This window comes from Elephas maximus, chromosome 10, assembly GCF_024166365.1.
Source record: "Elephas maximus indicus isolate mEleMax1 chromosome 10, mEleMax1 primary haplotype, whole genome shotgun sequence".
NCBI classification, from domain to species: domain Eukaryota; kingdom Metazoa; phylum Chordata; class Mammalia; order Proboscidea; family Elephantidae; genus Elephas; species Elephas maximus.
Genome location: NC_064828.1, coordinates 107,695,472 through 107,983,829, shown reverse-complemented (window position 1 = coordinate 107,983,829; position 288,358 = coordinate 107,695,472). Strand labels below are relative to the sequence as shown.

The 288,358-nt window shown below is 42.7% G+C and overlaps 5 protein-coding genes across 12 annotated transcripts in view; 4 read left to right on the top strand and 1 right to left on the bottom strand.

Annotated features, from left to right (window-relative positions):
• The first annotated feature begins 25,783 nt into the window (after window positions 1-25,783).
• Window positions 25,784-43,101, top strand: SERPINA1 (serpin family A member 1). Of its 2 annotated transcripts, none has more exons than XM_049898034.1 (5): window positions 25,784-26,120; window positions 37,438-38,090; window positions 39,646-39,916; window positions 41,165-41,312; window positions 42,836-43,101. In XM_049898034.1, exons 1-5 carry the CDS (start codon window positions 25,936-25,938, stop codon window positions 43,025-43,027), a joined length of 1,449 nt encoding a protein of 482 aa, XP_049753991.1. In that variant the 5' UTR covers window positions 25,784-25,935; the 3' UTR covers window positions 43,028-43,101. The 2 variants fall into 2 exon arrangements, with proteins under 2 accessions (XP_049753991.1, XP_049753992.1); XM_049898035.1 differs by lacking the exon at window positions 25,784-26,120 and adding an exon at window positions 29,112-29,135.
• Window positions 43,102-84,999: 41,898 nt separating this feature from the next.
• On the top strand, window positions 85,000-93,244 carry SERPINA6 (serpin family A member 6). The gene is made up of 4 exons (XM_049898186.1): window positions 85,000-85,609; window positions 87,541-87,811; window positions 90,589-90,736; window positions 93,050-93,244. The coding sequence occupies exons 1-4, from the start codon at window positions 85,000-85,002 to the stop codon at window positions 93,242-93,244; spliced, it is 1,224 nt and encodes a 407-aa protein (XP_049754143.1).
• Window positions 93,245-102,605: 9,361 nt separating this feature from the next.
• Window positions 102,606-109,265, top strand: SERPINA10 (serpin family A member 10). Its single transcript, XM_049899242.1, has 4 exons — window positions 102,606-103,293; window positions 104,857-105,130; window positions 106,626-106,776; window positions 109,074-109,265. The coding sequence occupies exons 1-4, from the start codon at window positions 102,606-102,608 to the stop codon at window positions 109,263-109,265; spliced, it is 1,305 nt and encodes a 434-aa protein (XP_049755199.1).
• Window positions 109,266-113,793: 4,528 nt separating this feature from the next.
• Window positions 113,794-245,520, bottom strand: PPP4R4 (protein phosphatase 4 regulatory subunit 4). Of its 6 annotated transcripts, XM_049897779.1 has the most exons (25): window positions 245,281-245,520; window positions 243,827-243,900; window positions 205,103-205,205; window positions 186,109-186,256; window positions 185,528-185,601; window positions 183,560-183,666; window positions 182,654-182,761; window positions 177,739-177,860; window positions 175,065-175,187; window positions 171,049-171,218; window positions 170,592-170,711; window positions 166,929-167,006; window positions 165,980-166,063; window positions 165,182-165,364; window positions 159,516-159,621; window positions 157,867-158,014; window positions 140,917-141,061; window positions 138,766-138,807; window positions 138,593-138,667; window positions 123,473-123,542; window positions 122,272-122,355; window positions 121,889-121,982; window positions 120,526-120,596; window positions 117,100-117,247; window positions 113,794-114,726 (listed from the first exon to the last, which is right to left on the bottom strand). In XM_049897779.1, exons 1-25 carry the CDS (start codon window positions 245,395-245,397, stop codon window positions 114,702-114,704), a joined length of 2,619 nt encoding a protein of 872 aa, XP_049753736.1. In that variant the 5' UTR covers window positions 245,398-245,520; the 3' UTR covers window positions 113,794-114,701. The 6 variants fall into 6 exon arrangements, 5 of the variants coding, with proteins under 5 accessions (XP_049753736.1, XP_049753737.1, XP_049753738.1 ...); XM_049897780.1 differs by lacking the exon at window positions 166,929-167,006; XM_049897781.1 differs by lacking the exons at window positions 205,103-205,205; window positions 243,827-243,900; window positions 245,281-245,520 and adding an exon at window positions 189,559-189,648.
• Window positions 245,521-287,063: 41,543 nt separating this feature from the next.
• The window catches only part of LOC126084146 (interferon alpha-inducible protein 27-like protein 2), a 1,941-nt gene continuing 646 nt past the window's right edge, over window positions 287,064-288,358 (top strand). Inside the window, exons 1-3 of one of the 2 annotated variants that reach the window (XM_049898418.1) lie at window positions 287,064-287,252; window positions 287,387-287,416; window positions 288,012-288,173. In XM_049898418.1, the coding sequence (XP_049754375.1) occupies window positions 287,246-287,252; window positions 287,387-287,416; window positions 288,012-288,173 (199 nt within the window). In that variant the 5' untranslated portion in view covers window positions 287,064-287,245. The remainder of the gene's footprint in view (window positions 287,253-287,386; window positions 287,417-288,011; window positions 288,174-288,358) is intronic. The other variant, XM_049898417.1, reaches the window with a different exon arrangement.

The window sequence follows — 288,358 nt, the reverse complement described above, 5'->3', positions numbered from 1 at the left end:
TGGGGTGAGATGGTATCTCATTGTAGTTTTGATTTGCGTTTCCCTAAAAAAAAAAAAAAAATGGCTAATGATCGAGAGCATTTCCTCATGTATCCGTTAGCTGCCTGAATGTCTTCTTTGGTGAAGCCTGTTCATATCCTTTGCCCATTTTTTAATTGGGTTATTTGTCATTTTGTTGTTGCTACAAAAATAAAGAATACACACACACGTAAATGTCCCGTTTACCAAAACGGGATCTTATCATGCATACTTTTAAACTTTTAAACTTTTTGGATACAATAACGTTATTTTCATGGCTGTATAATATTACATTTTGAGGCATGCCATAATTTATTAGTTTAAAATTCTCTTTTAACGGGCTTTTCAGTTGTTTCCAACTTTAAAAAACAACATTAAAATGCATATCCTTTAGATATCTTGGTAGAATTAAAGTTGCTCACCCAAAGGCTATGCAGCTTATAGGATATTGATGCATTTTTCTTTCACATTGTCTTCCCAAAACTTCACATCTGTATACATCCCCTCGACTATGGCTAACCAGTTGGTTTGAATTGTGTCCTTTTGTAAATTAAATTTTGAGGGTTTGGTTTTGGTAAACTGAAATTGTTTTTGCACTAGATCTATTTCTTGCTTCTCTCTTAGCTAGTGCAAACCGTGTTTTTGTACCTTGGTACCTTACTGCGTGTTAGCTAACCAAAAAAAACCAATCCAGTTGCCATCGAGTTGATTCCGACTCACAGCAATACTATAGTTTTATCACATAGAACAAGCCCTCCATATTATTCTTATTTTTTTAAAGACTTCCTAGGAATTTTTTTGAATAAAGTAATTCTTTTAGACGAATTTTAGAATTCTTTTATGAATCCAAGGAGAGTTCTTCAGGGATGTTGACAGGGATTGCCCCGAATGTATGAATCCATTTAGATAAAATGTGTACCTTTACAGTGTTGAGTCTTCCTGAGATAGGGAAGAAACAGGGACTGAGCCCCTAGGCAAGGAGCCCTGCAACACCTGCAACTTACTTACAATACTACAGGCTTGGCTAATGCAAAACCCCCATCCTGGAATGTGCGATAATAATAAAGTACTCCCTTGTAAGATGTTTTTTCAGAAGGACCAACACTATCTGGTCCCTGGAGCATGCGCAGACATCCAGAAGGTGACCACAGATGACTTCTGCCTGATGCGAGTACCCGCAACAGGAAGCGGACCAGCGCCACAGGGGGATTGCACAGGCGCGACACCCCATAGTAAGTCCTGCCACCCAGTCCCAGGAGCCTTTGCTACAGGTTCCATCTTGGATTACAGATGCGCACACAGCCTAATTTAGTATGCACCGCCATTCTGAGAAGTACCCGCCCCTTGAAAGAAACCTACTAAGTATTCATTATTATCCTCACCAAACCCATATGAGCTCCAGAGAAATCTTTGCTCGTGGGAACAGAGGCTAGGGTCGCTTGGTCCTTCTCTGTTCCCTGCTTGCGAGCCTTTACTCTCTGTCACTAATAAACCTTTGTTGGCGTGGAACCTCTGAGCCTCTCCTGGTCATTCTTTGGTCAGTAGAAGGCCAGAACCTAGGCAGGGCTTAGCCCCACGCTGGGAATACTTGACCAGCAGCATTCTGACTAATAACAAGGGGAGTCTCTTCCGTTACTCTTAACCTGTTTGTTGCCCTAACCTGGTTTTCTTTCTCTTTCTTTCTTATAGCTCCTGTACACTTTTTGTTAATAGCATTCCTGGGTTTTTGTTGCTCTGGCGAGTAAGATCTTGTCTGCCATTTGCTGGCTGTCTTTTATACTATATATAGAAAAACTATTTGTGCATTGACTTCTTGACTGATCATCTTCCTGATTTTGAAATATTTTTACTGCGTCTAAATAATTTGTTTGGTTTTCTCTTGGCTTTTCCAGGGATATAACACAGCTCATCAGCATATAACAATCATTTTGTTTTCTCAAAATGGCTTATTCCACACATGGACCGAGATGAAGGGGGAAATTCTTGAAATTTAGATTTACAAGCAGGGTAAGAGTGGAGCTTTAGCAATTATTCTCAGTGAAACATAGCCCGTGGTGGAAAGCCTTAATATTGCATTTTTACTCTCACGGTCCCAAAGCCTCCAAGCCCCCAGCGGTAGAAGCCATTATTCATGTACATCCATAGAGGTACCTGACCTTGTGCACAAAAGAAATTTTCCTTAGAAGTTCTTTTTTAAACCCCATCATAGAGCTCTGTATCCTGGGTGCCACTTCCCACACCACCCTCCACCTCCCTTCCTCTCCTGCCCCCATCTTGACTGGGCCTGAAACATCTCTCCTTTCTCCAGAGTGTGTTTTGGAGCATTTAATTATGCTTCCCTGGAGACAGTGGTGATTCAGTGATAGAATTCTCCCCTTCCATGGAGGATACCCGGGTTCGATTCCTGGCCCATGCACCTCATAGACAGCCACCACCTGTCTGTCAGTGGAGGTTTGCATGTTGCTGTGATGCCGAACAGGTTTTGGCAGAGCTTCCAGACTAAGAGGAACTAGGAAGAAAGGCCTGGAGATCTATTTCTGAGAACTCCGTGGATCTCTGTGGTCTAATTCACAACCGCTCATGGAGATGGTGCAGGACTAGGCAAGCTCTGTTCTGTTATGCATGGGGTCACCATGAGTTGGAGCCAACTCAAGGACAGCTAACAACAATTGTGTTTCCACCAATGTGCTGGTCATTGTGAAGCTTTGCTACTTTCAAGTGGTCTGTGAGACCCCTGACCAAAGAGGCAGAGAGAAGAGACCCTGAGGATTTCACTGATTCCTCTTGGATCTTGCTGTGCTCCGAGACAAATGGTGGGATTTCAGCTCACAATAAGTGCTCAGGGACAATAATGCCAGAGGGTGGAACCACTCTTTGTGGCTCACTGATATTTTAAATCCTACTGTTTTCCCCTCCAGCTGTTTCCTGTGGGCTCCTAATTCTATAGCAAGAACTTCTTATTCATTTTGCTTTCATTTTATGTTCCTTTTTTGTTCAACTGGAGGTACTTAGGAGACTCCTTTACAAAGGGAATTATCATTTCCATGATCCTGGAGTGGGAATAAGAAAAAAAAACACCTGTGGATTTTACAAATTGTGTAAAGAGCTAAAACTTTAATGGCTGTTTCCTCCAGTTCTAAGAATCTAGCAAATAGTTAAAAAAATAACTGAAGACCAGTACAATTTCTTGGAAGTACCTTGAACTTCAACTTCTCAGTGTCTGCAATGCAAATGGCACTCCCAAACAATGGTTTGGGGGTTTTCTTTCACAGGGTGCTTTATTGTTCTTTGGTTTGATTTCCAAAGAGCCTTTGTTACAGATCCATTGCCTGGGAACTCTTCACACACATTTTTCATAAGTTTCAAAGATCAACTTTGTCATGCCCTTGCCAACTTTCTCCACAAACTTCTAATCAAAACTTGTATGAAAACTTGTACCAATTAGATCCAAAGAACAAGAAGCAACATGAAAAACATGAAGGAGTAGAAAAATACATACTCACAAGCTTGAAGCCCAGCTTCACGATTCATTATGTGACTTTGGACAGTTACTTAAATGTCCTGAGCCTCAGTTTCCTCATGTGTAAATGGGGATAATAATGCCCACATTTTGTTAATGATCTTAACAATGAATTTTTTTTTTTTTTAGTTAAAAAAAATTTATTGTGGTAAAATATATATAACCAAAAATTGTCACCATAACCATTTTTATTTTTTTAATTTACTTTAGGTGAAGGCTTACAGAGCAAATTAGTTTCTCTTTAGACAATTAATACACATATTATTTTGTGACCCTGGTTGTCAACCCCACATGTCAGCACTCTCCCCTTCTCAACCTTGGGTTCCTCATTTCCAGCTCTCCTGTCCCCTCCTGCCTTCTCATCCTCGGCCCAGGGCTGGTGTGCCCATTTAGTCTCATTTTGTTTTATGGGCCTGTCTAATCTTTGGCTGAAGGGTGAGCCTCAGGAGTGACTTCAGTACTGAGTTAAAAGCGTGTCCGGGGGCCATATTCTTGGGGTTTCTCCAGTCTCTCTCAGATCAGTAAGTCTGGTCTTCTTGTATGTGTGTGTGAGAGTTAGAATTTTGTTCTACAGTTTTCTCCAGTTCTTTCTGGGACCCTCTATTGTGATCCCTGTGAGAGCAGTCAGTGGTGGTAGCCAGCACCATCTAGTTGTCCTGGACTGAGTCTGGTGGAGTCCGTGGTAGTTGTGGTCTGTTAGTTCCTTGGACTAATCTTTCTTTTGTGCCTTTGGTTTTCTTCATTCTCCCTTGCTCCAGATGGGGTGAGACCAGTGGAGTATCTTAGATGGCCAGTTACAAACTTTTAAACTCTGGATGCTACTTACCAAAGTATGATGTAGAACATTTTCCTTATAAACTATGTTATGCCGACTGAGCTAGATGTTTCCCAAGACCATGGTCCCCAGCCCTCAGCCCTGTAATTCGGTCCTCCAGGGAGTTTGGATGTGTCTATGGAGTTTCCATAACCTTCTTTGGTCAAGTTATACTGCTTACCTTCACTTTAACATTTTTAAATGTACAATTCAGTGACACTAGTTATATTTACCATGAACAATAAGCTCCTTTGAGCACTCCCTTCTCTGTGATTTGGAATGTATGCTCGCTTTCCCGGCAAGTTTGCTTTGAGGTTGCTTTCAGTAAGAAAACAAATACAGAATAGGGCAAAACTTGAAATTGAATGGGAAATTGGGTGGAAAAAACCAGACATTGCTAGACACAAAGGAAAACTTAGATCTTATTAAGTGCACAGGATGTCGGTTGAATTTTAATCTATTAAAAGCCTGGGAGAATTCTCAATACCAGTCAAAGGGCTTGTGCTTGGGAGTACGCTTTCAGTTTTGCCTCTGTCATTTTCACAGGAAGATCAAAAACTAGAGTGGTGTTTGGTCAACACCTACCATTGAATCTCATGAGCAGTTGGGAGTGAGACCGTTGTGATCCATAGGGATTTCTTTGGCTGACTTTCAGAAGTAGACCGCCAGGCTTTTCTTCCTAGACCGTATTAGTCTGGAAGCTCCGCTGAAACCTGTTCAGCACCGTAATAGCACGCAAGCCTCCGCAGATGGGTGGTGGCTGCACATTAAGTGCTTTGACCAGGAATCTAACCCTGGACTCCCTTATGGAGGGTGAGAATTCTACCACTGAACCACTCTGACTCTCAAAGCTTTGGATTTCTCCCATGGTGAAGCGGTTAGAGTGCCCTCATGTGTCCCAACAACATCACGTCATTTTAGGTCTTTCCAGAGGCATCCAAATTCCTTCAGTTGCTGGCGAGGATGAGATTTGAGCCAGAACTGAAGACCTGGATGATGTATTGAGGAAGGAGAGCAAGAATGGGGCTCCTGTGACAGAGAAGGCAGAGTCACAGTCCCTGGTAGCAAGATAAAATGGCAGAGTGTCATCTCAGTGGTGATGGAGGGAGAGGGTAGACAAAAAGGATAGGAAGCCAGCAGATGAAGAGACCACATTTTGAGCAATAGTGATATGTCCAACACTGTTCCAGTTCTTTGCATATATTTTCTCTTTATTTTTTGGAACTACATGTATTTCCTAAATAAAATAATACACAAGTGGTGTATTAAAAAAAAAAGCAAAAATTTCCCCAGAAATTCCACCATCCAGTAACAACCAGTGCTAACATTTTGGTTAAAAACAAATGAACAAGCAAAAAATAAACAAGTAAATCTTCTTCCATTTGCATTAATGACATAGGTTGAAATGGGTTCCTTTGTGTGGCTTTTTGCCTTGGTTCTTTGGAAAAACATCTTGGGAGATTTTCCCCCTAAACCTTGAGGTGTTACATTTGTCCTTGTTTTCTCTCCCAGAGGGTTTGTTACTTTTGTCCAGGTTGATTGATATATTTCCTGGGTAGGCTGTAAAAGACTTGTTTTTGATAGTTTTTGTCTGGTCCTGGGCTACAGCCTGTCCTGTGATTTCATGTGCTTTGCAGGGATTGGTCAATAGAATATGCAAATGTAGTATCTATAGCCTAATATGCAAATGAAGTGTCTGTAGCCTACCAAGAGGGGATTGGTCAGTTCATGGCCCTGATGGGAAGGCCATGCCTTGAAACTGATGAAGAGTTTGTATATATGAGCCAACCTCACAGAGGTTTTTCAGACAGAAATAAGCAGAAAGAGAAGCAAAAGGAAGAGAGAAGCAGAGAAAGGAGGCAAGGAACCTTCTAAAAGAGCTGTGACATGGGTCAAGGGCTAGCACTGAAGACAACGAGAGGCCCAGAAGGGGCCCTGTGGTAGAGTAGGTGGTGACAGATGGCACAGCCAAGAGGATCCTGCCCTCGGGGGGTTGAGAGGAGCCCTGCACAGCCGAGAGAAGCTGAGAGAGCTGTCCTGCACTGAAGGAGGGAGACTTTGCCTACATGCTTTCAGATCCTGATCCTGGGTTGTAGCCTCTTGCTTCTTTACTAAACCACCTAACTGTCAGTATGGTCTGTGAGTTGCGTGTGGCCATTGCAACAGATTGTTGAACCCAGAAGAGAAGTAGAGAGTGCCATGGGAGGGGTGGCTGGTGTTAGAATTGGCAAAAAGTTTGGAGAGTGGAGGTGTGCCTGACCTCCACCTCATGGGAATCAGCTTTGGGCTGATTCTGATCATTATCCCTCTTGAGGTTAGACAGGTTCTAACACTACTACTCCCACCATTTTACAGACAGAACAAATACTTTAAACCAGCCTTCTCACTGAAGAAAATAAAATAGACCTGGATTCAATTACTTTTCAAAAATCGTCTTTAAAGCACCAAAAAGCTAACAGGAGAGTGAGGCATTACTGAGTCAAGTTCAAGGAAAAGATGAAAATCCAGAAAAGTAAGCCCAGCATACAGGGCCACCATTGTTAAATGCATGTTTGCTGACCTGGAAGAGGCTGCTGAAAGACTGAGGAGTGTTTTGGATAAACTCAGTAGGCTACACAAATCCAAGGTGAGTCCATGCCCTGCTAAGGGTAGGGAGCCTGGTAAATCAGGACGCCTGTTGTGGGATCACAAAGGACTGTACCCTGGGAATTTGGGTGACTCAGATGTAATTTCAAGATCTAAAGTTGCGTTAATGTGATCTTAGATTGCTAGTACTCCTAGACACCTGGTAGAAACAAACAAATTCTATCTGGAGGATATCATCATCCTAGACCTCAAATTAATTGTACATATAATTTTTCAAATACAATGTCTAGCACACAAAGATAATCTGGAATACAAAGAGACAAGACAACATGAATATAAGCACAAATAACAGACAATAACAACAACAACAAAAAACTCATCTCTTATTACCAGACAAAAACTGTAGACCAGCCATGTTTATGAAGATAAACATAGACCTTTACAACTTCAGCAAGAAACTAGAAAATATTAAAAAACGGCATTGCGAATTTGGAATAAAACAAAACAGATTATAGAAATGAAACTAAAAGTAAGAAGCCAACAGGCGAGTTTAACAGCAGAAGAGTGCTTGTCACATAGTAGGTCAACAAATGTGATTTACTAGGCTCAAATACTTTTAAACACCTAATATGTTCCAGGCACTGTTATAGACACTGGGGAGAAATCAATGAACAAAATAAAGCCCCTTTCCTTGTGGAGCTTATAGCACAGTGGGAGAGAGAGATAACGAACAGGAAAAGTGGCCTTGAAGGATATTTATACTCCCCATTACTACTACCTGAAAGATTGTGTAGTTCTGCTGTGGCACTGAGGGTCTTTAGCATAAAGCTGGTTCAGGTTTTTCTTCGAGAAAACGATTGGGCTGCTACGAATGCCGTTTCAGAAGACAGCTGTGGATTATATATATTGTGACTGTTCACCGCACCAGTGTGGGACCATGGAACTGTGGAAAGTTATCCAGGACACAGTCTGACTAAAATAAGCTTATGAAAATCATGGATAAAAGAGAAAAATCCAGATAGCAAAATATATAGCAATATTCAGGAGTTGGAAACTTGGGCTAAAACACAGAAAACTCACTTCTTTATTTAACGTTAGAACCTGGGTACTGGAGATCATCATACATAAAATCGTCCTGTAAAAGCAGATTTTAAAGGGACCATAAAGGAATACCATGATGGTGGTCTTACATTGATAATTAGATATCAGATTAAGTGGACAAATTCCTAGGAAGACAAGCTACACAAACTAGCTCAAGAAGAAATAGAAGAAACTGAATTAGTTAAAAAAATAAAGAAAGAAAAGAAACTTTCCACAATGGAAACCTAGGATAGAATGGCTTCACTGATAAATTTTACGAAGCATTTAAAAAAGAATTAACACTGATCATTCACAAACTGAAAACATAGAAAAAGAGGGAAAACTTTCTAACTCATGAGACCAGTATAACTCTGATAACAAAACCAGACAAAGACATCACAAGAAAATATAACTATGACCAATATTCTTCATGAATATACATGCAAAAAAAAAAAATCATCAAATAATAAGCTGAGTCCAGCAACATATAAAAAGGATTATACACCATGACTGAGGAATTCATCCCAGGAATGCAAGGTTGGTTCAACATAAAAAAAATCAATCAGTGTAATACACAGCATTAATAGATAAAGGACAAAAGCCAAATGATCATATCAATAGATGCAGCAAAGGCATTTGACAAAATTCAGACTTGTTTTTTATTTAAAAAAAAAAAAAAAAAAAACACTCAACAAACTGGGAATAGAAGGAAACTTCCGCAGCCTGATAAAGGACATCTATGAAAACCCATAGCTAACATCATATTTAATGGTGGAAAAAATAAAAAATCCCCCCTTAAGATCATAAACAATTCGTTTCAACATTGTACTGCACAGTCTACCCAGAATAATTAAGTAAAAAAAAAAAAAGAAAGAAAGAAAAGGCATCCAAATTGGAAAGAAGTAAAATATCTCTATTTCCAGACAATGTGATCTTATATAGAGAAAATTGTAAGGAATACACAACTGTCAAGGACTCATTTAGCTATTAGAGCTAATAAATTAGTTTGGAGACATTGCAGCATATAAGATCCTTCACATAAAAATTAATTGTATTTCTACAAATAGCAATAAACAATCCAAAACTGAAATTAAAAAACAAGTCCATTTATAATAACGTCTAAAATAATAAAATATGAGTAAATTTAACAAAAGGAGTGCAAGACTTGTATCCTGAGAGCTTCAAAACATAATTGAAATAAGTTAAAGACCTAAATAAATGCAAAGATATCCTGTGTTCATGGACTGGGAGACTTCACGGATTGACTCAATATGGAAGACAATGTTAAAATGACAGTAAACCCCAAACTTATCTAAAGATTCAACACAATTCCTGTCAAAGTCCTAGGTGCCATTTTGCAGAAACTGAGTAGCTGGTTCTACCAGAATAGACAAAATAAATCTCAAAAAAGAAAAATGTTGGAGGGCTCAAATTTTCCAATTTTAAAACTTATACAAAGCTACAGTAATAAAGATTGTGTGATACGACTTTAAAGATAGACATATAGATCAATGGAATATAACAAAGACTCCAGAAATAAATTCATACATTTATGGTAAATTGGTTTTCAACAATGGTGCCAAGAGAATTCAATGAAAATAGAATAATATTTTCAATAAATGGTGCTGGGACAACTGCATATCCATATGCAAAAAGAATGAAATTGAAACTCAGTCTCACACCACACAAAAATTAACTGACCATGGGCCAAAGCTCTAAATGTAAGATCTGTAAAACTCTTAGGAGACACATAGGTGTAAATCTTTGTGACCCTAGATTAGGCAATGGTTTCTCAGATATGACACCAGTGACAGCTTGTATCTTGTCTGTGTGCTTTTCCTGTGTTGATCAGCATCTCCCGTCATTTTCAAACTTGCTATTATGTCTCACTTAATTGTGCTCACGTGGAACTTGTACATAGACCAAGAAGCAGTTGTCCAAATAGAACAAGGAGATACTGCGTGTTTTAAAATTAGGAAAGATGTGTGTCAGGGTTACATTCTTTCACCACACTTATTCAATCTGTAAGCTGAGTGAATAGTCCAAGAAGCTGGACAATATGAAGAAGAACAGAGCATCAAGATTGGGGGAAGACTCGTTATTAACAACCTGAGATATGAAAATGACACAACCTTGCTTGCTGAAAGTGAAGAGGACTTGAAGCACTTACTGATAAAGATCAAAGATTACATCTCAACATAAAGAAAACAAAAATTCTCACAATTGGACCGATAAGTAACATCATGATAAATGAAGAAAAGATTGAAGTTGTCAAGGATTTCATTTTTCTTGGATCCACAATCAATGCCCATGGAAGCAGCAGTCAAGAAATCAAATGACACACTGCATTGGGCAAGTCTGCTGCAAAAAAGACCTCTTTAAAGTGTTAAAAAGCAAAGATGTCACTTAAAGGACTAAAGTGCGCTTGACCCAAGCCCTGGCGTTCTCAATTGTCTCATATGCTTGCGAAAGCTGGGCAATGAATAAGGAAGACCAAAGAAGAATAACACCTTTGAATTAAGGTGTTGGCAAAGAACGTTGAATACACCATGAATTGCCAAAAGAATGAACAAATCTGTCTTGGAAGAAGCACAGCCTGAATGCTTTTTGGAAGGGAGGATAAGGAGACTTGGTCTCACGCACTTTGGTCATGTTATCAGGAAGGACCAGTCCCTGGAGAAGGATATTATGCTTGGTAAAATACAGGGCCAGCAAAAAAGAGGAAGACCCTCAACAAGATGGATTGACACAGTGGGTGCAACAGTGAGCTGAAACATAGCAACGATTATGAGGATGGTGCCGGACCGGGCATTGTTTTGTTCTGTTGTTCATAGGGTAGCTATGGGTGGGAACCAACTCGACAGCACCTAATAACAACAACACTATTATGTCTCAGCCACACTAGTCTTCCTGCAGATCTAGCTGGATCTAGTTCTTTCCTGCCTCAAGGTCTTTGCACTTACTATTGAGTCCTCTACTGGCCTGTGTTCACCCTCACTCTTTATCTTGTAGATATCAAATCTAGGTCCCCTCTTCACAGATGATTTTCCTGACTTCCTAAAGTGGGTTCATACATGCACCCTTATATTCTATCTCAGCCAGCCCCTCGTTAGTTTCCTTCATAACTTATGAATATCTTATTTATCTTTCTTGAAGACTTTTAGTCACTGGCTTATTGTCACTCTCTGCAACACTCCTCTCTTCTTAATTCTTGGCAATTTCTGCAGCCACTTAAATAGAGCGTTAGGATGCTCTCCTCCAATGGTGCTGCCTCCAGTCCACACAAGACACTCACGTGGTTACACCCTTGATTTTGTAGTTACCAGTGACCATGTAATCCATTGTTAAAATCACTCAATTAACATGCACCTTTCTCCTTTTGCCATGCTGGCAAAACCAAATCCTGATTAAATCCTACTCTCCATCTACTCCGTGTGTGCACCAGTACAGGTGAAAGAGATAGTAGAGAAACACAGGGCGGTAATGATTGGTTGTACTTGAATTTTTTTTACAATCACAGGCAAACACTGAATGCTACCCAGTAGTCATACTCTATTTCCCTAATCCATTTTCTCCCATTCTCCTAGATGACTATTTCATACGTCACCCTCTCCCCTCAGACTTCCAGCATGTCCTCCCCCATTCTTATGCTTAGATGGTGACGATTTCTTGCTGCACTGAGAAAACTGCAGCAATTAGAAAAGAAGTTCACAGAGTTTCAGTTCAACATTTTCTACTTTCCAGCGAATATGCCCTTACACTCTGCTTTCTCTTCTGTACTGTCATAAAGTAGCCACGCTCCCAGCCAAGGCCAACCCCAACACTTGTGTACCAGATTCGCCTTCCTTACCAAACCAAGACAATGTTCCGGTAAGTCTCTCCTTTCTCTCTTGCACCACCTCCTTTTCCTTGTCTACGTGATCATTCCCCTCTGCTAACAAACAGTTCATTCCTGCCAGACCCTGTGTCAGGTGCTCTGGGATGTACAAAGGTGAATGAACAGGAGTTATGTTTTGTGATATAAGCCAAAGGGGCTTTCTGTGCTCTCTGTGCTGTGATGGGAGGTGGAGTATGGGAGCCCAAGGCAGAGCCACAAGTTGGAACACAGAAGACAGATGAAAAGTCTTATGCAAGTTTGATCTTTGGCCTCTCTTGACCATTGTTCCCTCAGAAACTGGAAGTCCCCCATAGGGAAAGTGAGTCTACTCAGCTAAAAGAGGACCAATCTTATCCCATGGGGTCAGGGCAACATCCAAGGACTCCTGAACACACACTCAGATAACAGAAGCCCAAGAGCACCTGGGGTAGGAGCCCTGGTTAAGCATACAGCTGCTAACCAGTTGCTCCTTGGAAACCATATGGGGCAGTTCTACTCTGTCCTGTAGGGTCTCTATGAGTCCGAATCGACTCAACAGCAATGGGTAACGTTGGGAATGGAGCCCTAGTGGTGCAGTGGTTAAAAGCTTGGCCACTAACCAAAAGGTCAGCAGCTTGGATCCACCAGCTTGCTCCTTGGAAATCCTACAGGGCAGTTCTACTCTGTGCTATAGGGTCGCTATGAGTTGGAATCAGCTCAAGGGCAACAGGTAATGCTGGGAATATGCCAGGGGTTTAATACACATCTTGTCCTTGAACTCAGGTTACATATAAAACAACATGGCACAAGGTTACTGGGATTTCAGAGACTGGCAGAATCATTTCTGGGTGAGAGATCACAGGAGACTTGGCATTAGATCTGGACTGAGAGACTACCAAAGAGCATCTGTTATGGGTAAGAGCAGAGAAGTCAGGCATTGATGCTGCACTGGGGGATTAACGATTTCCGAGACAAAGTGCCAATCACCTAGAACACTGCCAGGGGAAGACAGGAGAGGAGGCCAGCCAGATTCTTGGGATCCTTGGGGTTACAGCCATCTCTCAGGGCAGGGCCATAGTCAAACACTATTTATGTTTGTTAAGAGCTCTGCTGCTAATCAAAAGGTCAGCAATTCGAATCCACCAGCCACTTCTTGGAAACCCAATGGGGCAGTTCTACTCTGTCTAGGAGTGGCCCAGTAGTTAAGTACTTGATTGCTTCCTGAAAGGTTGGCAGTTCGAAACCCATCAGCCACTGCGCAGAGGAAGATGTGGCAGGCTGCTTCCATAAAGATCTACAGCCTCAGAAATCCTATGGTGCAGCTCTACCGTGACTACCCCATCTACCGATAGGGTCACTGAGAGTCGGAATCAACTCGAGGGCAATGGGTATCACGTGAGACAGCTCGAGTCTCTCAGACCCTGGGGATGACAAGGTCTTTAATCTGAGGAAGCTGCTGAGTAAATACCTTCAATCCACAACCAAAAAATTGCCATATTTTGCTCCACCTTCTTTCCTCTTTCCCTTAAATTTTAAGTTATTAAAGGTCTTAGCAATCTTGCTTGCCGAAAGCAAAGAGGACTTGAAGCACTTACTGATGAAGATCAAAGACCACAGCCTTCAGTACGGATTGCACCTCAGCATAAAGAAAACAAAAATCCTTACAACTGGACTAGTGAGCAACGTTGTGATAAATGGAGAAAAGGCTGAAGTTGTCAAGGTTTTCATTTTACTTGGATTTACAATCAATGCCCACGGAAGCAGCAGTGAAGAAATCAAATGACGTATTGCAAAAGACCTCTTTAGAGTATTAGAAAGCAAAGATGTCACTTTGAGGCTAAGGTGGACCTGACCCAAGCCGTGATATTTTCAGTTGGCTCATATGCCTGCGAAAGCTCTGGACAATGAATAAAGAAGACCAAAGAAAATTGATGTCTTTGAATTATGGCATTGGTGAAAAATGTTGAATATACCATGGACTGCCAGAGGAACAAACAAATCTGTCTCAGAAGCACAGCCAGAGTGCTCTTGGGAAGTGAGAACGACAAGACTTCATCTCACATACTTTGGACACGTTATCAGGAGGGACCAGTCCCTGGAGAAAGACATCATGCTTGGTAAGTTAGAGGGTCAGTGAAAAAGACGAAGACCTTCAATGAGATGGGTTGACCCAGTGGCTGCAACAATGGACTCAAAAATAGCACTGATTGTGAGGATGGTGCGGGACCAGGCAGCGTTTCGTTCTGTTGTAATAGGATCGTTATGAGTTGTGACCAACTCGGCGGCACCTAAAAACAACAAAGGTGTTAGCAGGAAGCCAGTTGATAATCTTGATCGTTTGTCTATCGCAGCGTGCCATAAATCTGGTTAGTAAATCTCTCAGCATATCCTCCTTGATGAATTTTGCCAAGGCCAGGCACATACCACTTTGATCTTACATGCTCTTGCAAATTTACCACCTTGATTTAAAACTGGGCTTCCCAGGACAAAACTGGGCAAGACCACTTAAATTTTCCGAGTTTTGGCTGCTCATCTACAGATCAAGATGGTCATAGGTGGCACCAGCTGCACAAGGTTGTCGTGAGAGCCGCTGAACTCAAAATCCACAGGGCTGTGGTTTAACCCCCCGTGGGGGCTACCACTCAAGGGGAGGAAAACTGCCATTCATTAAGGAGCTTCTAGATGCCTGGACTGGAGTCCCTGGGTGGCACAAATGATTAAGCTCTGGACTACTAACCCAATGGTTGGCAGTTCGAATCCACCTAGAGGTGTCTCAGAAGAAAAGCCTGGTGGTCTGCTTCTGAAAGGTCACAGCCACAAAAACCCTATGGAGCGGTTTTACTCTGTAACACTTGGAGTCACCATGAGTCAGAATTGACTTGACAGCAAAGGGCTTGGTTTTGGGTTTATCTGCTTGGATCATCCATCATTATCTCGTTCTGCCCTCCCCTGAAGTGCTCTGGAGTAGATACAATCCCTATTTTACTGGTGGGCTCATGGAATGAGTAAATAATTTTCCTAAGGTCCCACAGGTAATAAACCACTGAGCCAGGACTGAAACTCTGTGTTCTGACTTCCACACGGAAGCTGTTTCCACTCCACTGGGCTGCTTTCCAGGGATTGGGGTGTTTGGAGGGAAGTCAAAGAGTGACAGAGAAATCCAGAAAAGCCACCTTTTTAAGACTCTGAAAGAAGCTGTCACATATTTAAATACAGGGCCCTTCTGTTTGGTTAAGTTAAAATAATTTAAAGCTGTGCTTTCGGATAAAAGCAACTCAGCCCTGTTGTGGAAGCAGAGACAACACACACGAGTATAAAGAAGGAAGTAGAGTTGCTCCAGCTGGTAACTCTGCATTCCAGCGTAATCACTGGGTTGTCTTCTTCCAGAGCCTTCTATGCGTACGTTTTAGTGTCTCCATAAAGGCTCTTACCATATACAGTATATTGGGAAGCCTTTGTTCTCTTCCTTTTTTTTTTTTTTTTAATAATTGTGCATAAGATGAAAGTTTACAAGCAAAGTAATTCTTAGGTTGCTGTGAGTTGAAATCTACTCGATGGCAATGGGTTTGTTTTTTGTTTTGTTTTAATGTTCAAGCCAATCCAAAAAATCAAGAGAGAAGGGGAAAGAGGCAGAGAAGGGGATCCAGTGGCTACTGAGCGTCCACTGTGTGCAAGTCCTTTACACATATTCGTTTATCTTATCTTAACAACAACCCTGAAGCCTTGGAAGTATAATCTCATTTATAGATACCAGTCTCCATCGAGCCAACTCCGACTCATGACAACATCGTATGTGTCAGAGTAGAACTGTCTTCATAAAGTTTTCAGTGGCTGATATTTTTTGAAAGCAGATCACCAGGCCATTCTTCTGAGGCACCTCTGGGTGGACTTGAAACGCCAACCTTTCGGTTAGCAGCCAGAGCGTTAACCATTTATGAACAAGGACATTGAAACTGTGAGGGGTTAAGTAACTTGTCCACAGTGAACTGAGCCCAGCTCAGACTATCCCCAAATCCTATGATCTTGCATAGTCCATCTGAACCAGGCAATGTCAGAACCATCGTTATGTCCAGAGCTCTTTACAAAAAGAAGACGACCCCCTTATACAATGAAGGTGACCCCCTTACACAATGAAGGTGAACGCCAAATGCCTCATGTGGGAGGGCTAACATGCATATGTGTGTGTGAACTTTTGTCTTCAACCCTCTGAATGGTTGCACCCTCCCTGGTGAACTTGAATGGCCCCAGCCACGGAAGGAGGGTACTTTTCCAGGAGGCAACCTTGACCCCCTAATCCCATCTACACACCTTCCAGTACTTGGGCCTGAGTCATTTCAAAGAACCCAAGTCGCTGGGTGGCACAATCAAGTTGTGCCCAACTACTAACCTAAAGGTTGGTGGTTCAAACCCACCCAGTGGCACCACCTAAAAAAGGCCTGGCGATCTGCTTCCCTAACGATTACCACCAAGAAAACCCTATGGAGCAGTTCTTCCCTGTAATACACGGGGTTGCCATGATTTGGAATTAACTTGTTGGCAAAGGGTTTGGTTTTTGGGTTTTTCCTGGCTGACTTGGGTTTTGGGTTTGTCCTGCCTACTTCCCATTTCACCCCAGGGGAGGACAGAGTTAGCGGGAAGGGGGCAGAGGAAGCCCCAGAAAGTACATGTCCTCACTGTTTGTTCTGCCCAGACCTTCGCCGCAGAAGGCGGTATTGACCTAGCTGATGTTTGCTCTGCTTTCCCAACACCCTGCAAGGTGGAGCAATGACTAAGAGGCACTGCAAACCCATTTAAGTAGAATGGAAATCGTTGATCTCTGACTAAATTCTAGAGCAATCTTGTTTTTTGTCCCTAACCATTTCACTGAATTATTTAATTTCTACTTGCCTGCCTTAAAAATAAACAGCCACACGATCCCAGGAGTGAAAGAAAAGGGAAATAATATTTATTGAGCCCAGTATTTCACGAGTGATATCTCCTGTTATCTTCACTGGAACCCCATGATCTCAGAACTACCAACCCATTCCACAGAGAGAGTACCGTAAGTCACTAGCTCCAAGTTCTCAGCAGGTAATGGCAGATCGGGGGTTTGAACTATGTGTTTCTGACAGCATCTCCACTCTATTCCGCAAAACCTCCATAGTCAGCAGGGGAAGGTGGAGAGGAGAGAGCGAAGTTTCTTGAAAGTTTAGCACTCACCTCTCCTCTACCTAGTCATTCCACTCAGGACAAATGCAAACACACCCACACTAAGGGTGATACATTAATGCTCATGGAAGCTTTAGTCAGAATTAAAATAGGAAAGAACCCAGATGTCCATCAGCAGATAAATAGACTAAATGTAGGTTCCTACCATGGAATAGCTTTCAGCTATAAGCAGGAACCGATTGCTGAGGTATACAACAATGTGGCTGAATCCCAAAAACACAGTGTTGAAAGAATCTAGATACATATCTAGACACAAAAAGTACCCAGCATATGATTATATTTACCTGATGTTCTAAAAGAGGTACAACTAGTCTCTGGGGCCAGAAGCCAGAATGGAAGTTACCTTCGGGGTGACTTGACTAGAAAAGGCACAGGGGAATTTCCTAGCTTGATGGCCAAGCTTTCTAGCTTGATTGGGGTGGTGGTCGCACAAACGTACACAAAGGTGAAAACGTCTTATGGTATGTAAATAATACCTCTGTAAAAAGAAACACAAAACGGAGGCAGGGAAAGAGATGACGACTGGTAGCCAGGCCAGTGGTGGTGCGGAGAGGCAGGAGGATTCGAGAAAGGTTTATAGAAAGAGTCATCTTATGTTTTTCCTCTGACCCTCGCCTGCAAAATGGAAATAATAAAGCCTGTCTTGCAGAGTTGTTCGGAAGATTCCAGTTTCTGTATATAGAGCGCCTGGCCCCCAGGAGCCCATCAGAAAATTGGATGGGTTTTGCTGGAATTGTGTAGTGAGCAGTGGGACGTTGGGAAGCGGTCTCTGTGTCACGTCCTGGCTGGGGGGCCTTGCCGAGAGGCGCCTGCACTCCCAGACAGAGCCCCAGAGGTGGCCGCGGGAGGGTGGAAGGAGGGAGCAGGGGAGCTGATGCAATCCCTGTCCTTGGGTGGGAGGGATGAATTTCATCACCACCGGCAGCTCCAGCCCCCACCCTGCAGTCCTCCAGTGATGCATTCCTCTTGTCTCCTCGGGACGGGGTGAGGGGGCTGGATTTTGAGTGGTGGTGGGAGCCCGGGGTGGGCTTGCCTGCGGTTTGTCAGCCTCTGGGTGAGGTGTGTGGAGACACAGTCGGGATGAGCCTGAGGGGGGCCACAGAAAACTTTCAGTGTCAGGCTAAGCAGCTGAGACTTCAGTCTGAGAGCGACAGAAAGCCAGTGAGGAGGCTCAAGCTGGCTTTCTCCAGTAGCGCTCCTCCCGTGCCAGGGAAAACAAAAAAAAACAAACCCGTTGCCGCCGAGCAGATTTCAACTCATAGCTACCTATAGTACAGAGTAGAACCGCCCGTAGAGTTTCCAAGGAGTGCCTGGTGGACTTGAACTGCCAGCCTTTTGGTTAGCAGCCATAGCTCTTAACTACTACACCACCAGGGTTTCATCTGTGCCAGCGAAGGTGGGTGTCAAAATGGTGTGGCAGAGCCCAGACAGGAAACACAACAGAGTCCCTGATGGAGCAGGAGAAAAGTGAGGTGCAGAACTCAAATTCTAGTAAAAAGACCAGACTTAATGGTCTGACTGAGACTGGAGGAACCCCGGAAGACATGGCCTCTGGACTCCCTGTTAGCCCAAAGCTGAAGCCATTCTCGAAGTCAACTCTTCAGACAAAGATTAGACTGGACTGTAAGACATAAAATGATGCTTGTGAAGAGAGTGCTTCTTAGCTCAAGTAGATACATGAGACTAAATGGGCAGCTCCTGTCTGGAGATGAGATGAGAACCCAAAACAGGGACAGGAGCTAGTTGAAAGCACATGGGAAATCTGGGGTGAAAAGGAGGAAGGTGCTGTCACATTATAGGGAGAGCAACTAGGGTCACATAATATCAATGTACAAATTTTTGTATGAGAAACTGAACTGTAAACTTTCACTTAATGCACAATAAAAAAAAAAAAAATTGCGTGGAGAGGCCTCTGACCTCCTCTCCGTTCACAAGGGGGAAGGAGAATCAAGATCAACAGCCCAAGGCAGATTCCTATGAGGCGGAAGTCAGACGCGCCTCCTCTCTCTGCCATCTTTACCAATTCTGACACCAACCGTCCCTCCCACGGCACTCTCTGCTTCTCTGCTGGGTTCGATAATTCATTGCAATGGCCACACAGAACTCACAGACAATACTCAACATTATGAGGTTTATTAGGGAAGTAACAGGTCATAATTCAGGTTCAGGAACACTCAGGATACAGTCTTCCATCAGGACGGCCTCTTCTCAGCCATGCCCGCAGGCACGCCTCTCTGACCCTAGGCCTCTGCCTTGCTCGGCCAAGTGTTACAAAGCTCTTTTAGCTCTGCCACTCAGTGCCCAGAGGCATCCCACCCTGCCAGGAACCCTCAGCCAGAAGGTACCCAGCTCTAGCTCCATGGGTAGGCAAACCTAGCTCCACCAAGTGCCTGGAGACGCCCTACTCTGCCAGCAAGGCTTCTGCCTGAAGGCACTCAGCCTTCTTGCTCCATGGGCCAGGAAGCCCAATGCTCTGTCTGCTGCCAGTTACTGCCCATCTCCTGCCTCACCACCATTTCTCTGCTGCTGCTTCTCACTGCCTTTGGCGTTACAGCTCTCCCTGTCTTGGTCTCCTGGTTCCAGGAGCTTCTCAGCACAGGGATCCTGGATCCTTTGGGACATGCTCCACTCCTAGCTTTTCTTTCTTGGTGGTAGTGAGATCCACTCCTCCTGCCTCTGCGATGGCTCATTGTAAGCCTAGTGGGATGGGTAAACTGACCAATCCCTTTGTCAGGGTTCCATACACCTTATTTGCATAGTCCCATTCAATCACTGTGTGTAAGTCACAAAGACTATGGCTAAAAGGGCCATATTAAGCAATTCATTGCACTGCAGCAGGGCATGGAGAGTGGTTAGGCCGGCCTAAGTTAGAGTTTTGCTGGGTGGGCACAAAGGAAAAACGAAAGCGAGTCAAGGATTGTATTAGTTTCCTCTTGCTACTGTAACAAGCACCACAAAATTAGTTGCTTAAAACAACACAAGTTTATTCTCTTACAGTCCTGAGGGTCAGAAATCTGAACTCAAAGTGTTGGAAAGACTCATTCTTTCTGAAGGCTTTAGGTGCGAGTCAATGTCCTTCATTCTTCCAGCTTCCAGAGGCCATCTGTGTTCCTTGGCTCATGACCCCTTCCTGAATGACTCTGATGCCTGCGTCTGTCCTTGCATTTCTTCTCTGACTCTGGCCCTTCCGTCTCCTGTATAAGCAGCCTTGTGATTACATTGGACACGCCTGGATAATCCAGGCTAGTCTCCCCATTTCAAGATCCTAAAAGTTATCACATCTACAAAGCCCATCTTGCCATGTAAGGTAAGACATTCACAGGTCCCAGGAATTAGTATGTGAACATCTTCATATAATGGGGACATTATTGTGGCTACCAAAAAGGTATTGCCAGGAGAGTGGCCGAAGGGATGGACCATGAGATTTAAGCTGGTCACTCCACACCATTTCCATCTGTCTACTACGGCCCCAGAAGGGCCAAGGGCACGTGGGAGGGAGCAACCAAGATGTGATTTTAGATAAAGAGTTGATATTAGAGGTCTCAGATTGAAGGCCAAGGTGCAGCCATGACCGTCTGTGGTGGGGAAGAGTAAGAAACAAATCTTGGAAATGAGATGGACAGAAGGCAAGAGGCCAGGGGCTTAGAGGGGCACCCATGAGGACACTGAGTGATGCCAGAGAAGACCAGGCCGGGCCCAGGTGCCCATGTCCAGTGATGCTGGGGGTGATCCCACCACCTGTCTGTCAGTTTGTCCCACTGTGGTGGTTTGTGTGTTGCTGTGATGCTGAAAGCCATGCCCAGGTATTTCAAATACCAGCCAAGTTACCATGATGGACATGTTTCAATGGAACTTCCAGACTAAGACAGACTAGGAAGTAAGGCCTCGCAACCTGCTTCGAAAAATCAGCCCATGAGAACCCTTCAGATCACAATAGAACATTGTCTGATGGAGTGCTGGAAAATGAGACCCTCAGGACTGAGCAACATTTTGTTCTGCTGTACATGAGGTCACCAACAACCACAGGGTGTGATGCACAGGCCTGTGGATGTCAGGGGTGAGGTTGGGAGAGCATGGGGCCATCCAGGGAGGCTGTGTAACTGCAGGAAGAGGAGAGGTTGGGAGAGCATGGGGCCATCCAGGGAGGCTGTGTAACTGCAGGAAGAGGAGAGGTTGGGAGCCAGCAGGGAGGCCGGGAGAATCAGACCTGCTCTTGCACCCAGGGAATGGTGCCATTTGCTTGTTCCTGGCATGGGGACATGTGAAGAGAGTCCCTATCCAACGGAGCAGGGAGGGTTGGCAGAAAGAGATCTCAACAGTAAATGAGTCCAGGGAATGTTGGAGAGCAAACAACCCCCACTGGAGAGGACTCGAGGAGAAGCAAGCTTCTCTGGGGGAGTCGGGGCTCACTATCTGTGAGTACACAGGAGGAGGAACAAGGGGTGACAGGGGCCTGAGCCCCAGAACAGAGAGGGGCGACAAGGAGCAGCAACAGGAAAGATGTTATGCAACCCCCCATCCGGCATTTCATCATCTCAGATGCTGCCAGCCAGCTGTGGACCTGCCTTCAGAGAGTTTATTCCTTCCTGGCATAGGGGGTGGTGAGGGGTTGGAAAGAGATCCTATCCAAGGAGGTGGGAAGGATGGACAGAAAGAGACCTGAACAGGGAGTTCAGAGATCTGATTCCAGCCCCAACACCTTCCTGGCTCTCACCCCATATGTCAGCCCTCCGACCTGTCATCCATCTTTCTGCCCCTGCCTCCTGTTCATCTCTCATATCCACGTCTCCTCCCTCCCCGGATTTCTGGAAGAGCCTCCATGTTCCCCGGCTTGGCCCTCACCAGAGCGTGAGTTCCAGACAGTGGGGACCATGTCTTCTCACCTTTGCAAACCCAGAGCCTAGTGCAGTTGCTGGCACCCAACAGGAGAGCAACACATGATATTTAGAGAGTGAATGAATAAATGAGCAGGTACACTAATAGATGGGTGAATGTAAGGAAGACAGCCCTATGAGCTGATTATAGATGTAGGAAGGAAGGACATGTAGGAAGGAAGGGAAGGCAGGAGGGAGGCAGGTTGGCTGCATTTTCAGCACTGTGGTAGCGGTCTGTGCCTCAGTTTCCCCATCCACACTAAGGGGAGAATAATGGCGCCCACCGCAGGGGATTGCACGTGAATACACATAAAGCATCTAGAACAGAGCCCAGCAGGTAATAAGCACCTGAGAAGCATCAGCTGTGATGCAGGTGATGATAGACCGCACACGGGAACACTTTGGGGATTTGTATTATAAAATGTGAGCAAACAGAAATGCTTAAAGTCAACATGAAGGGAAGTCAACAACGGGGACTGAACCGCTTCAACCCAAGGTCGTGAGGCAAGTTCTAGACGCCCTATCGCTCCCTGTTATCTGAGCCGCCCACACAGGACATGTGCCTCTGAAAAACAAGTCTCAATGTCCTGCTGGGTCTCCATGTTCCCCTCGGGGGTGAGTCCTGTCACCCAGCCCTGCCTGTGCCACCCCTCCCTCTTCCCTTCCAACAGGGTGCCCCAGAGAGGGTCAAGGACAACACTCAATGTCCAGGGGCCGGGAACGGTGAGGATGGGCTGGGACATGGTGCCCTGACTACAAAGCCCGCATGTATGCTCCAGAACGTCGTACAAAGAGCCTGCTGAAAGGAGAACAGAGAAAAATTAAAGGGGCTCCTACTGGCCGAAATATGAAACGGGGAACACCAGAAGGGAAATGATCATGACAGTTAAACAGGACAGGTTGAGTCTCCTAAAAGCTGCGAGTCCATAATGGCACTCAAAGGGTAAAATTACAGTGTTTTATTGTACTTAGGTGCACTGAGTCAGTTCCAACTCATAGCGACCCTGTGTACAACAGAACCAAACACTGCCTGGTCCTGTGCCATCTTCCTGATCATTGTTATGCTCGAGCCCATTGTTGAATCCACTGTGTCAATCCATCTGGTTGAGGGTCTTCCTATTTTTCACTGACCCTCTACTTTATCAAGCATACTGTCCTTCTCCAGGGACTGATCCCTCCTGATAACGTGTTCAAAGTATGTAAGACAGTCTCGCCATCCTTGTTTCTAAGGAGCATTCTGGTTGTACTTCTTCCAAGACAGATTTGTTTATTCTTCTGGCAGTCCATGGTATATTCAGTATTCTTCACCATCACCACAATTCAAAGGCGTCAACTCTTCTTTGGTCTTCCTTATTCATTCTCCTGCTTTCCAAATTACAGTGCAGGAAAGGTTAGTTATAATAGAATGCTTATTTTATTTATTTTACTGAGTGGGGGATGAAACTATAAATGTACGTTTTATTCCTTCTATTAACTATATTGTCCCTTACAACGCACCGATATCTTTATTTTTCTCTATCTGCGTAGGCTGAGGAATGAAAACAAGGAACTCTGAATTTGTCGGATAGTTTCAGAAAGTTCAGAAATTGTACCAAGTATAGGAAGCAGCGCTGGAGGTTGAACACAGGAAGGACCAGGGTCCGCCTGGATGTTGCAAGTTGGCAGGTTCACAAGAGTGCCAGGAGGAGGCGAACCAAGTGTGCAAACGCTCTCCATCCCTGGTAATAGCCCTAGTAATTAAAGTGCGTTCTGAGAAGGCAGCCACGTGTCAACCATGCCGGCACAATTGTTAAATACACACAGGCAGCACCTTAAAGCCACCTGTGAGAAAGAGACTCTTATTGTCCCCATCTTACAGATGAGGATGCTGGGGCTCAGCAAGGCGAAGCAAAGCCCTTCCCCCAGTGAGTCCCAGGCTGCCCGGCTTCCGCTGCCCCAGGCCCACCTGGCTACATTGCACCTCACAGGTGCTCAGGTAGACGCTAGTTGCATCTCCAGGAAGCAACATGAACACAGGCCCCTGGAGAAAGGATGGGTGGCCTTCTCAGATAAGTGGAAGCCTGAATCTGAGGAGGCATCCCTGGTCTAAGAGAGATGCTCCCAAATGGGGACCAAAGGCAGGGGTCTTTCTCCCACTCTCAGGCCTCTGGGATCCACCTGAAATCTTTTCCAGACCAGGGTACATTCCCATAGACCATAACAGCAGTTGGCATTAACTTGGGGCCATGTGCCAAGACTGCCCTAAGGGCTTACATGTTATATAACCCTCGTGGAAGTGAGTGACAGTTCATATGCCCATTTTACAGATGAGGAAACTGAGGCACAGAGAGATTACAAGGCTTGTCTAAGATCATGCAAAAAGAAAGGGGTGGAGTTAAGGCTTGATAGCTTAGCCCCTGAGTCTGTGCTTAACAGACCCTGGAAACGGGAAGGAAATCTGAGAGGGAGGGCATGTGGTGTGTGTGTGTGTGTTGGGTGGGGGGGCAGTACAGGCTGGTTTCCACACTTTCCTGCAAATGGGTTCAGCTCCCCTGAAATCCAGGGGACTCCTGAGCAATCGACGATCCTTGGTCCTTGGTCTACTTGGCCCAGGACCCTTCTTCAGCACACTCCACTCCTCACTTTCCTCCTTGTTGGAGACTCGGCATCTCAGCTCTCAGGCCTCTCCCTATCCTACACAGTGGGGCTCCCATTCCTTTGCAGGGCCCTACTGGAGACCCTGCTTGGTGTAAATAGTAAAGCGCTCAACTATAAACTGAAAGGTTAGTGTTTGAATCTATCCAGAGGTGCCTAGGAAGAACGGCCTGGTGATATAAAAAAAGGTGATATACTTCTGGAAAATCAGCCATTGAAAACCCCTAAGGAGCGCACCTCTGCTCTGACATGCGTGGGGTCGCCGTGAGTCATTGAAAACCCCACGGAGCGCACGTCTGCTCTGACCTCTGCTCTGACATGCGTGGGGCTGCCCCGAGTCACTGACAACCCCACGGAGCGCACGTCTGCTCTGACCTCTGCTCTGACGTGCGTGGGGCCGTCGTGAGTCACTGAAAACCCCACGGAGCGCACGTCTGCTCTGACCTCTGCTCTGATGTGCGTGGGGCCGCCCGGAGTCACTGACAACCCCACGGAGCGCACGTCTGCTCTGACCTCTGCTCTGACGTGCGTGGGGTCGCCGCAAGTCAGAACAGACTCGACAGCAACTGGTTTTGTTTTGCTTTTTATGTTTTTACGGAGGGGCAGAGTCTCCCCAAATATCCGTCTCCAACCTATCCACACGATTTCCCGTGGTGCGGTCGTGCCCGGGGAACCCACCCAGGCGATGCCACAGGCAATTCCAGAAGGGACCCAGAGAACAAGATTCTCTCCCCCACCCCCTGCCCCATGGCCTCTGGGTCACGGGGTACAGTGTCCTTCGGTATTGGCCACTAACGCCTCCGTGTACTCTGTCCTTGTTCATTTTCCCAAATCACCCCACTCCTTCTTCTCAGGATGGGTACCCAGAGTCACTTCTGCAGCATAAAACACTAGGGGGAGAGTGGGAGTGAGGATGGGGAGATGAGGAAGCGCTGGGGATACAGCCCGGGACCCCTCACTCTCCCCTGCTCTTTCCTCATTCCTTCTGTAAATGTCCCCCCATCTGCCATCTCTCCTGCTCCTGCCAGGCTCTGTGATACACTCCTCTCCCCTGCCACACACCCATCACAGCCTCCAGGGGGCTCCCATGAGCATTTCAGGGGTGCCTCCGCCCTCTTCCCTCTGCAGCTGACCCAGGCACCTGCCAGATACCCTGTTCTAGGCCCTGAGCCAGGAGGGTGATGCCTGTCATCTCCATTAATCCCGAGCGGGTGTGGTCAGCCCTCTTACAGAGGCCCAGACCAGCCGGTAAGTCTTCCTGGGCCACAATGCTGGACCAACAGGGCAGCTGATAACGCGCAGGCCTGCCCAGGCTGAGAAGGGTGGGTCTGGCATCCACCTGGCAATGACAGCTTTGTGCAAGGCAGCATCCTGCCCCTGTGCCTCCACCCTCCCAGACCCGTGGCCTCCACTGCCACCGCAGCCTCCTTCCTCCTGGCCAGCAGACACTCACGACTTCCCCACACCAGCTGTGGAGGAAGAGGGATTGGACCACTGCAGGAGGCGCGTCATGCCCGCCAGGAATTCAAGGTACAGGGGGTGGTACCCTCTAGCCAGTCCCCAGGCCCCCTGGGGAAGGGCGCGGGGGGGGGTGCCTGCCAAGAGACCATTGCCCATCCAATACAAGAGTTGGGAGGGGCAGCTGGGCTTCGAGGTTGTACAGATGGGGAAACTGAGGCCCACAGAGGGGCAGAAGCTTACCAAGAAGGTATTGAAGGCACATCTCTCCAAGATGTGACGGGATATAAAATCCTGGGGGGATGCCCACTTGGCTAGATCAGGGGACAGCAGAAACACTGAAGCCAGGTGACAAAGCTGGGGGGTCCTTGCCTCTCTGAACCTCAGTTTCCCACTTCTGTAAAGGCAGGGGTACACACCACCTCCAGGGGTACTGTGAGTACTGAATGAGAGAATGCCTGGCATGGGGTCCAGCTTCCTGGAAGAAAGTTCTTAGAATGTCCCCCACCTCTAGTCAACCCCAAGACTCTCCACCCCACGACCACCTCGAGACGTCCCACCCCACCAGTCACCCCAATGCCCCCCATCCCACCAACCACCCCGATGTCCCCCACCCCACCAGTCACCCTGAGGCCCCTCACCCCACCAGTCGTCCTGAGGCTCCCGACTTCACCAGCTACTCTGAGGGCCCCACCCTATAAGCCACTCCGATGCCCCCACCCCACCGGTCACCTTGAGGCCTTCCCTGAGCACCAGCAGCAGGGTTTGTGGGTAAGGCAGCAGGGAGACCCTCCACACTGGGCAAGGATTAAGTGGGAGCCCTGGTCAGCATCAGAGAAGGCCTATTGTGCACATGTGACACTTGGCCCCGGGCTCAGCTTGAATGGCTACATTTAATCCTCACACTGCCCAGTCAGGTAGACACTGTCCTGGTTCCCATTCTACAGATGGGGAAACTGAGGCATGGGAAGGTTAAACAATGTACTTCAGGTCTCACAACCAGCGGAACCATATCCCCATTTTACAGATGAGGAAACAAGCACAGAGAGGCCCAGCGGCTTATCTGTGACCACTCAAAAAGGGAGGGGTGGAGTTAAGGCTTCAACCCACATAGCTTAGCCCCCAGGGGCTCAGCATTCAAACCCTGCCAACCTGGCTCTGACTCCCTGGTCTGAATGTTTTTGCTAGAGACAGAACCCCAAGGGGAAGGCAAAGTGGAGACTGAGGGAAGGAGAGAAGGAACAATGACACAGTCATCCATTAGCTCAGCAAATGTCTGCTTAGTGTGCTTAGTGCCACGGTGCCAGACTCAGGTGCACACGGACAGAGCAGAGCAGCTCCCGCGCGGAGCGTGTGTACAGAGATCAGCCACGAGTGTCGAGGGGTCCTCAAGTGTCTCCACGGTGCAAGCGCAAAGGGAGGGGGGCAGAGTGGGGGTGTGGGGTGATGGGTGCTGGCTTATTCAAAGGGAAAAACCTTTGTGACCGGGGGAGGTTTGAGTGCAGGTTTGAGCAGAGGCCTGAAAGAAGTGGGGGAAAAGTGTGCAGGCAAGGGGAACAGCCAGTGAAAATGCTCTGAGGCTGGAGCAGGCCTGAGAGGCTCCAGGGACAGCAAGGAGGCTGGCATGGCTGGAGCAGAGTGAGCATGGGAGAGGGTGCCAGGAGGTGAGTCGGAGAGGAAGGGGGCTCCTGGAGGTGTGGGCCACTGGGAAGGACTTGGGCTTTTTTCTCTGTGCAAGACAGGAGCCATGAAGCGTTTGCACAAGGTGCGATGTGATCTGACTTAGGTTTTTCAAGGGATTACAAGCAAGTGGAGCTGAGACTGGGGCTGGGGTCCTTCCGGTCTTACCCCCTAACACTCTCCCAACCACCATAGGGCACCCAAGGGCCTGCAATAGCCCCAGGGCTGAGCCACATTCCCAAGGAAATGGGAGCAGTCTCTGGGTGGCACAAACAGTTAAGAGCTTGACTATTAACCAAAAAATTGATGGTTCCAACCCACCTAGAGGGGCCTTGGAAGACAGCCCTGGTGATCTGCTTCTAAAAGGTCACATTTTTCAAAACCCTATGGACCAGTTCTACTCTGCAAGCACGGGGTCGCCATGAGTCGGAATCAACTCGACGGCAACCGGGTATTTTTCGTCTGTGGGTCACGTTGGTCTGCCTTGAATTGGGCCTCCTTCTGCTCAGAGCAGCCTGGAGATAAAGAGCCTACTGTGTGTCAGGGACTTTATATAAGCTGCTTTGTGTGGTCCTGGCAACAACGCTAGGAGGTGGGAGTGCCAACCAGGAGGCAGATAATGCATGAGGCAGATGAAAACACCCCCAGGATCAGAGAGGTGAAGCAGCTTGCCTGAGGCCACACAGCTCTTCGGTGGCAAATCCAGGCAAGAGTTGACCAGGATCAGCCTCACCCCAAAGCCAGGCTATCTTTGCAGATACACTCTGAGACCCCTGGCTGTGCCCACGGGTACCCCACGTCAGACTGATGTGGCCCTGTCAGCCCTGTCCTGCAGACCTGCCCCACCCTCTCCTCAGGGAAATCGCGAGCCTCTTTGTATCTGACGCTGGCTTGGTGACTTTGGATGAGTGGCCTCTCCTCTCTGGGTCTCAGTTTCCCCATCTGTCAAATGGGCTAATAACATGCTCTGACACCCAGGGCAGCAGTGAATCTTCAGCCCCAGGCGTTTGGAGGTGGCTGGCTAAATGGCAGCTCCTGCTCTCCGAGGACAGGGCAGCCACCAGGATTCAGAGCGGGGGCGTGGGGCTGGCAGAGCGGTGCTGTCCCAGGAGTCCCTGACTCATCCCACCCCACCTCAGACACAGCTGGTTTATGAGCTGAGAACAATGATCCTCTGTGGTGTGTGAAGTGGAGGGCTGTGCACTGCCCAGGTTGAGCCCATGTGCCTCGGTGCCTGGCCAACGGACTTTGTCCCTGTTTGCTCCTCTGATAACTGTGGTGACCTTGGTTAATAATCACTAGCAGCCTCCCCCCACTTGCCCCTCAGCGCCCACTGCTTAAATACAGACGAGCACAGGGCTCTGTCTCCTCAGCCTTGGTCAACACCTGGCCCTGGGACAGTGAGTCGTGAGTATGCCTTCTAATGGGGAGAGCCTCCAGGCGGGTGAGGGGATAGCCAGAGGCCCCAGGAGGATGGAGCTGGCTGGGTCTAGGCCCCCTGTCGCCATAGCAATAGCAGCCCTGGGGGGGCTCCCCCATACCTACCAGTGAATGAGCAGGCAGATGTGGAAGTGGGTGCTGGCTCCGCTGTCTGGGGACCCCAGGAAGGGCGAGGGCCAAGCTACAGCGGCAATGACAGTGAGAGCAGGCGTTTGTCTGCACAGCTCCGGCGCCTTTCAGGGTTACCTCCTTTTAGCCTCTCAGCCTCCCAGTGCTTGGCCACCATCCTCCTCCTCTTCTACAGATGAGGCGCTAAGGTGCAGAGAGGGGCAGTGCTGAGCCCAGGTCACTAGGGACCTGGGCCAGGAGCCTACCTGTCATCCAGGTCTCCATCATCTCCAGACATGCCTGAGAAACAGTACTGCGCTAGCCTGGGCCTGCAGGCATCGGTATGGGTCTCCCCCAGGCACGGGGGCCGCTGGGCACCCCTCAGGCACGGGAACATTGGCACGGGATGCCATCGTCAGGACTCCAGCTAACCTTTCTGAGTGCTTATTCTGGGTCTGGCAGCTGCTGAGCTCGGTGCAAAAATTAGCCAATTTTATCCTCACAACAACCCTCTGAAGTGGCTACTGTGATTATTCCCACTTTATGGATGAGGAAATTGAGGACAGGGAGGTTAAGAACTTGCCTCAAATCACACCCTGTTTGGGATTCAAACTCAGGCCGCCTAGCTCCTGACCCGGCCGCACTGCCAGCATGCTTCTCAGGCACAAGCTGGGGAACCAGAGCCTCGTCTATCCCTGGGGCCTCTCCAATGCTCAGTGACCTTTGACAGTTGCTCAACCGCCCTGTCCTCTTGTACAAAACGTAGATAACCTTTGCCCTCCCTCCCCTACACCTCTGCCCTCACTTGGCCCTGATCTCTGAGTGTTGAAAGGATTTGATTTTTCTGCCGTTGGTTTTTGGAGTTGGGCTACAAAGATGACCAAGGCCAGGCAGGCCAGGCTCCCCTATAACGCCTGGGAAAGGTCCACGGCAACACCCAAGGCTTCTTGAGGGCCTCCTGAGTGCCTGGCACTTCTCAGCTCTCAGTGCGTATTTAAACTGCACAACCAGCCTGTGAGGGGGGCGTACTCTTACCGTCTCCGCTTCACAGACCAGGAAGCGGAGGTTCAGAGAGGTTGAGGGACTTGTCCAAGGTCACATAGCTAATAGCCAGTTGAACTCAGGCAATCCACTGTCAGAGCCTCTGATCTCAGCCACTAAGCAATGCTGCCTCCCTTCATTTAGAGGGACCACCTCGGAGGTTTTCCTGTTTCAAGGCCCTTTGCTTCAGCTTTGCACATAAAGATTTCCGGTTGCTGTGGGGTGGATTCCAACTCATGGCAACCCCAAGTGTGTCGGAGTAGAACTGTGTGCCATAGAGTTTTCAATGGCTAGCTTTTTGGAGTTAGATCTCCAGGTCTTTCCTCCGAGGCACCTCTAAGAGAGTGTACTTGAACCTCCAACCTTTCAGTTAGCATCCCAGAACTTTAACTGTTTGTACTATACAGGGACTCCAACTTTGTACACAGAACCCAGTGCAGTCAAGTCAATTCTGACTGCACAGAGAAGGGTTAAAAGTAGCTAAATAAGGTTCGGGAACCCAAATGCCTAGGTTAAATCCCGGTTCCGTAAACTCCTAGCTCAGTGGTTTTCAGTCAGCTCTTTTGACCTCTTTATGCCTCAATTTCTCCATCTATAAAACGGGGCTAATAATAATCCCCACTTCACAGAGTAAGCTTTGAGGGGAGATTGAAGGAATCAATGAGCATAAGACAACAGTCTTAGTTATCTGTTGTAGTTGTTAGGTGCCGTCATGTTGGTTCCGACTCATAGTGACCCTGTGTACAACAGAACAATACACTGCCCAGTCCTGAGCCATCCTCACAATCGTTGCTATGCTTGAGCCCATTGTTGCAGCCACTGTTATCAATCCATCTCGTTGAGGGTCTTCCTCTTTTTCTCTGACCTTCTACCTTACCAAGCATGATGTTCTTCTCCAGGGGCTGGTCCCGCCTGATAACAAGTTCAAAGTATGTAATACAGAGTCTCGCCAGCCTCACATTCTGGCTGTACTTATTCTAAGGCAGATTTGTTCATTCTTCTGGCAGTCCATGGTATATTCAGTATTCTTTGCCAACACCATAAATCAAAGGCATCAATTCTTCTTCAGTCTTTTATTCATTGTCCAGCTTTCACATGTGTATGAGGCTATTGAAAACACCATGGTTTAGGTCAGGCGTGCCGTAGTCCTTAAAGTGCCATCTTGGCTTTTTTTAAAACTTTAAAGAGGTCTTTTGCAGCAGATTTGCCCAATGCAATGCATCGTTTGATTTCTTGGCTGCTGCTTCCATGGGCATTGATTGTGGATCCAAATAAAATGAAGTCCTTTAGTTATCTACTACTGCTACAACAGAAAGTTGTCTAGTGGTGCTGTAACACCAGCAGATGGCTTTAACAGACTGAAGGTTATTCTCTGACAGTCTAGGAAGCTATGAGTCTGAATTCAGGGCACCAGCTTCAGGGGAAGGCTTTCTTTCTCTGTCAGCTGTAGGGGAAGGTACTTGTCATCAATCTTCCCCTGGTCTAGGAGCTTCTCAGCACAGGAACCCAGGTCCAAAGGATGTGCTGTGCTCCTGGTTCATCTTTCTTGGTGGCAGGAAGCCTCTCTCCTCTCTGCTCACCCCTCTCTTTTTATATCTCAGAAGAGATTGACTCAAGATGCAAGCTAATCTTGCAGATTGAGTCCTGCCTCATTAACATAACTGCCTCTAATCCAGCCTCATTAACATCATAGAAGCGGGATTTACAACACATAGGAAAATCACAGAAGATGACAAAATGGTGGACGACCACATAATACTGGGAATCATGGCCTCGCCAAGCTGAGACGCATTTTGGGGGGCACAATTCAATCCATGACAGCATCTCATGTTTAAGAAGTACAGTCATGTTGATGGCAATTCTGAGGTTTGCTTAGTGTAGGGTTAGATAACTAATAAACAAATACTTGGAGAAATAAATATAAAGTTTTCCAAACAGAGACACAGTTCATTGCTGAGTAGGGGCCCCCTCTCTGAAACTGGCCAGGGAGAAGTCTGCCAGTTATCCAGGGGACAGGAAACCAGGCTCAGAGAGGTGAAATCACTTGCTCAAGGTCACATAACCAATAAGTACAGGGCTGGGCCATACCCAGGCTTATCAATGCCAAGGGCCTTGGTCTCCTAGGGCTGCCGTGTAACAAAATACCACAAGGTGGGGGGCTTTAAGGAACAGAGATTTACTTTCTCATAGTTCTGGAGGCCAGAAGTCCAAATCAGGGTCTGAGCTGTGTCGGCTCCTTCTGTGAGCCTCTTTCCAGTTTTCTGGTGGCTGCTGGCAATCCTTGGTGTTCCTTTGTGGCTCACAGAGACATGGTGTCTATCTCTCCCTACGTGTCACTCCCTTTTTATAAGACACCTCTCAAAAAGAATTAGACTAGGACCCACCCTCCTCTGCAGTGACCTCCTTTGACTCACAGATAACAAAGGAAAGGCCCTGTTTCAAACCAGGGCACAATCACAGTGTTAAGACTTCAGCGTATCTTTCTGGGACACATATGAACCTAAACCACCAGGTTTCAGCAGGTTTGGACCTTCTGCCTCAGTCGTGTCCCTGGACCCTGCCTCATCTCTCTTGGTCACTCAAGTCATGCTCCTGGGTGGAAGTAGTGTGAAATTGGGCAAAGGTGTCACACTCTTCACTCTCCCCTGTCCCCTCTGGCTTGGATACCAGCAAGCTCACTGTCAGACCCCATTCTCTTGGTTGGATGTCTGGCCCAGTGTCGGCACATCTCTGGGTGCTTCACCAACAACTCTCTCACCTCTGCTGGCCTCTCCAGTCCCAGGGTTTGGGGCCCTCCACTGGGGCTGCTTGTTCTGATGGCTGGGCGTGGAGGCAGCAGAAGCCTTGGGCCCCGGCGGTTGTAAAGAACAGACTGAGAGGCCCAACAAACCTGCAGCAGAAGGTCTAGTTAACATGGGGCCCAGCTGTGACTTGGGCAGAATCAGAGACTGAGCCATGGCCATCTCCCTCTGCAGCCAGAGCAGTGGGGAAACCAGGGCTCCTTCCAGTTTCTTCACGGATGCATTCTCCCTGGGCCTCAGCCCCTGCCTTTCCCTGGGCCTCAGCCCCTGCCTTTCTCTGGGCCTCAGCCCCTGCCCCCATCTGAGTCTCAGCCCCTGCCCCTCCTTGGGCCTCAGTCCCCACCCCTCCCTGGGCCTCAGCCCCTGTCCCTCCCTGGGCCTCAGCCCCTGCCCCCCTCTGAGTCTCAGCCCCTGCCCCTCCCTGGGCCTCAGTCCCCACCCCTCCCTGGGCCTCAGCCCCTGCCCCTCCCTGGGCCTCAGCCCCTGCCCCTCCCTGGGCCTCAGCCCCTGCCCCTCCCTGGGCCTCAGCCCCTTCATCACAAAAGGAGGACCTAGAGCCCATATAAGTGGGTGAGGGCGCCTGTGTTCACTGGTTGCACCCACCCCACCCCATCTCACCTTCTAGAGGTCAGCAGGGATACCTCCCTTGTCCATCCCCATGGAAATTTCCAGTCTCAGCTTTGCTCCGCCAAGCCCAGAAGGTACCTCTGAGAATCCAAGGTTAGCACCACTGAGGGGGCCCCCTTTGTATAGTCAAGGGCAGTGAGGCCTCAGAACAAAAGGATGCTTGTCCAGGGCCAGTGGACAGTAGTGGCCCTGTTAGGGCTGGAGGAGCCAGCCTCTGGCCCCGAGCCCCTTCAATGTACTTAGTGTCCCCACCCTGCCTAGGCCCAAGCCACTTCCGATCTCAGAGCCTTGAAAATTTCCATAAACTCTGAAGGACTGGACCCAAATCCAGCTGGGAAGTAAGAGAGAACACTGAGGGAGGTAGAAATATACAGAATTAATTTTAGCACCATCTCCAGCTCTGAAGTTTAAGAAAATATAAACAGGTATTATGTAAGGTTTGGTCTGCTCCATTTGGATTATTTAGAGGCATGAAGGCCAGAGAAAAGGTGGTGGAGGGAAGCCAGCTTTGGGCTTTATTTTGTTGTTATATTGGGAAGAAACTGTTGAAAGTTTGCAGAGGGGGGTGAGACCCAAGTTTTGTATTTCCCAGCTTTTTCCTTTCCAGTTTTCATATCCCAAATTCAAGGACTCCTTTCTCTTTGTATTTTATTACGATGTTGATTTTAGTTATGCAAGGTCTGTTCTCTTCTATTTTGACCTCAGTTTCCCCATCTGAGAAGAGAGCAGGCTGTATTTGGAGGGCTGCAGACCGGTGGCCGAGCCCCGGGCGAGTCGGGAGCAGAGGGAGCTGAGCGGGGCAGGTCAGGGCTCTGTGTTGCTGGGCATGACATTGACTTTGTCCTTCTCTAGGCCAAGTGTGGTCTCACTGCTTTAGCCACAGGCCTTGCCACTCCCTATCTCATCCTGTCTTGGTTATCTAGTGCCGCTTTAACAGAAATACCACAAGTGGATGGCTTTAACAAAGAGAAATTTATTCTCTAACAGTCTAGTAGGCTGCAAGTCCAAATTCAGGGCTCTGGCTCCAGGAGAAAGTTTTCTCCCTCTGTCAGCTCTGGAGGAAGGTCCTTCTCATCAGTCCTCCCCTGGACTAGGAGCTTCTCTGTGCAGGAACCCCAGGTCCAAAGGACACACTTGGCTCCCGGTGCTTCTTTCTTGGTGGTAAGGGGTTCCCCCTCTCTGCTTGCTCCTCTTTCCTTTTACCTCTTGTAAAATAAAAGGTAGTGCAGGCCATACCCCGCAGGGAAACTCTCTTTACTTTGGATCAGTGATATGACCTGAGCAAGGGTGTTACAATCCCACCCTAATCCTCTTTAACATAAAATCACAATCACAAAATAGAGGACAACCACATAATACTGGGAATCATGGCCTAATCAAGTTGACACATTTTGGGGGGACACGATTCAATCCATGACACACCCCCAGCCTTGAAACACACTTACCTTACCTGAGTGGCCCTGAAGGCTTTGAGCTTGTAACCCCTGCCATTCTTTCCCCAAAAAGAGCTACTCTATCAGGTCCCTCTGGCTGTAAAGTTTGGCATCTAGACTTACTTAATTGTCCCGACAATCCCATTTTACAGATGAGACAAAATGAGGCTCAGAAAGATTAAATGGCTTGTTCTAGGTCACACCACTTGTAAATGACAGAGTTCGGATTATAGCCCAGGTCTGTCTGAAGCTAAAAGCAATGCTGTTTCTAACCACCGCCCCCCCCCACAGCCCCACCACACACACGTGCGCAAACACACACACACCCCCTTGCACACACACGCATGTGTGTCACTCCCTGGCAAGCAGGCATCTCCAATGCCCTGTCCATGCTAGGACACAGTGCTCAGAATAGGCAGGTGAGCTGACTGCAGGGACCTCAGCCTGTTCATGCAGCTAGACGACAGGCTCATTGTGGGACCAGCCCCCTTTCTCAGGAAAGGCTTCTCAGGGTTGGGGGTCTGTTTAGTGTTTAGCGGACACTGTCCCCCGGCCACACGGGGAAGATTGTCATGAAATTCCAGGTAGCGGGAGGAGATTTCCTGGAGTCTCCTGAAAGCCTGGCAGAACATGCCCAGGCAGAATCCCAGGGACCCTAGCCAGGACCTTCCACCCCAGGAGAGAATGGACGTCCCTCTCTGACAAATTCAGTTGGGTCTTTTTTGACTCTAGCCCACTCTGAAATGAGACAAGCTTCCCTCCTGGCAGGGGAGAAGGTGGATCCCAAGGGGGCAGTGTGCTGAGCACCTCCTGCAAGGGGCACCCTAGGGGAGCAATTTTACAGTGCTTGGAGATTGGCAGCTCGAGTCCACCCAGAGGCACCTCGGAAGAAAGTCTTGGCGACCCACTTGCAAAAGGTCATAGCCATTGAAAACCCTACAGGACACAGTTCTACTCTGACACACGTGGGATCACCAGGAGTCAGAATCAACTTGACGGCAACTGGTGTTTGTAGGCATTTTGGATTATCACATCCGGAGGGGGCGTACTACTGACATCTAGTGGGTGGAGGCCAGTAGCACTGCTAAACACACTACAATACACAGGACAGTCCCCACAACAAAGAATTCCTTGCCGCAAATGTCCACAGTGCCCAAGCCAAAAGCCCTGCCCTATCTGCCCAACCCTTAGAAGAAGGCCCTGGTCCCACCTTCAGTGACTTCTGTTCTACACGAGGAGGCAGCTGATACACGCAGACACCTTAGCTGTCAACAGAGCACTAGACCAAAAGCACAGAGCTGGCCCCAGCTCTGCTTGACTGGCTGTTGGCCTTGACTGAGTTACCTGACTTCACTGAGCTTCACTTTTCACATCCTGTAAAACGGGGATGACAAGACATACCTCAGATCCCAAACCCAAGGATGGGCACTGTCTCTTGTCCTATTTCGGCCTAAATTCCCCAGGCCCGAAGCATTGTAGGACTCAGAGAACAACCCAACGCCAGATCAAGTGGCCCTTAAAGTCAGGGATGTAGCTCTTCTGTGAAACGTGTGGAGTTAGAGCCAGGAACCCCAGGTTTTCATCACAGCTCCGTCATGTTCCAGCTGTGTGTCCTCAGGCAAAATCCTTCCCACCTTGGGCAGAGGCTTCACCATCCATTAAAGGATGGGGTTGGATGGAAGATCTCCAAGGGCTGTCCCAGCTCAAAGTCATCTTAGATCCTGGCCTGACCCGCTTCCTGGGTATTCAAGGGCCAGTTCCATCTGCTTCCTGAGCCTCCTTCCCTCCTCTATAAGATGGGGGCTTACAGCTCAGGGTCACTGCAAGATGTCAGCGGAGGAGTCAAGAACATGGGCTCTGGACCTAGATTGCTTGGGTTGTGGTCCTGCTACTTTACTTGCTCTGTGACCCTGGACAGGCAGCTTCATCTGTCTGAGCCTCGGTTTCTTCATCTATAAATTGGTGATGGTAATATTACCTCCCTCATAGAATTGTTGGAAGGCTTAGATGAGTGAATACATATAAAGTGCTCAGAACAGAGCTTGGCATATGGTAAGCCCTGTGTCCCTTTTTGCTGTTTGTCTTGTTCTTTTTCAATGATGATGATGTAGGAAAATGCTCAGCACAGCCTGGCACACAGTTGGCATTTAGTAAACTGTGCTCAACAGTGCCTCACTAGTACATGGCATTGGTCAGTGGGTGGTGGGAGCCATTGTGTGGCCTGACTCCGGTCTCGGTGCCTCCTCCTCTCTCTTGCAGGACAATGCCATCCTCCATCTCTTGGGGCCTCCTCCTGCTGGCAGGCCTGTGCTGCCTGGTCCCTGGCTCCCTGGCCAGGAGCCCTGAGGGAGATCCTGCCCAAGAAACGGGATCATCTAAGTGTGATCATGACCAGCACCAAGCCCGCCTTGATATCTCCCCGAGTCTGGTCAACTTCGCCTTCAGCCTGTACCGCGAGGTGGCCCGTGAGTCCAACACCACCAACATCTTCTTCTCCCCAGTGAGCATCGCTGTGGCCTTTGCACTGCTTTCCTTGGGGGCCAAGTCTGACACCCACACCCAGATCCTGGAGGGCCTGAAGTTCAACCTCACCAAGACTCCAGAGGCCGAGATCCATGAAGGCTTCCAACACCTCCTCCAGACCCTCAACCAGCCAGACAGCCAGCTCCAGCTGACCACTGGCAACGGGCTGTTCATCAATGAGAGTCTGAAGCTAGTGGATAAGTTTTTGGAGGATGCCAAGAAGCTGTATCACTCAGAAGCCTTCTCTATCAACTTCAGGGACAACGAAGCAGCCAAGAAACAGATCAATGATTACGTGGAGAAAGGAACCCAAGGAAAAATTGTGGATGTGGTCAAATACCTTGATGACAACACAGTTCTTGCTCTGGTGAATTACATTTTCTTTAAAGGTGAGTTGCACAACCAGCCTGAACTGGTTCTCATGGAAGCGTCCAAAAATATTCTCCCACACTCGGTTCTTAGACTCCCCTTGGTGATGCAGTATGGGGCATGTCAGTATATCTCAGCACGTGTCCTTACATTTTCCACATGCAACCAGCAAGAATCCTTCCGTAGTCAAATAAGTTTGGAGAATGCTGGGTTAAACAGAGCCAAATCATCTTCATCTCTGCAGGACTTTTCAGAGCCTTGATGTCCTGATGAATCTCTACCAGGGAGTGGGGAGAACGTGTAATATTCCTCAAAATACATTGTCAGAAAAAACTTTTAGAAGAATATCTGAAGGGAATAGTATTTCATGGAATATACTCTGGAGACCTCTGGTGTAATGGAAAGAGTGTCAGCTTTGAAGTCAGAAAGACCTGGGTTCGAATCCTGGTTCCACCACTTATGAGCTGTGTGATCACGGACAAGTCACTTTACCTCTGAGGTTCTAGTTTCCCACCTATGATATGGCAATAATAAAACTCTTGCTGTCAAGTGGTTGTAAGGGCTAAACAAGTTAGAGAGTCCCTGGGTGGGGTCACCATGAGTTGGAATTGACTCAACAGTAACTACTTTTTGGTTTAAAAAGGTTAATAAGCACACAGGACTGTGCCCAGCACATAGTAGGTGCTCAACTAGTATCTGCACCTGCCTTCCTGCCTCTGAGCGTTTAAAATGCTGGGAACTTCTAGGCTTCAGAGAACATTCCAAGCCAGTGTTTAAATTGTCCCATGGCAATTGGCTGGGGCGTCCCATGGAAATCAACTGAATTCCAGGCAAGGGGATGCTTGCTTCACTCGGTCAGCTTCCTTCTTCTGGAGGCAGAGTGGTGCGATGCAGAGCTGAGGCCAAGGCCAGCACAACTGAGGTCCCAGCTCTGCAGTGTGACAGGCAGGCCTCATCCCCTCTCTGGCCTCATTCTCCTCCCCTCATCCAGTGAGGAAGGTGGGCTCAGTGGTCGCCAGAGAAGTACATCCCCACGCTGACTTGCCATGGTGGCGATGCTGGCCTGGTCTAGGAACGGAGGAGCAGCCCAGGTAACTGCATTTCCTGTGATGGTCCAGGAAGAGGCCTTTTGAATAGTTACAAGAACATTTACCTTGAGTGCTCACTGAACCGGGCATTTACAAGGCAAAGTGGTGCCGAGCTATGGCTCATGGAGCTTCAGGCCTCTCCCAATAATTTTCTCCCCCCCCAAAAAAAATTTTCTCCCAAGCCACCCTCAAATAAACACAAAGTTCAAGTCAAAATGCTTACTCTGCACAGCCACTTGCAACATAAAGCCATAGACCCTGTCCACCCAGGTTGGGATCCCTCTCTAACCTCAGACTATCCTCACAGAAGCCCCTTTAGTAGCCTGGATGGATTTCGTTTGGGCCCCATTTTTACAGATGAAGACACTGAGTGTCAGAAAGAGGTGTCTTACAAGGCAGCTCAGAGTTTACCTTGAGCCTTGAGTCCACGGCCCTGATGTAAACCTTGGCCTTGGCCCTGGCTGATGTTCACTTCCTCTGTCTCCAGGCAAATGGAAGAAGCCCTTCGAGGAGGAGAAAACCCAGGATGGGGACTTCCACGTGGATGAAGCAACCACGGTCACCGTGCCCATGATGAATCGCCTGGGCATGTTTGACCTCCACTACCACGAGGAGCTGTCCAGTTGGGTGCTGCTCATGGACTATGTGGGCAATGCCACAGCTATCTTCATCCTGCCCAAGCCAGGGGAGCTGCAGCAGCTGGAGGACACACTCACCAAGGAGCTCCTCGCTCAGTGGCTGACAGACAGACAAAGGCGGTAAGTTCCCACCCAGGGGCTGAGCCACCTCAGGACCAGCCGAAGGGTTGGGCAGAGTGGACCCCAGGTCCCTGGGGCCACAACTGCTGTGGATGTCCTTCTGCCTACAGACAGAGTCCTGAGCTCAGTTCTGTCAGCACCGTCTGGGCACTGTGAAAGGGACCAAGGTCCTGTCCTCAAGGACATCCCCCTTAGCATGGACGCTGACCCCTCCTGACATCCGACCCCCTAGTGCAAGGACAGAGACACCACCCAGTGCTATGGGAGAACCAAGACCACAGAGGGCCTTCCTGGCCACGGTGGCAATGGAGTTTGGAGTTAAAGGATAGAACGTCAATGGGTGGAAAGGGGAAGAGCCTGCTTGGAGAAGGCATGGCAAAAGCAAAGGCCCAGAAGTCACGGAGTTCAGGGCACGTCTGCGGAACATTGTATGCTCCTTCTGTTGATAGATCAGAGTGGTTTGATGGGCATCGCGGTAGGAAAAATATACTTGAGCATGTGCCCCCAGTAAGTGTATATTTACTTAATAGACCCACGTTCCACTGAACTATTTTATTATTTACATTATGGAACAAAGGGAATATCAGCTTAAAATGTGAATAGAAGTTTTAAGCCTTTAAGTGTGTTGATCCCCACCACACCCCCACTCTGGTCCCTGCACCCCAAGAGAATGCAGAGCACTTTGAGTCTGGAACAGGTCAGAGAGCCTTGAGGGGCAGTCTGCTTGCTCATATCAGACCCCTTCTCCGGCCTCGCTCTTTCCCCGTGGAAAAGGAGCACTGAGCAATCAAGCAATCCAACCTCATACAATCACTCATCACTCGTTCCCTGGACAAATGTCACTCAGCTCCTGCCACCACATGTCCCAAGCGGCACACTGGGGACTGAGGCCCCAGAGGAGCTCCATCTGGTGGGGGAACCAGGTCACTGTGACTCAGAATAAGACACACTTCGCAAAGGACACACTGATTTTGCCTGGAGGGGCTTCTAAGAGGAGGTGGCACTTGAGAGAGATTTGTCAGGACAAGACAACCCCTTGGAATGCTAGCATTCTCTGATCCCATGTGTAGAGGAAGCTAAAAAGCAGAATAAACCAAGGCCTGCTCCGCACCCTTGGAGTGGGCAGGAGGACAGGGTGCCAAGCAAGGGAAACAACAGTAAAACACTCTTACACTGTGGTGGACCTGAGCCGAGCCTGGGCCTTAGATAAGCTCTGAACCACCTCCATTTTCTTTCCCTTTATGGCAGGTCCGCCATTTTGTCTTTTCCCAAACTGTCCATTTCTGGAACCTACGATCTGAAAAACCTCCTGGGCAAACTGGGCATTACCCACGTCTTCAGTGATGGGGCTGACCTCTCTGGGATCTCTGAGAGCGAAGGCCTGAAGCTGTCCAAGGTGAGATCACCCCATGGGATGACGGTGCCCCCTTCATCCATTGGTTAAAATGCTTATGGGGGCCATAGCACAGGCTAGAGGCTGTGGGAAGGGTGGAAGGGGCACAAAAAAGGTCATCTGAGGAATTCAAACGGATTCGTGGTCAAGTGCTCCTGGCATTTCAGTGAACTTGGCTGAGGTTGTCACTGATCCTGTCTTACCTTTCCTTCTTTGTGACTCATCTTACCCACATTAACAAAGAGAGGCTTAGGCTCTGTGATTTCAAAGGACTTTCCAGCCCCAGTGTCCTGTGACATTTGGAGCTATTTGGCAAATCACCAAGACAGAGTTAGCAGATAGTTTCAGCTAAAAAAGGCAGTTTATTCAGGCAGATAAAAAGTCATCAAAGAAACAACTGCAGTTCAATTACTGACTGTGCACTGAATGTCGGGCTTTGTACGAGGCACTTTGAAGGTCACCATCAAAGTACATGCAAGGTAGACAGACAGTGCCAGGTAAGCTTCCACAGCCTGAAGTTGGGGGTTGTGTCCCACAAGGTTGAGAGATGCAGCTCAGGAAGGGAAGAGGTGAGCGTGATAGGTAGAATCAGGGACAGGCCCTGAGAAGTGAGAGGAAGGCCTGTATGAACGTGGAACAGAGCGGAGAACTGGAAAGAGAAGAGGTGGTCCAGGTGGAGGGAGGCCCGAGGGGCAGGGAAGGAACCAGTCCTGGGGAGGGGAGAGGATGGGGAGGTAGTGGAGTGGGGCCCTGTACATATGCTGTGACCAACTGATGGAGTCCCACAGTTGCCAGACTAAAGATTTAAAATTTTGCCCCTCATTCACACACACACACACACACGCACACACACACGCATACATGCACACACACATTTGTGCATATACACACATACATGCAGATACACACAGGTATACACGCGTGCATGCACACACACAAATACACACAGGCACACACATAAATGCACACATAGACACGGTCACATGCATGCACACATATGTACACACATATACATGCAGACTTACACTGACACACATGCACACATACACAGGCACACACAGACTCGTGCATACAGTCACATACACACACTTACTGTGTTAGGCTCTCTACATGAATCATCACAGTGGCCCCATTTAGAACTCAGGCATCAAGAAGCTAAGCAATCTCCCTGCGGTGATACGACTAGTGCAAAGTGGGATTTGAACCCAGAGTCTTAGGATGGGAAACTGTACTCTTCCACCACACCATGCTGATCCGGTTGTGAATGTGCAATTAGTTCTTTGATGAAAATGCTCCCATACAGACACCCAGCCTGGATTCTGTTGGTTTGTTTGTTGTCATTGTTGTTTCCCATTGAGGAAACGTTGGTAAGACCAAGCTCCTTGACAGTCTCTGTGGCAAGAGCCTGCCTGTGTGCCCCCAGGAGCTGTCCCTCCACAGGTGGCCCTGCTCCGGGGCTGGGCAGAGTGGCGCAGCCTGCTCTGCCTCCCCACTCAGAGCAGGTCTCTGTGCTTTCTCCCCTCCAGGCGGTGCATAAGGCCGTGCTGACTATCGATGAGAAAGGGACAGAAGCCTCTGGGGCCACCATTTTGGAAGCCATCCCCATGTCTATGCCCCCCACTGTCAAATTCAACAGCCCCTTCCTCGCCATCATCTATGATGAGAACACCAAGAGCCCCCTCTTCGTGGGAAAGGTGGTGAACCCCTTAAAAAATTAACTGCCTCTCCGGCTCAGCCGCCCACCTCCCAGGCCAGCTCTCCTACCTTGGTGAGCAATAAAGCATGCGCTGACCTGGCCAAGTTTGAGTGTGGACTTGCCAATCTCCTCATTCCATTCTCTGAGTTTTCCTTTACACCCTAAGGGTATGCGTGGAATCAAGGTCACAGGGTTCTTTCATGTATTCATTTAATTAATATATATTATTTCGGCCAGGCACTGCACTAGGCCGAAATCCACATTTTATAGGCTCTCGCCTTGGCCTGCTTATGCAGAAGCTCCAGGCTTTCCAGTTACGTCTGGGACTCCCTCAGGGTGACTTTGAGCAAGTCTTCAGAGACCACACACTGTCCCCAGGCTCCACCAAGCACCCACCATGTTCTTCCTTTATTTAGCCTCCCTCCCAACGCTCACTGCTCCACCATGTGAGAGCCCTCAGCCTGCCAAGGCTGCCAGTGCCAACCACAAGGCTGCCCACCTCCTGCCGTTGCTTCTAGAGCCGTCAGCCCACATGGGTGCATTGAGCTGTTACATCTCCAGTAACAGTAGGGAGAAGGTCATGTCTCCAATCTCATCCTGCTTTGTCACCCCTGAGCCATGCTTGGGCCCCTGCATCTCACAGGGTCTTTCCTGCAGATGGCGCCTGAGGATTTTTCCTGTAGATCTTTCTCCACGGGGCTGGATAGGGTACACATGCCATCTTCCCTGTCATTCCCATCTCCACCCCAAATCAAAAACCCAAAACAGTTGCTGTTGAGTAGATTCCAACTCATGGTGACCCTATGTGTGTTGAAGTAGAACTGTGCTCCACAGGGTTTTCAATGGCTGTGACCTTTTGAAAGTAGACCAACAGGCCTTTCTTCCAAGGCCTCTGGGTGGATTTGAACCGCCAACCTTTCGGTTAGCAGCCAAGCACTACCCATGGACTCCTCTCTCCACCCTAGGAATTCCCAAATACATCTCCTCTTAGCAGGTCCTTTCTCCCCAGGTAAAGAGAAGGTTCCCTGAGTCTTGGATTTTATCACCTCATCAAGCTCACCTGGACCACCAGCACCTCCCAAGACTGCCACCGTGCTTTCCCTGTCTTCTCCTCCCCAGCCATGTGCCCAAGATGCCTCAGATGGTTCTGGAGAGTCATTGCCCATGCCCTCCCCTGTTACTGGGCAGGAAAGCATGGCAGCCTGGCTGACTCCCCTTACCTGTTCCCTGCCCTCCCTCTAGCTAAGCTCTGACAGGGCCACATTGCAACCCGTGCCATGTTCTTGCTCCATGCATATCACCATGGTCTTGAGAGGCAACCACAGTTTGGGTACCAACACTGGAGGCTGTCCAGGGGCGGCCCTTTCCAATGAGGGCCACCTGCTCCTTCTCACCCCCCAAGGCCCTACTAAATAGTCACAGAACTAGGAGCCTTGCAGGGTGCCCCGTCTGGAGGAGTCTACTCTGTGCTGGACTCACAGAAGTGTGCTTGTCCTATGGAACTTACTGTCCATCCCATGCAAATCCAGTAATCTCCCTTCCAGACCAGGCTTTGGGGATGAAGGTCCACCTCAAGTATTAGGTTAAGTCATATGGAATTGTCACTACTCAGCTAAAAAATGGTCAAAGAGAAATAATTTCATATGATTCAGTCTAAAAGAGAAAGGTTTCAACTGTTCCCCAAACAAATCTCACGTTGTCTTATGTTTCCTCAGCTCAGACACCCCTGAGTTCCACAAATTCCCTTAATGATATGAGCATTGTATCCACCTAGGATGATGGCAAGGCAAGAGTGTCAGACTTGAAGGTCAGAGGATCTGGATTTAAGGTCAGGTTCTGCCACTTACCAGCTGTGTGACCTTGGAGAGTCACCAAACCTCTCTGAACCTCAGTTGCCTCATCATGGATAATAAAACTTACTCATTGATTGGGTATGAGGTTCCAGTGAGATGAAGAAACAGCTTTTACAAAGAGGCCAGAATAGGGAGTGAACCTAAGGGACTATGTTTCTCATAAGGAGCCCTGGTGGCACAATGTTTAAATGCTCGGCTGCTAACTGAAAGGTGGTGGCTCGAACCCAGCAGCTGTGCCTCAGAGGAAAGGCCTGGTGATCTGCTCCTGTAAATATTACAGCCTAGAAAACCCTATGCGGCAGTTCTACTCTGTCACATGGAGGCTCCAGGAGTCAGAATTGACCTGATGGCACACAACAACCTGTTTCTCATGGGTGGTACCCTGGGCGGTACGAACAGTTAATGTGCTTGGCTGCTAACCAAAAGGCTGGAGGTTCGAGTCCACCCAGAGATGCCTCAGATGAGAGGTCTGATGATCTGCTTCTGAAAAGCCAGCCACTGAAAAACCTACGGAGCCCAGTTCTCCTCGGACATACATAGGGTCGCCGTGAGTCCGAGTCGACGTGACAGCAATTGGTGATGTGTCTTGTGCTCATGAGCTCCTTTTATGAGCCTTCTCTGCCTGGGCAGTGCTTTCCAAATACCAAATACTCATTTAACCCTCATTAGCAGCGCTGTAATGCCTACAGAGTGTAACTGCTATGCCCATATGTGCCCATTGTACAGACAAGGAAACTGAGGCTCAGACAGGTTACTTGACTTGCTCAAGGTCACACAGGAGCAAGTAGTAAACTGCCTTCAGTTGTTCTGCCAAAGCTCACCACCTAGCTCCACACCCTCCCAGAGGGCCACTCTGGACTTTGCAGAGCTAAATTCCTTGAAGCGTGAGGACCGCTGGCTACCTACAGCGCACCCCTAGGAGGCTTTGGTGCCACCAACTCAAACCAAAAACCAGAATGCTCTTTAGAAGTGAGGATGGTGAGACTTCATCTCACCTATTTAGGACATGTTGTCAGAAGGAATCAGTCCCTGGAAAAGGACATCATGCTTGATAAAGCAGAAAACCGAACTGGGTGCCATCGAGTCGATTCCGACTCATAGCGATAAAACAGAGGGTCAGCCAAAAAGAGGAAGACCCTAACAAGATGGACTGACACAGTGCCTGCAACAATGGGCTTGAATATACCAACGATTGTGAGGATGGCGCAGGACCAGGCAGTGTTTCGTTCTGTTGTACATAGGGTTGCTATGAGTTGGAACCGACTCGACGGCACCTAACAACAATAACAATAGGAACCAACTGGGCTGGTCAAGGGTGGGCAGAACATCAGGGCACCTGAGTCCAAGGAGGACAAATGTGTGCCAGATATCCTCAGCTTCGCGTTGTCCTTTGGAGTTTTCAAAAATGTAGTCACCATCTAAACCTCAAAGCCTGTCCTTGAAGAACACAGGCTAGGAATTGTTATCCCCAGTGTACAGATGGGGAAGTTGAGGTCCAGCACAGTTAAACGACCTGTCCAGTGCAGACCCAGAAGGTGAGTCCTCTCCTCAGGGCCTGTGCTGCCCCACCGCATAGGCTTCTCTGGCTGACGTGGATCACAGTGGACAACCCCAGCCCGTGCCTCCTCATCCACGCTGCCCCCACCTGGCAGGTCCAATGCCGGCTAAAAGCATTGCCGCTGAGAGTTCATTTTCGGTTGAATCAACTTCACATCGAAGCGCTTCCAGGGCAGCCTCCATCTCCAGACAGGGACCCAGCTCCCCTCCAAAGACCAACGAGAGGGCAACGCACAAAGCAGCGTCCAGGGCTCACCCAGGGACAACAGCACTGACCCTTCTTCACGTCAGTCCATAGTTCACAATGGAAAGAGCACAGAATTTGGACTCTAAGCAAAAATAAATAAAACTTTGGTTTTAAGTCCCACCTCTGCCCCGACTGGTGGTGCCATCTTGGGTCCATCCCTAAGCCACATTTGTAAAATGGGGACAACAGTCAGGGTGCTTCCGGCTTTCTCAGATGTGTACAGCTTCAGAAATGGGGAACACGGATTTACCTATGGACTCCCCTCACCTCAGCTCCCTGGATCCTCTCAGAGGTCCGGGGGATGGGTGTCTGTTCAACAACGAACAAGCAAGCATTTGCTGTATACATGCTAAAAATCCGTTACTGTCGACGTGATTTCAACTCATGGCGACCTCGTGTGTCAGAGTAGAACTGCGCTCCATACGGTTTTCAATGCTTCATTTCTAGAAGTAGATCTTCAGGCCTTTTTCCAAGGCACCTCTGAGTGGACGAGAGCCTCCCCCTTTCGGTTAGCAGCTGAGCACATTAACCGTTTGTACCTCCCGAGGGACTCTGGGCACCTCCTACATCCTGGGGATTAGAGGGGAATGAAACCCAGGTCCTTATATCAAAGACTGCAGGCTGCTGGGGCGGACAATGGGTGCATAAATGAGGGCCCTGCAGTGGGGTGGGTGTGTGGCTGCAGACCCTTTGCAGAGCCAGTGGGAAGTGATTAGTAGACCACCACCAGCAGCCTGAGAGCTCCTCTACAAGGTGTCCTTTGTTGAGCATTCACAACTGTGGGACGAGCAAAGCAGGCAGAGGGGTTGTTCACAGGACCTGTCAGGGACAGCTTATGAAATCTGAGCCAGCTCTTGGAGGACAACTGGAATTCTCGCGGGCAGAGAGATCAGAGAAAGACAGTCACCTAGGCATGAACCATCTCAAGACCCTTGACTTAACCACATCTGCAAAGATTCTTTTCCCATATAAGGTCACATTCACAGGTTCTGGGAATCAGGGTATGGACATGTCTTTGGAGGCCATTATTACACCACTGCAGGCCCTAACTTCCCAGCGAGGGGACAATGCTGAGAGAGGGAGTGAGGAAGTGAAATGACTGGATGGTGCAAAGAAAGGCTGCCACCAAGGAGCATCATGGAACCAAGGCTGGAAACCAGGAAGGATTGCAGGTGGACTGGGATGGAAAAGGAAGGGAAGGTGCTCTAGGTGGTGGGCAGTAGAGGGCGCAAGAGCACAAAAGGCCCATTCGAGGACCTGGAGAGAAGGCCATATGGCTAAGCCCTGAGGAGCGCAGTCTGCCAGCCCACCAAGGTGGGAGCTGCCTGGAGACAAGTGTGAGCAGTGTGGACAGGCCTCAACGAACACATTCTACAGCAAGAACGATTTCAGGAGTGGCCTGTGTGGGGGTGGCCTCTGGAATTGGCTTTAGTCACTGTCATGGATTGAATTGTGTCCTCCAAAAATATGTGTATCAACTTGGCTAGGCCATGATTCCCAGTATTGTGTGATTGTCTACCATTTTGTCATCTGAATCTGATGTGATTTTCCTATATGTTGTAAATCCTACTTCTATGATGTTTATGAGGTGGGATAGGAGGCAGTTATGTTAATGACGCAGGCTCAGTCTATAAGATTGGATTGTGTCTTGAGCCAATCTCTTTAGAGATATAAAAGAGAGAAGTGAGCAGAGAGACAGGGGGACCTCATACCACCAAGGAAGCAGGGCTGGGAACAGAGCGTGTCCTTCGGACCCGGGGTTCCTGTGTAGAGAAGCTCCTAGTCCAGGGGAAGACTGATGACAAGGACCTTCCCCCAGAGCTGAATGAGACAGAAAACCTCCCCCTGGAGCCAATGCCCTGAATTTGGACTTGTAGCCTACTAGACTGTGACAGAATAAATTTCTTGTTTGTTAAAGCCATCCACTTGTGGTATTTCTGTTACAGCAGCACTAGATAACTAGGACAGTCACCCTCGTAGACACTTTGTCCTGGTCCTATATGTCACCTGTTCCAGGCAGAGCCAGGCCTTGGTCCCCAGAAGAAGGGAAGAGAGGGAGGAGGAGGAGGAGGCCAGGCTCCTCATAGCCTTAGAGCCAGCGGCTTTTCCCCACTCTTGGCTGCCCAGGATCCTACCCTCTGCCTTGCCTGCTTGGGGTGGGTAGGGCTCTTTCAGAGCCCACAGAAAGGAGTAAATAAAACTGTTCACACTCAACTGAGTGTGACTGTCTGAGCTTAATCCGTGATTCCTCTCATAGGGTCAATGTAGGATCGCTATGAGTCGGAATCAACTTGTCAGCAACGAGTTTCGTGTTTTTTCTTTTGTTTGTTTCCCATAGGTAGAGAAAGCGGAAGTGGGACGTCTTAATTTTCAACATCATCATGTGGCCTGAGGGCTTTTGTGATGCCTTACCCTTTACTACATACTTTCACATAAGCGATTTCCTCATGGCAGAGGCAGCGCAGGGAGGCATTAGTAATTTCTCTCACAGGTGGGAAACTGAGGCTCAGGGAGAGAAGGCAAAGGATTTATAAGAAGGCAGGGTGCTGCTAAAAGGGACAGCCCTAGGTCTGTGGTCCAGGGAGGGCCCAGGTCTGAAGCCATGTCACCGTGTGATGTCAGATAAACCTCTCTCTGAGCCTCGGGGTTCTCACTGCCAATTTGGGGAGAACGCCATCTTCACCACGAAAGCCAAGCACACCTGGTCCAGTGTGGACCTGTAGCGTTATGTGAGTACCGTCCCCTCCCCTTCCCTTCCCAGTCCTGGTTCTCTGAGGGAATCAGATGCGGGTCCTTTTGTGGTTTTGTGTGGCCTAAGACTAAAGAGGGCTTCATTGTGTGTGAGAGTGAGTGTGTGTATGTGTGAGCATGTGTATTGTGTATGTGTGTGGTGTGTGTATTGTGTGCTGTATGTGTGTATATGTGAGTGTGTGTGTGTTGTATGTATATGTGGTAGTGTGTATAATATGTATATGTATTGCATATCTATACACGTGTGTGCATGCACATGTGTGAATGTGTATTGTGTATGTGTGATAAGTGAGCATGTGTGTGTTGTGTGTATACTTTAGTGTATAGTATGTATGTGTCTATTGTACATGTACATGTATGTGAGAATGTGTATTGTACATGTTTGTGTGTGTGCATGCATGTGTGAATGTGTATGTGCATGTATGTGTTTTGTGTGTGTGATAAGTGAGCATGTGTGTGTGTGTTGTACGTATGTGTGTATATTTTAGTGTATAGTGTGTGTGTGTATTGTGTGTATGTGTGGCTGTGTGTATGTGATAAGTGAGCATGTGTGGGTGTTGTATGTATGTGTGTATATTTTAGTGTATAGTGTGTGTGTATTATGTGTATGTGTGGCTGTGTGTGTGTATGTATGTGATGAGTTAGCATGTGTATGTTATATGTATGAGTGTGTGTATGTCCAATGCGTGTCTGTGTGACGAGCAACAGATGCAGATTTAGTTAAGTATGAAGGGCCCTAACTCTCCCCATCCTCAAAGCAAGGAACCCCCCCACAGGAGTGGACTGTTGTTCCTTCTCCCTGTCACACTCAAGGACACCTTTATGTTCCACTTGGAAGTTGGCTGCTATCACCCCTCTGTGCCTGGACAAATGGGCTGTGGAGCCTGAAGGACGATGAGTCCAACTCCAAATGTAAGGTCTTCCAGGTCTGTGACCCTAGTAGTCACAACCCTATGATTGCAGGCAGCTGACATTTATCGAGTGTCAACCACGTACCAGGCACAGTTCTAGGCCCCTGACGTGTGTTAATTCACTTGCTCTTCTCAACAACTCCATGAGGCAGGTATCAAGGAGAGACACACGGCTGGTCTTGGATAGGCCCTGGGGCTCCCTTCCATCCCCCTCTCTTCTCCCCTATGGCCATGGAGCCTGCCTGTTCCAGTGGACAAAGCCAGTTCGGGGAAGAACAGCAAGGCCCTCAGATAAGATCAGCCACGTTGGAGGAAAACGTCTTAGCTGAGCTCCAGGGGCTGCCCTGTGGATCAGAGGTCCCTTGGTCCATGGAAAACTGAGCGCTTCCCAACCCCTGAGACTAGCCTAGAAGTCCACGAAGCGGGTGAGCGTGGGGTCTCCTTTTCCGGAACACTCTCAGCGGCGGGCCCTCTCCGTGGAATAAGTTCTGCCGAGTGAGAGGTTGTCCACGCTTGTTCTTAGGAGGTAACGCCGCGTGCCTGAGTGTGGTGAGTCACCATGCCTGCTTTATCATCTCCACCTTACAGAGGTGGCGTGGGTGCTGTTTGGGGCGTTATTCCTTCACCTCTGCCCACCATCCTCAGGCTTGGACGGGACTTGTGAGCCTCGTCTTTCCCTGTGTCTCTCTCCTACCAGCAGGGGGCAGGACTCAGTCAGCCCAGGAGAAGGTCCTGCCCCTTGTTCTCTAATGCTCTCTGTGTTCGGCTTCCTTCCTTCTTACCCCGTTCCTATCAGCCACCAGCCTGGAGCCAGAGGCAGTGACCAGAGCTTGCCCTGTTGCCTAACCTGGTGCAGAAAGTAGATGCCCTTTCGGCTTTCACAATGGCGGCTCGTTACCCAGAATTCTAGAGGACCGCCCAGGGTCCTCTCCCCTCTGCTCTCTGGGCCTTGACCCTCCCCCACAGGGGACCCCTGGCCTTGATCTCTTGGTTAAAACTCCTGGTCTGAAAGATTTGAGGTGTATTCATTAACTCCTCAGATAACCCTGCTATCTTTTCTGTCATCTCCTCCCTCTTTCTTATCTAGGTTCATGGCCCCCTCTTCCATCTCTTGGCCCCTTGCTGATCCTCTGGCCCCTCTCTCCAGCTCAGCAGCCTCCCTGGCATAAAGAGCTGTTATTTCCAAAGTTATTTGTGCCCTTGATGCCTGCCTCATAGAGTCCTTGAGAGGAGCAAATGAATTAATACACATCAAGGTATGGAGAGCTGGCAGTGGTAAGACAGGGACCTTTCTGGAGGTGGGTGGAAACACCTGAATTGAGTGACAGGAGTGTTTAGAGATGTGTAGATGGGAGGCAGGCAAAGAAGACAGGGTTGAGACCAGGCTAAGCCAGGCAGACCAAACAGTGGGCGAGACCTAAAAGGTCTGCACAAATCTGGGGAACCAGACCCAGTGCAGGATTGTTGAAGCCTCAAGTCCAATATAGATAAATGGTGTAGAGACTTCTAGGTAGATCAAAGATTAAAACACTTTTTTAAAAGAAAAAGCAATCATAAATGTTCTAGAAGAAAGCATGGGTTAATTTATTTCTTGATCTTGTGGTGGATAAGACCTTCTTAAACCAGACAGAAAACTCAGAAGTCATAAAAGCAAAGACTGATGAATTTGACTTCATAAAATTTGACATATTTTTGTCAAAAAATGCCAGCCACAAATGCCATAAACAAAGGACAAGCTGAGAAATTTTATAACAGAGGTGACAAAGTGATAATTACTTTAATTTTAAAGAATTCATTCAAATCTATAAGGAAAAGTTAAGTAACCCAGTCAAAAACTGGGCAAAGGATTTAAACAGGCAGAAGGCGGAAAAATAAACACAAACGGCTGAGGCGGGCAGCCGCCGGAGGGCGGATGGGAGGGGCGAAGCCGCCATTTTCCCTCCACCGCGGCCCCAGTGCTCCTGAGCCGAGTTAGTGATGTTGGCTTCGTCCCCTGAGCTGTCCGCCAATCCTGATGGGCCACGGCCCTGAACATGCCCCGAAGAAGACCCCACCTCTCCTCTGTTTCCTCAGTCTGTAAAGCCCTGTGCTTGCCAACGGAGGAGCCGCCTTGGAGATGCAGGTCCTGGTGTGCTCCTTTGCTTGGCCAACCAAATGAAGTTTCCTTCCTTCTCTTTCACCCGACTCGTGTCTCAGTGTGGTGCCGAGGGAGACCTGGAGCACCGGTAACACGGCCAATAGGACTATGCAAAGATTCAACCCATACATAATTACAGAAATACAATTCAAGTTAACAGAGATGTGTTTCCACCTATCAGATTGGCAAAAAATGTGCGAGGTTAATTATACCCAGAGCTGGTAAGTCTGCGAGAAAACAGACATTCTCATCCATTATGTGAGGAACCATAACGTATGCAACCTCTTTGGAAGACAAGTTGGCAACAGTGATCAAAGTTAAACGAAAAAATGTACCTACCTTGTGACTCAGCAATTCCACTGCTGGAAATATGCTTCATGGAGATACTTACAAACACCAAATGCAAAAAAAAGAAAAATTTTTAATTGCAACATTGTTGGAAGAGCAAACTCCTAAACGTCCCTCCCTCCACAGGGCATGAGTATCTAAATCTAGGTACATCCCTAGATGAAATGCCTTGCAGCCTTTAAAAGCACGGGCCTAGATCTCTCTGGGGGCAGTGGTGGTTCGGTGGTAGAATTCTCACCTTCCGTGCAGAAGACTTGGGTTCAGTTCCTGCCCAATACAGTCCATGCACAGCCACCGCTCATCTGTCAGTGGAGGCTTGCCTGCTGCCATGACACTGAACAGGTTTCAGCAGAGCTTGCAGACTAAGACAGACTAGGAAGAAAGGCCTGGCTGTGTACTGCCAAAAATCATCCAGTGAAAACCCTATGGATCACAATCATCTGATCTGTAACCGAGCATGGGGGTGGTACAGGAATGGGTAGTGTTTCTGTTGTGCGTGGGGTCTCCATGAGTCAGGGACCTACTCGCTGGCAGCTGACAACAGATCTGTTTAGGCTGATAGGGACAGATCTCTAAAAGCAAAAACATATATATAGTAAAAAGCAAAAGAACAGTGTTCATCGTATGATCTCTCTTCCGTGAGCACACAAAATCACTTATTTAGCAAATATTTCTATGTGCCAGGCACTGGCTATGCTGTGATAAGCAAAACAGATAAAAATCCCTCCTGCAAGGAGCTCAGAGGGTGGCAGAGGCAATCAGCATGGTAAGTCAGTTCAGTGCATAGACTAGGGGAAGATGACGAGTCCTATGGGGAAGAATGACACAGGGACGGGATGGGAAGTGCTGGGGGTTGGGGGACGCTCAGATAGAGTAGCCAGGGAACACCTCACTGAGAAGGTGGCATCTGACCTTCCAGGCAGATAAGGGAGCGAGCCTGTGCATATCTGGGAGAAAAGCATCCAGGCAGAGCAAATAGCCAGTGCAAAGCTCCTGGGGTAGAGATATGTCTGGCATGGTGAAAGGAAGCAAGGAGCTGGAGGGCATGAGAGACAGAAAAGTAGAAGCAGCCAGAGGTGGCATGGTGCCCAGCTTGGGTGGGGCTCATACACTGTACAATTGTGAGGACTTGGGTTCTTGCTCTGAGTTACGTGAAACTCACGGAGGGTTTTAAGCAGAGGCACAAAATGATCTACATTTTCACAGAATCACATAAACATCTTTGTTTTTTTTTTAAGTGGAGATTTGCTGAGTGGTGGAATCATAGACCACTATGCTCTCTTCTTCATATTTTTCTATTAAAAAAATTAATTTAAGAACTAATTGGTAGAGGTTGCTGGGGGAGAAACTGGGGCCTGTCCTGAAGAAGGGCATTCCTCAGGGCATTTCCCTGGGTGTTAGTGGGTATTGGGGGAAAAAAGTTCTCTTGGTCAAATTGTTTTGGAAAACTCTGGAGAAGACTTTACAGTGCAAGACTTCTCAATTCCTTTGAAATATCACAGTGTTTCCCAAACTCATTTGACCATGGAGCCCATTTTTTCATGAATCATCTCAAAATAAAACCATTGCCGTCAAGTCAATTCTGACTCATGGCAACCGTACAGAACAGAGTAGAACTGCCCAGTAGTGTTTCTAAGATTGTAGTCTTTATGGAACTGAACTGCCACATCTTTCTCCTGTGGACTGGCTGGTGGGTTCATACTGCTGACCTTTCACTTAGCAGCCAAGGGCTTAACCACTGTGCCACCAGGGCTCCATGAACCATCTCTACACCTTGCAAAATGCTGCTATGGGTAGAGAGGCTCTGAGGTGGGGGGTGTCAAGGCCAGGTATGGATTCAGGCAACTCACTCTGGCAGTGGCAAGGGGGATGGGTGGGAAGGAGACCAAGTTTGTTTTCCCATCATGCACATCCATTGCCCCTCGTGAACTGACATGCCTGTGTGCCCAGAGACAGTGGTTTGAATGTCTTCAGATGAACTCCCAAGACAGAGAGCGTCGTCCTCTGAAAGGGTGTTGATAAGGCCAGGTGATGTTTGACCTTCTTAGCTCTTGGGGGCGTCACCAACTGCTTCTACCCAGAATCCCAGTCCACCTCCCTTCTTTCTGAGAATTAACTGGAGGGCAGATGAGGTGCAAGAGGTGGGTTGAACCAGCAGGCTTGCCAGCCTGGGAGGATGTGGCCAGAGCCCATGATTGCATAAACCCACATCACCTTGGACCTGTTAATATTAACTCAATCTCCAGCCTAGGGGAGCATCAGCAGCCCCCAAAGTCACTGCCCTGTTAAAAACTGTTTTGCTCATCTTGTTAGCTAGGTCTTCAATGACTCTTACTTGGCCTTAAGTTGTGATACCGCTAAGGCCCTTATAAATACGTAGATTTAAACCCTTACGGCTATATATTAGGGAAAGTTCCTCCCACAGTACTGGGTAGAACCTGGTAGGTCACTGAGTATGAGCAGAAACCCAGCAGAAGCAACATGAATTGTCAACCAAAGGGCTTCTGGGCCATGTTGAGTCATTTCAACTATTGTGCCACTAAAGCTACTTCAAATAAAAATAACATTTCTTCCCAGTGGGCATTCCCTTGTGTTCGGTGTCTAGAAATTTTTTGATTGCTAGTCATTGTTCACATAGACTAGACTTCTAAAGAAATAGTTTGTTAATTCATATTGGTTAATCAATCATTCGTTCATTCAGCCATCTTGTACTGAGTGCCATCCACATGCCAGTCCTGTGCTATGCACTGTGCTATATGTGAGTTTTGTGTAAAGCAAGGGCTTTGTAGATACTCTATTGCCCTAATGCTTCTTTGGAGAATTGTCCTCAGGGTCAATGTGGATGGTCGTACAGGCTGTGCACTGCACATGGGTGCCTGGTAGAGGGAGTACGGGGCCTGAAATCCAGCCCATGCTCCACTCGCCAAGGGTGTTCCCTGTGGCGACATGAATCTGAAAAAACAGTTGTTTGTTTTGTTTTGGTTTTGTTTGCACAAAGATGCCATCACTCTGGAAAGTATGTGATAAAACAGGTATAGTAAAATGTTACTGGCAGTATCTAGGTGGTAGGTTTAGGGTGTCCACTGTAAAAAGTCTTTCAACTTTGTTATTGTTATTGTTGAGTTGTGGTTGAGTCAGCTCCGACTCACAGAGATCTCATGTACAACAGAATGAAATGTTGCCGGGTCCCACATCATCTTCATGATCATTGGTCTGCTCAAGTCTGTTGTGTCCACCGTCTATTTTGAGTGCCTTCCAACCTAGGGCAGTCATCTTCCAGCACTATATTGGACAATGTTTTGTTGTGATCCATAAGATTTTCATTGGGTAATTTTCAAAAGCAGACCACCAGGCCTTTCTTCCTAGTCTTAGTCTGGAAGCTCTGCTGAAACCTCTCCACCATGGGTGGTGACCCTGCTGGTATTTGAAATACTGGTAGCATAGCTTTTAGTGGAATAGCAACATGCAAGTCACCACAGTACAACAAACTGACAAGTGGTGGTCAATTTTGCTACATGTTTGAAAATTATTATAATAAAATGTTGGGGGAGGGGTATGGAATGCCTTTCTTCATCAAGTTAGGCACAGGCTGGAGAGATACCTCTTTCTAATCCGCCCAGAGAAAAGTGCCATGAAGGCTAGGGGTAACTTGATCACCTCCGTGACCTTCCAGGGTCGATACAATTGTAAGGAGGGATTTGTTGGTGTCTTAGTAGAGAGAGTTCCTACTGCATGGTTTGGGTAGCTGCGGACTGACCATGGGCTGACATCTGCCTTAAGAAGAAGTGAGTGAAAATGAAAGGAAGTCACAGCCCACTGGGACCGAAAAGCCAGCTAACGCCCAATAATGGGGCTCCAAAAAAGATTTTGCCACTATTGAGTTTTGACACCCAAGGTCATTCTACAAATAAAGACATCAGGCAAGGCTGTTTAAAAACCCACAGGAATCCAAGCAACCTGATACGGCGAAAGAGTGGCCAGAGCTTGGGTTCAGTTCCTGACGCTAACCATTCATGATCTATGTCATCTTGGATAAGCCACTTGAACTCAATGTTCTCATTCATAAAGACTTGGGCAGTCATATCTTCCTTCTAGGGTTGTAAGGAGGATTAAACAAGATATTGCACGTAAAGCTTCAAGCACATACTAGGTACTCAAGAAATGGGGGCTAAAATCCAGACACTGGATTGAGATAATCCTCATGAGGACTAATAAACAGGCTCAAAGGCTTGTTTGTTCAATAAACAAGTAGTTTCAGGTCAGCAGAACAGTAGCTGACAGAATCAATACTTAGCTGATATCAAGTGTTTATCTCTGATAAAAACCAAAACCAAACCCGTTGCCGTGGAGTCGAGTCTGACTCATAGCAACCCTCTAGGACAGAGTAGAACTGCCCCATAGATTTCCAAAAAGCAGCTGGTGGATTCAAACTGCCGACCTTTTGGTTAGCAGCCGTAGCTCACTGTAGCTCTTAACCACTGCACCTGACATACACTTTGAAAACTGGCTGGGTTCTTGCAAATCCTGAGCAGAAAGAATACTTGTTCAGGAGGCAGGAGACAAGATCCTAACTCTCAATTTGCCTCCAACTGTGTGACTCTTGGTAAGTCCCTGTCACCTCTCCCAGCCTCTATTTCCTTGTCTATAAAATAAGAGCACCGGACTGGACTAAAAATAGCAAACTTGTGACTCATATGCTACACCTTCCGTTCTCACGCCCATTGACCATGACCCTTTTCTCATCTTCATTCAGACATAGTCTCAGAATCTTTCTCAAGATAGTACTCCAAGAGCCACTAAAACAGATCCAAGATGGCAGCTTGGATGGAAACCATTTACCGTCCCATCCTAGATAATCTCTAAAATGCCTTCCAGTTCCTGCACATTCTGAGTCTGATTCCCTTCATAGCTAGAAATGATTTCATTTTGCCTCTTCCAAGCCTTTCATGTTGTAATTATTTGGGGTTTTTCACCACCTGGAAGGAGCCTGGCTGGCACATGCAGCTTGTGATTGGCTGCTAACATAAAGAGTGGTGGTTTGAACTCCACAGAAGAAAGACTTGGTGAACTGCTTCCATAAGGATTACAGCCAAGAAAACCCGACGGAGCTCAGTTCTACGGTGAAACATGTGGGGTCATCATGAGCTGGGGGAGACGACGGCAGTTGACAACAACAATCACTGGGGTCTTACATCTGGAGTTGTCCTGCTGCTCCATATTCCCTCCTCCCAGACCAGGTGTCCAACTTTCACTCCAGGGTCCTAAATTTTGGTAACTTCATTATTTTAAGTAACCTAGTATCTTTTTTTTTTTTAGTATCTTAGTCATCTAGTGCTGCTATAACAGAAATACCACAAGTGGATGGCTTTAACAAACAAAAAGTTATTCTCTCACAGTCTAGGAGGCTAGAAGTTCAAATTCGGGGCTCAGCTCCAGGGGAAGGCTTTGTCTCTTTGTCGGCTCTGGAAGAAGGTCCTTGTCATCAATCTTCCCCTGGACTAGGAGCTTCTCAGCACAGGAACCTCAAGTCCAAATGGCATGCTCTGCTCCCAGGGTTGCTTTCTTGGTGGTATGAGGTCCCCATGTCCCTGCGCTCACTTCTCTTTTATATCTCAAAAGAGACTGGCTTAAGACACAATCTAATCTTTAAAAAAAAAAAAAAAAAATTTTTTTTTTTTTTTTTTTACATCTCATCAATCTAACTGCCGCTAATCCAATTCATTAACATCATAGTGATGGGATTTATAACACAAAGGAAAATCACATCAGATGACAAAATGGTAGACAATCACACAGTACTGGGAATCATGGCCCAGCCAAATTGATACACATATTTTTGGGGGACACAATTCAATCCATGGCATCCAGCTCTTCATAACCACTCTCTCTTTGCTTTTCAGAACTCCTGGCACCTCGGAGCAGAATTAACACACACCACAGCATTTATTTCACCACTTCCTCTGCTCATGCCCAAGACAGCTCTGGTTCACAGATTAAGGCCCTCTCCCACAGAACCCAGATGGAGTCTCAAATGCCTACTCAACCCAGCCCCCCAGGCATCCCCTACCAATTGCTTGAATCTCATGAATCAACTCAAACTATCAGCCATTTCATCCCAAGAAAGTGTGTCCAAAGAAACTCTGTTGTTGTGTGCCACTGAGTCCATTCTGACTCACAGCAACCCTATAGGACAGAGAAGAACTGCCCCACAGGTTTCCCAGGCTGTAATCTTTACAGGAGCAGATCACCACTGGTGGGTTTGAACTGCCAGTCTCAGTTAACAGCCGAGTACTTAACCATTTTGCCACCAGGGCTCCTTAAAGGAACTCTAGGGCAAGTTATTATACTATGAAACCACTTCTCTGTGTTTGTATTTATAGATAACAGCTTCAAACCAGTGTCATATGAATTTCTCTTCAGTATTCAGTAACCTGACTAACCCTTCAAAGCACCCTTCCTTTTCTCCGGTTACCTCAGCAGTAAGCTTGAACCTGCCTATTTCCAAGAGGTCACCTGTTATAGTTGAAAGAATGCAAATCTGGGCATCACATAGCTCTACATGCTAAGCTTGCCTCAATCTCTCAAAAGCTATTTACTTTTGAGCAAGTTACTCAGCTTTTCCCGGCTCATCTGCAAAATAGGATTAATGCCTCCCCATGGGGTCATTTTAGCAAATAGCACACACTCTATCACCTAGAAGCACTCAAAAAATAAGTAAGAATACCTGCTATCATTGCATATATTATCATTATTATTAGTAGTAGTGTTTCTATTGATCTGTCAGTCCTTGGGCTAGGTTAGTCGGATGTTTGCACAGAGAAATAAAATACTATTCATGCCCTGGAGAAGTGCGCAGAGCAAAAGGAAGCAAAGATGGACGAGTAAACTGGAGGAACACAAGTGTAACCATGACAAACACTGAGTCGTGCAGGGGCACCACTCAGTAGCTGCTTAACCAGCGTCTCCTCTTCCCCTCTGGCCTACGACCCAAATCCTGCCCATCTCGCGGGACCAATCTCGAGTCCACATCCTTACAAAGGCTTCCACTGAGTACTCAAGCCTCTACTTGGTGAAGGAAGCTTAAACTTGGTCAACTCTAGTTGAATTCTGTCAGTTCAACATAAACTTTGTCAACCCAGGGTTCTTTCAGGCAGTTCATATCCTCTCCAGTCAGTTCAGACTTTTCCCAGTCAATTCTGGATTTCTCCTACACCTCAAGCCCCATTCCTGAGCTATTTGAGCATGAAGACAGTAGTATTCATTGCCTTAAGGAAGACATGCTTCTTAAAGGCAGGGCTACTCTTTCTTAACCGCCCCCCCCCCCCCCCACCGCCATGCCCATCTAGAGTTAGGCATATAGCAAGTGCTTCAAAAGTGGATGGATGGATAATGGATGGGCGAATGAATAGATGGACAGGTGGATGGATGGACAGCTAAGTGGATGGATGATGGATGGGTAGATGGTGGGTGGATATGTGGATGGGTGGGTGGATAGGTAGATGGGTGGGTGAGTATGTGGATGGGTAAATGGATGGGTGGAGGGATGGATGGGTAGATGAATGGATGATGGGTGGGTGGATGGTGGGTGGATAGGTGAGTGGGTGGATAGATGGATGGGAACACACTTCATCCAGAGGTGGCCTCCATCCCTCATTCTCAGCTTACATGGAAATGCTAATGCCACCCTCCTTGGCAGCACCAGCTCAGCAGTTCTGGTTCCCCAGTTCCCCCATGCACCAGTGAGCATGCGCAAAAGACATAGATGCCATGGGTTGAGGGCTGGAACTTTTACCTGAGGAAAGGTACAAGCTGAACTTCCTTGTGTGTCTCCATATCTCTGAATGGGCAGCTAATGTTTGCTAGCCTCTCAACTCCTCAGCCCAGAACAGCTACCCACAGGGGTCAGCCTTGAAGGTACTATGGACACATTAACTCCTAGTACATGGTTTGTAGACCCATATTTATGCCTATTCCCAAGAAAAGCGATTCCACCAAATGCGGAAATTATTGAACAATATCATTAATATCACACACAAGTAAAATTTTGCGGAAGATCATTCAACAGCTGCTGTAGTAGTATATCGACAGGGAGCTGCCAGAAATTCAAGCTGGATTCAGAAGAGGACACGAAACCAGGGATATCATTGCTGATATCAGATGGATGCTGGCTGAAAGCAGAGAATACCAGAAAGATGTTTACCTGTGTTTTATTGACTCTGCAAAGGCATTCGACTATGTGGATCATAACAAATTATGGATTACATTTCAAAGAATGGGAATTCCAGAACACTTAATTGTGCTCATGAGGAACCCGTACATAGATCAAGAGGCAGTCATTCGAACAGAACGAGGGAATACTGTGTGGTTTAAAGTCAGGAAGGTTGTGCATCAGGGTTGTATCCTTTCACCATACCTATTCAATCTGTATGCTGAGCAAATAATCCGAGAAGCTGGACTATATGAAGAAACACGGGGCATCAGGATTGAAGGAAGAGTCGTTAACAACCTGCGTTATGCAGATGACACAGCCTTGCTTGCTGAAAGTGAAGAGTATCCCATTGTTCTCTTTGAATGGCTGCTTCTTGGTCTATGTACAGGTTCTGCATGAGCACAACTAAGTGTTCTGGAATTTCCATTCTTAGCAATGTAATACATAATTTGCTATGATCCACACAGTCAAATACCTTTGCATAGTCAATAGAACACAGGTAAACATCTTTCTGGTATTCTCTGCTTTCACCCAGGATCCATCCGACATCAGCTATAATATCTCTTATTCCATGTCCTCTTCTGGATCCAGCTTGAACTTCTGGCAGTTCCCTGTCAATGTATTGCTATAACTGCTTTTGAATGATTTTCAGCCAAATTTTATTTATGTGTGGTATTAATGATATTGTGCAATAATTTTTGTATTCTTTTGGATCACCTTTCTTTGGAATGGGCACAAATATGGATCTCTTCCGGTCGATTGACCAAGAAGCTATCTTCCAAATTTCTTGACACAGACAAGTGGGCACCTCCAGCCCTGCATCCGTTTGTGAAAACATCTCAATTGGTATTCCATCAAATCCTGGAGCCTTGTTTTTTCCCATTGCCATCAGCACAGCTTGGATTTCTTCCTTCAGTGCCATCAGTTCTTGATCTTATATTACCCCCTGAGATTATTGAATTGAACAATTCTTTTTGGTACAGTGACTCTGTGTATTCCTTCCATCTATAGCAGCAGTGTAGATAGCACTAGTATCTCCATATCTCAGATGATGTAACTGAGACACCAAGAGCTTGTGTAACTTGCCTAAGTTCTCACAGCTAAATGCAAGGACTGGATTCAAACCCAGAGTCCATGCTCTTGACTGCTATAGTCTCTTGGATGAGAATGATACCTACCCCATGGGGTTGTTGTGAGGATCAATACACACAAAACACCAGAGCTGGTACCTAGGGAAGGCTCAGCAAATGCCAGCTGCTTCCATCACTAGGCACCAGGCACAGGCTCAGGGCTTTCCACACCCCTATGGGGTTAGAATGGCGCCCTGGTGGCACAGTGGTTAAGAGCTTGGCTGCTAACCAAAAGGTCAGCAGTTCAAATCTACCAGGCGCTCCTTGGAAACCCTATGGGGTATTTCTACTCTGCCCTGTAGGGTTGTTATGAGTCAAAATCGACTCCACAGCAACAGGTTGGTTTTTGGATGAGATTAGGATGGAACAGGAATTAGCAAGTGGGAAGTGAGAAGGAAGATAAAAAGGGTGACACGGCCAATGCAGACCGTTTTTCAGTGAAGCGGTAGCCAAAGGGACCTAAGGCCAAAGTAAGGCTGTTTTCCTGCCTGCCTGGGAGGGGAAGGGTTGACAGGGGCTAGGCTCCTGCTTGGCCCAGAGATTGCCAAAGGCTGAGCCTGCAGGTGGCCCAGGGGTGCAGGCCTGCTGGGCCAGGCGACTCCCCTGACCCACAAGAGAAAGGCGAGTCAGAATTGCCTTGATGGCACACAACAGCAACAGTGCCAGGGAGCCAGCCCAGATCTACCTCAGAAGCCCAAGGAGTGAAAGGGTCCTTGGAGGCCCTTTGGAGTACCCACAGTCTAACCGTGCCACCCCCATGCTGGCCAGAGTGTCTGGCTGGCAGCCTGCTTTGCCAACATAACTCATGGTTCCTTGGGTAAATAGCTGCACAGCACTCAGCAAAGGCCAGCAAAGATTCCTCCTCAGTGATTCTGACCTCAGGTTATGGAAGGTCTCTGACTTGACATGACCCTGTCCCATGCCAGGCAAGGCCTGGGCCCTGTGTTCCTGGAGACGGGATTCCAGCGTGTGCTGCCTTATCTACGGAGCTGGAAAAGCTAGGAAGCCCTGAGCCACACCCTCCAGGGCCCAGCTTTCATGACTGGCAGAGCTGGAAAACAGGAAGCCAGAGAAATGCCTCTTAATGGCGTGATTTCAGAGGAGGAGGTCGTCCTTGGAGGACTTTGGCAAGAAGCTCCTCCCAAAATTTGGGATGACCTCAAAGAGTTCACTCAAGGTGGTTCCCTGAAGATCAGTAATCATTCTCAAATGAGTTCAGATGCAGCAGTAACTGGTTCGAGGCCAGGGAAGGCTGCCTGGGTGGATTCCTGCCTCAGAGGGAACAACTGTCGCGCCCCCGCCCCCAGCCCGGGCAAGCAGGGAGCAGGTCCATTCACCTGAGAGCCGCTAGCTGGGCCTGATGGGCACAGACTCTTGGTTCAGGGAACACTCGATAAATGGATGGATGTCTGACTCAAAGGTACTTATGAAAAATGTTCTTTAAAAAAATTTCTATTTTAAGGAGTATGAGGCTGCTAATCAAAGGAAGAATCTTGTTGTGTCTGGTACAGTCCAAGCAGGGTACAGTCCCTGCTGCACACCAGTCACTGAAGAGATAAAACAATGATTTTAGCAATGAGTCTCTTGATTGGGCTGCTACGACATGCCTGCCACTGTGCTAGGCACACCATCTCATCCAGTCCCCACAGCAGCCCTCGAGGTGGGAACTATCCATAGGTCCACCAGAGATGAGTGGTCACCTCAGAGAAGAAAATTAATGAGCCCAGAAGCTGGGACTGGCAGAGCCAGGGACAGACCAAGTTTTGTTTGAGTTTGCTTCACTTTTTATTTGGAAATAATTCCTAGCTTAAGGAAAGTTGCAAGATTAAGAATAGTATCAAGAACCGCTATATACCTTTTACCCAGATGCACCTATTATTAACATTTTCCCTCATTGGCTTTATTCTCTGTCTCTCTTCCTCCTTCTCTCTCAGAATCATTTGAGAGTAAGTTTTATAAGGTATCCCTAAATAATACCTCAGTGTATATTTCCTAAGAATTGAGATATTATCTTTTAGTAAAGCTATCAACTTCTGGAAATTTAACACTGATACAATACTTTCACCTAATGCAGTGTCCATATTCCAATCTTGTGAATTGTCCCAATAATGCCCCTTGTTGTCATTGTTGTTGTTACCTGCTGTTGAGTCTATTCCAACTCATGACAACCCCATGTGTTACATAGTAGAACTGCCCCATAGGGTTTTCTTGGCGGTAATCTTTGCAGAAGCAGATCGCCAGGCCTTTTCTTCCATGGTACCTCTGGGTGAGTTTGAAACACCAACCTTTAGGCTAGCAATTGAGCACAAACTGTTTTTGCTACCTAGGGGCCTCTAATGCCTTTTATAGCACTATTTTTCCTCTAGTAAAGGATACAGGTACTGCATTTAGCTGTCGTGCCTCTTTAGTCTTCTTTAAGAGGAAACATTTTGTCTTTTATGACATTGATTTTTTTTTAAGAATTCAGTCCTTGTTTTCACTAATAGTGTACAACTATGTGGAAAAAATTAATTTGACTTCTACCTCACACCGTACACAAAAACCAGATGCAGATGAATGGAGATCTAAATGTGGGGGAAAAAAATAAGGATTTTAAAAGAAAATATAATATGTTTCACGATACCAGGGAAGGCAACAATTTCTTAAAAGTGATATAAGCAGCACTAACTGTAAAAGAACAAATGGAGAAGCTGGAGCTCATTGAAATTATGAACTAATGTTCATCAAAAGATACTATTAAGAGAGTGAAAAGGCAAGGCAGGGCCAAGACGGTGGAGTAGTCAGACACATATGGTGGTCCCTCTTACAACAAAGACATGAAAAAAAAAAAAAGTGAATCAATTATATGTATGACAAGCTAGGAGGCCTAAACAACAAAGACAAAGTTAAGAAATCAGACGGAGTGGCAGGGGGAGGGAGAGACGGTTCAGAAACAGCGAAGAGCTGCCAGACCTGACTCAGCAGGAACCGGTGCCCCTCAGCCCCAATCCCCTGGCGTGACCGCCATGGGGCTGGTGGTAGCATTCTGGACACGGTTTTCTCAGCCATAGAGAACAAGCAGCTGAGTCTACTCATGCCTCCAGAATCAGCAAAGAATAGCACTCTCAGCAAAAGTTAAGTGCTTGTGTCCAATTTACTGAGAGGATCTAAAAGCAACCATTTCAAAAGAACTCTCTCCCGTTTATCTGATCCCTCCTCCCTCTGCCCCAGGCCCCACACCAGCTTCAGTGGCAGTTGATTTCCCTGGGCTTGAGATAGGTCCTTCTGCATTCCCTGAGCCATTCTCCCAGCCTCGGAGAAGGAACAAATTAACAAATGGGGAAAAAATAACCTGCCAGCTCCTGTAAGCTAAGAACTCAGGGCACAAGCAGTTCCTGTTCAGGCACAAGCAGTCCATGGACTTTGAATGCCTTTCACCCCTGCATGGACCTGTGTGGGGCATGTCAGCAGTTAGGCCCTTGTTAGCACGGTCCAAGGGTGTATGCGACTGAGGTCTGATTTTAACTGTTTCAGCTGTGGGGTGGAGAGGTGGCTTTTGATGTTTGACACCACTCTGCCAATTAAGCAGTGTCCTCACTTACCCACGTCAGTGGCCTGAGGACTGGTGGCTCCATCCACGACACCTAGCCACCCACGACAGGGGTCCAAGGATAAGTGGTGCCTGCCAGTGCTTACAGCTAAAAGCATTGGGTGCCCGTGGCCCGGCTGCAGAGCCCACCCACCTGTGCACTCTAGGAAACAGGGACGCACGTTACTCACAGATACTTGGGGGTTAGTTGCCAGCCCCCTGTCTCGCTGTGAGTGTGACCCCTGCTGCAACCAGATACCTGTGCATACACCAATCACCACTGTTCCTCTAAGACCATAGTTGAGAGACTGCACCACACACGTGGTGACCAACTACATGGACACCTGAACTGAATCCATACAAGAAAAATGAATGGAATCCTAGGTGCATATAACTGGTAACAGTTCTAGCCGTCTGGTGACAGGACATTAGAGCTTCAAATGCACTAATAATCAAGCTAGCTCACTCAAGCAGCCTATTTGGGTATATCAAAACAAAACAAAGCAAGAAACTAGGACACAGTAAGCAAACTGTAAAATAAATTAATGCAATAACTTACAGATGACTGGGAGACAACCGTCAATATCAAATCACATAAAGAAGCAGACCATGATCACTTCAACAAGCTCCCAAAACAAAGAATCAAGGAATCTTCTGGATGAAGATATACTCCTGGAATTACCAGAGGTAGAATACAAAAGATTAATATACAGAACTCTTCAAGGGATCAGGAAGGAGATCAGGCAAAATGCAGAACAAGCTGAGGAACACACAGATAAAACGGTCAAGGAAATTAAAGGTTATTCTTGAGCATAATGAAAAATTTAATAGGCTGCAAGAATCTACAGAGAGGCAGTAATCAGAAATTCAGAAAATAACAATAAAATTTCAGAATTAGACAACTCAATAGAAATTCACAGGGGCAGAATTGAGGCAACAGAAGTCAGAATTAGTGAGATAAAAGATAAAACACTTGGCACTGATATATTTGAAGAAAAATCAGATAAAAGAAGTTTTAAAAAGGAAGAAACCCTAAGAATCATGTGGGACTCTTCAAGGGAAATAATCTATGAGTGACTGGTGTACCAGAACAGGGAGGGAAAAGAGAAAATACAGAGAATTGTTGAAGACTTGTTGGCAGAAATTTCCCTGATATCATGAAAGACAAGAAGATATTTATCCAAGATGCTCATCGAACCCCACACAAGGTAGGTCCCCCAAAAAAGTTACCAAGACATATTATCATCAAACTTTCTGAAAACAAAGATAGAGAATTTTAAGAGCAGCTAGGGGCAAATGAAAAGTCACCTACAAAGGAGAGTAAATAAGAATATGCTCAGACCACTCAGCAGAAACCAAAAGGAAACCGAAACAGAAGGCAAAGGGATGACATACATAAAGCCCGGAAGGAAGAAAATCCCAGCCAAGAATCGTATACCCAGCAAACTGCCTCTTAAATGTGAAGGTAAAATGAGGACATTTCCAGAGAAAGAGAAGTTTAGGGAATTTGCAAAAACCAAACCAAAACTACAAGAAAGACTAAAGGGAGTCCTCTGGTTAGAAAATCAACATCAAATATCAACTCAAGACCAGAACACAGGACAGAGCAACCAGATATCAACCCAAATAGGGAAATCACAAAAATAAATCAAGATTGGAAAAAAAAAAAGCTCAAAACAAGGAAACAGCAATATCATTATGTAAAAGATGACAAAATTAAATCAATAAACCCATTGCCATTGAGTCCATTCTGACTCATAGTGACCCTATAGGACAGAGTAGAACTGCCCCATCAAGCTTCCAAGGAGCACCTGGTGAATTTGAACTGCAGACCTTTTGGCTAGCAGCCGTAGCACTTAACCACTATGCCAACAGGGTTTCCAAAGAGGGACTAAAAAATGCAGTCATAGATCTTTCATATGGAGAGGAAGTCAAGGCAATACACACAGATAAAAGCTTGGTTTAAACTTAGAAAAATAGGGGTAAATGATAAGGTAACCACAAAGGACACTAACAATCCTACACATCAAAATAAAATACAAGAAAAACATAAAGACTCAGCAAAAATAAAATCAACAACAATGAAAAAGAGGTAAAGACAATATATAAAGAAAAACTACTCAGCACAAAAAATTAAGTGGAAAAAAGAAACTGTCAACGGTACACAAAAAAGACATCAAAATGACAGCACTAAACTCATACCTATTCATATTTATGCTGAATGTAAATGGACAAAATGCACCAAAAAAGAGACAGAGAGTGGCCGAATGGATTAAAAAAAAAAAAAAAAAGATCCATCTATACGCTGCCTACAAGAGACACACCTTAGACTTAAAGATGTAAACAAACTAAAACTCAAAGGATGGAAAAAAATATATCAGGCAAACAAGAATCAAAAAAGAGCAGGAGTGGCAATATTAATTTCTGACTAAATAGACTTTAAAGTTAAATCCACCACAAAGGATAAGGAAGGATACTATATAATGATTAAAGGGACAATATACGAGGAGGATATAACCATATTAAATATTTACACAGCCAACAACAGGGCTTCAAAATACATAAAACAAATCTAACAGCATTGAAAAGTGAGATAGACAGCTCTGCAATAACAGTAGGAAGCTTCAACACATCACTTTTGGTGAAGGACAGAACATCCAGTAAGAACCTCAAGAAAGACACGGAAGATCTAAATGCCACAATCAACCAACTTGACCTCATAGACATATACAGAATACTCCAACCAACAGCAGCCAAGTATACTTGCTTTTCTAGCACACACGGAACATTCTCTAGACTAGACCACATATTAAGTCATAAAGCAAGCCTTAGCAGAATCCAAAACACTGAAATATTACAAAGCATCTTCTCTGACCATAAGGCCATAAAAGTAGAAATCAATAACAGAAAAGCAGGGAAAAGAAATCAAACACTTGGAAACTGAACAACACCTTGCTCAAAAGCGACTGGGTTATAGAAGAAGTTAAGGATGGAATAAAGAAATTCATAGAATCCAGTGAGAATGAAAACATTTCCTGTCGGAACCTTCAGGACACAGCTAAAGCAGTGCTCAGAAGTCAATTTATAGAAATAAATGCACACAACCAAAAAGAAGAAAGGGCCCAAATCAAAGAATCATCCCTACAACTTGAACAAATAGAAAGAGAACAACAAAGGAAACTCTCAGGCAGCAGAAGAAAGCAAGTAATAAAAATTAGAGCAGAATTAAATGAAATAAAGGACAAAGAAACAATTGAATGAGTTAACAAGACCAAAAGCTGGTTCTTTGAAAAGATTGACAAAATCCATAAACCAATGGCCAGCCTGACAAAAGAAAAACAAGAGAGGAAGCAAATAACCCAAATAAGAAATGAGATGAGCAACATCAGAACAGATCCAACTGAAATTAAAAGAATCATATCAGATTACTACCAAAAATTATACTCTAACAAATTTGAAAACCTTCGAGAAATGGACAAATTTCTAGGAACACACTACCTACCTAAACTAACACAGAGGTGGAACAACTGAAAAACCCATAAAAAAAAAAAAAAAGAAGAGATTGAAAGAGTAATTAAAAAACTCCCCCCCCACCCAACCCCGCTGAAAAAGCCCTGGCCCTGACAGCTTCATTGCAGAATTCTACCAAACTTTCAGAGAAGAGTTAACACCACTACTACTAAAGGTATTTCAGAGCATAGAAAAGGATGGAATACTCCCAAACTCATTTTATGAAGCCAGCATTTTCCTGATACCAAAACCAGCTAAAGACACCACACACAAAAAAAGAAAATTATAGACCTATATCCCTCATGAACACAGATGCAAAAATTCTCAACAAAATTCTAGCCAGTAGAATTCAACAACATATCAAAAAAAATAACTCACCATGACCAAGTGGGATTTATACCAGGTATGCAGGGATGGTTCAACATTAGAAAAACAAATAATGTAATCCATCATATAAATAAAACAAAAGGCAAAAAGCACATGATCTCATCAATTGATGCAAAAAAGGCATTTGACAAAGCCCAACACCCATTCATGATAAAAACTCTCAGCAAAATAGGAATAGAAGGAAAATTCCTCAACATAATAAAGGGCATTTATACAAAGCCAACAACAGCCAACATCATCCTAAATGGAGAGAGTCTGAAAGCATTCCCCTTGAGAACAGGAACCAAACTATGATGCCTTTTATCACCACTCTTATTCAACATTGTGTTGGAAGTCCTAGCCAGAGCAATTAGGCTAGATAAAGAAATAAAGGGCATCCAAATGGGCAAAGAAGAAGTAAAAGTTTCTCTATTTGCAGATGACATGGTCTTACACACAGAAAACCCTAAAGAATCCTCAAGAAAGCTACTGAAACTAATAGAAGAGTTCAGCAGAGTATCAGGATACAAGATAAACATACAAAAATCAGTAAGATTCTTCTACACCAACAAAGGAAACATCGAAGAGGAAATCACCAAATCAATACCTTTTACAATAGCCCCAAGAAGATAAAATACCTAGAAATAAATTTAAACAGAGATGTAAAAGGCCTATACAAAGAAAACTACAAGACACTACTGCAAGAAACCAGAAGAGACCTACATAAGTGGAAAAACATGCCTTGCTTATGGATAGGAAGACTCAACATTGTAAAAATGTCTATTCTACCAAAAGCGATCTATAGATACAAGGCAATCCCAATGCAAATATCAATTACATTTTTTAATGAGATGGAGAAACAAATCACCAGCTTCATAAGGAAGGGAAGGAGGCCCCGGACAAGTAAAGCATTACTGAAAAAGAACAAAGTGGGAGGCCTCACTCTACCTGATTTTAGAATCTATTATACCACCACAGTAGTCAAAACAGCCTGATACTGGTACAACAACAGATGCTTAGACCAATGGAACAGACTTGAGAATCCAGACATAAATTCATCCACCTATAAGCAGCTGATATTTGACAAAGGCCCAAAGTCCATTAAATGGGGAAAAGACAGTCTCTTTAACAAATGGTACTGGCATAACTGGATATCCATCTGCAAAAAAAATGAAATGAGACCCATACCTCACACCATGCCCAAAAGCTAACTCAAAATGGATCAAAGACTTAAATATAAAATCTAAAATGCCAAAGATCACGGAAGAAAAATAGGGACAACGCTAGGAGCCCTAATACATGGCATAAACTGTATACAAAATATTACTAACAATACACAAATGCCAGAAGAGAAACTAGATATCTGGGAGCTCCTAAAAATCAATCACTTATGCTCACCAAAATACTTCACCAAAAGAGTAAGAAGACAACCAAACAGACTGGGAAAAAATTTTTGGCTGTGACAAATCCGATCAGCATCTAATTTCTACAAGATACTGCAAAATCTCAACAACAAAAAGACAAATAACCCAATAAAAAAATGGGCAAAGGATATGAACAGGCACTTCACCAAAGAAGACATTCAGGCGGCTAACAGATACATGGGGAAATGCTCAGGATCATTAGCCATTAGAGAAATGCAAAACAAAACTACAGTGAGATACCATCTCACCCCAACAAGGCTGGCATTAATCCAAAAAACACAAAATAATAAATGTTGGAGAGGTTGTGGAGAGACTAGAACACTTATACACTGCTGGTAGGAATGTAAAATTGTACAACCACTTTGGAAATCGATTTGGCGCTCCCTTAAAAAGCTGGAAATAGAACTACCATACCACCCAGCAATTCCACTCCTTGGAATATATCCTAGAGAAATAAGAGCCTTCACACAAACAGATGTATGTACACCCATGTTCACTGTAGCACTGTTTACAATAGCAAAAAGATGGAAGCAACCAAGGTGCCCATCAATGGATGAATGGATAAATTATGGTATAGTCACATAATGGAATACTACACAAGGATTAGGAACAATGAGAATCCGTGAAACATCTCAACATGGAGGAATCTGGAAGGCATTATGCTGAGTGAAATTAGTCAGTTGCAAAAGGACAAATATTGTATGAGACCAATATTATAAGAACTCAAGAAAAAGTTTAAACATAGAGGAAAATATTCTTTGATGGTTAGGAGGGTGGTGAGGGAGGGAGAGGGGTATTCACTAATTAGATAGTAGATAAGAACTATTTTAGGTGAAGGGAAAAACAACGCAAGATACAGGAGAGGTCAGCGCAACTGGACTAAACCAAAAACAAAGAAGTTTCCTGAATCCAACTGAATGCTTTGATGGCTAGAGTCCAGGGATAGGGATCTAGGGACCATGGTTTCAGGGGACATCTAGGTCAACTAGCATAACAAAATGTATTAAGAAAACATAGTGCATCCCACTTTGGTGAGTGGCGCTGGGGTCTTCAGCACTAGCAAGTGGCCATGTAAGATTCATCATTTGTCTCAACTCACCTGGCGCAAAGGAGAATGAAGAACACCAAAAACATGAGGTAAAGATAACCCCAAGAGACTGAAAAAAAAAAAAACCCAGTGCCGTCGAGTCGATTCTGACTCATAGCAACCCTATAGGAGACTGAAAGGCCACATAAACCGCAGACTACATCAGACTAGACTGGAAGAACTAGATGGTGCCTGGCTACCACAGATGACTGCCCTGAAAGGGAACACAACAGTGAATCCCTGATGCAGCAGGAGAACAGCGGGATGAAGATCTCAAATTCTCATAAAAAGACCAGACTTAATGGTCTGAATGAGACTGAAGGGACCCTGGAGGTCATGGTCCCCAGACCCTCATGTTAGACCAAGACTAGAACCATTCCCAATGCCAACTCTTCAGACAGGGATTGGACTGGACTATAAGACAGAAAATGATACTTGTGAGGAGTGAGCTTCTTGGCTCAGTAGACACATGAGACTATGTGGGGAGCTCCTGTCTGGAGGTGAGATGAGAAGCCAGAGGGGGCCAGGAGCTCCTTGAATGGACACCAAGAATACAAGGTGGAGAGGAGGAGTGTGCTGTCTCATTAGGGGGAGGGCAGCTAGGAGAACACAACAAGGTGTGTATAAGTTTTTATATGAGAGACTGACTTGATTTGTAAACTTTCACTTTAAGCACAGCAAATTAAAAAAAAAAAAAGAGAGAGTGAAAAGGTAAGCCACAAACTTGGAAAACTGTTTTGTAATACATATACCTATTATCTTACAAAGGAGCATTAAAGAACTCCTACCAATCAATAAGAAAAAGACCACCTAACTGTAATGGGTATTTCTGAACAATCTAACTTAAACAGTCACATCTCAAAAGATGCTACTCATTTGGGAAAAAAAAAATTTAAAGTTTATCAACTTCGTTAGTCATCAGAGAAATGCAATATAGAACTATCACGTGATACTACTTGTGGGGTTTACAATTACCATAACCTAAAGAATTTGGTATTGGTCCCTGGTTCCTGAGAGATAATCTCTAAACCCTTGGAATGTCCCCAGTGACTGGAGTCTTCGTTATCCATGAGGCCTCCAGACCATATAGTGGGTTTATGCTAATAAGGAAACTCTTGTTTAATGGCGTCTGGCCATGCCAGAAAGACCTACCACGTGCTATCAGCCTATCTCAGGGGAGGGAGGGTTTGCAGCTTGAGTTCAACTACGTGGGCAATGATTCACTCAATTATGCATACACATTGAGACCTGAAAAACAGCTCTGGACACAGAAGTTCCAGGGTTTCCAGACTGGTGATAGGCATCGATGTGCACAGGAGGGTAACTCATCCTTTGGAACATGGAACTCCTTGTTGGGAACCCTTCCAGACCTCGCCCTATGCATCCCTTCATTCGTATCCATTTTGCTATAATAAAACTGTAATCATAAGCATAATGGTTTCTTGACTTTTGTGAATCATTCTAGCAAATTATCAAACCTAAGGAAGTAGTGGGAGCCAGGAGATCAGAAGTGAGGGAGGCCTGGGGATCTCCAAGGTTAAAGCTGACATCTTGAGGGGTAGAGGGAAGCCCCAAGTTTTTATCCAATAGATCATAAGTGAGAGAGATCTGGGGGCCTCCAAGATTTCTGTAGGGATTTAAAGTCTTGGGCAGACTTGGCAGTCTGGAGGACTGGGTCCTTTCCCTTGTGAGCTCTGACCTAGTTCTGGTGGTTCGGGTCAGAGGAAGAAGCACTGCATTTGCAGTTGGCATCAGAGAGAAATATTGAGAGTTAGAATTATTGGCGTGTGTCAGAGAAGGCTCAGACAGAGAGACATCCGATATACCCTATGCGCCCACCAGAACAGCTTTCCCAGTCCCACCTTGGGTTTGGTCTTAATTTCTTATTTTGAAAATCTTGGAGAGGCTGGAAAAGAGAAACCATACTATTTTTGAACCCAGCAAGTTCTGGCTTCTTTATATTTAACAATGTTATATTAGCTTATCTATCTCCTCTCACATTTTACAGTAAGTATCTTCAACAGTCTTACTGAAAATCTCATCGGTTAGATCACCAGTTCATTTATTACATTTTCTATTTTCACATTACTACAGGTTAAAGTGTTGCTAAACTTTCTGCCATTACATAACAAGAATTCCCTTTCCTTCAGCTTTCAGTAGGATTTTCCTCAATTTCCTTTAAGACCTCAACAACAGCCTCCTCAGGGGTCATTGTTGCTATTGTTGTTGGTTGCATTCAAGTCAGAACCTTGTGTATACCAGAATGAAACGTTGCCTGGTCTTCATGATCATTGGTATGTGTGAGTCCATTGTTGTGACTGTTAGGGTCTTTAGCTTCCACTAATAGTCCCTTCAAGGTTTTTCCAACTCCCACCAAAACCACTGCCACAATTGTAGGCCTTTGTTATGCAGCACCCTGCTTCCTGGTGCCAAAATATGTTCTAGTCACTATGGCTGCCTAATGAGTTTATCCCAAAACTTAGCAGCTTAAAGCAGTCATTCATTATGCTCCTTATTCTGTGGGACAGGAATTTAGAAAGGCACAACGGGAATGGCTTGTCTCTGTTCTAAGATGTCCAGGACCTCTGCTGGAAGACTCAAAGGCTGAGGACTGAAATCACCTGAGGGCTCATTTACTCATATTATTGGCAGTTGATAGTCTGTCAGCTGGGTCTCAGTTCCTCTCCATGTAGGTTAAATTGGTTTCCCTCACAGCATTGTAGCTGGGGTCTAAGGGTGGACATCCTGAGGGAGGCAGCGAGAAAGTCAGGTGCAACAGGAGGTGAAATAAACTCCACTTCTTGATGAAAAAAAAAAAAAAAATTTTTTTTTTTTTTTTCTTGATGAGGAGTGTTAAGTTTCTGGCAGATCATGTGAGATCAGAAAAAAAAAATGCTGTGGCCATTTTTGGAAAATGTAATCCACTAGGGTATTACATTTTAATAAAAGATTTCTCTAAAAGAGAAGCACACACAAAAATTAATTGGAATATGCATTTATCTCATATAATAATTATATTTCTTAGTAAAATAAAAAATAATTATTCAGATACCTTATCTGACACAAAGAAAAATAATATAGTAAATGGCAAACATTAAATGAAATGGTGGAAATAAATCCTAATCTAACAATAATTTTAATAAACATATGTTAATTTTTCCAATTAAAAACAAAGATTCTCATGTTGGAATAATACGAATAAATCCCCCAAAATGCTGTATACACAAGACACTTTTCTATTTTTATTTTTTCATGCAACAGGGTAAAGGATATTGTTTTGGGGGTAGGGGATATTGAAACCTGCAGTGAAAGTAAAATGAAAAACCAAAATCTCAGCTGGAGCTGTGGATAAAAACCAGAAAATGAAAAAAGAAAGCGAAATTGACCAGTCTTATTTAGCTCCACAAGGAGAGGAGTGCTGCAGTAAGCCCTGTTACCTCCTTTGCCATTAATCAGAACTCTCTGTTAGTGACACTCTCCCAGACAAAGACCGTTGATGTTCAAAATGGCGGCCAGAGGCCCTGCAGGATCCCTGCAGGATACCAAAGTCCTTCTGCATCAACAAAGACCAATGAAATTATACTCATTATTGGAATTCAAAAGGTCAAAACAAGAAAGGGCCTTAGAAGTCTTCTGGTCCAACCCCCTTATTTTGCAGTTCAGGATGCTGAGGCCTAGACGTCATGAGGCCAGTTGATGTAGAACTGAGAACAAGATGACAAACCTCTGGACTCCAATTCCTTTTTAATATCATACCCCACTGACAACTTGGACTCTATGGTGTTATCAAAACCCTGGTAGCATAGTGGTTAAGTGCTATAGCTGCTAACAAAAAGGTTAGCAGTTTGAATCCACCAGGCACTCCTTGGAAACTCTATGGGGGGCAGTTCTACTCTGTCCTGTAGGGTCGCTATGAGTTGGAATTGACCCGACGGCAACAGACTTGGTTTGTTTTTTGGTTATGGTGTTAAAATTATTTTATTTTTTTAGTTCTTCATTCAAAAATTTATACACAAATTGTTTTGTGACATTGGTTGCAATCCCTGCAATGTGTCAGCACTCTTCCCCTTTCCCTTTCCATCCTGGGTTCTCTGTGTCCATTCGTCCAGTTTTTCCTGTCCCTTCCTGCCTTAGAGTCTTTGTTCTTGGTCAGGTGTTGCCCATATACTTGATTGAACTAAGAAAACGTTCCTCACGTGTATTGTTTGTTTTATAGGCCTGTCTAATCTTTGGCTGAAAGATGGACTTTGAAAGTAGCTTCACTTCTGAGTTAGCAGGGTGTCAGGAGTCATAGTCTAAGGGGTTCTTTCAGTCTCTGTCAGACCATTAAGTCTGGTCTTTTTTCTGTGACTTTGAATTTTGTTCTACATTTTTGTCCCACTCTGTCTGGGACTCTCTCTTATCACACTGTCAGAGTGGTCAGTGGTGGTAGCCAGGCACCATCTATTTCTTCTAGGATCAGGCTGGTGGAGGCTGTGGTTCATATGGTCCATTAGTCCTTTGAACTAATATTTTCCATGTGTCTTTGGTTTTCTTCATTCTTCTTTGCTCCAAATGTGATGGGACCTGTAGATGTATCTTAGATGGCAGCTCACAAGCTTTTAAGATTCCAGGCTCACTACTCACCAAAGTAGGATGTAGAACATTTACTTTATGAACTGTGTTATACCAATTGACCTAGATGTCCCCATGCTCCCCAGCCCTCAGCCCTAGTAACTCAGTCCTTCAAGGTGTTTGGATGTGTCTTGGAAGCTTCTGTGACCTTCCTTGGTCAAGTCGTGCTGCCTTCCCCTATATTGTGTGTTGTCTTTCCCTTCACCAAAGTTAACTTGTCTACTATCTAGTTAGTGATTTCCCCTCTGCACCCCTCCCCTCCCTTATAACCATCAAAGATTTTTTTTGTTTTTCTATGTGTAAACCTTTCCTTGGAGCTCAGTGGCAAATGGTTAAGAGCTCAGGCTGTTAACCAGAAGGTCGGCAGTTAGATCAGCCGCTCCTTGGAAACCCTGTGGGGCAGTTCTCTGTCCTAAAGGGTCTCTCTGAGTCAGAATCAAGTAGTCGGCACACAACAACAACAAACCTTTCCTCAGGTCTTTATAATAGTGGTCTCATACAACATTTGTTCTTTTGTAATTGACTTATTTCACTCAGGATAATGTCCTCTAGATTCATCCATGTTGTGAGATGTTTCACGGATTCATTGTTGTTCTTTATCATTGTGTAGTATTCCATTGTGTGTATGTACCATAATTTGTTTATTCATTCATCTGTTGATGGACACTTAGGTTGTTTCTATCTTTTTGCTACTGAGAATAATGGTGCAATGAACATAGGTATGCATATGTCTAATCATGTGACAGCTTTTATTTCTCTAGGATATATTCCTAGGAGTGGTATTGCTGGATCATATGGTATTTCTATTTCTAGCTTTTTAAGGAAGTGCCATATCATTTTCCGTAGTGGTTGTACCATTCACATTCCCATCAACAGTGCATAAGAGTTCTAATCTCCCCAAAACCTCGCCAATATTTGTTATTTTCTTTCTTTTTTTTTTTTAAATTAGTGCCAGTAATGGTGGGGTGAGGCGATATCTTATGGTAGTTTTGATTTGCATTTCTCTGCTGGCTAATGACAGAGCCATTAGCTCGATCTGTTAACCACCTGAATGTCTTCTTTGGTGAAATGTCTGTTCATATTCTTTGCCCATTTTTAACTGGATTATTTGTCTTTTTGTTGTTAAGGCATTGAAGTATTCTATAGATTTTAGAGATTAGATCCTTGTTGGATGTGACATAGCCAAAAATTTTTTCCCAGTCTGTAGGTTCTCTTTTTACTCTTTTGGTGAAGTCTTTTGATGAGCATAATTTTTTAATTTTTAGGAGCCCCCAGTTATCTAGTTTATCTTCTGGTGTTTGTGCATTGTTAGTTATTTTCTTCATACCATGTATTAGGGCCCCTAGCGTTGTCCCTATTTTTTCTTCCATGATCTTTATCATTTTAGGTTTTATATTCAGGTCTTTGATCCATTTTAAGTTAGTTTTTGTGTTATGGTGTGAGGTATGGGTCCTGCTTCCATTTTCACAGATGGATATCCAGTTTTGCCAGCACTATTTGTTTAAAAGACTGACTTTTCCCCATGTAATGGACTTTGGGCCTTTGTCAAAGATCAGCTGACCGTAGGTGGATGAATTTACATCTGGGTTTTGGATTCTGTTCCATTGGTCTATGTGTCTGTTGTTGTACCAGTACCAGGCTGTTCTGACTACTGCGGCTGTATAGTAGGTTCCGAGATCAGGTAGTATGAGGCCTCTTTGTTTGTTTTTTTTCTTCAATAATGCTTTACTTATTTGGGGCCACTTTCCTTTACTTATAAAGTCAGTGATTACTTTTTCCATCTCAGTAAAGAGCGCTGTTAGTATCTGGATCGGGATTGTGTTCTGTCTGTAGGTCACTTTGGGTAGGATTGACATTTCCACAGTGTTGAGTCTAGCTATCCTGAAGCGTGGTATGTTATTCCATTTATGTAGGCTTCTTTTAGTTTCTGGCAATAGTGTTTTGTAGTTTTCTTTGTATAGGTCTTTTACGTCCCTGGTTAGATTTATTCCTAACTATTTTATCTTTTTAGTGGCTATTGTAAGTGGTACTGTTTTCCTGATTTCCCTTTCGAAGTTCTCTTTATTGGTGTATAGGAATTCACCTGATTTTTGCGTGTTGATCTTGGATCCTGCTACTCAGCTGAATCTTTCTATTAGTTCCAGTAGTTTTCTTGTGGAATCTTTGCAGCTCTCTATGTGTAGGATCGTATCATCTGTGAGTAGGGATAGTTTTACTTCTTCCTTTCCAATTTGGATGCCCTTTACACAAGACGTGTTTAAAACTAAAAAGCACAGACAGGTTGGAGATAAAACGATGAAACATGATACATCAGGCAAATGTGCACCAGAATAAAGTTTAAAATACAATCTTTATATCAGAAAAAATAGAATTTGACACAAAAATGTATCAAATGGGATAAAGATACAAGAAAAAATGAATAATAGAATAAGCAACCCTATAGGACAGAGTAGAACTGACCCATAGGGTTTCCAAGGAGCAACTGGTGGATTTGAACTGCTGACCTTTTGGTTGGCAGCCAAGCTCTTAACCACTGTACCACCAGGGATCCAAGAGGATATACTTATCAAAAACATATATGCTTTTAACATACAGTCTCAAAATGTATCAAGCAACCATTGATAAAGAGATAAATAAAACATAATTGTGGCTGGAGATTTCAGTGTACCCCACTAAGAAATTAAAAGCTCAAGTAAATAATCAACATAGATATTAAAGAGCTGAATAAAATAATAAGCTCAAGCTATTACATAAAAAAAAAAAATTTGCACGTATACACACAGACAAAATTACCCATTATTTTTTAAAAAAACAGGGAACATTTACAGAAGTAGACCCTATATGATATAAAGAAAGCCTCAATAAATTCCAAGTGATCAATATAACATGGATGATATTCTTTGTCCATAATGAAATAAAAAGCTAACAAAAGTGTAACCTAAAATTTTAAATATATTTAGGAACTCAGTGACATATTACTAAATTACCCATGGGTTAAAAAGGGAAACACAAAGACAATGAAGAAATACTTAGGGAAAAAAATGGCAATGAAAATAGTGAATATCAAAAAATTTGGGGACATAGCATATTTGGTATTCAGATGAAAATTTTTAACTTTGAATACATTTATATGGAGATTGAAAGTGTTAAAAAAAAGGAGGGGAGGGAGTAAAACATTTAACTGAAGACAATAGAAAAGAGCAACAGAACAAAATGAAAGAATTAAAAAGGATGGTTAAAAAAATTAAGATAAGGGCAGAAATCAATAAAATATAGATAAAAAATAATAAAGATTAATAAAACCAAAAGTTGGTTCTTTGAAAAAGATTAATTAACTAGACAGATTTCCCAGCAAGACTTATCTAGGGGAAGAAAAGAGAGAAAATACGTACATAAATAATACAGAACCCCCCAAATTGGAAAATAATTACTGCTACAACAGAGATTTTAAAATAATAATGAAGGGATATTATGAATAACTTGAAAACCTAAATGAAAATTAAAAAAAAATTCTAGATATGAATTCCAAAATTGGCTTAAGGAATAAAAAAAAAGAGAAGACTAATGTATTTACAAACTAAAATGTCCCCAAAACTCCAGACCCAGCTGTGAGCCCTACATCATTTCCTCATGGCAACAGCTCCCCCTTCCTCTGCGTGGAAGTTATGGGGCTGTCAATCCAGCGGAGGGCAGAGGACCCTGGCTGGACATTCCCAATGCTCCATCGTTCGGGATGGGCAATCATGCCCAGAGTCCTTTGAGGAACCGATATGGACACTGAGGAAAGAGAGTGTCTCTCCTAATATTATGCGTCAAAAAAAAAAAAAAAAAAAACCCAAACCCATTGCCATCAAGCTGATTCCAACTCATAGCAAGCTGTTAGAACCAAATAGCCTGGAGCTGCAGTGACCACTTTTGTCCCCACTCTAGACAGACTTTTGAGAATAAAGCAGGAAAGCAGAACTGAGAGAGACAGGAGAGAGGGAAAGAGGGATCTGATAACCAACTTGGTGCTGCTAAATACAGCCATGCCTGAAACCCTCTTCACCTTTTAGAACTCCCATTCATCAGACCCAATAAATATTATTTTTTTGCTTAAGCCAGCTTGAATTTGATCCCTGTCGCTTGCAACCAAAAGAGAGCTAAAGAATGAAAATATAGGAAAGAAGAAAGGTCCTAGACTTTAGGGTCAGATGGTCTTGGTTTGAATCTCATGGGAAGCTCACTTAACCTCCATGTTCTTCAGTTTCCTCGTCTAAAGAGGGGTGATAGTAACACTATCCACTCCACAGAGTCACTGTGAGATTAAATCAGACAACCCATGGAGGCACTTAACCAAAACCAAACCCACTGCCACTGAGTTGATTCTGACTCATAGTAACCCTATAGGACAGAGTAGAACTGCCCCACAGGGTTTCCAAGGAGCAGCTGGTGGGTTCAATCTGCTGATCTTTTGATTAGCAGCCAAGCTCTTAACCACTACACCACCAGGGCTCCTTAGCTGATGTAATTCCACATCTGTCTCTTCCACCAGACCAAGGCTCCCTTGAAGAAAGCCCCTTGCCTGGCTCGTCCCAGCCTGAGCTAAATACCTGGTTCATCCAAGGCGTCAACATAATAAAGGGCACCTGTGGCTTCTCTAGGAGCCCTGGTGGTACAGAGGTTAAAGTGCTCAGCTGCAAACTGAAAGGTCAGTGGTTGAACCCACCAGATGCTCCGTGGGAGAAAGATGTGGCAGTCTGCTTCTGTAAAGATTACAGCCTTGGAAGCCCTATGGGGCAGTTCTACTCTGCATGTGGACTCGCTCTAGGTCAAATCGACTTGATGGCAACGGGTTTGGTTTGGTGGTTTCTCTGCCAGCTGCCACAGGGCAACCACAAACATTGATGCAACTCCAGCTACGTTCTGATATTAAAACATAAAATGTCAGGGAATTCAATGCAGAGGAAAGTTAATTTGCAGCATTGCTGTTTACTCAGATGTCTTAGAAAAGCCTCCCATTGGTTAGTGGTGAAGACAGTTGACCCCCCTCTAACCATTAACCAGCAGGAAAGCTGGAAAACAAGATTTATTGGCAGCTGCATCCTGCCTGCTTACTGTACACCTGGGAGAACCCAGGACAGTAGGGTCCAGGACAGTAGGATCCAGCCAGTAGGAGCAGCTGCAGCCCACAGCCAACCGTGAGTAACACCTGGGAACCACTGTCCCTTCTGTTCTTGGCAGGCCCCTAAACAAAACAGCACCATCAGCTTGCTTGTTTCACATATAGAGAGATGGAGATACATAAAGTAATATATGCATATATATATATATATATTTTTTTTTAATGGGCATTGAGCAGTAGGGCAGACAGCAGTGGTGTCAGAAACCAAGTGGAGGATTTCGCTGTCTGTGGCTCATCCACAGAGGTTTAGATTTCCCCTGGGCTCCTGTCTCACAGAGGCGACACTGAGGGCTGTCACTAAGAGCCATTCATTCCCATCCCTTGCCATGACTGAGGCTCCTAAGCCCATCGGGACAATGACAGTCACAAAGCAGGAGTCTGAGAGCACGCACAAGGACTGGCACCCAGCAGTGCCCCTGCTGGAGGACTCCAGCCCCAAGCACAGAGCAGAGGGCCCTCTGCAGAGCTGCACGCGCCCTCCTGGCCCATAGCTCCTCACTCATGACCTGGACAAGGATGATGCCGATAGGACAGGATTATTGCATAAGAACACATGGTTAGGAAATCTAAATACGGGAGGCCTGGCCCATAGTAGCATTTGTGAAAATGGAAAACAGTGGGTTTTTTACCTCAGAAAGAGGGAACAAGAAGCACATGCTTAAAATACAATTCATGAATAATATCGCTACTCTGCATTTTGGCATCGCTGGGTCCTTTCCAAAGAGTTTCTTCATTCATTGTCTTGCTTTCTGGAGAGAAAGGCAGCACCGCAGGCCACAAGCCCTGAAGCCAGACGCCAGGGTTGGATCTCTGCCTCATTTTCCTCCTCTGTAAAATGGGCCCAGGATGACCCATTAAATGAGGACACTTAGGTAACAGCTATCACCACCAATCTGGTGAGGGGGTAGAGCTTTAATTCAGATCTTGGAGGATTAACACCAAAAGGAACGAGGTACAAAATCTGCCCGAGGCCGTGGGAAGGGGGAAGGAAAGACCGGGAGGGGAGGAGAAAGGAAGGGAGACAGGGGAAGGGGAAGGGGCCATGTTTGAGGCCTGCCCACCTGGCTCTAGGCTGCCAGCTGCACATGGTCCTTGCAGGGACAGTTGTGGAAGTGATGGTGCTAAAGCAGAGAGTCCACTGCAGAGTGACAAGGGCAGTGACAGAAGACAGGGGAAGGGACTTCCAGGACAAGACCTAGGACCTGAGTCCCAAAGGACAAGAGGGAGTAAGCCAGGCAAGGGAGGGAAGGGATGCTTCTACCCAGGGTTGGCCCAGCCTGCCACATGGGGCAGTGCTGGAACCAGGCCATCTTGTCCTCAGCTCCCCAGCCTGGCTCCACCCCACCCCCACAGAGAGATGAAAGTCTGGAGGGGGGGCCCAGACCACAGCCTGGGTGTGGCTGAAGCTTCCATGGGCCAGATATGAGGCTGGTGTCAGATTTGGGTGTGGCTGTTACCGGGGACTGGGTCAGGAGGACTCCCTGGGCCATGTTATCAAGCTTCAGCCTCGGCTGTGGACAGTGGGAAGTCATTGAAAGTTCTTCAGCAGGAGAAAGCCCAATCAGCCTGAAATCTAGAAAGATCTTGTAGGTTCTTGGCCCAAACATGCCACAGGCTGCAGAGGGGAGAAGGGCTGAGGGACCGTGGCAGGAGGCAGGGAGCCAAGGCAGGGGCCCTACTCAGTCCTGGAAGCCATGTGCACGGGAACTGGAGAGGAGGAGACCGACATAAAAAAAAAAAAAAAGATAAAATGGGCAGTGTGGGTACTATTAGCTCTCTTATACTGAGGAAAATGAGGTAGAGAGATTAAATAGCCCGTCCCATGTCGCTGGGATCCTAATCCAGTTTAGTCGCAATGAAACCCAGGGAAATGAAAGAATTGTCCCGAGGACGCAGGGAGACGCAGCAATCTCAGCCTGACCCCAGACTTGGGGTTCCAGGGGAGCAAACATCTGGCGGGGGCCGCGTGGTGGCCAGCTGTGCTCCTTTCCCCAAGTCAAGAAATGCGGAGCTCAGAGCGGCCGGCAGGGGGCGTTTCCCACGTGTGATTGAAGACACGCCTGTTGGGAGAGGGCTGAGGGGGTCCGTGGGGTGTTTTCTGTTGTCTCTCCTGAGGGTTCCGTTCTGGAACTTACCAGGAAACGGATCTTGGAGTGTTCTGGAGCGGGCCAGTGGTTCCCATGCTTTGGGGTGCACGACAGTCTTCCGACGCTTTTTTAAAAGTGGATTGCCAGTCCCTCCCAGGAGCGGTGGTTTCCGCAGGTGGCAGGTGCCAGGACACCGTATTTAAGGTGATACAGGTGGTATCATAGAGCACAGTGCTCTGGAGCCCCGGCCTTGCAGACAGAGCGTCCACTCACTGATGCTGACCTTGGGTCGATATTCAGCCTAAGCCCCAGCCTCCACCTGTATAACATCAGGCTAGTATCTCACAGGTCGGTGTTTTGATGAGGGCTACATGGGAGAATGTAGGCACATAACATCTAGATCAGGGCGGGGCACCTGGATAAAAGCCAAAACCAAAGCCATGAATTTGATTCCAACTCACGGCGACTCCATGTGTTAAAGAGTAGAGCTGCCCCTTCGGGTTTTCTGGGCTGTTATCTTTACAGAAGCAGATCGCCAGGCCTTTCTTCTGTAGGGCAGCTGGATGGATTCAAATTACCAACCTTTACGTTAGTAGTTGAGCACAAACCACTTGCGCCACCCAGGGACCTGGGCACCTGGATAAACTCGAAAACCTGTTGCCATCCAGTCGATTCTGCCTCACGGCAACCCTATAAGATGAAGTAGAAATTCCCTATAGGGTTTCCAAGGAGCAGCTGGTGGATTTGAACGTTTTGGTTTGCTCTTAACCACTGCGCCACCAGGGTTCTGGCACCTGGATGGCACTTGGTAAATTGTAGCTGGTGGGATTCACACCTTTACATGGGGAAACTGAGGCCCAGAGCCCTTCCCTGACTTTCCCCAGGTCACACAGCCATTGTGGCAGAAGGAACAGGGCTCCAGCTGGGTCTCCTGCCCCCAACCCCCACCCCAGTCCACCTGCCCCACTAGCTGGGTGGCCACGCCCTCTAACCAGCACTCCTGACTTGGCAGGGCCTGATCTTCCAGGGCAATGCTGCTTATCCGGTACACCTGCCTCCTTTGGCTGTACACCAGTGGTTTCTGGGGCACCCGGGCAGAGGACCCCAGCCTTGACGTAGATGTGAGAAGCCCTCACCGTGGCCTGGCCCCAGCCAATGTCGACTTTGCCTTTAGCCTGTATAAGCACCTGGTGGCCTCAGCTCCTGGCAGGAATGTCTTCATCTCTCCCGTGAGCATCTCCATGGCCTTGGCCATGATGTCCCTGGGCGCCAGTGGCTTCACACGGACCCAGCTCCTCCAGGGCCTAGGCTTCAACCTCACTGAGACGCCTGAGGCCGAGATCCACCGGGGCTTCCAGCACCTCCACCGTCTCCTAAGAGAGTCAGACACCAGCTTGGAAATGACTCTGGGCAATGCCTTGTTCCTCGACCACCGCCTGGAGCTGCTGGAGTCCTTCTCAGCAGACATCAAGCACTACTATGGGTCAGAGGCCTTGGCCACAGATTTCCAGGACTGGGTTCGAGCTAGCAGACAGATGAATGAGTACGTCAAGAATAAGACGCAGGGGAAGGTTGTGGATTTATTTCCGGAGCTGGACAGCCCAGTCTCCCTCATCCTGGTCAACTACATCTTCTTGAAAGGTACACCCTACCTACCCCATTCAGACAAAGGCCCATCCATCATTTCTAAGAATAGTAACAGCAGGGTAATCACCATTTGCTTCTAGCCACAAGGCAACCCTTCCAGCTCTCAAATCCCAGACTTCCTTAGAAGGATGGTTTGAGAGCCCTTCAATTATCCTACTTGCTGTGAGACAGATGGACTATGAGTTGACGCTCAGGTGGTATCCCTTGTCAGAGAGGTCATAACAATGGACCAGGCACCAGCTCCCAGGTGCCCAGGCTCCACGTCCACTGCTCTCTCCTTGTCCTCCAGCATCTCCCCGTTGTCTCCATTAGTAGCCATTACAGGGGGTCTGAGGCTGGCTCAGAACTCAGGGTTTTGGCCACACAGTGCATAGGTCCTGAGGCACAGGCGGTGGGATGGAGAAGGGTCTGCCTGGAGCTATGCTCTGGCCACCTCTAGGTAGCCTCAGCTGGGAAATGGTGGCCTCCCAAAGGCTCAGGACTTGAGGTCAAGAGCAGCCAGGACACCTGGGACCTGCTGGGCTCAGGGTCCTAAGTCATCTCTAGAGCTGAGGAGCCTTTACCTAGAGCAGAGGAGGCCCTGGCAGGCCTCAACCTGTGTCTCTAAATTTAGGAGAGCCTAGGCACTGGTGGTTCAGTGGTGAATTTTCCCTTCCACGTGAGAGCCCCAGGTTCGATTCCCGGCCAATGCACCTCACACGCAGCCACCACCCGTCTACCACTGGAAGCTTGTGTTGCTTTGATGCTGAAGAGGTTTCGGTGGAGGCTCCAGATTAAGATGAAGTAGGAAGAAAGGCCTGGTGATCTACTTCTGAAAATCAGCCAGTGCAAACCCTCTGGATCAAACAGTCCTATCCTGTTGCACACAGGGTTGCCATGAGTTGGGGGCTGACTTGACAGCAGCTAACAACGCAGTTTGTTTGGAATAACGTCAGATGGGCTAGTGCGTGAACATTACCACCAGGCAGGCTTGGCTCAGTCTAAGGAAAAATTACATTCCCACTAGAGCTGCCCAGTAATGGGGTGTCCCCTTTGTGAGGGTAGTGAGTTCCTCATCATGAGATGACCAAATGGGCTGGCTGACAACATAGTGGAACATGGTAGAGGGGATTTGAGGCCAGTAGGGGTTGGAGTAGGTGACCTTGAAGGGGCCTTCTCACCCTGACTTGGCCACGCAGGAAATGTGATTTTGTACCCAAGGGGCAAAGCTGTGTAGTCAGGACCCTCCAGGGGGCCACGGGAGCAATTTTCCCTAAGTACAATCGACTGGGCCTGCCAGGCTGCCTGTCTGGGCCTCTGTGACCAGGATGCCAAGAGGTGGGTATAGAATGGATGGCCTGTCCCCTCAAACCCTCCTGGAGAGCTTAGGCTCACAGCCTGAATCCAGCACTGCCTCCGAAAGAACCCGAGCCAGCTGCTGCTGAGCCAGCTCCAACCACGGAGACCCCGTGTGTTACAGGGTAGAACTGCTCCACAGGGTTTTCTTGACTAATCTTTACGGGAGCAGATCACCAGTCCTTTCTTCCAGGTGCCTCTGGGTGGGTTTGAATCACCAACCTTTCTGTTAGTAGCCCGGCATTTAACCATTTGCACCACCAGGTTTGCTAGTGCCACCTCCTGCATCCTCAAACACGGGACCCCCTCCAGGCCAGGGGGAGAATGAGGCAAAGTCTGGTTTCTGTGAATCCTAGAAGTCAGTCTCAGGAGCAGAGCTAATTCTCCCAACCATTTCGGGGAGGTGGAAGACAGACCGCCTTACACCTCCAAGAATGTTTGATTTTACCAGGAAACACAGCTCTCACGGGGCATTCCAGTGTGAGGGAGGGCTGCTGCCTCATTGTCTGACCTGCGGTTCCCTCCCTGGGTGTGAGCCCTGCTCCACATGCCACTGCTTCCTGCTTTCCAAACCCTCCTTCCTCCCCCAGGCACATGGGTTCAACCCTTCGACCCGGAGAGCACCTCAGAGGAGGACTTCCATGTGAGCGAGACAGCCACAGTGAAGGTGCCAATGATGTTCCAGTGGGACACCATCAAGTACCTTAATGACTCAGTGCTTCCCTGCCAGCTAGTTCAGCTGGACTACACAGGCAACGGGACCGTCTTCTTCATTCTTCCGGATGAGGGGGAGATGGACACAGTCATCTCTGCACTGAGCCGGCACACGATTCAGAGGTGGTCCGACTCCCTGAGCTTGGGGTAAGCCCTGGGCCAGTCGTGCAATGTCTACAGTAAATGTGGTCCCAGGAAGTGGGCTGGTGGAAACAGGAGTGCCTGGGTGCCCCTCTGCCCACAGACTCACCCTCCATGCTGCTAGGTCCCCAAAAGCCATGCCTGGGATTCTCCCATCTAGAGGCCATACTTATTTATCGATCCGTCGCACAGAGCTACTCTGGAGTATCCCATAAAGTGCGGTCGTTCCCCCTAACCTGTAAGGTTAACAGTCACCCTCTGTGTTATCACACGTTTGCATCATTTTCTTAAACCTAGCTCACCCAGCCCCCCACTTGTCAATTTCATTATCTTGCTTACCTGAAACCAAGCACTGCTAAAGATTCAGGACCTCCATAAAAATATAATGAAAATGGCCTCCAAATGGTTCTAAAGTCAGGCAGGGTCTAAGTCTTCTTCCATCCACCAATCAGTAAACAAGAAAGTGAGGCCCTACAAGGGCAACAAGTAAAAAGAGAGCAGAGGTGCGCACGCTGGTGCTCAGGGCTGGAGGCACCTCTGAACCAACAACAGACCCTCCTCTCTACCCCCAGACCTAGTTCAGGGGCAGGTACACAGTAGGCACTCAGGGGTTGGCTGAGCACCACTGAGCAATGAATGAACTCTTCATCCCCCCCTGCCCCCCTCCCCAGACACCTCTGAGTTAGATGGCAATTGAATTTATGGCCCAGCGTGTGTCCAGCCCCACTCCTCACCTCGGGGGAGGGAGGTGAAGTTCTTGAGAACACGGTCCTCATTCTCGGGGAAGTTCAAGTTCTGTCTGGGGCCAGCAATCAGAATAACGCCAACCAACGCAGAAACTCATGGCAGGTGGGGACCCAGGGGACCAGGGAGGGGTCCCTTGGATCTGGAGAAGCCCAGGAAGGCTCCTGGAGCAGGTAGCATCTCATTCATCCATTCATTCAATAAACAAACAGAAGCGCCTATGTGCCATGCATTAGACTAAACACAAGAGATAAAATGGTGAAAAAGAAAAACTATGGGCTTCAAAGACATGTACTCTAGAGCAGAAAGCAGATGCCGGTGTAGTTAACAGTACTGCAAAGACGTAAGTTCTCTCAAAGGGGCAGGGGGCAGCTGTGTGCGAAGTCCCCCTGTCTCCGCCTGGGGGACTGGAGACAAGGCAGCAGAATAGATTGCTTTGCTTCACATTGTGCCTTAAGCCTGGGTGGGAGTTCAGCGTTCAGCCAGTAGGAAGCAGCCCCTAGGGCTTGCCGGGAACAGGGAAGGGTAGCAACAAGTCGGGGTGGCCATGCTGTGGAAACAGAAGGCAAGCAAGCCCACACTTGGGGCTCCTGCAATGCTGGGCAGCAGCAACAAACGAGACAAATTCAGCTTGGGTGACCTTTGTAAGCCAAGAATTTCATACAAAATCTAGAAAGCAGCTCTTCTACTCTATTACACATGGAAGCTTCGAGTAATTTTGAAAAATCAGCCACTGAAAGCCCTGTGGAGCGCAGCTCTACTCTGACAACACGTGGGGTTGCTGTGAGTCAGAACCGACTCAATGGCAACTGGTTAGTCGGGGCTCAGTGTTTCTGAAGTGGCTGCGTCTCCAGTTTGGTGAGTGGACGTGGAAGTGCCTCGGGGAAGCATGGTGTGGTCTGTGTTTTGGGAAGATCCCCTGTAGCGATGTGGGGGACATAGAAGTGTTCTTAGAGATTGCAAACCTTTGAGAGTGTGTGTGTCATATGCACACACTCGTGCACACGTGCATGTGTGAGCCTGTGCTCGGGGTAGAGTGAGCTATGTAGGGGATCCATGTGCCAGCGCCACCATTTTAACTCTTCACCACCCCTGCTCCCCAAAGTGAACCTGCAGTTTAGGTGTAATACCACCAGGTGGTGACAATGCACCCCAAACCAAAACCAAACCAGTTGCTGTTGTCAATTCTGACTCACAGTGACCCTACTGGACAGAGCAGAACGGCCCCATAGGGTTTCCAAGGCTGTAGTCCTTAAAGAAGCAGACTGCCACATCTTTCTGCCATGGAGCAGCTGGTAGGTTGTACCTTTAGCCCTATTAATTGATTGGGCATGAATTCTCACTCCATCTCGATGATGTCCACCTCATCCCAGAAAATTGACCCTGTGGTTCTTCACTTCCACCCACCGCCACGCCCTTCCCCCACACTCACCCCACCCAGCATCACCCTCCACCGTGCCCTTCAGCGCACCGAGCCTCGTCATTCGTCAGGTCCAGGGAAGCCTCCTGCCCACTCACAGGTACCCTCCCCTCTCAAGCATTTCTCCCAGAGTCCACTTACCTGCTGCTGTGTGGTGGCCACAGCTACCATGGTGAGGCAGAGGGTTCAGTACAAAGCTGGGGCTTGGCAGCCACTGGTCCTGGTGTCATCGCATTTGGCTGCTCCCCGCCCTGTCCGCCCTCCGCCCTCTGCTCTGATCCAGCTTCCAGTAGGGGGTGCTGCTACTCAAGGGACTAATGGAACTTCTCTAGAGACCATTTTCTTAAATGCCCAATGGTCCTCGCCCACTACAACATCTGAACAGCAATGTGACTTGAATGTATCATAGATGAAATCCGCTCAGAGGAAGGACTGAGAATTTGTAATTCAATCCTGCCTGTTGCCCAGTCCCCTCCCCTGTCCCAGAAGAGCAATTCAGGCTGGGCAGAGGCCTGGAGGGACCACATGGGAGGTGGGGGATCCGGCTGGAGAAGAGGGCCCCTCTCTCCACGCCAGGCACACAAGGGGGACGTCTAACCACCTGCTTGCCCCCAAACAGCCAGTTGCACCTGTACATCCCAAAGGTCTCCATCTCTGGAGTGTATGACCTCAGGGGCGTTCTGGGGGACATGGGCATGACAGATCTGTTCACCAACCAGGCAAACTTCTCAGGCATCGCCCATGAGGCCCAGCTGAGGGTGTCGAAGGTAAGTGTCTCAGGAGCCCCTCTTTTTTATTTTTCCCAAATTCACAACAAAAACAATCAGCAACACTGAGCCCAGTGAGTGTTCAAGAGCTCCAGGTCGTGTCCAGCCCCTCATTTTACAACGGGCTTAACGGAGGTTCAGCAAGAAAATGTGACCTCCCCAAGGCCACACAGGAAGCTAGTGACGGGGAGGGCCATGTCCCAGGTCACCTATCCCACCAGACCACATAGAGGGGGTTCTGTGGAAGACGAAGTTGTCATGGCAACACTGTGAGCAGTCCCAGCAGAAAGAAGCAGGGAAACTCAGAGCTGTCCAACTGAGACCACATTGAACTTTGTACCCAATGACATCCATTATCTTCACCGTTCAGTTTGATGTCGTTAGTCATTCATTCACTCAGAAAATGAATGAACACCTACTGTGTGCCCCAAACTGTGCTGCTGGGCACTTCGGAAGCCTCCACCACCCAGACACATCCCCTGCCCTCACAGATCTTACAGTCCTGGGGGGTGACAAAGCACGAAAAGGGGGCAGGAGATAGTGGTAGTGGCAGCAGCCCCTGCCCCCAGCACAAGGATTTTTCAACCACTGTGGTGCTCAGCACACAGTGTGTGCTAGGTAAGATGCATCTTGTGGGAGTGAATTGAGTCAGTATGGCTACCTCCTTATGTTGTTGTGTGCTGTCGAGTTGATTCCAATTCATAGTGCCCCACAGGGTTTCCTAGGCTGAAATCCTTTCAGGAGCGGATTGCCAGGTCTTTCTCCCACAGAGCCAGCCTTCAGTTACCTGCCAAGCACTTAACCGTTGTGCCGCCAGGGCTCCTTACCTCCCTGTGAGGTGTCATTATCCCAGTTTCACAGAGGAGAGATCTGGGGTGGGGAGGATGTATAAGGGTTTGGGCCCAGGAAAGACGAAAAGCTCGCCCACAGCCACAGAGCTAGTAACAGACATTTGACCTCAGGCCTATTCGACTCAAAGCCTCCTGTTCTTAAGACTTACGCAGGGGTTCCAGCCCCAGCACAGCTTCTTCCCAGCCACATGCGCCTACTTCTGCATCCCGAGAGCTTCCAGTTCCTTGCTGTAGAGTCAGTGAGCACTCACTCAACATCAGCTGCTGGTCTTAGCTGGGTGATGATCTGTCTAAGCCTTCGGACCAAGCTAGTCAAGCCTTTTGCTGATTTCAGAACCCCTTCTAATTCTGCTCACAAAGAGGGACATTTCAACAGTCAGAGATGTCACCCTAGGTTCTTTAGGGTTTTTCCATACAGAGTGGCAGTTTCCATCAATCAAACCCTAGTGTTTATTTGGCAGAGTGGAAAAGGAGTGGGGTCTTGGAAAAGGCAGACCCCTCTTTCTCTAGCAGTCCAAGACCCAGTAAGGGGCACCCAATATGAACTTGGAAGACCAGCTATTCCCACGAGACCCTTAATCTGTTATGGGCTCAACCTGACCTTTTTATAGGGAAGAAGGAAAAAGACATGACCATGACAGAGCAGACAAGCTATTTATTGGGGCCAAAGCATTGACAGTCCATACAGGTGGGGGACGGTCCCCACATCAGGAGGTCTGCCAGAGGCAAGCGTACAGGGAGCCACCAGAAGAGTAGAGTGCATGGAAACCCTCAGGAAAGAGAGAAGGGAAGGGCTTATGTGCCCTAAACCATGTTGTCCTGCCCCAAAGTGGGGGTTTCTGGGTCAGAGAACTGAAAGGGCAGCAGCACTCTAGGGTCCTTAAAAACCCATTGCCATCAAGTGGATTCTGACTCAGTGACTCTATAGGACAAGGCAGAACTGCCCCCATAGGGTTTCCAAGGCTGTAAATCTTTATCTTACAAGACCCTAAAACAGGATTTTATCTCTATGAGCTGGAATCAACTCAGTGGCGATGGGTTTGGGTTTTTTTTGGTTTCAGGCTAGTAGATGTTGGGTGCAGTTTCTCGGGGTATGTAAAGCAGGCAGTCTCTAAGTGGCTAAAAATATGCTTCTTTGGGCTGTTGTTCAAACAGCTGGATGTGCACAAATCTGAGCTTGGTGCCGTGGGCTCTTTTTGAGCTGATGGGCCTCAGCTTGCTGCGAAGAAGTAAACAACCTGGGGCCAATACACAGAGACCATTTTTGGCTCATTTATAGAACAGGCCTGAGCGTTAGCCCTGGGGCTGCCACTTAGATGAGGAGCCAGCAAGTGACCTGCTCTGAGCCCAGCTTCACCATCCACGGAGCTGAATGTGGGAGGCAGGGCCCCAGTGCCGAGGCCTGCCGAGCTCCTTACACTTGGCGGGGGCCAACCACCTGTCTCTGGTCCACACCCAACAGGTGGTCCACAAGGCCGTGCTGCACCTGGACGAGACGGGAGTGAAGGCAGCCATCGCCCCTGGGGGAGGCCTAAAGCTGATGACCTCGATGGCCAAGCCTCACAGCATCAAATTCAACCGGCCCTTCATCATCACCATCTTCGACCACTTCACGTGGAGCAGCATTTTCCTGGGCAAGGTTGTGAGCCCAACCTGAGGGTACGCCTGTCTGGAGAGCCGGCACCATCTGACTTGGGGTACCAGGGACCCCACGGAAATGTTCTGGGGAGTGAGAGATGTCTCCCATCTTCTCCAGGTTCTCCTTTATCTAACCAGGGTCATTTTTACCTTTTAAACTTCTTGTAATAAAAAAGCATCCTTGCAGCTTTGATGGTGTGTGTGCTAGAAGGTGGGGGGAATGGGCATTCTGGGGGTGACATGATTAGGAAGAGGTTTTTGGAAAGCAGAAGCCCTGGTGGGGCAGTGGTTAAGCACTCAGCTGTTAACTGAAAGGTTGGCAGTTCAAACTCGCCAGCCACTCTGAGGGAGAAGATGTGGCAGTCTGCTTCTGTAAAGATTTACAGCCTTGGGAACCCTATGGAGCAGCTCTACTCTGTTCTATAGGGTGGCTATGAGTCGGGATCAACTTGACAGCAGTGGATAAGTTATTTAGAAGCCCTGGGAGCAGCAGCTCCTTCTGCCGACAAGCCCGCCCCGCTCACCTGGCAGGTGTGGGTGGATATGCTGCCCCAGATTTGGCATGAGCCGGTGCAGTGGGTGTAGTGTGGGAAACAGCCAGGCTTCACGGTGAGTGGCCTGGGGCCGAAACCCAGCCAGGTCCCTGAGAAGTGAGATACTGAAGCTCCGTGCCTTTCCTTGGGAGCCCCTGGGTGGTGCAAACGATTAAGTGCTCAGTTACTAAACAAAAGGCTGGTGGTTTGAGTCCTCCCAGAGGCACTTCAGAAGACAGGCCTGGTGACCTACCTGGGGATTACCAAATCAGCCACCGAAACCCTGTGGAACACAGTTTTAGTCTGAAACACATGTGGTCGCCATGAGTGGGCATCGACCCAACAGCAACTGTTGTTTTTTTTTGGTGGGGGGGTGGAGTTGGACAGGGGATTGGAATGTTTCTGGAATCGCATCTGAGGGGCTGATTTTGAAGCCTGTTGTGGGTAAGCAGTGCAGTGTCACTCGGGAGGGATGGGAGAAGACTTACAGATGTGTGGGATCAGTTCTACCATTCACTGGTTCTATTACACAAGGCACGCTGAAGCCAAACCTCTGGGGGAGGGACTCAGCTGGGGCCATCACAAGGGAGCTGCCCTACCCCTAAACCAATCAACCACGGCCCTGGGAGTCCACCCACAAAAAGCACCCACGATCCCACCCCTCCCAGCACCAGTAACCCTGTTTCTACTTGCAGCTTTGAGTGCCACTGACTTGGTTGGGTTTGGTACAGTTTTTACATTGCTCAATTTTATAAGTCCAGCACAGAGAGCTTGTCATTTCCCTCTCCTCTAATTCCACCCACTGAATGTACCTTTCCTATGCGTATGTGTGTGTCTATAATCCCAGAGCCTTCTTTTTATTTATAAATGGGAATTTAGAACAAATTTAAAGTGGCATTTCAAATCAATGGGGAAAATGGATTATCGAATACATGTTTGTGGACAACTAGGTAGCCATCTGGAAAACGAATGGCAGCTGGAGCCATTCTTGCCCTTTATACCAGGCTCAATCCGAGGTGGGTCAAAGATTTAAATATATAATGACTGAAACCCTAATTTAACAAGAAGCAGATATGTGAGTTTTTCAAAACTAACCTCACAGTGGGAAAGACTTACCTAAGGATATTAAATATCCAGGAGCCATTAAAGAAAAAAACCAAAAGATTCAATCACATAAATCATTGTTTAAAGTATAAGCAAAGTTAAAGACAAATGAAAAACTGCCAAAAATATTGCCATTTCTATTACATCTGCAAGTCAATGTGTTGAAAACACCAGGGTTGACTGCTGTGTGCTGGGGAGAGCACGTGAGCAGAGAACGGCGGAGGTGCACTGCTTGCCTCCAAGGCGCCTCCTGGAGCAGAAGAGAGAAGCTGCAGACGAGGGCAGAGGGCTGTTCTCCTAAGTGCTGGGTGCAGAAGGGGCTGAGGCCCCACAACAAGTGGCATGGAGTGGGACAAGTGGCACACAATGGGAAGGTGCTGCTGCCCCGCTCACTAGACCACGTGTAGCAGCATCCCTGCAGGGACCCAGAGACCAGCTGTGCAGTGAGTGGCACCTTGAGGAATGGCAGAACCTGGAGATGGCGCCTGTGGCACCAGCACCCTCGTTCTTGTGGTGAGCATGAGCAGCTGTGGTGCATGGAGACATTTAAAGTGGGCTCACAAACTGCTGAAGCCCTCGCTGAAGAGAGGCGGGGGGCGGGGGGAGGAGAGGGACCGTGGCAGACATCACAGGTAGCAGAAAGGACTGTTCACTCACCCACGTGAGACATCCTTGGGACAGACACTGCTGGGACTGGACCTGCTGCACGAGCAGGTGGAGACAGGGCTGGGGGGCTCATCACTGTCCATGGCCCCAGAAGCCTCTGGGCAAGGGCATTTTTCAGCCCATCCATCTTTCTCTTCCCGCTTCTCCAACCATGTTCTGATCCCCAATCAAGAAGCATTTTTTTTTTTTTTTAATTTGTAAACTAAAATCTATGGTTTGGGCTTGGAAAAGAAGTAACAGGGCTTTCAGACTCAGATCTCTAAAGCCCACCTCTGATCCTGCCTCTCCCCTGCTCTAAAACCTTCAATGACTCCCTATTGCCACCCCCAACCAGACCCCATATCCCATGAGGAAAAGGGTCCCTCTCCCTCTCTACTTGCCTAGATCCTAAATCCTGCCGACACTTGGAGATCCAGGTGAAGTCCTGCCATCTGCACAAGGTCTTCCCAGTAGCCCAACTCCCTCCCAGGGAGGACCACCTTTGGACTTCAAATCTGTTGTCATCGTAGGTGGTTTACTGGTTAAGTCAGGGGCTTAGGAGACGGAACACTGGCTTTGGAGCCAGAGACCAAGACCTGTGTCCTTGAACAGATTGCCCGACCTCTCTGAGCATCTGTTTCTTTACACCCTCTAAGGAAAAGCCCATCCTTTCCTACTCAAGTCCTTTTAGGGACCCTGGTGGCTCAATGGTTAAGTAAGTGCTTGGCTGCTAACTGAAAGTTTGGTAGTTCAAACCCACCATTCACTCTGTGGGAGAAAAGACCTGGTAATCTGCTTCTGTAAGGATTTACAGCCTTGGAAGCCCTATGGGGCACTTCTACTCTGTCACCAGGGGTCGCTATGGGTCAAAATTGACTGAATGGCAAACAACAACTTCAACAACAAATCCTTTTGACCATCTCACAGAAAACGTCCATCTCAACAAAAGCTTTGCTAGTTAGCCTGTCAGGCAAAGTGGGCTGCCGGTGCTAACCAGGCACGACTCCAGTTACCAGAAGTTACTCCCACCTCACTCTGTCCCATCCTGAGCACGACTTCTCAGGGCATCTGGAAGGACTGGCCTGGGCTGCCCAGGCTGGTAGCAGAACTGGTCAATCTGCACCCCGTAAGGTATCCCTTAGGCCAGGGCAAGGCAGGGCAGAGCACAGCCTGGAGCCGAAGCAGGGACTCAGAAGACCAATGGGAGAGGGGAGAGAGGTGCAAACTAGCAAACACTAGGGCATTTGGTCCACGCGTGTACATGTTGCAAGGCGTTGGGAAGCTTTTTCTTTTCTACCCCAATGCTACCAACCTGCCCAAATGTTCCTACTGATCTGATCATGCAGAGAAACCAACTGCCTTTCTGTGTCTCTGTCTCCTGAGACCTGATTATGCCAGTAACTGGCCTAGCCCTAGTTGTTTTTCAGACATTTAACCCCTTAGGCCCCAGGACACATTTGCTCACCCTGAAAGGGGGCTCTCAGAAACACAGTGTCTCCTGCCTGAGCAGAGTTCCAGGAAGGTTCTGTCTCTGAGCCAGTTCCAAGCACCAAACCAAAAAACCCCATTGCTGCCTAGTCAATTCTGACTCATAGTGACCCTCTAGGACGGGGTAGAACTGCCCCATAGGGTTTCCAAGGCTGTAATCTTTATGGGAGCAGATCACCGCGTCTTTTTTCCCACGGAGTGACTAGTGGGTTTGAATGGCCAATTTTCGGATAGCAGCTGAGCTCTTTCACCACTTCTCCACCAGGGTTCCTCTTCCAGGCGCCAGAAGCCTTCCTATCAGATCTTTCCCAATCTTTGGCCACAGAGGTGTGTGATCAGCTAAGACTGAGTGGAGACTGGAAGTCAGATGACCTGGTTCTGTTCTGGCTCCAACGCTGGAAGGGAAGGTTCTTACTGGCTTTGGGCCTGAACTTCCTCATCTGTGAAGTCAGGAGTCGGGGGTTCCCTCTGAGGTTCATTCTGCCTTTAAAACTACAACAAATACCATCCATTTAGTGCTTCCTACCCACCAGGAGGAAACCCTGGTGGCGTAGTGGTTAATTGCTACAGCTGCTAACCAAAAGGTCAGCAGTTCAAGTCCACCAGGCGCTCCTTGGAAACTCTATGGGGCAGCTCTACTCTGTCCTATAGGGTCGCTATGAGTCGGAATCGACTCGACAGCAGTGGGTTTGGTTTTTTTGGTTTACCCACCAGGTGTGCATCAGGGTTGTATCCTTTCACCATACCTATTCAATCTGTATGCTGAGCAAATAATACAAGAAGCTGGACTATATGAAGAACAGAGCATCAGGATTGGAGGAAGACTCATTGACACCCTGCATTATGCAGATGACACAACCTTGCTTGCTGAAATTGAAGAGGACTTGAAGCACTTACTGATGAAGGTCAAAGAGCACGGCCTTCAGTATGCATTGCACTTCAACATAGAGAAAACAAAAATCCTCACAACTGGATCAATAAGCAACATCATGATAAACAGAGAAGACTGAAGTTGTCAAGGATTTCATTTTACTTAGATCCACAATCAACACCGATGGAAACAGCAGTCAAGAAATCAAAACATGGCATTGCATTGGGCAAATCTGCTGCAAAGGACCTCTTTAAAGTGTAGAAAAGCAGATGTCACCTTGAAGACTAAAGTGTGCCTGACCCAAGCCATGTGCTTTCAATCGCCTCATATGCATGCGAAAACTGGACAATGAATATGGAAGACTGAAGAATTGATGCCTTTGAATTGTGTTGATGAAGAATATTAAATATACCATGGACTGCCAAAGAACCAACAAATCTGTCTTGGAAGAAGTACAACCAGAATGCTTCTTAGAAGCAAGGATGACGAGACTATGTCTCACCTACTTTGGACATGTTATCAGGAGGGATCAGTCCCTGGAGAAAGACCTCATGCTTGGTAAATTAGAGGGTCAGTGAAAAAGAGGAAGACCTCAATGAGATGGATTGACACAGTGGCTGCAACAATGGGCTCAAGCATAACAATGATTGTGAGGATGGCCCAGGACCAGGCAGTGTTTCACTCCGGTGTACATATGGTCGCTATGAGTCGGAACCGACTCGACGGCACCAAACACCACCACCATCTAACAGGCAGGGAGTAGTGGTAGTCCAGTGGTAAAAATCTTGGCTTCCATGCAGAAGACCCAGGTTCGACTTCGAGCCAATCCACCTCATACACAGCCACCGCCTATCTGTCAGTTGGGGCTTGCGTGTGGCTATGACGCCGAACAGACTAAGATGGCCTAGGAAGAAAGGCCCAGGGATCAACTTCCGAAAATCAGCTGGTGCAAACCCTGTGGATCACAACACTCCAATTCTGCTCTGCATGGGGCTGCCATGAGTCGGGGGCTGACTCAATGGCAGCTAATAACAAGGGGAACATAATAAAATATTTTTTATTAAAAATAGAATTTAATGGGTCTGAGGATACTTGTCTTAAAGTCTCCACCAGCGTTGACTTGAGGAGTCCCATCTCACGACCTGGTGAACGTTGTTAATTAGTAAGTTCACCTTGAGACAGGCTTCACACTAGAAGTAGTGGTTGGCCTGCCTGTCTCCCCCCATTGGACTAGAAGTTCCTTGGGATGTGGGACAGCAGGTGTTACTCATCTGTGCCTCCCTGGGGCCCAGCACTGGGTTGGGTGCTCAGGAAGCATCTGTGGACCCCACCGTCACCTTCTTCACATTCGATGTTTAGGAGCTAGAGCAACTCAGAGGCTCCCCCGCACCCTTGTCCCGGAAGGAGCTGAATCTTGCTAGGGCAGAGCCTTGAACTGAAAAGCAGAAGAGCTCTGAGACTGGACTTTTGGCTGTATTCGGGGTGGCGGGGAGGCTGGGCATAGGGGATGCCTCATTGTTGGTCTTTGGTTTTCCAGAAACTCCACTATCTCCGAGCAAGACGTTAATCAGTAACAGTCCCCCTAAGGGATCACACTTTGGAACAGCAAATATTTGCTGAAGGCTTTCAGCTACAAACCTTAACCTTTCGTCTCTGCCCTGAATGAAGGACCTTCCCAGGCACCAGAGGGCCCCTCACAGGTAAGGGGCAGAGAGTTAAAGGGAAACCTTAGAAGTGTCAATTTAGGGAGGGACGGGAGAGAAGATGTTCTCGTTGTCTCTGGTGAGGGGGCGGGCGGTGGGCAAAGCAAAGCCCTAATCCTAGACGCCCTAGAGATGATAAACCCAGGCTGGGCAGGGTCGGAACAAGAGGCCTGTATAGTCAGGAAGGCGCCTCCTCTGCAGGACAAAGCCCAGAGAGAAGGGGTTTTTAAGGTTGACATTTCATCACCCACCCTACTCTGTGCAAGCCATACTTGGCCCCCTGGCCTTCCCAGGACCCTCCTTCTAGGCTCCTTGAGGGTCCAGGGTGGAGGGGTGGGGGGAGGAGTGCTCCTCCTAGGCACGTGCCATCTTGCTGAGAAGTGGTAGATGAGCAGTTGGTTTCTTATCACTTGGGTACTAAGTAGGAAGGTGCGCCCTCGGCATGCCTGCGTGTCTCCCTGCATACCGATTCTGTACGGCTCAGGGGATGAACGAATACCTTAGGGGATACATAGGACTGTTCAGCACGCAGAGCACAAGAGCACCCAGTGGAATACTGGGCTGCCACTCCTCGGGCTGAAAGAGGAACTTCAAGAATGGTGGGGTAAGACACCATTCAGAAGGGGCGGCATCTATTTGATGTCTGGGACAATTTGCTGACTACTGGGACAGGGAGAAGTCACCTGGAATTTAGGAGTGTTCTACTGCAGGCTGAAGTCCCTGGATGGTGCAAACTGTTAAGGCTCTTGGCTGCTAACTGAAAGGTTGGAGTCCACCCAGAGGCACCTCAGAAGAAAGACCTGGTGATCTACTTCTGAAAAATCAGCCACTGAAAATCCTGTGAAGCGCAGTTCTGCTCTGATGCCCCCGGGGTTGCCATTTGGTTCAATGCTGCAGTATGACAGAGGCACGCAACGGGGGTCACATCCAGTACACTGAAGGACACATTCACGCGACATTCAGAATGCTAACTAGTGTGACCTACTGAATGTGGAGTCGCCAGGTAGAATTGGAAAGGATGCCCTAAACGCTGACGTTTGGGAGACACTGCTGAGTATCTCACCGAAAAAGGTAGTGCTGTTCCGACCGCCGGAGGAGCGAGGCCATGGGTTCCGGGGCGCTGTTGGTGTGAGCAGGGAGCACCGTGCCGGGTGTCGGGGCCAGGTGTAGTTCTGGACCAGGCTGAGACGCAGACACTACCGCCCGCATCAGAGAACTCCACCCTGTCCCCTTTCCACTACCGGTGACCCTGGCTCAGAGTGAGGGTCTCTGCCAGGAATGGATTACCCAATAAGCAAGGTACACACAGGCTTACTTGCGCTTACTTACTAATTTACGGTGTACAATTTCACCTGTTTTTCACCGCATCCTTGATGTGAAAAAAACTCACGTGAAATTGTTCGCTGCAGATTGAGTAAACACAAGTAGGCCCGTGCGTACCTTGCTTACTGGTCTCTGCTGATTGTGAGGCCTGCGGTCCCCACCGGGCTGAGTGGTCCTGTGCCACCCAGGCCCACCTGGTGCAGTAAGCTGAGAAGAGAGTGAGGTGAGGGTGCACCTCAGGGACCTCCCTTTGTCTGCCCAGCCAGGCTCTGGGATGCAGCCCTGGTTGTGTCAGCTCAACACTGGGAACTGAGTGTGCAGACAGCCAGGTGGCACAGCCGAAGCCACAGTCATAGATTCAGATGGGAAACATCTGATCAGAGGCCAGGCTCTGTGCCCCAAAGATGCTGAGGAGCCTGAAGAGGTGGCTGCTGTCAGACGGCTTAGTGGTGAGGAGGGTGGGGTTTGGAGAGTCACTGCTAGCGCTGGGAGTCTGGCTCCACTACCATGTGTATCCTGGCGTAGCGGGAGTTAGTACGAGCCTCGCGGGTCCGACAGGAGGATTAAATGAGATTGTTTAGTCAAGGCCTCCTATGAATTAGCTGTCCATCCTGGTCTGTCTTGGAGAGCTCAAGGTACAGTGAAGAACCAGCTGACCAGTCACCATCGAGCCAATCCTGACTCACGGTGACCCCGTGTGTGTCAGAGCAGGGCGGTGCCCCATAGGATTTTCAGGGGCTGAGCTTTTGGAAGCAGGTCGCCAGTGCTTTCTTCCTCTGGGTGGACTCGAAACTCCAACCTTTTGGTTAGCAGCCGTGTTAACCGTCTGCATCACCCAGGGACTCCACAGGGAAGGAAGAAACACATAAGAGGAACTAAGTAGCTCTGCCCCAGGGCTTGGGGTGCGTGCTATGGGACAGGGGCACAGGAAGAGAATTGTGGTCAAAAATCAGGGCAACTCCAGCACTTTCCCTTTTCCTTGCCCTGAGTCCCACTCAAAACCAAAAAACTGCCCCACAGGGTTTCCAAGGCTGTAATCTTTATAGAAGCAGACTGCCACATCTTTCTCCTGAGGAGCAGCTGGTGGGTTCGAACAGCTGACTTTTCAGATAGCAGCCGGCTTAACCACTGTGCCACCAGGGCTCCTTGAGTCCAACTTAGACCCTCGAAATTCCCAGCCCAAACATGTCCACAGACCAAGGTCCCCACAGCACAGCTTGGAAGGGCCAACCTTCCTGAAGGCCACTTTATGGCCAAAGGATCAAGTCAATAAAAGTTTGTGAACCTCCTGACCCCATCTTGCCTTGCTCTGACCACGCCCATGCAAAAGGCAGCCCAGAGAATATCCACTGAATCCCCACTCTCTCTGCTGCCTCCTGCCCCCAGGGCTCTTCGCCTGGCCCTTCTGGGAGGCCATGTGCCTGAGGGCCTGGCCGGGCAGGGCCCTTGCTAAAGTTTCGCTGTGAAGGAATGCCTCCTCCGAGGGTGAACCCATGGGTCCTGACTTGCTTCAGGCTGCTGTGGGGCAGAGATACACTGCAGGAGGGCGGAGGTAGCCGTCCACCCCCAGACAGGAGTGGGGTTCTTGGATTATGCTTCCCAGCATGCAGAGGAGGCGTGTTGTGAGGCACAGGAACAATCTCTGTCCTCTCGTCTCCAGGGGAAGTCTTGTGGCTGGAGAGAAGCCCTCCGTTGGCCTGCTCAGTGGACGACATGAAGGTGGTGCTAAGCCTGCTGCTCCTCTTTCTCCTAACGAAGGTGATGCTGGTGCCCGGATTGGCCCCAGGCACCCCACCACCGGAGGATGAAGCAGGGCTGGGGACTCTGAGGACCCTGGCTCCCCCGAACCAGTCTTCTGAGGAGGAGGAGGAAGAGGGGCCCTGGCCAGCGGCCAGCAGGCAGGAGCTCTCCCAGGAGACTTCCAACTTCGGGTTCAGTCTGCTGCGTTACATCTCCACAAGGCACGAAGGCAACGTGGTCTTCTCCCCGCTCAGCCTGTCCTTTGCCACGGCAGCCCTGGTGTTGGCAGCTGCGGGGCCCACCCGCACCGAGATCCTGAGTGGGTTCGGCCTGCGGGCCCTGAACGGGACCCAGCCTGCGTCCCTGCCAGCCCTCTTTGGTCGTCTCAGAGAGACCTTGTCCCGCAACCAGGAGCTGGGCCTCACCCAGGGCAGCTTGGCCTTCATCCACAAAGATTTTGATGTCAAAGAGACCTTCCTCAATTTATCAAAGAGGTATTTCGATACAAAGTATGTGCCTATGAATTTCCGAAATGCCTCACAGGCCAAAGGGCTCATGAATCACCACGTTAACAAAGAGACCCAGGGGAGAATTCCCAAACTCTTTGATGAAATTAATCCTGAAACCAAATTCGTTCTTGTGGATTACATCCTGTTCAAAGGTACATTGATAACGCCCTGCCCTCCCAAAGCCACAGGTCCCTCACTCTTCCTCTGCCTCCGTTTGGCCAGCGTATGGTTTTCTATGAACGTGGTTTCAGAGTCCACAGATGGGAATGTTCTCTGAACACATACAACGTACCAGGTGCAGTGCTAGACAACACTACCAGTTGAGCCCCCGGCCCTAAGGCTACGTGGTTGCTGGTCCTTCCCGTTGCTCAAAGCGCCTCTCCACAGCTCTCTTAGGGACATTCGGAGCCGCAGCCCAGGGGCTTAAAGACAAAGCCTGGGCTTTATCATTGCAGATTCAGGACTGCAGCCTTCCTCCTTCACTCTCTACTTCTGTGACCTGGGGAAAGTGACAAACTCTCTGTCCTCAGATTCTTAATGTAGAAAACAGGGGCCCTCCCACCTACTATGGAATCATGAGGCTTAAATGAGATAATGACTGTAAAGTGCCCAGTTGCGCTTGGCTCGTAAACCAAAAAATCCAAACCCGTTGCCATTGAGTCGATTCCGACTCATAGCGACCCTATAGGACAGAGTAGAACTGCCCCCAAAGGGTTTCCAAGGAGCAGCTGGTGCATATGAACTGCCGACCTTTTGGTTAGCAGCCAAATGCTTAAGCACTGCGTAGGTACTAAATACGTTAACTATTTTGTTATTTGGTCTTCCTAATTGCCAGAGCACAGGTCATGGTCCCCTTTCCAAAGAAAATGAAAGTGAACCTCACAAGGGTTGAGTAGCTTGATCAAGGTCACACAGCTAACCTATGGCAAGGCCAGACTCAAGCCAGGGTCTCCTGACTCCCTGATGCCAGGCGCTGTCCAGGACACCATGCTGCCTCTCTAATGAGACGCTGGACTTGCTGACCTCAGGCAAAGAGGAGACGAGGCCCCGAGGAGGGCCCACTTCACAGTCAGCCAAGCCACACAGCCCAGGCAGACATCTGTGAGTGGACAGTTGTGTGCTGCCTGCTGGTGGCCTCCTCTGGGTTGTGCAGCTATTGATCAACAGGGACATTTCCCTCAGAGCCACCCTAATTAGCAATGGGCAGGAATGTCAACTGTTCTGCCACACCAGACTGTGTGTGTGTGACGTGTGTGCCTGGGCAGGGGCGTGCATTAGACAATGTGGCAGGCAGAGGGCCCCTCAGGTAGAGATGGACAGGCAAAGGCCCAATGTCTTCTCTAGGCCACAGTTAAACCACAAGAGACAGAGTGTAGAAGGAAGTGGGTATTTAGGGCACCAGCTGGAATGTGAGTGAATTTTGTTCGGGTCCAGAACAACCAGGGGCACAGGGATCCTTGCCCCTGGGAGTGACTCCAATAGGGGCTGCAGGAAGCGTCTCTGTTTTGCCAATGGGAAGAGGGGCCTGGTCAAAGCTGATCTATGGGAATTTGTCTTGCCTGCCTGAGCTTTGGTTACTGCAAACCCTATGCTGGGATGCCTTTCCCAGTTGGAGCAGGAAAGGGGATGGAAGCCACACTCTCCATGACTTGAACAAGAACAAGACTTTTGGAGGAGGGTGGTTTCTGCAATGAGTTCTTCTCTTGCCTGTTCAGGGCAATGGCTGACTCCATTCGACCCTGTCTTCACGGAAGCTGACACTTTCCACCTGGACAAGTACAAAGCAGTGAAGGTGCCCATGATGTACAGGGCAGGCAGCTTCGCCTCCACCTTTGACAAGAATTTTCGCTGCCACGTCCTCAAACTGCCCTACCGAGGAAACGCCTCCATGCTGGTGGTCCTCATGCAGAAGATGGGGGACCACCTAGCCCTTGAAGACTACTTGACCACAGAGCTGGTGGAGACATGGCTTCGAAACATGAAAACCAGGTAGAGCTCTCCCCTCGCCCTGCACACACTCAGCCTTCCTTGCTAACACTCACCACAATGCCATTCAGTACACTGTGGTTTGACACCCGTCTCTCCCAATGAGATGGAAGCTCCATGGAGGCAGGAGCAGCACTGCGCTGGGTCCTCTCTGTCCCTAGCATCCCCCTGCCTCATCCATTCATTTACTCAGTCACTATTTACTGAGTTGACCCCATGTGTGAGGCACTGTGATGCGCCCATGTTCTAGGGATGCATCAATAAACCCAAAAGGCAAGAATCCCTGTCCTCATGGAGCTTACATTCAGTGAGGGGAGACAAACAATAAATAAACAATCATGCAGGAAGGGGGTAGGCGGCACCAGCAGGGTGCATGTGGAGGGCAGGGAAGGCCTTGCTAACAAGGTGACAAACACCTGAAGATGAAGGATGAACCATGTGGATGTCCTGGGGGAGAAGTATCGTAGGCACAAATGTGAATGTTCTGGGATGGGTATGTACTTGGTGGGTTTGAGCAACAGCAAGGAGGCCAGTGTGGCCGCAGGAGAGCGAGTGGGGGTGAAGAGTAGAGATAAGGTCAGAGAGGAGCCAGGGGCCCAGTCATCTAGGGCCTTTGGGCCACAAAAATGACGTGGGCTTTGCCTGAGGGAGATGGGACACCCGTGGGAGGTTCTGAGCAGAGGCGCAACATGATCTGACTTAGGTTTTGAAGGATCACACAAGCTCCTGTGTGGAGAAACGATAAGAGGAGGACAAGGGTAGAAGCAAGGAGATCACTAGGAGGCTATTGTCATAATCCAGCTCAAGATGCTGCTGCCTTGGACTGGTAGTAGCAGTGGAGGTGATGAGAAGTAGTTGAATTCTGGGCCTTTCATGAAACTAGAGCTGACAGGATTTGCTAATGGGCTGGCCAGGAGTGAGAGAGAGAGAGAAAGAAGGGAATCAAAGATAATGCCCAAGTTTTTGGCCTTAACAACTGGAACGACAGATTTGCCATTTACTGAAATGGGATTGACTGGAAGGAACAGGTCTGGGGGTGAAGGAGAACTCCAGTATATAAAATAGGTAATGCCAGAGTTTTTCTGTGAAAGATAGGGGTTTGAAAGTTTCCTTTACTCGCCTTTCCCACCCATTGCCCCAGGCCCCTGGGGTTCTCTCCTGGAAACCCTGGGGGTTGGCAGAATCTAGCAACCGAAGATAGCCATTTTTTGCCAAAATGGATGTGTCACTGGCTGAGAAATAAAACTAGCTCACTGATGCTGAAACAGATTTAAGGTATGGATTTGATAAGCCGAAAACATTCTCTAAGATAGACGGCAATGTGTTAATGGGTTGAGATAGACCATTACAAAAGAATGGCTTGGTCATACATAGTCGACTGATGGAGATGTGTTACTAGAAACAGTCTTGGAGAAAGGAAAGGAAGGAAAGTCTGGTCTTAGTGTTCACGGTCTCCAGCTCTGTCTACATTTCACCATTGTACGTACTTGTGCCACAGAAAAATGGAAGTTTTCCTCCCAAAGTTCAAGCTAGACCAGAAATACGAGATGCATGGACTGCTTAAGCAGATGGGAATCCAAAGAATCTTCTCGCCCTGGGCTGACCTCAGTGAACTCTCTGTTACTGCAAGAAACCTTAAAGTATCCAAGGTAAGTCATGATCTTTCACAGGGCCCAAACACTGGCTACAAAATGTCGCCACCAAGTATCTGTGCAAATCACCTAGCTGTAGTAGAAAATTAGTTTTAAAATGCAGAGGCTTGAAATAGCATCCATGTTGGATATTTTCAGAATTTCAAGCTACTTTATTAAAGCATTTATCAACTAATTTCTCTTATGTAGAGCCCTCTCCCTCCTGCCTCTCCTAGCCCTCAGGGAGAAATGGAATTGGTTTTACAGATTCATCATCATATATGTTGAATATAACTTTAAAATTTCAGGGAATTGCATCACCTTCAAGACGAAAGAAATCCCAGAGGTCATCTGGCCCAACTTCCCACTCTTTGGGGGAAATCCCCTCATAATATTCCTACAAAATAGCCTTCCAGTTTCTTTCAGTTTTTTTTTTTTTTTTTAATGCCTCCAGTGACAGGGAATTCATTATTTCTTTGAAAAGCAGCCCCAAAATCCACGAATGGCTAAAATTGCTTTATATATACCTGTATCTACTCTATCTGTATAACTCTATCTCTACCTCTATCTCTCTGTCTACATCTCTACCTATACCTGTTACACTTCCCTAACTCATACTCTGAGGTCCTCGTTGTGCCTCTGAAGCTACTAAGAGCAAGTTTAGTCACTTTTTACCTTCCACATGAAATCCCTTCAGCTGAGTGTTTCTCAACTGAAATGCTATTGGTTTTGAGGTCTGTCATTCAGAGCAGTTCTGTGCATTTCAGGGAACTGGTTAGCATCCCTGGCCTACACTCACTAATGCCAGTGGTTAGCCCCAGTCACTGTTACAACCAAGTGGTCCCATACATTTCCAAATGGCTAGCAAGGCACATCTCACTACATTCTTTCTTACCCATGGGATTCTGGTTAACATTTTCCCCCACACAAATGCATTCATCAAGTCCGAGAGGGAGGAAACACAGCATCCTCTAACGTAATACCCAGGAGGTAACCCTGGCCTGCAGTCACCTCCAGTCTCCTCAGGGACGGTGTACTAGTTTCCCGTGGGTGCTGTAACAAACTGCCACAAACCGGGTGGCTTAAAACAACAGAAATTTATTTTTACACTTCTAGAAGCCAAAAGTCCAAAATCGAGGGCCAATCAAGGGCCAGATCAAGGCCCACAGTCCCTCTGAAGGCTCTAGCGAACAATCCTTTCTTGCCTCTCCTAGCTTCTGGGGGTGACTAGCATTCCCTGGCTTCTTTGGCTTGTGGCCACATCACTCCAATCTCTGCCTCCATCTTGACATCACCTTCTCCTCTGTGTGTTTTCTCCTTTTGTCTTTTCTAAGGACACCTGTCATTGGATTTAGGGCTCACCCAGGTAATCCAGGATGATCTTATCTCAGGATTCTTAACTGAATTCCATCTGCAAGGAAACTCTGTCCAAACGAGGTAACATTTACAGGTTCCAGGGATTCAGACGTGAACATACCTTTTTGGGGGCCACCATTCAACCCACTGCAGATGATAAGACAATTAAACATAAAATCCTGCAGAACAACATCTGAAAGCACTTCTGTGAATAAATACAAAACTTGCAGAACTGTGCTGCTGTTTTGCAAAACATCATAATTAAGTTTAAGTTGTAAACCCTTAAATATTCTCTCTCTGCTTACTCTAGGGAGTAATATTCTCTCCAAACAATGAGATTGTTCCCAGGTATCATGACATTGGAATATTGCCATGAACTCCTTTTATGACATATAGGTACATAAATCATATCATGTGAGGTTCTTGGACATAGGGGACTCCCAAACATGACAAGTGGCACAAGTGTAGGCAGCCAGCACTCAAAGGAGGCTTCAGGATATGGGCGCTTGTCCCAACAAATGCATCAGAGCACTACCAGAGTAAAAGCGCTCAGGGTGGCAGGTGCTGGGAAGCTGTTAAAGAAAACCAACTACCTGCCTGCCAGGAGGAAAGTCCAAGTCCTCAGGAGTTCCAGGCAGTTTGAAAACCTTCAAGGAGCACCAGCTCAGCTGCAGGAAGTAGACGTTCAATAAATATTTTTTGATTTGATGCATGTGTGAATGAACTGACCAGCCAGGGACTCCCTGGGTCCATGCCCAAAATGTATTTTGCATCTGGGCTCCTGGATCTCTGGTGAGCTCTGGATCATTCTTCTCAGTGCAGATGGGCCCTGGACCACTAAATCCCAAGAGCATGGCCCTGTGGGTAGGACCAGAGTGAAAAATTTCAAGGGGACTCAATTAATTCCTTCCTCTCCGCTGCCACACAAATGGTCTCTTCCACATGATTTCCTTTTCTAGGTTTTACAAAAAGCAACGATTGAGGTTGACGAAAAGGGAACGGAGGCAGCAGCGGGAACCCCATCAGAAATCATTGCTTATTCCATGCCTCCCATCATCAAAGTGGACCGGCCATTCCATTTCATGATCTATGAAGAAAGCTCTAGGATGCTTCTATTTCTGGGCAGGGTAGTGAATCCAACTCTCCTATGACTTACGGAATGCATAAGTGCCTAGTGCTATAGGAGACACTGAGTCTGTGGTATGTGAACCCTCACAGGACACAGGCATTGGGTGGCAGAGGAGAAAGGTGTCCCCCTTGTCCTCTGTTAGTTTGGGGTTTTCTTACATAAATATAACCAGAAAAACCAAACCCGTTGCCACCGAGTCGTTTCTGATTCAATGACCCTATAGGACAGAGCAGAACTGCCCCATGGGGTTTCCAAGGAGTGGCTGGTGGATTTGAACTGCCGACCTCTTGGTTAGCAGCCAAGCTCTTAACCACTGTGCCACCAGGGCTCCATATATATATACGAACTAGTAAAATGTTTGTGCAGTCTGCCTGGTATTTTGCACTTGCTGCCAATAGCCTTTGTATTTGACTGAAGACTAGTTAGGTGGAACAGCTTTACCTTTCTTTGAGGCTAACATATCCGGACTTAAAAAATGATAGTTCAGAACACTATTTCAAGATTAAGCCTTTGGGGGGATGACATGCATACATTGTCCTTCAGTCATATGCTTCTCCTTCTTCACTTCTCTGTGGTGCAAAATAAATGTTTTATTTTACTTTATTACAGAATCATTTCTTGCTGACTAAAATTAAAATAGCTATAGTCACTTAGTGGAGTCCTGGTGGCACAGTGGTTAAGAGCTCGGCTGCTAACCAAGAGATCGGCAGTTCAAATCCACCAGCCGCTCCTTGGAAACCCTATGGGGCAGTTCTATTCTGTCCTATAGGGTAACTATGAGTCAGAATAGACTCCAGGGCAACAGGTTTGGTTTTTTTTTTTTTTTTATAGTCACTTATGATCATAGCATCTGCCTCGATGCTGCCCATTCCACTCCATGGCACGTTAAATGATTTGGCAAAGGCATTAGTTGATCATCTAGTTCAATACCTTCATTTTACAGAGGACGGAATTTCGGACCCTGAGGCAGGGCCATGTTATGACTTGCATGGGCCCTAGGCACCTTCATAGGCCCATTCCTCCATAGAAAATGTATTAAAGTTATATTTTACAGCTGCAGTGATAAAGAGACAAATATAATCCCGCAGTTGAAGTATGCATCTTGCTTATTGCGAGAAGTAAAGCATGTTCATGGGCCCCTAGCGATACTGTGGGACTTAAACACTGTGCCTGCTGAATCTCCAGGAAAAGTCATCCCTGCCCAGAGAAATGACAACACTAGTCTAAGGTCACCCTGTCTGGTAACGGCAGGGCTAGAGGCCTGCCTCTCCTGAGTCCAGTCCCCAAACCCTTTCCATTCTTCCTTCCTTCTGTGCAAAGCTCTCTGATGGAGTCCAGCTGAATAGGCAGCATGCCTCTTGATTACCCATTGGGGGTGAAACAGTATATAAGCATGGAGTTTGTCCCAAGGAAGAAAGGAAAAGAGCAAACACACCCAAAACTGTCTTAGTTAGTCATTTTCTTTCATGGAGACAAGAAAATATTTTAGGACTATATTCAGAGAATCATGAATAAAGATAATTAATCCTGGAGTGTCAACTGTCTTGATTAAATGTCTAATTGGATATTATAAAAGCACTCTTCTCTACCTGTTGCCTATCCAATGTTTAAATATACCTAAGATTAATTTGGAAACCCTGGTGGCGTAGTGGTTAAGAGCTATGTCTGCAAACCAAAAGGTCAGCAGTTCGAATACACAGGCACTCCCTGGAAACTCTATGGGGCAGTTCTACCCTGTCCTACAGGGTCACTATCAGTCAGAATCGACTCGGCGGCAACGGGTTTGGCTTTTTTTTTTTTTTAAGATTAATCTATTGATTTATCATCTTGGTTACTAATATAAATCACAGTAATTTATTATTACCAAAAAAAAAAAAAAAACGAAACCCAGTGCCGTTGAGTCAATTCTGACTCATAGCAACCCTATAAGACAGAGTAGAACTGCCCCATAGGGTTTCCAAGGAGCGCCTGGCGGATTCGAACTGCCAACCCTTTGGTTAGCAGCCGTAGCACTTAACCACTATGCCACCAGGGTTTCCAACAATTTATTATTAAGGTAATAATATTAAGATGCAGTCTAAAGACTGACATTCATAATTCTAAAAACTGGACGCCAATTCATTCCTGTATTCATTACAAAAGAACTAACTGACATTTGTGAAAGGCCAGGCAACTGTATTGGCCTAGAAAGAGGGCAACAAAGATGGAGGACTGATCTAACTGACGCTCATAAATGACCTTCTTGGGTTTAATTAGTTAGGTCTGTTTGTGGAAAAATAGTAGAAAGAGGAGTAAAAGATGATTTAGTCAAATGTCCCACTTCCAAGAGGTGAAATCTAGAAAACAAAGTCTATGAGAACACAACGCCTTCTAGAATGAATATGGCCAAACCCATTTATGAAATGGTTCATTATCACTGAAGGATTCATACAGCATACAAATCACACTCCCACCCTCCCCTCCCCATGCACATTTCTTTAAAACAGCAACAATAACACAACAATCATACCTAACACATTACTCTGCAAGTCAGAAAATGGCCCTATTCTCTAGTTCAAAGACTTTTTTAATGCTTCCCTACATATGGTTGAAGCACTTACTAATGAAGATCAAAGACCACAGCCTTCAGTACGGATTACACCTCAACATAAAGAAATCTTCACAACTGTATCAATAAGCAACATCACGATAAACAAAGAAAAGATTGAAGTTGTCAAGATGTATGTGAAAGCTGGATGATGAATAAAGAAGACCAAAGAAGAATTGATGCCTTTGAATTGTGGTACTGGAGAAGAATACTGAATATACCATGGACTACCAGAAGAATGAACAAATCTGTCTTGGAAGAAGTATGACCAGAATGCTCTCTAGAAGCGAGGATGGCGAGATTATGTCTCACAAACTTTGGACATGTTATCAGGAGGGGTCAGTCCCTGGAGAAGAACATTACGCTTGTTAAAGTAGAGGGTCAGCAAAAAAGAGGAAGACCCTCAATGAGATGGACTGATACGGTGACTGCAACAATAGGCTTAAGCATGACAATGTTTGTAAGTATGGCGCAGAACCGGGCAGTGTTTCATTCTGTTGTGCATAGGGTCGCAATGAGTCAGAATCGACTTGACGGCACCTAACAACAACAACAATCTTTAAAAATACAAGTTTCCATAATTAGCAAAAAGATGAGGGAGGTGTTCCCTTTTTGATGCAGCTACAGGTAGAGGGGGATCTTTCCTTATCATACAACTAGTTCGAAGAAGCTATTTGATAACCTGTTAAACTGAGAGCTTTTACAAGAGTATCTATCTTATTTTCTGATATAAATTAAGATATGTGTGGTTACCCATAGCTGTCACCAATTGTTCTTTATTCTGCTTCTATAAATCTGAACTTGGAAGTATAATTTTAACAAAGATTTTTAAAAATTATCATGTTCTTTAGAAAAAAAATGACTTCCAAAAGTAATTGGATTAACTGTTTTAAGTGATAATTGAGTCCCTAGAAATAAGATTGCATGGACTTCTCTATATCCCTAAATTATGGTAGTCACTGTTCTGTGTCAAATCACTCTCCTCTTCTCTCACATACATGGTGGGAAAATAAAAGTTTATAACTCTACTAAATTTACTATTTGATGAATAAACTGAAATTCTCCATCTATTTAAATTACTGTCAATGCTGACTATCAAAGTGCAGAAACACTGATGCAACTTTGATGTCCCATTATAAATCCAACATACTCTAGCTAGATCATACTATATTCAATCCTACACTATTGATGCTCTTGGAAACACAGTAACATGAAATCCACAGAGCATGTACTAAATTCGTTTAGCCAATATCATCAAGTTCTTTATACCTACCCAATCTTTAACTACAGTACTGACAAATAAAATGAGTAGTTGAACAATTCCATTTACTTGACTATCCTTTCGTGAAGGATATTAAGAATCACTAAAAAATAGCCAAAAAGAGGCCACAAGGAGGGTAAAAACCAAAAACCAAACCCGTTCCTGTTGAGTCAATTCCGACTCACAGCGACCTACAGGGCAGAGTAAAACTGCCCCATAGGGTTTCCAGAGCTGTAATCTTTACAGAAGCAGACTGCCACATCTTTCTCCTGTGGAGTACCTGGTGGATTCAAACCACCAACCTTTCGGATAGCAGCCAAGCACTTAACCACTGCACCACCAGGTCTCCTTATAAGGAGGGTAAAGAGAAAGCAAACAGCATGAAAAAGCCTCACATTGAATAACCATGCCCTGAGTAACTCACAGCTGATACTAGTACGTTTCTACCATTCATTACTTAAACACGAACTGTCTTACTCTTTAATTATAAAATAAAAATTGCAGGAAAATGTTTAAAACTTTTTTCAAGAACACAGGTTTCTCATTAACCTATGTTTTATTTTGAGTCAATTCATTATTCATTATTTCACATTATAAAAAGTAACCACACACACATATGCATTCACAAATTAAATCATCTTTATCATACATCAATGGATTTTAAAAAACAAACATCTTCTAATACCAATATAGTTATATGCTGATTGCATTTTGAAATAGAGAAGCTGACAATAGCTTCATACAGTATATCTCAAGAAATGACTTTTTTTGTTTAATTAAGAACTGTTTATGTTCCACAGGCAAATTCTGATGGTCATATTAGCATTAGTACAAATAAATGTTGTTGACATAGCTTAAGCATGATAGCTTGGAGTAACAGCTGATTCAAACTAGACTCATCATTTGAAACTAAGGACAGATACAATCTAAAATGTAAACAAAGTACTTATAAAATAAATTCTAGGAAATAAAGGAAATCATCAATCTATTATTTTTAAGGTACTTGTAGCTAAAAGTTATCAGAAATCTTTGAAGAATTTTCATTGTCAAATTTGAATTTGTCAATGTCCAGGTACATTTTGTCACTAGGACTGATAAAACGGCAGACAGTTTTTTGTACCCTCTTCAGTATGACTTTTCAATTGGGCCTGAAGATTGGTTAGATAATGTAGTATCTTCCTCACGTCCCCGGTCCCCTTCCAAGTGATTCTCTAGCTAAGGTAATTTCAGCTGATTTGGACTTTCATACAATTTTTAAATGCTGAAACTCTAGATGAGAACAACAAAATAGATGGTTCCCTGCACAAATAAAGGCAGACTTTGTCTCTTTTGCAGCAGTAGTTACAGCACATACCTGAAGTTGGTTTTTTGTCAGAATTGGAATTCTGCGACCACGCTATTATTCACAGAAATATGTATTATACCTCCTAGGGAATCTGATTTCAAACATGGAAAGTTTAACAACATCAGATGCTATTACAGTTCTTTGTTCCATCCCTTAAAAAAAGACAGAAAAAAAAAAAAAAAAAAAGCCAAGCTATGGCTTTAGCTTTTGTCCATCAATCACAGTATCTCCAGCTGTCTTTGGCCTCCTTCATCAAACAGATGATTTAAGGATTGGATTTTCTGGATTTTCTTTGTCAAAAAATGAGAAAGGAATAGAAAAAGCAAGTGAGAGAAAGAAAGAGAGAAGGAAGGGAAAGCAAAAAAGAGAGGGAAAGAAAAAAATTATCCATATGATGTTCACAAAGTAAATAAAGAAACACAGATATAATCCACTTTAAATAAACCTGATATATGAGAATGTTGATTCAGGAAGAAAATTAATTACACTAAAGATTACTTGAAATTACCTTTAATTATCAAAAATCATATGTGCACTTAAGCATTCAACTTAGGAAAAAAATTCACTCATGCAACTTTTCACACATTTTGCATTTTGTATAGCCATAACCAATTAACACAGGCCTGAATGTATCAATCGCCTGGCCTTAAAAGGCATAAGACAGAATACGTTATCTGTGTTTCCTTTAAGAGGCTGGTATTACTAAATATCAGATGTGACATCTCTGTGAAACTGAGAAGTTGGGGAACGTGTTGCATGTGATTTTATGCAAAGCAAAAATTTCTAAAACCACGTCATAGGCTCTTTTTCCTTTTAAAGGCTACATTTTCATTTAGATATGGCATAGCTCTGAATTATGGATAATACTTCACAGAAAAAGACTGGTGTTGATTTTAATCACCCATATCTGCTATGTGCCAGTGCATACTCATGAGAAAGTCCAGATTAGAGTCACATTGTATGGAAATGTGCTTATGGCCTTTGACATCCAGCCACATGTTAGAAAAGTGCCTTGGGTACTAACATCCTTTTTCTTCACAATATTCAGAAAAGAAGAAACAAACCTGGTGTGTGGTTTGTTAACAGAGTGTTTCTAGATTCGTTTTTTAAAAAAATAACCAATTTTATATATTTTTTTCCCAAGGAAAAGCAAATTCAGTTTATAAAAAGGAAAAACATAGACTCTTAACAATGGAAGAACGGGTAAAGATAGTATGAGATAAAGGAGAGCTGGTATAAATATCTTAGGTTTCAATGGTCTTTGCTATAAAAATGCCTGAATCATTCAGAAAAATAAGTTGAGAAGAAGATGAATTACATTCTAGTGTTATTAAATGTGTCCTTTAATAGTAGTATCCTAGGGAAGCCTTTTGAGAGGAGGTTCAGGGTGACAGAGCAGAGGATCTCAGGATGTTAGGTGGAGTGCCTGAGAGGACGAACCATGAGGTCCTGCACTCTCTGCTACCATGACTCTTCCGTGGAATTTCCACAGTCTAATCATTACATCAGTAACTGCTCGGATAAAGAGTATCCCCTTCGACAGCACAATCAGAACGGTCCCACCATCTGTAATATGAGTGCTACCTTTTTCTATTACTCTCACTTCCTTCTACTATATATTTCTAGTCTTTCCTTGAGCTTCATTCAATAAAGGTTTCAAAATTCTGAATCAAGTTGGGTACGCAGATCTGTATTTGTATACACCCAATAGCCAATTAAAATTTGTAATAAATTTTATTATAAATAAAAACTCTATGCTGGACTCTTCCTTAAAACCACTCCAAAACTTTCTCTTAAAGCACAATAAAAATTTTTTTTAATTAAAAAAAAAAAAGATCCCAGCATGGCGTTTCCACAAAGATGTATTTGAGAAATTTTATTAGAAAATGCCCATGAATGAGACGAAACATATGCAGAAGAAAATCCGAATCCTGTTTAAATTCTGTTCTCATTAGAAGGCTCAGGTGTCCCATATGAGAGGACAAACCTGAAGCTACAGTTCAGGCACCTGGGCTGAATCATTTCTACCTTGATCTGATCTCTCCTCAGGGTGATTTTTATGGTAGTCCTCTCTTAAAGTTTAAGCTAAAAGAAACGAGGGCTTCAACAATTCAGACACGATACAAATAGCACATAAAAAGGACCATGAGGGAAAAGGAGAACAAAAGGCCCTTTACATCCTCAACATCAAGGCACAAGGAGAGAGTCTGTAAAATCTCTCGTTTCCCGGACCCGCCACTCTGGATCTTCTGCTAGAGGAATACGTCTTAAGTGGCATTAGTTGTACCCATCCTTCCGGCACTGAGCAATTCAACACTGTATACTCCAGTTAGCCATTCAAGGGATGCAATTACACTCAGTGTTTTCTCAGAAATAATTCCCTGAATCCAAACATTTTACAGAAAGATAAATAGCTCTCAGATACTAGGTGGAGCCACTTATATGTTTCTTGTTGGTTCCCTAATATTACAGAGTCTGCCACACAGAAATCATTTTATGTATCTAGCCTAACAGAGTCACATGTAATAAAAACTGCTTTTAACTTGTAACATTTCCTCATTATAGACACTTCCTACTCTTTAGGAAGTGTTTAAGTGGGAAGGAAACTGCACTGAGAAAAAGGGCAGGAGAAACACTTAGAAGTGTGTCTCTTGATTACTTACAAGGCAGCCTTCCGTGGTTGCATATCTTTACTTCCGCTGCTCTTTGACTCCGCCGAGTTACTTGTCCCACGTGAAGTGCTTGGTAATGCAGAATTAGGAGAAAAGGCAGCTGGAAGGCTGCTGGCATTACGGGTCCGGAATGAATCATCTGAAAGCGATACGTGTATAGACAGACATGTTGAACACACCAAGAACGGTATTAACCTCGGAGAAGAAAAGGTTAAAGCTGATTTTTTTTTTTCTTTTTAAATCAACTCAATTTATAAAGGTGTAATTTACAAACAATAAATGCACAATTTCAGCATACAGTATGATAAGTTTTGACATATACAGCCACGAAGCCATCCCACAATCAAGCTACCAAAAGTGTCCTCATGCCCGCTATAATCCCTGCTCACCATCCCTCCCCACATGCCCAGGCAACCACTGATTTGCCTTCTGTAACTATAGATTAGTTTGCATTTTCTAAAATTTTATATAAACGAAATCATACCGCATGTACTTTTTTTTTTTTTTTTTTGCTCTGACTTCTTTCATTCCGGATAATTGTTTTGAGATTTATTCCTGTTACTGTGTGTATCAATACTTTGTTCCTTTTTAATATTGACTAGAATTACATAAATGGCACTTGTTTATCCATTCTCCTGTTGATAGATACTTGGATTGTTTCCAGTTTCTATTAGAAATAAAGCTGCTTTAAACATTTGTGTACAAGTCTATGTGTGGATGTCTGTTTTCATTTCTCTTCAGTAAATGCCTAGAAGTAGAGTTGCTGGGATGGAGCCCTGGTGCCACAGTGGTTATGAGCTTGGTTGCTAACCAAAAAGTCGGCAGTTTGAATCTACCAGCTGCTACTTGGAAACCCTATGGGGCAGTTCTACTCTGTCCCGTATGGTCACTATGGAATCGACTGGATAGCAATGGGTTTTTGCTGTATATATATATATATATATACACACACACACATACATATATATCTCTTTATAAGAGACTGCCAAACTATTGTCCAAAGTGATCATACCCAACTATGTATGAGAGTTCTAGTTATCCCATATCCTCACAAACTCTTGGTATTGTAAACCTTTTTAATTTTAGACATTCTCGTGGTATCTGGCATAGTGGTTAAGTGCTATGGCTGCTAACCAAGAGGTCGGCAGTTCACATCTGCCAGGCGCTCCTTGGAAACTCTATCGGGGAGTCCTACTCTGTCCTATAGGGTTGCTATGAGTCGGAATCGACTCGACGGCAGTGGGTAGTGATATGTAGAGCATGTCATATTTATCTTTATCATTGTTTCTATGTTGCATTTCCCTAATAACTAGTGATGTTAACCATCTGTCACAGATTGAATTGTGTCCCCCAAAAATGTGTATCAACTTGGCTAGGCCATGATTCCCATTATTGTGTAACTGTCCACCACTGTCATCTGATGTGATTTTCCTATATGTTATAAATCCTATCTCTATGATGTTAATGAGGCAGGATTAGAGGCAGTTATGTTAATGAGGCAGGACTCAAACTACAAGATTAGGTTGTGTCTTAAGTCAATCTCTTTTGAGATATAAAAGAGAGTAGTGAGCAAAGAGACAGGGTGACCTCGTATCACCAGGAAACAAGAGCCAGGAGAATAGTTTGTTCTTTGGACCCAGGGTCCCTGCTCTGAGAAGCTCCTCAACCAAGGAAGATCGATGGCAAGGACCTTCCCCCAGAGCCGACAGAGGCAGAAAGCCTTCCCCTGAAGCTGGCACCCTCAATTCAGACTTCCAGCCTACCAGGCTGTGAGAGAATAGACTTCTGTTTGTTACAGCCATCTACTTGTGGTATTTCTGTTATAGTGGTACTTGATAACTAAGACAGCATCTTTCCATGTACTATTTGCTTATCTTCTTCTGTGAAGTGAATGTTCAAATCTTTTACTCATTTTACTATTGGGCTGCCTTCTTATTATTGGATTTTTAAATTTCCTGTATATATTCTGGATACAAGTTCTTTGTTAGATATACATGTTATGAATATTTTCTCCCAATCTGTGTCTTTATTTTCTTGATGCTCTCTTTCAAAGAGCATAAGTTTTACGTTTTGATGAAGTCCAATACATTAGTATTTTTCTTTCATGGTTAGTAGAAACCTTTATTTCAAAATTTCGAGGCTTTCTTCTGATTTTTCCTCTAGAAATTGCATGGGTTTAGCTTTTAGGTTTACAATCTATTTTGGGTTAACTTTATGTACAGTCGAAGAACTGAGGTCCATTTATGTTTCATATAGACATCCAATTGTTCCCACCATTGATTTATCTTGGAGCCTCTGTTGAAAATCAATTGACCAAATATGTCAATATGGTCACACTGTCTTGATTACTACAGCTTTATGTAAGTGTTGAAATCAAGTAGTTTAAGTTCTCTAACTTTGTCTTTTTCAAAACTGTTTTGGCTATATTAGGTCTTTTGCATTTTTATATAGATTTTAGAATCGGCTTATAAATGTCTGCAAAAAGACTGCAGGAATTTTGATTGTATTGAATCTATGGATCAATTTAGAAAGTACTGACATTGTAATATGTTAAGTCTTCTAATCCATAAACATGGTTTATCTCTCCATTTATTTAGATCTTTGATTTCTTTCAGCAATGTTTTGAAGTTTTTAGTGTATATATTATACACATTGTGTCAAATTTATCCCTAAACATTTAATGTTTTTGAAGCTATTGTAAATTGTATTTTCAAATATACCTTTCCAACAGTTTAGATTTGCAGGAAAATTGAGATGAGTACAGAGAATTCCCACATATCCTTCTTACAATTTCCCTAATTGTTAAGATCTCACATTAATATGCTACATTTATTACAATAAATCAATCAATATTGATACATTATTATTAACTAAAGTCCATAGTTCATTCAGTTTCCTGATTTTTTAATCTAATGCCTTTTTCTGTTCCAAGGTCCCATTCAGGTTACCACATTTCATTTAGTTGTCATGTCTACTTAGGCTCCTCTTAGCTGTAAGTTCCTCAGGCTTTCCTTTGTTTTTGATGACCTTGACAGTTTTAAGGGACATTAGTCAAGTATTTTGTAGGATGCATATGGTCACAGTGAAGACCTACTGTTCTTAACGTCCTTAAAAATGACTGCAAAAAATGTTTAGTCTATGTTTCTGCAGTCCCTCAGGCTGTGATGAAACTTATCCTATCATTTTGCCCTTTTTCTCTTCTAAAAGCATTGAATTATTGGCCTTAACACAGTGAAAACGGAGTAATACATGTAGTCAAGTATTCCCTCAATTGCTATGGGAAAGCTTCATTTCTTAGGGATTTGATAAAGACATAAATTTAGGAGAAACACTGTATCTAGGAATTTTTTTTAAATCGGGTTATTTAAGATTTTTTTTTTTTAATCATGTTTCGGAAGTGCTCAGATTGCTACTTACCAGTTAGTGAAAGTACAGAACTCTTTGTTAACCCTGAGGCTGGAGGTGCATATCCTGCTGCAGAGCTTTTACTAGAAAAGAACATCATTTAGTGTAAAATTCAAGAACATGCTTCTTTCAGTCATGGTCAGCTAGCACTTGGTCTGTTTCAGCCCCACCCCTCTTTTTCAATATTTTCTCCTACTGTTTATGAAATACCTTTGCTGCTTTTATTTCTCATTTATTTTTAGATTTCAGGTCTCATAACCCTTACTTTGTAACTTAAAAGAGCTTTCTTAAACCTCTGCATCAGAATAACAATTTTTCTTTTAATGTTCAGCTAACACAGGTGAGATGGTAAAATTTTCTTGGCAACAACTGACCTTTATCTCTAATTCCTTTTATCCCTCTTCAGGTCACCCTACTGGATAGAAACTCTAGATGGATGTACTGAAAATGTCCAGAAATTGCTGAAAATCTGGACTAGACTATCTTTAATAAAAGAAAAATGTGTGGGTTTTTTTTTTTTTTTTTGGTACAATGTTATTTATCTCGATAAATAAGTGAATACTTCTAGAAGCATTTACACTTTCTTAAAATTATTTTACTTGTCAATTGATATGCAGCTCTTATATTCTGTATTATACAGCGCCTATGAAAAAAATCATAAGGATCCCTGGTGGCACAGTCGTTAAGAGCTCGACTGCTAACCAAAAGGTTTGAACCCACCAGCTGCTCTGGAGGAGAAACATGTGGCAGTCTACTCCCCTAAAGATTTACAGCCCTATGGGGCAGTTCTACTCTGTCCTGTAGGGTTGCTATGAGTGGCAATTGACTCAATGGCAGTGGGTTTAGTTTTTGGTTTATAAAAAAATTAGAGTTGTTTAATTAATGCTAATTCTCTCCTTATCTTAACTGTTTATAATTTTGCCTTCTGAGCTGAGTGGAAAACCAGACAGGCATCATTTTTCAAGGGAGCTCTGTTATGATACTTTACCAAAGGAACATGTCAGTGGCTTCTTAACAGACAGAAACAACATTGATAGCAAATGGATTTACGTATTAAATGGCTCAGGCACACCCACATCCATTCAGAAGTGTCGTATGTAATACAGCACCACCTTCCTCATAAAACCATACACGGATTCCATGATGTTATTACGTAATGCCGGGGCACTATTCTTCCTACAGTGCTAGGATACCTACTCTTATACAAATTAGTAGACTTTTATTTTTTTTAATGTAACAACCTTTTCAGAAGAAAACTAATTACTGTCCTATAAAAAACTCACAATTAACTTGGTTTATTTTCATAACAAAATAAATACACAAAGATGTGAGACTATAAAACAAAAAATTAAATTAAAAAGCTGACAAGTCATACCCAGTGCACTTGTCTAAGTTGCCATATTTTGCGTGAAAAGCTTGATTATTAAAAGACTGGCTTCGAATCAATTTGGATTTCTTGATTTCTTTGCCTGGAGTAATAAACAGAAATGAGGAAAATGCAACTGTTCAATTCACCCTTGTCTGCCCTAATTCCCATCCCCTCCCCAGCTACCATCATTTTCAGTAAAGCACAGATGAGTCTCGCTTTCTTTCCTTAGTTTGAGCTGCCTAGAACGTATCTTTGTCGTACTACCCACTAAGAACTACCAAAACAAACAGTAAAGAGCAAGAGGTGCTTGAGAACAATATATCTCATTAGTGTGACTTTGTCTGAAATTAATATTTATAAAAGAGACATAAACAAAAACTATTTCTTACTTGTCGATGGGTTGGCAGAAGAGGGCCCAGGGACAGAAACAGGAATGCTCTTGGGCAGATTTGTTGGTGTCTTGGTGTCTCTACCTAAAATAAAGCCTGTTTTAAGTTCTATACTTTCCTCTGAGTCCTTATTAAGCTCTATAAATACATAAGACAACACAGAAAATATGAATCACTATCCCTGGATAAGCAACACTGTTTTCCAAACATTTGTACTTTTCATATTTCATTCTTTGTTACTCAGTGATCAATATCACAATCTTATTATTGCTTATTACTATCAGAGTTACCTTAAGCTTTTCTACTTGTTTGTTTATTTATTTGGTGAAAATATACACAGCAAAGGATACACCATTTCAAGAAACTCTACATGTATAATTCAGTAACACTGTTTACGTTCTTCTAGTAGTATAATGGTTCTTGCTATCCTTTTCCAACTTATTCTACCATTATTAACAGAAGCTCTCTGCTACTTAAGCTTCTTAACTAACATTTTGACATGGTTGTCAACTTGATCCTACAAACATAAATCTCTGAAAGAGGTCAGTGCTCAAGGCAGATATACTTTACAAAAGCTAAACTGTTGTTTGGGTCTAAGCAGACCTCCAGGGAAAGGCTTCGTTTGAGGTTTAAGATTTAAAGATTACTTCAGGGCAATAGTTTCAGGTATTTGTCCAGTCTTAATGGCTCCAGAAGGTATGGACTACATTCAGAATTTGAAATTCTGTTTCATGTCCCCGCCCCCCCTTTTAATCAGGATTCTCCTATAGACTCTTAGATCAAATTGTTTAGTAACAGTAGCACCCTGCAGTTCTTCTAGTCCGAAGGCACAGGTGGAAGATGTTGGCAACATTTCCTCCTCCGATTCCTGACTTTCCTTCATTCTCTGCTACTTGAGGTGAATGGAGATTTACTGTTATCGCCCGCTTGGCCACTTGCAAGCTCTTAAGACCCCAGACACTACACTAAGCTTCCCTTTCGAAGGACTTAGACCTCCACGCTGATCTCCATCATTTATTCATGTATTCTTAACATCTGTACCACATTAAGCAGCTAATTATTGAAAACAACTTTTTAACAAGATGAAAGAAGGTGAGACAAGTGTCCATATCATATAAATAACTCCGCATGGTCTTTCAGAAAGCCAGGAGGCAACACCAATTGTATAGCTGAGTGGTGAAGGCAGGGGGAAGCTACTTACGTTTCTTTTCAAAGACTTTATCACTCGCCGGCCTTCCATCATTCTGTGCCTTCTCTTTCTCTAATTGTTCCTGTTATTAAACATTTCCTTAGCATTAAAGGTACAGTTTAAACAAATTCAGGAAATTCTCTTAATGAGAAACGACTCTAAGTTTTACGGATACAAAACCAATTCACAAAAATGCTTAAAATTTTTTTTCCCTCAAATTAGTGCCTAAGGAAGTCAGGACTCTTCCAGATTTGTTTGTGCTCTTGGGGCTCTGTCAAGCTACAACGCTGAGTTTGGGATCACTACTAGAAAACCAGTTGCCATCGAGCAGGCTCTGACTCATGGTGGCCTCATGTGTGTCAGGTTGGAATGTGCTCCAGAGGGTTTTCTATGGCTGATTGTTATTGTTCAGAAGCAGACCACCAGGCCTTTCTGCCAAAGTGCCTCTGGGTGGACTTGAACCTCCAACCTCTTGACAAGCAGTGGAGTGCATTAACTGTTTACATCACCCAGGGACTCCATCAATGGGCCCTTATTTTCTAGAAGGTATTTACAGATTCTCATCAGCAAAATATTTGTTACAACTGGTCATTTCAATTTACGCTTGGTAAATAGCAGAATAATATTTTTCTTTAAAATGATTGAGAGAAAAGGAAATGGTCTCTTGGGTATTTTTGGTAAATGTCTTATCCAAGTATAATATACATACAGAAATGTGAACAAATTATATGTATACAGTTCAATAAATTTTCATAAAGTGAACAGACCAGCTCCCCGATCAAGAAACAAAACATTACCAAAACCCAGGAGGAGCCCCTTATACCAAAAGAACAAGAAAGCAAAAAAAAAAAAAAAAAATGAAGATATCGAGTTTTGAACAAACTTGACCTAACTGACATGTACAGAACACTGCACTCAAGAAATAGAAAAACATACATTCTTTTCAAGTGCACATGGAAAATAAAGATGGAGGACATAGACGACACAATAATGAATTTCTATAGAGAGCTGAACTCCGTAAAGAAGAATCAAGTGGAAATTCTAAAACTGACAATGAAACACATAATACCAAAAAATAAAAATATCATTAGGTGGGCTTAATACCAGTCATCTATTTTATCTTTTTCTCTATTATCTTAATCATATTAATCACGTTTATCTTGAAGTCCTTTTCTGCTACTAACTCCAATATCAGGATCACCTGTGGGTCTCTTTCTATTGTCTGCTTTTTGTCTTGGTTTTAGTTCATATGTTCCTAAAAAAAATTTTAGAGCCTACTGTATTCTCTACAGCTTCTACCACTAGCAATCCTGACCTCTAATCTTTGCCTTGCAAGGCTGCCAAAACAATACACTTTGGTTTTCAGAGGATTTCCACTTAGGTTTTTTGTCTCATGGTTTCAGAATTCTCAACAGAGAAGTAAAAAAATATAAAAAAGAACCAAGTGGAAATTTCAGAACTGACAAATTTAATATTAGAAATTAAAAAATAAATTTCACCATATGGGCTCAACAGCAGAATGGACATGTCAGAAGAAAGACGAGTGGCACTGAAAATAAATCAACAAACATTATTTGGTCTGAGGAGCAAAAAGATTTATTAAAAAAAAAAAAAAAAAAAGAATATAGCCTCATGGGTCTGTGGGGCAATACATATGTATAACTGGAGACCCAGAAGTTGAAGTTGGAACAGAACATGTATTTAAACAAACAATGGCCCAAACCTTCCCAAATTTGGGGGATGCCATACCTTTACAGATTCAGGAAGCTCAGCACATCCAAAGCAGGATAAATTAAAATGAAACCACACCTAGACATATCAAAACGAACCCATTAAAAAAAAAAAATCTTGAAAGTAGCTAGAGGAAAACAATATTACATACAGGAGAAAAACTATCCAGATGACAGCATATTTTTCACCAGATGCCAGGAAGGCCAGAAGATAGACAGAAAGAAACTTATCTTTAACGTGTAGAAAGAAAAAGGCTGTGAATTCAGAATTCTATATCCAATGAAAAAATATCCTTCAGGAATGAAGAGGAAATATGGACATTGTAGATAAAGGAAAAACTAAGATAATTTGCCACCAGTAGACCTGCGCTACAAGAACTAGTAAAGAAAGTTCTTCAGACTGAGGGGAAAAAAATGCCAGAGGGAAATGTGGATCCTAAGCAATGATGAAGATACGTGATGGCCTAAGGTAAAAATTACGACAGTGTCTGATTGGGTTTTTAAAGTATATACACGTAATTCATATGATACCTGTAACATAAAAGAGTAGTGTGGAGTAAGTAAAGGAACCCATTAACATTTTTAAGTGACGATATTGTCATAATGATAAATACTACCACTTTAGGTGACAATATTGAAGATAAAATATTAACAATAAGTAGAGAGTAAAAGCTTAGTTATGTATATTATAATCTCTAGAAGAACCACCAAAAACTAATTTTAAAAAAAGAGAGGAAGAACACAAATCACCAAGGTAGGAATGAAATGGGTTATATCCACTGATTCTACACACATTAAAAAATAGAATCCGATAATATTATAAACAACTTTATGCCAACAAACTTGACCGCTTAGACAAAATGGACAAATTTTAGGGGGTAGGAAGCAACTTGTCAAAACTGACAAAAGAGAAGGCGGAGCCAAGACGGCGAAACAGAAGCTTCTGTTGAGCCCTCTTTACAACAAAGACCCGAAAAAACAAGTGAAACGAGTATATTTGTGACACGCTGGGAGCCCTGAACATCAAAGGCAAGCTTAGACAAGGAACTGAGGGGCAGGGGGAGGAACAGGCCGTTCAGAAGCGGAGAGGAGTTGCCGGACCTGAATCGCGGGGAACCCTCAGGCACCATTCCCGGAGTGGCAGTGGCCGGCTGGTCCTAGAGTTGGGCCACAGTTCCCTCAGGAAGAAGCAGCATCCACAGCAGCCACACAGCCCACTCACACCTCCGGAACCTGAGCAGAAGGGCGCTCTCAACAAAAGCTAACTACTTGCATGTATTTTACCCCACCACCCCCCACCCCCAACCCAGCTTCAGTGGCTGAATCCCTGGGCCTGAGATAGACCCTGGTGAGCACCTGGAACGATACTCCCGGCCTTGGGGAAGGAAAAAAATTGCAACTGGGGGGAAAAGATAATTTTCCAGCTCCATTAACTGGGGGAGCTCAGGACAGAAGCAGCTCCTGTCCAGGCATAAACCGTCCATGGACCTTGAGCACCTCTCCCTTCTGCATGGACCTGTGTGGGCCTATTTCCAGAGAATAGGCCCTTGTTGGCAAACTCCAACCATTTCAGCGGTGCAGTGGAGAGGTGGGGGTTTGATGTTTGACATTGCTTTGCCTATTAAACAAGGTCCTCGCCTACCTACAACAGGGACCTAAGGACTGGTGGCTCCACTTGGGTCACCCAGCCACCAGCGACAGGGGCCCAGGGATAACTGGTACCTCCCAGTCCTTACAACAAAATCTTTGGGTGCCCATAGCCCCTCTGCAGAGCCCACCCACCAGCACACTCTAGGGAACAGAGACGCATTTTCCTCAGAGACACCTGGGGGTAGGTTCTCAGCCCCCTGCCTTGTTCAGAGCATGATCCCCTGCTGCAATCAGATATGGGTATATACGCCAATCACCCCTGCCCTCTAAGACTGTAGGACACAGCCTGTACCACATACTTGATATCAGCTACCTGGAAACCTGAGCTGAATTCATACAAGAAAACTGAATGGACTCCTAGACTGATATACCTGATAACAGCTCTAGCCAGCTGGGGATAGGACACCAGAGCTCCAAAGGCGAAAATAATCAAGCTAGCTCACTCAAGCAACCCATAGGGGTATACCAAAACAAAAACAAAGCAAGAAGCTATGACACAGTAAGCAAGCATAAACTAAATACAATAACTTATAGATGGCTCAGAGACAACAGTCAATATCAAGTCACATAAAGAAACAGGCCATGATCACCTCAACAGGCTCTCAAAACAAAGAATCCAGGGATCTTTTAGATGAAAGTGCATTCCTGGAATTACCAGATGCAGAATACAAAAGTTTAATATACAGAACCCCTCAAGACATCAGGAAGGAAATGAGGCAATATGCACAATAAGCCAAGGAACACAAAGATAAAGCAACTGAAGAAATCAGAAAGATTATTCAGGAACATAATGAAAAGTTTAATAAGCTGGAAAAATCCATAGATAGACAGCAATCAGAAATTCAGAAGATTAACAATAAAATTACAGAATTAGATAACTCAATAGAAAGTCAGAGGAGCAGGATTGAGCAAGTAGAAGCTAGAATTTCTGAACTTGAAGATAAATCACTTGGCACTAATATATTGGAAGACAAATCAGATAAAAGAATTTAAAAAAAATGAAGAAACCTTAAGAATCATGTGGGACTCTATCAAGAGAAAAAACCTAGGAGTAATTGGAGCACCAGAACAGGGAGGGATAACAGAAAATACAGAGAAAATTGTTGAGGATCTGTTGGCAGAAAACTTCCCTGATATTGTGAAAGATGAGAAGATATCATCCAAGATGCTCATCGAACTCCACATAAGGTAGATCTTAGAAGAAAGTCACCCAGACATATTATAATCAAGCTTGCCAAAACCAAAGATAAGGAGACAATTATAAGAGCAGCGAGGGATAAAAGAAAAGTCACCTACAAGGGAGAGCCAATAAGAATAAGCTCGGACTACTCGGCAGAAACCATGCAGGCAAGAAGGCAATGGGATGACATATTCAAAAAATTGAAGGAAAAAAATTGCCTGCCAAGAACCATATATCCATCAAAACTGTCTCTTAAATATGAAGGTGAACTTAAGACATTTCCAGATAAACACAAGTTGAGGGAATTCATAAAAACCAAACCAAAACTACAAGAAATACTAAAGGGAGTTCTTTGGTTAGAAAATCAATAATATCAGGTATTGACCCAAGACTAGAACACTGGGCAGAGCAACCAGAAGTCAACCCAGACAGGCAAATCAAAAAAAAAAAAACAAAGCAAGATTTAAAAAAAAAAAAAAAGGCCAACACAGGGTAATGGCGATGTTATTATATACAAGAAGACAACATTAAGATAATAAAGAGGGACTAAGAAATGTAATCATACACCTTCCACATGGAGAGGAAGATACGGCGATACAAAGAAATAAAAGTTAGTTATAAATTTAGAAAAATAAGGGTAAATAATAAGGTAACCACAAAGGAGACAAACTATCCTACTCATCAAAATAAGATACAAGGGAAAAATACAGACTCAGCAGAAACAAAATCAACAACAACAAATACGAGGAAAGGACAATATATAAAGAAAATCTACTCAGCACATAAAATCAAGTGGGGAAAAAGAAGCTGTCAACACACAAAAAAAGACATCAAAATGATAGCACGAAATTCATACCTATCCATAATTACCCTGAATATCAATGGACTAAATGCACCAATAAAGAGACAGAGAGTGGCAGAATGGATTAAAAAACAAGATCCGTCTATATGCTGCCTACAAGAGACACACCTTACACTTAGAGACACAAACAAACTAAAACTCAAAGGATGGAAAAAAACATATCAAGCAAACAACAATCAAAAAAGAGCAGAAGTGGCAATATTAATTTCTGACGAAATAGACTTTAAAGTTAAATCCATCAGAAAGGATAAGGAAGGACACTATATAATGATTAAAGGGACAACACACCAAGAAGATATAACCACTTTAAATATTTATGCACCCAATGACAGGGCTGCAAGATACATAAAACAAACTCTATCAACATTGAAAAGTGAGACAGACAGCTCCACAATAATAGTAGGAGACTTCAACACACCACTTTCGGTGAAGGACAGGACATCCAGAAAGAAGCTCAATAAAGACACCGAATATCTAAATGCCACAATCAACCAACTTGACCTTGTAGACATATACAGAACACTCCACCCAACAGCAACCAACTATACTTACTTTTCTAGTGCACATGGAACATTCTCTAGAATAGACCACATATTAGGTCATAAAGCAAGACTCAGCAGAATCTAAAACATTGAAATATTACAAAGCATCTTCTCTGACCATAAGGCCATAAAAGTGGAAATCAATAACAGGAAAAGCAGGGAAAAGAAATCCAACACTTGGAAACTGAACAATACCCTGCTGAAAAAAGACTGGATTATAGAAGACATTAAGGATGGAATAAAGAAATTCATAGAATCCAATGAGAATGAAAACACTTCCTATCAGAACCTTTGGGACATAGCAAAAGCGGCACTCAGAGGCCAATTTATATCAATAAATGCACACATCCAAAAAGAAGAAAGGGCCAAAATCAAAGAACTATCCCCACAACTTGAACAAATAAAAAGAGAGCAACAAAAGAAACCCTCAGGCACCAGAAGAAAACAAATAATAAAAATTAGAGCTGAACGAAATGAAATAGAAAACAGAAAAACAATTCAAAGAATTAACAAGACCAAAAGCTGGTTTTTTGAAAAACTCAACAAAATTGATAAACCATTGGCCAAACTGACAAAAGAAAAAGAGGAGAGGAAGCAAATAACCCAAATAAGAAATAAGATGAGCGATATTACAACAGACCCAACTGAAATTAAAAGAATCATATCAGATTACTATGAAAAACTATACTCAAATTTGAAAACCTAGAAGAAATGGATGAATTCCTAGAAACACACTACCTACCTAAACTAACACAAACAGAGGTAGAACAACTAAATAGACCCATAACAAAAGAAGAGATTGAAAAGGTAATCAAAAAACTCCCAACAAAAAAAAGCCCTGGTCTGGATGGCTTCACCGCAGAGTTTTACCAAACTTTCAGAGAAGAGTTAACACCACTACTACTAAAGGTATTTCAGAGCATAGAAAATGATGGAATACTACCAAATTCATTCTATGAAGCCACCATATCCCTGATACCAAGACCAGGTAAAGACACCACAAGAAAAGAAAATTATAGACCTATATCCCTCATGAATGTAGATGCAAAAATCCTCAACCAAATGCTAGCCAATAGAATTCAACAACATATCAAAAAAATAAGTCACCATGACCAAGTGGGATTCATACCAGGTATGCAGGGATGGTTCAACATTAGAGAAACTATGAATATAATTCATCATGTGAGCAAAACAAAAGACAAGAATCACATGATTTTATCAATTGATGCAGAAAAGGCATTTGACAAAGCTCAACACTCATTCATGATAAAAACTCTCAGCAAAATAGGAATAGAAGGAAAATTTCTCAACATAATAAAGGGCATTTATACAAAGCTAACAGCCAACATCACCCTAAATGGAGAGAGCCTGAAAACATTCCCATTGAGATCGGAAAGCAGACAAGGATGCCCTTTATCACCACTCTTACTCAACTTTGTGCTGGAAGTCCTAGCCAGAGCAATTAGTCTAGATAAAGAAATAAAGGGCATCCAGATTGGCAAGGAAGAAGTCAAAGTATCTCTATTTGCAGATGACATGATCTTACACACAGAAAACCCTAAGGAATCCTCAAGAAAACTACTGAAACTAATAGAAGAGTTCAGCAGAGTATCAGGATACAAGATAAACATACAAAAATCAGTTGGATTCCTCTACACCAACAAAAAGAACATCGAAGAGGAAATCACCAAATCAATGCCATTTACAGTAGCCCCCAAGAAGATAAAATACTTAGGAGTAAATCTTACCAGAGATGTAAAAGACTTATACGAAGAAAACTACAGTACACTTCTGCAAGAAACCAAAAGAGACTTACTTAAGTGGAAGAACATACCTTGCTCATGGATAGGAAGGCTTAACATTATAAAAATGTCTATTCTACCAAAAGCAATCTATACATTTAATGCAATTCTGATCCAAATCCCAACGAGATTCTTTAATGAGATGGAGAAACAAATCACCAACTTCATATGGAAGTGAAAGAGGCCCCGGATAAATAAGGGATTACTGAAAAAGAAGAACAAAGTAGAAGGCCTTACTTTACCTGATTTTAGAACCTATTACACCGCCACAGTAGTCAAAACAGCCTGGTATTGGTACAACAACAGACACATGGACCAATGGAACAGAATTGAGAATCCAGATGTAAATCCATCCACATATGAGCAGCTGATATTTGACAAAGGCCCCAAAACAGTTAAATGGGGAAAAGACAGTCTTTTTAACAAATGGTGCTGGCAGAACTGGATATCCATCTGCAAAAAAAAATGAAACAAGACCCATACCTCACTCCATGCACAAAAACTAACTCAAAATGGGTCAAAGACCTAAATATAAAATCTAAAACAATAAAGATCATGGAAGAAAAAATAGGGACAATGTTAGGAGCCCTAATACATGGCATAAACAGTATAGAAAACATTATAAAGAACATAGAAGACTAGGTAACTGGGAGCTCCTAAAAATCAAACACCTATGCTCATCCAAAGACTTCACCAAAAGAGTAAAAAGACTACCTACAGACTGGGAAAAAGTTTTCAGCTGTGACATTTCGGATCAGCGCCTGATCTCTAAAATCTACATAATACTGCAAAAACTCAACTGCAAAAAGACAAATAACCCAATTAAAAAATGGGCAAAAGATATGAATAGACACTTCACTAAAGAAGACATTCAGGTAGCTAACAGATATATGAGGAAACGTTCATGATCATTAGCCATTAGAGAAATGCAGATCAAAACTACAGTGAGATTTCATTTCACTCCAACAAGGCTGGCATTAATCCAAAAAACACAAAAGAATAAATGTTGGAGAGGCTGTGGAGAGATTGGAACACTTCTACACTGCTGGTAGGAATGTCAAATGGTACAACCACTTTGGAAATTGATTTGGCGCTTCCTTAAAATAGAACTACCATAGGATCCAGCAATCCCACTCCTTGGAATATATCCTAGAGAAATAAGAGCCTTTACACAAACAGATATATGCACGCCCATGTTTATTGCAGCACTGTTTACAGTAGCAAAAACACGGAAGCAACCAAGGTGTCCATCAATGGATGAATGGATAAATAAACTATGGTACATTCACACAATGGAATACTACGCATCGATAAAGAACAGTGAGGAATCTGGGAAACATTTCATAACATGGAGGAACCTGGAAGGCATTATGCTGAGTGAAATTAGTCAGCTACAAAAGGACAAATATTGTATAAGACCACTATTATAAGCACTTGAGAAATAGTTTAAACTGAGAAGAAAACATTCTTTTGTGGTTATGAGAAGGGGGAGGGAAGGAGGGTGGGAGGGGGTTCTCACTAATTAGATAGTAGGTAAGAACTACTTTAGGTGAAGGGAAAGACAGGACACAGAACAGGGGAGGTCAGCACAATTGGACTACACCAAAAGCAAAGAAGTTTCCTGAATAAACTGAATGCTTCAAAGGCCAGTGTAGCCGGGGCAGGGGTCTGGGAACCATGGTTTCAGGGGACATCTAAGTCAATTGGCATAATAAAATCTATTAACAAAACATTCTGCATCCCACTTTGAAGAGTGGCGTCTGGGGTCTTAAAAGCTAGCAAGCAGCCATCTAAGATGCATCAGTTGGTCTCAACCCACCTGGATCAAAGTGGAATGAAGAACACCAAGGTCACAAGATAATTATAAGCCCAAGGGACAGAAAGGGCCACATGAACCAGCAACTACATCATCCTGAGACCAGAAGAACTAGATGGTGCCGGGCTACAACCAATGACTGCCCTGACAGGGAACACAGCAGAGAACCCCTGAGGGAGCAGGAGAACAGTGGGATGCAGACCCCAAATTCTCATAAGACCAGACTTTATGGTCTGACTGAGACTGGAAGGACCCTGGTGGTCATGGCCCCCAGACCTTCTGTTGGCCCAGGACAGGAACCATTCCCGAAGCCAACTCTTCAAACATGGATTGGACTGGACAATGGGTTGGAGAGGGACGCTGGTGAGGAGTGAGCTTTTTGGATCAGGTGGACACTTGAGACTATGTTGGCATCTCCTGCCTGGAGGGGAGATGAGAGGGTGGAGGGGGTTAGAAGCTGGTGAAAAGGACACGAAAAGAGAGAGAGGGAGAAAGCAGGCTGTCTCATTAGTGGGAGAGTAATTGGGAATGTGTAGCAAGGTGTATATGGGTTTTTGTGTGAGAGACTGACTTGATTTGTAAACTTTCACTTAAAGCACAGTAAAAATTATTTTAAAAAATCAAATAAAAATTTTAAAAAACTGACAAAAGAAAAAATAGAAAATCTGAATAGTCATATCTATTAAAGGAATTGAACCAATTATCAAAACCCTTACCATAAAGAAAATGCCAGATGCAGATAGTTTCATTAGTGAACTCTATCAAATACTCAAAGAAGAATGTTGCTGTTAGGTGCCGTAGATTCGGTTCCGACTCATGGCGACCCTATACATGACAGAACAAAACACCACCTCATCGTGCGCCATCCTCACAATCATCGTTATGCTTGAACCCGTTGTGGCAGCCACTGTGTCAATCCATCTCGTTGAGGGTATTCTTCTATTTCACCGACCCTCTACTCTATCAAGCACGATGTCCTTCTCTAGGGACTGGTCCCTCCTGATAACATGCCCAAGGTAAATGAGACCAAGTCTCACCATCCTAGCCTCTAAGGAGCATTCTGACTGGACTTCTTCCAAGACAGATTTGTTTGTTCTTCTGGCAGTCCATGGTATATTCAATATTCTTCTCCAACACCATAATTCAAAGGCATCAATTCTTTGGTCTTCCTTCTTCATTGTTCAGCTCTTGCACGCATATGAGGCAATTGACAACACCATGGCTTGGGTCAGACACATCTTTGTCCTGTCCTCAAAGTAACATCTTTGATTTTTAACACTTTAAAGAGGTGCTTTGCAGTAAATCTGTCCAATGTAATACCTCATTTGATTTCTTGACTGCTGCTTCCATGGGTGTTGATTGTGGATCCAAGTAAAATGAAATCCTTGACAACTTCAATCTTTTGTCCATTTATCATATTGCTTATTGGCCCAGTTGTAAGGATTTTTGTTTTCTTTATATTGAGGTGTAATCTATCCTGAAGGCTGCAGTCTTTGATCTTCATCAGTAAGTGCTTCGAGTCCCCTTCACTTTCAGCAAGCAAGGTTGTGTCATCTGCATAATGCAGGCTGTTAAATGAGTCTTTCTCTAATCCTGATGCCGTGTTCTTCTTCGTATAGTCCAGCTTTTCGAATTATTTGCTCAGCATACAGATTGAGTAAGTATGGTGAAAGGATCTAATGCTGAACACACACCTTTCTTGACTTTAAATCACAAAGTATCCCCTTGTTCTGTTCAAATTACTTGGTCTAAGTACAGGTTCCTCATGAGCACAATTAAGTGTTCTGAAATTCCCATTCTTCGCAAAGTTATCCATACTTTGTTATGATCCACAGAGTCTAATGCCTTAGCATAGTAAATAAAACACAGGTAAATATCTTTCTGGTATTTTCTGCTTTTAGCCAGGACCCATCTGACATCAGCAATGATATCCCTTGTTTCATGTCCTCTTCTGAATCTGGCTTGAATTTCCGGTAGTTCCTTGTGGATATACTACTGCAAACACTTTTGAATGATTTTCAGCAAAATTGTACTTACGTGTGATATCAATGACATTGTTCTGTAATTTCTGCATTCTGTTAGATTACCTTTCTTTGGAATGGGTACAAATATGGATCTCTTCCAGTCTGTTGGCCAGGTAGCTGTCTTCCAAATTTCTTGGCATAGACAAGCGAGCACTTCCAGCGCTGCATCTGTTTGTTGAAACATTTCAATTGGTATTCCGTCAATTCCTGGAGCCTCATTTTTTCACCAATGCCTTCAGTAAAGCTTGGACCTCTTCCTTCAGTACCATCAGTTCTTGATAATATGCTAACTCCTGAAATGGTTGAATGTCAACCAATTCTTTTTGGTACAGTGACTCTGTGTATTCCTTTCATCTTCTTTTGATCCTTCCTTCATCGTTTAATAGTTTCCCAGTAGAATCCTTCAATATTGCAACATGAGGTTTGAACTGTTTCTTCTGCTTGAGAAATGCCGAGCATGTTCTTCCCTTTTGGTTTTCTATCTCCAGGTCTTTGCACATTTTATTATAATACTTTACTTTGTCTTCTTGAGTTGCCCTTTGAAATCTTCTGTTCAGGTCTCCTACTTCATCATTTCTTCCTTTTGCTTTAGCTACTGTACGTTCAAGAGCAAGTTTCAGAATCTCTTCTGACATCCATTTTGGTCTTTTCTTTCTTTCCTGTCTTTTTAATGACCTCTTGCTTTCATCGTGCATGATGTCCTTGATGTCATTCCACAACTCATCTGGTCTTTGGTCATTAGTGTTCAATGCATCAAATCTCTTCTTGAGATGGTCTCTAAATTCAGTTGGGGTACACTCAAGGTCGTACTTTGGCTCTCATGGACTTGTAATTTTCTTCAGCTTCAACTTGCATATGGGTAACTGATGGTCTGTTGCATATTCAGCATCTGAACTTGTTCTGACTGATGAAATTGAGCTTTTCCAACATCTCCTTCCACAGATGTAGTCTATTTGATTCCTGTGTTTTCCATCTGGTGAGGTCCACGTGTATAGTTGCTGTTTATGATGATGAAAAAAAGGTATTTGCAATGAAGAAGTCATTGGTCTTACAAAATTCTGTCATGCTATCTCTGGCATCATTTCTATCACCAAGGCCATATTTTCCAATCATCGATCCTTCTTCTTTGTTTCCCACTTTGGCATTCCATTCACCAGTAGTAATCAAGGTGCCCTGACTGCATGTTTGATCAATTTCAGACTGCAGAAATTGGTAAATATTTTCAATTTCTTCATCTTTTGCCTTAGTGATTGGTGTGTAAATTTGAATAGTAGTCATAGTAATGGTCTTTCTTGTAGGTACATGGATATTAACCTATCATTGACAGCATTGTACTTCAGGAGAGATCTTGAAATGTTCTTTTTGATGAATGTAACGCCATTCCTCTTCAATTTGTCATTCCCAGCATAGCAGACCATAGGATTGTTTAATACCAGTCCATTTCAACTGACTAATGCCTGAGATATTGATATTTATTTCATTTTTGACAATTTCCAATTTTTTCAACAATATAAATGGCGATTATACCAGTGGATCTTGCCAGGTGAAATCAATCCCTGGAGAAGGATATCATGCTTGGTAAAGTGGGGGGTCAGCAAAAAAGAGGAAGATCCTCAATGAGATAGGTAGACACTGTGGCTGGAACAACGGGCTCGAGCATAACAACAATTGTGAGAATTGTACAGGATCGGTCAGTGTTTCATTCTGCTGTACACAGGGTTGTGATAAGCTGGAACCAACTCTATGGCACCTAACAACAACAACAACAATCTTTATGGAAGCTGACTTCCACATCTTTCTTCCGTGGAGTGGCTGGTGGGTTCGAACCACCAACCTTTTGGTTAGCAGTTGAGCACTTAACTGCTGTGAATTGTCCATCAAGAGGTGGCTAGAAAGGTCTCAGACAGAGCTGGAGAAAAACAAAGAAAAAAGTTCTAACTCACAAAAAAAAGACCAGACTTACTGGTCTGACAGAGACTGGAGAAATCCTAAGACTATGGCCCCTGGACACCCTTTTAACACAATACTGAAGTCACTTCTGAGGTTTACCCTTCAGCCAAAGATTAGACAAGCTTATAAAACCAACAGTAATACATGTAGCTCAGCCATGCATATAAGACTAAGTGGGCACACCAGCCCAGAGGCAAGGACGAGAAGTCAGGTGGGGACAGAAAATGTGGATGCATGGAAATGGGGAACCCAAGGTTGAGAAGGAGGGTTGGCAACCGATTTCACAAAACGATATGTGTATTAATTATTTAACAAGAAACTAATTTCCTCTGTAAACCTTCATCTAAAGCATAACACAACAAAAAAAATGACATTTGGCACCCAAGCCAGAGCTAGAAATAACTCCTTTACTGGGCAAGGCTATCCTGTTAGCTAATGACACAGAAAAGAGGGGTAAAAAAGGAAAGGGAAAGAAAAAAACAGAAAAGATCAGGAAAAGGAACTAAATACCACGGGTGCTTTTAGGAAGCACTGAGTTTCTGTTTACGGTAAGAGTAAATGTGGCAATGAATACTGATTATGGTTGCACAACTTGATCGATGTAATTGTTGTTACTGAATTGGACACATGAAAAATGTTGAACTGGCAAATGCTGTGTTAACTATATTTTTACAACAATAAACAAACAAAAAAAGTCCCCCCCGCCAAAAAAAAAAAGGAGTATCCGGATAAACAAATTTTGGTATATTCATAGGAGTCCTGGTGGCACAGTGGTTAAAACAGCTGCTAACCAAAAGGTTAGCGGTTCTGCTAACCAAAAGGTAGGCCGTTCAATCCCACCTGCTGCTCTGCAGGAGAAATATGCAGCAGTCTGCTCCTGTAAAGATTTACAGCCTCGGAAACCCTGTGGAGCAGTTCTACTCTGTGCTATAGGATCACTATTAGTTGGAATCGGCTTGATGGCAGTGGGTTTGGTTTGGTTTTGGTTTGATATATCCACGCAATGGAATACTTTTCAGAAAAAAAAGAAGGAATGAACTATGGATACATACAACAACATGGATGGATTATGTTGATGGAAAAAAGCCAGACAAAAGAAGCATATAACGTATGATTTGATTTACCTAAATTATAGAGAATGCAAACTGATCTGTATGACAGAAACAAGATCAGTGACTGCTGGGGACTAGAGTGGAAGAAGATATGGATTACAAAGGGGCACAAGGAAACTTTTGAGGGAACAAAAATGTTTGGTAACTTGATTGTGGAGGTGGTTTCATGGGTATCTCCACATGTCAAAACTCATCAAATTGTATACTTCGAAGACAAGCAATTAATTGTGTATCAGTCATACTTCAACAAAGTCATTTTTTAAAAGGGCTAGCAAATGTAGTTTTCCCTCCAGATCACAAAAGGACAGATTTCAGAAGATCTGAGCTTATCTTTAGTCATCTAGGAAGGAGGAAAAAAAGTAGTGTAAAAATGAAAGAAATTATTAACAAGTTTAGTGACAAACGCAGTTATTATTGGTCACAAAAAGTATGCGTGTGCGTGTCTGTGTATGAAAACAACATACCATTTCCAAAAGAAACAATTCTTCTCTTTCTTTCTCTTGATCCAACAAATCTTTTTCATAAAATTTTTTCTGAAACTGTTTAAAGTTTAAAATAAAATCGTGAAACATTAGTGATGAATTTCTGCCAATCTTTAAGGATTCCTTTCAATATTAGATGAAGAAAGTGCACTTACAGCATCCATAGACATTTCCATTCTGTCCAACTCTAACACGGTCTACAAAGAAAGTTTAAAAAATTATTGAACAGTAATTAACTTAAATCAACCAACTGTTTCTCAAAGACACTCTTTTTCCAGAGGGAGGTTCAAAGAGGAGGCTTCTGCATTAGGCAGGGGAGGGCTGAATTAGGAAACCTTTAACGTTTCTTCCAACTCTATACTGTATTTATAATCAACCCCTATATATTGTCCAGGAGTCGTTTAAACTTTTAAAAGTTTTTAACCTTAAGAAGAGAAAGTACGGAAGCATGTTTGAAATACTAAATGCATGCAATTTAAACAATTTCTAATAATTTCCAGTGTCAACTTTTTCTGAATTTTCAGAAATACAATATAGTTTTTGAACATTTTAAAAGTCTTTAGCAAAATCTCTATGAAACAAGCTATATTCTATCATTTGAATTAAAATTAGTTCTCTTCCATATAAATTTTTGATCACTCTAATCAATAGAAAGACTTTGCTCTGAAAGTATTCTCTCGATTTATATTGTCTTTCAGAATACACTAGTCTGAAACAAATTCTTCTGATCACCTAACCCAGGGTTTTGCCTCTGACAGTGAGAGATGCTTCTGAAAAGTATTCTACAGGCATAACTCTAATGACTAAAGTACACTCATATATTCATAAGCCCAGAGAATACACTGCAAACATAAGATTTCTTTGAAGCTTTATGTTTATACTGAAATTCATAGAAATTTTATAATTTATGCCATGAAATATTCCTTTTTAAAATAAAATTACTTTCTACCTATAAATACTGGTTAGGATAAGCTATTCCATTTTTATCCCAAAGCTGTGTATAGCTTCCTCAGGGTTCCCCACACAAGTAAATGTTTGAAAAACATTATACTACAGCATTTTCACGGGACAACTTGACTTCTTGCTGTGACATGTACCTCAAATAAGAGCTGTACTCCAAAATCATCCATTATAGATTAATGATCTATTGATTTAATTAGATCATCAATGTACCTATTTATAGATTTACTTTGTATTTTTTTTAATTAACATACTATTTCAGAAAAGCAACTAACCCTCTCATCTATATTATTTTGACAAGTTAACTCTACAGTGTAAAATTCTATAATCAAATGGTGAAGAAAAAAATAGCTGCAATATATATATAGACAGAGAGATGTCCAGCATTTGAGTATTTCTGCTTAGTTAATGAAAGGAATTCACATTTCAGTAAAATAAAACTATACTAATTAATACTAAGTTAAAATCATTTTATTAAAAAGCTTCTCATGTGTCTTATGTGACATGTTAATGACAACCAGAAAAAAGATTCTCTTTCAAGTATAATAAATACCATCAATGCTAGGTTATTAAACATTATTTCCTCTCACTATAAGTACCTATGTATCAACTACAAAGCTAACATTCAGATTCACAAAAGTAATCACTTCAATTTGATTTAATGTTATAAACATATTAGTTACAGATTAAGCATAATTTTTTTGAAGACTGTAAATTATTTTAAGGTTTGACCTCACTGACTTAAACTTTTACTGTTTTTGTTTTCCATACTGCCAAACAATTCATATAATACCATGTGCTGAAACAAAACAAACAAACAAACACCAGAGGCACATGTTATATTGTTGAAAAAGGAATGCGCTCCAGGGTAAGAGAACTATGCCGATTCCTGGCAGACCACTCTACATTGCTGTGTCAAACAGAGCACTGAATTAACTTTAAGGACCTTTTCAGGTCTAAGTTAAAGAATGAACTTTCCCAATTTTACCAACAAAGTTTTGCTGAATTACAATCACTTATTTAATAAGGTCTGATGAATCAAGTACTCACTATTAGCTGAGCAGTATTGATTGAGCACCTGACACGTGTCAGGCACACCCTTGTGAAGGTTCTATTCCCAGCAATAAAAGTTTCCTATCTAAGAACCTTTAGAAATAACTTTCCTATCCAGTTACAGCACACACCAACCAAATCCTTTTCCTCATTCTTGCTACTCTAGCAAATAAATTAATCCCTTAACTTATTGCCATCCTAGCAAGTAAAACAGTGAAGCTGTAATTAACAGTATCTGGTTTTTTGGGGGGCAACGCAAGAGACATAGATGCAGCTGCACGAGTGATACTTACTCTTTTGACAAGAGCCAGGACGTCTTTATCTTTTTCCTGACACAAGAGTTTTCTCACACACATTTCTAACTGCTGAAGCAGGTGCTTATCTGCAGGGACCTTCAGAGTGGCCTTCACTTTGGGCAATAAGCAGCAAAGTTTCATTCTACGATAAATTAAATGGGTTTTTACTTCTGAGTGCAGCTGATAACTCAGAGTAACAATAACATGAAATTGAAAGAAAATTCAAGCTTTAGCTAGACTGGGAGTTCATTTATTCATGCAACAAATACACACGGAGTGCCTATTATGTGCCCAACATTATTTTGGGTGCTGAGATACAACAGTGAATAAAACTCACAAAACTCTTCACAGAGCTTACATTTTAGGATAGGGTAGGAGAGTGAAAATAAAGAAGTAAAATGTACTCTGTCAGATCGCAGGAAGTGCTGTGGAGAAAAATAAGGCAGGGCGAGAATACAGGGGAGTACTAGAGGGGGAGGGACTTCCATTTTAAATCAGCTAGTCAGAAAGGGTTTCACTGAGAAGATGACATTTGACCAAACACCTAAAGAAAATGTGGGAATGAGCCACGTGAGCATCTGGGGAAAAGCATGACAGGCAGCAGCAGTAAGTTCAATGCCCTATAGGGGGAGCTGGCCTCATGTGTTGCCCCAAGTTAGCGAGTTGGCCATTGTGATTAGAACACAGTGAAGGGGCAATAGGAGGCCAGCTCATGCAGGGCCTTGCAGGCCACTACAAAGATTCTGGCTTTTAGTCTGAGTGCGATGAGAAGCCATTGGAAGGTTTTGAGCAGAGGGGTGAAATTACCTGAAATGGTCTGTTACTTTTAAAAGTATCATTTGGCTACTGTGTTAAGATTAGACTGAAGATGGTCAAGGACAAAAGAAGGGATACAACAGAGCAAGTTCCTATAATAATTCAGGCAAGGGATGATGGTGGCTTGAATCAGAGTGGTAGCAATAGAAGTGATGAGAAGTGAGTGAATTCTGGATGTATTTTGCAAATAGCAGGATGTGCTGAAGGGCTGGAGTTGACATGACAGAGAAAAAGGAGTTAAGTTTTGGGCCTAAACAAGTGGAAAGATGAAATGATTATTGATGGATATGGACAAGACTGCAGAAGGCATGGGCATGGATAAAGAAGATCAGGATTGAATTTTGGACATATTAAGTTTGAGGTGCCTATTAGATATTCAGTGGAAATGCCAAGTGAGAGCCTGGATCAATGAGTCTGTTCTCCAGGGTAGATGTGCATGCTGGAGATATATATGCAGGAGTCTTCAGCATACAGATATTTAAACCATGAGATTAGAGAGATCATCAGAGTCAGAAGAAAAGATACAAAAGGATAACCTAAGGTGTCACACCACAATCACACCTGTATGAGAAGAAAGAACAAGGAGACTGAAGAATGCCAGTGAGAGAGGAGGACATCCAGGAAAATAAAACCTTTCTAGGAGGTTGGAACTGTTTAGGGGAAATGTTATGTTCTGCTCATTTAAAACTCCACTTCTTTGCCATGGCTGGTTTTTAGAGAGAGATGCTAGATGGTTGCCTTTTATGGTTGCTATATTCATTCTTTCACCTGAGTGCTCTCCAGACTGTTGTCGGTTTTTATTTCTATGCCAACCTTAGACAGCTAAGTCCCAGTCCTGAAGTTTCTAGGATGCTCTGTTCGCTGAACCTTCAGTTGAGAATTCTTTATATATTCCAAAATTTGCTTTTCATTCAACCAAAAAGAGAAAAGAAGCTCCCCTTCTAATTTTCAGCACTGTAAGGATAAATAATGGTCTCAATCTCACTCAGAGCTCACTACAGATACTGATAAGCCTGGTGATGCTTTCTCCAATTAAGGAGTCCTACTCGGAATCCACTCGACAGCAGTGTGAATTTCCCCAAAGAGATCTTTTTACTCTTTTTTTTTTTTTTTCATTTCTGGAAGCTTAGGCTCTTTTGAATACAAAGTATTCTTTTTCCAGTCTTCATTCTATGTAGATTCAGTGAATTTAAATTTTAAACACTGATGTAAGGAAGAACAAAAACAATTAACAATCTAAATAGGCACTCTCCATTCTTTGTAACCCAAGGCAGGTCTAGAAAACATTTATTATTTATCTCTATATAAGATTCTTAGAGGTATGCTAAATGTTCATGTACATTATCTCTGGTATTTATTCCTCAGAACACCCTCTGAATTAGGCACTAAGGGTATGAAAGCACAGAGAGGTTTTGTAACTTACCCAAGGGCACACAGGTAGTATAGAGCTAGAATTTTAGCTCAGGCAGTGCAGCTCCAAAAAGTATCCCCCAACCAATATGTGATCCTACCACCCTTGACTGTGATGCCTTTCATTCTACCTGTACATCTCTACAGAGCTGGGCTTTTGAATCCATTGAGTATATGGTGCTGCTGGACCCATTTCATTTGCTGGCAGCTGCCCAAGTAGCCAGGTGGGAACCACACAACGATCTTTTAACAACAACAACAAAAATCAACCAAATTCACGGAGTGCTGTTTGATTAGTCTTCATTTGGTTTTTTTTTTTTAATTAACTTTTATTGAGCTTCAAGTGAACGTTTGCAAATCAAGTCAGTCTGTCACATACAAGTTTATATACAGCTTACTCCATACTCTCACTTGCTCTTCCCCTAATGAGTCAGCCCTTCCAGTCTCTCCTTTCGTGACAATTTTGCCAGCTTCCAACTCTCTCTATCCTCCCATCCCCCCTCCAGACAGGAGATGCCAGCACAGTCTCAAGTGTCCACCTGATATAATTAGCTCACTCTTCATCAGCATCTCTCTCCTACCTACCGTCCAGTCCCTTTCATGTCTGATGAGTTGTCTTCGGGGATGGTTCCTGTCCTGTGCCAACAGAAGGTTTGGGGACCATGACCGCTGGGATTCCTCTAGTCTCAGTCAGACCATTAAGTATGGTCTTTTTATGAGAATTTGGGGTCTGCATCCCACTGATCTCCTGCTCCCTCAGGGGTTCTCTGTTGTGCTCCCTGTCAGGGCAGTCATCGCTTGTGGCCGGGCACCAACTAGTTCTTCTGGTCTCAGGATGATGTAGGTCTCTGGTTCATGTGGCCCTTTCTGTCTCTCGGGCTCTTAGTTGTCGTGTGACCTTGGTGTTCTTCATTCTCCTTTGATCCAGGTGGGCTGAGACCAATTGATGCATCTTAGATGGCCGCTTGTTAGCATTTAAGAACCCAGACGTCACATTTCAAAGTGGGATGCAGAATGTTTTCATAATAGAATTATTTTGCCAATTGACTTAGAAGTCCCCTTAAACCATGGTTCCCAAACCGCCCTCCGCCCCTTGCTCCGCTGACCTTTGAAGCATTCATTTTATCCTGGAAACTTCTTTGCTTTTGGCTCAGTCCAATTGAGCTGACCTTCCATGTATTGAGTGTTGTCCTTCCCTTCACCTAAAGCAGTTCTTATCTACTAATTCATCAGTAAAAAACCCTCTCCCTCCCTCCCCCCCTCGTAACCACAAAAGTATGTGTTCTTCTCAGTTTATACTATTTCTCAAGATCTTATAATAGTGGTCTTATACAATATTTGTCCTTTTGCCTCTGACTGATTTCGCTCAGCATAATGCCTTCCAGGTTCCTCCATGTTATGAAATGTTTCACAGATTCGTCACTGTTCTTTAACGAAGAGTAGTATTCCATTGTATGGATATACCACAATTTATTGAACCATTCATCCGTTGACGGACACCTTGGTTGCTTCCAGCTTTTTGCTATTGTAAACAGAGCTGCAATAAACATGGGTGTGCATATATCTGTTTGTGTGAAGGTTCTTGTTTCTCTAGGGTATATTCCGAGGAGTGGGATTTCTGGGTTGTATGGCAGTTCTATTTCTAACTGTTTAAGATAACGCCAGATAGATTTCCAAAGTGGTTGTACCATTTTACATTCCCACCAGCAGTGTATAAGAGTTCCAATCTCTCCGCAGCCTCTCCAACATTTATTATTTTATGTTTTCTGGATTAATGCCAGCCTTGTTGGAGTGAGATGGAATCTCATCGTAGTTTTAATTTGCATTTCTCTAATGGCTAATGATCGAGAGCATTTTCTCATGTATCTGTTAGCTGCCTGAATATCTTCTTTAGTGAAGTGTGTGTTCATATCCTTTGCCCACTTCTTGACTGGGTTGTTTGTCTTTTTGTGGTTGAGTTTTGACAGAATCATATAGATTTTAGAGATCAGGCGCTGGTCGGAGATGTCATAGCTGAAAATTCTTTCCCAGTCTGTAGGTGGTCTTTTTACTCTTTTGGTCAAATCTTTAGATGAGCATAGGTGTTTGATTTTTAGGAGCTCCCAGTTATCTGGTTTCTCTTCGTCATTTTTGGTAATGTTTTGTATTCTGTTTATACCTTGTATTAGGGCTCCTAGGGTTGTCCCTATTTTTTCTTCCATGATCTTTATCGTTTTAGTCTTTATGTTTAGGTCTTTGATCCACTTGGAGTTAGTTTTTGTGCATGGTGTGAGGTATGGGTCCTGTTTCATTTTTTTGCAAATGGATATCCAGTTATGCCAGCACCATTTGTTAAAAAGACTATCTTTTCCCCAATTAACTGACACTGGGCCTTTGTCAAATATCAGGTGCTCATATGTGGATGGATTTATATCTGGGTTCTCAATTCTGTTCCATTGGTCTATGTGCCTGTTGTTGTACCAATACCAGGCTGTTTTGACTACTGTGGCTGTATAACAGGTTCTGAAATCAGGTAGAGTGAGGCCTCCCACTTTCTTCTTCTTTTTCAGTAATGCTTTGCTTATCCGAGGCTTCTTTCCCTTCCATATGAAGTTGGTGATTTGTTTCTCTATCACCTTAAAAAAAATGACATTGGAATTTGGATCAGAAGTGCATTGTATGTATAGATGGCTTTTGGTAGAATAGACATTTTTACTATGTTAAGTCTTCCTATCCATGAGCAAGGTATGTTTTTCCACTTAAGTATGTCCTTTTTAATTTCTTGTAGTAGTGCTTTGCAGTTTTCTTTGTACAGGTCTTTTACATCTTTGGTAAGATTTATTCCTAAGTATTTTATCTTCTTGGGGGCTACTGTGAATGGTATTGATTTGGTTATTTCCTCTTCGATGTTCTTTTTGTTGTTGTAGAGGAATCCAAGTGATTTTTGTATGTTTATCTTATAACCTGAGACTCTGCCAAACTCTTCTATTAGTTTCAGTAGTTTTCTGGAGGATTCCTTAGGGTTTTCTGTGTATAAGATCATGTCATCTGCAAATAAAGATAATTTTACTTCCTCTTTGCCAATCCGGATGCCCTTTATTTCTTTGTCTAGCCTAATTGCCCTGGCTAGGACTTCTAGCACGATGTTGAATAAGAGCGGTGATAAAGGCCATCCTTGTCTGGTTCCTGTTCTCAAGGGAAATGCTTTCAGGTTCTCTCCATTTAGAGTGATGTTGGCTGTTGGCTTTGCATAGATGCCCTTTATTATGCTGAGGAATTTTCCTTCAATTCCTATTTTGGTGAGAGTTTTTATCATGAATGGGTGTTGGACTTTGTCAAATGCCTTTTCTGCATCAATTGATAAGATCATGTGGTTTTTGTCTTTTGTTTTATTTATGTGGTGGATTACATTAATGGTTTTTCTGATATTAAACCAGCCTTGCATACCTGGTATAAATCCCACTTGATCAGGGTGAATTATTTTTTTGATATGTTGTTGAATTCTATTGGATAGAATCTTGTTGAGGATTTTTGCATCTATGTTCATGAGGGATATAGGTCTGTAATTTTCTTTTTTTGTAATGTCTTTACCTGGTTTTGGTATCAGGGAGATGGTGGCTTCATAGAATGAGTTGGGTAGTATTCCGTCATTTTCTATACTTTGAAATACCTTTAGTAGTAGTGGTGTTAATTCTTCTCTGAAAGTTTGGTAGAACTCTGCAGTGAAGCCATCCGGGCAAGGGCTTTTTTTTGTTGGGAGTTTTTTGATTACCTTTTCAATCTCTTTTTTTGTTATGGGTCTATTTAGTTGTTCTACTTCTGAATGTGTTAGTTTAGGTAGGTAGTGTTTTTCCAGGAATTCATCCATTTCTTCTAGGTTTGCAAATTTGTTAGAGTACAATTTTTCGTAATAATCTGATATGATTCTTTTAATTTCAGTTGGGTCTGTTGTGATGTGGCCCTTCTCGTTTCTTATTCGGGTTATTTGTTTCCTTTCCTGTATTTCTTTAGTCAGTCTAGCCAATAGTTTATCAATTTTGTTAATTTTTTCAAAGAACCAGCTTTTGGCTTTGTTAATTCTTTGAATTGTTTTTCTGTTCTCTAATTCATTTAGTTCAGCTCTAATTTTTATTATTTGTTTTCTTCTTGTGCCTGATGGATTCTTTTGTTGCTCACTTTCTATTTGTTCAAGTTGTAGGGACAGTTCTCTGATTTTGGCTCTTTCTTCTTTTTGTATGTGTGCATTTATCGATATAAATTGGCCTCTGAGCACTGCTTTTGCTGTGTCCCAGAGGTTTTGATAGGAAGTATTTTCATTCTCATTGCATTCTATGAATTTCCTTATTCCCTCCCTGATGTCTTCAATAACCCAGTCTTTTTTCAGGAGGGTATTGTTCAGTTTCCAAGTATTTGATTTCTTTTCCCTAGTTTTTCTGTTATCGATTTCTAGTTTTATTGCCTTGTGGTCTGAGAAGATGCTTTGCAATATTTCGATGTTTTGGATTCTGCAAAGGTTTGTTTTATGACCTAATATGTGGTCTATTCTAGAGAATGTTCCATGTGCGCTAGAAAAAAAAGTATACTTTGCAGCAGTTGGGTGGAGAGTTCTGTATAAGTCAATAAGTTCAAGTTGGTTGATTGTTGTAATTAGGTCTTCCGTGTCTCTACTGAGCTTCTTACTGGATGTCCTGTCCTTCTCCGAAAGTGGTGTGTTGAAGTCTCCTACTATAATTGTGGAGGTGTTTATCTCACTTTTCAGTTCTGTTAAAATTTGATTTATGTATCTTGCAGCCCTGTCATTGGGTGCATAAATATTTAATATGGTTATGTCTTCCTGATCAATTGTCCCTTTTATCATTATGTAGTGTCCTTCTTTATCCTTTGTGGTGGATTTAAGTCTAAAGTCTATTTTGTCAGAAATTAATATTGCTACTCTTCTTCTTTTTTGCTTATTGTTTGCTTGATATATTTTTTTCCATCCTTTGAGTTTTAGTTTGTGCCTCTAAGTCTAAGGTGTGTCTCTTGTAGGCAGCATATAGACGGATCGTGTTTCTTTATCCAGTCCGTGACTCTCTGTCTCTTTATTAGTGCATTTAGTCCATTTACATTCAGCGTAATTATAGATAAATAAGTGTTTAGTGTTGTCATTTTGATGCCTTTTTATGTGTGTTGTTGATAATTTCACTTTTCCACATACTTTTTTGTGCTGAGACGTTTTTCTTAGTAAATTGTGAGATCCTCATTTTCGTAGTGTTTGACTTGATGTTTGTTGAGTCGTTACGTTTTTCTTGGCTTTTATCTTGAGTTATGGAGTTGTTATACCTCTTTGTGGTTACCTTAATATTTACCCCTATTTTTCTAAGTAAAAACCTAACTTGTATTGTTCTATATCGCCTTGTATCACCCTCCAGATGGCAGTTCTATGTCACCTGTATTTAGTCCCTCTTTTTGATTATTGTGATCTTTTACATATTGACTTCAGTGATTCCCTGTTATGAGCAATTTTTTTTTAATTAATCTTAATTTGCTTTTGTGATTTCCCTATTTGAGTTGATATCAGGATGTTCTGTTTTGTGACCTTGTGTTATGCTGGTATCTGATATTATTGGTTTTCTGACCAATTTCCTTTAGTATTTCTTCTAGCTTTGGTTTGGTTTTTGCAAATTCTCTAAACTTGTGTTTATCTGTAAATATCTTAATTTCGCATTCATATTTCAGAGAGAGTTTTGCTGGATATATGATCCTTGGCTGGCAGTTTTTCTCCTTCAGTGCTCTGTATATGTCGTCCCATTCCCTTCTTGCCTGCATGGTTTCTGGCTGAGTAGTCTGAACTTATTCTTATTGATTCTCCCTTGAAGGAGACCTTTCTTTTTTCCCTGGCTGCTTTTAAAATTTTCTCTTTATCTTTGGTTTTGGCAAGTTTGATGATAATATGTCTTGGTGTTTTTCTTTTTGGATCAATCTTAAATGGGGTTCGATGAGCGTCTTGGAGAGATATCCTTTCGTCTTTCATGATGTCAGGGAAGTTTTCTGTCAACAGATCTTCAACTATTTTCTCTGTGTTTTCTGTCCTCCCTCTCTGTTCTGGGACTCCAATCACACACAGGTTATCCTTCTTGATAGAGTCCCACATGATTCTTAGGGTTTCTTCATTTTTTTTAATTCTTTTATCTGATTTTTTTTTCAGCTATGTTGGTGTTAATTCCCTGGTCCTCCAGATTTCCCAGTCTGCATTCTAATTGCTCGAGTCTGCTCCTCTGACTTCCTATTGTGTTGTCTAATTCTGTAATTTTATTGTTAATCTTTTGGATTTCTACATGCTGTCTCTCTATGGATTCTTGAAACATTAATTTTTCCACTATGTTCTTGAATAATCTTTTTGAGTTCTTCAACTGTTTTATCAGTGTGTTCCTTGGCTTTTTCTGCAGTTTGCCTTATTTCGTTTCTGAGGTCATCCCTGATGTCTTGAAGCATTCTGTAAATTAGTTTTTTATATTCTGTATCTGATAATTCCAGGATTGTATCTTCATTTGGGAAAGATTTTGATTCTTTTGTTTGGGGGGTTGTAGAAGCTGTCATGGTCTGCTTCTTTATGTGGTTTGATATCGACTGCTGTCTCCAAGCCATCACTGGGAAACTTGTTTTTCCAGAAAATCCTCTAAAAAAAAAATGCAGTCAGATCCCTATCAGAACTGCCTTTGGATCATAACTGCCACCTTGTTCCTTGTAAGGATGAAAGTCCGAGATTTGGATCATATATGCTTGGCTGTAGCTGGTTCTGTGTTTTTAGTCCAATTAAGGATGGATTTTTGGTCCCTGGGTTTTTTGTGGTTCCTTCTCTCAGGCCGGAAGAATGGGTTAGGAAAAGACCCCCCAAAAAAAGGGGGGGGGAAGCAAAGCCGCTGCGGAGCCGGAGCCATTCTCCCTCTGGCTCAGGGAATTCCAATGTTAATGAAGCCGCCTGGGAAGGGTGGGGGAGGGATCAGAGATAGGAGAGTAGCACCTCGGAATATAGCCAGAGTCGCTTGTCTTGCTTGGAATGACTATTTTATCTGAGATTCCCGAGGGGTGTGTCGCCTATGTGTGCTGGCTGTGTGGAGATTGCCCCCGGGGGTCTGGCCCACTGAAGCCGCGGTCAGATCCTCCGCTGCCAGTCCAAAGCCCAGCGTCAAGGTTCCCCTGCTGGGACGCTCCACTCCCAGCTCCAAAATCAGTTGCTGCCTCCCGGGGACTTCTCATCCTGCCAGCCGCGTCTCCGCGCCGCCCCCACGGACCAGCTGGGTCCCCTCCCGGGGTTAGTTCAGGGGAGTAGAGCTGCGCCCCATGCTTGCGCCATGACAGTGCCCAGTCAAAAGCCCGGCGCCAAGGCTCCCCGGCTGGGACGCTGCACTCCCGGCTCCAAAATCAGTCGCTGTCTCCCAGGGACTTCTCGTCCCACCAGCCGCGTCGCCGTGCTGCCCCCGAGGACCAGCTGGGCCCCCTCCCGGGGTTAGTTCAGGGGAGTAGAACTGCGCCCCGTGCTTGCGCCGTGACAGCGCCCAGTCAAATACCCGGCGCCAAGGTTCCCCGGCTGGGATGCTGCACTCCCAGCTCCAAAACCAGTCACTGCCTCCCGGGGACTTCTCCCACCAGCCGCGTCGCCACACCACCCTGGCAGACGGCTGGGCCCCCTCCCGGGGTCAGTTCAGGGGGGTAGGGCTGCGCCCCTTGTTTGTGCCGTCACAAGATTTATCAGTTCAGCTCCCCTGGGCCCAGAAGCCCGGCGCCAAGGTTACCTGACTGGGACGCTGGCTCCAGGCTCTGAAAACAGTCACTGCTTCCCCATATTTGTTCGTTTTCCGTCTCTAAATCTGTGTTTGTTGTTCAGGGTTCGTAGATTGTTATGTATGTGATCGATTCACTTGTTTTTCCGAGTCTTTGTTGCAAGAGGGATCCGAGGTAGCGTCTACCTAGTCCGCCACCTTGGCCCCGCCTCCCTTCATTTGGTTTTTGATTTAACAGATTGCTTTCTTATATAGTCAAAGCTACACTATTAGTCACATTCCCCAGAGTAGAGATGATTTCATTTCCTTTCAAATGATTTTTATCAACTTCTTGATAATTGATAACTCACTACGTTGGAAGTTGCTTTTCTAGAATTACAACTTCAACTTGTAAAATATTAACAATAAGGTAAGACCCATTACTTAAGCAAGAGCTAAATCCTAAAGAATTTTAGTGAAACCTGTGAGATTTGGGACTCGATAGGATTGCCTTGTTTCTCTGGGTCTTGCAAGTTTTCCATCTTTGAGAGGGTGCAGTATTACCACTTTTCTATCACTCTCTATCAGTAGAAAATATTTGAGTTTTTCTTCTCTGACAGGTTTTTGCCTTAAGCAGGTTCCGGCTTTCCCAGATTTTACTATATTAAGCAAACCCATTGCTGTTGAGTCCATTCCAACTCATAGCAACCCTATAGGACAGAGTAGAACTGCCCCATAGGGTTTCCAAGGAGAGGCCGGTGGATTCGAACTGCCGACGTTTTGGTTAGCAGCCATAGCTCTTAACCACTGCACCACCAGGGAGCCAACAGGTTCACTGAAATTTACTTTAAGTCTCAAGTCAAGGAAATTCTACCTCTTATTTATATAGCCCCTCAGGTGTCTGTCAGTTTGTTGTACTGTGGGGGCTTGCATGTTCCTATGATGCTGGAAGCTATGCCACCGGTATACAGATACCAGCAGGGTCACCCATGGAGGACAGGTTTTAGCTGAGCTTCCATAGTAAGACAGACTAGGAAGAAGGACCCAGCAGTCTACTTCTGAAAAGCATTAGCCAGTGAAAACCTTATGAATAGCAGCGGAGCATTGTCTGATATAGTGCTGGAAGATGAGCCCCCCAGGTTGGAAGGCACTCAAAAGATGGCTGGGGAAGAGTTGCTTCCTCAAAGTAGAGTCGACCTTAATGACGTGGATGGAGTAAAGCTTTCAGGACCTTCATTTGCTGATGTGGCATGACTCAAATTGAGAAGAAACAGCTAAAAACATCCACTAATAATCGGAACCTGGAATGTAGGAAGTATGAATCTAGGAAAATTTGAAATCGTCAAAAATGAAATAGAACGCATAAACATCGATATCCTAGGCATTAGTGAGCTGAAATGGACTGGTATTGGCCATTTTAAATCGGACAATCATATAGCCTACTATGCTGGGAATGACAACTTGAAGAGGAATGGTGTTGCATTCATCAAAAAGAACATTTCAAGATGTATCCTGAAGTACAACGCGACCAGTGATAGGATAACATCCATACACCTACAAGGAAGACCAGTTAATACGACTATTATTCAAATTTATGCACCAACCACCAGGGCCAAAGGTGAAGAAACAGAAGATTTTTATCAGCTGCTGCAGTCTGAAATTGATTGAACACGCAATCAAGATGCATTGATAATTACTGGCGATTGGAATGCGAAAGTTGGAAACGAAGAAGGATCAGTAGTTGGAAAATCTGGCCTTGGTGACCGAAACAATGCCAGAGATCCAATGATAGAATTTTGCAAGACCACAGACTTCTTCATTGCAAATACCTTCTTTCACCAATATAAATGGCAACTATACACATGGACCTCGCCAGATGAAACACACAGTAGTCAAACTGACTACATCTGTGGAAAGAGATGATGGAAAAGCTCAATATCATTAGTCAGAACAAGGCCAGGGGCCGACTGTGGAACAGACCATCAATTGCTCATATGCAAGTTCAAGCCGAAACTGAAGAAAATCAGACCAAGTCCATGAGAGCCAAAATATGACCTTGAGTATATCCCACCTGAATTTAGAGACCATCTCAAGAACAGATTTGACACACTGAACACTAGTGACCGAACACCAGATGAGTTGTGGAATGACATCAAGGACATCAAACATGAAGAAAGCAAGAGGTCAGTGAAAAGACAGGAAAAAAAGAAAAGACCAAGATGGATGTCAGAGGAGACTCTGAAACTTGCTCTCAAACATCGAGCAGCTAAAGCAAAGTAAAAGAACTGAAAAGAAGATTTCAAAGGGCATCTCAAGAAGACAAAATAAGGTATTATAATGACATGTGCAAAGAGCTGGAGATGGAAAACCAAAAGGAAGAACACACTTGGCATTTCTCAGGCTGAAAGAACTGAAGAAAAAATTCAAGCCTCGAGTTGCAATAGTGAAGGATTCCATGGGGAAAATATTAAACGACGCAGGAGGCATCAAAAGAAGATGGAAGGAATACACAGAGTCATACTAAAAAGAATTAGTCGATGTTCAACCATTTCAAGAGGTGGTATATGATCAGGAACCGATGATACTGAAGGAAGAAGTCCAAGCTGCTGTGAAGGCATTGGCGAAAAACAAGGCTCCAGGAATTGATGGAATACCAACTGAGATGTTTCAACAAACAGATGCAGTGCTGAAGGTGCTCACTCGTCTATGCCAAGACATATGGAAGACAGCTTCCTGGCCAACTGACTGGAAGAGATCCATATTTATGCCTATTCCCAAGAAAGGTGATCCAACCAAATGTGGAAATTATAGAACAATATCATTAATATCATCGCAAGCAAAATTTTGCTGAAGATCATTCAAAAACGGCTGCAGCAGTATATCGACAGGGAACTGCCAGAAAGTCAGGCTGGTTTCAAAACTGGAGACAGGGATATCATTGCTGATGTCAGATGGATCCTGGCTGAAAGCAGAGAATACCAGAAGGATGTTCACCTGTGTTTTACTGACTATGCAAAGGCATTTGATTGCGTGGATCATAACAAAGTATGGATAACATTGCGAAGAATGGGAATTCCAGAACACTTAACTGTGCTCATGAGGAATCTTTACACAGATCAAGAGGCAGTTGTTTGGACAGAACAACGGGATACTGATTGGTTTAAAGTCAGGAACAGTGTGCGTCAGGGTTGTGTTCTTTCACCATACCTATTTAATCAGTATGCTGAGCAAATAATACAAGAAGCTGGACTATATGACGAAGAACGGGGCATCAGGATTGGAGGAAGACTCATTAACAACCTGCGTTATGCAGATGACACAACCTTGCTGAAAGTGAAGAGGACCTGAAGCACTTACTAATGAAGATCAAAGACCACAGCCTTCAGTATGGATTGCATCTTAACATAAAAAAAAAAAAAAAAATCCTCACAACTGGACCAATGAGCAACATCATGATAAACAGAGAAAAGACTGAAGTTGTCAAGGATTTCATTTTACTTGGATCCACAATCAACAGCCATGGAAGCAGCAGTCAAGAAATCAAAAGACGCGTTGCAAACTGAGAAGAACACATACTTTTGTGGTTACGAGGCGGGGAGGAAGGGAGGGTGGGAGAGGGGTTTTTACTGATTAGTTAGTAGACAAGAACTGCTTTAGGTGAAGGGAAGGATAATACTCAATACATGGAAGGTCAGCTCAACTGGACTGGACCAAAAGCAAAGAAGTTTCTGGGATGAACTGAATGCTTCAAAGGTCAGCGGAGCAAGGGGGAGCGGTTTGGGGACCATGGTTTAAGGGGACTTCTAAATCAATTGGCAAAATAATTCTATTATGAAAACATTCTGCATCCACTTTGAAATGTGGCGTCTGAGGTCTTAAATGCTAACGAGCAGCCATCTAAGATGCATCAATTGGTCTCAACCCACCTGGATCAAAGAAGAATGAAGGACACCAAGGTCACACGATAACTAAGAGCCCAAGAGACAGAAAGGGCCACATGAACCAGAGACCTACATCATCCTGAGACCAGAAGAACTAGTTGGTGCCCGGCCACAAGCGATGACTGCCCTGACAGGGAGCACAACAGAGAACCCCTGAGGGAGCAGGAGATCAGTGGGTTGCAGACCCCAAATTCTCACAAAAAGACCATACTTAATGGTCTGACTGAGACTAGAGGAAACCCAGCGGTCATGGTCCCCAAACCTTCTGTTGGCCCAGGACAGGAACCATTCCCGAAGACAACTCACCAGACATGAAAGGGACTGGACAGAGGGTAGGAGAGAGATGCTGATGAAGAGTGAGCTATTTGTATCAGGTGGACACTTGAGACTGTGCTGGCATCTCCTGTCTGGAGGGGGGATGGGAGGATAGAGAGAGTTGGAAGCTGGCAAAATTGTCACGAAAGGAGAGACTGGAGGGGCTGACTCATTAGGGGGAGAGCAAGTGGGAGTACGGAGTAAGGTGTATATAAACTTATATGTGACAGTTTGACTTGATTTGTAAACGTTCACCTGAAGCTCAATAAAAGTTAACAAAAAAAAAAAAAGACACATTGCATTGGGTAAATCTGCTGCAAAGGACCTCTTCATAGTGTTGAAGAGCAAAGATGTGACCTTGAAGACTAAGGTGCCCCTTACCCAAACCATGGTATTTTCAATCACATCATATGCATGTGAAAGCTGGACAATGATTAAGGAAGACCGAAGAAGAGTTGATGCCTTTGAACTGTGGTGTTGGCGAAGAATATTGAATATACCATGGACTGCCAAAAGAACGAACAAATCTGTCCTGAAAGAAGTGCAGCCAGAATGCTCCGTAGAGGCAAGGATGGTGAGACTGCATCTTACATACTTTGGACATGTTGTCAGGAGGGACGAGTCCCTGGAGAAGGACATCATGCTTGGTAAAGTACAGGGTCAGCGGAAAAGAGGAAGACCCTCAAGGAGGTGGATTGACACAGTGGCTGCAACAATGAGCTCAAGTATAACAACGATTGTAAGGATGGTGCAGGACCTGGCAGTGTTTCGTTCTGTTGTGCATAGAGTCGCTATGAGTCGGGACCAACTCAACGGCACCTAACAACAACATTTATATAGCCCAGATAAGATGCACTTGCAATTTTTATGAAATAAAAACAAGATAATGAAGCCAGGGCAGTTGTACTTTCTTTATATTCTCACACTATATATACAAACAAAACCCACAGCAGATTTGCTCCCCTTAAAAATAATGCCCATCTTGACAATACTTCCGGTATATTTTCTCTCAATATCTAGACTGTCAACAATCTATGCTGGCTTACTGCCTTACCAGCTCTCCATGTTAAAAAGCATTATGTTTACCATGCCGTTTATAAAAGACGCACATATTTCACATAGCAGAAAACTAAATGCAGCTACCATGTGAAAACTTAGCAGAGAGCTCTAGGGTTTTGTTTAGGGACCTCTGGCCAACTGATTTTGATGGCGTCTTTCTTTCCTACCAACCTGAGTTCCTCCAGTTTGGAACAGAGACATAGAGGTTAGAACACAGAAACCTAATGGCTGAGGGTTTAAAATTCTCTCCAACCCATTATAAATAACTCTTAAACAATATGTGTAAATAATGCTTAAACAATGTGCTTATTTGGCCACAACTTCCACCAGACTGAGTCCTGCACAACTAGGCGATACCCAGCTACCACCACCGACTGCTCTGACAGAAATCGCAATAGAGGGTCCCAAACAGATCTGGAGAAACATGTAGAACAAAATTCTAACTCACACACACACAAAAGACCAGACTTATTGGTCTGACAGAGACTGGAGATACCTCGAGAGTATGGCCCCTGGACACCCTTATAGCTCAGTAATGAAGTCACTCACAAGGTTCACCCTTCAGCCAAAGATCAGACAGGCCCATAAGGCAAATGGGCACACCAGCACAGGGGCAAGGACAATAAGGCAGGAGGGGACAGAAAAGCTGGTAATGGGGAACCCAAGGTCGAGAAGGGGAGAGTGTTGACATCTTGTGGGGTTGGTAGACGATGTCACAAAACAATATATGTATTAACTGTTCAATAAGAAACTAGTTTGCTATGTAAAGTACAATTAAAAAAAAAAAATTTAAAGCTGCAATGAGATACTATTTTACATCCATACAAGTGGGAAAATTTAAAAAGTCAATGATACCCTGCTGGTGGAATTTTCAATTTGTGCACTCATCTGGGAAAATAATTTCTTATTATGAATTCAAGTTGAAGATGTGCAAAATCAAGATATATATATGTATTATAAGTAATTGTTGAAAAGCACTTTAAATGTTAAAAACTACATCATTGTTAAATGTACTTTTTTAAAACAAGAAATTGTCAATATAAATAAAAAGTGAAAACAACTACAAATAACCTAAAAAAAAAGTGCTTATTTGGGGAGAAAAAACAGTGTAAAATATATTTATTCTTCTCTTCAGTTTCCAACCAAGACATTTTCAGGCCTGTTCCATCTAACTTAACAGCTAATTAATCAAATTGAATTAACATTAACTAGATTTCAAAAATGTAAGGCAGATGAACACAGGAAAAATCAAGACAAAACTTCAAAGCAGCCCTACTTCTCTCAATAAATGGGCCTCTAAAAATGGACAGATGCTGTCTTAAGCCAACTCTGAAGTGACAGGCTGCTGACTGTTCCGCTGGTCCTAGAAAGACTAATAATATCTACTTAACATCTCCTGACACTGACACCAATGTATGTATCCAAATGGCAGGAGAAGCTTTCCAACCTGGCTTAGATTTACTGCTCACTCAACCCGACAAAACAAAAGATTTGAGACCGTGCTGAGAGATTATACCTCCAAGTCCTATTGATAGCCAGCAATTAAGAATGCTTGGAATTTCAAAGGAGGTATACATTCTTCATTTGATTTTTGATCAGCTAGGAAAAGATTTTGAGTATATTCACAACAGTAACTATATAAGAAGCATAATGTTTTCAAGTATTTTCTTGGGTCGGTACCATACCTCACATTTGCTACTGGATCGTGTGTCAGTTCAATAGCAGGTAGAAAGAAATAGTTACAGAAAAATGACTTGGAAAAGATCTCTATGATAAATTCACAGGTATCCAAAAATCGAAGTCTATTCCAGTAACTTTTTCCTTGGCCCAGTTCTAAAAACAACAAAAATTGTTACAAATTTAATTTGCCCTACATGAAATTACATGACAAAATCAGACACACACAAGTCATGACAAGTTTCTTCATACTCATAATTTTAGCATAACACAAGAGATAAGAGAAAAAAATCATATTATATACCCCAGATTTGTAGACCCCAAAATTACTGACATCTCTTAAACCTGCAAAAGTGCTTTTACCTAGTTGTTCCACTTTCTTATTAAACATCACATTCAATTTCATCAACATTTATTAACTACTGAATGATTATTATCTACTATTTTTTGATCACCTACTATGTGCTAGGTACTTCAGCACATATTATCTCATTTAATCCTAAAAACCAATTCAATAGGGTAAGCATACTTATCCCTGTTTACAAACAAGGATACTGAAATTCTGAGAGATTGAAGTCCCATAGCTGCTTAATGGCACAGCAAGAATTCAAAGTCTTTTTAACAATCCAATTAACTGTTTCTTCTTCTAGTTTACTGAAAAATATTTTGAATCAAGTCATACATAAATACAGTATTATTAACAATAGTTCGGGTCAATATTTAAAGGATAATTTCATCTTTATTTAAATGTTCAAAGGCAAAATTCTTAATATCTAAAAACAAACAGAATCTTTTTTCAAAATAACTGTGAGATTTTGCCACTGAAAAATGAAAATTGAATTAAAATAGACTACAAAAAGAAAGGTTAGAGTATATGGAAAACAATTTTTCTTAAATGAAATTTTACGAACTCTAATTTTTTTTAAAAGAGGCAATTCATATTTAGAATAGTAAACTCCAATAAGCAGAAAATCTTATTACCTGCCTATGCTAGATAATAAAGTTTGATAAAAACATCAAACATTACAGTCAAAGCAAGTATACAAATAATTAACACATTCACTAAATATGTATAGGCGTGCATCACTATTTCTAGAATTAACATTTTAACTAAAGGTTTCTGCCTTGATCTCAGCTCTTAACAAATTAAATTTACATTTGTTAATTGACTTCATTTCTTATGACGTTATAAACCACTCCAGCTCACCAGATTCACAATCTTGACACTGACGTTTCTATTCAAGAAAAAAACAAAAAACCCTTATTCTGTTAATTTTGCTAATATTTTAAGTAGAACATAACGTAAATGATCAGATTCATTGATATTCTATTTACATTTTAGTTCTAAATCAGAGTAGAAGCTGAGCTTTCAACACACATATATGCATGTTTTAATTTCTCAAGTGTACAAATGTACAAACAGAAGGCCCAGAGTAATTATTACTTTCATTCATCACAGATCTGATCCTGTCATGAAGATATCTAAAATATACAAATAAAATTAACCCACGAAACTCAAACAAAAACACAAACCAACTATTTACCAATAACAAACTAATTACTCATGGCAAAACAATATACAATGTATGCCACATCTAACTAAGACCAACTAGTCTGTTTACGTTCTTTAAAAAAAAAAAAGACAATAATCACTTACGTTCAATTAATTTTTGAATGACCTCGAGTCTCTGCTCTTGTTTACGATTATAACGTAGAAAAATGCACAGGGTTCGTGATGCTGCCTTTTGAACAGGCAAGACGTTCTTAAAGAAAGAAATAAGAGAGACAATTAAACTAGTCCAAGAGTATATATTCTGCATAAATTGGTCCCACAAATCAAGTTTAACTTATTGGCTAAAAGTAAGAGGAGTGTCCACGGCCTCTCAAATCATTGCATTACATCCCTCTGGAATAGATTGATTTCCCTCAGGCAAAACAACTAATACATCACATTACGAACTTAATTTGACTTGATACAGTCATCTTCAAATCATCCAGATTTGATTTATATTTGACCCTCGCTTCCTTGTAATCTCATCTTGAGTAACATCCTCCTCAAATACACCTCAACCACCCATTCTCTTAGTCATTCCCCTGAACCCTGTCATTAATTCATCCATCAACAAACATTTGCTAGAGCCTACCATTGTCAGGTATATCACCAAAAATTGTGCCACTTCTAAAATATAAATTCAGAGATCCATCATAGATACACTCTTTTCGCTTAATTAGCTATGCTTCAACCTCAGTGTTATTTGCTGAAACCGCTGGTCCACACCAGAGATAAACCTTGGAATCCATGGGGCACCATGTCAATCACGTTCACTAGCATTCTAAACTCCTTTAACCTTTAAAGTTCTGTCACGCCACTGGGCCAAACCTCATTCCTAATAAATTCAACCATCTATTTTCACTGGGTTTGGGTTCAAACCCATGTATTAGAAAAAAATCTCTCAACCAGGTATATTCATGTTCACCATCTTTCTTGACTTACATATAAATATTACAACACTCAGTTACTGAAGATTCAGACCCTTAAAGTGGGGATCCTTGAAATTCAAACAGAATGAGGCTACATTGCTGAGACAGTACTGCCTGCTTCCCCCCTCTCATATTTTACACAAACTATTTTCAGTCTGTTGGGTACTATTCCATGTAGAGCTTTCAATCTGTTGAATGCAAAAAATAAAGGATATTCGCCATGATTTAGAACACAAAATTGATAAAGATGTATATAAACAGAAACACCACTTGGCTTAAGAAAAATGAATCTTGGATAAATGAACTAAATAAAAAACATGCTACCCTTTTCCTTTATCTTGTGTATATACTAATAGAAATCTCAAATGCATATATACTAGTCATATAAAAAATATATACTTTATACCTTACAGTATATAATAAAAGAGTCCTGGTTGTACAGTTGTTAAGTGCTCGGCTGCTAATCAAAAGTTCAAGCCACCAGCTGCTCCACAGAAGAAAGATGTGGCAGTATGCTTCAGTAAAGATTACAGCCTTGGAAACCCTACGGGGCAGTTCCACTACTATAAGTAGTCACTAGAAGTCAGAATCGACTCAACAGCAACAGGTTGCAATCGGTAGTATAATGGGTTAACCTTATAGTATAAGTAGGTCAATTTTTTGGTCAGAAATCAAGAATGCTAGAAACAGTAAATGGAATCATGTGAACAGGATATAAAAGCCAGCTTGAAGAAGCTGTGACAATTTGAGCACAAGGAAAAACACTGTAGTTTATTAAAACATTATCTGATATAAAAATGAGTCCATAATAATTCTGAAAGAGAGAAAGAAAACCAAAGCCTATTTGTCACCATCAGGGGAAGTGGCTAATGCAACAACTCCTGGCTCTTCAAATTGCTCATTAGTGGGAAGGGATTAAGAATTGATCCTGCTTTTCCATTAGGAGTGTATTTCAAGGTAATCAAATAACCCAAATGGTTGAAGGAAAGCACTTCTTCACAAGAAGAATGCCATCAAAAATAAAGAAGAAACACTAGAATTTTTAAAAAGTCACTGCGGTACAAGTTCTAATGAAGTAATGGATTCAGGCAAGAATCATCAATGGATGCTAAAACTAATGGATAAAAGGTTGATGGACAGTCAGAGTGTTAAAGTATCAACTGTAGATTCCAGTGCTGATCACAAGGCGGGAAGGCACAACCGGGCGATGGGGGGGATAGGGCTGCCATCCCCTGTACAGCCTCTCTTAGCTCACTCACAGGGGAATGCCATCCTGACGGGATGCACTGTGAAATACACAGCAGCGCTTACCAAGTATTCTTGCAAAATGCTGAACCTAAATCCAAACAAGCCTTTAGATCTAACCTCCAGTTTATAAGAAACATGGAAAATTGATGAAGTTAACACCACAGAGAAGCTTTCGACAAATGCAGGAGGTGGAACATTCTGCAGGATGACTGACTAAGTCTCTTTCACAATTCAAGAACATGAAAAAGGGGACTAGGGAGGTCAAGGGAACTATTCTAGAGTAAGAAAAAATTGAGAGCTGTAACAATGAAGGCAGGGTACAGATCTTGACTGTATTCTGTATGAAACAAAACAAGACACTTGAGGGGTAACTGGTAAAATTTTAATACAGACTGGATATTAAACTATATTAAAGAATATCTTAATTTTGCTAAATGTAATAATAGTACTACAGCTATATGGAAAAATGTCCTTATCTTTTAGATACAAATACTGAAATGTTTAGAGATAAAATATAATGACGTCTATCATTTAAAATGGGTGCCCTGGGTGGTGCAAACGGTTAAGTGCTCACCTACTAACCAAAAGTTTAGCAGTTTGAAACTACCCAAAGGCACCTTGGAAGAAAGGCCTGGTGATCTACTTCAAAAAGATAGCAGCCACTGAAAACCCTATGAAGTGCAGTTCTACACAGAAACACACGGAGTTGTCATGAATTGGAATCGACTAGATGGCAACTGGTATAATTTAAAATATTGCAGCACAATGAAGCAGAAAATACAAACATAGCAAAACGTTAACCAACTGTTAAATCTAGGTGATGGGTATATAACTAATTGCCGTCAAGTTGATTCTGACTCATAGTGACCCTACAGGGCAGAGTAGAACTGCCCCATAGGGCTGATTTGAACTGCCAACCTTTAGGCTAGCAGCCTGAGCTCTTAACCACTGTGCTGAGGTTCATTATAGTATTTTCTCTGCTTTTCTGCATCTTTAAAAGCTCGTCTAACAAAAATAGGAAAAAAAAGTCAGTTTCTGTCACTTCTTTACTCAAAACCTCCCAAAGACTTCCTTTGTCTGAGAGAATAACATCTCAAGCCCATACCATGGCCCCCAAGGGCCTGTGTGCTGTGGACCAGGCTACCTCTCCAGCCTCATCTCCCTGTCCCACGGGCCTCCTTGCTGCTCATCACACAGCCAAGCATGCCTTTGTATCCAGGCCTCTTCACTCACTATTCCCTCTGTCTGGACTGCTCTTGCTTCAGACAGATAACACGGCTCACTCCTTCACTTCCTTCAAGCCTCTACCCTAAGCGTGCCTTTCTCCTGACTGTTAGATCCACAATGGCATCCTCCTACCCTCCATTACTTTCTCCCCCTCCACCCTGCTCTACAGTTCTTCATTGTACTTTTCACCCCTGACACATTATCTAACACATATAAATATGTGTCTGTTTACGGCATGTCTCCAGTAGAACGTAAGTTCAATGAGAACAGCTACTTTTTCTCTTTTGTTCAGTATTGTATTCTTAGTACCCAGAATGGTGTTTTGCACATAGTGAGTACTCAATAAATTTTGTTGAATGAATGATGAACTGTGACCATTAGATATGGAACTAAAAATATAGAGCTTTCCTTTCTCCAAGGAATACCGAAACAGAATATGTAAGTGCCCTCTTTCATCATGGAAAATGTGCTATAATAATCATATAATAATAAAAAATAATCATATATGCCCTTTTAAGTGTGGAATTAACTCTTATTTAAAAAATAAAACAAATCTTCCAGGCTTTGTTCACACTCTATGTTATAAATCACTTCCCTTTTCTGATAAAAGAAGCTAACAAAACAGAATAATTACATATTCTTAGCTTCCTAAACGCAAACACACCTACTAAGTAATTAATTTGAGACAGACAATTAAGTTTATTTTTTCATAGCTCTTATCACACCGGTAATTTATTTTTATTTTATGACCTATCGTGCTAGCCCACACCACCACCGCCGCTTTTGGAATGTAAGCTCCATCAGAGCAGGATATTGCCTGTTTTGTTCGCTTCTACACACCCAGCTCTTAAGACAGTGCCTGACACATAGCAGACGCTCAGTTAATTGTTAAATAAAATTAATGAATTATCATTCTTCTCAATCTTGTGTGAAATTTCCTATATGGTACATTCATTCTATCGAATATAAAACTGATAAGGATGTTAATGTTGTCAAAATCACTTTTTAAAATGATTCCTCTATAAAATAGCCTTCAACCTTCCTGCTTTGTTTTGATACATGAAATAAACTTGTGGGAAGGCATTAGTTCATGAAATGTGTGCCTATTTTTTTTTTACTTAAGTTGTAAATGGCATCAATAATGTCATTTTTTTCTGTTTTTTTTTTAATCTCTGAACATAAAACAGCTTTTGGGTTTTTTAGATGGCTGCTACAATTCATTATGTTCTCATTGCTGAGAACAAACAATGAGAAATCAAAGTACTTTTTTAACAGTTTGAAAAACAAACATTATGTGCAACTTTTTTATAATTCAACAAGTGGTAGTAGAAACGTCATGTTAAATGTACAATGAACAATGGGTTAAATAAGTTTCTTTGGGAAATTTGTGCGAAAAAGGGAGATAACTAACTCTGGGGGGAGGTTTGAGTACAACCCTGCTTTGAGGAATGATAAAGCCTGTTTGAGAGGTTTTCTTTTTTTTTCTTGCTTTTAACTCTACGTTTTTATTCATAGTAGGACATCCATGTTTTTCATATAATCTTTATCTGTTACATCAAAAACCAAAACCAAAACCAAACCCATTGCCATCAAGTCAATTCTGACTCACAGTAACCCTACAGGGCAGAGCAGAGCTGCCTCATAGGGTTTCCAAGGAGCAGCTAGTGGATTTGAACTGCCGACCTTTTGGTTAGAAGCCAAACACTTAACCGTTGTGCCACCAGGGCTCCATCTGTTACACAGTCACACTTTAAAACCAAAAAAAAAAAAAGCAAACCTATTGCCATAGAGTCGATTCTGACTGACAGCAACCCTATAGGACAGAGAAGAACTGCCCCATAGGGCTTCCAAGGAGTGTCTGGTAGATTCAAACTGCTGACCTTTTGGTTAGCAGCCAAGCTCTTAACCACTGTACCACCAGGGCCCCTAGTCACCCCTTAGGTACTATAAAAGAAAAAGTACCCAAACTATTACCAAGATGCCTTGGGATGCCTTGACAAAACAACACAGTTGAAGTAAGGCACAGACACATAAAAGGTGTACCTAAGAGCACAAGGTACTTTACTGTTGAGATCGCTGCCTCCTCTCAACTATACAGAGCTAAAGCGAGTCTACGCTCTCCCTGGCAGTATATAAAAACATCAGGTAAGTGGACGTGTCACCTCTTCATTCCTTTCTCCAGCTAGGAAGAAGATCAAACGAGAATCAGTAGGGAAGCAAAGGGAAACCTGAGTTTCCTCCCTGGGTACCTGAGAAGATAACATCCTCCTAGGCAGAAGAGAAGAAGCTGCTATTCTGAGTGTAAAGAACCTGGTAGTTCAAATGAACCACGAGTTCAAAAGAGTAAGAGAAAAGCTGTTGACTCACATTTGTCATCATGATTGTGAACATTCTTTGTAAGAAACGGTAATAAATCTGATCACTGGATATGACATTTGGCAGACAGGCATATTTGTGTAGTAACTTCTCGTGTGTTCTCCATTTTAAAGAGGCTGCAGCTCGCTGTTCAGCGGCTGTGAGTGCAGGAATTAAGTCAGGCAGAGCCGAGAACTGAAAAAGAACAGGTGTCAAAAGCGTTGATGATAATGAAGTAATGGCAGCGTTCAGTCAGATTGCCCCGTCCTACACTACATCGGGGGGCGTCGGGCTCACTTCAGCACTCAGGCGGCATCTCGGCTGTCACGGGGTAATTATCTGGTGACAGGAGATACTTTGTGAAAAATCCACAAGTAAAATTTCAGGTTACTGGAGATCAAATTTGCAATAGAGATTCAGATTCATTATTCTTTCTGTCAGATTGATTGCAACAGCAACCTTCGAACTAAAAAGGAAAAATTATTATATATTATTGTCAGCAAGCTTTGACCTTTAAATTCCTACCCTTTTGTCCTCACTATTTGATATTCTTGGAGTAATCATTAATGCTAACGAAAACTGGAAGCATGAATATAAATTCCAAGGACAATAAATACAAATTACGTTAATATTAGAATTGTAAAGAAACTTCAAGCTGTCCCAACCCCAACAGACATTTAGTGAGCGCCTACTGCGGGACAAGCCTGATTTTAAACGTTCCCATACATTCTTTCATTGGGCCCTCACAACAGCCCTGTAGAAGAGGATACTATTATAAGGTCAGAAACTGCTTTGATCAGTGGTATTTACCTTATTTTCTTGAACACTGCTTTCTCCGCTGGTAGACATTAGTTCCAGGATTTCTGGAAGATGGTCTATAAGGGCATCTAGTACCTTTTAAGAGAGTTATTGAAGTGATTACTATATTTTTCTAATCTAGATTAGGTAATTCATCTGTCTTTACACAGGTCGATTTTGACACAGTATTTCTATTTGTATACTATGCTATTTGTATTGTTTACCAAACAACATTTTGGGGGATTCTATTTTCTTACTCTGCCAACTTCTTACTGAAGTCTTAGAATCATGATCAATTTCCTCGATTAATCAGTCTTTGAAAATGCATCAGTGTATCTGCCTCTTGATAGTGTTCAAATAGTATAAATCTGATACAGTTACTGCTACACAGCCAACTTTCTCAAAAACTACCTCCCAACTTTTGGAAGGCTGTTTAAATCAGGTAACACCCTCAGCGATGTCTAAACGTAGATGAGCTGAGTTTTACTGAGCCAGTGCTCATTTAGGTGAGCGGGATATACTACATACTGTATCAAAATAAAGTATTTAAAAGGTCTTCACAAGCATATTATGCTCCCCAAACAAAACTAAGAGAAAAATAGATACAAAATGTGATATATGATTACAATTGTGCAAAATAAATAAAACCATTATATAGAAAAAACAGAGGACTGGAAAAAACATGCCAAAATGGTAACAGTGATTGCAACTAATGGTGCTGTTTTGTCTGTCTACTTTTCTGCATTTCCCAAATAATTCCTTAATAAACACATATACACAAATATTTTTAAATCTTCCCAATTTCCAGTCTAAGATATAACAGTACATTGATTTGCAGTTTCTGGGGCTAGTCACCTTAAAGAGTTCATGCAATTCACAAGAAGTTTTAAAAAAACAAAAAGGCACTGATATACTCACTCAAGCTTAACATTAAGAAAACCGAAGAGTAAAGAAATATTACCTCCAGTGATTCGTCTTGTAATAGTGTTATTAGTTCTTTATGTATTAAATATACTCCAGAATTCAGAAGTTTAGAAACCTAAAATATAGCAATAAAGTCTCTAAGATTTGAGACTATGAGATATATAAGGTTTACAGCAATAATTTTTAAAACATATCCCTATTAGTTACTTCTTATAAAACAAGGCTACAAAAGAAACATAAAATTTTATTTCTAGAGAAGTTAGCTGCACACATCACCTGCCTCATAAAGTGCTGGAGTGTGTGGACACACAGGGGTAGGGAGGGCAGAAGAGTGAGGTTTACAGGGTCACAGCCTTCACATCCTGAGCAAGAAGCCCATGGATGCCTCTGGTTCACATTGTAAAGCTGCTGAGCAGCCAACAGGGTCCTAAAGGGTATCTCAGGCATCACAGAATATTCATCTCAGTTCAGAGCTTCCTAGAGAGGACAAGTCCTACGGAAGGCCCACAGTGATCTCTGGGTAGTGAAACCTCCTAAGTGAGCAAAACAATTTTCATTTTTCCCATCAAAGACTCTGATCAGCACAAGAGGAGATGCGAGGGTCCTGACTGGACCAGCTGCTCTGTGAACAGGTTTTCGTTCCTTCAAACAGACTCAGAGCCACAACAGAGGAATCAATCGTTTCTAATTCACCTTTATTTATTTTAGACATTGGACTTCTGAGTAAGATTTCATTTGGAAAAAAAAAAAAAAAAATGTTCCTGGATAAAGGAAAAATTTTTAAAACCTCTGCTCTGCTCTACAGGGTTGTGTTTGACATGTTGAAAATATTTTCAGAATATTATTTTTCTGAAAAACAAGAAAAAAGTTAGAACATAAAAGTAATTATCAGAATCTACCAATAACATTATTAGGAAAATTAAATCCACCAGTGGATTTTTGTTATTTAAAATGGCAGACTTACACAAAGGACAAATATTGTATGAGACCACTATTATAAGAACTCAAGAAAAGGTTTAAACACACAAAAAAAGCGTTCTTTGATGGTTACGAGGGTGGAAAGTGAGGCAGACGGGAATTCACTAACTATATAGTAGATGAGGGTGAACTTCAGTGAAGGGAAGGACAACACACAATACAGAAGAAGTCAGCACAACTCGTTCAAAGCAAAAGCTAAGAAGTTTCCTGGATACATCCAAACACTTTGAGGGACAGAGTAGCTGGGGCTGGGGCCTCGGGACCATAGTTTTGGGGGACATCTAGGACAACTGACATAACAAAGTTTATTAAGAAAATGTTCTGTATCCCACTTTGTTGAGTGGCATCTGGGGTCTTAAAAGCTTGCAAGCGGCCATCTAAGATGCATCAACTGGTCCCATCCCACTTGGAGCAAAGGAGAATGAAGAACACCAAAGACATAAGGAAAATATTTGCCCAAAAGACTAAAGGACCACATAAATCAGAGACTCCACCAGTCTGAGACCAGAAGAACTAGATGGTGCCCGGCTACCACCAATGACCACCCTGACAGGGAACACAACAGAGTTCCAGACAGAGCGGGACAAAAGTGTGGAGCAGAACTCAAATTCACATAAAAAGACGAGATTTAATGGTCTCACAGAGTCTGGAGGAACCCCTGAAACTATAGCCCCCAGATGCTCTGTTAACTCTGTTAACACAGAACTGAAACCCAAAGCCCACTCTTCAGACAAAGAGTAGACAGGACTATAAAACAAAAAATAATACACGTGAGGTGTGTACTTCTTAGTTCAATCAGATACACAAGATCAAATAGGCAGCTTCTGTCCGGAGGCAGGATGAGAAGGCAGGAAGGGACAGGAACTTGTCGAATGTATACAGGGAACCCAGGGTGGAAAGGAGGAATGTGCTGTCACATTGTGGGGATTGCAACTAATGTCACAAAGCAATATGTGTATAAATTTTTGTATGAAAAATTAATTTGAGCTGTAAAGTGCGACCTAAAGAATAGTAATAAATGAATGAATGAATGAATGGGCAGACTTAGCCTAATCCTTTGCTTTATGGAATGGAGCATCATTCTTAGCCTACCTGCATGGTGTGTTTGTGAGAATACGGGAAACTAGTCACCAAGCAAATAGTGAGATCAACAGTATCCCAATTAACTTCTACCCGCAAAATATTTTTATATACATATTTCAATATGTTTATATGGTGCAAATATATTATGTACATTATAAAACAAATAGAGATAAAATATTAAAGAGATGAGATAAACAGAAACAGAAACTCTCATATTGCATTCCCAGACTCCAGTCTTGTGCAGCCTTCTCTGGAGACCACTGATCTAAACAAATACCCGTGTGCATGGTTGTTGTTGTTGCTGTGTGCCGTGGAGCCAAATCTGCCTCACAGCAGCCCCGGCTGAGAGGAAAACCAGCCCACAGGGTTTTCTTGGCTGTAACCTTTACAGGAGCAGATCGCCAGGTGTTTCTCCTGTAAAGCAGGTGGGTAGGCTCAAACTGCCAATCTTTGGTTAGCAACCAAGGGCTTACCTGTTTGTGTCACCAGGGCTACTGCACAGGAACCCAGCCTAAATGTACACTTAATATTTCTTGAAAGATAGTATTCCACTTAGCTGGCCAAACCAAAAACCAAACCTGTTGCCATCCAGTCAATGCGGACTCCTAGTGGCCCTACAGGACAGAGCAGAACCGCCCCACAGGGTTTTCAAGAAGAGCCTGGTGGATTTCAACTGCCGACCTTTCGGGTAGCAGCCAGAGCTGTAACCCACTGTGCCCCCAGGGCTTCCACGTAGCCGGCCAGCGCCCTTCAAAAGCAAGATTTCTACAGGTGTTATTTACAAAAATGATTTAACTGGACGACATTGGAATTGTTTTTAATTAATAGCACCATTTAAGGGAATCTTTCCTAGATGTTGCACAAGGAACATATATTCCACTCATCGCCGGAAAAAAAAAAAAAAAAAAAGACTTATTTTAAAGAAGCAAAGGTTATCACCCAACAACCCACAGAATCTGAAGTAACATGTAGCCTACTGCCGTGGACATCCTGCCCTCCCAACTGATCCAATGGCTGGGACTTAGGAACAAGGAATGGGATGAAATATTCTCATTCATGATAAAGAAATATTTACTACGCAACTTAAAAAGGAAGAAAATATTTTATTATACCACATATAAATAACTCCTTATACGACATTTTTAAAGTTGACAAGTTATATCACATAGGTGTTTACTGTAAGTATAGCATATATATTATTCTTATTACAATTATCCAAGAAATATGCCTCAAATTTCAACCTCAAAGGGTTAAAAAAGACAATTACATTCATGGTAAAAATTTAAAATCACTTTTGCTTTTATTTTATAAAGAGATGAATCTAAAAGCTATTATGCTTATAAAACACAGTCCATTTGCAGTAAAAATAAAGTAAAAGCACTTAGGAAAGATAAATTCAGTTAATGGATTTATAAATTAATATGATGTATTTGTGCAAATGAATTCTGCAAACGTACTAAAAAGAGAAGAGAATGATGGGAAGTTTTAAATAAGATTTAGGAATAGGGCATCAAAGAAATGTGGAGCCTGTATCTTATAACAAATTTGTAAACAGAAGTGTAGAAAATATCAAAGTCATCGAGCATACAAAGGTAGAATTAGCAACAAATGTAAAGTGGTATCGATCCTTCAGACTTACCTCATAAAAGCAAATAGCAATAGTATATCTGACCGGCACTTCAGGGTCATGACAAAGGCAGAAGAATGTAGAATAGAGTTCCACGTGGAAGTTTTTAGGATCAACAAAAACAATCATGGCCTGGTAGAGGTGGGAGGGAGGAGATGAGTGGGAAGGAGAGAAAAACACGCATCAATAACCTGATATTATAATCATTTCACTTAAATTGAAATCATGTCCTCAGAATCACAATGTAATTAGAAATTACATTTGGAAGATCCAAATATATTCATGTAAGTCTGATTTATACCTAGAGAAAAACATAAATTCCACAAGTACTTGCTAACGACCTATCGTATACCATACATAATACGAAGCAGCAAGTGTCAAGTATGGAAATATCTTTAATGTTACCTACTCACATGTTTTTCAAGTTATAATCAAAATGCTTAGTTAATAAAAATATATTATTTGTTACCGGAAAGTTGTAAGCACAGTTCTTCCGTACTGAAATATATTTCTTCTCTTGCTCTAGGATTTGGGGAGGAATCTGGTTTTCATCGTGTCCATTTTCTTGCTGCAAACCCAATGTACAAAGTTTCTTATAAAACTCCAAAAATCTCAAGTGTTGCTCTGGAGTAAAAATCCCTAAAGCAAATATAAAAATATTGATTAACATTTTAATAGAAAACAAAGTCAAAAAGAAAAATCCAAGTGTAATAAAAACACGTTTGGAATCAAATATTTAATAAGTGTTTAATATTTAAATCAAATAGTTAAACAAATGGCTGCAGATCATTTATCACAAATAAAAGCAACGAGGAAATGGTAACTATTATGAAGAAATTAATGGGTCACAGTGTTCTACCTTATGTTAATTTCAATAGTACAAACCTTAATGTAGGAATTATGCCTGCATCAATTCATGCCACATATTAAAGTACAGACAACTAATCTCGTTGATGTCAAGTAGATTCCAACTCACAGCAACCCTATAGGACAGAGTACAACTGCCCCACAGGATTTCCAAGAAGCGGCTGGATTCCAACTGCCTACCTTTTGGTTAGCAGCCAAGCTCTTAACCACTGTGTCACCAGGGCTCCATAAACAAGAACTAAGGTGGTGTAATAATAATATTGTGCCCATTGTACACATCCCCATTTATTTATTGTAAATATTCTAAATTTCCCTGCAGTGAAGACACCTGTGTCTGCAGAGAAGGAACTTAAAAATTAAGTCTGAAAGATGGCAAAGTAAACTCAAAATATTTTTGTTAAATGGACTCACTTCATATTTATTAACTAAGACAGGGAGCTGGGAACTCATCATATGCTACAATAAAATTTTTTTAATAATATACTTTATCTTTTAGAGCAGGTTTAGGCTTACAGAAAAAATGCCCAGAAAGTACCGGCAGCTCCTGTAGACTACCTCATACCCCTGCCCAGCTTCTCCTATTATTAGCATCTTCCAGCAGTGTAGTCCATTTGTTACAGCTGATAAACCAGTATTGGTATATTGTTATTAACTGAAGTCCATGATTTACATTAAGGTTCACTGTTTGCAGTGTATAGTTCTACAGGTTTTGACAAACGCATTACGTCATTTATCCATCATTAGAGTATCATGCGGAATAGTTCCAGGGACCTTAAAGGCCCTGTGCTCCACCTAGTCATCCCTCCACTCTCCCCCTGAAGCCCTGGCAACCACTGATCTTTTCTTCTACGCTTAGTTTTGCCTATTCCAGAATGTCATATCGTTTGGACCATACGGTATGAGGCTTTTTCAGACTGGCTTCTTTCACTTAGCAATACGCACGTGAGGTTCCTACATGCTTCTTGTAACTTGTTAGCTCATTTCTTTCTGTCCATTATGTAGATGTACCAGTTTGTTGACCCATTCACCTACTGAAGGACATCTTGGCTGCTTCCCAGGTTTGGCAATGATGAATAAAGCTCCCATAAACATTTGTGTGTGGGTTTTTGTGTGGACATAAGTTATCAGTTCATTTGGGTAAATACCTAAAAGCATGAATGCGGGATCATATGGTAAGACTATGTTTAGGTTTGTAAGAAACTGTCAAACTGTCTTTAAAGTGGCTGTACCACGTCTGGGACCTTAAAAGCCTGTGAGTGGCCATCTAGGACACTCCGCTGGTCTCACCCTTTCAAGAGCAAGGAATAATGGAGAAAACTAAAGACACAAGGGAAAGATCAGTCCAAAGGACTAATGGACCACATCTACCACAGCCTCCACCAGGCTGAGTCCAGTACAACTAGATGGTGCCCGGCTGCCATCACTGACTGCTCTGACAGGGATCACAATAGGGGATCCCGGACAGAACTGGAGAAAAATGTGGAACAAAATTCTAACTCAAAAAGAAACACCAGACTTGCTGGCCTGACAGAGGCTGGAGAAACCCTGAGAGTATGGCCCCCAGGCACCCTTTCAGCTCAGTACTGAGGTCACTCCTGAGATTCACCCTTCAGCCAAAGATTGAACAGACGCATGGAACAAAAGAAGACTAGAGGGGCACACCAGCCCTGGGGCAGGGACTGAAAGGCAGGAGGGAACAGGAAAGCTGGTGATACAGAACTCAGGGTTGAGAAGGGGGAGTGTTGACATGTCGTGGGGTTGTTAACCAATGTCATACAACAATGTGTGTAGTAACTGATGAGAAGCTAGTTTGTTCTGTAAACCTTCATCTAAAGTTCGATAAAAAATACATATATATATACATATAAAAAAATAAAGTGACCGTACCATTTTGCATTCCCAACACAGCAGATGAGGCTTCCTGTTCCTCCAACATCGTCAACAGCATTTGCTGTTGTCAGGGTTTTGGATTTTAGCCATTCTAAAGTGTGTAGCGGTATCCTGTTGTTTTAATTTGCAATTTCCTAATAACATGTGATGTTGAACATCTTTTCAAATGCTTATTGGGTATCTCTGTATCTTCTTTGATGAGGTACCTGAAGTGTCTCTTCAGATATTTTGCCCATTTTTTAACTGAGTCATTTGTTTAAATATTGTTGAGTTTTAAGAGTTGTTATGGATTGAATTGCGTCCCCTCAAAACATTGTTGTAAATCCTAACCTGTACGTCTGTAGTTATAATCTCATTTGGGATTGAGTTTTCGGTTACATTAACGAGGCAGGATTAGTGTGGGGTGTATCCTGAGTCAATCTTTTTTGAGATACAAAAGAGATTATACAAGTGAGCGTAGCAGAGATGGGGGAGGAGAGATGCCAAGCCACATGAAGCTCGCCCAGGAGCAGAAGCTCATAAGAGACAAAGACCTTCCTCCAAAGCTGACAGAGAGAGAAAACCTTCCCCTAGAGCCAGGACCCTGAATTTGGACTTCTAGCTTCCTAAACTGTGTGAAAATAAACTTCTGTTTATTAAAGGCACCCATTTGTGGTATTTCTGTTACAGCAGCACTAGATAACTGAGACAAGGGTTCTTTGCATATTTTGGATAAAAGTCTGTTATTAGACACGTGTTTTGCAAATATTTTCTCCCATTCTGTGGCTTGTCTTTTCATTCTCTTAATATATGAATAAGCTTTTAAAGAGTCCATTAAATGTCTATAATCCACATAAAGAGTTTTACTATGATAGATGGTTATAACTTAATTAATACTCACATTATAGTAAAAAAGAACTGAGTAATACTTTCAAAATATTAAGAGTTATGGGTAATATCCTATATTCTAAGGTGAACTTCTCATATGATAATATTATTCAACAAATAGCTAAGAAGGGTATACACACTCTGAGGGGACAGTTCATATACCTGAGCTTCAATTATCACATATCAACTAAAACATAAGGATAAAATATTCATAAATTTAAAGGGTTATGCCTACTTCAAGGGGCCCTGGTGGCACAGTATTAAGCGCTCAGCTGCTAACCGAAAGGTTGGCAGTTCGAACCCACCAGCCAGCCGCTATACAGGAGAAAGGGCAGTCTGCTCCTGTAAAGATCAAACCCACTGCCATCAAGTCAGTTCTGACTCCTAGAGATTCCATGGGACAGAGCAGAACTGCCCCACAGGGTCTCCAAGGCTATAAATCTTTACAGAAGCAGGCTGCCATATCCTTCTCCTGCAGAGTAGCAGGTGGGTTTGAACCACCAACCTTTCAGTGAGCTTTAACCACTGCACCACCAGGGGCTCCCTCAGTAAAGATTACAGCCTTAGAAATCCTATAGGGCACTTCTACTTTGTCCTACAGGTTCGTTATGAGTCAGAATTTATTCGATGGCAATGGGTGTTGTTTTTTTATGCCTACTTTACTCTGTAATTATTCTTTCAATTAGTGAAAAATATTATTTTGAATACACTGTAAGCTATGTTATCAAAACTCTAAGATCTCATAAGGTTTTCTACATATAGGGACAGGTTTTAGAACTGAAGAGCTGAAGGTCAGTGGCTAAGGCAGAATAAAAAGGGAGAAATTATCTATAATCTTGAAATTCTTAGGAACTATCATACCATATAGTCCATGACATAGCTTTCCTAAATGGAAGGATAAGGAAATAAGAATTGATTCATCTGCTTTGAAAGATTTTTCACAAAATGATTTCACTAAGGGAAGTACAGTTTGACTTCTGTCATCTGTAAAACAAAACAAAATAAAACATACTTTAGATCCAGTTGCTGATATTGCACACGTGGAAATTAATACGTATAAACAAATTCCAAAATGAGAAAATACTATATTAGCCTCATAATATCAGAAAGTATTTGAAGACAATGACGGAGGTGGGTGGTGAAAAAGGCGGTAAGAGGAAGGTTGAAATTATCAAAAACTTTAATGTCAGACTGAGGGGTCTGGATTTTATACTATGGGTTTCAGTCAGCAGAATCTAAATAGTAATTACAAATTATAAAGTTGACATGATGGAGGTTCTGAGTCCAAATAACTAAAAGAATTCTAACATCATTAATACAAATAGATGAGTAGCAGACAGGGAAAACTTCTTGTTCTCTTTTACCCATATCTCACACCGTGCTGCAGGGTAAACCCCTAGTTCTCATTTCATTTTTGATTGAAATTAGGTGAGCTTATAATATGCTCTATATATTGAATTTCCTCACTTTTACTTCTTAGATACTTCTTCTTTAAAAAGTCAGTCAATTCTTCGAGTCTGCTGAGGTAAAATTTCTGCTATATTACTGATATTTAAGTCTATTCTGAGTACTCTCCAAATTACTCACATTTCTCTTAAATTTTCAGAAATGAATCAGTACTTTATTAAGGGTCTAAAAATACTCAGTAAAACGCTGTGATGGGCTTCTTTGTATTTTGTTATTACTGTTATCACATTTCAGTACCGTATTTAGTAAATAATAATGTTCATTCAACATTTATTTAATTTCTTATAAAGCAAGCATTATACTGAGTAGTAGAAATAGAGAGATGAATGAAGAATGTCCTTGGAACATGAGAAACTCAGGTCAGCAAGGAAGTAAAACAGAAAAAATATCATAAGACAATGTGATCACTGTTTTAATAGTAGTATGTAGAAGGCAGGAATCTGCAAAAGTTTTCTGTAAAGGGCCAGATAATAAATATTTTAGGTTGTGCAGGCTACACAGTATCTGCCATAACAACTATACCATTGTAGTATTAAGAAAACCATTGTTGTTGTCACTAGCTCCATACAGTAGGACCCAATTCATGGCAACCCCAAGCACAACAAAACGCACGTTGTGATTCCTAAGGTTTTCACTGGCTGATTTTCACAAGCTGATCACCAGGCCTTTCTTCCAAAGACAGCCATAGATAATACATAAATAAATGCGGCATGACTATGTCTCAATAAAACTTTATTTACAAAAAATGCAAGGCAGGCTACAGTTGGCCTATAAACTGTACTTTGCTGAACCTTGGCATAAGGTATTCGGAAAAGTGCCAGAAAGTAAATTACATTTAAATTGGGCATTGAAGGGGAGAAGGATTTGGCCAGGGGAAAGAGCAGGGGAAGGGAACAATAGAGGAAAGAGTGTGAGGAAACGCTAGAGGTGTGAAAGAATGCGGTATGCTGAGATTATGGCTCGTGCATACCTGGGGCATAAGATACCAGACAAGTGGAAGGAATGGTAGAAAATGAAGCCAAAAACACGGTTTAGCCCATATCTGTGAAAACAGAGTGTGGGGCTATGAGGGGGAAGAAATTAAAGATGATGCCAAAGTTTTTAGTTTGAATGCCTGGGGGTACCCCACCACTAAGGACAAGGAAAGTCATTCATTCACGTATTATGTATTACATTTTTACTCCTCTGTTTCATCACATTGCCTAAATAATTACTCTGTAACATCCACACATAACTACTGTCCACACTGCAATAATCTTAAGAGATTCTCTCTCCTAGTTCAGAATAACCAAAAAAAAAAAAAAAAAAACCAAACCCATTGCTGTCGAGTTGATGCCGAGTCATATTGACCCTATAGGACAGAGTAGAACTGCCCCCATAGAGTTTCCAAGGAGAACCTGGTGGATTTGAATTGCTGACCTTTTAGTTAGCAGCCATAGCTCTTAACCACTATGCCACCAGGGTTTCTAGAATAGACTGATAATCTAAGTAAATATAATCCTAGAATTACACAACTGAGTTTTGCACCTAGGTACTTTATATTTACCCCTCCACATTTCACCTGATCAAAATGGCTAACGTTCACTGATATACTAATGCCCAGCACTAGTCAAGGGTCTAGTCATATATTAGGTAGAGCAATTAATTGTCTGCGATTTGATTTTACATTAAAAATACTTCCTTACCCATCCCCACTCAGATACACCATCCCAATTTCTTCCCTCTCCCCCAATGGCCATATTTCTAGAATTAAAATAATAATTATTAGATACACAGGAACCTCAGGGGGCAGTGAGTTTACATTAATGAGGGAGAAACAACTCTGAAAAAGAGGGTAAGAATGGTTGCACAACTCAAAGAATGTAATTAATGTCCCTAAGTTGCACCTGTAGAAACTGTTGAATTGGTGTATGTTTTGCTGTGTATATTCTCATCAACAACAACAAAATCAAAATAAATAACATTCCCCATAAAAGGTCACTTAAAAACGCTACCTTGCATTTACAGTACATAACACATGGGAAAATACCGTTTTCAGAAGCAAAGATGTATCTACATGAAGACTTACCTGTGTCAAAAATGTCAAGCAGATTAACCAAAGTTTCAAAGGCTGCAAGCCGCACACTGCTGCCTTCATCCCTAGATAGTTCTATTAATTCGGGGAGCACCACACTTTTTGTAAGTTCTGTCCTGCACAATAAGCAATAGAAGAAAATAAATTAAACCAATACATTTGCAGCAAGAATCTACTATGAACAAGTCACTGGCTAGGTGCTATAAATAATATGAAAAGTCACAAGGATACTGCTCCTGCCCTCCAGAAGCTTGCAATCTGGCTGGGAAAATATGATACAAGAAACATCAATAGTAATTTCACAATTACTTACATCAATTCCACTTTTCCAACAATAATATTGTTACCTTTGAGATCTTAATGATTAGGAATTTATACTAAATTTTATAAATTATAGTTTACTATTTTAAGCAACTACAGCAAATGACCTGGACTGATTAGAAAGACTTACCAGTAGCAATTGTAGAAAGCCAAATTAGATCTTCTCACTATGAAATCTGTGAGAGCCAGAACTCGACGAGACTGCCTTGTTTTTCTGGGTCCCACAAGTTTTCCGCCTTTGAAGGGTGCAGTCTTACCACTTTTCTATTGATCATTTTAGTGGAAAATATTTGAGTTTTCCTTCTCTAACAGGCTTCTGCCTTTACACAGGTTCCGGCTTTCACAGGTTTTACCGTATCTAGATTTCTGGGGATAAATTATTTTTCCACCCGCCTAAAACATGACATTACAGTAAACAAATTTCTAAACAGAGGAATGAGACATGGCACTAGATGTTCCCCCCACAAAGAATGAAACATAATATGAATGCGTTTAGCTAAAATAAAATATTTATAATACAAGCATAAGTGGTTCTTACTCAACATCTTAATTTGTTTCTACTTACTCATCATGGTAAGATGTCGTTACAATGGCATACACTGTGACAAAGAGAAGGTTTATGATGTGACCAGGTGTTATGGGTACGAGATGGAAGATATCATGCTTTGGCATCTCTACTGAAAATCAATTGAATATATATGTGTGGCTTTATTTCTAGAATCTCTGTTCTGTTCTATTGAGTCGTATGTCTATCTTTTAAACATTATACTCTCTTCATTACTGTAGCTTTATTATTAATCTTGAAATCAAGTAGTGTAAGTCATTTGCTTTTTCATTTACTGTGGGTATTTTAGGTCATTTACATTTCCATATCAATTTTAGAGTTGGTTTTCCAATTTTGATTAGGATTGCATTGAATCTCTAGATCAATTTGGGGAGAACTGACATTTAACAGTACTGAATCTTCCAATCTACAAATATAGTATATTTTTCAATCTATTTTTTAAAAGTTTCTCTCAGGATTATTCTGTAATTTTTCAGCACATAAGTCTTGTACATGTTATAAATTTATTGTTAACGGGATTGTAAAAATTTCATTTTCTAAATATGTGTAGCTAGTATATAAAAATACAATACTTGTCAACTTGGTTAGGCCATGATTCCCAGTTGTTCTCCATTTCGTGATTGTAATTTTATGTTAAAGAGGACTAGGGTGGGATGGTAACACCCTTACTAAGGTCACATCCCTGATCCAACGTAAAGGGAATTTCCCTGGAATGTAGCCTGCACCGCCTTTTATCTTGCAAGGGATAAAAGAAAAGGGAAGCAAGCAGGGGGACTGAGGACTTCATACCACCAAGAAATTGGTCTGGGAGCAGAGTAAGTCCTTTGGACCTGGGGTTCCTGCACAGGAAAGCTCCTAGTCCAGGGGAAGGTTGATGACAAGGACCTTCCTCCAGAGCCAAAAGAGAAAGCCTTCCCTTTGAGCTGATGCCCTGAATTTGGACTTCTAGCCTACAAGACTGTGAGAAAATTAATTTCTCTTTGTTGAAGCTACCCACTTACTGTATTTCTGTTCTAGCAGCACCACATGCCTAAGACACCTAGTATCCTGAAACTTTGCTAAATTCATGTATTAGTTCTAGTAGATGACTGAGAATTTTCAATGAAAACAATGATGTCATCCAAATAGAAATTGTTTTACTTCTTCCCTTCAGGTCTTCAGGGATTTTGGTTTTTTTCTTTTTTCCCTTGTCTTATTTCAGTGGCTAGAACCTCCAGTGATGAGAGCAGACATTCCTGCCTAGTTCTGATCTTAGCAGCAGGGAGCATTCGTTATTTTACCACGAAGTATGATGTCAGCTGTAGGTTTTTCATACATGCCCTTTATCAGATGTAGAAACCTCCCTTTACCCCTAGTTTCCGAAGAGGTTTTATCATGAATGGATGTTTAATTTTCTCAGAAATTGTAGTGGGAGGATTTTTAGGTTACCTTGTTTGTCATATAGGCAGAACTAGAAGTCTGATAAACTTTTTCAAAAGTATAAACTTTCTTTGCAATTTGAGTGCTATATATACTCCTCCTCTCTCACTCTGAAGGATCTTTTTGTGTATCTCATGTTTGTTGCTTTTTTTTCTCTGTAGTCATCTTTGAACAAGGAGAGACCTGTTCAATAGTTGTTTCCCTGTAATGAATGTGTATGATCTCTTCTTAATAATTCGTTGCCGTCAAATCGATTCCAACTCATAGAGACCTACTGGATTTTCAAGGCTGTAATCTTTATGGAAGCAGACTACCACATCTTTCTCCTTTCAGTCAGTGGCTGAGTGTTTTAACCACTGTGCCACCAGGGCTCTCTTCTTAATATTATTCCCGATTAACTGATTATTCTAAGAATCCTTCTCTTTGACTTTAAGCTGGTATAAGATCCATAGTTAGCTTTCTAGTGTTTTGTGCTTTTACTTAATATGGATATGCTATGAATATGGAAACCCTGGTGGCATAGTGGTTAAGTGCTACAGCTGCTAATCAAAAGTTCAGCAGTTCAAATCTACCAGGGGCTCCCTGGAAACGCTACGGGGCAGTTCTACTCTGTCTTATAGGGTTGCTATGAGTTTGAATCGACTAGATGGCAATGAGTATATATATATATATTTTTTTATATATATATATATGATATGAGACTATGACGAGAGTCTTGATTTTGCTTCCCATTCATCTTACTAATGAATAATGGTGTTCATTTCTATTTAAAGTTATCAGTAAGTCATCCCTTGCCAGCTAGGGCAAATGCAAAATTACAAATTCCAGACTATATTGCTCTTGGACTTCTTCCTAGCACTCCTCATTTCTAAGTACTTTAGAACAGGACTTAGTATAGTAGTGGGGATACTGTTCTCTATCAGACTAGGAATAAACCCTAAAGTTATCTTTTCCCGCACCCTTTGCCCTACCTTATGACCTTATCTAGCCTTGATTGCAGAAAGTTCCTCCTACTAGCTATCAAATCTTCAACAAAATTCCTAGTACTAAAAAAATTAACTGTGTATCTCTTGAGTTTTATGCATTTGTCAAAAGGAAGATAGAGAAAACGACCCAGGCATTAGTAGTTTTCAGCCATCATAACAATGAAAGTCCTATTAGTATGTTCTTAATAGGATACTAAGAACTCAAAATTAAATAAATGTACATATAATCAAGCAAATTAGTTTAAGTGGATTCTAACTTAAGTTAGATAGCTTCTTTCTAGTTTTGTTTTGTAAATTAACCCTTAAGCAATAATCCTATATTAATTTTCAGAGGAATAATCTGAAAACACTTGCTCTACCCATTTGTGAACAGTGGCAAACTATAAGATGACACGAAACAGAAGGCAGGAATATAACAATATATTCTCCTAATAGGATCTGATCCTAGTGGAGGAGCACAGGCCTAGGCAAGATGGCATTCATTATGGTCCACAATGATCCCAGGAGTTAGCCTAACCTATCAGTATGAAAGTAGTTCTGAGATCACAATAAGAGAATTAAAGGATTAAGCTTCCAACACAATACTTACTCTAAAGAGTACTATAAATCCTACTTAGTAACGGTGAACACAAAACAGAGTGCACTACTATGCTCTGAACCTGTGACATTCTAAAGCCTTCCTGAAGCCTTAAACATTGGCCCAGATTAAAAACAAAATTAACAAGGGTACAAATGGCCACAATCTGATTGTTCTTGCTTGTGAAACAAAAAAAAACAGGTGAAAAATCACTGCAACTTCTACTAAAATACAACAGATTCCAATGGTTTTATACCAATTTAAGATTCTTTAGCAAAAAATGGGTATATAATAACAAAAATCTGTGTGGGCGTGTATAGTTGTTAACTGCTATCAAGTTGGTCCCCAACTCACGCGACCCCATGTGTTACGGAGTAGAGCTGCTCCATGGCGTTTTCTGGGTTGTACTCTTTACAAAAGCATTTTGCCAGGCCTTTCTCCCACAGAGGTGCTGGATGGGTTCAAACTACCAACCTTTGGGTTAGCACTTGATCAGAAATCACTTGCGCCACCCAGGCTCATATACCCAGGTCAGTTTTTTATAGTGAAGAAAAGAGATTGGCTGCCCTATGTCTCTCCTTCTTGAGCTTCATACACCAAAGGGTAAACAGAGCAACAAGGCAGACAGTAGAAGCTTGGAGTCACACAGGAGACACAGAAAAGCTTCCTTTAGAATAACCACATCTGACCCAATACTACAGCTGCCAGTCAAAAGAAATGCCACAGCCATGTTCCAACCATGGCTTATGCTGGGACATTTTCCCTTCTTTGGTCTAGGTATTTGGAATTAAAACAAAGTAACTAAGGTTAGAAGAGAAGAAATTAATGTTAACAAAATGCCTATCACCATGTTAAACATGTACACTTTTGTCTCTTAATCAACAGATACATCAGGAGGTAGTGGTTGTTATGATCATTTTTACATGTCATGTAAAGTATAGGCTTTCAGTGGCATGCTTTCATGAAACACATGAACTGAATATACTTATCTGGCAATCCAGAAGTAAGCATGTGTCAAAAGGCTCTGCAAAGTATACTTACCCAATGCCCTGAGCTATGTTTTCCAACTGCCGACACATACAGGATCGAACTTCGTATTCTACATCTTGGCAGAGTGACTTTACCAGCGGAAGTATTTCTCTTTTAATGCTGAGGGAGGTAAGGAAAAAATATGTAAGTGAGTGAGTCCTTTGGAATAATTAATATTTTCAAACAATTATCAAATATTATTTTACCTTAATAATAATAAATATACTTCATTGTAGAGGTTTATAGCTTACAATGTATTTTTATATATGTTATTAAATTTATATGGCTTCATCAACTAATAAATTGTATATACGGCTGGATCTTTTTTAAAATAATGGTTCATTTTATAATTGCAATTGATAAACAGCTAAAATAAAAGACGGTAGCAAGTGGAATGTCTAATTCTAACAACCAACAACCAAATTATCCTCCAATTTTATACTTCACTCTTGTGTTATAATTATACAACACTCCCTTCCAGTTGGTATTTATCATCTGGACAGAGAATAACTTATAAATTACAAATACTCTCCATAATATCTCAAAATAAGATAAATTATTCAAAATAAGGAACTCAAAACAACAATTTAAGAAAGCAGAAATTCTATATATGTTTACCAATTTTTGAAGTTTATACAATAATGCCATTTTATTCTCAAAGGTACGCTGCGTATAGGACAGGGAAACAGTAAGATAAAAAATAAGAAGAAAATCAACCTCATTAACTTTCAAAAGCCATGAGATTGAGAAGAAATGCATCTGAGTAAGTAGGCTTCTGTCAGAATTCTGTAAAATTAAAACAACTAAGCTTTTATGCAGTATGGAAAAATATAAACTTAATATAAATGTTAATCATAGAGTCATTTTAAATTGATTTAATTTAATAAGATAGACAAGAAATTACATACAAATACTCACGTAAGGGCATCAAATTTGTTGGTTAATTTTCCTAAAATTTTACAACTAACTAAACGAGACTGCACTGTTTGGGATAGTTGTGCCTTGGAAACAAGTGGATTCAAAATCTAAAAAGAGAAGGTTTAGAGAGCAAATTCACAAAGTTTTATACATTTTTGACACTAATATCAGCTATTTTCTTCAAAGAATATTACAATATCCTAAATGTTTTTTAAAAACATGAATTATAATTTGAGGTACATGGTGATTCATACCTTGGATGATCTTTTTTGCTTTCTGGATTATTAAGGTAAAGATGATGACAAATCACACAATTAAAAACAATGAGGAACCAAAATAATTGAATTAAAGCTTATGGAGAATTCTGCAGTGATCTGTATGAGTATTAAGTATAATTTTGAAACACACATTTTCAAAAGAAAAAGGCAAATTAATTGCCAGATGCCTTGAATTTTATTTTTATTTCATATAGATTAATTTTACATTTATCCTAAAGGGATGCAAAAGATTACAGCTTCAAATGAATTCTATTAATTATCATTTAAATACAACAACCCCAGTCTGATACTATATTATGTATATGCTGGGCACTCAAAAAGGCCCAAGTTCTAAAATTCTATGGCTCTAATAAAAGGGTCAACTGGTTTATTTCCTTTCAGCAAAGTAGCCAGAATTACTGACTGCATATTGATAAATATAATTTAAAATTGAAAGATTCAAAATAAAATGTGTATTTAAAATCTTAAAAATCACATTTTAAATAATTAGATGGCATTTTAGAGTAAAAATTACTTTCAACTGCATAGTGGTCTTCAAAATATAGAAATAATACATATCTACATTACAGTCAATGCTCATATATATATAATCATCCAGCTGTTTGGCATCAATTACACCAATAACCTTACAACTGGATGAATCTTCCCATTTTCAAGCAAGTATTTGGCACCGTGATAGAATCATAAACTATGAGGATAAAGACACTTAATAAAATCCTTAGAGAACACTTTACTAACTGTTTGTTTCAACCATGACATATCTGAAAAGAAAGACACATGAGGGAGGCAAAAACACTGCATTAGAAGATAAATTTCCTGTCCATTTTCCTACTCATCTTAATTTTCTAAAACCTTTAGAGAAGGGTATATCCAACACTGTTGAAAATTTAAAGACAAACAGAGAAAAGTACTTGCAACGAATATAACGAAGGATTGAAAATGTTAATAGTATATAAAAATAGTAATGAAAGGATAGGATCAAACAATTTGGATCAAACAATTCAAAAAAAAAAAGAAATAGGTCCAGTTTAAGTATAATATATAGAAAAATATTCAAGCACATAAAATATTGCAATTAAAATGTAATTTCGTTTTTGGTCCATCAAATTAAATTAGAATATTCATTGCTTATAAAAGTCCAGAGAAACAAATATTCTCACATATTGCTGGTCAAGAGCCTTAAGAATGTTAATGCTCTCTAACCAGTAATTTCCCTTTCGTGGAAGCTACCATTAAGGAAATTATCTGAAAAAAAGAAAAAGCTCTACAGGAATGTTCATTTATACCTTTATTTTGATAGGCAAATACTGAAAACAGGCATAATGTTTAACAAAGAGGTAAAGCGGTTTGTAGCCATTACCAAATGAGTTTAAAATAAATAATTCTAAGTGAAAAACAACCAGATATAAATTCAGTATGATCACTACTGTGGCAAACAGCAACCATATACAGAGAAAAAACTCCGAAAGGAAATGCAACAGAATGCTCAAAGTGGCTGACAACATGCAGAACCATGGATTGTTTCTCTTCTATTTTCTGTATTACTCAAATTTTCTACAATGAGTATGTGTTGCTTTTGGAATGGGAAATAACTACTCTTTTTTTTAAACACCATTTTGGAAAGAAAGAAAGAAAAAACCCTAATGACCGACATTACTATTAACCGATATGTATGGTATATTATTATTACCTCATGCCTTAGGGTTTCCTTTGGCAATGCTTCTATTACAGACAGAAGAGTTTCCAGCCATGCATTACTGACACCTGATAGACACAGATATAACATGCTAAATTAAAGGGCTCACAAATTCAGTTTCAACTCAGCCGTTAATAGCTACAATAACAATGATTAAACGAGAATCGTTATTTTTACTGATATTCTAAAAAGTTTCTCTCTTTTGTCTTAGCCAACGTCTAGAAAAATTACTGGTTTGTACTTAAAAAAATAATATTTGGAGTGTATCTAACTCAAACAGTGCATTTTTATTGAATGATAATACTATAAACATAAATGCTGTAAAGCAAAAAAAAATAATAAGGAAGTATACTAATCCTTAGGTGAACTAATGGGTCTTCAGCTTTCAGAGATACTGAACTTTGAAGTTTTTAGAAAGAGACAGCCATGGCTATTTTCAGTCACAGCACTGACCAACTCTCTGCCAGCATGGTCTCATTCAGTTCCTTCATCAGGCTAACAGGATTCAAACAACATCATAGCCCACATACAGGAAACAATACGGAAGTGTATAATGAACACGCCAGTCCCCTTACCTACATCCCTGTGCTCCAGATGCAGTAGAATGACTTGTAGGAAGGAGTGGGCATAGGCGTGAATTGACACTGATTCTTCCTGTAGGATGGTCAGAAACGACGCTGCAGCCGCTAACTGCATTTCCACCCCTGCAACACGCAGGACTTCCTGTAATCACAAAGCTTTCGCTAGTTACACAGATGAGAGATCCGAAATTACCGTTTTCAAAAAATTCATGTTTATATAAACCAAAATCATTAATATAAGACCTTATAAGATATATACTTCCTCTTATTACTTTAGTTAAGAAAACTATATTAATCTATTGTTCATTTTACTCACAACACCACATAAAATTTAAATGTCTTAGGAATTTATAAAATAAGATAGCATTCCACGTGCTTTACTGAATGAAAAATATAAACAGTACATAAACATTTAAATGATAGACTAGGTGTTTTTGATATATCTCAATTTCTATTTTGCTGACTGTATTATACAGTTTGTCATCCTACCCAGCACATTAACATCAAAGCCCCAACAATCACATGTGATTGCATTATTTTCTGCTTCAAAAAACAAATACTGTCAATTCTAATACAAAAAAGCAATACACTTAATACAAAAAAGCAATACACTTAAGATTGCAAAAATAGGTTTATTTTCCCCCTTTAAACAACTAAAAAAAAAAAAAAGAATATAAATTACCATGATAGAAATTGTTTTTAAAAGAACTTTTTAAATATCAGAATACATTTTTTTAAAATGATACTCAGTAATCTCCATTCCTCATGCAAAGAACTGTAAACTGCATATGCAAAGTTAAAATCTACGTTAGAAAATTAGTTTTCTACATACCAAAGAGACCAGAAAAAACCCCTAAAAACCTATATTAACAAGCCTCAAAGATATTACCTATATTTCTCTAGAAGTAAGCACGTGTGTGTGCGCGCACGTGCACACACGCACGCACATGTAATAAAATAAAGGTATCTTAAAGTATTGCTTTGTTTAATCAACTATGGCAATTATGAAAATTTCCCCTATATGTCTATTTTATAAGTTATATAGTACTATTAATTATAATAGATGAGCCATAAAACAAGTTTCACGTCTGTGATCTTGGGAAAATTAACCTTTCTGAATTGTTACCTAATATATAATATGTGTATCACCTTCACAGAGATTTTATAAACATTCCAATAAGCTACTATATATGAAAGTACTAGAAAGGCTCTAAGTAAATCATTCAAACAGAACTTTTATGACTTACCAACTTATTGTGCAAAATGAGCATTTTAATAATGACCACTGTACATCCAACTCTCTCCTCTCTATCTAACCCTTGGGAATCTCAAACTTATCTTGCCCAAAACTGAACCAATCTCTCCCCCAGACCTGCTCCTCCTACAATCCTCCTCATCTCAGTAAGCAGTAAATGGCAACTCTACTCTTCTTGTTGCTCAGCTCAAAAACTTTGGAGTCATCCTTAACTCTCTCCATTCTCCCAATCAGATGATCAATGCATCCCAAAGGCTCTACATTCAAAATATATCCAGAATCTGACTACTTATCACCTTCACTATAACTACCCTGGTCTAAGCCACCATCATATCCAGTCTTGGATTATCCCAATAGTCTTACCACTAGTCCCTTGCTTCCATCATTACTCCTCTACTAGCTATTCTCTATACAGAAGCCAGAGAGCTTTTTTTTTTTTTTTTAAATAATTCAGATCATGTCACTTCTCTGCTCAAAACCCTCCAGTAGTTTCCCATCCCACTCCCTCCCTCTTTCCCCAAATGTACACATGGCTGGCTCCCTGACTTCTTTCAAGCTTCTACTTATATAACACTTTTTCAGTGAGGCCTTCCCCGATCACCCTGTCTTAAACTGAAAACCAGCCCCCTGACCCCGGCACTCACCACTCCCATTACAGGTTTATTTATCTCCATAGCACTTACCATCATCCAACATACTACATATTCATTTGTTTATTGTCTATCTCCCATAACTAAACATGAGCTTCATAAGTGCAAGAATTTTTATCTGCGTGGTTCACTACTATATTCCCGACTCCCAGCACAGAGTAGGCATTCAGTAATTACTGAATAACCAGGTATCTCTTACCCTTTCACCTAAAGTTTCTGCTCTTGACACACTCTCACTTCACATGTATTTTCCTCACCTCCTAAAAGTTGCCTTCAAGAGATTTTGAGGTCAGTCTTATGCATTAGGGATTTAGGCAGAAAGCAAAGTAAAACTGACCACATAGAAATGCATTCTCAATTCTTTTTCTATCATGACAAGGAAATGTTCCTGTCACCTTCCACCCCAGCCCCTATGTGACCATGACTTAGACCATGTACTTAGACTCTTTCGATTCAACATGGTGACCACCACCAGTCATAGTACCATGAAATAACACACATTATCCCATAGGTCATTTTATAGTAGAAGAAACAGACTCAGAGAGATCAAGTATTTTGCTGAAGGCCAGCAAGCTAATATTCAGCCTGATGCCAAAGCACTCTTAAGCACTGACTTCTTCCTTACAGATTCTATACTTCCATTCATCGCTTATTAAAACTTGGTTTAAATCAATCCTCGCCTTCAAATGGCGATGTGGGGGATCTGGGAGTGGCAAAGTATTTATGTGATAAGCTCAATTCCCAGAAAACATGTTAAGGTGGCTGGTGGTTGTTTTGTTTTGTTTTAAACTTTTGTATTACACTGCACAAAAATTTTACAAGTTTTTCAACCAGTCATCAATAAATATCCTAAGAATTCTTGGCTGAAAGAAAAAGAGAAGGAATGTTAAGACAGAAATAGCAATTGGTCGCTGAAATCAGCCCTCTCTTTCTATCCCACCCTGCCCCCCACCTTTTTTTTTTTTTTAATGTTTCCGAAACAAACATTTGTTCCACACTAACAATTTTGGATTTGGAAAACACTTTTAGAAGATTTGATGTGGCCAGTATATATACATCACTTACAGATTTCAGAAGACACAGGTTTTATTCAGAAACAGAAAGGGCTTTGCAAAGAAATATTAGAATAAATTGTGAGGGCCACAATGTACATTCCGGTTCACATGAGTCTGCTGTTTTAAGTTCCAAGAGATGTAATTCTTTCCCCTTTTAAAGTCAGTAAAGTCCTGGTTTTTGAGCACATGCAAACTTTATGCAAAAGAGGAACATGAGAAGCTCTCCAGCGTCTTATCTTCTTACTGTATTACTTAGTCTTCACTCCTGCAGCAACATTTGCCCCAACTATTTTGCATTTAATTTTCGAAAAATCCTCAAGTCTTATCAGGATTTGGGTTTTTCTCTTGTTGTGCTGACTTCAACATCTGGGACTGTCCACTGTTAAGAAACCAGCACAGACTAAGAGATTTTATCACTGCTAAAAATCAACTGATTTCTAAACATATTCTCTGAAACATAATGCCATAAGGGTTTGATACTTACCAGTAAGTGTTCTCCTCCACAGAGTCACACCCTCGGGACAAACATATGTGAGGTCCATACTCTCTGGATAAATAAGTGTGCATCCTCATGGACCTTGGAAGACACTGAAAAGTAAATTCCTCTATTGCTTCAGTGCATGCCTTAATGCCAGTTACTGTTCCTCTTACGTGCTACTGTATGGCTGGCATCCCAACCTGAATTCCTCAAAAATGAAATGAAACATTTCATAAATCAGTTAATAGTACATTTGTACTAGTAACAGTACAGGTTTTAAAAAAAAAAAATCCCACTCACGGAAGAAAAATGTGCTAGATAATTCTGTGCTTAAATTCATTCTTTGGTTGGCGGAATGGGGCAAAAGAACATTTTGTGAAACAGTGTAACATATTCATTGCAGAGAAGGAATTAGCTATCTCCAATAAACCTGCATTATGTCCACCTAGAAGAGATTTCTCTTTAGGATACACAAAGTAGAGAAGCATCAAATCAATCACTGACTTATTCTAAAACAGCAAATATTTTGGACTCACGCATTTTGAAACTAAACCTATTAAATAGAACTAGTAAACAAATTTACCAGAAACAGTGCTGGTAAAGGTAAAAAAAAAAAAAAAAAAAGGAGCTCTAAAATTAAAAAGTACCTTTGAGGAGGTTATATTTTTAGAGATACCATGACTGCTTATTTTGAAATTAAGTAATTTAAGTAATGAATTAAAAAATTCATTACTTAAATTACTTAAAAAATTAAAATAGGAAGACCTAGGACATAATAAAATATTTGGGGTTTTGAAGGTCATAAATGTGGGGGTGTCAGTAACCAGCAATAACACTGTGTAACTCTTTTCATTTTAAAATTATATTTATAAAAGACTTTAAAGCCGAGTTAAATATGAATAAGCAGAACATGCCAATTCTAAGACTATGATACTACATTCTTTTCCCTACTCCTAATTGCCACATTCCACACTGAAATGAAGGGCATGAGAACTAGTTGAGAACACTGAAAAATCAAAATCTGAGAGGAAAAATAACGTGGAGACAACAAACAGGAATAACAAAGAGGTAAGTTTTACCTTTCTTTAAATCTGTATTTCAGTGATTAGCAAGGTTCATGAGGAAGTACACATAAAAGTACACTGAGGTCTCTTTCTGTAAAAGAAATCCCAATACAGGTATCCACCACTTTTTAAAAGTTTACTTTGTGGCACTTTGCTTTTACAAAAGACCTACATTAGTACCTGTCTTCACTAGCTAACCACAAGAAACGTGAAGAGGATTTTCGTTTTTACGAAGAGTGGAAATAGCACTCCGCGTTTGTTTTGCAGCAAGCCATTAAAGAGGCAGTGGGGACCCTGAGCAGCAAGACTGGGGTCGCCAAGCTGTCCCAGAAACTACACTTAGCATCTAGCATCATCCCGCCATACTGGCTCAACCAAGCTCCTCCATACTCCACCCTTATTGAATGACCCAGCCACAATCAATCAAATGCCTGATGATGTGTAAACACACCATACATCATGAGATCCCATCCTCAACTTGTCATCCCCTGTGCATTTCTCTAACTGTAGGACTCATCCCTCAGGCAAGCTGTTAACATAAATGCCCCTCTTCTGAGGGATCTGAACCCAGGTCCTTCAACCCAGCCCCATGTGCCATTGCCAGCTAGGCTACTGGGGCTATCATCATCACCAAAACCACCTCTCAGCCCTCCAGCGTGCTCACTGTATTCCTAATTCTGGTAAGTGAAACTACACTCTACATACATTTTTACCGTACACAGGTTGTGTATTTATATCATTCCTGCTTTTACTACATGTTACTGTTATTTTAGGTTTTATTGTTATTTGGTATGATTTGGTAGGTCATTTTGGGGGTCTGGGAAAGCTCAAAAAATTTTTTCCCATGTAAATTAATGGTAATTGCTTCTGCTCTTTACACCATTTCACTTTACGAAAGGTTTCATAGGAATGCTCTACTTTCAGATAGCAGGGAAAACCTGTACTAATGCTCTCATTTAACTACTGTACATATACAGTGAAAATATACTGCCATGTAAAATCACAAGCACAATAACCATAAAAAAAATTTAACACACAAATTTCAATACCATGGCTTTAATAACTGAGGTTCTCGCTGAATTACCTGCTAAATCATTTTTACATATAATAAACTACAATCATAGCTAATTTCAGAATGCAGACTTAAAACTGTAAATAAGCAACAATTTAAAACTTTGCAAAGAAAGGATCTGCTTATCAAAGAAGTATGTATTAATGGATGCAATAGCTATAAGTAGCCATTCCAAAGGATCCATTCTAGAAATATTTAATTAGTTAAATATTTTATAAAGAAAACTATGCTGTTTGGGGTTGGGGGGGCACCAGCAATGGATAAGTCTGGCAAATTTCTATAAGCAAGTGGAAATAAGCCTTTCTTTTTAGTCAATCAAAATACTTTTACCTTCTGTCTGGTTCAAAAGGATAAAAGACATAATTGAGAATTTCAATAGAAAAATTTAAGATTTAAAAAAAAATGTGGCAGGTTCCTAAAAGAATGAAATAGAAATTCTATACTTGAAAAATACAATAATCAAAATGAGATCGTACAAAAATGAAATAGTGAATTGGAACATGGATTAGAATAAAACATGCAGAGTATAACACAAAGAGAAAAAAGAACAGAAAATAGAAGGGGGAAAGTAAAAAACACTGAAGGTACAATATATGTGAAATTGGAGTCCTGGAAGAACAGGAAAAAGAAGGCAAAACCATATTTGAAAGGTAACATCTGAGAATTCTCCAAAATTGACAAAAGAAAATAAGCCACAGATTCAAGAGGCTCTACATATGCCAAGAAAGATAAAGAAAACAAAATTTATACAGAGACAACGTAAAATCTATGGCATTAAAAATACCTCTTCAAAATTAATATGAAATACATTTTAATAATAACAAAAACTGAGAGAATTTGTCAGCAGTTTGAACTGAAGGAAATACTGAAGGGTGTTCTTCAGGCACAAGAGAAATGATTCCAAACAGAAAGCCAGAGATATGTAGGCAAAAATAAATAAATAAACAAGTATGTGGTAAAATCTAAATAAATAGTGCCTATACAAAACATCAACATATAAAACATTAACAATAATAAACTGTTGATCTTAAAATATATAAACAATTAAAATATCTGACAACAATACAAATAAGTCAGAAGTGGATTAAATATAGCCTAAGTGTTGTGAGGTCCTTATATAACCAAGAAAAGGGTAAAAATGCCAATAAACACCAAATTTTGATTAAGTGTCTTTGTTGTAATGTCTAAGGTCACTAAAAAAAGAAAAGTAAAACTATATGTAACTTCCAAACTAATAAAAAAAAATTTTTTTAATAGAAAGGGGGAAAATGTATAATAAAACTACTTAATCAGTTCAAGATAAGGAAAGAAATGAGAGAAAAAGAAACACAGAACAGGTGGCAAAAAAAAAAAAGCAAATAGTAAGATGATACACACAATTACATTAAACATAAATGGATTAAATGTTCCAATTAAAATACAGAGTATCAGATTGTATTCAAAAATAAAATCCCATCAAAACAAAAACCTAGAACATTGTGATAAACCACAAAGTAGAAGAAGATATTTCAACACATAAGCAAAAAAAGGGCTTAGATCCAGAAAAATATAATGAAATCCTGTATATCAATTAGAAAGAGATGACAACTCTACAGGAAAATGAACAATAGACTTAAAGAGGCATTTCACAAAAGAGAATCACCACACGGCCAGTAAATACAGAAAAATGTGCTCATCTTCATGAGCAATCTTGGAAATGCTGTATGAGTCTATACACATAAAATGTTCTAAAGCAGGCAAAACTACAGATATATGCTTAAGTGGTAAACATAATAATAAAAAGCCAAGGACTCAATTAAAAGAAAAGTCAGCACAGTGGTTAATTATCTTTGGGAGAGGAGGGGACAGTGATTGGAAAAGCACAGAAGAAGGGCTTATAGGCTGCTGGTGATGTTCTTCCTGACCTGGGTGGTAGTTAACACAGACATATATGCATTCTGTCATAAGTCAGTGAACTGTATTTTACGTTTTGTGCACTTTTCTATGTTTTACTTCATAATTTTTTTTTAACCTTAAAAAATCAAGGGACAAGAATGATCAAAATAATATAAAATCCTAGAAACTTGCGGCATATTAACTGGAGAATTTGGTACTCACAAATCCCCAAGAGAATGCCAACTCTTTAAAAATACTCAGAATGAGTTTAAAAAAAAAAAAAAAAAAAACCACCGCCGTCAAGTCAATTCTGACTCATAGCGACCCTATAGGACAGAGTAGAACTGCCCCATAGTGTTTCCAAGGAGCACCTGGTAGATTTGAACCACCAAATTTTGGTTAGCAGCCACAGCTCTTAACCACTGTGTCCACCAGAGCTCCACAATGAGCAAAGTAATTACAATTCACAGCAGACTACCTATGCCCAAACAACGCTGCATCCAAACATTCCGGCAAAAGACAAGACTATATAACTCCCTGTGTGCAATTTCCAAAAATACATATTCTATATTTTAATTTACTTACAACCTTCCAATTTAAATGAAAATAAAATATATTCTTTACTTAGCCTTCAGGATACCACATTATTTCTCGTTCCCCTCCTTCATCACTGATTTCTTCTCATTTTCCTGAGAGGTTCTTCCTCATGTTCTCAAGCTCTAAATACAGGACCTTATCTCTCTCTACATTCTCTACCTGGGGGGTTCACGAAACTACAGGTTAAGTTAGAAAAAAAGGAGAAACTAATGGCTGAGATACTAATTTAACGCAGTCCCAGATTTGGCATGTCCAGAAGAAGCTAGCAGTTAGACTCTCCAGAAAAATTCCATTTCAACTAGGTATCTCAGAATTTTCTCACATTAAGATCAGTGAAACAGGAGCCTATAGATCAAAATTATAAAACACATAAGGAAACAAGCCACTATGAAAGAGAGCTTAAGGGAATACAAACAGTAGTGTCGCATTTTTACACTAATAACGCTCACCTTCTACACTTGCCAACCACGCCCTCCTCTCGCTAGGTATTTTTGTAAGTGCACTATACTAATTTTTTACAGCAACATGTAAAAAAAAATTGGCATAGCAGCACTTATGAAAATACCTCATGGGGGGAGCGACTGGGAAACAAACATAGAAGGTGCATGTTATTTGCATAAAAATACAGTGTTCAACCCAAAGGAATATAGATTGGACTTATCCAGAATATTAAATAAGCATTTTAAATGTTGAAATGAGTGTACAACTACAATATCTTGAAGTTATCAGTTAACAAATTGCCATGGAAGACCATTTGAATGATTCTAGTCTATAAATCTTTGATTTCTTCTGGTAAAATCAAGAAAGTACCAGCATCAAAATGTACAGAATAGGAATTAGTCTCTTGGAAGAAAATTTCAAAGGCAAAATAAAGCACTTTTTAAGGAAATGAAGTGTTACCAAGATTCATGATGACAGTACATGTGAGAAAACACAGATGACATCAGATGACACTGACTTGAAAAACGATTAAGAAAAACTGCAATCTTACTATTGAAGAAGTTTTAAGAGTACCTTAACCAACTTATTTTGCTTATATTTTATTGTTACTACCTAACATATTAATCAGTTATTTTTAAATTCCCTGCCTGATTTGGGTCATCTCTGATACTAGACCTATTAATTGCTTTGTATCTTGGTAACTGGGTTTTTTTCCCCTTATTTTTGCGTGCCTAGTGATTTTTCATTGAGGTAACAGTGTTAATGCCCAGAAATGGGCATGCTAAGTGTAGTGTAGGGGGTTGAGTCAGTCTAGTAGAGTGATTGAACTGGGTTTGGGTCATGTTGTCACCATGGTAACCTTCATGGCATCACAGGCTTCAAATTCCTCCTGCAGTGGGCCACTGTTACCTTACGTTAAAAGTGGGCCCTGAGATGCAAAAGGATTTTTTTCAGTGTCCCTGCTCTGCCCTCAACTTTTAGGAGGGGTCTCGCTCCACACCCTGGTCTCTTCCCCAGCAGCTAACTACTGTTATCACTGCATGCTCTGGCTCATGGTGGGGGCCGGGGCTTCCTAGTTCTTTTGATCTAGCCTCAGTCTTAAGCAGGGTCTCTGAGTCCGGGCCTCAGGTAAGATTTTTCAGTGTTCCTACTCTGTTTCCCATGGCCTTGTATCTACGGAGCATGTCTGGAAGGATCCAGTTTCTTATCCCTTCCCCACTGGTAGCAGAGCTCTGCTCTACATCAGTGTAAGGTCCTGGATCTAAAGTCTCCTGCCCCTTCCAAGGGCCAAAAGGCTGTTGCTTCCATCCTTCTCTTACAAACAGTGGATCTTTGCCTGGTCCTGGGAGAGGGAGGGTTTTTTAACACCTCTTCCAGAAACAGCTGAGTTTTCCTTCTACCACTCCCCAGAAGCAGTGGATCTTCACCTGGCCTTAGAAGTAAGGTTTGCTGCTCCTCCTCCAGCAACTCAGACTTTTGCTTCATAAAGCAGAGGTTCTGAGGAAGTGGGCAACATTGTGTTCCTGTTCCCTAGCAGCAGCCAATCACCAGCTTCTCGCCTTGCCCCCTGAACTTTTTCATGAACACACAGTGAAGGCCTATGGAAAAGAGTTTGCAAGGGAGTGCAAAGGTCTTTTGTGTCTGGAGCTTTGAGTTATTCCAAGTTGATATCCTAGTGCAACCTTTAATAACTTGTTAAAATTTTAGCTGATTTTTTCTAACCATCTTTTGTGGTTGCTACGTCTTCCTTCAGTGTCATTGCTGTTGTTATTGTTGTTGTCAATAGTTGCCATTGAGTGGACTCTGACTCATGACGGCCCCCACATGTGCAGCATAGAACTGCTCCACAGGGTTTTCAAGGACGTAAGCTTTCGGAAGCAGATTCTGAGGCACCTCTGGGTGGAACTAAACCTTCAACCTTTTATGCTAGTAATTGAGTGCTTAACTATTTGCGCCACTCAGGGACTCTTCTTCCTCCTATACTCTGCCAAAAGCTAAAGTGTCCCTATGTCCCATCTTCCCTCAGAGGATTGTCTTCCTTCGAATTCAGTTCATTTGGTTGCCTTGTGACATCAGCTGTCTGAGGGGCTCAAGAAAAGCTCTGATTTTGTAGCTATTTTTATCCTTTGGTGTTAGAATGGGAGTAATGTTTTCTTACAGCTTCCTGCATTCTAAGTGGAAGTGGAATTCATCTCTTTGTTTCTGACCCCTGGAGATTTTCCTTAAGTCTCTTACAAACTTTAAAAAAAAAAAAAAAAATTTTTTTTTTTTTTTTTACTTAGCTATACATTTAAAAAAATACTTGTTATATTTTGTCTAAAAGTTCTGGATAATCTAAATTGGAACATTTTTCTAGAATATCTAGTTCACTACACTGCAAAAAGTTAGTTAATTCATCAAGTTTTCAATAAAACACTATAGGTCTTTATTATAGTAGATTATGTGACTATCTTTTTTTTGCCTTATGATTTTGCAAGGATTTTAAATCAAAATATCTATAAACGATCCTTTGTATCGCTTAAATGCCTACGGTCAAAAATAATTTTCAAGAAATATTAGTGATCCTATCATCACAGAAATCATAGATTTTCTAAATAAGAAATCTAAAAGGTCCAGCATATTTTCATTACAAGCAAGGTATGACTGAATGACTAGGAAGCACATGCGAGGGCACTGCTTTTACCAGAATTTACCAAAATGCAGTATTTTTACACCTATTAGGAATATTAGGTCACATAACTTTGCCCCGAAAAAACTACGTATTTGGTAGATGTTTCCACTGAACTTTAATTATCATTGTAAAATAATTAGTAATGTTAACCCATTCTGTCCTTAACCACAAATACACATTAGCAAAAAGAAAAAACCACAACCTAAATATTATTTTCAAAAATGCATGGTGGTCAATGTGCTTTTATTTTTGAGCTATGAACCACAGAAGAAAGTAATTTGTATCATTTATTCATGCTCTCTAATTCCTTAATACTGCATATCTTTTTTTTTTTTTCCTTAGTGAAATGGAAGGAAAAATTATGTAATTCAATACTTCCTAGTCCATAAAATGCAGTGAGGTTAATTCTGACCCTGATGGCTGTCTTCCATCAACCTTACAGTATAGGAACTATTTCACTTCTTCACCTTCCTTCACACCAGTGTCCCTAAATACTAAGCCTGCCAATAGAGTGCTGTACGATATTGTGGGCTTTTGTGGCCTGTAGGGGGTCTGGAACAGTATGTTCTGCTTATTATGTACAACTTTGTTGCTTTTACAAAATCCTTTGCTTTTCTAAGGACTTTTAACTTATCTTAGAAAATGTCACCTGTAGCGAGGAAGATAAATGTGCTTTTATTTTTGAGCTGTAAGTCCAAGAAAGCAATTTGTATCATTTGTTTATGTTCTCTAATTCCTTTAGTTAAGATTACCCCTTCTTTTTCTTGGTGGGCTGTAAGAATAAATTATATAATTTCATGCTTCCTAGAAACCTCCCCAAAAATACTCCTAATCAAACACAGGGCCAGATGAAGATATTTCCATGCTGGGCAGAGGGCGTCAGCAGCACCATTTAATGTAATAGCACCAGGAAAAAAGCCTACTTATCCATTTACTTTATTTCAAATAACAAACTGACAAATTGAAGAAAATAAGAATAAAAATATACTTGTAACAATAAGAAATAAACAGTAATTAGTTTCTTAAGGATGTATTTTCTACAGCAAGGTTTAGTACACCACTCTATTTAACTCCATTACGCCAAGGTGCATAGTATGGGAATATCGATATAAACTTAAGGACTCCTGGATGGTGCAAAGTTAAGCCCTCAAGTACTAGCTGAAAGGTTGGCGGTTCGAACCCACCCAGAGGTGCCTTGGAAGACAGGTCTGAAGTATTGCTTCCGAAAGGTCACAACCTTGAAAACCCTATGGAGCAGCTCTACTCTGCACATGTGGGGTCAGCATGAGTTGGAGCTGACTACTGCAACAAACAACAACATATAAACTTATGCTAACTATTTGATATTTAGTTTTGATGATGTTTTAGTCAAATTAATTTTTTAACATATCACGTTCGATGCTCCATTAAGCCCAGTGCTCTGGGTGGGGCCTGTAGAGCTCACCCCTTAAACTAGCGCTAGTCAAACACTGAATATTTTTTTGGTGAATTGCTTAACATTTCTAAGTCTAGATTTTTGTAATTATAAAATGAGAATAAATACAGCTTTGGGGGGTTGTTACGAAGATTTTTAAAAGGATGAGTCTAAAGTATTAGGCAGAATGCCTGGCCAACAGTAGGTATCCCACACATTATTTGTCCATGTAACTGAGCTACTTGAAATATGACTTTAAAAAGGAAGTTAAGTTTTTTATTCACAAAATAAATGCTTTTCTATAAAATTTTTAAAATAAGATCTTTTTAAAAAAAATTGACCTATATTCTGTAGCTATAAAAAACTCTAATAAATAATCACAGGGGGAGAAATTCATATTTTTGCAGTTATTTCCATAGATAAAAATTAAGCCATGCAAAATTAATAAAAGTAAATCAAAAAATTTTTTTCAGAATCACAAGACTGCTAGAACACATCCACTAATCTCAAATAATCAATTTCATATTGGTTAATTATATCTCCTTTATCCTTTCCCCGTTATACATCTCTCCCCTCCAAAAAGAAAAAGGTCTTTCTAGGAACACAAATCAACATTACACCATTGCATTGATATCCTATTTTCACTTCTCATCCAAGAATGCTATCAATGGCTGAGACCAATGTGTCACTGGTCTTTCAGGTAGCTAGGAAGACATTTACTGTCTCAAATAGTAAATTCAATCAAAACTCATTTTAAAATTATTTGTAGTGCCTACAACTTGCCAGGCAGAGCCCTGGCAGTGCAGTGGTTAAGAGCTCAGCTGCTAACCAAAAGGTCGGCAGTTCAAATCCACCAGCCGCTCCTTGGAAACCCTATGGGGCAGTTCTGCTCTGTCCTATAGGGTTGCTATGAGTCAAAATCGACTTGATAGCAACAGGTTTTACTTGCCAGGCACTATTCTAGGTTCTAAGAATACAGTTATAAACCAAACTGACAGAGATTCTGCCCTTCTGGAAGAAAGAGAAAAGGTAGATGGTGAGGTCAAAAAGACAGATGGGGTCATTTAAAGACATGGTAAGGAGTTTTATTTTATCTGGAATGAGGAGCTACTTGTATTTATTTACTGTGGCTACTATAACAAATTACAACAAACTGGGTGGCTTAAAACAACAGAAATTTATTTATTCTCCCACAGTTCTAGAAGCCAGAAGGCCAAAATCAGTATCACTGGACCAAATCAGGATGTTGGCAGTGCCGCACTCCCTCTGAAGGCTCTAGGGGAGAATCCACTCCTGGTCTCTTCCAGCTTCTGGTGGCTGCTGACATTTCTTGGCTTGTGACAGTCTCACTCCACTCTCTGCCTCCATCTTCACATTACATTCTCCTCTATGTGTGTCAAGTCTCCTTGTGTCTCCCTCTTACAAGGATACCTGTGAGAGCATTTAGGACCCTCCCAGATACCCCAGGATAATCTCTCCACCTCAAGAGCCATAACTCAATCACATCTATAAAGACCCTTTTTTCAATAAGGTAATATTTACAGGTTCCAGGGATAAGGACCTGACATCCCTGAGGGCCATTACTTTGCCTAGATAGTACTTAAGTAATTTTCAAGCAAGAAGGTGATAAGCTATGACTGAAGCTTCTAAAGATCTCTCTCTCTGGCTGGTTGGGCTATGGAAGCAAAAACGGAAGAAACAGGTCCATCGAGGAGGCTGTTGTAATAGCTAGAAGCGCTAAGGCTTGAGAGTAAACGTACACATTATGTACCTGTTAAAACTACAGGCAGTTTATAAGGAGGCTGTATAGCAGCTGAGAGGGAGGACTGAAGAATCAGACTGCCTGGTTCAAAGCTAATACCCCTTGCTAGCTTCATGACTTTGCTCTGAGATAAAAATGTGTAAAATGTTTCACAAAGTATAATGCCTTACCCATAGTAAGCCCTCAATACATGTTAGCTGTAGTTAACTTAACAAACCCTGGTGGCATAGTGGTTAAGTGCTAGGGCTGCTAACCATAAGGGTCAGCAGTTTGAATCCCCCAGGTGCTCCTTGGAAACTCTATGGGGCAGTTCGACTCTGTCCTATAGGGTCACTATGAGTCAGAATTGACTTGACGGCACTGGGTTTAGTTTTTTTCGTTTGGTAGTTAACTTATCAGTGCTTGACATGGCAAATTTTCTATAATTCTAATTTCATACAGTTTGGTTCCCAAAATATAAGTGAAATAAAATTAAATAGATTCAATAATTTAATGGGTAGACTTTTTTGCACTTTGTTAAAGGAGTCACCGATGCTACACAGTATGGTTATATCATTAGTATTTTTAATTCTATAAAGGACTATAGTATCTTAGAAATTTATCTTGACAATCAAATTATTTTGCTTCTAGATAGCAGAAGTTCAAATCAAATATTCAAATCTAGCATCTAAGATTTCAACTTAACATATTGTGAAAAAATAATTAAAGCTAATAAAGACTTTAGAAAAAATTTATTTCTTTTTCAAAGGATACCCTAGGATTAAATGCTATAACAAGAATATATTAAAACGAAAGTATCTTCATATTTAGGGAGTTTATATTGGAGATCAAAATATTTCCCTTTTAGCTTCTTACTTACAGGCAACGAGATGAGTGACTAACTGCATTATCATCCACTGTTTGCTTTGGATATAATTTAGAAAGCAAATTGTAGAAATACTATGCATCAGCTCAGTTCTAATCCTGTTTCTACTATTGTTACGTTTAACCTTAAATCGCTTCATCTATAAAACAGTAAAAATAACAACCTATTTTAAAAAACCATTTGTCAGCTAATAGGATGAAATGAATAGTTAAAAACATTCCTGGGAAAATCGTGCAATAGGCAAGGTGAGAAAAATCTTCGATGTCACTTGACTCAGATGAGCTTTGATAAAGACAAGTTAGAGGGTGGGCTCTATGATCTCATGAAACTCTTGTTATAAATGTGGTAAAAGTCTTGGAAATGATTAGCTTCTTGTATAAAATATTTATGCTCGTATCTTTAAACTGTCTAAAAGTAAATCACTCATGGACAACCGTACATTCACTAAGATGGTGAAAACCAGCAGAACCACATGGATGCTCAACGCAGAAATCCAGAAGTCACTATGACTACGGCACTCCCTCCCTCACTCCCCACATCCAGTCCATTAAGTTCTGCTCCTTCGGTCTCAAAAAAGGTATCTCAGGTACACCCACTACTCTCCACTGTCCTAATTTGCTGTCCCAATTCAAGCCACTGTCCCTAGGACTAGTGTTGTAGCTTCCTAACTGCCATACTGTAATTGATAATAATCAAAATAATCTTTGAAAAATGTTAATGGGATTATGTCACTCCCTACCTAAAAGTCTTTGATGGCTTTCCACCATCCTGAGGATGAGACCAAACTCCTGCAGATTCTCGCCCCTGACCACCTCTCTAACCACCCGCATTCACTGGATTTTAACCACACTTGCTTCTTTCAGTTCCACCAAGCTCTTTTCACCTTAGGTCTATCTGCTGTTCTCTGCCTAGACCACTCATTCCTCGACTCTTGAAATGGCAGCTACCTCCTATCCCTTGAGTTTTCAGCTGGAAGTCATCTCCTCAAAGAGGCTGCCCTTGACCTCCCAAAGCACAGCAAAAAAAAGAACTCATTGCCATAGAGTCGATTCCAGCTCACAGTGACCCTAGAGAACAGAGTGGAACTGCACCATAGGGTATCCAAGGCTGTAACCTTTATAGAAGCAGATTGCCACATCTTTCTCCTGCAGAGTGGCTGGTGAATTCAAACCACCAACCTTTCGGTTAGCAGCCTAGAGTTTAACCACTGTGCCACCATGGCTCCTTCCAAAGCACATTTGGCCCCTGCCATTACTTTACCTCATAGCCTCCTATTCTTCACACCCCAGCCTTACCACAAATTACAATAATAACTTTCTTTTCTGTGTGTGCGTGGTTTACTTGTTTAATGTCTGTTTCCCCCCTAGACTCTATCCTCCTTGAGGGCAAGTTCCCTGTTTTGTTCACCTGTTTTCCTGTGCTTAGCACGGTGCCTGGTACATGGGAGGAACTCAGTAAATACTTACGAATGAATGAGAACGCCATTATTACTAAATGCTCACTTTGGGACAAGAGGTTGCTCTTCTATGATAACTAAGATATAACTACCATTGCAAAAGTGAATGAAGTGGCTATTTGAGATCTTGTCATGGCTTTATCACTTGAAAGTAACCACTCACAAAAGCAAGGCAGAATTAAAGAAGGTGCTAACCATGAGTACCAATATATCTTATCAGTATCCAACTACAATGATTTAAAGATGATTTGAACATATAAGTCTTATAATCCAAAATAAAGTTATTTCAATGTTTAGCCACCTACCTTATATATTACTCTCTACAAAAGTCATTATTATTTGAGTTGCCCCCTTAAAGTCCTCATTTGCTCAATTCTTCAGCATTTTTACATACCTCAGAATCACACAATTAAATGCTGTCCTATGCTTACATTTGTTTTTTTTTTTCATAGTCTTTAGGCCTTCCTACTACAGAATCTAATCTGGGACTATCTTGTACTTCATAAATGTAGCTCCTGAGTAAGTGGCTACTTGTTGATTAACTGAAGAAATGAGTAAGTCAACACTGAAGATCTTCTTGGTACACATTCATTAGTATATATTTTCTTTATATCCATTCATTTATTCAATCTTCTGCATTACAGATTAATCTTAATTACTTTAAAGTTTTATTAAAGTCCTCCCTTCTATAACTGAGGCATACCTTACAGTTTCTGTAGGAAAATTTATACACTCGCCTGAAATTAATGTCTTTTAGGAGTTGTTATTTAATTGCCTTTATTGTGAAGCCATTAGCAAAATAATTTAGAGATGGAAGCCTCTAAAGGCCACTATTGCCTACCTCTCATCTTTTACTCTTGCTTGATGAAACTTGGGGCATCCAAGATGCTGCTCGTAGACCAGACTTTGCCTGCTGACCAGAGTGTTTGGCACGCTCAATATTTTTAGCTTTAAATCTAATTGACTTATTTACATTAACTCCTTAGACAAGAGGACCTAACCACCTATTCTCCTCTATGATTGTTTAACTGACATTCCAGGTGTCATGCAAACAAACTTAGGTCCACTAATATCACTGAAGTTGAATGTGAAATTAAACCTGGCCTGTGTAGGCTTAATTCCACTGAAATTACAACATGATTCTGGGAAAAATAAAATTAGCAAATGTTGTGTTATATTAATTTCTACAACAATGAAAATAATAGTTCCGTATCCCTTTGGTTCATTTTGGAATCACATACCATGACAAAACAAACATCTTCTCAGTTCACCATTGTAACAAGTAAAAAAATTCATATTGCCTGCACAGACATGTGGGAAATTTCTGAAAATAACAATGGTACACACGTCCTAGACATAAATCACAGTAACTGGAACCATGCTAAAACCTACTGCCGTGGAGTCGATTCCGACTCATAGCGACCCCGTAGGACAGAGTAGAACTGCCCCATAGGGCTTTCAAGGCTGTAAATCTTTGTGGAAACAGACTGCCACATCTTTCTCCTGCAGAGCAGCTGGGGGGGTTCAAACCGCTGACCTTTCAATTAGCAGCCGAGTGCTTTAAACCACTGCACCAGCAGGGCTCCTGGAACCATGCTAAATACACCTAAATATAAAGCAAAACCCCAGGAACACATTAATAATTACAGTATTATAAACATGTGTATAGATGAGGAAAAAATGTATAACCAAATAATAAGCCAAAGCTAGGTATACAAGACTCACTGTTAGCACCTAGAATCCCCATTAGCATATGAACTCCTTGACCCCAGCAGTAAGTGAGCTCCCTGAGGACATACAGACTGTTGTCTGTTTTGTCAACTCAAGTTCCAATAGAGAATAACCCTTTGTATATAAAGAATATTTTTGTTCATAGTAGGGGAACTGATTTTGAAGAAATTTAGGAAAACATCTCAAACTAAAATTGTGATGACTATAACGTAATCTTTATTTGACTATTCTTCACAAGTCACCCCAGGATCATCATTAGAAGTATCAGTTAAATTATATTAGAGATGTTTCTGAAATACTATTAATATAGATTTAAGTCAACAGAATCCCAAATAAAATACCTATGATTTTGTAAGAAAAGTAAGATTTTTTTTTGAGCTACTAAAAAACTAACTTTACTAAATGACTAAGGACAACTTAAGATCCCATCAGCTACTTTCTCTACCTATTTTCATCATAATCCAAAATGTGCATCATAAAACTTCCTTCGCTAATTACTAAGCACAAAAGGTCATCAGAAGCTCTGAGTTTTTTCTTCCCACAATGACAAAACACCACAGGAGGAAAACTGGAACGTCAAATCTGATTTCATATCAACTTACTCTGACTTTTGGCAAAACTCTCCGAAGTGTCTCAGACGGATTCTGTCGCATCAGATACGGAAGGTTTGCAATCACACTTGTTCCTTGGATATCTTGACCAGAGCTTGTGAAGGAAGCACAAATTTAAAATCTGGAATTATAAGCTGAATTCCTAGTTTATTAATAATAAACTTAATAAAATTAATTAATAAATAATAGAGAGGTTAATTTGAAAAATGACTTTTGATGACTTCTAATAGTTTTAAACTTCAAACCTATCATTTCAATGTAAATATAAAACCAGAACTAAAATTTCATTAAATAAATCTTATAGCAAATGCATGAAGATATTAATTATGCTTATGCTAAAACAAGATTCTCTATGTGCGTTTCTTGAGTCTGAAAGTCTTGAGATTATTATTAAATACATACTGAAAAATTCTACCTCATTTTTTTCTTGTAACCTGAGAGCGTGATGTACTTTATTCAAAAAAAAAAAGTAAGTGGTAAAATACTAATAATCATAGCAATAACAGAGACAGCACAAAATCATGGGACAGGTCACGCAATAGCTTTCTGCCGGTACAACGAAATTACCTGTTGCACTAGACCGACTCTGAGTTGCCAGAAGCTTTGTTTTAAGATATGTTGGTACTCTTATAAATCAGTAGGATATATTTAAACTGTACCTTTTTGACACAGCATTCATTAAGTCAATAAGGCTTTACCAAAATAATCTCAGTGGTAATTTAGTGGCCTAAATACCTGAGAAATGGTATTCAGATATTCTTCTAAAAAGCTCTTTCTACGAATGGTAAAAACCTCTTTAAGATACAACCAAGAGACATAAATTCTGCATGTATTTAAAATGTATATCATAAAGAAAATATCCCTGAAACTACTGCCCTGAGATAATCTTTAAACCTTAAACCCAAAATATCCCCTGAAGTCTTCTTAAAATCAAACAATAATTTAGTTTAACTAGTAAAAAATGCTTGCCTTGACGATATAGAACAATACAAATTAGGTTTTTACTTAGAAAAATAGGGGTAAATAATAAGGTAACCACAAAAAGGTATAACAACTCTATAACTCAAGATAAAAACCAAGAAAAACGTAACGACTCAACTAACATAAAGTCAAGCACTATGAAAATGAGGATCTCACAATTTACTAAGAAAAACGTCTCAGCACAAAAAAGTATGTGGAAAAATGAAATTGTCAACAACACACATAAAAAGGCATCAAAATGACAGCACTAAAAACTTATTTATCTATAATTACCCTGAATGTAAATGGACTAAATGCACCAATAAAGAGACAGAGAGTCACGGACTGGATAAAGAAACACAATCCATCTATATGCTGCCTACAAGAGACACACCTTAGACTTAGAGACACAAACAAACTAAAACTCAAAGGATGGAAAAAAGTATATCAAGCAAACAATAAGCAAAAAAGAAGAGGAGTAGCAATATTAATTTCTGACAAAATAGACTTTAGACTTAAATCCACCACAAAGGATAAAGAAGGACACTATATAATGATAAAAGGGACAATTGATCAGGAAGACATAACCATATTAAATATTTACGCACCCAATGACAGGGCTGCAAGATACATAAATCAAATTTTAACAGAACTGAAAAGTGAGAAAAACACCTCCACAATTATAGAAGGAGACTTCAACACACCACTTTCGGAGAAGGACAGGACATCCAGTAAGAAGCTCAACAGAGACACGGAAGATGTAATTACAACAATCAACCAACTTGACCTCATTGACTTATACAGAACTCTCCACCCAACTGCTGCAAAATATACTTTTTTTTCTAGCGCACATGGAACATTCTCTAGAATAGACCACATATTAGGCCATAAAACAAACCTTTGCAGAGTCCAAAACATCGAAATATTACAAAGCATCTTCTCAGACCACAAGGCAATAAAACTAGAGATCAATAACAGAAAAACGAGGGAAAAGAAATCAAATACTTGGAAAATGAACAATACCCTCCTGAAAAAAGACTGGGTTATAGAAGACATCAAGGAGGGAATAAGGAAATTCATAGAAAGCAACGAGAATGAAAATACTTCCTATCAAAACCTCTGGGACACAGCAAAAGCAGTGCTCAGAGGCCAATTTATATCAATAAATGCACACATACAAAAAGAAGAAAGAGCCAAAATCAAAGAACTGTCCCTACAACTTGAACAAATAGAAAGTGAGCAACAAAAGAATTCATCAGGCACCAGAAGAAAACAAATAATAAAAATTAGAGCTGAACTAAATGAATTAGAGAACAGAAAAACAATCGAAAGAATTAACAAAGCCAAAAGCTGGTTCTTTGAAAAAATTAACAAAATTGATAAACCATTGGCTAGACTGACTAAAGAAATACAGGAAAGGAAACAAATAACCCGAATAAGAAATGAGAAGGACCACATCACAACAGAACCAAATGAAATTAAAAGAATCATTTCAGATTATTATGAAAAATTGTACTCTAACAAATTTGAAAACCTAGAAGAAATGGATGAATTCCTGGAAAAACACTACCTACCTAAACTAACACATTCAGAAGTAGAACAACTAAATAGACCCATAACAAAGAAAGAGATTGAAACGGTAATCAAAAAACTCCCAACAAAAAAAAGCCCTGGCCCGGACAGCTTCACTGCAGAGTTCTACCAAACTTTCAGAGAAGAGTTAACACCACTACTACTAAAGGTATTCCAAAGCATAGAAAATGACGGAATACTACCCAACTCATTCTATGAAGCCACCATCTCCCTGATACCAAAACCAGGTAAAGACATTACAAAAAAAGAAAATTATAGACCTATATCCCTCATGAACATTGATGCAAAAATCCTCAACAAAATTCTAGCCAATAGAATCCAACAACACATCAAAAAAATAATTCACCCTGATCAAGTGGGATTTATACCAGGTATGCAAGGCTGGTTTAATATCAGAAAAACCATTAATGTAATCCATCACATAAATAAAACAAAAGACAAAAACCACATGATCTTATCAATTGATGCAGAAAAGGCATTTGACAAAGTCCAACACCCATTCATGATAAAAACTCTTACCAAAATAGGAATTGAAGGAAAATTCCTCAACATAATAAAGGGCATCTATGCAAAGCCAACAGCCAACATCACTCTAAATGGAGAGAACCTGAAAGCATTTCCCTTGAGAACGGGAACCAGACAAGGATGCCCTTTATCACCGCTCTTATTCAACACCATGTTGGAAGTCTTAGCCAGGGCAATTAGGCTAGACAAAGAAATAAAAGGTATCCGGATTGGCAAGGAAGAAGTAAAGTTATCACTATTTGCAGATGACATGATTATATACACAGAAAACCCTAAGGAATCCTCCAGAAAACTACTGAAACTAATAGAAGAGTTTGGCAGAGTCTCAGGTTATAAAATAAACATACAAAAATCACTTGGATTCCTCTACATCAACAAAAAGAACACCGAAGAGGAAATAACAAAATCAATACCATTCACAGTAGCCCCCAAGAAGATAAGATACTTAGGAATAAATCTTACCAAGGATGTAAAAGACCTATACAAAGAAAACTACAAAGCTCTACTACAAGAAATTCAAAAGGACATACTTAAGTGGAAAAACATACCTTGCTCATGGATAGGAAGACTTAACATAGTAAAAATGTCTATTCTACCAAAAGCCATCTATACATTTAACGCACTTCCGATCCAAATTCCAATGTCATATTTTAAGGGGCTAGAGAAACAAATCACCAACTTCATATGGAAGGGAAAGAAGCCTCGGATAAGGAAAGCATTACCGAAAAAGAAGAAGAAAGTGGGAGGCCTCACCTTACCTGACTTCAGAACCTATTATACAGCCACAGTAGTCAAAACAGCCTGGTATTGGTACAACAACAGACACATAGACCAATGGAACAGAATTGAGAACCCAGACATAGATCCATCCACGTATGAGCAGCTGATATTTGACAAAGGACCAGTGTCAATTAACTGGGGAAGAGATAGCCTTTTTAACAAATGGTGCTGGCATAACTGGATATCCATTTGCAAAAAAATGAAACAGGACCCATACCTCACACCATGCACAAAAACTAACTCCAAGTGGATCAAAGACCTAAACATAAAGACTAAAACGATAAAGATCATGGAAGAAAAAATTGGGACAACCCTAGGAGCCCTAATACAGGGCATAAACAGAATACAAAACATTACCAAAAATGACGAAGAGAAACCAGATAACTGGGAGCTCCTAAAAATCAAACACCTATGCTCATCTAAAGACTTCACCAAAAGAGTAAAAAGACCACCTACAGATTGGGAAGGAATTTTCAGCTATGACATCTCCGACCAGCGCCTGATCTCTAAAATCTACATGATTCTGTCAAAGTCAACCACAAAAAGACAAACAACCCAATCAAGAAGTGGGCAAAGGATATGAACACACATTTCTCTAAAGAAGATATTCAGGCAGCCAACAGATACATGAGAAAACGCTCTCGATCATTAGCCATTAGAGAAATGCAAATTAAAACTATGATGAGATTCCATCTCACACCAGCAAGGCTGGCATTAATCCAAAAAACACAAAATAATAAATGTTGGAGAGGCTGTGGAGAGATTGGAACTCTCATACACTGCTGGTGGGAATGTAAAATGGTACAACCACTTTGGAAATCTATCTGGCGTTATCTTAAACAGTCAGAAATAGAACTACCATACAACCCAGAAATCCCACTCCTAGGAATATACCCTAGAGATACAAGAGCCTTCATACAAACAGATATATGCATACCCATGTTTATTGCAGTTCTGTATACAATAGCAAAAAGTTGGAAGCAACCAAGGTGTCCATCAACGGATGAATGGGTAAATAAATTGTGGTATATTCACACAATGGAATACTACGCATCGATAAAGAACAGTGACGAATCTCTGAAACATTTCATAACATGGAGGAACCTGGAAGGCATTATGCTGAGCGAAATTAGTCAGAGGCAAAAGGACAAATATTGTATAAGACCACTATTATAAGATCTTGAGAAATAGTAAACCTGAGAAGAACACATACTTTTGTGGTTACGAGGCGGGGAGGGAGGGAGGGTGGGAGAGGGTTTTTTATTGATTAATCAGTAGATAAGAACTGCTTTAGGTGAAGGGAAAGACAACACTCAATACATGGAAGGTCAGCTCAATTGGACTGGACCAAAAGCAAAGAAGTTTCCGGGATAAAATGAATGCTTCAAAGCTCAGCGGAGCAAGCGCGGGGGTCTGGGGAACATGGTTTGCGGGGACTTCTAAGTCAATTGGCAAAATAATTCTATTATGAAATCATTCTGCATCCCACTTTGAAATGTGGCGTCTGGGGTCTTAAATGCTAACAAGCGGCCATCTAAGATGCAGCAATTGGTCTCAACCCACCTGGAGCAAAGGAAAATGAAGAACACCAAGCCCACACGGCAACTAAGAGCCCAAGAGACAGAAAGGGCCACATGAACCAGAGACCTACATCATCCTGAGACCAGAAGAACTAGTTGGTGCCCGGCCACAATCGATGACTGCCCTGACAGGGAGCACAGCAGAGGACCCCTGAGGGAGCAGGAGATCAGTGGGATGCAGACCCCAAATTCTCATAAAAAGACCAAACTTAATGGTCTGACTGAGACTGGAGGAATCCCGGCGGCCATGCTCTCCAGACCTTCTGTTGACACAGGACAGGAACCATCCCCGAAGACAACTCATCAGAAATGAAAGGGACTGGTCAGCGGGTGGGAGAGAGACGCTGATGAAGAGTGAGCTAATTATATCAGGTGGACACTTGAGATTGTGTTGGCAACTCGTCTGGAGGGGGGATGGGAGGATAGAGAGAGAGGGAAGCCGGCAAAATTGTCAAGAAAGGAGAGACTGAAAGGGCTGACTCAAGACGGGGAGAGTAAGTGGGAGTAGGGAGTGAGATGTATGTAAACTTATATGTGACAGACTGATTGGATTTGTAAACGTTCACTTGAAGCTTAATAAAAGTTATTAAAAAAAAAAAAATGCTTGCCTTGAGCATTATGCTCTTTCAAGAACTACATAGGATCAGGAAGCCCTGGTGGCACAGCGGTTAAGAGCTTGGCTGCTAACCAAAAGGTTAGCGGTTCGAACCCATCAGTCACTCCACGGGAGAAAGATATGGCAGTCTGCTTCCATAAAGATTGCAGCCTTGGAAACCCTATGGGTCGCTGTGAATCAGAATCCACATGATGGCGGTGGTTTTGGTGAGATGGGATCAAATTGGCAACAGCAACCAGAAAGATTAGATACGAAACTTAGGACGCAGTGAATTTATGTTAGTGTGGGCGGGGGGGGGGAACAAGTCAGAGAGAATGGTCGCACAACTCAAGAAACGTAATCAATGTCACTGAATTGTACATGTAGAAGCTGTTGAATTGGTGTATGTTTTGCTGTGAACACTCTCAACAACAACAAAATAAATAAAATAGAAAAAAAATAGTACATGTGGCACCACCTCAGAGGGAAATTCCACGTGTTCTTAACAGACACTAAATTAGATCCTACTTTCTGATTGCATAATATTTACTTATTATCTAGACCATACATTGAGGGCCACTGGGGTAGAGAGAGGAGGAGGAGACTACAGAATCTTCACCTTCTTCAGACTACGTAAGTGAAATGAGACAAGTGCACAGTAGCAGTGTGCCCAAATGGAGCAGAAAGTCCGTCTGAGACCGGACTGTTTGTGTTCACTACTTGCGTCCTGACAACCAGGATCCTCTTCATGATTGTTGTTGTTAGCTGCCGTCAAGTTGACCCATGAGTGACGGCAACCCCACCCACAATGGGATCAGACCATTGCGATCGAGAGGATCTTCACTGGCTGACTTTTGAAGTAGACCATCCGGCCTTTCTTCCTAGTCCCTCTTAGAGACTCTGTTGAAACCTTTTCAGCAATATAGCAACACACAAACCTCCACTGGCAGATGGGCAATGGCTGTGCGTGAAGTGCACTGATCGGGAACTGAGCCAGGAAGGTCTCTTACACGGTAAGGTAAGAATTCTGCCACTGAACCACCACTGCCTCCCCTCTTCATGATAAGGATGCTAAAAGTAACATGGCAACGAATAGCTAGCAGAGGTGGAATGACACGTGGTCTACTTAAACGTACATTACAGGAAAGTAGGCAGAAGTTCAGGAAAGGGTTAGGAATTAGACAAAAGAAGACACGTGGAAAAGAATAGACTTGGCTATATATGAAACTGTGGTATTGAGCTGACATCCCTCGGAAATTGTTGGGTGCAGTGGACCTGCTGTTATATCCTGCTGACTGTGGTCACAGTAAGTATAAACAAACCAAAATATCTGTGGATCTATCACTGAAAGCAAAGAACCCAAAAAGAATCAGCAAAGATAGGTCACCAGTATAAAATTTCTTTTACTGCTATTCAATACCGGCATATGTGATGAAATGCGCAAAGACCTGGAGATAGAAAACCAAAAGGGAAGAACATGCTTGGCATTTCTCAATCTAAAAGACTGATGAAAAAATTCAAGCCTTGAGTTGCAATAGTGAAGGATTCTATGTGGAAAATATTAAATGACACAGGAAGCATCAAAACAAGAAGGAAGGAATACACAGAGTCACTGTACCAAAAAGAATTGGTCGATATTCAACCATTTCAGGAGGTAGCACATGATCAAAAACTGATAGCACTAAAGGAAGAGGTCCAAGCTGCACTGAAGGCAGTGATGAAAAACAAGGCTCCAGGAATTGACAGAATACCAACTGAGATGTTTCAACAAACGGATACAGGGCTGGAAGTGCTCACTCATCTATGCCAAGAAATGTGAAAGACAGCTACCTGGACAAGTGGCTAGAAGAGATCCATATTTGTGCCCATTCCAAAGAAAGGAAATCCAACAGAATGCAGAAATTATCAAATGGTATCAATAATATCACACACAAGTAAAATTTTGCTGAAGATCATTCAAAAGTGGTTACGACAACACATCAATAGGACACGTCCAAAAATTCAAGCCAGATTCAGAGGAGGACGTGGAACGAGGGATATCGTTGCCGATGTGAGACGGATAATGGCTGAAAGCAGAGAATACCAGAAAGATGTTCATCTGTGTTTTATTGACTATGCAAAGGCATTCGACTGTGTGAATCATAACAAATTATGCATAACACTGCGAAGAATGGGAATTCTAGAACACTTAATTGCGCTCATGAGGAACCTGTACTTAGACCAAGAGGCAGTCATTTAACCAGAACAAGGGAATACTGCGTGGTTTAAGTCCAGAAAGGTGTGTGTCAGGGTTCTATTCTTTCACCATACCCATTCAATCTGTATGCTAGGCAAATAATCTGAGAAAGTAGACTATATGAAGAAGAATGGGGCATCAGGATTGCAGGAAGATTCATAAACAACCTGTGTTACGCAGATGACACAATCTTGCTTGCTGAAAGTGAAGAGGACTTGAAGCACTTACTGATGAAGATCAAAGACTACAGCCTTCAAAATGGGCAACACCTCAACGTAAAGAAAACAAAAATCCTCACAACTGGACTAAAAAGCAACATCATGATAAACGGAGAAAAGACTGAAGTTGTCAAGGATTTCATTTTGCTTGGGTCTATAACCAACGCCCCTGGAAGCAGCAGTCAAGAAATCAGAGGACTCACTCCATTGGGCAAATCTGCTGCGAGAGATCTCTTTAAAGTGTTAAAAAGCAAAGATGTCACTTTAAGGACTAAGATGTGCCTGACCTAAGCCCTGGTGTTTTCAATCACTTCATATGCATGTGAAAGCTGGACAATGAATAAGGAAGACCAAAGAAGAACTGATGCCTTTAAATTATAGTACTGGTGAAGAATATTCAACATACCAAGGACTGCCAGAAGAAGGAACAAATCTGTCTTGGAAGAAGTACAGCCAGAATGCTCCTTAGAAGCAAGGATGGCAAGAGACTTTGGACATGTTTTATCAGGAGGGACCAGTCCCTGGAGAAGGACATTATGCTTGGTAAAATAGAGGGTCAGTGAAAAAGAGGAAGACCTTTAACCAGATGGATTGACACAGTGGCTGCAACAAAGGGCTCATGACTATGAAGATGGCACAGGATGGGGCAGTGTTTTGTTCTGTTGTACGCAGGGTTGCCTTGGGTCAGAATTGACTCCACGGCACCTAACAACAACAATATGTAATTACCATAAATGCAAAATAAATGTTTAATCAATGTTACACTTTTTTTTCCAAAGTAAGCTTCCAAGACTTAAACTTTTAATTCAAAACTACAACTTTCAATTAAAAAGGCTGGCACAAGGACCAATCTTCATGCTTACAACACAAGATGCTCCCTTTTGCCCCAATTATGCTATTGTTTGGGACATGCTCCTTTTCTGAGATACTCAGAACAAAAAGGGCACAAGCCTACTCTAAAAACCATCCCCCTAAAACTAAGGAGAACTGGGTTAATCACCTAATCTGTACACTTGTGGCTAAAAAGGAAAGAGAAGAAAATAAGACTAGTTGAATAAATGAATTTAGGACAGGAGTCTTTTAAAATCTAGATTAATGTTGCTAATTATTTTATTCCCATCGGGAGATGCACCTACTTTAAAGATCCATTTATAGTAATATCCCAAACCCATCAAAAACAAATCAATCCACTGAAGCATTTTTTCCTTAAACGTTTCACAGTCTTCCTTGTTATCTCAGTGCCTGCCATTGTCATGGGTAACTTCGTCATTCAGGTGAATGGCCAATAGCTAGTTCCTGACCCCCTCTAATCCAATAATGTTTTGCCCAAATTTTACATTCCCCAATGCCTAGCACAGTACCCAGCACACAGTAAGGGCTCCATAAATACTTGTTGAATTTAAACTGAATTTGTCTCCATTTCATATCAGCAACCCACCCCCACTGTCAAAAGCTGGATCTTACCATTACCTCAAAATGCTACACCTCTAGAATCTCAAACTCTGAGCTCTCACTTGCTGGCCTTAAACTCTTATCTTTTCTATTTTTCTATCACTAAACACATTTTTCCACTGATTACATTTCTAATTCTTCAATTCCTTCTTATTCTCCAGTTTTTAACATTCCTCCTAGAGTTTCACTTTCTTCTTTCCCAGCCTGAATCTTCCTATTACTTCAGTTACACTCTCACCAATAACCCCACTTCTTCAATTCCCCTCTGCCTAAATAATAACAACAAAAATAATATCTAATATAACACAAGCCAGCACCTTACTTGCATTCGTCTTATTTAATTTCCACAATAATCTCATGAGATGGGAAGACACTATTATTAGCTCCATTTTACAAATGAGAAAATTGAGGATTAGAAGGATTAAGGGACTTGCTCAAAATGACTCAGCCTGTACAACTCCAAAACCCACGCTATTAACCACTGCACTATACAGCCTCCCTTGAACCTGTGCGTCCAGCTAAGAGCAAACTCAACCACCTGCTTTTTCCATCCCACTCCTGCTCCTGAGCTCTGCAGCACTACTAACACACTGTGTAACTATGCTGCTTCATGCTTTTGAAAACATACGATTTCAAACAAAACTGGTCTACAATGACGCTGGAAGGAAACATAAAATGATAACCCTGTGGCTAATCGGGGAAGGGACCAGAAATTCTTAGTATATTCTCTAAAGCACTTTTAGAAACATCATCTCGGATCTCCAAAAATGAGGCTGTCTGTGCTAGCTTATGAAACCCATGCCCTTCCCAACAAAGAGGAATAAGTCACATGTTAGAATAGATCTAGATACCAACAATATTGTCTTTCTCTATTCAACTTAGAGTGTCATTTCCCATTCCTGTCAGAACCTGAGGAAAGGCTCGTTTGACTCACTACAACAAACATATAATTACTTTCTACAATTACAGAAAGATGATTATAGAAACATGAAGATGATTTAAACTTGGTTCCTATCTTCTCAGAGCTTCAAATACAACAACGAAGACAGACCGTATAGAATTTTGAATGTACAGGAATCAGTCCTGACTATACTATCCAGGATCATAGTTCCAGCATAAGAAGTGGCTTAACTGCTAGCCTACAATGGGCTATAACTTGATAATTTTGCAAGAGTTACACATATGATTTATTTAATAATACTCAAATTACAACAAATGCTTTTACTGATAATATACTATCACAATGCCACATTAACATAGTAGGCAGAAGTTCCATGTTCACGGTGAAGAATGAACTCTCTTTTTCTGATTTAACCCATATCACCAGTTATATAGACAGCATTTCCTTTTGAATGGCTCTTCAACTTCATATATCAAAAATTCAGCTCAAAATACTTATGTTCATCCAAAGACTTCATCAAAAGAGTAAAAAGAGCAAACTACAGACTGGGAAAAAATTTTTGGTTACGACAAATCTGATCGGCATCTAATCTCTAAAATCTACAAGATACTGACTGTAAAACCTCAACAACAAAAAGACAAATAACCCAATTAAAAAATGGATAAAGGATATGGACAGGCACTTCACCAAAGAAGACATTCGGGCAGCTAACAGATACATAAGGAAATGCTCACGATCATTAGCCATTAGAGAAATGCAAATCAAAACTACAGTGAGATTCCATCTCACCCCAACAGGGCTAGCATTAACCCAAAAAACACAAAATAATAAATGTTGGAGAGTCTGGAACACTTATACACTGCTGGTGGGAATGTAAAATGGTACGTACAACCACTTGGGAAATCGATTTGGCACTTCCTTAACCAAACCAAACCCAGTGCCGTCGAGTCGATTCCAATTCATAGCGACCCTATAGGACAGAGTAGAACTGCCCCATAGAGTTCCCAAAGAGCGCCTGGCGGATTCGAACTGCTGACCCTTTGGTCAGCACTTAACCACTACGCCACCAGGGTTTCCATGGCGCTTCCTTAGAAAGCTAGAAATAGAGCTACCATAGGATCCTGCAATCCTACTCCTTGGAATGTATCCTAGAGAAATAAAAGCCCTCACATGAATAGATATATGCACACCTATGTTCACTGCAGCACTGTTTATAATAGCAAAAAATAGAAACAACCAAGGTGCCCATCAGTAGATGAATGGATAATCAAATTATGGTATATTCACACAATGGAATACTATGCAACAAAAAAGAACAATGATGAATCTGTGAACCATCTCATAACATGGATGAATCTGGAAGGCATTATGCTGAGTGAAATTCGTCAGCTGCAAAAGGACAGATATTGTATGAGACCACTATTACAAGAACTCAAGAAATAGTTTAAACAGAGAAGAAAATATTCTTTGATGGTTACGAGAAGGGGGAAGGAGGGATGGAGGAAGAGAGGTATTCACTAATTAGTACACAAGAACTAATTCAGGTAAAGGTAAGGACAACGCACAATACAGGAGAGATCAGCACAACCAAAAGCAAATAAGTTTCCTAAATAAACCAAACGCTTCGAAGGCCAGCGTAGCGGTGGTGGGGGTTGGGGGACCATGGTTTCAGGGGACATCTAGGTCAACAGGCATAATAAAAACTATTAAGAAAACATTCTGCATCCCATTTTGAAGAGTGGTGTCGGGGGTCTTAAACGCTAGCAAGCAGCCATCTAAGGTGCAACAATTGGTCTCAAACCACATGGAGCAAAGGAGAATGAAGAATACCAGAGACACAAGGTAAGTATGAGCCCAAGAGTCAGAATGGCCACATAAATCAAAGACTACATCAGCCTGAGACCAGAAGAACTAGATGGTTCCCGGCTACAACCAATGACTGCCACGACAGGGAGCACAACAGAGAATACCTGAAGGAGCAGGAGAGCAGTGGGATGTAGACCCCAAATTCTCATAAAAAGACCAGACTTAATGGTCTGACTGAGGCTAGAGCAACCCCAGAGGTCATGGTTTCCAGACCTTCTGTTAGCCCAAGGCAGGAACCATGCCCGAAGCCAACTCTTCAGACAGGGATTGGACTGGACTATGAGACAGAAAATGATAATGGTGAGCAGTGGGCTTCTTGGATCAAGTAGACACATGAGACCATGTGTGCAGCTCCTGTCTGGAGAAGACATGTAAAGGCCAAGGGGGGCAGAAGCTGGCTGAATGGACATGGAAATACAGGGTGCAGAGAAGGAATGTACTGTCTAATTAGGGGAAGAGCAACTAGGAGTATGTAGCAAGATGTATGTAAGGTATTGTGTGAGAGACTGACTTGATTTGTAAACTTTCACTTAAAGCACAATAAAAATATAAAAAGAAAAAAAAAGAATATGTTCTACATCCTACTTTGGTGAGTAGCATCTGGGGTCTTAAAAGGTTGCAAATGGCCATCTGAGATACATTTACTGGTCCCATTCCATCTGGAGCAAAGGAGAATGAAGAAAACCAAAGACACAAGGAAAATATTAGTCAAAAGGACTAATGGACCACACAAACTACAGCCTTCTCTAGCATGATCCTAGAAAAACTAGATGGTGCCTAGCTACTACCACCAACTGCTCTGACAGGCATCACAACAGAAGGTCCCGGACAGAGCAGGAGAAAAATGTAGAACAAAATTCAAATTCACAAAAAAAGACCAGATTTACTGATCTGACAGAGACTGCTGGAACTTCCAAGACTATGGTCCCCGGACACCCTGCTAACTCAGAGCTGAAGCCACTCTCGAAGTCTACCTTTCAACCAAAGATTAGACAGGCCTATAAAACAAACAATAACACACATAACGAACATGCTTCTTAGTTCAGTCAAGTATACAAGACCAAATGGGCAACACCTGCCGAAAAGCAAAGACAAGAAGGCAGGAAGGGTAGAAAAACTGGACTAATGGACACAGGGAACCTGGGGTGTAAAAGGAAAGGGGGAAAGTGCTGGTGCATTGTAGGGATTACAACCAATGTCACAAAACAATTTGTGTATAAATTTTTGAATGAGAAGCTAATTTGCACTGTAAACATTCACCTAAAGCACAATAAAATTAAAAAAAAAAAAAAGGTTTAAACTCAGAAGAAAACATTCTTTGATGGTTATGAGGTTGGGGACGGAGGGAGAAGGGTACTCACTAATTAGATAGTAGCCAAGAATTATTTTAGGTGAAGGGAAGGTCAACACACAATACAGGGGAAGTCAGCACAACTAGACTAAACCAAAAGCTAAGAAGTTTCCTAAATACAACCAAACACTTCAAGAGACAGAGTAGCAGGGGTGGGGGCCTGGGGACCATTATTTCAGGGGACATCTAGGTCAACTGGCATAACAAAATGTATTAAGAAATTGTTCTGCATCCCACTTTGGTGAGTGGCATCTGGGGTCTTAAAACCTAGCAAGCAGCCATCAAAGATGCATCAGCTGGTCTCAACCCACCTGGAGCAAAGGAGAATGAAGAACACCAAAGGCACAAGAAAAATAAGAGCCCAAGAGACAAAAAGGGCCACATAAACCAGAGACTCCATCAGCCCGAGACCAGAAGAACTAGATGGTGCCCAGCTACCACCAATGACTGCCCTAACAGGGAACACAACAGAGAATCCCTGGTGGAGCAGGAGAAAAGTGGGATGCAGAACTCAAATTCTAGTAAAAAGATCAGAGTTAATGGTCTAACTGAGACTGGAGGGACCCCAGATGACATGGCCCCCAGACTCTCTGTTAGCCCAAAACTAAAACCATTCCCAAAGTCAATTCTTCTGATAAAGATTAGACTGGACTATAAGGCATAAAATGATACTGGACACAAGAGACTACGTGGGCAGCTCCTGTCTGGAGGTGAGATGAGAAGGCAGAGGGGGACAGGAGCTGGTTGAATGGACATAGGGAATACAGAGTGGAGAGAAGAAGTGTGCTATCACATTTTAGGGAGAGCAACTAGGGTCACACAACAATGTGTGTATAAGTTTTGTACAAGAAACTGACTTGAATTGTAAACTTTCACTTAAAGCACAATAAAAAAGAAAAAAAAATTCAGCTCATTTTCCCCCCTCCCTCTTGTTACCAACAGAGGCACAAAGAGCCCTCTGATTCTCCAGATAGACATCTTTGAATTATTTTAACCTTCACACTCCACATCAAATCTGCCAACTAAGGTTGTAGGTTCCCTTGTTAATTACAGTAGGTGACCATGTGATTATCAATCAAGTATTTGGTTCATATTATATCAAATTATCAGTCTCCTTTTGGTTCTTCTCTATCTCCCCAACCTCTCCTGTGAGAAAGCCCAGGACTTACTATCTACACTCACTCCTTTGGTGACTGTCTCATGGCTGTAAGTGCCAACGAAAAATACCATGATGGTTTTAAAACTGCCACAATTTCTTTGACAATTCTCCCAGTAAAAGACAGAGTCTAATTCTTCTTCTCTTGAATATGGGCCAGCCTTAGTGACTCACTCTAATGAACAGAGTATGACCGAAATGAGGCTGAGTGACTTTCAAAGCTAGATCATAAAAAGTAGTACAACTTCCATCTGTCTCTTTCTCTCTCATGACATTCACCCTTAGAGTCCAGCCACCAAAAGTGAGGAAGACAGTCACATGAAAGGTCACATGTAGATGTTCTGTCCATAACCCCAGCTGAAGACCCAGCCAACAACCAGCATTAACTGCTAGACATGTGTGTGAGCCAGCCTTCAGATCAGGCCAGGCCCCAGTCTTTGAGCTGCCCCAGCTGAAGCTGAGTGGAGCAAAGATGAGTTGTCCTCACCCACACCTAACCAAATTCATGGGCAAAATAAACAATGTTGTTTTAAGCCACTAAGTTTTGGGGTGGTTTGCCATGCAATAATAAACAACCAGAACAAATACCATATACATAACATTAGTTCTCTAGCCCATACCTTTCTCCTGAAATCCAGTAATATTCACCTACCTACTTAACATCTCCACTTAGATACCTGATAAGCGTCACAGCACTGAGTTCCTAAACCTGCTCCTCTCACAATCTTCCCCGTTTCAGTAACGGTAACTCCATAATTCAGTTCCTCAGATCAAAAATCTTACAACCATTCTTGACTTCTCTCTTTTTTTCAAATCCACTGGTGTGCTGGAGTCAGCTTGTACCAGCTCATGAGAGCCAATTATTAAATTTTCAGAAATCCTGTAATCCAGTTGTTAAACCAGTAACAGCTTGAAATCGATCATGATGGGAATGGTTACACCACAGAAATTGCCCTTTTTTCTTCCACACTACTTTTTTTTCCCCTGGAGAGCCAGTTCAAACATTTCTCAGCACGCCACTACTTCCACTCCCACATCCAGTCCTTGAGAAAATCCTATTGGCTCTACCTTCAAAATATATCCGGAATTAATCACCATCACATGCTATCATTTTGGTATAACCACCATCATCCCTTGCCTAGAATATTCTAATATTTCCTAATCCCAACAGTTTCCTAACTTACACTCCAAGGTTCCTCTTTGGCCTCTACAATCTAAAACGGAGGTTAGTTCAAGTCATTTCTGTGCACAAAACCCTTCAATGGCTTTCCACCTCACCTAATAAAAGCAAAAGTTCTTACAATGTCCTACAAGGCCTAACATGGTCTATCCTCCTCTGCACTAGTGTCTCTTCTCCTCCAACATCTCTCACCTCACCTCCTGCTCCTGATCTCCTTCCTTATTCAGCTCCCGCCACACTGCACATCCTGCTGCTTCTTCAATACACCTGGCATACTTCCAACTCGGAGCTTTTGCTCTTGCTGTCATCTTGCCCGGAATGCTCTTTCCCTGAACAGCCTTATGGCTAGCTCCCTCACTTCCTTCAGGTCTTCAAAGAACATCATTTTCTCAGTGAGGTCTTCCCTGACCAGACTCACAAAAATCACAAACCTCTCTACCCTTATACTCCCTCTTCCTCATCTTGCGCTTTCTTCCTACTACATACACCATCAAAACTATTTTTATAGTTAACCTATAATATTTTATAACAGATGTATTACTGAATTTATTCATCTTGTTTATTGTCTGTTTTTAAGAGAATGTAAGTTCCATACGGAAGGGCAGGGATATCAGTAGGTTTTGCTCACTGCTACAGGGCCTAGACAGTAATCATAATCACTTAATAAACGTTTGCTGAATGAATGAATAAGTTATATTTGTCAGTACATTATTGGCCAGGTGTTCTATACGCTGTCTCATGTACAAATGTTTTATTTTATCAAACTTGACAAGGAGCTTAAGAGCAAGGGCCACGATTTTAATTTATATCCTCCTCTTGCATCTACTACAAAGTTCTGGATGGATTTAATACTGAACTAATCATAACCACTTATAATATTCCAAATTCTGTCAACTATTACGAGGGAAAGTACTAAGCAAGATATATAAATGTAAACCTCATTCTTCAGTGTTCCTAGTTAAAAAGTACTCTCATTTGACAGTTTTTTTTTTAATATTTGGGTAAGAAAATTAGCATACTTACTGATTTTTTTGCATTCTTAATAAACTGTTTTTGAAACCATAGCAGAAAAAATGATAAATTTCAAGATGTTGCACATGCCCAAGGTTCCCCCCCCAAAATTAAAGACTTAAAGGTGTTTACACTAAATACTAAACATTCCCAGTATTTTTCTCACGTATTGAAAAACTGGATTAATGAAGATATTTTGGATAAAATAAAAGCAAAGACATATTACAATTCACTTCTGACTGTAAAAGTGAAATGCAAAACATTAAAAAAAAAAAGAAAAAACATTTAGATAGAAGATCCATTTGTTTTTCAAAATCTGGAATCAACAACTGAGGCAGACTAGGTATTCAAAACATAATACTGCTAAAGCACAATAAAATTTTTTTAAAAACATAATAATAATTGTGGCAGCTTAAATCCTTATTAACCTTAAGGATGATTACATGAGATTAAGTTTGTCATTATTCTGAATTAAGATTAAGGAAGAATTCTCATTGCTAAACAGAAGCAATGCATTGATTTTATTGCTTTCAAACTGACTTACTTGTACGAGCAGGATTTTCAAAATGATTAAAAACAGGAAAGAAAGGAGCTCAACAGTATACAAAATGAGCCTTATCATTGCTTGTTCTGGAGGGGGACAAACTTATTAAACAAGTACACCTGTCACATTAAGTAAATCTTTATTTTTATTTTTGTATTGTTTATTTTGGATTTTTTCTATGTTGTATTTAAGTATTAATAAAATTATATTTGGTGTTAACTTTGATATTTTTTACTTTATTATACATAGCAGGATAATTAGTACTAAAATTGAGTTTCAGTGATATATATTAATACACATCCAAAAATGTATATGAATGCCAGGTCAGAATTCAAAATCTGTTTCTTACATTTTAAAAAATGTAAGAAATAGTACAAAGCAGTTGAAAATCACTGCTCCACAGTATTTTTCAAAGAATAAGAGGGAAGTTTACTGAGATGTGCCCTTAAATTTATGAGCTACAGCAGGAGGATTAGAAGACATTCAAAATATGAGTTCATATTTTGGAAGATTTCTGGAAACATTATAACCTCCTTCTTGTTTTTTTAAAATCAACCTTTCTATTTCTCCATTAGCAGATAGTAGCAAAAATCCTTATTAAAAACAACAACAGGGAAAAGGGGGCAGCGAAGAAAAAAAAGCTAAAAAGCCCGGGTTTATAAAGCTGCCAATCCAGTAAGAGAGGAACCCAGAAAGGAAAATAGTGACAGACAGCTGTAAAAAAGACAACAGCAAAGGGGGCGCCACTGTTCAGGAAGCAGTGAGTTCCTGTTTATGGTGATGGGAAATTTCACAATGAGTATGGGTGATGGTTGCACAACATAATTAATGTAATTGATATCACTAAATCGTACACTCAGAAAATTGTGAACTGGCAAATGTTTTATTATATATATTTTCACAACAATAAAAAAAAAAGCAGGACAAATCCATGGTACCTCCAGGAAGGAAATGGCGATAAAAAGCCATCCTAGAAACGGAAAAAGACGCAACGACTTAACCTGTGGAAGTCAGGTGAAATATTTGTCCATTCATTCAGCAAGTATTTATTCAATGCCTGCTGAGTGCAAGGCTCTCATTCTGAATCCTCAATACGGTCTATTAGTACCTTATGCCTACTAGCCATAGATGTGTCAAACAACAGATATTTGCTAAGAACTTATTACATATTGGGCATTGAATTAAGTCCTGGGGGTTAGTAATATATAAGACAGACACCATCCCTGCCCTAATGGAGCTTGACGGTCAAAACAAAAATCAATTAAATCATTATAAGCGTGCAAAGACCTATAAAGGAGCAGCACAGAGCATATGCAGAACATCATTGAGTTTGGAGGTCAAGGATGGGCTTCCTTGAAGAGTTGAGACCTGAACAATATGAGTAGGAGTGGTGAAAAGAGAGCAGAGGGAATAGTATGTGCAAAGGTCCCTGCTAGACAGGATTTATGTAATCATTGAACAAAGATTTACAAATTCATGATTTGCCATGACTGTGCTAGACTCTGGGAGGAAATAGAAAATAATAAAAACGAAGTCGTCCGATTCTCTGTGAATTAGAGTGGATAGGAGGTAATGGCATTATTGCAGGAATAAACACAAGTTGCTGCAGGACTTGATATAAAACTAATATTGAGAGAAACGGGAAGACTACAAAATTACTCCCAGGTTTCCCTCCAGTGTGATTTAAAAGGATGGTCAAGCTTCAGTAACAAACAGAGGTATATCTGGATAAAAAGCGATGCATCCAGTTTGGCCAGACTGAGCTGGCGAAGCCAGCAGGACATTCTGGTGGAGATATCCTGGGGAAGGCACCTAGCCAGCAGTCCTGATCCAAATTCGAGAGAAAAGCTCTGGGCTACGTGGAGATGATGGCTGAAATCTGAGAGTGAATAATATGACCCAGAAAGAGAGTCCCAAATAGTACACAATGGATCCTGTCTGCTCATTTTACTGATATTACTGTAAATGAGGCACTGAGTCAGAAGAGATGTAATACAAACAAATGAATTTAAAAGCACAACCACCTGCCAAAAATCAATCTGTAAAAGTTATGTGAAACAATGATTCCTTTTCTCTAATGCTAAGAATAGTGCAAGATAGGATATAATGGAATGGTGAAGTTAAAAAGGGCCTCAGAAGAATAAATCATTTCCTTCACACTGTGACAATGAAGAAAGCAATGTCTACAGGGGTTATGGAATTTGTTCAAGGTCAAACAGCTAGTCATTGTCAGAGTTAGGATACTATCTCCACAAAGATAACGAAAAGCAAAAAAAAACACTACCAATTGTTACCAAGTCGATTCTGTCTCATGGCGACTCCAAGTGTTTCAGAGTAGAAATGTACTCCACAGGGTTTTTAATGGCTGATTTTCAGAAGCAGAATACCAGACCTGTCTTCCGAGCCGCCTGTGGGTAGATTCGAACCTCTAGCTGTCAGTTAGCAAGCAAGAGTATTAACAGTTTGCACCACCGGGGACTCGAACAAATATGCCTTGGAAGAAGTACAGCCAAGATGCTCGTTAGAAACAAGGATGGTGAGATTTCATCTTACATACTTCGAACATGTTATGAGAAGGGATCAGTCCCTGGAGAAGGACATCATGCTTGGTAGAGTAGAGGATCAGTGAAAAAGAGGAAGACCCTCAACGAGATGAAATGACACACTGGCTACAACAATGGGCTCAAGCATAACAATGATTTGAAGATGGCACAGGACCAGGTAGTGTTTCGTTCTGTTGAACACAGGGTCGCTATGAGTCAGAACTGACTTGACGGCACCTAACAGCAACAACATCCTCCTGTCAGCAATACAGAAACTACCAGTCCTCTAGTTATCCTAAAAGAAAGACACTGTCTAAGTAAATACAATTGCCAATTGCAAGGCATGTAATCCAATGTGTAAATAATGTAGGTAAGTTATATATTTCTCTAAATTTCAAGATTTTACTATGTTGTTCACAAGGCTAAGTTCACATGCTATTTATGTTGAAATCCTGAAGAAATTACACAGTATAATAGGATTTTAAAAACCACAACAGGTATTTTTACTACAAAATAATGATTTGATGAAATAATAAATCATTCTATTCTTATTTATATAGTGTTTACCTGCAGAAAACAAATGGATTTAGAGTACTGCACATGCTGAGACATGCAAAAACTGAACATGTTTTTAAAATATTAGGCAAGAGAATCAGAGAGGTACCTCGAGCTTTTTTGTTTTTACCAGAGACGTAAGTAAACATTTTTAAAGGAGTAGAGAAATGGATGTAATAGCTACCTGAGATAAGATGACAACTGGGGTGAGCACGAAGTTTAGTTTACAAATTCACCATGCCAGAAAGAATCTGGACAGCTGTGCTAGTACACCTCCCTCACTTTACTGACTGAATACAGAAAAGCTAAATGATGCCCCGAGGCTACACAGCTGGTTAGTGGCTGTGCTTCGTGTTCCTTGGCAACAAGAATGAAAAGAAAAACAAAAGTCGCATAGCTCTCATTACCTAATAAAGAGGAACACAAATCAGTCTAGAGACCGATTATAGACAGTCCCCGGATTACAAACGAGTTCCATTTCTAAGACTGTCTTAAAGTCAAGTTTGTACGTAAGTTGGAACAGTTAGGTACAATTCGTATCTAACATCGGTTAGTCAAATGTTTGTCTTGGTATACAGTAAATAGTGTACCTTTCTATGCACAAAAAAAACATTAAATACTTCCAGATACTTTAAAACATCTTTAACATAATAATATAGTAATAATAATAATAATGTTTTCACGTGTGTCGCAAAGTAGCATCCATTTGTTATTACAAACCATTGTATGTATCTCGAATTTCTAACATAATAGGCTTCAAGGGGTTGGTTCAAAACTATGGGTTGTACGTAAGTCGGCCATTCGTAACCCAGGGATTACCTATATCTATAACATACATATGTGTGTGTATAATAAATAAGCACCTGGGGCTGAGCTAACAAAACCTATGCTATTCTGGAACTAAAATTTTGTAACTGAGACTTTCAGTAAAGATGCGTTTTTCAAAATGTGTGTAATGGAAAACTACTGAAATCGTGAAGGTTCCTATTTTGTAAAGGAAAGATTTAATCTCGTTAAAATATCAGACACGAGGAGCAGGAAGAATTGATGGTACTCCCTGGTTTTCAACTTGTGATAGTAAGTACATGGTGGTTCCATTGTATGAGATAAGCAGGCAACACAATGTAAGTAAAGGTCTGAAGGAAATGATGGAGCTAGCAATACGGATATCTGAGGGACAAATATTAAAAACGGAAAGGACCGCAAGTACAAAGGCCCTGAGGTAGGCGTGTGCTTGATGCGCCGAAGGGACAGCAATAATGGCTGGAGTTCACACCAAGCAAAGGACGGGAATAGTAGGAAATGAAATCAGAGCTATGCGGAATGTGTGTGTTTGAGGTGGGGAGGGGAGGGTAATAGAAATTATATATATAAAGTATATTCTCCGACCATAATGGAATTAAACTAAATATCATTAAAAAATATATATCTACAAAATCCCTAAATATTAAATAGCACATTACTAAATAACCCATAAGTCAAAGAGGCAGTCTTAAGTATTTTCAACTAAATGAAAATGAAAATATAACATATCAAAATTTGTGGGATGCAAACAGTGCATAGAGGTAAATGTTTAACATTAAATGCACATATTTGAAAGATGTAAAATCAAAAACCTAAGCTTCTACTTTAAGAAGCTAGAGGAAAAAAAGAGAAAATGCAAAACAAGCAAAAAGAAGGAAATAATACAAGTTAAAATGGAAATCAATGAAACTGAAAACAGGAAAATTTCAGAGAAAATTAATGACACCAAAAGCTGGTTCTTCAACAATCATTTTCAATAAAACTGAAAATCTCTAGCAATGCTAAGGAAAAAAGGGAAAAGACACAAATTACCATATCAGGGATCAAAGAAGGGCATCACTAATGATCCCACGGACATTAAAAGGACGATAAGAGAATACTAGAGTAACTCGATGCACATAAATTAGATAACTTAGATAAAATAGAGCAATTACTTGAAAGACACAAACTACCAAAACTTACTTGAGAAAAAAAACAGACAACCCGAACAACTCTTTATCTATAAAAGAAATTAAATTTTCAGTTAAAAACATATCAAAAAAAGAAAACTCCAAGCCCAGATGGTTTAATTAGTGAACTCTGCCTAACAATTAAGGAAGAAACAATATCAATCCTGTATGATCTTTTCCAGAAAATAGAAAAAGAGGAAACGCTTCTTGAGTCATTTTATGAGACCAGCATTACCCTGGTACCAAAACTAGATAAAAATATTACAAGAAAACTGCAAACTAATTATCTCTCACGAACACAGATGCAAAAATCTTCAACAAGAATTTAACAAGCATCTAGAAATATATAAAAAAGGCAAATACATCATAACCAAACAAAAAAAAAGCAAACTCATTGCCATTGAGTCAATTCTGATTCATAGCAACCCTAAGGACAGAGTAGACTGCTCCATAGGGTTTCCAAGGCTGTAAATCTTTACGGAAGCAGACTGCCCCATCTTTCTCCCATAGAGCAGCTGATGGGTTCAAACCACTGACCTTTTGGTTAGCAGCCAAGCTCTTAACCACTGCACCACTAGAGCTCCTTACATCATGACCAAGTAGTTTATCCCAAGAATGTAAAGGTGGTTCACCATTCAAAAACTGATCAATGTAATTTACCATATTAAAAGACTAAATAAGAAAAGCCATATATCACATTAAAAAATGCTGAAGAAGCATTCAGCAAGACTCAACAACTATTCATTATAAAAACTCTCAGCAAATTAGAAATACAGGGAGTTTCCTTAATTTAATAAAAGAATATGTATTAAAAAAAAAAAAAAAAAAACCCTACAGCTAGCATCATACTTAATGATGGGAGACTAAATGCTTTCCCCTTTTCCCTTAAGATCAGAAACAATGCTGGGATGTCCTCTCTCATCACTCTTATTCAATACCATACTAAAAGTCCTAATCAGTACAATAAGACAAGAAAAATAAAAAGCATAATGACTAGAAGGAAAAATAAAACTGACTATTTGTAGATAACATAGTCCTTTATGCAAGAAATGCAAAAATACCTTACCGGAAAAAAAAAAAAAAAAATTCCTGGAACTGTACGTGTATTTAGCAAAGTCATAGGAAACAAGGTCAATAAAAAGAAAAGTTAATGGTATTCCTATATACCAGCATTTGACAATTGAAATTTTAAAAAGAGGAGTACTTAGGTATAAATACAACAAAATACGTGCTAAAAACTGTGAAACACTAATAAAAGAAGTCAAAGAAGATCTAAATAAATGAAAAGACAGACCACGTTCATGTATAGGGAGATTCACTATTGTTAAAATGTCAATTTTCCCTGTCATGGACTAAAATTTGTCCCCCAAAAATATGTGTATCGATTTGGCTAGGTCGTGATTCCCAGTATTGGGTGATTGTCTACCATTTTCTCATCTGATGTGATTTTCCCATGTGTTATAAATCCTACCTCCATGATGTTGAGCATCTTTTCATATGCTTATTTGACACATGTATATTTTCTTTAGTGATGTGTCTGTTCAGATCTTTTGCCCATTTTGTAATTGGGTTGTTGGTTTTCTTATTATTGAGTTTTAAGCATTTTTAAATATATTCTGGATATGAGTCCTTTATCAGATACGTGCGTTTTGCAAATATTTTCTCCCAGTGGTGGTTTATCTTTTCATTCTCTTAACAGAGCTTTCACAGATCAAAAGTCTTACATTTTGATAAAGTACAATTTATCAACTTTTTTTCATGGATTATGCTTTTTGTATCTAAAACTCATGGCCAAACCCAAGGTCATGCAGATTTTTCTCTTACATTTTCCTTATATTTACATCTTAGATTTAGTTCTATGGCCCATTCTAAGTTAATTTCTATAAGACGGGAGGTACGTGTCAAGGTTTGTTTTTTTAAACATATGGATGTTGCACTTGTTCCAGCACCACTTGTTGAAAAGACTTCACTTTCTCCGTTGATTTGCCTTTGTACCTTCGTACCTTTGTAAAAAATCAGTTGACTATGTTTGCACGGGTCTATATCTGAGCTCTCTATCTTGTTCTGTTGATCTATGTGCTGGTTTTTTCACCAATACCATACTGTCTTGATTATTGTAGCTTTATAATAAGCCTTGAAATTGGGTAACTTGAGACCTCCGACTTTATTCTTCTTTGCAGAAGTTTTTTTGGGCTGTTCTAGTGCCTTTGCCTTTACGTATAAATTTTAGTTCAGTTTGTTAACATCTACAAAAAACGTTGCTGGGATTCTGATTGAGATTGTGTTGAATCTGTAGACCAAACTGATTTTGTCTTAGTCATCTAGTGCTGCTGCAATACCACAAGTGAATGACTTTAACAAAGCGAAATCTATTTTCTCACAGTCTGGTGGGCTACAAGTCCAAATTTAGGGCATCAGCTCCAGGGGAAGTCTTTCTCTCTCTCTCATCTCTGGAGGAAGGTCCTTGTATCAATCTTCCCTTGGTCTGGGAGCTTCTCAGGGCAGGAACCTCCGGTCCAAAGAACCCGCTCTGCTCCCAGCACTGCATTCTTGGTGGTATAAGGTCCCCCTGTCTCTCGGCTTGCTTCTCTCTTTTGTATCTCCAAAGAGAGTGGCTCAAGATGTACTCCAATCTTGTAGACTGAGTCCTGCCTCATCAACATAACTGCATGAAACTCTTTAACCTAAAGAAATAGAATATTATTCAACTCCAATTATTTTTCAGTTCAGAAAAACAAAGTGTTTTTGTTTTGATTATAACATTATTGCATCTAGTTCTTAACAAAACAAGGCACTTCCTGAATTATGAAAATCTACTTGTCAAATGACCCTTTTAGAAAAGGCTCTGAAACTGTTCACCAATCCAAAGAGGTCTGTCCTATACCCATCTCCATTAGCACCACCAAGTGGGTGAAATGAGAAAGAAACTAGGCTCAACTGTTCTAATCATCGTCTTTCTTAGAACTGAGGATAGCCTGCAAAAGCAAAACAGAACCTTAACTTCTACCAGGCCCAACCCATCATTGTATACACCAGGAGGGAAAATAATGCCTGAAGAACTTAAGTGATCAGAGATAAAAGCCAGGTTCCCTGATTTTTTACCACAGCAAACTGGCCCCTTCTATTATACGCTATTGTTAGTTGCTCTTGACTCAACTCCAGCTGACAGCAACATCATGCACAACAGAAAAAAAATACTGCCCGGTCCTCCACCATCTTCATGATCGTTGGTATGTTTGAGCCCATTGTTGCAGCTATTACAGTGCCTTCCAACCTGGGAGGCTTACCTTCCAGCACTGTATCTGGCAATGTTCTGTTGTAATCCGTAGGGTTTTCACTGACTAATTTTTGGAAGTAGATTGCCAAGCCTTTCTTCTTAGTCTATCTTAGTCTGAAAACACCATTGAAACCTGTTCACCATGGGTGACCCTGCTGGTATTTGAAATATCAGCAGTACAACTTCAGTATCATAGCAATGTTCAAGGAATAAACTATTGATATAGGCGACATCATGGATGAATTTCAAAATAATCATTGCTAAGTGAAAGAAGCCAGACAAAAAAGAGTAGATACTGCAGAATTCATTTCTATAAAACTCTGGAAATTGCAAACTCTAGTGAAAGAAAGCAGACTGGTGGTTGCCTGGTGGGGTGGGCAATGAAGGAAGGAGACAGGGACTACAAAGGGGCACCAAGTAACTTTTGGCACTGATAAATGTGATCATTATCTTAATTGTGATAACTGTATACCTATGTCAGAATTCATCAAACTGTACATTTTAAATATGTACAGTTCATTTCATGGAAATTTTATGAAATTCTAGAATAGGCAAAACTAGTCTATAGTGACAAAAGGCAGATCAGCAGTTACCTAGAGTCAGGGTACAGGATTAACTGCAAAGGGGTGTCTCTTTAGGGGGTGATGGAAATGTTCTATATCTTGACTGGGGTGGTGGTTATACAGGTGTATATATGTGTCAAAACCCATCAAACTGTACATTTACTTACATTATATCTCAATAAAGTTACTTCAAAAAACCGGGGAGTGGGGGGAGGTAGTGGTTTGATGGCCTAACCCAGAAAACTAATCATCTAGAGAGAAAACTTGTATAACCTCATGGAATTTCTAGATGGGAATTTTCCTATATATCCAAAGAGAAATATGTTGTGACTTGCAAACAGATTATTTAAAAGAACAATAACAATCATCCTTCCTTGACCATAACTCTGCACCAAGCATGGTGTCCTTTACGTACATTTCCTCTGATCTACTCAACAGTCCTACTATGTAGGTATTATTATCCTCTTTTGAGATGAGGAGACTTGGGCTCGAATCAAAGAAATAACTTGCCCAAGGATTCTGAGTAAGTAAATGAGCAAGCCTCAGCCAAGAATAAATCCGGGTCTGTCTTAACACAAAGTATTTCCAACACAACATACTTGAAAATTGGAGACAACCTCTATTCTACTGAAGCATAAGAACCATGCATTTACTCTCTTAGACAAGTACTTCCTTGAACCCAAGTGTCCACTGATGCAACAGCATTCACTCAGAGCAGGATGCCTACCACGTACTGTAGTAAGCACTCAATTAATATTTTCTATGTTTTAACCTAGATTCATAAGATTTATTCTAAAGCAATTATTAGTTGCGTTACAAATCTTTTATATTATCCATAACTTTGATTTGGAGAAAAAATTACACTGTAAGCCACATCCATACGCTGGGTGTAATGGATTTTCCAATTATTTTTGATGTAATTATCACATATTAGTATTGCATAAGCATGAAGCCGAAAGTGATGACTGTGAAGAACTAACACAGTTTAAACACCTTCTCCGAGCCTCCCACACTTGGTAGCCAACATCACCAACAAGATACCATAACCCTTTCATGATTCCTGGGACACATGCCTCTGGAGTTCTTTGGGAGCCCTGGTGGTGCAGTGGTCAAGCGCTACAGCTGCTACAGTTCAAATCCACCAGCCACTCCTTGGAAACCCTATGGGGTAGTTCTACTCTGTCCTATAAGGCCACTATGAATCAGAATTGACTCGACAACAACAGGTTTGGTATTTTTTTGTTTTTTTCTTTGGAGTTCTTCAGGATTTTAACTCATTTAGCCTCAAGGTGGGAGCCTTTTGAAATGTGTGAAACTCAGGAACCCTAAGTTGAAGCCTCATTTTTGTATAGATGGAGCATTTTCTTAGGTGATGGCTCCTGGATGTGTGAATTTGCTAAACTTTTGATAGGTTTGCCTTTATTTCTGAGATAAGCCTTCTCACTATGTTTCCCAGTTACTATGCTCTGATGAGAATGCCCTACAGGGTCGCTACCAGTCCGAATTGACTCGTACAGCCAGAATGCTCCTTAGAAGCAAGGATGGTAAGACTACATCTCACATACTTTGGACAAGTTATCAGGAGGGACCAGACCCTGGAGGAGGTCATCATCTTTCGTAGAGGGTCAGCGAGAAACAGGAAAACCCTCAACAAGACGGACTGACACAGTGGCTGCAACAGTGAGCTCTAACGTAGCAACGATCCTGAGAATGGCGGAGGACCGGGAAGGGTTTTGTTCTGTTATACACAGGGTCGCTGTCAGAGCTGACTCAACACCACCTAACAACACCAACATTAAGCTCCAAGTCTTTTTTGTGACATTATATGGGTCACTTTGTTGTTGTTGTTAGGTGCTGTCAAGTCGGTTCCCACTCATAGCAGCCTTACATATAACAGAACAAAATATATAACAGAACAAAATACTGCCCGGTCCTGCAACATCCTCACAATCATTGCTAGGTTAGAGCCCACTACTGCAGCCACTGTATCAATTCATCTTGTTGAGGCTCTTCCTCTTTTTCGTTGACCCTCTGCTTTTCCAAGCATGATGTCCTTCTCCAAGGATTGGTCCCTCCTGACAACATGTCCAAGGTACTTAAGATGAAGTCTCACCTCCTCCATTCTAAGTATTCTGGTTGTACTTCTTCCAAGACAGATTTGTTCCTTCTTTTGAAACTTCATGGTACATTCAATATTCATCACCAATACCATAATTCAAAGGCATCAATTCTTCTCTGGTCTTCCTTATTCACTGTCCAGTTTTCATATGCATATGAGGCGACTGAAAATACCGTGGCTTGGGTCAGGCACACCTTAGTCCTCAAAGTGACATTTTTGCTTTTTAACACTTTAAAGAGGTCTTTTGCGGATTTGCCCAGTACAATACATCGTTAGATTTCTTGACTGCTGTTTCCATGGGCATTGATTGTGGATCCAAGTAAAATGAAATCCTTGACAACTTCAATATTTTCTCCATTTATCGTGATGTTGCTTATTGATCTGGTGGTAAGAATTTTTGTTTTCTTTATGTTGAGATGTAATCCATAGTGAAGGCCATAGTCTTCTATCTTCATCAGTAAGTGCTTCAATTCCTCTTCACTTTCAGCAAGGAAAGTTGTGTCACTTGCATATTGCAGGTTGTTAACTAGTCTTCTTCCAATCCTGATGCCACATTATTCTTCATATAGCTTCTCAGATTATCTGGTCAGCATACAGACTTAATGGTGAAAGGATACAACCCTGACAAACACCTTTCCTGACTTCAAACCATGCAGTATCTACTTGTTCTGTTCAAATGACTACCTCCTGGTTCATGTACCAAGAGGTTCATCATGAGCACAATTAAGTGTTTGTTGTTTGCAATGTTATCCATAATTTGTTATGATCCACACAGCTGAATGCCTTTGTATAGTCAATAAAATACAGGTAAACATCTTCCTGGTGTTCTCTACTTTCAGCCAAGATTCATCTGACATCAGCAATGATATCCCTCCTTCCACATCCTCTTCTGAATCTAGCTTGAATTCATGGCAGTTCCCTGTCGATGTACTGCTGCAACTGTTTTTGAATGATCTTCAGCAAGATTTTACTTTTGTGTGATATTAATGATATTGTTCGATAATATCCATATTCTGTTGAATCACCTTTCTCTGGAATGGGCACAAATATGGATCTCTTCCAGTCAGTTAGCCAGGTAGCTGTCTTTCAGGTTTCTTGGCATAGATGAAGCAAGTGCTTCCAGCGTTGCATCAATTTGTTGAAACGTCTCAATTGGTACTCCATCAATTCCTGGAGGCTTGTTGTTTCCCAATGTCTTCAGTGCAGCTTGGACTTCTTCCTTCAGGATCATCGGTTCTAATCGTATGCTATTTCCTGAAATAGCTGAACATCAACTAATTCCTTTTGTTGTCATACAGTGACTCTGTGTATTCCTTCCATCTTCTTTATACTGGGTCACTTCACATTGATGAAAATAGTTTACTTCTTATTTTTAAGCTTTTTCTACAGATCCTATGACAGCATTCTAATTCCCACTGATGCCACAGACAAACTCTTCTAAAACTTCAGTAAGTAAGTAGGAATTAAAAAAACATATGCCTCCCATGTTTGTTGTTATAACAAAAGACAAGGAAAAGGAGATGGGAAATAATCTTCAAATCTGTTATATTCAGATACCTAGTACTCTGAACTTTTCCAAAACAGGGAATCCAGAGTTCGCCAAGACTTAAGTAATGAAAGATACACTCTGGGATCTGGGTAAGTCATCCATTTTAACAGAGGTTGACACCGCTACGGACTGAATTGTGTCCTCCAAAAATGTACATCAACTTGGCTAGGCCATGATTCCCAGTGTGTGGTTATCCACCATTTTGTCATCTGATATAACTATCCTATGTGTTGTAAATCCTAACCTCTATGATATAAATGAGGCAGAATTAGAAGCAATTATGTTAATGAGGCAGGATACAATCTACAGGATTAAGTTGTATCTTGAGTCAATCTCTTTTGAGACATAAAAGAGAAATGCAAGCAGAGAGGAGAGGGACTTCCTACCACCAAAAAAGAGGGGCCGGAGAGGAGTGTGTCCTTTGAACCTGGGGTCCCTGCACTGAGAAACTCCTAGACCCAAGGGAAGACTGATGACGAGGATCTTCCCCTAGAGCCAACAGAGAGAAAAAGACTTCCCCTGGAGCTGGTGCCCTGAATTCAGACTTCTAGCCCCCTAAACTGTGAGGGAATAAATTTCTGTTTTTAAAGCCATCCACGTGTGGTTGGCTTTAACAGCATTAGATAACTAAGGCAGATACTTTAGGCAATTTTTTAAAAATAGTATCTCTTGGAGTCATGAAAAGTACAGCAACTGGGAATGGTATACCTTTTTAAGAGATACCACCCGTTTTCAATGCATGCTCAGTGATGATCTTGGTTTATCCTTGAATATCCATGATATTCCTTTTCTGTCTTTAAGCTCCCAGAAACAAGTAAAGGACTCCAACATCCACTTTGTTTCTCTCCCTCAAAGAAAAGCTAATAATATAAAATATCTCATTGGCTAAAAGAAGAGCTTCTCACCAAGAGTCCAATTCAAACAGCCTGGCAGTGTGAAGACTAACTGTAAAAACTTAAAAAACTCCTTTTCTTTTAGAAGAACAAAAAAAGTTACATGATGTAAGGACGATGTAAGTAAATCATGCAGAAAAAAATACAAACATCTTCAGTTTCAATCTTTAAGTAGAAAATTCATTATTGATATGCTAGAAATTATGTACTAGAAAGTCCGGCACTTTTGTTTCCTAAAAAATATACGCTGGGGGCACTCACACATTGCTATTAGGAGTTTACATTGATGAAAGCACTTTGGAAAACTGTTTGGCAGTATCTATTAAGCTGGACATATGCACCTGATATGGCCCAATAATCCTACTTGTTGAAGATACCTAGAAGAAATACATGCATATATTCACCAAAAACATGCATAAGAATGTTCATAGCAACATTATTTGCAATAGCCAAAAATTAGAAATATGCTTAATGTCCATCAGGAGAAGAGTTGTTCTATATTCATGTAATGGAAGACTATACAGTCATGGTGGCACACTGCTTAAGAGCTTGCCTGCTAACCAAAAGGTCGGCAGTCCAAATCCACCAGCCACTCCTTGGAAACCCTATGGGGTAGTTCTACTCTGTCCTATAGGGTCACTATGAGTCAGAATCAACTTGATGGCAACTGGTTTGGTTTTGCTTTTGTATACAGTACTAAAAATGAACAGTCTATCGCACCATGAAATATTATGGATGAATCTCTTTTTTAAAATGTTGAGTGAAAGAAGCTAAACACAAAAGTATAGGGTCGCTATGAGTTGGAATCAACGTGACAGCAAAATCAGGCTCAAAATCAGGTAAACTAATGTACAGTGTTAGAAGTCAGGATAATAGTTTCCCTCTTCCGCGAGTATGGGAAAGTAGCAACTGTGAGGGGTACAAAAGGCAGGCTGCTAGGCTAAAAGATAATGTTCTACTTCTAAATCTGGGTGCTAGTTACATGCATGTGTTCAATTGTGAAAATTCAACAAACTATTATATTTACTGTCTGTGCACATTTCTGCCTATATTGTACTTCAGAAAGCTTACTTTAAAAAACAAAGAAAGAAAATATATGCTTTTGAGTATACTTCTTTAACTGTGATTCCTAACTCATTAATTTCTTTCTAAAGTGGATAAAGGCGAAGGAACAATAAAACAAAGCAGAACAGACCAGACCATGGGACCAAATTCAATGCATAGACAAAAGAGGAATGTGGGTACTAAAGGATGAAACAAGATCACCACAGAGTATGCACTCACTCAAGCAACACTCCCCAGTTCCTTGCCAATGGCAAGCTGAAAGCTCTTAGCTACTTTCCAGGCTACCCCCACCTACTTCTGCTCTCACTGGTTGAGCTGTAACCTAACCAAGAGTGAGCTGTCTCTGTTCCCAGACCAGTTTACCCCAATTGTACTTAATAGTGCATTTAATACATAAACATATGAAAGCAAAGTGTTGTTTCTGGGGAAACTAAGTTGACAGTTTTAGAAAAACTCACTAAAGACAAGTCATTAAAGAAAATTTCTACTGAAGTAGGGATGAACAAGACAACTCGTAAAAGACAAGGAGAAAATCATAAATATCTAAGATTATGCTTTCAGTCTCCTTCATTAAAAAAAAAAAAGTCGACTTGATTCTGACTCATAGTGACCCTATAGGGTAGAGTAGAACTGCCCTATACGGCTTCCAAGAAGCAGCTGGTGGATTCGAACTGCTGGCCTTTTGGTTAGTAGCTTTCAGTCACCCTCATTAAGCATCTTAAAATTTTCATTCAACTTTAAAGAAACCTGAACTCAAAATTGTAAATACATTATGGGGGTGATTTATGGAAGAGGGAATTCTGAACCATAATCAGCAGATCCATACTCAAAGAAAATATTTTGGCCCTACATCAAAAGGTTGACAAATTAATATATATCTACATTTTATAAACGAAATGCCGAAGTTATGTATTATTTTTATGATTCCTCACCTCAACCAATTTTTTGGATTAACTAACTGCCATTTCCAGTTGCAAAGGTTTAAAAAAGCATTTTCTGTACATCACTTAAGAAAACTGGGCTAGAAATACTGGCCACTCAAGACGTCTCTCTCATTCTCTCTCTCTTGTTTTCTTTCTCTCTCTAACACACACACACCTCACTGAAACAGTACTAAAAGGCAGAGGCATCATTTTTTAAATAGTCAAGACAATTAAGTAAAAGAAGTTTGGGGATACAGAAGATCTTAAAAATAAGGGTATATGAAAGAGTTTTTCACACCATTTTTCAATTTTGGATAGCAAACAGGATAGGCCTTTTTGGACATAAAACAAAAGAGGGCCTTGTATCAGGACTAATAACTGCAGCTCTTCCTCGCTACCTCACGGCTGCCCTGTTCTAGTCTTCTAGTCTTGAATACAAGAAGAGGGATGCCAGAGCTCTCAGATCAGAGAAGAAACCAAAAAACCAAAACCAAACCCGCTGCCGTTGAGTCGATTCTGACTCATAGCAACCCTATACCACAGAGTAGAACTGCCCCCATAGAGCTTCCAAGGAGCACCTTGTGGATTTGAACTGCTGACCTCTTGGTTAGCAGCTGTAGCACTTAACGACTACGCCACCAGGGTCCCCCCCGCCCCGGCCTCCCCCCCCCCCCCCCCCCCGAAGAAACAAAGTCCCAGTTTATGGCAGTTTTGTTTAATTTCCACTGTTTTGGCTACAGAAATCTCACTCTGTGCTGTCACTAGGGGGAGCACTTACTCCTAAAAAAAATGGGAGGAGAGAGAAAAAGTGGAAATGTTCCCAACCCAAGACGCACTTTATCTGACTGCCCCTTTTCTTTGAGGGGGAGAAGCAAAGTGGATGTTGGAGTCCTTTACTTGTTTCTGGGAGCATAAAGACAGGAAAGGCAAAACAGCCTAAAAGTCACAAGTGGCTTAAAAGAAGCAACATGAAAGGTAGGTACATTAACCAATCAGCACGTTTAATACATAATGTAAACTGCAAATATTGCTTAAGATAAGGTCATTTGGTAAGAAAAGTTAAACCTGTGAAACAGATCACTAAGACTGACATTATCACTCAGTTAAAAATGCTTAATTATAATTCTTGAAGATTCTGGTTTCTGACAAGCAATATTAGCAAAGGAAGTTAATGGCTGTCTGGCACAAACTTCAGTTGATTTAATTTACTTGCCTGCCTGTTGCTTTATCAAATGACTGGAAGGCAAAATTAACACCATTATCCTCTAAAAGCCTGAAATGTACTTCCACCACCTCAGTAGGAAATAGGAAAAGGGGAAGAGAGAGTAAGGGAATTCATCCTAACTTTCACAAACGAGAAAATCAGAACTCAATAACCACAAATAACCTGCCCACGTCACACAGATAATAACAAGTAAAACAAAAAAAATAACAAGTAGAATCAAATATAGTCCAAGTCTATCTGATTCTATTGCCTACCGTACAAAAATCATAAGTTGCTTAATTCATCTGGCATTTTGGCCACCTTAAAATCAATAAATATGCTTCATCCATTAAAAGCTATATATTAATATGACAGCAAACAACAAGAAAGAACCAAAAAATAACAACATAAAATATGGTTTGCCCTTTAAAAGCTTGCAACCTATTTGAGAAAACGTACACACACGTTAAAGGAATGTAAGGCAGTGATTAAAGACCAGTTGAGGGATGCAGCCACTAAGTGAAGTAGGAGCTCAGAGAAGCCTGAGATCCCCGTGGTTCCAGCAGTTGGGGAAGGTCTTATGAAAGATGCAAGGTTGCAGCTGGCATGGGCAAATGTTGGAGAGGTATAACGGAAGGGCATTTCAGGATGGGGAAAAACAGAGTTAAGGATGAGCACAATGTATCTGATAAACAGTGAGGAGGCCAGCAGTGTTGCTTCAAAAAGAAATGGACTAAGTGGAAACAACCCAAATGTCCATCAGCTAATGAATAGGTAAACAAAATGTGGTATATCCATACAACGAAATACTATTCGGCCATAAAAACTAGTCAAGTACTGGTACATGATACAAACTGGACAAACCTTAAAAACATTATGGTAAATGAAAGCAGCCTGTCACAAAAGGTCACACACTATATGATTCCATGTATCTGAAATGTCCATAATGGGCAAATCTGTAGAGACAGCAAGTAGATTAATGGTTCTCAGAGGCTGGATGGAGGTTGGGAGTGTTGGGAGGAAATGAGGGGTGACTGCTAATGGGTATGGGGTTTTTTGCTGGGGTAATGAAAATGTTCTATAATTGACTATGGTGATGGTTACACAACTCTGTAATATACTAAAAACCACTGAACTGGACACTTTAAATGAGTGAAATGTGTGAATTATATCTCAAACAAAGCTGTTAAAAATAGTGAGGGACTGGCAGGAGATCACACTGCACAGCTTAGATGGAGCAACTTATGGAGTGTTCTGATGTCAGGCTGAAAAGTCTGGGATTTATCCGGTAGGCAATCAGGGATACACGAATAAAGATTTACCTAAGGAAAGCACACTATACACACTTAAGGCTCTTCTCTAATAAAATTAATCACGTCTTAACCAAAATCACAAAGAAGAGAGAGAACAGGAAAAAGATGTTGTGATGTGATTTTGACTAAGCCACAAGCTGTGACTATTAGGAAGGTTGTTTTGCTTCAGTGCTAAATGCCACAGATGGGTACAGCAGCATCACATTAATGCCAAACCACAAATTCATCTGTGTCGGATCTTCAAATACCGTAATGTTCTAAACTTAATTATGAAAATAGGATTAATAATTGACCTGTCACATTTTAGGACAAGATAATGAACAGTGTCATTGGTTTTTCACTGAATGTCAGGACTCTTTGTATCTAAAGCTATTTTAGGTGTCGGATTTAATTTAAATGCTATCACAGCCTTCGCTAATGTACAGCATTTCCTATCGATGCCTACACACTTGGCTGTGAATTCTAATTTAACATAATATTCCAATAGTTTTTAATATGCAAAATTAGAAGAAAACTAAACAAACCTGACATACAAAAGGAGAAGCAAAAAAAAAAAGCAAACAAACTGAATATTAAATTAAATATCCAATACAGAGGAAAAGGTTAAGCAGAGAAAAAAGAAATAGGACCCAGCATTAGGTTCTACAGCACTGGGAAATACAAACGAAAAAAAAAAAAAAGGAATAAATTAAATTTAAAATAGAAGCACAATACATGGGAGCAGATGAGGAGGTTTTAACAGAGACAAAGTTTGGAACAGGTCTATGAGACAACCCCACCTCCTGAATCACAGGGAAGAAAGGACTTTTCTGGCACGCTTGGCAGCATCCCTGCAGAAACTGGCCAAATGGTGAAATCCCACTTTCCCCAAAGGAGGTGGTGAGATGGTAGGAATACAAAAGAAGAGCTCAGCTGGAGAACCCATACACAACCAAACTAGTGTTCGCCTTCTGAGTCACCCTGCAAGCCTCCTTCAAGACAGGTGAACCACAAGAAATTAAAGGAGACATCGGATCTCTCTTAATACTCTCCTCTAAGATGAGAGGGCCCATCTGTCTCTATAAGGGCTTTGTAAGTTCTAGCATTTGAAGAAATGTATGTTGTGTTTGAGAAATAAAGACACAACTGAGATGACCTGGTTCACTAACAAACAATAAAAACAAAATAGAAAGCAAATAAGCTATCCTAAAAAAGCTGCTCTGTCACTGATACCGAAAATAAGGTGTCTGCTATCACAAGTAAGTGGAGCAAGAGTCTCCATTTCCTACTTGTAAGCCAGTGTTTAAGCTAAAGAGTTCAATAGAAAGTTATTTCATATCATTAACTGCTGTATGTTAAAAGAAATTTATCCAAACTTACATCAATTGTCTACCTGCTCAGAGTAAAAGAACTGTGGGAAAAGGTAAATGCGGACGACTATCATTTACCATTTCAACATGTTAATTACTGAGAAGTAAAGTATTCCAAATATAAAACGGGGCAATACCAAAGTAGGTTAAAAGCTGGATTATTCTCTAAGTAAACACCAAAAAAATACATGCTGTTAATTTATAGAGTTTTCTTTAAATAAATAAGTCAATGTGATGACAGCATGTTGTAATAGATCACCAAAAGAAAAGAAAAAACAACATCAAGAAAAAGGTCTAAGATCCAGAAATACTTTGAAATAATAGAATTATTTGAGAGAATGGCCTAAAATAAGCATGGTGGTATTCCGACTGAAGTAAGAAGAGACACTCAAGATGCCAATAGTTGTCTAAAGACTAAGAAGATGGAAGTCATAGAGTGGGATTTTTTTTTTTTTTTAAAGAATCATCCAGTAAATAACATGTGGCAGGAAACATGATCTATAAACCAGAAAGGAGAATAAGACACTTGCCAACACCTGAAACCAGCAAAGTAGACCTAAGCCAAGGAAACAAGGATGACCAATATCTTGGGAGGTAAATAACAACTAGTTTCCGAAATCTGAGTCTGAAAAACAAAAGTGAAGACTGATTTGTCAAAAGGGGGAAAAGCTTTGTACATGTAGAAAAGTTTTAAAGCAAATATACACAAAATGCCTTAAGAAAAGTTGTGTTTCCTAAGTATTTTCAGAGATAAGTTCATTAAGGTTCACCACATTAGCTTCTAAGAAGCTAAATCCACAAGAATGCAATTTTAAAAATAGTTGAGAGAAATCCCATAAATATTTGCAGTAATCATTTGCCTGAGAAAATTCTGTAGAACTTGTGAGAGTTTGAAACCTAAATAAGAGGAGGCTCAATTAACAAAAAGTCTCTTGGGCAAAGTTATAAAGATCATAAAAGTAAAAGTAATACAAATAGGATGCCCTGAGCAGCAAATTCCAACACTATGATATTTTGGGGTATTTTTTCTACATAGTAAATGGTATCTAATGGTCATAGCCTACAACAAGCTTAAAATTAATCACTGGATATTCTTGTCTCATTTAAACTCACTGAATCCTATGTGAGAACCACTAAAGCCAAAAAAAAAAAAAAAAAAAAAGAGATGAGAATCAACTCAAGCCATTAGTTATTTTAAAATGCTCTGCTCCCCCTCCTCCAAGCAGTATTCTATAAATCGGGTCTCTTATTTCAGTTCTCAAATTCATAAGTTCATACCTAAATCTAATTTATTCACAACATATTCAAGTGATTTGCATGCAAAAGTACTCTGTCAAAATGGTTAACCAAATCTGAACATCATCACAACATGACATCTCTGAAAGCATTCATCAATGCTGTCGGAAGAGCAGCCACTTCACAGAAAGCCTTTAGGAAATACCTGAGCAGGTAAACAGCCCTTTCAATATCACTGAGGTCTTCATCAACTGTCAGTCTTTCTATTTCTTCTGGTGTCTGTCAAATATAAAATACAAATTATGTACACAAACACTCAGGTCGATCTCGCCCGCCAATGACCCTCTGTGAACACCACCAATGAAAAAGTTTCACGATTCAGCATTATCAATGAAAACTAATCAAGGGTCTGAGGATTCTAGGAGACCTGAACAGAGAGAATCATGTCGCTAATTGTTGAGTTTGGGTGGTTGAGTTTGTTTTGGTTTTTTCTTTTTTTGTTTAATCACTCTTCTTCTAGCTTCTAGATCGCAGCTTGAGAATCACATCGTGCCTTCAGAACCTTGCAGAAATCCGGTGTTATATGCATATATTAAGTAAACACACAGTTTTTATTTTCAATAAGCCAAGGCTGTTTCTCCAGAATTTTCCAACCCAGGAAATGCTAAAAGGGGGATAGATGAAGACCGCAACGGAGTGGGTATGAAAAGGACGAAATCTGAGAGTGGGGGAAATCAGAGTCGAGAGAGGGAGGCAGGTGGGACTTAGAAGGGCTAAAGGGGCTCCGAAGCGGATGGCGGGGCCCGGGGGTCTGTAATCTCGGTTTGCCAGCAGCGAGGTCTACATCCTCCGAGGCTGAAGGAGATGACTCTGCGGGGTGGGGAGCAAGTGGGGGGTGGGGAGCAAGCTGAAGGGCTAGTCCCTCGAGGGGGGTGGGGAGCAGGGTCCCAAGTGGAGTTGAAGGGGCTGGGAGGAAACGGACGTACGGGGACTCAAAATGGGGCGACGGGTCCGCTCCTGAGAGAGCTTTGAAGACCGGGGCTGGGACGACTCTGGGAGGTGACTGGAGGCCCGGGCGGACTTGGGGCAAGCGGGACCCGAGCTGGCTCCGACAGGGGAGAAGGTCCGCGATGGAGGTGGGGATCGGGTGCCTCGAGGAGGGGTCGGAGGAGGGGGCGTCGGGGCTGTGCCGACTGAAGGACGGGCCCGGGGCCAGAGCCCGGCAGCACGGGGGCCAAGGCGGCCCCGGGACAGGCGGGAGGAAGGGGCAGCGACCCGGGCCGAGGCTGCGGTCGGAGCGGGGCGCCCCGGGCGGACGCGGGGCTGGCTCCCCCGGTCCTGGGGCCAGGCTAGGCCGGGGACGAGGGCTGGGGACCCCGTAGGGGCCGGGACCAAGGCCAGGGCCCCGTTCCTCGGGAAGAGGTCCAGCCTGGGAGAGCCGGGGCCGTGTCGAGGGGTCCCCCGGAGGGGCCGGTGCGGGCGACAAAGCGGCCGGGAGGAGTTGGGCTGTGAGAGGGTCCCGGGCCACGTCGGGTCGGGACGGTGCCGGGGGGCTTCGGCGGCGGGGCGGGGGTCAGAGCCGGCTGCTGGGGGCTGGGGGCCGGGGGCCGGGAAGGCGGCCGGGCGCCCTGCGGGCAGCCTCTCCTCCCCGGGGCGCACCTTGAGGCTCCGGCGGACCGGCCTCTCGATGATAGTGAGCTCCTGCAGGTCCTCCATGTAGCCGAACAGGCTGTTCTGACTGAAATCCATCGCGGCGGCAGGCGGCGGCGGATGCATGGACGGCCGGGCCCCCTCGCCGCCCGGGCCGGAGCGGCCCCGGGATGCCGGACGCGCGCAGCCCCGCGGCCGCCCAGTAGCAGCACTTTCTCCCGCTCTCCGCCGCGGGAGCCGAGCGTGAGGCTAGCCGCCGGCGGGAGAAGGAGCGCGACCGGCCGAGGGGGCGGGGCAGGCCAGCGAGGGGGCGGGGCGCGGGGCGGGGCGGAGCCAAGGGCGGGGAAGCCTCAACAGTGCCCGCCTCGGCCCCGCCCCCCCCAAGGCGCCGCGCACAAGGGGGCTGGACGCAACTGCCGCGCAACGTCGCGGCGGCCACCACCACCCTCTGCGCTCGCCCCTCTTCGCCCACCTCTCCGCTAGCCCCGCCCCGACTGAGCGCGCACCCGCCGGCAGCGCATGCGCAGAGCCCTCCGCCTGCCACGGCCGGCTGTGTCGGGCTGGGGGGCGGGGACGGGGGCAGGGAGGCTAAGCCTTTGAGAGGGGAAGCAATGGAGAGGGGGGATCGGGTCTCGGAGTGCTGATGGATGGTGCAGCGGTTAAAAACTCAGGCTGCCAACCTAAAATAAAGGTCGGCTTCCCGAATCTACCAGCCGCTCCATGAAGAGCGTATGGTGCAGTTCCTATAGGGTCGCTGTGAGTCTGAATCGGTTGGTGTTTGAGTTTTTTTTTAACCTTGCTCTTGTCTTTATAAACGCCCACCCCCGCTGGCGCGCTCCGGACGCAGAGACCACCCAAGCGCACCTCTAGCCCTGAGGAGGAGCAAATAAGCACCTCTTTTTTTTTTTTTAGTGCGTGCACGCCTGAGTGTTCGGGGAGAGGTGTATGGGAATACAATTCTGGAGGGGGCTCAGCTTGGGAGGACGGCGTTCAGAAAAGGCCTCCTGAGGGAGAGACACTTAGACTGATCTTAAAAGATCAAAAAGGCTTTACCGAGAGAAAGAAATAAAAGAGGCCCTTTGGGGCAGAGGGACCTGCTCGGCAGAGGCACAGTGGCTTAGAGCCTGGGCGTGTTTCGGTTGTGGGAAATGCAGTCGGAGTAGAGTTTGGGGTGCGGGGGGAGCGGGTGCTTGGTAAGGTAGGTGGAAGAGGAAGCAAGTTCTTTAGGTAGAAAAGCCCTGCTGTTGGCAGCCGCGTTACGTCGCTTGCACTTGCTCCTGCGGAGAACTGGTTCTCTGAAGAATGGGAAGCGTGGCAGGGGTGTTAGGGCGGTTTTCTGAACCTCGGGGGCAAGAGTTGTGCTCGTCATACTCTTTAATTGTCGTTCTTTCTCCACACTGCCATTCCTCTGCCCCATGTGCACCCTCTCTCATAGGTTTAGTTCTGTCCCAGCACGTGTATAAAACCCCTTGCTGTCGAGTGGATTCGGATTCAGCGATCCTACAGGACAGAGTAGAACTGCCCCATAGAGTTTCCAAGGAGCGCCTGGTGAATTCGAACTGCCGACCTTTTGGTTACCAGCTGTAGTACTTAACCACTACACCACCAGCATTTCCAGCACATGTACAGATCCTTGAAAGATACTGATGTTTTTAGTTTATGCATCAATTTTTAATAACACGAATGGTATTGTGCTAAAAAATTCATTGTTTTTCCAAAAACATAATGTTTTAGGGGTCTATCCATGTGGCTAGATATACTAAAAAAAGGAGTTCATTAATTCTGTCCACAAATCGTATTAGATTTGTGTCTAATAAAATTTACTTTTACTTTACTTTGTTGTTGTTGTTAGTTGCCATCTAGTCGATTCCTACTCTGCAAATAGTTAAATGCTGGACTATTAACGGAAAGGTTGAAGGTTCAAACCCACCCAGAGGGGGCCCGGAAGACAGGCTTGGCAATCTGCTCCTGAAAGGTGACGGATTGCGCACCAGGATTGCCATGAGTTACTTTTACTTTTTCTGTCTTCAAATGATGAACAGCTAGGTGGACCCAGCAGCTCCTTGCTACCACAGGTAATGCGGATACGACTGTTACACACGTCCCTTTATGGGCCTACGAGAAAGAAATAGGATCGTTGGGTCACGGAGTCTGTGCTTCACTCTGCCTGCTTGCTCTCCAGAATGGCTTTGCCAGTTTACACGCCCATCAGTCGCGTGTGAAGGTAGGAAAATTCCTGTTTCCCCACTTACATGCTAACATGTGGTCTTAATTTCTATCAGCCTGATATCAATAAAGTAGAATTACATTTTGGTTTTTCATTTTTATTTCTTTGATGATTGGTGATGTTACCCATTTTTCCATATTAAGAACCATTCTGGTTTTTTCTTCTGTGAATTACTTATTTGCATTCTTTGCCTATTTTCCTGCCAGATTTCCTATTATTTTTCTGAATGAATTGAAGGAGTTTCTTTCATATTCTAAATATGAATCCCTTGTCAGTCTTTGGTGTTGCAGACATCACCCAGTCTTTCATGCATCCTGTTAGTTTGGTCTTTGGTGTTCTACAATGAAGGGGAAATCCTTAATTTTGATGTAGCCAAATGCATCCAATTTCAGCCTTGTAGTGTATGCTTTTGGATTTTGCTTAAGACTTTTTCCCTTCCCAAGGTCACCAAAATATTCTCCTACATTTTTTTCTATTTGGCTTTATAATTTCACCTTTCACAGTTAGGTCTTAATCCACCTGGAGCTCACCTTGTATCACTTTGCATTTATTACAGTGAGCAGAAGGAGTCAGCTTTGTTTTCTCCACACAGTGAGCCAGTTTCCCCAGCAGCACCTACCAACAATCCATTTTTTCCCCACGGATGTGTGACGGGGCCCTGATGGTGCAGTGGCTAAGAGCTTGGCTGCAAACCAAAAGGTCAGCAGTTTGAATCCACCAGCTGCACCTTGGAAACCCTATGGGGCAGTTCTACTCTGTCCTGTAGGTTCCCTATGAGTCAGAATCAACTGAATGGCAACAGGTTAGTAAGCAAAGAAGATGTGTGACAGTGTCTCTGTTATATGCCAAGTCCCCAAGGACACATGAGTCTGTTTCTGGGCTCTCATTGCTTCTCTCTTGATCTAGATCAGTTTCTGTGCCAGTATGGCACTGGTTTTATTGCTATGGCTTTGTTATATGTCTTAATACCTGGTGGGTACCTAACACCCCACTCTTTACTCATTTTTTTTTTCAATATCGTCTGTGTAGTTCCAAGCAAAAGTCAGTGGTAACCCACCGCTGAATTTCAAGTTTTCTGATTCCCTAGTCCGCTATCGAAGTTGTCCAGGATTTCATTTTACTTGGATCCACAATCAATGCCCGTGGAAGCAGCAGTCAAGAAATCAAATGATGTAGTGTTTTGGGCAAATCTGCTCCAAGAGACCTCTCTAAAGTGTTTTGTTCTGTTTTGCATAGGATCGCTATGAGTCATAATTGATTTGATGGCACCTAACAATGACAAAAGTCCACTAAAAATGGAGCAGTGGTGATTTAGTGGTAGAATTTTCACCTCGCATATTGGAGACCTGGGTTCAATTCCTGGCCAATGCACCTCAAGCGCAGCAATCACCCATCTGTCAGTGGAGGCTTGCTTGTTGCTATGACGCTAAACAGGCTTTAGCAGAGATTTCCAGACTAAGATAGACTAGGAAGAAAGGCCTGGTGATCTCCTTCTGGAAATAAGTCAGTGAAAACTCTGTGGATCACAGTGGTTCAGTCCACAACCAATCATTGAGATAGCGAAGGACCAGGCAGCATTTCATTCTGTTGTGCACGGAGTCACCGTGAATTGGGGGATGACTGGACAGCAGCTAACAGCAACAAGAGCTCACTAAGGAGAAAAGTGGAGGGGAAAATAGAAGAGGGAGGAAATGTGCAAGGACAGGATGGAAAAGAAGCAGAGATGAGGAGAGGTGGTTTTCCTTGGCAAATTACCTTGTAGCCACCCTTCTTTGTCACTTCCTGAAGTTCTCTTCCTTTTCCCCTTAATTGTAACTGACACTAAATATTACTTCTGGCTAAGAAATCTTATCTTAGGGTTTTGTAACAGTATCATTGTCATCTGAGACTTGATGACATTCTTAACGAACAATTGATGGAGTGCTCCGGCATAGCTTTGATGTTTGCTCTTCCAGGGCAGGAGGCTGATGAAGGGAAAATGTTCAACTCGATGACCAGAATCTGTAACTGGTACAGTTACCACCCCATGGTGGAAGAAGCCCTCCCCAGTCTGGCTGCCAGGAAACCTGAGTCCTAGTCCTGGCGGTGCCACTGGAATAAGGTGTAATCTGGAGCCCTGTTTTCCTTATCTGAACTGTTTTCGAACGTGTTGTCTCCCTGTGCCCTCGGGGCAGCCCTGTGAGGTACACAGACATGCCTCACTATTCCAGTATCACACATGAACACCCAGCTAAGGGAAGCTTTAACCACTGCACCACCAGGGCTCCTTTAAAGCTACAGGGATATTGGTAATTTGTTACAGCAGCAGTGGGAAACTAATACAATTATTTGTGATAAAATACTTAAATTTGATTTTTACCTCAGACCATACCCAAAAATCAATTTCAGGTGAATAAAAGGCCTAAATGTGAAAGGAAAATCTTTCAAACTTTTGGAAGAAAATATGGGAGAATATCTCTGTGACATCTAAAGAGGGAAAAAATTCTTAAAAAGCAGAAGCTATAAAATTAAAAAGTCGACAAATCTAACCTTTAAAATGAAGAACTTGTATTCATAAAAAGACACCAATAAATGACGAGATGGACCACAGACTGAGAAAAGATATTTATGACAAATTAATCAAATAAAGATTATTGTCCAGGATCAAGAACTCCAGAAAAATCACTAAGAAGACAACTAAATAGAAAAGTAGGCAATAAGAGAAATCACCAATAAGCATATGAAAAGAAGCTTAACCTCATTAATAATCAAAGAAAGGCAAACTTACATGCCCGTCAAATTGGCAAAAATATAAAAGTCTGACCAAATCAAGTGTTGTGAGGGTGTGGTCCAAGAGAAACTCTTACATATTGCTAGCAGATGTGTAAATTCATGCAACCACTTCGGAAAATAATTTGGCATTATGTTGCAAAAATGGAATATACCTCTTCTAGGTATTTTTTTTTTTTTTTTTTTTTAGGTATATACCCTAGAGAAACCCTTATTTGCATAAAGAGACTAACGCAAGAAAGTTCGTAGCAGTACAAATCATAATAGCAAAAACCTGCAAACAGTAATTCAATAATAATAATTCAACACCATAATTCAAATGATAGGAAAATAAATAATTACACAACTACATAATTCTACGGGGATAAATCTCACAAACATGTTGAGCAACAAATGTGAATTTCCAAAGGTTATCTTCAGTATACCATTTGCATAATGCTCAAAAACAAGTCATTTATATATACATATATACATATAAATTCATATGTGGTTAAAATGATCAAGAAAAGGGAGCAATAAACACAAAATACAGTGTATTGGTTACCCTAGGACTGAGAGGTGATCAGGAAGGGGCACACAGAGGACATTAGTAATGTGTTTTATTTTGGACTGGGCCTGTGGGGCCACCATGCATCAGAACTGACTCAACTATAACTAACAATGGTGATATGAGCATTTTTTATATTATTATTATGATTAGAATGTACATATACATCCATAAATTCTTTTTCTGCATGTAATAAATATCTTAGAATTTTTTAGAATGGGCAGATGATATGGTTTCCTGTTGCAGTTTAGCCACTCCATTCATCCTTTCATGTATTCAAAAAATATGTCTAGGATTCTCGCTATATGATAGGCATTGTTCCATGTCTAGAACATATAAGAGTAAGCCAAGATAAGCCAAGAGTAAGCTAGAGATATAAGAATAAGTCAGAGAGGTACGAGTTGTACCATCACACATTCTGGTGTGAATAATGGAAATTAATCCAATAATCGCACAGTTAGATATATAACTACAAACTATGATAACTACTATGGAAAAACTACAGGGAGTTATGAGACTGTTGGAGGAGGACCATCCCACCTACATTTGCATAAAGAAGAAATAAACCTTTACTGTATAAGCCACTAAGATTTCATCTGTATCTGTTACTGCAATACAGCATATCTATTCTGATAAATAAAAGATTGTAGGGACCCAAGAGTGGCAACCTGGAGATCAGGTGAGAAAATAGTAGCTGGAACTAAAGTCATTATGATAGAGATGGAGAGAGGCAAACAGATTCAAGAGCTATTTTGGATATCAAAGGTGATGGATTAGAGGTCGAGGGGGTGGAGGTCAAGGAGGTGAAGGCGTTAAGATTGACTTCCAAGCTGTTGGCTTTTGCAACTGGATGGATAGAGACCTCACCCACCCAATGCTTCTTCTATGCTTTCTTTGTTGTTTGAGTAGATGACAGCTGCTCACAAGTGCCATAGAGCTCCATCTGCAGCCCCAAAGGGTCTTCACAAAGTGTGTCTCCCAACTCGGTGTTGTTGTTAGGTGCCATTGAGTCAGTTCCAATTCATAGTGACCCTGTGTACGACAGACCAAGACACTGCCCAGTCCTGGGCCATCCTCACAAAGCTCGTTATGCTTGAGCCCATTGTTGTAGCCACATTGTCAATCCATCTCATTGAGGATCTTCTTCTTTTCTGATGGCCCTCTACTTTACCAAGCATGATGTCCTTCTCCAGGGACTGATCCCTCCTGGTAACATGACCAAAGTATGTGAGACGTAGTCCTTGCTTCTAAGGAGCATTCTGGCTGTATTACTTCCAAGACAGATTTGTTCGTTCTTTTGGCAGTCCATGGTATATTCAGTATTCTTCGCCAACACCATAATTCAACGGCATCAACTCTTTTTAGGTCTTCCTTATTCATTGTCCAGCTTTCGTGTGCATATGAGGCAATTGAAAACACCATGGCTTAGGTCAGGCGCACCTTAGTCCTTAAAGTGACTTCTTTGCTTTCTAACACTTTAAAGAAGTCTTTTGCACCAGATTCGCCCAATACAATACATCCTCTGATTTCTTGACTGCTGCTTCCATGGGTGTTGATTGTAAACCACGTGAATCCAAGTAAAATGAAATCCTTGACAATTTCAATCTTTTCTCTTTTTATCATGATGTTGCTTATTGGTCCAGTTGTGAGGATTTTTGTTTTCTTTATTTTGAGGTATACTATACTGACGGCTATAGTCTTCGATCTTCATTAGTAAGTACGTCAAGTTCTCTTAACTTTAAGCAAGCAAGGTTCTGTCTCTGCATAGCACAGGTTGTTAATGAGTCTTCCTGATGCCCTGTTCTTCATACAGTCCAGTTTCTCGGATTATTTGCTGAGCATACAGACTGAATAAGTATGGTGAACGGATACAACACTGATGCACATCTTTCCTGACTTTAAACCACACAGTATCCCCTTGTTCTGTTTGAAGACTGCCTCTTGATCTACGCACAGGTTCTTCGTGAGCGCAATTAAGTGTTCTGGAATTCTCATTCTTCGCAATGTTCTCCATAATTTGTTATGATCCACACAGTCAAATGCCTTTGCATAGTCAATAAGACACAAGTAAACATCTTTCTGTTATCTCTACTTTCAGCCAGGATCCATCTGACATCAGCAATCATATCCCTGGTTCCACATTCTCTTCTGAATCCTGCTTGAATTTCTGGCAGTTCCCTGTCGATGTACTGCTGCAGCTGCTTTTAAATGATCTCCAGCAAAATTTTACTTGTCAGTAATATTAATGATACTGTTCGATAGTTTCCACATTCAGTTGGATCCCTTTCTTAGGAATAGGCATAAATATGGACCTCTTCCAGTGGGTTGGCCAGGTAGCTGTCTTCCAGATTTCTTGGCACAGAGGAATGAGCACTTCCAGCACTGCATCCATTTGTTGCAATATCTCAGTTGGAATTCTGTCAGGTCCTAGAGCCTTGTTTTTCGCCAGTGCCTTCAGAGCAGCTTGGACCTCCTCCTTCGGTACCATCGGTTCCTGATCATATGCTACCTCCTGAAATGGTTGAACATCAGCCAATTCTTTTTGGTATAGTGACTCTGTGTATTCTTTTCCTCTTCTTTTGATGCTTCCTGTGTCGTTTAATATTTTTCCCATAGAATCCTTCGATATTGCAACATGAAGCTTAAATTTTTTTCTTCAGTTCTTTCAGCTTGAGAAATGCCGAATGTGTTCTTCCCTTTTGGTTTTCTATCTCCAGGTCTTTGCACACATCATTATAATACTTTACTTTGTCTTCTTGAGCCATCAACTCAATAGCTCCCTTCTCTTCAGCTTGGGTCTGGGTGAACCAGACCAGGTTCCTAGTGAATCAAACACGCTGAAATTTGCCCAGCACCCAACACAATGGTCAGCATATGGCTAACAGAGCTCTGTTCGTGTTTATTGAGAAAGTGAAAAGAGAAAGAGGGAAGAACAGGGAGGAAAGATAGAGCAGGGAGCACTGGGTTGGAGCATGATAACTTCTACCACCCTGGTCCAGACTACCGTGATTTCTGACCTGAATGAACAGTTCCTCTGCCTCTTCCTTCTCCTTCTAAAGTTGTTTTCAACACAGCCAGAGTGATCCTTCTAACACAAAAGTCAGATCTAATCGCCTTAGGCTCTAAATCCGGGTTTCTCAACCTCAGAGCTATCGACATTGTGGGCCAGATGATTCTTTGATTGGTGGTGAAGAGAATGGTGTGCTGTGCATTGTAGGACGTTCAGCAGCATGGCTTGCCTCTACCCATAGATATCGGTACCAGGAGCACTCACTCCACCCCCCACTCAATTGAGACAACCAAAAATGTCTCCAAAAAAACACCTAAACCCATTGCTGTCAAGTCAATTCTGACTCATAGCATCTCCAGACATTGTCAAATGTTCCCTGGCGGAAAAATCACCCCTGTTCTCACCCTCCCACCCCTGTTGAGAACCACTGCTCTAAACCTTGTGTTATGCGTTGAATTACGTCCCCTGAAAATGTGTTGTAAATTCTAACCACTATGCCTAACTCATTTGGGAATGGGTTTTGTTATGTTAAAGTTAATATGTATTACTGTATTGTGCTTGAAATCAATCTCTTTTGAAATATAAAAGAGCAGATTAAGCAAGCAGCAAAAAAAAAAAACAAAAACAGAGATGGAAGAAGAGAGGTGCCATGCCACATGAAGATCACCAAGGAGCCAAGGAATAGAAGCTGAAAAGAGCAAGGATCTTCCCCCAGAACCAAGAGAGAGCCTTCTCCTAGAGCTGGCGCCCTGAACTCAGACTTCTAGCCTCCTAAACAACAAACTGTGAGAAAATAAATTCTGTTTGCTAAAGCCATCCCCCTGTGGTATTTGTTATAGCAGCACTAGATAACTAAGACACCCTGCAATAGCTCCTTCTCTCACACACACACTCACAAAGAGAAATTCTTTCTATGTCAGCTCACCTCTCAGACCCCATATCCTCCCATTTTCTCCCTCCCCCACTCCCAGCACTCCTTCATGTGCTGGCCTCCTTGCTGTTCCTGCACCACACAGGATAGATGCTCCCAGGTCAGAGTCATTGAGCTCGCTGGTCCCTCTGCCTGGGATGCTCCTCCTTGGATTTTCAGATAACTCACTCCATGAACTTCGTCTGGTTTTTACACAAATGTTGCCTTCTCAGTGAAGCCAGCTCTGGCTGCCTTTTATAACATTCAAATCCCACCTTCATCACCACCCAGCACTTAGTCTAACATTCTGTATATTCTACTTGTTCATCTTGCTTATGCTCTTTTTCTCCTCCAACCACCCACAAGAATGTTGTACTCCATAAGGGCAGGGATTCTTGTCCATTTTACTCACCACTGCATTCCCAGTGGCTAGAATAATGCCTAACACGTGGTAGGTGCTCATTAAGTGCTTGTTAAATTAGTGAGTAGGCATGGCTTCTCCCCCAGCTAGCTGTGAACTGGAGAAAATCACTTGACTTTTTTGGGCCCCACCTCCTTCGGTCGAATGAGCAGTTCAGGCTAGATAATATAGAATAGAATTCTGTTCTATTCTATTTGAATCAGAGTGGTGACTTAGCCCAGGTTCTCGAGGAAACAGAGTCTGAGGCCGAGCTTACTGCTAAGGCTTCATTGGATGGTGCAATCCCAGGGCAGCCAGAACGGGGGAAGAGGGAAGTGAGGTGGGACATGTTGGGACACAAATACAAGCTGGCCACCACTTCCTGAAGAGGCACAGCCAGTTGTTCAGCCATGCAGGATGTCTCCAGACAGGGTGGACAGAAGCCCAGGCCTCAGAAGGAGGCATGCAGAGGCTTCCTCAGCCCTCTACCCCACACTGGTCGAAGCTTGCTCCTGCTCGCCTGGCCCTGTCAGCAGCTTCTGGGGAAGCCAGATCCCAAGTGCTCAAGAGCAAACTTCATCCCAATCAGGAGGTAGGAGGAGGAATCTGAAGGAGGTTTGCCTCAGGCTGCAGGGAACTAAGGAATGAAGGCAGTCAGAGCCTGAGAGGATCAAGTGGCCTAGAGGTTAGGGAACGGCCCTGAAAGGGCATAAGATGTGTCCAGTACAGGTGGGCTGAGGAAAGAAATAGTGAGGAGGGAAACTGCTGGAGCTTCTGGACAGGGGTCAGGAAAGAGCTGGTCAGAAGCAGCGACTGGCCCCAGGAGCTGAGGAAGGAGCTCGGACTAAAGTGGCACAGGCAGGGATTTGGGCGGCCCCTGGGCCTAAGCAGCAGGATAGAACAGGTCCTTTCAGTGTCCTGACAGAGACTCCATGTGTCCTACAGACTCCCAGCAGCCCGACTTCATGAAACTGTTTTGGCAGGGGGCCTTGAAGAGGGCTCCCAGCCTCACTACCTGCTGGGTCAGACTCCAGGTGTCTGTGGAGGGGAGAAAGCTCTGATCTCCTTAGCAGGGAGCCCCAGGGCTTGGCAGCCAGGGACCACTTCATTAGAAACAAACCGTGGGCATTCAGCTTCACCCAGACCTCCCCGTGATTAGCCACCTCAGCCCCTCTCCTGAGCGTCACTTTGCCAACTCTTCTTCAACTCCAGCCGCCCTCGCAGCTGAAGGGGGAGACGGCCTTCACTGCCACCGTGCCCCTTCTCCAGGAGAGGGTGTTTTTTCTCATGTGTGGGCTGTGTGCGTTGGGTTGTGCCTCAGCTTGAGGGCAGATCCCTCCCTCCAGAGGTGGTGATACACACCCAAGAGCATATTACACATTTGTCTCCCCCCGGGAGGAGTGGGCGAGGGGAGCAGAAGGCGGCATGCGTGAGCGTGAGGAAGGGGTGTCTGCCGCGCAGTGATGGGCTGGGAGCGGGGAGCTGACAGTGGCTGCTGGGCTGTCTGCAGAGGCAGCAGGAGGCTGATTATAGGGCTGAGTCCCGTGGCCCTGGAGGTGGGTGCACTAAGCTGTGTCTGCACTTGGCTGTCAAGGTGGGGGTGATGGTTGCCCTGGTGACTGGGCTAGGAAGTGGGTTGGCCTTGCTGGCAGAAATGCTGTGAAGAAAATATAACAAGCACCCTTTAGGGCTTCTCTTTCTCCTTTCTTTTTCCTGATTGGGGTACCAGTTAGATGGAGCCTTGTTATCATAAATGAAGGACAGTTTTCAGTGGGTGGGCCCACCCTATTCTGTTCTGGTTCCCTGTGAAAACCCCTCTAAACCCAATAGGCTGGCATAAAAACAAAAAACCACACCCACTGCCAATCCAGTCGATTTCTGCCTCACAGAGACCCTATAGGACAGAGTAGAACTGCCCCATAGAGTTTCCAAAGAGTGAACAGTAGAGTCGAACTGCTGACCGTTTGTTTAGCAGACGTGGCACTTAACCACTACGTCACCAGTAGGCTGGCATAGAAGACATAAATCCTAGTCCTAACTAGCCCGGGGATCTTGGACAAGTCACTTCTCCTCTCTAGGCCTCAGATGGACTAGGTGTCCAAGATCCCCCTCCCTGTTCCAATTCCTGAACTCTACCCACCAGACATTCTAAGTAGATTGAGAGCTAGGCCTGTTGTCATCGTCAGCTGTCATCAAGTCAGTTCTGACTCATGGCAACCCCATATGTACAGGGTAGAACTGCTCCATAGGGTTCTCAAGGCTGTGACCTCTGGGAAGCAGATCTCCAGGTCTGTCTTCTGAGGTGCCCTGGGTGGGATGAACCACCTAACCTTTCAGCTAGTAGTTAATCACTTTAACCGTTTCTGCCACCCAGAGGTAAGCCTAGGAATCTGCATTTTAGCCATCTCCCCAGATGATTCTGTCGCAAGTGCTGCCAGGACCACACCTAGATACACTGTACCTGAACGACAGCCACGAGGTGGTGAGAGCACAGGCTTCAGAATCAGACAATCTTAAATGCCCATCTCAGCTCTGCTGTCTCCATGGGCATTTTATCTGTAGCCTATCTGAGCCTCAGTTTCCTCATCTGTATAATGGGGGAAGGAGAGGTGCCAACCACACAGATATTGGCACACGATGGGAGTCCAATAAACATTGCTCTTTTTAGTGTATTCTTGATTCCACACGAACCTGTAGTGTCTGCACGAGTGGCTCCCCTTACCAGTAGCCCTCTCCCATCTGCTTGTTCTTCTCTAGCCACGTCCCACACCCAGGAAAACGGTTTCTGCAATAAGCAAGGAAGAGTGAGGGTAGAACTCAAGCAGAGGAGGAGGAGGAGGCAGTGCGCTCACAGCTGGGGCACTCACACCAGAGTTCCAGCTCTGTTTAATCTGTTGCCATGACAACTCAGAGCTACATCAACTTCTGTGGGGTAAAATGACTTTTTCCAATATCCAGGGGCTCCGCACATGAACGGTCATTTTACCAAGGCACCAGGAGATGGGGAGGCTCCACGTCCACCCCCACCCCCATCCCAACTGCCACCTTTTCATTTTAGGATAAACTGAGGGTTTCTTGAGGGTAAGGGCTTTGCTGAGTTTCTCTTCAAAGTCCCAGCAGCTAACACAGTGCCTGGTTCACAGTGTTGCTGTTATTATTACATGCTGTCAGCGGATTTCGACTCACAGTGACTCCATGTTGACAGAGCAGAACTGCCCCACTGGATTTTCTAAGCTGTAATCTTTAGAGAGCAGATCTCTAGATCTTTCCCCTGCAGAGCTCCTGGGTGGGTTTGAATCGCTGATCTTCTGGTTAGCAACCAAGCGCTTAACTGTTGTGCCACCAGAGCTCCTAGGTACTTGATAAATGCTTCTGGAATGAATAAATACCTTTAGTAGAACGCGGGTCCTTTTGAATCTTAATCAACAATCGTGCTTCATTCAGGAGAGAGGTAAAATGGAATTAGGACTTGAGGCATCTGTCACTTGGTTTCTTCCCACCCATCTCCTTTGGGAAAACTGTACTTTGGCCTCTAGAGAGGCATCAGCACATTAATACATGCTTTTCTAGGAAAGCCCCGTGCATGCAGATATGAACTAGCAGCTGCCCCCAAATTTTCAAAGTAGTGTTGCCGCAACAAACTTTTTCATGCTCTGGAAGTCAGCACGACTTGACCAAGGCAAGGTCATGGAAGCTCCATAGACACATCCAAACTCCCTGGAGGACCGAATTGTTGGGCTGAGGGCTGTGGGGACCATGGTCCTGGGGAACATCTAGCTCAATGGGCATAACATAGTTTATAAGGAAAATGTTCTACATCCTGCTTTGCTGAGTAGAGTCTGGGGTCTTAAAAACTCGTGAGCGGCCATCTAACATACTCCACTGCTCCCACCCCACCTGGAGCAAGGGAGAATGAAGAAAACCAAAGACACGAGGGAAAGATTAGTCCAAAGAACTAATGGACCACACCTACTACAACCTCTACCAGACTGAGTCCAGCACAACTAGATGGTGCCCAGCTACCACCACAGACAGCTCTGACAGGGATCACAACAGAGTGTCCCAGAAAGAACTGGAGAAAAATGTAGAACGAAATTCTAACTCACAAAAAAAGATCAAACTTGCTAGCCTGACAGAGACTGGAGAAATCCTGAGAGTATGGCCCTCGGACACCCTTTCAGCTCAGTAATGAGGCCACTCCTGAGGTTCACCCTTCAGCCAAAGATTAGGCCCGTAAAACAAAGTGAGACTAAATGGGCACACCAGCCCAGGGGCAAGGATGAAAAGGCAGGAGGGGACAGGAAAGCTGGTAACAGGGAACCCAAGTTCGAGAAGGGGAGAGTGTTGACACGTCGTGGGATTGGCAACCAATGTCACAAAACAATATGTGTGTTAATTGTTTAATGAGAAACTAATTTGCTCTGTAAACCCTCGTCTAAAGTACAATTAAAAAAAAGTAAAAAAAAATTGTTCACGCTGTTCTGAATCAGAGCGGTTATTAATACATTAAACTCTACATGCAGTGAGAATTAATCTCCTTTGCAGGGACTGGCTTCCCCTAACCATGAGTTTTTCATGCCCCATCCATTCCCATCTTCCTGTCTCTTGAGGCCCACTTTTCACTAGCACAAGACAGAATTGATGAAACTCAATCTGCTCAGTATTGCAGCTAATTAACAAATCTCATATAAGAAAAGGAGATGAAAATCTCGACTCAGAGGTTTTAAAAAAATATAACCAAGGGATTAATGTATCTGTTCTGTCTTTCATTAATGAGGAATTCAGCCTTGGTTAATGTGGCCTGTGTTTAAGAGGAAGCATTTGCTCATTAACCAAGTATTTATTGAGCACTTACTATGTGTCAGGCAGGACCAGCTTTATGGGTGTACAGCCTGTGCAGTTACATGGGACTCCATGCTCTGAAGGGTCCTGTGTTTGGTTTAATGTTTTGCTGTCACCATCTCAAAATTCTTAATCGTTTTATTTTTGAACTTGTGTTTTGTAACTGAAGTCTGGTGGGACACTGGTGTGTGTGCATGAACAGAGGAGACACACATAATGTATGTGCCCGCAGTCCTTGCTGCTCCATTTGCAGACAGCCTTTGCGATGCCCCATCAGCAGAGAATTCCAGGGCCCCACGAGGTATGGACCTCAGAGAGACTCACAGCGCACACATGGCAGGTGTGTTACCTCTATGGCTGAGCGAACAGGGAGGGCCAGGGCTGCTGACAGCCCCAAGAGGCCGCGCTTTCCATTCGAATCAGAACTTTCTCCAAGTGCAGAAAAAAGACTATGATGTTCTATGAAATACCAACGACCGAGGAATCCTACTATGATATCCTTTATTATTGTTGTTAGGTGCCATCAAGCTGATTTCGACTCAGAGTGACTCCGTGTGACAGAGTAGAACTATCCCATAGGGTTTTCTAGGCTGTGATCTTTACAGGCGCAGATTGCCAGGTTTTTCTCCCGTGGAGCCATTGCCAATGTTTCCATTAGCAGCTGAGTGCTTAACTGCAGTGCCACCAGGACTCCTTTATTCCTGGTGTTAATTCCCTGTGTTAGCCAACCACTTATGTTGAAAACAATGATACAGAAGGACAGAGAAAGGTAGGGGAACCCATAGTTCCTTTTCCTTGCAGTCCTTCCTTACTCATCAGCCAATGGGGAAAAGTTGGTATTAAGAAGTGAAATAAGAGCATTTGAGTTTTGTTCTGGTAAGAACAAAATATACACGTACAAGTTATGAAATATGCATTTTGTAATTTCAGTGATTTCACATTTGCATAAATGCTCTTATATTTGCATTTAAAACTGGCACTGCACAATATCAAGATGAATGGTAAAATCCATGCTAATTTAAAATTTTAATTTTTCTTTGCTTAGAGTGACAGTACATAGTAAGTTCAAAAAACATACCATGTCAAATCGAAAAACTGCAGAAGGAAGGAGAAAGCTTTATATTCTAGTACCTTTAACGGCATTTTCCCCCCTACTTTTGAAGAGGGAGCCCTGCATTTTTATTTTGCACTGGGCCTTACAAATTATGTGGCCAGCCCTGATGACAGGCACGGTGCTAGGCACTGGGATCACAAGATAAGGAAGCAGTCTCTGCTTCCAAGGAGCTCATTTCTTCTTTCTTTCATTCTTTTGGAAAAGGCCCCAGCACTTGCAGAGCAAACAAATCACCTGTGTTAAGCAGAGAGCAAGTAGGGGGCAAGGGACTCTCAGGGTGGCTTAGAGGAAGCCAGGCTGGTTTGAACCCTAGATCCACCAAGTGGGCAAATAACTCAACCTCTCTGTGCCTCAGTTTCCTCACCTATAAAATGGGGATAATAATAGGACTAACTTTATAGAGTTGTTGAGGATTAAATGAGTTAGTACAAATAAAGTGTTGAGGATGGTGCCTGGGGCGTAGAAAGTGTTATTCTAAGGGCTTGCTATTATTATCATCATTTTTTATTATTATTATTTACTCCAAGGCTGAGTTTCTCTCATTGGTTTCTAAGGCTGGAGTTTTATGTTGTCGTTGTTAGCTGCTGTTGGGTCGGCTCTGACTGATGACAACCTCATGTACAATGGAATGAAACATTGCCTGGTCCTGTGCCATCTTCACAATCATAGTTAGGCTCAAGTCCATTATTGAGACCACTGTGTATTTTGAGTGTTTTTCAACCCAAGGGTTCATCTTGCAGCACTACACCAAACAATATTCTGCTGTGATCCATAAGGTTTTCACTGGCTAACTTTTGAGATGTAGATCGCCAGGCCTTTCTTCTGAGTCTGTCTTAGTCTGGAAGCTCTGCTGAAACCTGTCCACCATGGGTGACCCTGCTGGTATTTGAAATACTGGTAGTGTAAATTCCAGCATCATAGCAACATGTGAGCCACCACAGTACGACAAACTGGTGGTCTGTTTGTTAAAAAAAAAAAACCCAAACCCAGTGCCATTGAGTCGAATCCGACTCATAGCAACCCTATAGGACAGAGTAGAACTGCCCCGTAGAGTTTCCAAGGAGCGCCTGGCGGATTCGAACTGCTGATCCTTTGGTTAGCAGCCGTTGCACTTAATCACTACGCCACTAGTGTTTCCGGTCTGTTTGTTAGGCCCACATAATATTTTGCTCTGTAAGAGTTGAATGACAAAGCTGTTAAGGAAAGCAGTGTGGCTCAGTTTCCAAGGCACCCCGCTCCTGACTGGGTCACACCTGGCCATGTCACACATGTGCTACTTGTCTGAGTTGTCACCCTGGACTTACTAATCAGTTCCTCCAACAAGCCGAGTTCAAAGCTGTTTTCTGTTCCTGCCCTGCACATTTGGCTCTGTTGCATAAAGGAGTGGCCCCTTCACTTAAGCCCAACTTGAAAAACTTTTTTGTTCGACCAAAAATATGTAAAAGTATCACTCTATTCACTTACCACTGTGTTGGAGCTAAGAGAGAACAAAAGGGGTGTGAAGAGATACCAAACCAAAAAACTAAACCCACCGCCGGCGAGTCGATTCCGACTCATAGCGACCCTATAGGACAGAGTAGAACTGCCCCACAGAGCTTCCAAGGGGCGCCTGGCGGATTCGAACCACCGAACTTTTGGTTAGCAGCTGCAGCACTTAACAACTACGCCACCAGAGTTTCCTGAATGAGATACAGCCCCTGCTGAGACGAGCTTCTGATCCATGAGCAGAAACAAGATATAAGAACTGTTAACAAGCGCAGCTTCATGTATTAACCATAAAAGTGTGTTAAAACCAAATCTGATGGTTGTTGTTGTGTGCCGTCGAGTTCATTCCAACTCACAGCAACCCTATAGGACAGAGTAGAACTGCCCCATAAGGTTTCTTAGGCTGTAATCTTTACAGGAACAGATCACCAGTTCTTTTCTTCCAAATTTCTTATCAAATTTTAATTTGATGTGGCAGGTTCCAACCACAGACCTTTCAGTTAACAGCTGAGCACTTAACCATTGAGTCACCAGGGCTCCTCTACTCAAAAATTACTTCTCGGGGTGAGAATGAGTAATAAAATTTATATCTATGGGTAAATTAAATCTTTAGACTATTCACTCCTTCCTCCTTGAAAAGGCAGGTGAGAGGAAGAGAGAAAGACCTAAGGTGGTGTTCACCTTTCAACAAAGTTGGCAGTTTGAACCCACCCAGTGGCCCCGTGGGAGAAAGACCTGGTGATATGCTTCTGTAAAGATCACAGCCAAGAAAACCCTATGGGGTAGCTCTATTCTGTCACACGGGGTCACTAGGATTCGGAATCGATTCAATGGCACTTACCAACAACAATCGTCCAACAAGACCGCACTAATGACTCTGGCCACCAAGGCTTTTCTCTGAGCCATTCGGAGAGGGATGAAATTCTCCCCCTCCTAAGAGAAAGGGAGAGAGAGATGGCAAAGCAGTGGGAAAACTTGGAAAGGCAGAGATGTCTACGTCCAATATTAAGTTGTTTGTATTGCTAAGCTCTACCGGCCCCTCCTTTGCCTGTAAATCTTTCCGTACAATATACCCACAGACAAAGGAACTGTGTCCCGTGAGTGGGCTCCCATATGGCAGAGAATGACTTACTCCTTTTACATCTCCCAATGTCTGGCACTTCGCAAGAAATTGATGAATATTTGTTATTGAAGAGACAAAAAACAGCAGAAATAGTTAATGAATTGTCACAAACAAGAGTGAATGACAGGACACAGAACCAGGGTTTCTCTAAGCCTCACATTCCAGAAAAACCTTAGAGAGCCAGGCTGAGAGTTGAGGGTGCTTCCAGAGGGTGTGAATTGGGTGTGGTGGGGAGGGGCGGGGGGGGCACAAAGTTTTTGCTCACTTACATTTGGAGACCCAGCTTATAAATATATTCCATGGCCCCAAAGACTCAAAGCCCCTCAGTGATGAGCCTACATCAGAACAGCTCAGATTCAGGATGAAGCAGGCTGACCTAGCATCCAAATGCTTCTGCGCAACCTCTCAGCAAGACTCTGCAAGGATCACTCACACTTTCCTCTGTAATAACGTTCCTCTTGACAAAACAGAGCTACAGGCAGTCCGTTGCCACCTGTTCACCATAACACTCACTACTGCTCATTCCTGACTCATGCTGGCTCACTGTTTCATAAGAGGGGGCAGCTCCGTCTCTCTCCCTGTGTCACCACAATAATTATTGAGAACAATAATTTGAACAATGAGAACTTCTAATTCTCGAGTAACATGCCAAAGTAATGTAGTTTACAGCAAAATAATATCCTGTGTCTTGGGTAATGGAAACCGTTACGTTTTGCTTCAGTTTGCGTGGCAAGGATAAGCTTTGGCCATGAATGGAGTCAGGGTCACTCATTCATTCATTTATTCTGCACATACTAAAAGAGCACCAGCGATGTGGCAGGCAGGCCTCACCAAGGGTCTAGAGCCTGCCTTTATTCCCTCCCACATCGTGATCCAGAGGAGGGCCCGCTAGAACAACGACCGTTTGATGGTAGACTTTGAGGGAGTGAAAACATATGTTAGAAACACCCCAGAACACTCTGGCTACCATCTCTGTGGGGTCACACTATGGGAGTACATATGCCACAGACATAGCACAGTGGGCAGATCTGTGTCTGAATCCTAGTCCTGGCCTTACAAGCTGTGTGGCCTTGAACATGTGTCTTTTCCTCTCTGATCCTCTATTACAGGAGATAAAACGGGAATAAAGCATGGGCTTGAAGATCACTCAGGCAACAGAAAATAGGAGGGATTGTTGAATTTAGAAACTAAGGCAGATCTTAAGAATGGATATTCTATGCTACTCCAAGCAAAGTGTTATAAATCAAAGCGTAGGGCGTATCAAATTTTAAGCATAAGCAGGTAAGATTAAAAAAAATAGCTCCTCTTAAAATTAGCTCCAGATCTATGAAACAATTTCAAGACTACTACAGCCTTTATAAACTCTTTGTTAGGTGACAACATTGCAATAGAGCCTGGAGAAGAAATCAACGCAGGCACAAAATGAATGTCCATCGACATTGAACAGTGACGCCAGCTCCTGAAGCACATGAACCTGGACACAAACAAAACCTACTTAACACAGTTTCTAGTTTGTTGCTAAGAAACCACTCCTGCCTGGTAGGAATGTGTGACCACTCTGTTCCTTGTGTCAACTCATCATGCCAACATAATTAGAGTAAACTTAACATCGGAGAATGGAATGTGAGATTTCATTTTTCATCACCTATACAGTTGGTCTATTATTGTCCACAGGCCTTGAGAATATTTGTCAGAACGAGGTGAAAGAACAGAGGGGTCAAGGAAGAATTGAGATCTTGTAGGAGGGAGGAATGAAATATGATGCCTCACATGAGAATTTCACAAAGGTCTGCTGATGGCCACATTTGAACTAGATGGTAGCTGTTAATCTTCTGTTCTTTTTCCCTTTCCAATATGACATTGCTGTACTGGTCAAGCATGGGTACCTAAGGCTTGATGCCATGTTGCAAGTAGACCAGAAGTGTGAGGGGCAGTATCCCCATAGTTATGGTCAAAGTACCCTAAACCACTCTCCACTCGCAGTCCTAGGAGCACGAACGCGGCTGAGAACGTGGTGGCTTTCTCCTCCCCAGGAGTGAGACGGTCAAACGAGATTGACGTTTCCTCCTAGTAGCTCTGCCCCGCAGTCCTGGTGGTCCCAGATGGCTAAGCACCCATTAGCCTGCTGGTGGCTGCTGTTTCCAGAATTCCACATGATTGTGGAATCTGGAGCCCAGAAGCACGGGAGACGATTTTCTTCGGAGCTTCTGGAATATGTCTTGTAAATCGCTTCTCTTAGGAAAGCAAACATTCTCAAGATAACTCCAGATTATTAATCCACCCTCTCAGCAGAATTTAAACCCACTTACCCTGTTTCAACGGCCAATCAATTTTTTGAAACATTGATCTTAGCGATGATGCAACAGCAGTGGAACAGGCATGGGGAGATAGGTCAGTTAAGAAACAATGACAGTTCAGTGCCGTGAGCACCAGGATCAGGGTGAACACACAGGGCCATGGGACCCTAGATAAATCACTTAGTCCTGAACAGGATGAGTGTGCCAGACAAGGGGTCCTTGAAGAGGTGACACCTGAGGACCTGCAACTGTGGCTTCCCCACGTGAGGGCAGATACTTGGTTCCATTCATCTTTGCATCTTCTCTACGCCTAACACACAGCATCACCCATGGAAGACTGCAATAACCATTGACTCACACTATCAACTACTGACACATTTCAGATGACCTCTTATGGTCCCTGCCATTGGTTTCACCTCTTTCTTACTTGTTCATCCATTGAGCCCTAAGGTGAGCTCATTTATGTTTATGTTTCATTTGATCATTTTATAAAAACCAAATCCCAACCAGCTCCCAGCCTCCCACCATGTCTTCCATGAGGAGCTCTTCCACTATGGGTCTAAAGAGAGCCAAGCACTCCCAGACCACTCTAGGCATCCATGCTATCTTAGTTTCTCAGACAGAAATACCACGAGTGAGAGCTTTCGTGAGCAGAAATGTATTTTCTCACCGTTTAGGAGGCCAAAAGTTTGAATTCAGAGTGCTGGGCCTAGGGGAAGATTCTCTCTGTCCACAATGGGGGAAAATACTTGTCTCAGCTTCTCTAGTGTCCTTCTTGGTGTTTCTTGGAGATCTCCATGTGGCATCTGTCTTCCCCTTTTGTCCTTGCTTCTGTGCCTGATCTGTTCTTTTTATGTCTCAAAAGTGATTGGTTTAAGACACATCCTACACGGATACAGTCTCTTAATATAACAAAGAAAACCCATGCCCAAATTATAACCACAGGTATGTTGTTGTTGGGTGCCATTGAGTCAGTTCCAACTCATAGCAACCCTATAGTAGAGAGCAGAACTGCCCCATAGGGTTTCGAAGGCGCGGCTGTTGGATTTGAACTGCCGACCTTTTTGGTTAGCATCCTAGCTCTTAACCACTATGCCACCAGGGCTCCAAACACAGGTATAGAGGTGAGGATTTACAACACATATCGGGGCTGGGAAGGGGGGGCACAATTCAATCCATGACACATGCCCTGTGGCTGCTCTTTAGCACCTGTGGAGGGTTTCAGGCCAGTTTGGGAGCAGGTGGCAGGGCTATAGCTAACAGTGCCCACTACCTCCATTATCAACACAACAGGGTTCCTCTTACAAACTGTGTGGACACACTCACTCTCATAGGTTTTCTTTGCGGGCAATAGTTCTCCAGAAAAGTAATACAATTAAATTGTCTGTTAAACTCATTAAGTCAGAAAGGGAGAGAAACATCTATTTGATGTGTTAGCTGAGTTTTGAATGACAGCCCTTTGTTTTCACTATACCTGGTGCTGGAGGAGAAACTGAGACAATGACTGTGTTTAAGAGCCACTTGTTGTCAACATCTAATATACACCTGTGTCACTTGGCATTTTTCAAAGGCCTGTCGGTGGGGTAAGCTGTGTACCTTGGATTTTAATCTTCCTTAATCACTGCTGTCATCCTGTCACTGTTCTGCTTAAGAACTTGAGCTGATGCCTAAGTCCTCTTGAAGCAAGTCCAAAGTCTTGGCCTCATATTTTTTATGGCAAAGTCCCTCTCTAATTTGGCCTCCCTGCTCCAATCGGTATTGTTTCCTCTGCTGTGTGCTATCAGCCGTGCCCATTCCTACCTCCATACATTCACTTGTGCTATTCCCCTGCCACCAGTGCTCTTCCCCTTCTTGCCACCAGCAGTAATTCACTGTCCTTCGAAGGTCAATGTCTGCCTGCTTTCCTCCTGGAACTACCTCAGAGAGTCATATCTTTCCTTTCCTCTCTCTGGGCCCTTTCAGCACTTATGCACAGGGTCTCCTCCAGTCTTCCATGCTTCCCTATGTTTTGTGGTAACATTTCTGTGTTTCAGATGTGGAAGTCAGTATGGTATAATAGGAAGCTCACTAGATTTGGGATTGAGTCCCAGCTTTGTAACTTATTAGCTATGTGACCTTGGGCAAGTTACTTAACCTCTCTGCACCTAAATTTCCTCATCCGTAAAAAAGAGACAACAATGCCTACCTAGCAGAATTGTGGTGATTATTTACAATATGCCTGGCATAAAATACAGGGGGCTTAATAGTTGGTGGCCACCATTGGTGTTAATAACCTCTAAGGCCTCCTTCAGAAGCCCTGGTGGTGCAGTGGTTAAGCTCTCAGCTGCTAACCGAAAGGTTCGGGGTTCGAACCCACCAGGCACCCTGGAGGAGAAAGATGTGGCAATCTGCTTCCCTAAAGATTATAGCCTTGGAAACTCGATGGGGCAGTTCTACACTGTCCTACAGGGTTGCTATAAGTCAAAGGACATGAGTAAAGAGAGTTGGCTGCCTGTGGCAGGGCCAGGAAGGCAGTGACTGCCTCCTGTTCCCAATCCTGTCTGAACATGCAAACCCCTCCTCCTTCCCTTCCTCCAGGCTCCTCCCTCCCAGCAAACACAAAATGCCACTGGCCATTGTTGGTTTATGAGATCAGTTGTTCATTTTAATCAAGGAGTGTTGTTTGTTCCACCTTTGTGCCTCAGTCCAGGTGTTTCATACACGTGAGTCCTCTTCAAACCACTTGACTGCAGTACAGCCCAGCTGAAAGCCACCTTCCCCTGGAAGCCCTCCCTGGTTGGTCCCTTCAATCAAAAGTCATCTCCACAGATGCATAGAGACCAAACTTTACTATTGGTTACCAGAGGCAGGTAGGAAAGGGAAATGGGGATGGGGATTGCTTAAGGGGTACAGAGTTTTGCTAAGGGCAGTGAAAAAATTTGGAAACCGACAGTGGCGATGGTGGCACAACATGATATTGGTGAGGGAGAGACACGTAGATCAATGGAATAGAACAGAGTTCAGAAATAGATCCATAGGAATATGACCAGTTCAGCTGTGGCTCAGGTGCAAAAATAATTAAATGGGGAAAGCATAGTCTTTTCAACAAATTGTATTTGAACACTTGATCATCCGTATGCAAAAAAAGTGAACCTCGACCTAAACCTCACACCCTGTACAAAAACTAACTCAAAATCTATCATAGATCCAAATGGATTGCATAAAACTATAAATTCTATTAAAGGGAAAGACAGGAGAACAGCTGCATAACCTTGAATTTGGTGATGAGCACTCAGACATGACACCAAAGGCACAATCCATTTTGGTGAAAAACTGTTCAATTGGACTTTATCAAAATTAAAAACTTTTGCTCTATGAAAGACACTGTTAAAAGAATGCTGAAACAAACTTCAGTCTGGGAGAAATATTTTGAAATCTCATATCTAGCGAAGGACTTATATTCAGAATAGATAAAATTCAATGATAAGGCAACAACCATCTCAATTTTCTAAAAATGAGAAAAGTACACGAACAGACACTTCACCGAAGAGGATATGACGGTCGCAGGTAACCACATGAAAAGATGTTCTGCTTCATTGTTAGTTGCCATCCAGCTCATGGTGATCCCGCGGACAACAGAACAAAATGTTGTTCAGTCCTGTGCCATCTTTATGATCATTGGCATGCTTAAGTCCATTCTTGTGGCCACTGTGTATTTTGACTGCCTAGCAGTGTACGGGGCTCATCTTCCAACACTATAATCTGTTGTGATCCATAGAGTTTTCATTGGCTAATTTTTGGATGTATATTGCCAGGTCTTTCTTCCTTGTCTTAGTCTAGAAGTTCCACTGAAACCTGTCTACCATGGGTGGCCTGCTGGTATTTGTAATACTGGTGGCATAGCTTCCAGTATCTTAGCAACATACAGGCCACCACAGTACTACAAATTGACAGATGGGTGATGGTCTACCTCTTTAACCATTAGGAAAATGTAAACTAAAGGCATAAAGAGATATCACTAGACATCTATTAAAATGATTAAAATAACATATATTGTCACGGACTGAGTTGTGTCCCCTCAAAAATATGTGTCAACTTGGTTAGGCCATGATTCCCAGTATTGTGTGGTTGTCCTCCATTTTGTGATTATAATTTTACGTTAAGAGGATTAGGGTGGGTTTGTAACATCACCCTGACTCTGGTCACCTCCCTGATCCAATGTAAGGGGAGTTTCCCTGGGATGTGGCCTGCACCACCTTTTATCTCTCAAGAGATAAAAGGAAAGGGAAGAAGCAGAGACTTGGGGATCTCATACCACCAAGAAAGCAGCACCAGGAGCACAGCGTGTCTTTTGGACCTGGGGGCCCTGCACCTGAGAAGCTCCTCGACCAGGGGAAGATTGAGGACAAAGACCTTCCTCCAGAGGCGACAGAGAGAGAAAGCCTCCCCCTGGAGCCGACACCCTGAATTTGGACCTGAAACCTACTAGACTGTGAGAAAATTAATTTCTCTTTGTTAAAGCCATCCACTTGTGGTATTTCTGTTACAGCAATACTAGACGACTAAGATAGATATATATATACATACAGCGACAATACCAAATGCAGCAAGGATGCAAAGCAACTGGATTCTCACACATTGCTCGTGGGAACACAAAATGGTAGAGCTACTCTGGAAAAACAGTGTGGCAGCTTCTTATAAAGTTAAACATACACTTACCATATGCGCCGGAAATCACAGGCCCTAGAGAAATAAAATCTTGCGTGCACATGAACACCAGTGCACAAATGTTTATAGCAACTCCACTCCTAATTGAAAAGAAACTAGGAACAACCCAAATGTCCTTCAAGGAGAGACTGAATAGACAAACTGATACATCCATGCAATGGTATACACATGACAACTCCGATAAGTCTCAGAAGTGTTCTGCTCAGTGCAAGAAGCCAATCTCAAAAGGCTACACACTGTACAATTCCATTATGTGACATTCTCGGAACGACAACACTGTCACAATGAAGAATCGATCAGTGGTTGCCAAGGGTTTGGGGTGGGGATGGGGGTCACTACAAGGGATGGCAGAAGAGAGTTTTTTTGGGTGGTGAAGCTGTTCTATATCCTAATTATGATGATGGTTATATGAATCTACACATATGTTAAAATTCATAGAACTGTATGCCAAAAGGGAAAAAAAGTTAATATTGCTGCATGATAATTTAAAGAATAAAATTTACATAACCAAAAAACCAAAGCTGTTGCCATCGAGTCGATTCTGACCCATCGCGATCCTATATGACACGGTAGAACTGCCCCATAAGGTTTCCAAGGAGCGACTGGTGGATTTGAACTGCAGACCTTTTGGTTAGCAGCCACATGCTTTACCACTGCACCACCAGGGCTCCTCCTGTTTACACATATATGTATATATAAATATATATAATATCCACTATATAGGTATACATATATAAATTTGGAGCCCTGGTGGCGCAGCGGTTAAAGCACCCAGCTGCTAATCAAAACTCTCAAACCCACCAGCTGCTCTGTAGGAGAAAGATGTGGCAGTCTGCTCCAGGAAACAGTTCGGCCTAGGAAACTCTACGGGGCAGTTTCATTCTATCCTATAGAGTCGCTAGGAGTTGGAATCCACTCAATCGCATCAGGTTTGCTTGTTTTTTTTGTATCTGTAATATGTTATATACATAATATATATGTTGGTTACTAAAAAACCAGTGGCCCTGGAGTCAGCTCGGACTCGTGGGGACCCCGTGTGTGTCAGAGTGGAACTGTACTCCATAGAGTTTTCAATCGCGGATTTTTCAGAATTAGATTGCCAGGCCTTTCTTCCAAGGTGCCTCTAAAAAAAATCCATCACTGTCGAGTTGATTCCAACTCAGAGCGACCTTATAGGTGCCTCTAGGTGGACTCGAACCTCCAACCTTTCAGTCAGCAGCCAAGCACACCAATCAGTTGCACCACCCAGGGACTCCATATCGGTTACTAGTGTGCGTGATTTATGAAAAGTGCTCCAGAATAGTGCTACTTAAACTGTGGTCCGCGGACCAGCAGCTCACAGTTATTGTTATGGTCCATGATGAGACGAGGGCCTCGTGCTAGAAGGTAGATCAACTACTTTGCTAAGCACACTCTTTAGGCTGTAGCTGACGTTTCCTTTTTCACAGTAAGGCTTTCTCAGTGGAGTTAACAGTGTGTTGATTTACAGTCTAGGACAGGCTCCTTCGGTGGCCGCAGCTGTCACTTTGAATAGTGCTGCTCCACGATGGCTCCCTAGAAATTGTAGCTGTAAATAATATGGATATTCATTCCATAAAAGCATTGTAATTATGGTTGCTGCCTTCCTGCCCCTTCCTCACAATGAGCACCTAGAGGGCCAGTGCCCCACCCAGGACCTGGCTCCTGTCCAGGGAGTGGTCCATGACAATCAGGCTTGCCCAATAAGAAGCTGAGGACTTTAAGGGGAATCACTTTCTTGAGAACACACAACTCATTCACTCCTCTGATTGACAACTGTCTACTGAAGAGCAGGCAGTACGCTCTAATGCAACCCAAAACCCAAACCCACTGCCCAGAGTCCATTCCAAATCACAGCAACCCCATTAGACAGAATAGAACTGCCCTGTGGGGCTTCCAAGGCTGTAAATCTTTATGGAAGCAGACCTCCACATCTTTCTTCACTGGAAAGGCTGGTAGATTTAAACCATGGAGCTTTTGGTTAGCAGTCAAGTGCTTTAACCACTGTGCCACAGGGTTCCTTGCTCTAATGCAAGGCAGGTTGAAGCACCAGCCAAAGGGTGCTCTAGGAAAAGAGGCCTGCCCAAGGACCAAACCAAAGCAAACAAATCACACTAACTGCCACAGATTCTAACTCATGATGACCCCATGTGGATCAGGGTAGAACTGCACTCCTTAGAGTTTTCAATAGCTGATTTTTTCAGAAGTAGATTGCCAGGCCTTTCTTCTGAGGCACCTGGGTGGGTTCAAACCATCAACCCTTCAGTTAGTCATCAAGCGCTTAACCATTTGCACCACCTCGAGGATCAAAAGGGGTGACAAACCTGTTGAAATGGATGTCTTTTCCTGATGTAGAGATTTTGCCTTTTTCCTCATGCACTCCCTGAATGAGTGCTTCTCATTCAGGCTCTATGTACAGTTTGCTGCCTGGCTGCCATCTATTTAAAATCCGGAACCCTTTTGGGCTGCTTGAGAAAATTCGGACAAGCTCTAGTCCCTGAGAAGACACAGAGGTGAAGCAGGGTGAAGAACTTGAGACTATTGGCCTCGGCTCCAGCGCTGCCCAAGCTGGTGGCCTCGGGCAAGTGTCCCTGTCCAAGGCCTCTGCTTCCCCAGCTGTCCAGCAGATGGGCTGGGCTCTCAGGCTTTCCCGCTCCACCCCTGTAACACGGACAATCTCACATTCGTGGGGACTGAAACATCACTCATTGATGAGACCATTTTTCATTCTCCTTTTCCTGCCCAAGTTCTGAAACACTGAGCATGCTGGTCCTTTGCCAAAGGCCAACCAGATTTGATCACAGAGAAAATCCCAAAGTTTAATGCCTGGCTTCAACTTCTCATCCCTTCTTGAGTTCTCTGGATGCTTTCAGCATAGCTCACAATTCCCCAGCAAAGAGGTTCATTATCTCTGCCATCACTGGCCTCCTGGCAGATTGTAGCAGACTCTATTATTTCAATACATAATTTATATGGCCCATTTTCGTGGCGAAGGACGGCCCACAAGGCACACTTGATCCTGAGCAAGAAAGCAGTGAGCTCTGCCCTCTAGGGTGTGTGTGTTCTCCACCCACGGCTACACGGGACTTTTCTAAAGTCTGAAGCTTTACTGGGGCACCTCACTAGGCCAGGAACAATGGGGCCGCAGAGTAATAGGACAGTCACCACCATTTCAAGGCTGCTCCCAGAGGCAGGGTGTGTGTGACACGAGACACCGGAGGATGGTTTGAGGAGCTGGGGAGCAGGGCCAGCAGGCTGGAGCCGCAGCCTTGCACCACCCGTGCAGCATGGGGGGCCAGCCACTGGGTTCCAACCAGAAGCCCGGGTCCCCTTCCCAGGATGCTGCTTGCTACCCCAGGGGCCTCAAGAGTATCAGGCCAACTCTCCGAACTTCAGTTCTCTCGCCTATCAACTACGACTGCATTAACCCCTGCCCTGCCAGCCTCACTGGCAAGGATCACAAGGAATAATCAAGGAGGTAGGCTTTGTAAAACACTGTACTCTGGCTACTCCAAAGGTAGTCCATGGACCACAACTACCACAGCCTCCACCAGACTGAGTCTAGCACAACTAGATGGTGCCCGGCTACCACCACTGACTGCTTTTACAGGGATAACAATAGAAGGTCCTGGACAGAGCTGGAGAAAAATGTAGAACAAAATTCTAACTCACAGAAAAGAAAAAAAAAAAAAAAAAAGGCCAGACTTACTGGTCTGACAGAGAATGGAGAAACCTCAAGAAACCCTTATAGCTCAGTACTGAAGTCGCTCCTGAGGTTCACCTTTCAGCCAAAGGTTAGACAGGCCCATAAAACAAAAGGAGACTAAATGGGCACACCAACCCAGGGGCAAGGACGAGAAGGCAGTAGGGGACAGGAAAGCTGGTAATGAGGAACCCAAGGTCAAGAAGGGGAGAGCATTGACATGTCGGGGGGTTGGCAACCAATGTCACAAAACAATATGTGTATTAATTATTTAATGAGAAACTAGTTTTCTCCGTAAGCCTTCATCTAAAGGACAATAAAAAAATTTTTTTTTAAAAAGATGGTCCACGGACCAGCGGCATCGGCATTACCTGGGAGCTCATTAGAAATGCAGAATCTCGGGCCCCACCCTAGACCTACGGGACCAGAATCTGCTGTTTGACCCCCTCCCCGCCATGACTTGCATGGACCCTGAAGGGTGAGAAGCACTTATACATGCGTAAGTATAGCATAGGAGGAGGATGTGAAGTTTGGAGCCTGAGTTCAAATTCAGCTCTGCCCCTGACTGCCTTCGAACCCTTGGGAAAGCTGCTTGAGTGTCTGTTTCCTCATCTGCAACACAGTGTGACAGGTGGTGGCACAAGAGTACGGAGTGGGGAAGAGGGGGGAGGGGGGCTGAGCAGAGGGGAGAACTTTCCCAGTGGAGTAAATGGAAAAAGTAAGGGGTCTGGCTGTGACTCTGCAGCCAGGCAGGAAACAGACAAGAAGATAAGAGGATGGAGAAAGCCAAGAAGTAGATCAATGCTTCCTTTTGCCTGCCCAGCCCACCCCCACCCCATTTCTTCCCCAATCACCAAAGCTTCTGGGCATGGAGTCTTAAGTTAGCAGTTGACCCAAAGGCAGCTGAGTGGGGAAAGTGGTCCTTCAGTGGTAGAATTCTCACCTTCCATGTGGAAGACCGTGGTTCAATTCCTGGTCAATGCACCTTATGGGCTGCCACCACTCCTCTGTCAGTAGAGGCTTCCTTGTTGCTATGATGCCGAGCAGGTTTCCATGGAGTTACCAGACTAAGACAGACTAGGAATAAAGGCCTGGTGTTCTATTTCCAAAAATCAGCCAGTGAAAGTCCTATGGATCAAATGGTCTGATCTGTAACTGATGATATGGATGGTGCAGGACCAGGCTGCATTTTGTTCCATTGGGTATGGGGTCACCATGAGTTGGGGGCTGACTTGAAGGCAGCTAACAACAGCAACAACAAAGGTAGCTGAAGAGAGACAGAAAGAAAAGGACTGGGGCTCAGGGCTAGAGAGGCTTCAGTTCTATCAAGAGGGCTGAAGGGCTTTCGACCTGCCCCTGGAGCACAGAGCATCCCATATATGGCACTTGGAGAAGGAGTAGAGACCCAAGACAGAGGTCAGCAAGTCAATGGTGGAACCACCGAGCAGCCCCCTCCTCCAGGCTGCAAAGGTGGCAGCTGAGGGGTGTCTTGCAGGCTCTCTGGGAGGCATTCTCAGGGACCCTGCACCGGCTGTGCATTTACCGAGTGATATCCTCATTACATTAGATTTTCTTTTAAGCAAGCTTCTTCATGTAACTCGAAGGTGAGGATACTTGACCTATGTCTCAAAAATTTCCAGCAATGCTGGGAAATGGACTGCGTCACACCCGACCAAAATCCATTCAAGCAATTACCCAGGGAGAAGAATTCTAATTGCACAGATGTAAGTGCTCCATTTCGTGGGTTTAAAAATACCATCTTTGTAGGGCTGCGATGAGCATTAAATGAGATAACGTGTGTGCCTGCTCTTGGCACAGACTCAGGGTTAGTCTCTTCCCCACAGTCTTCCAGATGAATTGAAAGCTGTGCTCTGGCCCAAAGGCTCCTTGGTTGGCCTCAGCCCTGGCGGCTGCACGCTAATGATTCTGCTAATCAATGTTTCAAGCCCACCATGATGGAGCCCCAGGCTCGGATCCTAAAAGCCCAGCCAAGTGGCTGGTAGATTTTGTCAGAAGTTATCTGATCCCTGGAGGAAATCAAGTTCAAGAAGCTCTCTCAGACAGGAATTTTAAATGCTCCTGGGTGCATATTCAAAATTTGGTTCAAGAACTAGAGAATATGCAAGTCACCATGTAGAATAAACTGAACCAGTATCACTGAGCATTGATCAGGTAGGTAGAGTGAGTTACTGGCCCCAGTTCTTCACCCCTGTCTGCACCCACATCCTTGCCAAGGCCTCATTTGGGGCAAAGTGTATTCCCCACTCCTTGATTTTGGGCTTGACCATGGGACTTGCCATGGCCAGTGGAACCAGGTAGAAGCGACTGTGTGCTGATTCCAGGCCTAGGCCTTAGGGGCTTCATGTTTCTGCATCGCCATAAGAAGCACTTCCTCTGGGAGCCGTCACCCCATCAGGCCCAACCCCTGAATGTGCACACATAGAGTACAGCCCCACCACTGACCCCAGAATGAACACACATGGAACAGAGCCCTGCTGCCCAACCCAGAGATCAGTGGTCAAAATCAAAGCTCCTACAGCTGCCGCAGAAGGCAGAGATGGTGGTGGTGGTGGTGATTCGGTGGTAGAATTCTCACCTTCTACGGAAGACCAGAGTTCGTTTCCTGCCAAAGCACCTCTTGCAGTGGAGATCTGCATGGCAGCACAAAGGTTAAGCGCTCAGCTTCTAAATGAAAGGTTGGTGGTTTGAACCTGTCTTAGTTAACTAGTGCTGCTATAACAGAAATGCCATAAGTGGATGGCTTTAACAAACAGAAATGTATTCTCTCACAGTCTAGGAGGCTGGATGTCCAAATTCAGGGTGCCAGCTCCAGGGGAAGGCTTTCTCTGTCTGTTGGCTCTGGGGGAAGGTCCTTGTCATCAATCTTCCCTTGGTCTAGGAGCTTCTTAGCACAGGAACCTCAGGTCCAAAGGACATGCTCCGCTCCTGGCACTTCTTGCTTGGTGTTATGAGTTCCCCCTGTCTTTCTGCTTGCTTCTGTCTTTTATATCTCAAAAGAGATTGACTCAAAATACAACCTAATCTGGTAGATTGAGTCCTGCCTCATTAACATAACTGCCTCTAATCCTGCCTCATTAACATCACAGAGGTAGGGTTTACAGCACATAGGAAAATCACATCAGATGACAAAATGGTGGACAATCACACAATACTGGGAAGCATGGCCTGGCCAAGTTGACACATATTCTGTTCAATCAGCAACAGAACTCAACCAGCAGCTCCGCGGGAGGAAGACCTGGCAATCTGCTCCCGTGAAGATTACAGCCTAGAAAACAGTTCTACTCGGTTTCCTGGGGCCGTTATGCGTCAACAGCAATAACATGATGCTGAACACACTTAGTGGAGTTTCCAGACCAAGACAGACTAGGAAAATGGACCTTCTGACCCACTTCCAAAAATCGGCCAGTGAGAGATCACAAAGGTCTGGCAGCTGCTGACAACCACAGCTGTCACAGTCTGAAGCACAGCCACCCAGCCAAGCCCAGCTTAGATCAGCAGAACTGCCCCAGCCTGTCTACGGATTTGTGAGAGAGAAAAAAAAAGGAGGGGGCAGTTTGCAAGGATGCAGGAAAGCCACTGCAGAGCTGAGGGCACCCAGGGAAGGGCCAGGAGCAAGGACCAGGTCTGCACTGGAGGTGAGGGAAGACCAGGGATTTGAAGCTTCACCCTACTGGGACCATGTGCATAGCTTTGGAAGGCATGATGGTGCTGGTCAGAGTGTTAGCCTTTGGCCAAGGCAGGCCAAGGGCAGCCAGATGGAGCCTAGCTCTTGGGAATGAGGGCTGGCGGAGATTAGGCAGGGGCCAGGTCATAAGAGGCCAGAACTCTAGGGAGCAGGAAGGAGTCAAGCAGGTGGATGGGGCACCCACTGGTGGCACTCAGGGGACCTTGGTGCTGTACGGGTTCTCATCTACTGTAGTGGATTAGAATGATGGCCCTCCCAAAAGATATGTCCACATCATAACCCCCAAATCTATTCATGTGACCTTATTTGGAAAGTCTTTGCAGAGGTAATTAAGTTTAAGATCTCCAGATGAGATCATCCTGGATTATCCATGTGGGCCCTAAACACAATGACAACTGTCCTTACAAGAGATGGAAGAGAAGACACAGAGCGAGAGGAGAGGAGAAGGCCATGTGAAAACGGAGGCAGAGACTGGAGTGATGCAGCCACAAGCCAAGGAACACCAGGAACCACCGAAGACGACAAAATGGTGGACAATCACACTATAGGAGCCAAGTTGACACATATTCTGTCCAATCAGTAACAGAGCTCAACCAGCAGCTCTGCAGGCGAAAGACCTGGCAATCTACTTCTGTGAAGATTACAGCCTAGAAAACAGAACTGTGAGGGAATACACGCCTGCAGTGGTTAGCCACCCCGTTTGTGGGACTTAGTTCCGGCAGCTTCAGGACGCTCCCATAGTCCTCCGAGCAGAGTCACAGAGCACACAGCTGTCTGGCCAAGGTAGGATTCCTCCGCCTCATCCCCAAAAAATAATCCCCCAGAAAGAGTCTCTTCATAGTTAAGCACTTATAAAGTTTCTTATCCTAAGGGGTGGCCTCTTGTCTAGTTTGCACACGGAGGGCTGTAAGACTCCTTCAATGAATGCTTGCTTGCGATGCATGAAAGGACCACCTGACAGAATTGGTGAGCGGGAGTTAGACCACGCTTCCTGGGGATGTGGTCTCACCTGCCTCTGTTGTCATTTATCTTGACATTTGAACTGCAACTCTTCTTATATTAAAACACTATTTCTCAATAGACTTGTCTCTATCCATAGTAGCACAATGGGCAACGGGCTGGGAGGACCCAGTGTGCCAACGAATCGGGAGAGAGGATTTATATCGTGAAGGTTGAGGAAGGTTCTGATTGTGTCACACCCGGGGAGGTCCCTGATCTGACTCCCTACCTGGATGTGAACCCCAGGCCTAGGCCCCTTGGAGGCTTCCCCTCCCCCACAAGTCCCACGGTTGCCCCTTGGCTACTAAGGAAAGTCCTGACAGGGTCAGGGGGTTTCTCCTCCCAAGCAAGAGGGAACCAGACTGGGCTTATCTTTCTGCAATCAGTCTCATAGGAGAGGAAAGACACCAATGAAGGAAACTCCTGAAAAAGAACAAATCAAATGGAAAAAAAACCTGGAGATGTCAGGTGCCCAGTACCACTGAGCTGAAAGGCAGCATGCCCAAGCCCAGCCTATTTTGGGGTGGCCCCCCACTCTTTCTACAAACACATCCCATACCTGCCAACCACCTAAACCTGCACATTCCAGAGGGTGTTGTCCACCAGCATGTGGCCGCTTTGGCAGTTTCAAGGTCTCAAATGGGTCTTCCTATGCTCTCGAAATGAACCCCAATGTCTGATGACTACCTTTCAAAAATGTAGGCACATCATAACACTCTCGTGTTCAAAACCCTAAACTGTTCCCAGTGTCACTCAGAACAAAAGTCAGAGTCCTTTCAGATGCCCTGCGCTGCTGCTCCCCGCCACACACAACCTGGCCTTCTCAACCTCCCTCCACTGTTCTGACCTCTACTTCAGCCTTCATTCCCTCATCTCTGGTCACACCGGCCTCCTTGGTTTCCTCAAACACCTCTTGCCTCTGGGCCTTGGCACTTGCTGTTCTCCGTCTAATGCTCTTCCTTCAAGTTACAACATGGCTCCCTCTGCTTTCTCAGTTCCCTCAGACTCTGACTCAAGGGCCACCTCAGCAGAGAAGCCTTTCTTGACCACACTATCTAAAATAGCCACCCCCACTCCAATTCTCCCTATCTCTCTTACTCCACTTCATTTTTTTCATACTCTCAACACCATCTGACATGTTTTGTATGTACTTGCTCATTCACTTAACGTCCATCTCCCCTGCACGAGAGCAAAAATTCCATTTGGTTCACTGCTCTTTCCTCAGGCTCTATAACAGTGTTTGCTGGGTAGAAAATGTCAAGAATATTTGCTGAATGAATGAATAAATGACTGAATGAGTAGCACTAGACACAACCACCAAGAAGGGATTCATGAGAACTCTTAGGTAGCGAGACCAAAAGAAGCAGAAGTAATCAAGGTGGGGAGCACCTCAGAACCCAAATTCAGGGTGCAGCGAGACCTCAGGAGGGTCCAAAAATAAGAACACAGGAAGGACTCTCCCCATCTCTCACTCTAGCTTCTTCTACTTTTTTTTTTTTTTTGGCCAATTTAACAATTTTTACATGTGCAATTCAATGACACCGATTACATTAATCATGTGTTCAACCACCACCAGTATTCACCGTCAAATTTTCCATCGCCATAAAAAGATGTTCAGTGTCCCAAACAATGACTGTCCTGATGGTCTCCATGCATTTCCCACTCTAGGTGGTTCATGTAAGTGGGATCGTAGACTATTTGTCCTTTAGGGATTGACGTTCATCACTCAGCACAATGTTTTCAGGGTGCATCCATGTTGTAGCATACACTTGGACTTCATTTCTCTTTATGGCACTCTGGCTTCTTTCTCCACATTTGCTCCATTCTCATTCTCAGCAGATCAGCTTTCTCTCTTACAAGGAGAGCAGAAGATGGCTGCCCTAGGACTTCCTTGTTTTTTATTACAGAGCCAGTTATCCAACTGGTTTCTCTGCATCTCACTCTCTTGCCAAATTTCTAGGGAAAGAACCCTCGCTCACCCCACCTTTCCAAGTGCCAATCTCTGGTCTTATCAGTGTAGTAAGGGGGATGCAGTCATACTCTCGAACATGGCTTCCAGGAGTCCACCTGATGATGGGGAAGAAACAGCAGTTCAGGGTATCAGTGAGAGTTGGGGAGGCATCCTGAAAGAAGGTACTGCAAAATCTCTTCCAATGTAAGATCTCTGCTGTCCCCAAAGTTTGCCCCAGTCTGAGGTTCAGGACAAGACTGCTCCAGCCCTTCAAACAAATCTCCATCCCATCTAAGCCAGGGCTGCTGGTGTGTTACCCCGCCCACCTGCCACTGTGCTTGCAGTTTAAAGTATTGCCACAAGAGAGCACTGCAAAACCAGGAACCTAATTTCTCCCAAGGTGTCCCTGGGTGAAGAAGTTAGAAACACTAACTTGATTGACTGCTAACCAAAAGGATGAAGATTCAGTCCACCCAGGGGCACCTCAGAAGAAAGACCTGGCAATCTAATTCCAAAAAATCAGGCACTGAAAGTGTGTTCTATGGAACACAGTTCTGGTCTGATATGCAGGGATCGCCATGAGTCACAATCGATAGCAACTGTTTTTTGTACATGAGTCCATACTGATATAAATAAATGATTGGATCAATAAATTAAATGGGAAGAAACAAATCTTGGTCTTCAAAAGACCAAAATGGAAGTCAGAAGAGGCTATGAAACTTGCGCAGAGTGTTAAAGTGAAAGGAAGAAATGATGGAGTCGGTCTTAGAAGAAATACAACTAGAATGCTCCTTAGAAATGAGGATGCTGAGACTTCAGCTCACTTACCTCACACGCACCAGCAGGAAAGACCAGTCACTGGGAAAGGACGTCATGTTTGGTAAAGCTGAGAGAGGGTCAGCAAAAGGGGGGAACCCCCAAGGAGATGGATGGCCACAATACCTTGGTCCCAAAAATGGATTCAAACCAATAATCACAAAGATGGAGCAAGACTGACTTCCATTTCCTTCTATTACACATAAGGTCACCATGAGTCAGAGCCGATTCAACGGCCACTAGCAACAGCAGAAGTTAGGATTAGGGGACGTTGGTACCTTTGTGGAAACTCAAGTGACCATATGTTTGGGTTTATTTCTGGACTCTATTCTGTTTTCTTGATCTCATTGCCTATCCTTAATGATGATATTTTTTGTTTTTTCTTTTTCCAGCCAGGGCTTAAAAATGGTATTACTAAACAAAAAAGGTTAGCTTTGTTAATTTTCTCTATTGTTTGTTGTCTGTGTCATTGATTTATGCTCTTATTTTTTTTCTTCTACTGACTTTTTTTTTTTTTTTACTGACATTGGATTTAGTTTGCTCTTCTAAACTTAGAAACTTAAATAATTTATTTTAAACCTCCCTTTTCTTCTAATATAAATATTTAAAGCTGTTGAAGAAATCCATCTAGGCACTGACTGAGTTGCATCCTACCAGCATTGATGCTTGGTTTTCGCTTCAATTCAAAACAGTTTCTAATTTCATTTATGATTTTTTAAATTTATCCCACGGGTTATTTAGAATCATGTTTGCTCATATTCCTCTATCTCTGAGGAATCTCTAGATAGCTTATTGTTACTCATTACTAATTGAATACCTCTGTGGTCAGATAACATACTTCAAGTTTTTCATACTTGCTGAAATTTATCAAGCCTTGTTTTATGGCCCAACATAGAGTCTAGCTTAATGAACGTTCTATCTGGTTTTTCACATAGCCTGACAATCTCTGCTCTTTACCGAAAGTATTTAGTTCACTGATATTTAAATAATGACTAATATGTTTGGGTTTAAGCTTATCTTGGTTTTGTTTTATATTTGTCCCATATATTCTTTTTTCCTCTGTTCATCTTCCTCTGCTTTATTTTGGGTAAATTGAACTTAAGGGCTTTATTTGCAAATTCTAGAAAATCAGAAAAGGGACAGGTGGCAGTAGTTAGGAGAGTCTAAGAAGGTGGCTGATCTACATTTGAGTTTTGGGGTATCCTTGAAAGCAGCTTTTAAGAATAGTAAAGGCTGTTGTGGCTCCTTGGGTTTTTTTTTTTAAATGAATATTTAATTTATTGCAATAAAAATCTAGTATTCCTTAAGTTCTTAAGTTTAATTAAAGTCTGAATATTCTACTTATAAACCTAAGGGATCCTTTATGACTTAGTCAAATTCCTCTGAATATTTTCGGTTGTGTCTATATTAACACCATCAATTTTTTAAACATTATATTTGTCTCTAACCAGCAAAACTTTCTCATGAGCATAGAATTTATATTATAAATACAATACGTTAAACTTATACAATTTTGAATTTCAAGTTTTCTTAAACAATATTTGTTTTAAAAAATCAGTTACAAAAGTAAATAATTTTCAACTTTAAAAATCACAAGATGAAATCTCTCACTGAAGTACGCCGTTAAAATCGGGATCCTAACTCTAAGCTCTTACATATAACAAGTTTTCATAAAGGAGATAAATACTTAATATGCACAAATTATTCTTAAAACTAACACAAAAATATTGATACCACTCTTTCTATTTTCTCTATAATTATAAATACTCCCAGGTGTAAAAAAAAAAGTTACCTTCTAAAACAGTCTTTTTAACAAGGATGACACTGCCCCCTAGGGGGCATTTTGAAAATTTGACGGTGTGCTTTTAGTAGTCACAATGATGGAGGGGTGCTCCAAGTATTTAATGGGGAGGGACCAGAGATGCTTGACATTCTGAAATACGCAGGACGGTCTGGCACAAATTTCAAAGTCCCGCCATGTAATCAAAAAGCTCATAGATACCTACGCCAAAAACTTACCTACGTTTTACATGTAGGTCCTAAGCATTTTTTTTTTTCAGAGTTTTAATATAGATTGAATGCTCCAGGAAAGCAACTATTTTGCAACTCATGGGGAGACTGTATTTTATTTGTTTTAAACTTTATCAAGAGGTATCCATCATTTCAAAGATTAATCTAATTAAGGACTAATGGACCACATCTATCACAGCCTCCACCAGACTGAGTCCAGCACAACTAGATGGTGCCCGGCTACCACCATCGACTGCTCTGACGGGGATCACAATAGAGGGTCCCGGACAGAGCTGGAGAAGAATGTAGAATAAAATTCTAACTCAAAAAGAAAGACCGGACTTGCTGGCCTGATAGAGACTGGAGAAACCCTGAGAGTATGGCTCCCAGACACCCTTTCAGCTCAGTAATGAGGTCACTCCTGAAATTCACCCTTCAGCCAAAGATTAGACAGGCCTATAAAACAAAATGAGACTAAAGGAGCACACCAGCCTAGGGGCAAGGACTAGAAGGCAAGAGGGAACAGGAGAGCTGGTAATGAGGAACCCACCGTTGAGAAGGGAGAATGTTGACATGTCATGGGGTTGTTAACCAATGCCATAAAACAATATGTGTTCTGTTTAATGAGAAACTAGTTTGTTCTGTAAACCTTCATCTAAAGAAAAAAAAAAGTTATTCACCATTTCAGAATCTCATGTCTCTGGTAGCAATGTTATTCGTGGAACTTGAGTTCACGGAGCTGAATCAGTCTGCATTTGTAGCTGTCACATTCATGGTAATTAGATATAGATGTAGATACATATGAATATGTACATGAATAGATAGATTTATTAAGCCCTTGTTTCAAAATATAAAATATAAAGAAAAATGTTCAGAACTTCCGGCCGAATATTGTATTACCTTAAATCCAAACTTCCACAGATGCGGTTGATTCACTATATTTTTTGGTGGAATAGCTCTTGAGCGTATGCATATTTAAAGATACAGTCTTTTATTGTAAATTATTTCTTTTTATTTTTCCTTTGTATTACACTTTAGGCCGTATACTGTGTATAACTCTATGATATTATCTGTAATTTCATCTCAGGAGAGTAGAGAGCATTACAAAGTGTTTTTAAACTTCACGAAAACCGTGTAGTCCTAGATTAACAATTCTGCTATTGCTATACATGTATACTGAAATTGAACAATTAAGTCAACGGATGAAGGATGGAGGGAGTCAGGTTTCTCACTGTTGGAGTGGGAGTTTAAAGACAAGCAAGGGAAGGCAGCTACGATGATCCATGTAGTCATGGATTAGAGTTGGAGACATCAATAGGAACTTATGTTTAGCTTAATATAGATACAGGTGGTTACCTACAGAAATATTTATAGGTATGTGTACACACATACATTTCCCTGCTCTTCACTTGAGAGGGCCTACATGTAATGACACCCAGCATCAAAGAGCACACCTAGCGCTCAGATCCTGCTTTGTAACACCATTTTGCAAGGAAAGGAACCAGGGCTTCTTGGAGAAATGGCTGGTTCTAGGACTTGGGCAGTAAATCTACAAGATGAGGCCAGAGCATCTTACAGTGCCAGAAAGTAAGGAAGTCCTAGGAAAAGGAAGGAAGGAAGAGAGGGAGGGAAGGAAGCAAGGAAAGGCGGAAGGAAAGAAGGAAGGGACAGGCAGGGAGGGAGAAAAGGAGTGAAAGATCCTCCTTCATACTTTCAGGGGGACTGTAGTTGTCAAGGGCAACCTAACAATAAGTATCAGGTGCCATTAAAAAAAAAAAAAAAAAAGGCGTAGTTTCTGACCCACCAATTTAACTACTAGGAATAAATTGTCAAAAAATACCTAGTTTTTGCACCACAATGCAAGTTCATTTCAAGCCAGGTTTACTAATGAGTGAAAATTAGAAAGAATTTAAAACCTCAAAAAAAGGCTGGTAAGTTGACCTATAAGCATGTTCACCGAACACAGTATTTGATGACAATTAAGCTTCAGGCAGAAGTTTTGGAAAAGGCGTACACATGTTTAGGGACAGAAAACAAAGGAGTGGTTGTCAGGGGCTGGGGGGTGGAAGAGGGGCTGACTATAAAGGGGCCTGGCTGAATGTTGGGGGTGATGGACATGCTGTCTCTTCAGCTGGTAGTTACACGACTGTATAAGTTTGTTCAAACTCAAGAGAAATATACAGTAAAAGGGTGGATTTTCCTGTGTATAAATTATACCTTAATAAACTCGACTTTAAAAAATTCTATTGAAGAATATTAAACTGTCTGGGCAAATTTAAATGACTGATTAAACAAAACGAGCCTTTGACAAAGCAGTGGGCACAGTGTGATTCGAACCTGCAGGAAGGTTTACGTAGAGGATAACAGACGGAATGGAAAGAAAGATCCCAAAATGTAACATTAGCTCCCTTTGGAGATTTCTGTGTTGCTCTGCGCTTTCCCTTTGGGGGGGGGAAGGGTACGAGGCGGGTGGGGGAGGGTAAGGAGGCAACAGGAGCTCCCACCACCACCTCCCACTGCCGTCGATTGGATTCCGATTCATTGCAACCCTATAGAACGGGGTAGAACTGCTCGATAGAGTTTCCAAGGAGTGCCTGGCGGATTCGAACTGCCGACCTTTTAGCAGCTGTAGCACTTAACCGCCATGCCACCAGGGTTTCCAACAGGAGCTTAAACCAAAACCAAACCCAGTGCCATCGAGTTGATCCTGACTCATAGCGACCCTATAGGAAGAGTAGAACTGCCCCCATAGAGTTTCCAAGGAGCACCTGGTGGATTCGAACTGCCGGCTCTCTTGATTAGCAGCCATAGCACCTAACCACTACACCACCAGGGTTTCCAACAGGAGCTTACCCACCAACCCAGTGCCCCGAGCTTACAGGAGTCTAATTCTCTAAGACTTGGAACCACGGCCACTTCTGCGGGCTTCCGGTCCTTTTGCGCTCTTTGGAAGGTGGATCAAACAAGAAGAAACTCACCGAAGAAAACCACCAGTAGGCGGGTGAGCTGGAGAGCGGGTTGGCTGGCCCGCCTTGCAGCGAGGTGGTTGGCTGACCCGGCGGGCGCGCGGGTGGGGACACGCGCACGGGGTGGGGCGGGCGCGCGGGTGGGGACACGCGCGCGGGGGTGGGCCGGGCGCGCGGGTGGGGACACACGCACGGGGAGGAGCACGTACAGGTTGGGGCGCGCGCAGGAAGTCGGCGGGTTCCTGTGTCTCTCTAGGGCCACGCTGCGAGGGGTGGGCTGTGTCCCCATTGGCCGGCCCCGCCCAGGGACTGGACCGCCTAACCTCGCCCGTCAGGCACTTACAAGGCTGATTTGGACCTGGGACGGCTGCACGATGTTGAGTGAGCCCCTTTCCCCCAGGGCCCGGGGGGCTGGGCAGGTGTCCCCATCCAACCCACTAAGGGCCAAGGGCCAAGGGAGCCGCTTCTTTCCCTCACTCCTCCAACTCACTCACTCTTTCTCTTTCCCCCCAAAGAACGGGTGGCGTGTGCTGCAGTCGGAGGCGGTGAGTCACTTGGACCCTATCCATCCATTGCCGACCTCTGCCCCACCAGGCTGGGTGGATGTGAGACCACAGAGACACGGCGCTGCAGGGGTGAAGAGGGGTGCCAGCCCTCGCTGCCCCGCCTGGATCTGCTAGGTGGAAAGCAAGACTTCCGGGGGGAGGGGGCTCAAGGCCCCCTTTCCAGCTTCCTGCCCCAGCTTCTCCACTAGGCCGTGAATATATTGAGCATGTAGTGCAGTTTGAAAAGTGGAGTTGTGGCTGAAAGTACTTAAAAAAAAAAAAAAGGTTTATTTCATCCCCATCCTTTACTCAAAAGAAACTGAGGCCCAGGAGGGGTAGTGACTTCCCCAGTGTCACACAGCAAGTTACAGGCAAAGCCAGGAAGAGAGGCCTGTCCTGTGGCCTCTTTGCCCTCACCTGGCTCCACACCCCCACCTTTACTGTAGCTCGGGACCCTCTCCAAGCCCTTGTCTCCCATATGCCGCAGCAGACTGCCCACTCTCTCAGCTCTCCCCAGAAGCTGTCAAGGAGTTCCTAAGGGACCCATTCCCCTGAGCCCATTCCCCACATTAAAGTTACCCCCCCCCCCCCGCAGCTGTGGCCGTGGCGGCGGTGCCGGTGACGCTCAGCGCCATTGGCTTCACAGGGGCCGGAATCGCGGCCTCCTCCATCGCTGCCAAGATGATGTCCGCAGCTGCCATCGCCAACGGAGGTGGAGTTGCCGCCGGCAGCCTGGTGGCTACTCTGCAGTCAGTGGGTAAGTGTCCCGGCCAGGCTTGCTGTGGCGGTGGGGAGGGGGAGGACATGGGGGAAGGCCAGAGCCTCAGAGGATCCGACCCTGGGGGTGACGCCTGGGCGGGATCATTCCCGTGATCCTCAGCATCCCTGGTCCTTTGTCCCTCCCTCACTGTCCTGGCTCTGTCTCCTTCTGAGGAAGGTTTG

What these genes read in the sequence shown, in the direction of transcription:
- SERPINA1 (XM_049898034.1), top strand. Translation starts at nt 25,936, where the DNA reads ATGACAGCTTTGTGCAAGGCAGCATCCTGCCCCTGTGCCTCCACCCTC. An exon ending in CTGACAGACAGACAAAGGCG is followed by an intron (nt 39,917 to 41,164) that starts GTAAGTTCCCAC and finishes CCTTTATGGCAG; the next exon opens with GTCCGCCATTTTGTCTTTTC. An exon ending in AAGGCCTGAAGCTGTCCAAG is followed by an intron (nt 41,313 to 42,835) that starts GTGAGATCACCC and finishes TCTCCCCTCCAG; the next exon opens with GCGGTGCATAAGGCCGTGCT.
- SERPINA6 (XM_049898186.1), top strand. Translation starts at nt 85,000, where the DNA reads ATGCTGCTTATCCGGTACACCTGCCTCCTTTGGCTGTACACCAGTGGT. An exon ending in CAACTACATCTTCTTGAAAG is followed by an intron (nt 85,610 to 87,540) that starts GTACACCCTACC and finishes TTCCTCCCCCAG; the next exon opens with GCACATGGGTTCAACCCTTC. An exon ending in TCCGACTCCCTGAGCTTGGG is followed by an intron (nt 87,812 to 90,588) that starts GTAAGCCCTGGG and finishes GCCCCCAAACAG; the next exon opens with CCAGTTGCACCTGTACATCC.
- SERPINA10 (XM_049899242.1), top strand. Translation starts at nt 102,606, where the DNA reads ATGAAGGTGGTGCTAAGCCTGCTGCTCCTCTTTCTCCTAACGAAGGTG. An exon ending in CTTCGAAACATGAAAACCAG is followed by an intron (nt 105,131 to 106,625) that starts GTAGAGCTCTCC and finishes CTTGTGCCACAG; the next exon opens with AAAAATGGAAGTTTTCCTCC. An exon ending in GAAACCTTAAAGTATCCAAG is followed by an intron (nt 106,777 to 109,073) that starts GTAAGTCATGAT and finishes TTCCTTTTCTAG; the next exon opens with GTTTTACAAAAAGCAACGAT.
- PPP4R4 (XM_049897779.1), bottom strand. Translation starts at nt 245,397, where the DNA reads ATGCATCCGCCGCCGCCTGCCGCCGCGATGGATTTCAGTCAGAACAGC. An exon ending in AGGAAACCCTAAGGCATGAG is followed by an intron (nt 183,667 to 185,527) that starts GTAATAATAATA and finishes TTCTCTTTTTAG; the next exon opens with ATTTTGAATCCACTTGTTTC. An exon ending in TTCTGTACTTTCACTAACTG is followed by an intron (nt 117,248 to 120,525) that starts GTAAGTAGCAAT and finishes TATCGCTTTCAG; the next exon opens with ATGATTCATTCCGGACCCGT.